General features: G+C 45.2%; 3 protein-coding genes across 6 annotated transcripts; 1 reads left to right on the top strand and 2 right to left on the bottom strand.

Moving 5' to 3' along the window:
- Positions 1–1153: 1153 nt before the first annotated feature.
- GLOD4 (glyoxalase domain containing 4) lies at positions 1154–38086 on the bottom strand. 2 transcript variants are annotated; one of them, XM_033921905.1, is made up of 10 exons: positions 37931–38085; positions 34501–34618; positions 33685–33734; positions 32755–32875; positions 32224–32368; positions 31410–31546; positions 29552–29638; positions 16746–16859; positions 14076–14162; positions 1154–1811 (listed from the first exon to the last, which is right to left on the bottom strand). In XM_033921905.1, exons 2-10 carry the CDS (start codon positions 34588–34590, stop codon positions 1746–1748), a joined length of 897 nt encoding a protein of 298 aa, XP_033777796.1. In that variant the 5' UTR covers positions 34591–34618; positions 37931–38085; the 3' UTR covers positions 1154–1745. The 2 variants fall into 2 exon arrangements, with proteins under 2 accessions (XP_033777796.1, XP_033777797.1); XM_033921906.1 differs by lacking the exon at positions 29552–29638 and having other exon boundaries at positions 37931–38086.
- A 7-nt stretch (positions 38087–38093) lies between these two features.
- Positions 38094–42843, top strand: MRM3 (mitochondrial rRNA methyltransferase 3). Its single transcript, XM_033921904.1, has 4 exons — positions 38094–38484; positions 40649–40893; positions 41262–41429; positions 41654–42843. Exons 1-4 carry the CDS (start codon positions 38168–38170, stop codon positions 42211–42213), a joined length of 1290 nt encoding a protein of 429 aa, XP_033777795.1. The 5' UTR covers positions 38094–38167; the 3' UTR covers positions 42214–42843.
- Positions 42844–48914: 6071 nt separating this feature from the next.
- On the bottom strand, positions 48915–235581 carry NXN (nucleoredoxin). Of its 3 annotated transcripts, XM_033922310.1 has the most exons (9): positions 234959–235581; positions 117420–117537; positions 105697–105830; positions 105157–105257; positions 101195–101301; positions 69149–69328; positions 60641–60765; positions 52129–52171; positions 50611–50715 (listed from the first exon to the last, which is right to left on the bottom strand). In XM_033922310.1, exons 1-9 carry the CDS (start codon positions 235268–235270, stop codon positions 50711–50713), a joined length of 1125 nt encoding a protein of 374 aa, XP_033778201.1. In that variant the 5' UTR covers positions 235271–235581; the 3' UTR covers positions 50611–50710. The 3 variants fall into 3 exon arrangements, with proteins under 3 accessions (XP_033778200.1, XP_033778202.1, XP_033778201.1); XM_033922309.1 differs by lacking the exon at positions 52129–52171 and having other exon boundaries at positions 48915–50715; positions 234959–235580; XM_033922311.1 differs by lacking the exons at positions 52129–52171; positions 69149–69328 and having other exon boundaries at positions 48915–50715.
- Between the last annotated feature and the right edge of the window lie 8212 nt (positions 235582–243793).

Below are 243793 nucleotides of genomic sequence, written 5' to 3'. Positions count from 1 at the left end.
ATTCTCTATGTCTTCAATTAATTCTGCGTCCATGTCTTCCAGTTGTCTTGGGGATCTGTAAACCACACCTAGATACAGGCATTTTTCTCTGCCTCTTGCCAGGTTTATCCAGAAGGACTCCCCGGTGTACTTGACATCTGTGATCCTGGTGGTTTTGATGTCCTCTTTAATGTATAGAGCTACCCCCCCTCCTAACCTGCCCTCTCTGTCCTGACGAAGTAGATTGTAGCCCGGTATAGCCATATCCCACCCATGTGAGTCCGTGAACCAAGTTTCAGATATTGCCACATCTAGGTCGGCATTCCTTATTTCAGCCTCCAATTCTAGAATTTTGTTACCTAAACTGTGTGCATTGACATACATGGCCCTCCATATCTTGTGTTTGCTAAGTCCCTGTGAGGCGTATCCTACCCGAGTCGGTGTGACTCCCAAAGAACTGTTTGCAATGTGGGTACTTACCTTGGACATGGAAGCGGAGTTTCGACTCACCTCATCAGGATAATTCCTTTCTGCACTAATATGTGAATGGGTACCCTCCCCCGACTTACCTAGTTTAAAGCCCTGTGAAGCAGGCGGGCTAGTCGGTGTCCGGAAACGTTCTTACCCCTACTGGTCAGATGGAGACCGTCTGGTCCCTGAAGTCCTTGTAGCGCTTCCCCATGGTTTAGGAATCCGAAGTTCATATCCTGGCACCATCCCTGTAGCCACTCGTTCGTCCTCAGGATACGTTCATCTCTGGCTCTTCCCTTGCCTCTAACTGGGAGGATCGATGAGAAAACCACCTGCGCTCCTGTCTGCTTCAGCCTCTCACCCAGTGCTCCAAAGTCTCTGGTGATGGTCTCCGGTGTGTTCCTGGCAGTGTCGTTGGTTCCTATGTGGATGTTGTGTATTTAGATTTGAGCAAAGCCTTTGACAATGTTCCAGACAGGTGTCTAATAAAATTTGCAGAAAGATGTCAACTTCTGTTCACCTAGGGATTCATTAAAGCACACCATTAGACCACTGAAATAGTTCCCAGGCCCCATCTCCCATTCATAACCAAAACAGGTAACTCAAAATAATAATCATTAGTGCTAGGAGTTATGTAAAGAAAGACATCAGCACCATCCAGTTTTCAGGATAACAAAAAAAGTAAATGAGACAAACTCTGAAATACAAGTGTTTAAGCTGCATATTTGAATCTTTTTATTGGACCAACACAATACAAATGATCCCTGTTGGATCTAAGTTCAATATACACTCATCTCCTAAGCCAGGCAGCTCTTCGCCAGGAATTCTTCTCCATTAAATGGTCTGAGATTTCCTGCAAAGTTCACAAAAATGTCTTTTTCAAGAGAAAAATTGTGCAAAAAAAGTTCAAGAACACAAAGTAATCTGGATGATCCCAGTGTTGCTGCAAAGAGAAAGCTTACCAACCCTAGGCTACGAAATGCATTAGGTCACCAAAGCCTTTTGTGTAAACTTCCTCTTCACACTAGGTCAAAAGTCTCAGAGAGATTTGGTTCTGACTGATTTCTACTGTATATTTGCTGATCAGTTTACCCAGAATGAGCTGGAGGTCTTGTAGCGACTGCAACAGCTTCTCTAGGTTCAAGAAAGAATCAACCAGAGAAGGCCTTCAAATCAAGTTTCACACAGGCTGCTGGAAGAATTCTAGGCATCCAACAGGCTGGTTGTATAGTTATAATGAAAATTATCCACATATGCAACATAAGAATGTAAAAGCACAAATAACTTATGTCAATTTATGCCGATGCTTTCTGAATTTTGTGTTTTGCAAACCACTCGTCGCTCTTGTCGGCTGCCATGGCCTGTGAAAAGAGAAACGTTAAGTTACGCACAGAGTCAGTGGAAATACACTCAAATTTCAGCTTTGTTATTGCAAAAGAACAAATTCAGAGAGTCTAAAGTAACAGATTTTAAGGAAAAAAGCTTACCAGCATCATGTTTCTAAATTCAGTTTTACTAAGGAGCAGACTGAAGGCAGCCGTGCTAAACCTCCTTCAGATTCTTTTTAGTCAGTGTTTGTTTATTTTTATTGAATTCATGTATTTATTTGGATTTAGCTATCATTTTTTTCAGTAGTAGCCCAAGGCAAGTTACATTCAGGTACACTAGGCATTTCTCTGTCTCTGGTGGGGGAAGAGCTCACAATCTAATTTTGTACCTGAGGCAATGGAGGCTTAAGTGGGATTTAAACTGGGCACCCCTGGATGCCAAACCCAGGGCTCCAACTACTAGGCCACTTCTCCAAGATACAAAGGATCCGAGTGCTGGTCTCAACGGGCGAGGCAAGACACTATGCGAGGGGAGTCACGGATTGGTCAGGAGTATTCCCGCCATGGGGAATTAAAGGGATTTGCTGGTGGGTGCTGGCTCAAGGGGTTGGGGGGGGGGGTATAAAGCTGGGACCTCCAAGGATCAGAGCTTTTCCTGATCCTCGCAGGTGGCTTTTCCCTCACACTTTACCCTAGGAACTGGTCTTTGCTGGACTGGTGGGAGCTCGGGACACTAGAGGACAGAGATTTTGAGCTATTGGTTGCTGAGCTCATCCAGCAATGAGCTGCGGACTAGTAGGAAGCTCAGTGAGCAGATGCTATTGGGTCAGACGACCCTGGGAAAATATGGCATGACGGTACATGCCACCTCCCCCCCCCCCGACCCTAGCTGACAGGTCAGGGTCAAGTGGGCTATGAGTATTCATGGCACATTGGGCTGGATTCACTAACCTGCCGATCCGGGCAGGTCCGACAAATTCAGCAAACGCGAACATGCAGATGAGAGCGATTGGATGAACGCCCCCATCTGCCTGCACGGCTCGCGCATGCACAGACCTGTCCTAGCCACGACTTTTTTTTTTAAACTTTAAACTTTTGCAGCCCATGGGTTTAACCTGCTTCAGATTAAAACCACGGGCTTGCACAAGCAGTCGGGGCAGACAGGCATGTTTAGGGCACAACTCTCCTGCTTCCATGCGGCGGCAGCAACCTCTTCCCTTCAGTGCGAGTCCATGGGTTTAAAGCGGAGCTGCACTGTGGCGTGCAGCCCCGCTTTAAACCCGCGGGCTCGCACTGAAGGGAAGGCGGCAGAGCCAGGGGTGCAGGACCGCGAGAGCCAGGGCAGGCAGATCAGGGCTGCAGGACATGAAAGCTGCTAAACAAGTAGAGAAGGCCTCATCTAAGGCAAGGCAAATGATGGGATGTATCAATCGAAGCTTTGTCAGCCGCAAACCTGAAGTCATAATGCCACTCTACAGAACCATGGTGAGACCTCATCTGGAATACTGTGTGCAATTCTGGAGGCCACATTACCGGAAAGATGTGCTTCGAGCTGAATCGGTCCAGCGGATGGCCACCAGGATGGTCGCCGGACTCAAGGGTCTCTCATACGAAGAAAGACTGGGCAAACTGCAGCTCTATACCCTGGAGGAGCGCAGAGAACGGGGCGACATGATTGAGACATTTAAGTACGTCACTGGTCGCGTCGAGATGGAAAACGATATATTCTTTCCCAAGGGACCCTCGGTCACAAGGGGGCACCCCCTCAAACTCAGAGGGGGGAAATTTAGTGGTGACACAAGGAAGTATTTCTTCACGGAAAGGGTGGTAGATCACTGGAACAAACTTCCGGTGCAGGTGATCAAGGCCACCAGCGTGCTTGATTTTAAGAATAAATGGGACATACACGTGGGATCCCTACGAGGGTCAAGTTAAGGAACTGGGTCACTAGCACTCAATGGGGTGGGTCAATAGAGTGGGCAGACTTGATGGGCTGTGGCCCTTTTCTGCCGTCATCTTTCTATGTTTCTATGTTTCTATGAGGTGTTCGGGGCTGACAGGGCAGAGAGCAGGGCTTCACTAGAACAGGAGAGTTGGAAAGATATTTCCGACTGCTCCCCAGCAGTCGCTTCTTCCATTGATCGGCCAGCCCTGTCGGATGTGAAATTTTGTGTAGTGAATCGTGTCGCTGTCCAATTTGCATGCCTTTCTCCTCATTTGCATGCACGGATTTGAAGCGGATCATAGGAGAGGTAAGTGAATCAGGCCGAAGGGCAATTTGATCGTTAAGGGGGTCGCAAACCGATCGGTACACGATTGATTTGCTTAGTGAATCTAGCCCATTTTGCAGTTCGGGAATGGTTGTTTACTGTTCTTGTTAGCATTTGTTTGTGGTTGCCAGTAAACAGAGCTGCGGCTGTTTGCCCAAGATTAGTGTTTGTGTTGACTATGTACGTGTCAGTCGATGTAAAGGGGGATGGGGAGAGAAAAGGGCAAGGTAATAGCATTAGGTGGTTGGGTGGGGGGTAGTGGACAGTGGGCCTTTCAAGATCCCGCTGTTAAGAATAGCACACACAACTACCTCCAAAAAACCCAAACATATAAGCAATACAGTGACAAGAGTTAGGGAATCATTATGTCCTCTTGTAAAGCTTCCAAAAAGATGGAAAAATAAATATTGTTTATGAGGATGTACCAACCCTAATAGTTTACACAGGTGGCCTGCACAGGAGTGCAGAGGTGAACTGTCCTGAATTAATGAAATAAATTAAAGGAAAATGAACATTGTAATGACTTTGGAACACCTAACAGGTTCCAGGATGTAGCTTTCACAATCATTATCCAGTGATGCCATCTAGTGGCCTGACTCATGGTGCAGGCATAGGCAGTAACCAACTAGATAAGGGACAGTAGATGCAAATGGAGGCTCATGATGCCAAACCATTAGCAGACACTGGTTCTCATCAGGCTGAAAGCCCAAGAACACAAGGGTGAGAGACTGACTCAAAAGTTCTGGTGCAGCCACTAGGTGACTTTTTACTTCCTGGAAAAGGCAATATTGGATTCAGCCCATTTCCGGTCCATAAAGCAAAGATGGGCAATGATTTGATTGGACACCAAAAAGCACAGTTACTTACCGTAACAGGTGTTATCCAGGGACAGCAGGCAGATATTCTTAACGCATGGGTGACATCACCGACGGAGCCCCGGTACGGACACTTTTAACTAGAAAGTTCTAGTTGGCCGCACCGCGCATGCGCGAGTGCCTTCCCGCTCGACGGAGGAGAGTGTGGTCCCCAGTTAAGATAAGCCAGCGAAGAAGCCAACCCGGGGAGGTGGGTGGGACGTAAGAATATCTGCCTGCTGTCCCTGGATAACACCTGTTACGGTAAGTAACTGTGCTTTATCCTAGGACAAGCAGGCAGCATATTCTTAACGCATGGGTGACCTCTAAGCTAACAGAGAGGGAGGAGGGATGGTTGGCCATTAGGAAAATAAATTATGTAACACAGATTGGCCGAAGTGTCCATCCCGTCTGGAGAAGGTATCCAGACAGTAGTGAGTAGTGAACGTGTTAACTGAGGACCAAGTGGCAGCCTTGCAGATTTCCTCGATGGGCGTGGAACGGAGGAAAGCCACAGAAGCAGCCATAGCTCTGACCCTGTGGGCCGTGACAGCACCTTCCAGTGAGAGACCGGCCCGAGCATAACAGAACGCAATGCAGGCAGCAAGCCAGTTGGAAAGCGTCCGTTTAGAGACAGGGCGACCTAGACGGTTAGGGTCGAAGGACAAAAAGAGCTGAGGGGACGAGCGGTGAGCCCTGGTACGGTCAAGGTAGTATGCAAGGGCACGCTTACAGTCCAGCGTGTGCAACGCCTGTTCCCCAGGATGAGAATGGGGCTTAGGGAAAAAGACAGGCAACACAATGGATTGGTTGAGGTGGAAGTCCGAGACCACTTTGGGAAGGAATTTAGGATGGGTACGCAGAACCACCTTGTCATGGTGAAAAACAGTGAAAGGTGGGTCGGCAACCAGTGCATGCAGCTCACTAACCCTCCTGGCAGAGGTGATGGCAATGAGGAAAAGCACCTTCCATGTCAGAAATTTGAGTGAAGCAGTGGCAAGAGGCTCAAATGGAGGTTTCATGAGGGCTGATAAAACCACATTCAGGTCCCAGACGACTGGGGGAGGCTTCAGAGGTGGTTTGACATTGAAGAAGCCCCTCATGAACCGGGAAACCAGGGGATGAGCCATGAGAGGTTTTCCGAGGATAGGTTCATGAAACGCAGTGATGGCGCTGAGGTGGACTCTGATTGAGGTGGATTTGAGGCCAGCATCGGATAGAGAGAGCAAATAGTCCAGTACGGTTTCCACCGCCAATGAGGTGGGATCGTGGTGATGCAGTAGACACCAAGAGGAGAACCTGGTCCACTTCTGATGGTAACATTGGAGGGTGGCCGGTTTCCTGGAGGCATCCAAAATGCGACGGACAGGCTGAGATAGATTCTCTAGGGAGGTCAGCCCGAGAGAAACCAAGCCATCAGGTGGAGCGAGGACAGATTGGGATGTAGTAGAGACTGATGCTGCTGAGTAAGTAGAGTAGGAAACACAGGAAGAGGAATGGGCTCCCTGGAGCTGAGCTGGAGCAGGAGGGAGAACCAGTGTTGGCGAGGCCACCGAGGAGCGATGAGAATCATGGTGGCTCTGTCCCTGAGGAGTTTGAATAGCGTCCGTAACATCAGAGGCAGTGGAGGAAAGGCATAGAGGAACCGATCCGTCCAGTCGAGCAGGAATGCATCCGGGGCCAGACGATGAGGAGAGAAGAGTCTGGAACAGAACTGGGGCAGCTGATGGTTGTGAGGAGCTGCAAAGAGGTCTACCTGAGGAGTGCCCCAGAGAGCAAAGATGGAGTGGAGTGTGGTAGGATCCAGGGTCCACTCGTGAGGTTGAAGGATGCGGCTGAGATTGTCGGCCAGGGAGTTCTGTTCGCCCTGGATATAGACAGCCTTGAGGAAGAGACTGTGGGCCGTGGCCCAGGTCCAGATGCGGATGGCCTCCTGACAGAGGAGGGGAGATCCGGTGCCGCCTTGCTTGTTTATGTAGTACATGGCGACTTGGTTGTCTGTGCACAGGAGAAGAACCTGAGGGTAGAGAAGGTGCTGGAAGGCCTTGAGAGCATAGAACATGGCCCTGAGTTCCAGGAAATTGATGTGATGTTGACGCTCCTGAGGGGTCCAGAGTCCCTGGGTGCGAAGATCTCCCAGGTGAGCGCCCCATGCATAGGGGGAGGCATCTGTGGTTATGACCATGGAGTGAGGGGGTAGATGAAAGAGTAGACCCCTGGAAAGATTGGAGGAGTTCAACCACCATTGAAGAGATTGCTGAAGAGACGATGTCACAGAGATGGGATGAGAAAGAGGATCCGTGGTCTGTGACCATTGGTTGGCTAGAGTCCACTGAGGTGTCCTGAGGTGGAGTCATGCCAGAGGAAGTACATGGACCGTCGAGGCCATGTGGTCCAGGAGGACCATCATCTGCCGAGCTGGGATGGTTTGATGAAGGAACACCTGACGATAGAGGTGGAGCAGGGTCCGTTGTCGGTCGGAGGGGAGAAACGCCCTCATCAGAGTGGTGTCGAGAACTGCGCCAATGAACTGAAGTCGCTGTGTGGGAAGTAGGTGCGACTTGGGGTAGTTGATCTCGAACCCCAGTAGATGGAGGAGCGAGATGGTGTGATGAGTGGCTTGTAGCACAAGCGGAGATGTAGGCGCTTTCACCAACCAATCGTCCAAGTAGGGGAACACCTGGAGGTCGTGAGACCTGAGGAAGGCCGCCACCACAATAAGGCACTTGGTGAACACTCTAGGTGATGATGCGAGGCCAAAGGGTAGCACTTTGTACTGATAGTGACGGTGCTGTATCTGAAACCGTAGGTAGCGACGTGAAGTCGGATTGATTGGGATGTGAGTGTAGGCCTCTTTGAGGTCCAGGGAACATAGCCAGTCGTGTTGAGAGAGAAGAGGGTAAAGCGTGGCAAGGGAGAGCATTCTGAACTTCTCCTTGACCAGACACTTGTTGAGGTCCCTGAGATCGAGGATGGGACGGAGGTCTCCTGTCTTCTTGGGAACCAGGAAGTAGCGGGAGTAGAATCCCTGACCCCTTTGGTTTGAGGGCACCTCTTCGATGGCATTGAGAAGAAGGAGGTATTGGACCTCCCTCAGGAGGAGGAGGGATTGGGAGGAGTGAGAAGCAGACTCTATGGGAGGATTGTCTGGTGGAAGAGTCTGGATTGTCTGGTGAAGTTGAGAGAGTAGCCGTGGCGAATGATGTTGAGGACCCATTGGTCTGATGTGATGACCTCCCAACGGCTGAGGAAGAGACAATGATGGTGGGAGACTGGCTATGCCCTGGAGAAAAAAGTCAAAAGGGCTGAGATGGTTTTGACGGAGGGAAAGGCTTGGCAGGTTGGTGAGACTGTGAGCGAGCCTGAGTTTGATGCTGTTGACGGGGTCGGCGAGGTTGCTGTTGAGGTGGGTTGAGGGGTCTGGCCGAGAACCTGCGTTGGTAGGAAGAGTGCTGTCTGTAGGGGCGAGCAGGCGGAGTCTTCTTTTTAGGCTTCACCAGGGTGTCCCACCTGGTCTCGTGAGCCGAGAGCTTCTGGGTTGTTGAGTCCAGGGACTCCCCGAAGAGTTCATCACCAAGACAAGGTGCATTAGCCAGGCGGTCTTGGTGGTTAATGTCGAGGTCAGAAACTCTCAGCCAGGCCAGACGCCGCATGGCAACAGCCATGGCAGACGCTCGAGAGGTCAGCTCAAACGATTCATAAATGGAGCGCACCATGAATTTCCTGAGTTGGAGCAGACTGGAAATTTGTTGTTGAAAAAGAGGTACCTTACGTTCAGGGATGTATTTTTGTAAGGCAGAGAGTTGTTGCACCAGATGCTTCATGTAGAAGGAGAAGTGAAAGGTGTAATTATTTGCCCTGTTGGCCAGCATTGCATTCTGGAAAAGGCGCTTGCCAAACTTATCCATAGTTTTTCCCTCTCTGCCAGGAGGGGTGGAGGCATAGACACTGGAGCCCTGAGTTTTCTTTAAGGTGGACTCCACCAGGAGAGATTCATGGGGCAATTGAGGCTTGTCAAACCCTGGGATGGGAATGACCCGATACAAGCTATCCAATTTGCGAGGGGCCCCAGGGACAGTGAGGGGGTTCTCCCAGTTCTTATAAAAAGTTTCCCGTAGGATGTCATGTACGGGTAACTTAAGGAATTCTTTGGGAGGTTGCTCAAAGTCTAGGGCATCGAGAAAGGCCTGTGACTTCTTAGAGTCGGACTCTAAGGGAATGGAAAGAGCAGCTGACATCTCCCTGAGGAATTTGGTGAACGAGGACTGTTCAGGTTTTGAAACGGTATCAGTCACTGAAGGTTCCTCGTCTGTCGAGGAAGCGTCTTCCTCGGTACCGTGTGGGGATTCTTCCCATAAGTCTGGGTCCCTGATGTCGGGGTGCGCACGGCGGGACATCGGTGTGGAGGGCTCGGCATGGCGGGTTTTGGAGAGAGACTTGCCAGAGCGGACCGAGGCGGTACCGGGAGAGGAAGACTGGTGCCGTACCTGGTACCGAGAAGGATCGGCATCAGAGCGGGTCTGTACCGCAGGTTGGGAAAGATGTGGCTCGGCCGAGAGGACCGGCATGGAAGTGTTGAGTGGTACCGAGGGGGTCGACACCGATGGAACGGTGCGAGGCTCGGACCGGTCCTGTACCGGAAGGTGCGGTGCCAGTAACGCCGGCAACAGTTGTTGGAGTTGTTGCTGCAGCTGCTCCTGTAACTGGGTTTGGAGTATGGCCGCAATGCGGTCGTCCAGGGGGGGCACCGGTACCGCTTTTTTCTTTTTCGGTACCATAGGTGCCGCTCTACGCTCCGATGACGAGGCACTCACCGATATCGGAGCGGAGCATTTGCGGGGTCGGTGCGGTGCCGGGGTTGCTGGTGGCACAACCGTGGCAGGAGGGCGCTCAAGGGAAGTGGAAGGCTTCTTAGCCGGCTTACCTGGGGCCAGTGACCCCGAAGAAGGATCCGGTGGAGTCGAAGTAGTCGGTGTCGACTTTTGCGGTTCCGTTGACATCGCGGCAGATTCCATGGCAGATCCGGTACCGAATAGAATATTTTGCTGGTTCTGCCTATTTTTTAATGTTCGCTTTTTAAGCGTAGCACAGCGGGTGCAGGTGTCCGCCCGATGCTCTGGACCCAAGCACTGCAGGCACCAATTGTGCGGGTCGGTAAGAGAGATCGGGTGTGCACACCGCTGGCACTTCTTAAAGCCCGGTTGAGGGGGCATGAAGGGAAACACAGCCTCCGCAAAATCAAAGCCAGAGGCCTATATGGTGGCAACAGGCCCCACCGGGGCCGGCCCGAAAAAATAAAGAAAACTCGAGTTTTTTTTTTTTTAAGAAAATTAACGGGATCCGAAAGGAAAAAAATTGAAAAAATTGAAAAAAGTACGCGAGCGGGAAGGCAGAACTAAGTTTTCAACAGCCGTTGAAACACATGCGACTTCTTCGCTCCGCGGAAACGAAGAAACTGGGGACCACGCTCTCCTCCGTCGGGCGGGAAGGCACTCGCGCATGCGCGGTGCGGCCAACTACAACTTTCTAGTTAAAAGTGTCCGTACCGGGGCTCCGTCGGTGACGTCACCCATGCGTTAAGAATATGCTGCCTGCTTGTCCTGGGATAACACAGTCTATGGAATCCAACAATTTCATCCCCTCTCTTCACCTGAAACCGAGTTAGGCTTTCATGATAAAAGACTGGATGTGCTCATTTAAAAATGTCTCTTTATACATGAGCCTACTACTAATATGGATCTTTTTTATAGCACTACTAGATGTGTTTCTGTGATTTATTAGTTGATAACTAAAGAGAAGAAATTGTTTTATTATGTAGCTTTTATGATATAGTTTGTTTTTATCTAATTGAAGTAAACCATTTATCCCCTCTTCTATGAAACTGCGCTAGCGGTTTTTAGCGCAGAGCTGCGCTGAATGGCCCATGCTGCTCCCGACGCTCATTGAGTTCCTATGGGTCATTCAGCGTGGCTCTCTGCGCTAAAAACCGCTAGCACGGTTTCATAGAAGAGGGGGCTTAGTTTTTTTGTAAGCAGTATAAAAAAGTTTTAAATAAATAAATACACATTAAGGCCCTGATTCTACAAAGTGCGTCCCGATTTTAGGCAGCTGTAGGCGTCCTACAACTGTCTAATCAGCCAATCGGGATGCGCGTTTTTTAAAAAAATGCTCCCCAGGCAGGCCGCCTATATTGAAGGCGCCTCCGGGAGCCTAGGGAGGCCCGCAAGACGCCTAAGCTCGCCTAAAGGCCTTAGGCGAACCTAGGCGGCCCTACGAGTCTCCCTAGTAGAGGAAGAGAGGCTTAAAATGTAGGCCAGCAAAATGCTAGTCTACATTGTAAGTAGACGCGGCCGCTATACTTATGGCAGCAATAAGTATAGCGGCAGCGGCCGCTCCCATCGCCGGCAGGAGGATGCCCAATCCTCTTGCCTGAACCCCCTGAAACCCCCCTCCCCCCCAAACTGGTAATCGCCGGCAGGAGGATGCCCAATCCTCCTGCCGGAACCCCCCTGAAATCCCCCTCCCCCCAAACTGGTAATCACCGGCAGGAGGATGCCCAATCCTCCTGCTGGAACCCCCCTGGAACCCCCCTCCCCCCCAAACTGGTAATCGCCAGCAGGAGGATGCCCAATCATCCTGCCGGAAAGCCCGACGACCCCCCCCCCCAAACTAACCTCCCTCCCCCAACTAATCTTTAAATGTTGGTCAGCTGGACGTGTCTTGCTGCCGTCCAACCGACAGGCCCGCCTCGTGGAAATGAGACGGGCCCGCCCCTTCCCGGCCCATCCCCGCTAAATCTAAGGCCTGATTGTCCCAGGCTCTAGAAGCCTGGACCAATCAGGCCTTAGGCATAGCCCATCCTCACTAATCCTAAGGCCTGATTGGTCCAGGTCTTCACTTATCTGGGCTGAAGAACTCTCACTCCCTTTCAAACGCTTTGGCTGCTTCAGGGCAAAATCAGGCTTGATTAAGAGTTCCCCTGATCTAGACATCACAAATTTCTGAGTCATTTCTTTTTTGGTATTAATTTTCTTGTACTCTTGCCCTGTATATGTTATTTTTTATTCACTTAATTGAACCCAGTCCCCAAGGATCTCAGTCTGCTGCACTAACCCTTAGGCTACTCCTTCACTCCCTGATGTTCATTTTACATAAAAACATAATGTAAGAATATCTGCAATGGAGCAATGGTCCATCTAGCTCAGTATCCTGTTTCCAACAGTGGTTAATCCAGATCACAAGTACCTGGTAGCAGTGGGACAGTGAGTGGGGTAGGAGTGGGGGAGGCAGGCTGCACTAGGTCCCATCTTTTAAGTTCCAAATTTCTCACAATGGCAAAAGTGCCAATAAAATTATATAGAAGTCTTCCAATAAACATCTAAAGGCCTCCAAATCTTTTCAAAATTTGGTAAAATGTGCATTTTAACAGCAGCTACCTCCTCATATTTCTTTACTAAACAGACAGCATTCCACCAGGCACATTCAGACAAAACTGAACTATTTTTTTCCAGTTTGTTAAGATTTGCTATATCGCTATACCCAGTAATATAATCAAACAATTTAGCTTCTGTTTTGTTTTTTTTTAAATATGAGGTAAAGCTACAGACCATAAAACAACAAGCGTATAAGTTAAAGGAACCCGAAGATGAAAAATATTTTCAATTTTACTCATAGAATACCAAAACTGTCTCAAATTTGAGCAAGTGTACAACATATATGTTGTAGAATTCCCTCTGACTGACAAGTCCAGCAAACCTGAAACCCACCCCTCGGCAACCTGGACACTTTATACGGTATCCAAAGAGCATTATGAGCCACATAAAACAAATATTGAACAACAGAAACAGATAGAACAGGTTGACAGACTCTAATTCAAAACCCTGCCCATTCCTCCACCCCCACAACTTCTCCAATTCGAGTTCCCAGATATGTTTCAAGACAGAACATTTAGCATCACTCTTGAACTTAAACTTTCTGTAGACTGAAGAAGCTTTTTTATTCTGCCTAAATAATCCCACACAAAAATCACATAAGCGAGTGTCCCCCTTCTGCACATGCTCAAACAATTTAGAGCCTTTCAAATAGTGCGGAAGCTGTAACCAATGATTATACCGACACATATCCAAACCATATTCCCTGCTCAGTTCCTCGAAAGACTTAAACACACTCCCTTTCCATAACTGGATCAAATTCCAAATGCCTTTATCTTGCCAATTAACCCAACTGACCGTAGCCCCTTGAATTTTAATATCAGAATTATACCATAAAGAAACAAGGTTGGCATCTGGCCAAGTCAATCGTAAACCATCTGCTAGAAATCAGAAGACTCCAGGAGCAGCCTGCAGAACAGAATAAAAATATACCACCCGTGAAACCTGCATGGCACATACATTTCTTAAAGAGAGTAGGAAAACCATAGCTCACTCCAACTGCAACCATCGAAGGCTACGTTCATCTCCTGGTGGCAAAAACCAAGCCATCATATAAGCAAAATGATACAACTTGAAATCTGGAAATTTAACACCCCCCTTTTATCTTGGTGGGTGCGTCTGCCCACCCACCTCTTCAAAGTCTTCAGTGGCAGCGAGCAGCGTCTCCTAGCTGCTGCTGACGCCAGCCTGAGCTCTCCTGACATCACTTCCTGGTCACATGACCAGGAAATGATGTCAGAGGGAGAGCAGAGGCTGGCCAAAGATTTTGAAGAGGTACAACAGGCAGGTGGGGGGCGCAACAAGAAAGAGGTGCAAGGGGAGTCAGGGCGCGTAATGGAGAAGAGTGTGGACGGTGTATGGCTTGGCCTCCTTCCCTTGTTATACTGCTGCCTGGCAGAAACTGAAATAGTAGCAACATTCTATGCTATCGATCCCAGGGCAAGCAGTAGCTTCCCCTATGTCTGTCTCAATAGCAAATTATGGACTTTGCCTCCAGGAACATGTCCAAACCTTTTCTAAATGTTAACTGCTGTTACCACATTCTCTGGCAACAAGTTCCAGAGCTTAATTATTCTTTGAGTGAGAAAATAGTTCTTCCTATTTGTTTTAAAATTATTTCCATGTAATTTCATAGTGTCCCCTGGTTTTTGTACATTTTGAAAGAGTTAAAAAAAGTCGATTCACTTTTATCCGTTCTACACCATGCAGAAAAGGCGAAAGGCTTTATGATATAATACTCACAGCATCCAGCAAATGGCTCCCATTTGGATCTACTTGAGACAGCTCTCGAAATGCTTCATCACCCACAAAGCAAATCTCATGACCATCCTATGGTAAATAACAGGAAAACCAAATAACGGCCCAGAGTAAATAGAAAAAAAAAGTTACTTTATTAGGTGCTTTAGCTATGAAGCAAGGAGGTTCTGTTATTTGAAGAACTGATTCTTGATCTAAACTTTAGAATCTTCATCGGGGAATCAAAATGCCTATATTCTAGGGTCTAAACACTAGATAAGAGTAACGTTTAAGAAATGTATCCATTGAAAATTAGAAGTCACTTTCCATTCCTCTGGTCTAAGTGACCTGTACCATCTATATCACAAATGATCACATACCCCCAAATTCTGTATATGGTGCCTAAAGTTCTATGTGCACATAGCCAATGTGTGCACACAATTTAATTAATTGGCCTAATTGGTGCTGATAATTAGCAATTAACACCTCATAAGGGGTGCTAATTGGAACGGTGAATGGCCTTGTCCCAGCAGTTAAGGGAGGGAAGGCGCGCAGTCACCTCCCTCCCTACAGCCAAATCTATCTCCCTCCCTCCCCCTTACCTTCACGGCGCTTTCGTAAAAAACTTACTGAAGCCGGCAAAGCTAGCCTGCCTGCTTGCAGTCGCATGTGTGTGGGTGGAAGCTTCCCCCCTCATGCAACTTCCAGTTGCATCAGAGGAGAAGCTTCTGCCCACACACACGCGACTGCAGACAGGCTTCGCCAGCTTCAGTAAGTTTTTTACGAAAGCACCGTGAAGGTAAGGGGGAGGGAGATAGATTTGGCAATAGGGAGGTGACTGCGTGTCTTCCCTCCCTTAAGTTTCAATTTTTTACTAACGCACCGCAAAGGGGGGGAAGGGAGATTCTCGGGCCGCTCAAGGGCGGTGAGGTGGCGAGAGGGAAGGGTGGATGCTGCGGTGAAGGGGACGGCAGGAACGGAGCGGTGGTCCGGGGACGGGTCAGTGACGGGAACAGATTATTTTCCCCATGTCATTCTCTAGTATGAACCAGTTGCGGTATACGAATTTGAAAAGGGAGCATGGCTAGAGGCATATCAGGGGCATTCCTAAAAGTTATGTGTATTGCTATAGAATGTGCCCGATCTATGTACAACTTAGGTGCCAATCACAATTCTATAAAAGGTATGTGCACCTGGAAGAAATGCACTAAGCGCTGTTCTAGTTGGCACCAATTTTTTTAGGTGCCATATATAGAATATGGCCCTATAGAGTGGTGCATTCTTCTTCTATTGTGAAATCTTCCTTAACACTAAAAACTGTGTTGATAATGGTTCTTCAATAAATATTTTATAGGGAAAAAGGTGATCTCAAGTGCTTATGGCTGTATGATTTTAGATCAAGTCTTGTCATAATAGCCTAATGCAAGCTATCATTAGTCCCTTCTAGTTTCCCTTTTATTTTTAATTGTTATTTTTAATTTGTTTTTTTACTATTCATTTAATAATGGACCTGCACTGGGAGAACAAGCAAGCTTTTGGGCGGTCGTGACATTGTAAGAGTGGGCTAAAAGAAAGGCTTTAAATATGGGCAAACCAGCTTAAAGTGCAGGTGTTGACGTACTCCTGATGAAGCTCTGGGTAGAGTGAAACGGGGACGCGCCATTGAGCGCAGAAACACATCGCCACAGAATAGGTGGAAGCTGAAACTTTAACAGCTACATGCTAAGCTGGGAGAAGATCCTATTCCCAGTCCATTGGGGAGTTCAAGCTAAGTATAACACTGATTACAGGAAAAAGCTTGGCAGTCCCCGGATTACTAACATAGAGTCAATAAGAATTTATTAGACACACTTTGTTTAGTTTTGAAAAACTTTACTAAATGAACAGTAAAAAAAAATTAAAAATAAAAGGGAAACTAGAAGGGACTAATGATAGCTTGCATTAGGCTATTATGACAAGACTTGATCAAAAATCATATAGCCGCAAGCACTTGAGGTCACCTTTTTCCCTATAAAATATTTATTGAAGAACCATTATCAATACAGTTTTTAGTGTTGAAGATCACCACACAGTAGAAGAATACACCACTCTAAAGTGTCTTATCAATTTGGTTAAAGGTGATTTGTCAAGGACATTATTGTTGAAGGATTAGGATATATAGAATATGGCCCATACTGCATTAATAGGGTTAACAGACATCCGAGAAAACTCGAACATGTCCTCTTTTTAGAGGACTGTCCGGCTGCCTGGAGGGATTTGCAAAACCCGGCAGTTTGTCTGGGTTTTGGAAGTCCCCGAGCTCGGGGTCATGTCTGGAGGGCTTCTGCACATGTATGGATGTCAACGCGATGACATCACACACACATGACATTATCGCGTAGACATATGCACAGAGGCCCTCCAGATGCGACTCCAAGGGCAGTTCATATGGGGGCGGGGCCAGGTGTCCTCTTTTTTTTTTTTTAAGAGGAAATCTGGCAACCCTATGCATGAGCCAATCGGATCCCATTCCCTATGTCACCTGATTGCCCTCAGGGAAAAGCAAGGAATCCACTTATAAAGTAACATTCATGTTCCAGTTTTAGGGTGTAGTATTGTTTAATTACTTGTTATGAACACATTTTGGTGAGAAGAGGTATCAGCAAAAATATTTAGAGTATTTTGGAGTAGACTCACGGGGTCAGCCAGAATCACAACTTGCACGGTTGCCTTCCCAGGGGTATCCAGACTCACTAGAGGGGTTAAAATCTTCTGGTTCTGCTGTTTCATCAGCGCTTCAATGCCTGGCAGCTTAAAAAGGGACAAAAACAGAGGTTGTGTACAGTGTAGCCTGCTGGTGTGAAGCCCCATTTTGCAAAGGCTGTTTAGACAGGAACTGAGATGTCCAAGTCAGGAGGTTCACAGTTTCCAAAGCATATATATATATACTAGTCTTTAAGCCCGTTACATTAACGGGTGCTAGAAAGCAGCCCCCTTTCCCTCTCCCCCTCCAGTTCCTCCCTGTCTCTCCGTAGCCCCCCTTCTGTCTTCCCCCCTAAGCAAAATGATCTGCCTCCCAGCACACCCCTCCCCCCCGAAGCAGCTCCCTTTCCCTCTACCCTGCCAATTCCTCCCTGACTGTCTCTCCGTGGCCCCCCATTTTTTCTCCCCCCCAAGCAAAGCTATCTACCTCCCAGCACACCCCTCCCCCAAAGCAGACCCCTTTCCCTCTGGCCCTCCAGTTCCTCCCCGACTGTGTCTCCGTGGCCCCCCCTTCTGTCTCCCCCCCAAGCAAAGCTGTCTGCCTCCAAGCACACCCTTCCCCCAAAGCAGGCCCCTTTCCCTCTCCCGCTCCAGTTCCTCCCTGTCTCTCTGTGGTCCCCCTTCTGTCTCCCCCCCAAGCAAAGCTGTCTGCCTCCAAGCACAGCCCTTCCCCAAAGCAGGCCCCTTTCCCTCTCCAGCTCCAGTTCCTCCCTGTCTCTCCGTGGCCCCCCTTCTGTCTCCCCCCCAAGCAAAGCTGTGTGCCTCCAAGCACACCCTTACCCCAAAGCAGGCCCCTTTCCCTCTTCCTTCTTCCCAGTTCCTCCCTGTCTCTTCGTGGCCCACGCAATTTTCTCTTCTCGCGGTCTGGCCAGCTCCCCTAGTCCCTTGCCACCGCCGCCACCCCCTTCCTTTCCCGCGGTCGACAAACCTCTTGCCTCCAGCAGCCGCTGCAGCACTGTAAACACGTTGCTTCGCGGCCTCTACTGCCCCGATTTGCTCTTCCATGTCCCTGATGACGTCATCAGAGAAACGGAAGAGCAAATGAAGGCAGTAGAGGCCGCGAAGCAGCGTGTTTACAGTGCTGCGGCGGCTGCTGGAGGCAAGAGTTTTGTCGACCGCGGGTAGGGAAGGGAAGGGGGTGGCGGCGGTGGCAAAGGACTAAGGTAGCCGGCCAGACCGCGAGAAGGGTAGGCTGAGAGGAACCCGGGACCGTGGCAGAGGCTCGTTGCACAGTGTAAATACAGTTGCTCAGTGTGAGGCTTCCTTCGCTCTTCCGGGTCTGCATTCCGACTCCTCAACGCGCCAGCCTGAGCCGGCATAGGCGGTTGAGGGTGGAAGGTTGTGGTCAGAGTTGCTAGGCTGCAGCGGATGTGTGAGTTGCGAGTGTGGGGCCTGCAGCGGCGCGAGGTGGAGACGGAGAGCAGGCTGTGGTGACGTTGTAGGCGCGCATGCGCACTCGTATTTTCCCGACGGACCAGGGAACACGTTTTTTTTAGTGCGCATGCGCGGCCTATCATTTTATTATATTAGATATATATATATATATATATATACACACACACACACATATATATATATGTGTAATTATGTGAAATCAGTACTCCCACTTTGCGGGTATTTCCTGGCATCCTTATATAATATATATATATATATATATATATATGGAAATATATATAAGGATGCCAGGAAATACCCGCAAAGTAGGAGCACTGATTTCACATAATTACACATCCAAAAGTAGAATGACATCACATGGGGCTGTAAATTGTATAGGCACTCGTTAATTCACGTGTACGTGCCAGTTTCACTACGTACTGCTGTTCAGATGTGGAACAGTCTTCTGTTAGAAATAAGAATCTTAGATTTATATTTTATGTAAAGTTTTAAAGACCAACTTTTTTGAAAAACGTTACTCTTGGATTTACAAGTTGATTTTAACTTTTTGTGTAATTATTTTCTCTTGTAATCTGCTCTGAATCTGAATTGAAAAGCAGCAGAATATAAGATTACTGATTAGATTAAGTATCAGATTTCTCAAGGCTGCATGGACGAGGTGCTACCCAAAAGTTTGGGGAATTGTTAAAAAATAAAAATTGCTTACCGAAACTCCTAGTTTCCACCGTCTCCTTCCAAGTTGTCCCCTTGAGAGTAACGTTTTTCAAAAAAGATGCAGCGTTTTCCCCATGAGTCCATGCATCTATGGAAGTCATCTTGGGTGAGTGCCTTAAGGACCTCCTGTGATTCTGCCTGGATCTCTTCAATCGTGTTAAAACGGCGCCCTTTCAGTCGTAATGTCATTTTGGGGAATAGGAAAAAATCACAGGGGGCAAAGTCAGGCAAATAGGGAGGGCGCTGTTGTAAAAGCAGCCGTAAATGGAGCAAATAGTTTTTTAATAATAATAACTTTATTCTTATATACCGCCAACAATCTTGCGACTTCTAGGCGGTTTATGGCATATTATAATTTAAATTGTAAAATTGCAAAACCAACAAAAAAATAAATTTGAGAATTATTCATTTAAAGTTCTTTAGGCTATGTATGGGTAATTGTAACAACGGTGAAACTAAAGTAGCTAGAATAGAATACGATGGATGTGCTTGTTTTTGAGTGCAAATTAACTGAAACGCAACTTTTTTTCGATTTAATTTCTGTCAGAGCTGAAAATCCAAGTTCGCAAAGATAAGAAGATCCAAACAATAACAAAGCCTTGACTGTTTTGTTGCTCAACTACTGCATAAAAAATAAAATTTATTGCTGTTAGTTTTCAAGGATCAATCACATCAAGGGAGAGTGTGGCGCAGTGGTTAAAGCTACAGCTTCGGCACCCTGAGGTTGTGGGTTCAAACCCACGCTGCTCCTTGTGACCCTGGGCAAGTCACTTAATACCCCCATTACCCCAGGTACATCAGATAGATTGTGAGCCCACTAGGACAGACAGGGAAAAATGCTCGAATACCTGAATAAATTCATGTAAACCGTCCTGAACTCCCTGGGAAGAACAGTATAGAAAATTGAACAAATGGTGCTTGTCTGGGCAGTTGTATTCTTACGTACACAAACGCTCATAATTATATCTTGGCATCCCAAGTCCTCTAAATTTTCTTCACACTTCTACCTCTAACCCTCTGTTGTAGTTCGTTTCTATTTCTCCTATGGTAAACCGCGTCGAGCTCTACGAACATGGAGATGATGCGGTATACAAACCTAAGGATTAGATTAGATTAGAATGTTGACAGACTCTTGCGTACACAACGTGTATGTCATTTTTCTAGTGTATACTTACGAAGGGAATTTTTAAAAATAAAGTAAAATTCTGGAATCTCTCATGGCACAACTGGAATCTCTTTGGGGCACACCACTGTTCTGTGGCACACAGTTTGAGAAACACTGGTCTAGATAGAAAAAGGGATGTCCTAGCCTGACTATTCATAGAAACATAGAATAAGACGGCAGAAGAGGGCCATCGGCCCAACAAGTCTTCCCACTTGAGAACCCTCCCTCTCTGGTGTACCCATCCTTTATGCATAACTCTGTAGCACCCCCACCTGTTTGTCCCATCGACTTTTGAAGTCGAGCACGCTACTAGCCTCGACCACATGGCGTGGAAGTTTATTCCATTGACCAATCACCCGTTCGGTGAAGAAGTATTTCCTGGTGTCACCAAGAAATCTCCCCCCCCTAAGTTTTAATGGATGCCCTCTTGTTGCCGTGGGGCCCGTAAGAAAAAGTAATTCTTCCTCCACTTCAATGTGACCCGTAATGTATTTGAATGTTTCTATCATATCCCCTCTTTCTCTGTGCTCCTCGAGAGAATATAGGTGCAGTCTGGTTAGATGTTCTTCATATGTGATGTCTTTAAGTCCTGAGATCATCCTAGTGGCCATTCTCTGGATCGACTCCATTCTCTTCACATCTTTTTGATAATGTGGCCTCCAAAACTGGACACAGTACTCCAGGTGAGGTCTCACCATGGATCTGTATAACGGTAGTCTTACTGAATGTGGAGCAATGTGGCTGCAGCAAATACACAAGTACTCTGTAGACATCTAACAGGAACATGTCCAAAAAAAAAAAAGCATCAGCATCAGTTAGGATGCTGAAAAGGGACTGCACGCTGTGATTTTGCAATCTATGCCTATAAATGTCAGCGCTTACCCATGTAAACACTGAAGTTTACAAAACTGGATGCCCAAGGGAAGAGGTTTAAAGAACAGAGCTAGAAAAATCGCAGTCAGCCCATTCTGAGGTGGTTTCCAGTATCAGAGATGCACACACATCACACTCCCAACTATCAGGCCTCCAAACCCCAAATCCTAACAAGCAGTAGCTGCCACTTACACATGACTCCGAGCAGATGTCAATGCTGATTTCTAGATTTTATGGAACAGACATTTATTTCCTTTGTAAACGAGGAAACACACATTTTTTAGACCCACCCAGAACACATCCCACTGTTACTAGCTGCACTATTTATACATGTAATCCTGCTATTTACATGTGCAAATGCCATACAAGCTTTTTAAAATGACAGCTAGTGGTGTAGTGGGAGGGGGAGGGGAAGAGAACCATCCCACATACCGGTGCCTCTCCTCCCCCACATACCTCTTGAAATATTTGCTGGTGTGAGCAACATCTTCTACTTGCATCGACCTCGGCACCCTTCTGACATCATTTCCTAGTCACAAGACGGGACGTCAGAAGGGCGCCGAGGCCAGCGCAAGCAGCAAGTGGAAGATGCTGCTCACACCGACAAACGTTTCAAGAGGTACGCGAGGGGTGGGATAGCACACAGTGCGCTGATGTGGGACGCCAACTTCCCTTGCTACGCCACTGATAACAGCCAAAATCTTTTAACAGGCATCTTTTAGAAACAGTCACAATAGGAAACAGAAAAACCTAATCTTCAGGCAGCATTACCACCTTCTTGCCCCTTATTTATAGAATATTAATGCTTAACGCGTGAATGTACCCTTAAATATGAAGTGTCCCAGGATACTCAACGCTGTTCTTTAATATCACAAAGCACTTAGCGTCTATATGCAAGTGGAGGGATACGGGCAAATTTAATATTTTACATACATCCCTCCAAATTCTACAAATGGTACTCAAAATTGCAAGTGCTGATTTGGGCACGCAGTTTAATTAATGAGCCAATTAGCACCACCAATTGGGCACTAAGAACCAATGGCAACAATTTGGATTTACGCACGCATCTTGCTAGCCGCTATTCTATAAAGATGCGCATGTACATTTTTTAGAGTTCAACTGGAAAAGGGGTGTGGTCATGGGAAGGGCATTCGCTACAGATGTGTGCAGCATGATGAAATAGCACAGTTACTTACCGTAACAGGTGTTATCCAGGGACAGCAGGCATATATTCTCACATGTGGGTGACGTCATCTACGGAGCCCCGATGCGGAAGCATTTTCAAGCAAACTTGATTGAAGATTTAAGTTTGCTCTGCTGCTCCACGCATGCGTGCCTTCCTGCTTCACTAGGGGGCGAATCCCCTCGTGGTCTCCAGTTCACTTAACTAGCAAAGAAGCCAACCTCGGGGAGGTGGGTGGGTTGTGAGAATATATGCCTGCTGTCCCTGGATAACACCTGTTACGGTAAGTAACTGTGCTTTATCCCAGGACAAGCAGGCATGATATTCTCACATGTGGGTGACCTCCAAGCTAACTGAAAAGGGATGGAGGGAAGTTGGCAATTTAAGCAAATAGATTTCGCAATACCGATTGGCCGAACCGGCCATCGCTTCTGGACAGTGAGTCCAGACAGTAGTGGGAGGTGAAGGTATGAACCGAAGACCACGTGGCAGCCTTGCAGATTTCCTCAATAGGTGTGGACCTGAGGAATGCTACGGAGGCTGCCATCGCTCGGACCTTGTGTCCCGTTACTCGACCATGCAGCGCGAGACCAGCCTGAGCATAGCAAAAGGAGATGCAATCAGCCAACCAGTTGGACAAGGTGCGCTTGGAAACTGGGTGACCTAACCGGTTTGGGTCGAAAGACAAAAACAATTGTGGGACTTTCCGGTGTGGTTGAGTGCGTTGGAGGTAAAAGGCCAACGCTCTCTTGCAGTCAAGAGTGTGGAGCGCCACCTCTCCGGGGTGAGAGTGGGGCTTGGGAAAAAACACAGGTAAGACAATGGACTGATTGAGATGAAAATCAGACACTACTTTAGGCAGGAACTTTGGGTGAGTGCGGAGTACCACCTTGTCATGATGGAATACAGTGAAGGGTGGGTCCGCTACCAGAGCTTGTAGTTCACTAACCCGCCGGGCGGAAGTGAGCGCGAGCAGGAAAATCACCTTCCAAGTGAGGAATTTTGGATGGCATTTGTCTAGGGGCTCAAATGGAGGTTTCATTAGTTGAGCCAGAACCACGTTAAGGTCCCAAACCACCGGAGGAGGTTTGAGAGGAGGGTGGACATTCAGAAGACCCTTCATGAAGCGAGAGACTAAGGAATGGAGCGAGAGGGCTTTCCCTTCCAGGGGCTGATGAAAGGCCGCGATCGCACTGAGGTGTACTCGAATGGAGTTGGTCTTTAGGCCAGAATGAGATAATTGAAGTAAATAGTCCAGGACCAGAGGGATGGGGACCGACACCGGGTCCTGGCTGTGAGAGGAGCACCAGGCTGAGAATCTGGTCCACTTTTGGGAGTAGCAGGTTCTCGTCGAGGTCTTTCTAGAGGCCTCCAGTATCTCCTTGACTGACTGGGACACAGGGAGAGAAGTCAGGGGGAAAGAAACCAAGCATTCAGATGAAGAGATTGAAGATTGGGATGTAACAGCGAACCCTGACCCTGTGATAGTAGAGAGGGAAACCGAGGCAGAGGTAGTGGATCTCTGACGCTGAGTTGGAGCAGAAGGGAAAACCAAGACTGGCATGGCCAGCGAGGAGCAATCAGGATCAGGGTGGCTTGCACCGTTTTTAGGTGGACCAGCGTCCGCAGGATCAGGGGAAACGGCGGAAACGCGTACAGAAACCTTCCCTCCCAGTCGAGGAGGAAGGCGTCAGCCTCGAGCCGGTCCGGGGAGTACATCCGGGAGCAGAAGAGAGGCAGCTTGTGGTTGTGGGGGGATGCGAACAGATCTATTTGAGGCGTCCCCCACTGTTCGAACACCCGTCGTAGGGTCTGAGTGTGTAGTGACCACTCGTGTGGCTGGAGGAGGCGGCTGAGTCTGTCCGCCAGACAGTTTTATTCTCCTTGTATGTACACAGCTCGAAGGAAGGTGTTGTTGGAGATTGCCCATTTCCAGAGGCGCAGGGCTTCCCGACAAAGGGACCAAGACCCTGTCCCCCCCCTATTTGTTTACGTAGTACATCGCTACCTGGTTGTCGGTTCGGATGAGAACCACCCAGTCGTGGAGCAGATGTTGAAAAGCTACAGCTGCGAGATAGATGGCCCGAAGCTCTAGCACGTTGATGTGGCAGCGACGGTCCTCTGCTGACCACATCCCTTGAGTGCATAGGCCGTCCAGATGGGCTCCCCAAGCGTACTCCGACGAGTCCGTGGTGAGTACCTTGCTGTGGGGTGGGGCGAGGAAGAGCAAACCTTTGGAAAGATTTGAAGAGTCGGCCCACCAGCGGAGCGATCGTTGCAATGAAGGAGTCACTGTCACGGGACGGTCGATCGGGTCCCGGTCTTGACGCCATTGAGCGGCCAGGGTCCATTGAGGGATTCTCAGATGGAGGCGGGCGAAGGGTGTGACATGGACGGTGGAGGCCATGTGGCCCAGGAGAGTCATCATCTGTCGAGCTGATACCGAGGTCAGCAGGGAGATCCTTCGACTCAGACTTACTAACGCCTCTAGGCGCGGAGGGGGGAGGAAGGAACGGAGGCGAACCGTGTCCAGCGTGGCCCCGATGAACTGTAGGGACTGCGAGGGGCGTAGTTGGGATTTTGGGAAGTTTATTTCGAACCCCAGACTCTGTAGGTAGATAATAGTCTGTTGGGTCGCTGAGATAACCCCTTCCCTGGATGGGGCTTTGATCAGCCAGTCGTCCAGGTAGGGGAATACCTGAAGGCCCTGGGAGCGTAAGGTAGCAGCGACCACCACGAGGCACTTGGTGAAGACTCGAGGTGACGATGCTAGGCCGAAGGGGAGGACACGGTATTGTAGGTGCCAGTCCCCTACCTGAAAACGCAAGAACTTGCGGTGGGCGGGGTGCACCGGGACATGTGTGTAAGCCTCCTTCAGATCGAGGGAGCAGAGCCAGTCGCCCTCGTCGATCAGGGGGTAGAGGGTCGTTAGGGAAAGCATCCGAAATTTTTCCCGTACCAGAAATTTGTTGAGGCGTCTCAAGTCTAGTATTGGGCGTAGGTCTCCCGTTTTTTTCGGTACCAGGAAGTAACGGGAGTAGAAGCCTTTCCCCCGTTGATCGGGGGGAACCTCCTCCACTGCTCTCAGGCGAAGCAGGTCTCGAGCTTCGGAGAGGAGCAGGGGTAGCTGCGTCCGGTTGGGAGGGCAATTCCTTGGAGGGTTGTCTGGAGGAATGGCCCGAAAGTTGAGAGAGTATCCTGATGAGATCACGCCAAGGACCCATGCGTCCGACGTGACTTGTTCCCAGCGAGGGTAAAAGACTTTGAGGCGACCCCCGATGGGAAAGAGGCCTGGGACTATGGCGGAGGGGGCCCGCCCCCTTCCGCGTATCCGTCAAAAGGACGGGGATGGTTTGGTAGTCGCAGGCGGTTGGGACTTGGGTAGAGCCCGATGGTGGGCCTGCGGGCGCCTGGGTGGAGGCCGCGAGAAGGCAGGAGTGGATTTTTGTGGATATCGGTGCGGAGGGGCCCTGAACGGCCTGGACGCGGTCGGTTTAGGCTTTTGCCGGACGAGGGAGGCGAATGAGCGTTCGTGTTCGGAGAGGCGTTTTGTAGCCGCCTCGATAGTGTCATCGAACAGTTCTTTTCCCACGCAGGGGAGGTTAGCCAACCGGTCCTGCAAGTTGGGGTCCATGTCGACCAGGCGCAGCCAAGCTAGTCGGCGCATGGCGATAGCAAAGGCTGCCTCTCTGGAGGAGAGTTCGAAGCCATTGTAGGCCGCGTGGAATAGATGGAGGCACAGGTTGGAGAGGGACTCTAAAAGCAGGCCAAACGCTCCTTGCCGGGAGGCCGGTAGGTCAGTTTCAAAGGCTCTCAATAGTCCAATGAGGTGTTTGAGGTTGGATGTGAAGGTGAAAGTGTAGCTTTGCACCCTAGAGGCCATCATTGCATTTTGATATAGTCTCCTGCCGAACTTGTCCAGGGTTCGGCCTTCTCGGCCTGGGGGGGACCGCAGCTGAGACCCGGGATGGCCTTTTTCAAGGAGGATTCTACTAGCAGCGACTGGTGGGAGAGCTGTGGTTGTTCGAATCCCGGGTAGGGTACTGTGCGGTACTTGGCCTCCATTTTGGAGGGTACGGCTGTGACCATGTAGGGGGTCTCCAGGTTCCTGAAGAAGGTCTGTTGGAGTACCGGGTTAGGTGGTAAGCGAAGGGACTCTCTGGGCAGTGATGGCATATCCAGCTCCGCTAGGTACTCCTTAGAGTATCTGGAGTCGGACTGGAGGTCTAAGTCCAAAGCGTGGCCCATGTCCTGGACAAAGCGAGTGAAGGATGGGCGGGATGTTCCCGGGGCCCCGTGCGGGGTCGGTGAACGAGACCTCCGTCGGGTGGAGAAGGATGGGGAGGCTTCCCTCGAGTATCGAGGTTCCTGCTCCGATCCACGCTCCGAGACCGGGGAAGCACTGTGAGAGTGTTCCGGGGTCGTCAATCTTCGGCGTCTCGAGGAGCCCCTCGGAGACGATGCCGGGGTTCGGGGTACCAATCGATGTCGAATCGGTGACCTCGACCCGGACTCCCTTGGAGAATACCTGCAACCTCGGTTCGGGGTCCCGATCCGAGGGGGAGTTCGAAGGATGCACGGGTTGGAGAGTGATAACTCAACCACCCTTAGTGGTCCCGTACGAGGTGTAGGAGAACGGCCTCATAGAGTTGGTGAACCTCGGGCCTTCTTGGAGGTACGGCGGTTCGAGGTTTCTGTCGTTTTAGCACGACGTTTTGCCCCGCGGCGGTCTGCGGAGGGAGAGCGTCTCGGGCGCCTCGGCGAGGAGTCCGAGGAGGATGGGATGCGGCGAAGCTTGCGCACTTTTCCCCGAGGTTGCTCGATGCGAGGCTCAGGCTGGTCTGGCACCTGCGGGGTCGAGGTCGAGGCCGATTGTAACTGGCCCATTGCAGCGGACAGCTCCGACGAGATCATCGCTCGGAGTAGGTCCTGGAAGACGGGCACGGATAGCATCGAAGGCATGTCCACTGCCTCGGTGCACTCCATCGGGGGCAACCTCGTATCAGAGTATTTCCGTGTGGTGGAGGCACGGCCCGAAGGCTTGGAGGGCTTAGCCGGGGCTGTAAGCATGGGGCTTCCGCCATGCATCGACGGTGTCCCCGAGGCTGGCTTCTTCGATGTTACGGAACCTGAAGAAGGAAGAGGGGACTTACCCGGGGCCGAGGCTTTCTGCTTTCCCGAGGGCTTCGGATTCGGGTCGATGCCGAGGTATTCGGGGCCGAGGTCAAGGCCGGGGCCGACCTCGAGGCCGAGGTAGAGGGTTGGTCCGGGGCGAAAAGGTCCGCCATGCGGGCTTTTCTTCGATGGAGGGCCCGGTTCTGGAAAGTAGCGCACTGGGGGCAGGAGTCGGTTGGATGAGCCGCCCCCAGGCAGAGTATGCACCGGCGATGCGGGTCTGTGATGGAAAGAAGCCGCTCACACCGGGTGCACTTTTTAAAGCCGGTCAAAGGCCAGGACATAGAATCGAAAGTAGCCGCGGCTCGAGTAGCCACGCGGCCACGGGGACCCGGAAGCCTCCGGGTCGTCAAAAACGAAGCAGGAATCAAGTTGAAAGTAAAGAATTCGCGCACAGCGACTTAATCGAGAAAAAAACAAGAAAAAATTGCGGTGCTAGAAGGCAGTTGGGGCAGAGCCTGAAAAACACGACTTCTAGGCTCAGCGGAAAATTTTGAACTGGAGACCACGAGGGGATGCGCCCCCTAGTGGAGCAGGAAGGCACGCATGCGTGGAGCAGCAGAGCAAACTTAAATCTTCAATCAAGTTTGCTTGAAAATGCTTCCGCATCGGGGCTCCGTAGATGACGTCACCCACATGTGAGAATATCATGCCTGCTTGTCCTGGGATAATCTGGGGATCCACGCCTAACTTGTGAGAATTTACACCAGGTTTCAGTCGGCGTGAATCCTGGCGCTTAAGGCTGCTGACACTCAACGCTAATCTATAAACAGCGCCCAGCTCCGAGTACAGTTTATAGAAAAGCTCTAGGCACTCTTTTTTTTGGCGCTATTTACCCAATCTAGTCCGTAACTTAGAGAATACTGGTGTAAGTGGGGGCACTTCAATGGGGGTGCGTTGATGCCAACGTATGCTAATCTTCTATAAGAATGCTCGCATGCACAAGTGTTCTTACAGAACAGGCTCACGGCCTGCGTAAGTGGGCCCTAAATTGCGATGCCCAGTTATAAATTTGCTCCTTTATGCCTTTGCCAACACAGAATCATCACTGCAACATTTCTTTTTCTCAGCGGGGCACTCTCTGCACAAAGAGAAACCAATACTTTATCTGTTTTCAACTGTGCCAACTGTTGGGCTACTAAATAAACAGTGTGAAACAGATCCTATCCTGGCTTAGACAGATAACTTATTTAGCAGTACTATTTAAAGAGATACAACTTAAACCTGACAGTCAGTCACTTTAAAATCCTGACCCAGGAACACCTCCCAACCCCCACTTGTTCTTCCTACAGAACTTTTACCATCAAGATGTTCAATCAAAAATGATGTTGCAGCTGGCCCAATTTATACCATTAATGCTAAAATTATTCCCATAAATCATTCTGAATATCAAAATCAAAATGCTAAAGTCCATCTTGCCTATGTTTTTCAGAAAATCTTCAATTCCCTTCACATGTAGGATGCCACAAAATAATTCAGATTTTTCTTTAATACAAAAACCCCCCAAGCATTCCATTATTACATAATGATCCATGCAGTTCTGTGCATTCACACTAAAGATGGCACTATTTAACTCAGTTTCATTAATGGTTGGGAGTTATACAACACAAGTCTCCAATACTTCACCCAACCTCCACAATATCCAACATCCCTCTCTACAAAATTACAAGTTTGTTCCACATGCTCTCATATATTTCAAATCTGGCAAAATGTGGCCTCAGGTACACCTCCTCCACCCTTAGTAATGTTCAATAGAGGTAGGGATACCGGTGTTTTTATTCCTCATTGGCCCACATTCTTTTATTGCAGTTATTTAGGTAAACTTTTTAAAAAACTTTTTAATCCACCATAATCTTTTTAGAAGTTTCCTTGAGATTATTCTATTTAAACATATTCAAATAAATTGTATACTTAGCTTAGTATGCTACTGGGTTACATGATCCGACATGTTTTGCAACAATTTGCTTTATCAAGGATCCCCCAGAGCCATTATGTCCACCATCTTACTCAGAGTTTTTTGCAAGATTTTGCCAGATTTGAAATATATGAGAGCATGTGGAACAACTTGTAATTTTGTAGAGAGGGATGTTGGATACCATGCTGTTCTGTGGCATAAGTTAATACGCTTTCTAGGTTCAGGGTATGCTAGTCCCACGGTATGATTATTTTCTCTCTTCGGAGGAGAGGCGCCATAAATGCAGCAAGCAAGCTGAGACAAAGTAAAAGAAAGCATACCTCTTCTCTTGGACAGGAGAAGGCAATCCGTCCAAATGCTGTCCCATGATCAACAGCTTCTCCGATGTCCAGCAGCTCTAGCTTACACTGTCACAGTACAGACAGGCATAGCTCTGATTAAAAATGGAAAGATGTATATATGCAGCCCCAGTCCCACGTCTGTCACAAATGGGCAACATTATTCTATAAGGGCTTCCTATCCACAGAAGAGGGTCACTGAACCCTCAATTGCAAACAGACAGGTAAACCCTCTGTGGACAGGGAAATAACTGCTGTGCCTGAAAGTAACTCACTTTGAGTTAAATCCCAATAGTTCAGGAGACGTATGTTTATTTATTTATTAATCAGCATTTATTTACCAACTTTTTGAAGGAATTCACTCAAGGCGGTGTATAGCAAGATTAAGTCAAACATAAGCAATAGAAATTCAATAGTTATTCAAAGAACAATACAATATGGCATAATATACTACATAACACTATACCTACAGAATTAATGTCAATGACAAACTTCCCTTATGAAAAATGATGAATTAGAGAAATACCTTATTTTTTGCTCCATAAGACACACTTTTTTTCCACCCAAAAGTGGGTGGAAATTTCAGTGCATCTTATGAAGCGAAGGTACAAATTTTGTTTCCCTTCCCCCCGTACCATTGTAAAACCCGTCCGCCGCTGCACCACCTTTCTAAACCCGCCCGCTGCTGCCGCACCACCTTTTGTTTTAACCCCCCCTCCCGGTCCATCCATCCATCTGCCGGGGGAACGGTGGTCCAGCATCCAGCCTGCTTCTCATTTCTTTAAATTGTTGTAAAAGTGGCTAGTTGGCAATCTAAGATTACGATTTTGAGATATTGACTAATACTTTAGTTTCTTTAAATTGTTGTACTATCTTAAGTACAGTTAAAGTGTTGTCAGTATAGGGGGGATTGAAGAAACCTATGATAGCTCGCAAGAGGCAGTTCTGATACCGACAAGTTCTTATAATCAGACAGCCGCGAGCGCTTGAGGTTTTTGTATCCCCAGCAATTAAATTGTTTTAGTATAAGAGAAAAGAATAAGAAAATAGGAAAATAAGAAAAAAAGTTTAAAATTAAGAGAAAAGTATTTCTCTAATTCATCTTTTTCATAATATACTACATTACAATGTCAACACAATATGCAATAAAATATTTTAATAGCTAGCTAAGTATGGCAGAATAACAGGAGTAAAAAAATAATGGGGCTAATTTAAAAGAAAGTTACATGTGAGGTCAGAAAGATGCTTGAATATTATCTTAGCTAGCATAAGAGAGGATAAACATCCAGCTATAGTATGTGCAGCTGGTGTCACTCCTTGTGTGTGTATGACTAGTAAGTTAATTAGATATGCAGGGGATTTATTTATTTAAAAAATTTCTAACCTCACCTAGACCTATGTGGTTTACAAAAATACAAATGCAATCATCATGTAACCAACATACAAATAAGTAAACAAACATATCTGAAACATCTTCAATCAAGATCCCAAGTCAATCAAGAGACCACAAACAAAGTGGCCTTCAATAGTTTCTTAAAGTTTTGAATATCAGAAAGCAACCTCCGCTGTCCTGTTAGAGTATTCCCTAATAAAACACCTTCAACTGATACTTAAGCTGTATGGGATTCAGAAGTTGGGTTGTAACCTCCAGGTTCCTTTTCTAACCCTGAAGATGCTACGATAACTTCTCTCCCACTGAAATGATTTCTCAGTAACTTGGATACGAGCAGGGTGGGAAAACTCACATCATGACTTGCCACCCTTCACCTGAATCAAAGCTGCTTTGGATTTTCTCATCTCAAACGCCTATAAGAAAATATTTCCACATCAAATGACTAACCTGATCATCTGCAAAGCCCAGGACCGCTCTTTGCTTCTCTTTGTCCTTATCATAAATTTTCATTCCAATTAGGATTGACCAATAATTTAGGGCTTTCTCCAAGTCTGACACACCTAGTGTCACTTTTTGCACTGGATCTGAAAAATTACAATGAGGGAATGTGGGCAGACAGGAGGAATTAATGAGAGAAGACTCAAACAACTGTCCACTACAGAAACACTAGCTCTTGAAAATAAGGTTCACGGGCACCAATTTTCAAAGAAAGCACATTTGTGCAAAGTCGGAAAGTACTTTTTACCAGGAGACCTCATGTCAATTTCAAAAGGAAAAATGTATCTCTCAACTGACTTGGGAAAAAGTATGCAGATAAATCGGTGGTACCTGCAATTTGTGTAGGTATTTTTTACATGAATGCCTCCCCAGGACACAGTGACATTTACATGAGTATATGTTGGGCAATTTCCAAATACCCAATTTCTGTGTGAAAATCACTTAGCCTAAAATGGCTTTAAGAACATTTATTTTTGCAAAGCTACCAATGTGCCTCGTTCCTGCCCTACAACACTTCTGCTATTCCGACACTAGGACCCTATCATATAGCCCCGCAGCACTCCCTGCTATTCCAGTTTGCAGCGTTGTGTATGCAGAGCTTTGGACTCCTCTGGATGAAGCAGTCTTCTCGATGTCTTTTTGTAGCTGTGGAATAACCTGGGTTAGTCAGAGGAAATCCTAGGAGGGATGTTGTTTAGCACAAGCTTCCTTCACCAATGTGCAGTTCCACCACATGATGGATTTCCCAGAAGCTCAGCCTCACCTGTTTCTGGCTGCTTCTTGTTTTCCAAATAGAACTTATATCCTCCAGGGGCCATGGTCTCAAACACTCCGCTTTTAACTTCAGTGAGTGGCCAACCTTGTTCCCTGGCATTGCAAACAGCCTGGCTGGACTGGAGCACAAAACCCTGGTAGTGCCATGGAAAAAGAGCAAGCTATTAGCAAGAAGTGATATCTGGGCACTAAACTACGAATGCATCAGTATAGGACAATAAATGATACATTCACTCAGCAGATACAAATTCCATCAAGCTGGACGGGTACTTTTTCTAATGCTTCAGGGCTGCTCGCTTACAACTAGCTTAGGGAGCCATCATGCACGTCTGATTTCTTCACATGCAGCTTTCTTCAGAAACTCATCATTGTGCTTCCTGTATTTTTGCCCCGCATCCTTATCCATACCTGAATCTAGTACTAAAGGCATCAGAACAGGATGCAGCTCCCACACATCTGTTTTCCATTTTCCTTCATAAGTATTGCATCAAAAACCAACCAGCTATCCAGCATTACCTACCAAGAAATCATTGCCCAGACGATAGTCTCCAACTCCATAATTGTAGGTTAATTCTACTACAAAATGATGGTCCTCGGGCCCATATCCCACCATTGTCTTACTCCACTTCCCATCGTAAGGGCTGCAGGAGGGATACAAGGTAGAATACTGACACATTCATCAAGAGTCTACAGTACATACATGTCCCATCATAAAACGTACTGGAGCTAGGAGTCCTGTACCACTCAGGTTTCTATTATATAGGATACAGTCTATAGCAGTGGTATTCAACCCAGTCCTCAGGAACCACCTGGCCAGTCGGGTTTTCAGGATATTCACAATGAATATGGATGACAGAGACTTTGAAAACCCGACTGGTCAGGTGGTCCCTGAGGACTGGGTTGAATACCACTGATCTATGGTATCCCCACTCTGAAAATTGATCCAGGCTCCCTGCCCATCACTGTGTAAGAATCAGCCAGCTGACAAGGAGGGAATGCATCTCCTCAGCAGATGGCTCCTATCTTGCTGTGTACACCCAAAGCATTTGTACACTTCACTTTAGATTTTTTGATAACTTAATGTATGTGATTTTTTGTTTTATGATTTTTTTTGTCTAATGTTTTTTTATTTAAATTATGAGTGTTTATTTGTAACTCGCTCAGAATTGTAGGTGTAGCAAGTAAGAATTTTTTAAATAAATCATACTCAAAAAACAATCAGCCAGTTTGGTTTAAAGAAAATGCTAGAATTTCCTTAATTTCATACTTAACACAAATTGTCCCCAGTCAATTACAAATTATTCATTGGTAGAGTCAGTGATGTGCTCAAGGTCACATGGTGAGGGTTACATAAGACGGCTAAAGTTGGTCTTTGTGCTAAGCGCAGCCTGTCAGGACATAGAAGGCTCTCACGCCAGAAAGTAACAAGACTGTTCTTCCCTTATCTTACCCATTACAACTTGCTTTGCAGCCCTCCTGAAACTCTTCATGTCGCAGAATCTGTGAAAAGATGCAGGAAAGAAACTAGGGCATATATTTATAAAACAGTTCATATCATGTTACTCAGTGCAAAAGAAAAAAATAATCATTGTAGAAGATGCTTGCCAGTCCTATTTTCCATAGGACCACAAGACCGAGAATGCAATCCAAAAACTAAGGTCTCATAGTTCCCAGTACCAGGTCCAGTTCAGAATGTGCTATAAAGCAGAAAGACAAGTTCATTTTAAATCAATTCAGATATTTTATCACAACTGCTAAGAGGTTTAACGGGCGCAGAAGGCAGAATTGCCTAAATATTCTCTGCACCTTTAACTTGAGACGGAAGAGTTATAAGGATCATATGATACATTTGGATGTATGCAACCTGCATGATCGCAATTCATTTGAAGAAAAGGACAGTTGCTGTTCATTTTATAACCTACTTGGACGGGTGATGCACGTGAACTTTTTGCACTGACATTTATATATGGGGAGGGTCTTGGAATATGTGTTGTGTGAATGATTTGTGATATTGTATATTTATTTTTTTATAATATTGATATTTATTAAGAATGATATACATTGATATGATATAATAATAAAAGACATTTAATTAAGATAATTTATAGTTTCTTTGTTTGATGTTATATATGTATTCTTATGTGCTAAGCAATCAATTAATGCATGCCCCTTCTCCTACTTGTACGCTGGAAGGCATTCATGAACTGACAGTAATTGCTTGTTTCCTTCATGGTATTAAAAAGCCCACATGCAAGAATCACCTTACTTTCATTCCCAGCACATCCCTGAAGTACTTGGCAGTCTGAGTTCGGTCCCCAACTTTACAGACAAAATGAAGGGCTCTTCTGGTGGCCATGGTTTCAAGAGGCACCACGAGGAATCCCCTGGCAGATATAAATAGAGAGATAATATTAGGGCATCAGCATCAATGTAATACATCAGGTGAGAAACCATCTTATTTCTGAAAAATGGTTCCACAGGGGAGTAATATCATATAGAAACATAGAAATAGACGGCAGATAAGGGCCCACGGCCCATCTAGTCTGCCCACCTTAATGTCCCTCCCCTACCTTTGCCCTGTGAATAGATCCCATGTGCCGATCCCATTTGGCCTTAAAATCAGGCACGCTGCTGGCCTCAATCACCTGTAGTGGAAGACTATTCCAGCGATCAACCACTCTTTCAGTGAAAAAGAATTTCCTGGTGTCACCTCGTAGTTTCCCGCCCCTGATTTTCAACGGATGCCCTCTTGTTGTCGTGGGACCCTTAAAAAAGAAGATATCTTCCTCCGCCTCGATTCGGCCCGTAAGATACTTGAACGTCTCGATCATGTCCCCCCTCTCTCTGCGCTCCTCGAGCGAGTATAGCTGTAATTTGTCAAGCCGTTTTTCGTATGGTAGATCCTTGAGTTCCGAGACCATCCGGGTGGCCATTCTTTGCACCGACTCCAGTCTCAGCACATCCTTGCGATAATGCGGCCTCCAGAATTGCACACAGTATTCCAGGTGGGGCCTCACCATGGATCTATACAATGGCATAATGACTTCCGCCTTACGACTGACGAAACCCCTTCGTATGCAGCCCATGATTTGTCTTGCCTTGGACGAAGCCTGCTCCACTTGATTGGCAGACTTCATGTCCTCACTGACGATTACCCCCAAGTCTCGTTCTGCTACCGTTTTTGCTAGGATCTCGCCATTAAGGGTATAAGACTTGCATGGATTCTGGCTGCCCAGGTGCATAACTTTGCATTTTTTGGCATTGAAGTTGAGTTGCCATGTCCTAGACCATCGCTCCAGTAGGAGTAGGTCGTGCATCATGTTGTCGGGCACTGAATCTTCGTCTGTTGTGCATTTGCCCACTACATTACTCAGTTTGGCGTCATCGGCGAATAATGTTATTTTACCTAGAAAGCCCTTCTGCCAAGTCTCTTATAAAGATGTTGAATAGGATTGGGCCAAGACTGAGCCCTGTGGTACTCCACTAATCACCTCCGTCATTTCGGAGGGGGTGCCGTTCACCACCACCCTTTGGAGCCTACCTCCAAGCCAGCTCCCAACCCATTTCGTCAATGTGTTACCTAATCCTATAGAACTCATCTTGCTCAGTAACCTGCGGTGTGGTACGCTATCGAATGCTTTGCTAAAGTCCAGGTACACGATGTCCAGGGACTCCCCAATATCCAGCTTCCCCGTTACCCAGTCAAAGAATATCTGAATCTTTGAGTCCTAGAGAGCCAACATTTTCCTACATCTTTCTTACATTTTGCTAGTTTTGTGATCCTTGCAAGGATTACAAAATTAATAAATGGGGATACGCTATTTCAAAAGTAGTCTCACTTATCTTGTTTTGATATGGATGTGGGAACACAAAGCCAAGCTGAAAACATTCACCAGAATATGCAGGAAACCGTAAGGAGTAAATTACACTCGCTGCATTGTCCAAATCAGTGTGTCGCTAACTTTTTTGAGCCGGGGAACACTAAACCTAGTGTCCCTGGCTCGAGACACCTGGAAGTGCGTTGGCATCGGTGTGATGATGTCATGCACACTGCTGTCAGTGCATACGCAAAGGCCCTTCAAATGGGCCTTGCGCAGAAAGACCAGCGCTGGTGAGAAGACTGGCAGAAAGACTGCGCTGGAGAGAAGGGCCACGCAGAAAGACCCCCGCTGGAGAGAAGGGCCGGCAGAGAGATGAGGTGCCGGCGGTGGGAGATTGCTTACAGGATGTACCTCTCTTTGCGAGAGGCACATCCTGTAAGCAATCTCCTGCTGCCGGTACCTCTTCTCTTTGCGAGAGGCACGTCCTGTAGACAGCCATCCAGTGCCGGCACCTCTCCTCTTCCCCAGTGTACCGCGGCACACCAGAAATCTCAGGAGGCACACAGTTTGCAATACACTGGCCTAAATATATGCTAAAAGTGTTCAGCAACTGGTGTGACTCACTGTGTATGATGAGAACTTGCATGGGGAGACACTGAAGGAGTCTGAGACTGGTTTTCCGGAGTCTTGAACTAAGTTTTCTCCTTAATAAATGCAGAATTATGTTTAATTGCAGACCTAACTTATCTCATGCTCTAGCCTGCCTGCACTGGGTGTTGCAACTTGAGTGTTTTAGCTTCTTATGGTTATCTCAGCATACACAGTATTGTATTCCGCCCTCCTGGACATGTAACAGAGAGACTGCAGGGACCTGCTTAGGACCAATGATTGTTAAGAAAAGTAACACATGAGAAGTTTTTTCTAGCATTCAGTTGTTTAGCCAGAAAAATGTATAAATATCATTGTAACTTCCTGGTTTTGGGACTTCTGAAGCTGCCAGCTTGGGGGCTCAGGAATCCGCATATGCTGAATAAAATATACCTGTCACCTTCTTCAAGTCTCTAAGTTTTGTGGCTGACCAAGTGACCTTTCAACATTACACAATGAGTCAGCCAGTGGAGTCTCAGCAGCAAAATACAGCAAGGTCAGCAGGACCTCATGGGCAAACAGTGCCCATGCACAGGGTGGTACTGGAGAGAGACCAGTGCATCGCTCCCTAAAATTCCCCCTTCCTCCTGCACCCACTTCTCCATTCTTAACCTATACTTAAGTTGCTGTATAGTCTTTCTACTGTCCAAATGTATTCCACTGTGAATGTTCACTTGTAACCCATTCTGAGCTACTGGGAGGACGGGGATAGAACTCAAATTAAATAAATAAATAAACAAAAATAAATAAATTGTATCCCAGCTCGACAACTGCAATTCCTTATATGTCAACTAAACTCTATAATAGTAACATAGTAGATGACGGCAGATAAAGACCCGAATGGTCCATCCAGTCTGCCCAACTTGATTCAATTTAAAAATTTGTTGCGTTGGTTTTGTGTTGGTTTTTTTTTTTCTTAGCTATTTCTGGGCAAGAATCCAAAGCAAAAACGCTGCTGCAAAATTGGTTTTCAGTCAAAAGAAGATTAGGTACTTCACCTCGATAATTTTCTTTTTGGAAGAAGAACATACCAGTCCTAATGATATGTAATTATCCCATACTCGCGAGTTGATTGCAGGTTGAGATTTACTGTATATTCTTCAGCTCTGCCTCCTTCTCCAGTGCTATAGAGCCCCCTTCAGTTAGTACCAAAGTAATCGAACAGCAAGCACTAAAACATAAAAATAGGAAGGGGAGAATAACATTTCTGTTCTGCCACAAACTTACCTGAAACCCAGCAGCAGCCACAAAATCCTGGCGCAACAGGATTAAGAAAGGGAGGGAACACAAAAGTAGTCAATCAGAAGCCTGCCGCCAGCAGCCAATGAGCGACGGGCTCTAAGGTCAAGCTGCTAGTCTCGCGTGACCTTCATTAACTAACGGCGATTGTATGTCACGTTTTCTAGGGTGCCACACACAACATGGTAGCTAGTCTCGTCGACTGACGTCATTGTCCGCGACCGCATGGGATCGGCTCCTGACGTCAGAGCTCGTTGCCGAAAGAACATGGCGGCGCCGTGGTTGTGTTTTCCTGCAGCTGGGTTCTTCGGAAGAGGAACCCGAGTCGTGACTGTGACTGTAAAGCGGTCTGTGAGGGCTCTGCGGAGACGCCCTGTCCAGGTGCTACTCCCTGAGGAGGAGGTGGTCAAGCAGCCGGAGCCCAGCGGCACCAAGTGGCGCGTCTATAGTCCCAGGACCTCGGCTGTTGGGGAAGAGCAGGCCGGCCTTCTTCCACAGGGTTTGCGCTATGATAAAGCTGTGCCCGGAGATCGGAGGCTGGCGTAAGAAAAGCTTTATTAACAAAAACACTTTCACCAAACAAAATGCACTATGTCAATTGATGTATTCGTGAACAGCACAATGCAGGCCAGATAGCAAACTACAAACGGAGGAAAAAGCCTCAGACAAGGGCCCTCCCACCACCACAATGGTGGAATAACGGTGGTTAGGCCTTCACTTCATTGGCAAAAAACCTCCTTAATATGAAATGAGCACTGCACTGTGTTGTACTTAAATTGGTAGAAGATATTAGAGATAGATGAAAAAACGTAACAAACGAATCAAAACAGAAGAAAACTTTGGGGGCTATTTACATAAGAAAAGCTTTATACATTTTTCTTTGGAGGGCTGAATAGAGGTTGGCGGAATAAAACAGCACGTGAGGCTATAGGATCCTACCCTGAGGAGTTTATAATTTAGGAGGCCCACAGTCGGGATGGGATGGTAGTAAAGAGGGCATAAAAAGAAGACGTATGCTTAGGTAGCTGGGTTAAAACATTAGTTACTTTCAAATAGTGATGCTAGTTAGTCCAGCATTAGTATTCATAAATCCTCACCTCTAAATCTGGTTACTTTCAAATAAGTAACGTTGCAGTATACATAACGTGACCATTAATTTTTTCATCAAAACGGGACAGCTATTAATTTTTAGTCCCGCCCCCAATTTATTCTAGTCATTTTTCATTATTAATTCATAATGGTAACCATTAAAAAACCCCCACAAAACACACTGTATTCAGAAAAAGTGTTAATTATCATTTATATTCTGTTTTTTTTCAAAGATGTCAAGGCAGATAACTTTATAATATGCAATGTCACCTCAGTAACTAAAAATAGACAAATATAGTGCAAAATAGAGACAGCAGATATAAATTCTCAAAAATGACACATATTGATCACTTAATTGAAAATAAAATCATTTTTCCTACCTTTGTTGTCTGGTGATTTCATGAGTCTCTGGTTGCACTTCCAGTTCTGACTGCATCCAATTTTTCTTATCCAACATTTGTTTCACAATCCAGCCCCATCCCCTTTGAGTCCAGGTTTTCCCTCTTTTCCCTTTGTTACCCTCCCTAGATCCAGTGTCAGTTCTTCTTTGTACCTACCACCACCTTTATTTTGGGTCTCCCTCTCCTCTGTTATGATTTTCCATCTCTCTGTTCTTCCTCAGGGTCTCTCCCACTCTGTCTGCACCTCCCATAGTCCAGCATCTGCCTCCTGTCTGTCCCCTTTGGCCCAGGCCTTTCTCTCTCTTGTCTTTCTTCTGCTTACAACCCCCTCCCCCCTTTCTCTGCCTCTCTCTCTCCTTCCTGTGTCCCCCCCCTCACTGCCTTCCATCCTTTGTCCCACCCCCAAAGCCAGCCAGCCTGCCTCCAGCGTGGATGCCTGGCCTACTGCCGATTCTTCTGCTTACAACACCTCTTCCCCCCCCCGGTCCGCTTCCCAGCCGCCAAAACTGTAAGAAAGGAAGGTTCAGGCGCCGGCCCACAAGTCTTCCGCTGACACCAATTCTGACGTCGGAGAGAAGGTCCAGGCAAGCCAATTGCTGCCTGGGTGTCCTGGAACTTCCTCTCCAACGTCAGAATTGACAGCGGGGAGAAGGCTTGTGGGCCGGCACCTGGCCCTTCCTGCAGTTGCAGCAGTGGTAGGCGGGGAAGCAGGAAGAGAGCCCAGGCTCCTTGATCACCTGTCCCATTGTCCCCATACACGGGACATTTTGACATCCCAAAGCTGTGCGTGGGAAAAATGGGACATATGGTCACATTAAATATACAGTGAGTAGATGAAATCGGGCAAAATCTAAACGTCAAACAGGATGTGCCGCAGTTACTGAGTAATGTGGCTGCAACCCCCACTCACATCCTCGGTGCTCACTTTAAAATCTGAAAAATGCCAATGTCTGGATTGTTCTGCATGTTTTACATATCAAAGTGTTTTTTTTAGTTCATGGCTCTTTAAGCAGCAACTCCAGTTTGGCTAGATGAATTGTTTGTATTTTAGATTTTGCATCTATGAATAGAAACCTATGGTACTTTATGTGTCTAAGTGCTTTAAAATGAGCCCGTGTCACTGATGGTTTTAAAATATGAAACTGAAATCTGGAATTAATACAATTAATGCATTTTTCAAAAATGTACTTATGGTCACTATTTTTTTTTTTTAAAGCAAAGTGGTTACAATTGCAAAGTCACGAAAGTTTCGGGATCAGCATGGAAAGATCCTGCTGGAAGGTAGGCGGTTGATATGTGATGCCCTGGAATCAGGAGCCATGTTGCAAACTTTGTTCTTCAATACTGTGGATCGGCTGAATGAGCTACCAACAGCAAAGCTAAAGGGAGTGAATCTTATCAAAGTGAAATTTGAAGACATACAACTCTGGTCTGATCTTGTAACACCTCAAGGAATAATAGGTAAGGTAAAGCCCATTTGCCACTGAAAGCAAAAGTATTTAACTGTTTTTCAGGTTTTAGCTTAGGGCTCCTTTTACAAAGGTGCGTTAGGGCCTTAACGCGCGGAATAGCGCACGCTAGCTGCTACCGCCTCCTTTTAAGCAGGCGGAAGTTTTTCAGCTAGTGTGCGCTAATCTTGTGCGAGTGTTAAAAACAGGAGCCCTTAGTGTTAGGAGCTTGTTGCAAAGATAGTGTAAATTATTTTGCTAGTGGGAGATATTACTTTGTAGAAAGAGAATTGGGAAAAAATACATACATTAATGCAGTCTTTTTTTTTTTTTCTTCAAGTTTATCTAAATGTCTTAGCCTTAACTTACTTGTTTCCACAGGAATCTTTTCCAGACCTGACCACACTAAGATAAATTACCCAGTAGTTCAACAGAAAAACTCTCTGCCATTGTCGCTCATCTGTGACAATATCCGTGACCCTGGCAACCTAGGAACTATTCTGAGATCAGCAGCTGGGACAGGCTGCAATAAAGTCCTGCTTACCAAGGGTAGGCCAATGTCGCTTGTTTTACACACACTGTCTCATCCTCCTCCCCCCCCCCCCCTTTTCTCTGTAGTTTCATTAGTGAGCCAGCAATGTTTCCACTGGGATATAGGCAGGTGACAGCTGTTCTGCACTTGGGCTTCAGTGCTGGAGGACAATACAAGTACAAATGTGAGTAGGATTTATAAATAAGTGTGGATGATATACTTTTTTTTCTCTCATTCCTAGGTTGTGTTGATGCATGGGAGCCAAAAGTGCTCCGTGCTGGGATGGGAGCTCACTTCCGCATACCAGTCATCAGCAATCTTGGTTGGGAAGTTATTCCAAATTACCTCTCGACTAGCACTAGGGTCTGTGTGGCTGATAACTGCAGCTTGTATGTGCCACAAACAGCAGAACATGTATCATCAAAAGCCAGTGACTATGGCTGGGTCTCTAGTCATCTAGAGAAAAAGGGTAAAATGCAGTTCCTGTCTGATTCTTCCAGTGATGAAGAGGAAGAGAGCGATGCTGCAGAAACTGAGTGGTCACATAAAGTTTCATTTCCAGAACTGTCGCTGCAGACTTATTATGAAAACTGGGCACAACCTCCAGTTGCTATTGTCATAGGAGGAGAAACACATGGCTTGAGCATGGAGTCCCTTCAGCTAGCTGAAAGTAGTGGCGGGACAAGACTTTTGATTCCTGTTGTACAAGGTGTTGACAGCTTAAATTCAGCCATAGCAGCAAGTATCCTGTTATTTGAAGGAAGAAGACAATTGCAGCAGAAACATGAAATAAGGCCGTAACAGAAGTTGCTATTATCCAAGCATTAGTTGTAGGGTCTAGGATGGTGAGAACAGGGCAGAAATTCAAACAGTAGCAAATGTCAAATTTAGGATTTTTGTTTAAATTGCTACTTTCCTGTGGTTCTTAGTGCCATGAGCCTTACATCTCAGCTAGACCAGAAGGCTTGTATTTACTTTTTCCCTATGTTCTGTTCCCTCCCTCCTCATCCATTAACAGCTCTCTATTAATGAGTCTAAAGTTCCCCAATTATTAAAATATCATTCCTGGGCCTCTGCAACAGGCCAAGCCAGTTTGGGTTGTAGAGGACCCTTTAAGCATTTAAAGGGAGATAGCAAAATTTGAAAGGCCACAGGCCAGTAGATAAAGTAGAGGATAAACCTATTTTCTTATCACATGAAGCCTTGGAAACAAACTAAAAACAGCAAATCTAAAGCCCAGCTTGAGCTGCAACCTGTTATTTTGGAATTCTGTAGCATTCTGGTGCAACCTGCAATGGCTGTCTAGGTTGACAGGCAAGTTTTAAGCTGTCTTAAGTTAGTTTGAATTTCTGTAGCTTTTTATTTTTTCACATGAAAATATGGTGTTTGGACTGTTATTAAAATTGCTTGCGCTAAAGGAATTCATTAATACCTCTTTTTTTTTGTTTGTTTCTGGTGATTTTAGTCACACTTCTGCCTAGCTACCAGTTATGCTTCATTGCAGAGCCAGTCAAATGCCAAATGTGTCATACTGAGGTGAAAGGAGATGGAATTGGAACCAAGCACTAAAGGTCCCCTTTTAATTTAACTGCATTAAATACTAATACACTTAACACACACCCCTCCCCTTACAAAATCATAGTGTATATTTTAGTGCTAGCTGCGGATGTAACAGCTCTGATGCTCATGGAATTCCTATGAGTGATGGAGCTGTTACTGCCAAGGCTGGCGCTAAAAGCTGCACTACAACTTTGTAAAAAAAATAAAAAAAAAAGAGGGGGTTATTAATGTAGGATAAAAAGCTAATTGCATGCTAGCTCTTTTTTTGGTGGGATAGTATTATCCAGTTCAGGTAGTCACAGAACACGCTAATTGGTCATGTTGATTTAATGTGAGAGTACTTACTGCCCCGTGTTATTTTTGCAGGTCTCATATGCTAATTGAAAAATCATAGGATCTGCAACATTGGACAGTAAAAATGTACTATTTTAGGGCTGTGCTGGAAATGGCACCTGCCGTGTCCAGAATCATGTCTTGTCTTGTCTTTTTTTTTTTTTTTTTTTTTGTAACATAGGTGCCTTAAATAAAGGCCAGAATTTTAAAGTCCTGCATATAAGATGCCGGTCTTGCACCTATGGAGGCGCATAGGGACACCTAAGGCCACTTCTGGCACAAGTCACGCTGATGCTAGCCTTAGGTGTCCATAGGCACAAGACAGGTACAGAAGAAACAGTGACTGCATTAAAAAAGTCCCTAGTTTGTTAAGATGGCAGTTGGACACCTACCGCCACCTAACTGCGGGACACCGTTTGGAGAATTTGGGCCTTAGTGTACAGGAAAGTCCATGTTAAAACATATAAAGCCAATTTCTTAGCACCTGGGCTCCTAAATTAGGAAGCTAGATAAATAGGCCCTTCTAGCCAACATTGTATATTTATACATACATAAAGTTTTAAATCATACCTCTCTCTCCTAGTATGAAAATACTCAAGTTTGGCCATGGCTGCTTCTGCAGTTTGATTTTCTTTTGATCATCAGTGTTTTTAATGTTAACAGAATTCAGAGAGTTCAGTGTTCATTTTATAGCAAACAGGAGAGGTAAGATGCTGAAATTAGGTTTCACCACCACCTCAAATCTGCTGACCACGCAGCCCAACTACAAATCATTCAGGAAAGAACTGAAAACTATACTATTCAAGAAATTTGTCAAATGATCGACAATTCCCAGATCCAGACGCATACTATAGCTGTCAACCTTGTAATCTCCCTGGGAATGCCCAGCTAATTTCTTGTAAACCGCTTAGAACTGAAAGGTATTTGTGGGATAGAAGACATCAATGTGATATAATTCCAAATACTAAGGCTGTTTCAGAGCAGCAAGGGAATACAGTATTCTTTTGAAAGATTAATCTTTTCCTTTTTGTAGGTTACAGGGGTGGGAGCCAAGCTTAACCTGCTTTTTTGTTCAGTGTTCCAAAATTATTTTAGAAATCTAGGGTGAAAATAAAAAAAATGTAAGCACTTTGCATGAGTGCAACTACTGTATATCAGGGTGATGGAAAGAGTGAATGGTTGGTGGGCAGTTCTCAAATTGAGCTAAAATATCTAAATAAGAGGCAGCCTTTAGAAAATGGGCTATTGCAAAATCTGAAAACATCTTTTCCTAGATCTACATGGAGAATAAGTTTACTTTCACCAGCAGGTGCCACCATCGGGGCAGGAAGAGAAAACTGAGATCTGCTGGTTCTTAGGTTTTCTTTTCTCTTCCTTTATACTGTAGAGATAGTAGGTAGCCCTCTACACTAACACCTATAAACCATATGGCTGTTCGATTAAATGTGAGAATTTGCAGTAACCAATTCCATACATTAATAAGGGCTGATGAAATGCCAGTGTGGTAGGTTCAGGTGTGCTAAAATACGATTGATACGCTTTTGATTAGCTTTCAAAGGGTAAGCAAATGTTAAATATCAGTCTATACGTGAAACATAAAAACATGCCAGTGACAGTCTCACTGGAAAAGGGAGGGGGGTAGGTTTGATTTATAGTTTAATTAAAACTTTATATATTGGCAAACATTCTAAAATCAAAGCATATAATAGAAAAATTAAGCAAGGAACTCCAATGTGGGACCAAATTTGTATGGTGTGTCTGACCTCGTTCGTATCAGAGCTTTCCTAAAATATATATCATGCAGAGGTGAGGAACGGAGAGAGGGGGAAGGGTAATAAGAGGGTGACAAAGCAGTATAATTTTATGCTTTGTAACATGAGAAAACAGTGATCTTTATTAAATAAATAGGTAGAAAAGGTGACAGTCAAAGCCAGGCAGATACTTGGGTGCATAAGGAGAGGAATGGCCAGTATTTATTTTTTAAAATTAATTAATTATAATATACCACTTATATCCTAAGTGGTTTACATTCAGGTACTTTATTGTTTCCCTATCCTGGCGGGCTCAAACAAGAAATTATATATAAGAGGGTGTGTATACTTGGGAATAAGTTGACAACTCTAGCAACCAAGCTCCAATGATGGCTATCAAAGTACAAATGTAGACCGTGACCTCTTCAGGGACAGGACCATACATATACTCTACCTGAATGGCTGTTAAAGTAGTGGGAATTGAGGCCACAGACAGATTTCTGCAGTCTGTCCTGTAAAAGACTTCAGCAGGGGGGAAACAAGGCCAATGCTGGACAGATTTGTGTCCTTTTTCAGCAACTGCTATTGTGGATCACTTCATACTGCACACGAGGGTACTGTGCAGCTCAAGGGGGAGGGGAAGACATTTTATTATATGTGGTCATATCCTGCCAACTCTTCAAAAGCAGAGTTTGAGCTGGGTTACAGCAGCATGATTGGTACATAGAATAATTTTGATTGGTAAGTTGATAACTGTCAGGTTTGGTTGCCTATATGGTTAGCAGGGAGGAGGACTTGACAATCAGTTGTTTAAGAATGAAGAGTGGGCATTGCACTGGCAACCTTGTTGGGGAGACTTGGAAATACAAGTATTTGTCAAGCATCATTTACTGTGTTACCGTGAACTGAACACATCTTGAGCTAGAATCAAAAAGGTCTGAGTCAAATAGAAATCTTTTAGAATAAAAGCAAGGTAAACAGCCAGGATTTTTGCCCTTCTGAATTTTGTTGAGTTTAAGTCAAGATCTAAAGACAAGAGATTCTATTGAATCTACACTAATAGAAGACTTAAACTCATGGTCTCACCAGTGCTTCCTCAAATTGAACAAACAGAAAAAAAAGGTGCTCTGGTTTGGCAACCAAAACACACCACCTCCACGCAAAATCACAGGCGAGCAGATACCTATAAGCAGAATATCAAGGATACTTGGGGTAATACTCAACTCAGAATTGACCATGAGAGACCAAGTCAACTGGCTGGTCAAGATGGTCTTCTTTCGATTAAGACAGCTGAGAACAATCAGATCAGCCCTAAGCCTGAAAAACTTCAGGACAGTGGCCCAAGCAGTCCTCCTCCCCTACTTGGACTACTGTAACTCCCTCTACTGCCGCATCGCAGAGAAAGACCTTAAGAAACTGCAGGTACTCCAAAACACAGCAGCAAGACTCATCCTTGCAAAACCAAATTTGCGAGGGCAAGTCCACTGCTTAAGGAATTGCACTGGCTACCAGTTAAAAGCAAGGTTCAGTTTAAAATTGCATGTATGGTCCATAAAGTCATATATGGAGAGAAAACAGCTAGATTCACTTTAATGACTCGAGGACAACTCAACGCTGAAAGCTACCACTCCCCTCCCGAAAAGCTCTCTTCGAAACCACCTTTGAATTCCAAGGACCCAAAGTCTAGAACAAACTCCCAAGCACTTACGATGACAACACACACATCTATTCTGCTCACTGCACTGATCTGTTACAACATATTCATATACATGTGGTATATACCTCTGTATCATCTAATATAATAAAAGGCTAAGCTGCGCATGCGCACTCCCATCGTGTGTTCCGTTTTCCTTGCGCTGTAGGACACCTCAGATAGGAGTGCGCATGTGCGTGAAACACTCTCCTCCCCCGAGGCGGATGTCAGACGCGGCGGCTGTCTGCCATGCTGTTCTTCGGTCTGCCCTGCTCCTGTAAGGAGCTGACGCCACCGCGTCTTTCAACTTAAAAATATACTAAGGTAAGGAGCAGGGCAGACCGATCCAGGGGAGGTTTTAAAATCTTCAGGCATGAGCAGCAGCTTGCTGCAAGCGCCCCAATGCCAAGCGCCTTTTTAAAATCTTCAGACGCGAGTGGTGGCTTGCCGCATGCGTCCCCTGACCTCCAAACCCCCCTGCCGCCATCTATTTTTCCCCCTCCTGAAAAGCGCTGCGCTGTGCTGCCACTGGCCTCACTATCTTCTCTCCACTGCGGCCCACCCTCTCACAACTTCCTGTTTCCGCTAGGGTTGACCGCAGTGTAGAGAAGACACCAAGGCCAGTAACAGCACGGTGCAGCGCTTTTCTTTCAGGCAAGTAGAGCGTAAGCACAGGGGGAGCAGGAAATGAATGCTGATGGACGGGGAACTGGGCAACATTCTGGGAAGTGTTCCATTTTGATTATCTCCCAGTTGGTGAGAGGTGGTATGTGTGTGCTTAGTACAAAGAGCTCCTAGCATTTAAAACGGGTCCAATCTCTTGAGGCTAGAGTAGCAGACTTGGAGGAGCTGAGGCAGACAGAGAGGTACATAGAGACCTACAGGGTCATTGTAGAAAAGTCCCACCTCCAGTCTGGCAGCCTTTGTGCTACCTCAGAGGGAAGTCTTAAAGAAGAGCATCACCCTGGACAACCAGGGGGCAATCTTGTAGCCAGGACCTGTCCACAAAGGGATGCAATGTCCTCTTGCACCAAGGATGTATCTCCAGTGGCTTCTGCCCAGGAGGGTTAGGATGGCCATTATAGTGGGAGATTGAATCTTTAGGCACATAGGTGATGCGCAGGGAGGAGGGTTTTAGGTTTGTCAGGAACTGACATACTGGGGACGGGTGATTCTATTCTGCAAAAATGGGTTCCACCTTAACCAGGGAGGAACCAGGTTGCTGGCATCAACATTTAAAAAAGGAGATAGAGCAGCTTTTAAACTAGAAACTGGGGGAAAAGTCATTTAAAACAGCATGGTTCGAAACCAGGTATCATAAAAGGGAAGACATAGCATCCTGCTAGTGAGATTGCAATACAGGCTACAGTAGACCAGGTTTCCTTAAATACAGAGCAGGCTGATTTTAAAGACTGCAACTTATCTATGCCAATGTGCACAGAAAACCCCATTTACTAATGATCTAGGAGGCAATTTATGAAGGGGCTGATACAGCTATAGTAGCTTAGCTGACACCAAAAACTCTCTCCTCCAAGTTGCCAACAAAGACCAAAATGATAGAAAGCCAGTACTGAGAGGAGCAATAGAGTAAAGTCAGCAAAGCATTTGCTCAGGCCTTTAAATGAATTACCGATCCTCCTCAGCAGTAATATATCTGCTTCCTCTCTGCTTTTTATTTTCAGGTGTCCTGTATACATTATTTTTCTACTTAAAAGTGACTTTTCTAAACTTTTTTTAACCAATCTACCCTGCAAAGCCACTTTGGCTGTTAATTTATGACTCTGTGTGGTGGTGTCTTATAGGCCCAACTGCATAAAAATGTATATAAATTCATAATGGTAGGGGTAACCAAGACATACAAGACTAACTGATGCTAGGGCCATTGCAGAAGCCATAGTCCAGGAGGTGGGGGGGGGGGGGGGGGGGGAGGAGGGAGCAAGAGCTCTTGGTAGTATGGGTAAAAAAAAAGTTAGATACACCTTACTAGCCCATCCTGTGGAATACAAGCAGGGATGAGGGTGAGACTTCTTTGGTATCGCTACAGCTAGGGTCAGCATAACCTAATTTTACCATATACACAATCCATTTTAACCTGGGAAAGTCTTCTGGACATTCATAGAACAAAAAGACCTTTTTACTAACTCAAAACAAGAAAAGCCCTAAAAAAGAGCAAAACAAAAGTCATCTCTTTATTTATAGCCAAGTTGGTTCAGAGTGCCATTCTTTAACATCAATCTAATAACTGTATATCTGCTGAAATGCAAATACAAAATGAACGAGAAAACAGCAGAAAAGTGGTTTTGGCCAGCCTGAAGGAGGTGTTTGCTGTTGGTTCTCCCCTCCCCCCCCAACAAAAGCTGCCTGAAAGACTTTAGTCATAAAATATTAGCATTGTGGATAAATCTGCAATAATGTGGTAATGATATTATCAAACGCTTCCATGAAAGCTGATATGTGGTGCTGGTGACTTTAATGAATGCAATCTCACTCCCCCCCTCCTCTTTTTACAGTCTGGAAGAGAAGTCAGAATATTCATTTTCAAACATACCAAAAAAAAAAGTCCTTTTAAGAAAATCCCCAAAAGAGGCTTGTGCCAACCAACTGTGTACCACTGCCAAACTGGCTCCAGGAGAAGGAAGCCCACAACTGGAATCATAGCTCCCCATACAGTCCAACCTGCCTCCATTTTGCAATACTGGCATGAATTAAGATAAACAATCTGAAACTCAAAAGTCATGTGACCACAATTACAAAGTTCCTTTTATTGCCCTTGATGTTAACAATCCCTTCTCTCATAGATATGGCTTTTACCTACTATTACTGTCATGTTGGGAGCTCCTCTGCTTTGAAGACTTGGAACAGTGAAACTCTCACTCCTCCTTCCAATAGCTCGTCTTTCTACTGCTGGACATCAGCCAGTGTAGCCTAAATTGTTGTAAACCATACAGCTTCAGCCTGGCCCTATCAAATAGCTCATCTCCACAAACTCACTTCTATTTGAATGTATCTTGAGACACACAGCCAAGCTGCTGCTGATGCTTTGTGACGCGTGCAGTTGGAGAAATGCTCCGAGGGGAGGGTGTATGTGTTTAATACCCAAAATAAGAAAACCTCCAAGCTCTTGTGTGCAGCTGTCCTTGTAGAGCACAAGGGCAGCCTGGCTTTGCTTTTATATTGTATTTACAGCAGCAACAAGAAGATCAGCACCAACGGTAAAAACAGCAGCAAAGAAGGAAGGCGGGTCAGCAAGTGTACATAGAGGCAAAGTACTGCCTACCCTCCCCCATAGGGCACAATCTGGTTGAATGAAAGGCAGAGCCTTGCTCACATACAAACACACTTCAAGAATGGCCACTGGAAGATTAGCTCCAGTATGAAAAACTGGGTTGCTGGGATTCCCCTACAAACAGTCAAGTTCAAAATATACTATGCGATAACCAAGGTAGTATCTTCACACACCTTAGTTCTATGGACTTTAACTTGTGATAAGTGGGGCAGATGGGGAAAGAACATAGTTTCCAAGGATCTGCTGGCTGGACCGAGTGGTAAAAAAAGCCAGCTGCAAAATGATATAAGAACCATAAGCCAGGTAAAGCAGGTCCACATGGCAGCGTAGAGCAATTCATATAGGCAGGTGTGTATTGGGAGGCCAAAGGAGGATGGAGTAAGCGTTAAACAAGGCACTGTGTGCCAAAAATGCATTTGTAATCTGTCTTTTTTTTTTTTTTAAAGCAAATTTTAAATAAAGTCTGTTGCTGCAGAATCTTAAGGCCCCATTTTCTCTTAGATAGGTTCTGGTTTGAGTTTTTCTGCTAGAAAATCACTGACAAACGTATCCACAACCTCAGGCGTGATTTCTTCCACATCCATCACATACTTGGCTCTTGCTGACATATCCAGGATGGTGAGCAGTGGTGCGGCCTCTGGAAGATTAGTATAGTCCCGCAGAGAGTCTGTCATATCATCCTACAAAAATAAAGTCAGAATTAAATAAATTCTATCTGGGAATGAAACAACTTCCTTGTGACTAAGCGCTGCCCTCCCTCCCCCTTTATCAAGCTGTATTAGAGGTTTTTAGCGCAGGCCGGCAAGGTAAGTGCTCCGACACTCATAGGAATTCTAAGAGCATTTACCGTGCTGGCCCGTGCTAAAAACCTCTACAGCAGCTTGATAAAAGGGGCTGTAAGGTTAAGGTTCTTCAGCTTGGACGCGAGACAAGCAAGATGTGATGATGGTTTATCAAATCATGAATGGTGTGGATCAAGTTCATAGGGAACCGATATATACCTCTTCATACAGTTCTAGAACTCGAAGACACTCTGCATTGAACTGGTGCAGATTAATAATCATTTTTTTCAATGTGTTCCCAGAATATGTAGGCAAAGTTATTGCTATAAATGGGGTTTTAAAAGGGTTAGATGTGTTTTTGGAGAATGATCAGGTCTATTACTAATTAGTCAAGTATACCTGGGGCTTTCTCCTTTTAGGTATGAGCAATAGGAAATGGTTCTCTCTATCAGGAACAGCCATGTAAACTGACTCGGACTGGCCACTGTTAAAACCAGGATGCTGGGCTTCATCAACCTTTGTGGTGTACCATGGCACTAATCTTACAAAAATATGCCAAGATCAAGCCCATGCAAAGTTGTTTTAAATATTGTAATGCAGCTAAGACTGTTGCTATAGCTTGACCTGAAGACCACCTCTTGAGTTACAGGTGGAGGTACACATTTTAAACTATAGGCTCCTTTCACAAAGGTGCGTTAGGGCCTTAACGCGTGGAATAGCACGCGCTAGACCTTAATGCCAGCGTTCAGCTGGCGTTAGTTCGAGAAGCGTAGCGTGTGCTAAAATCCTGCATGCACTAAAAACGCTAGCGCACCTTAGTAAAAGGAGCCCTATGTTATGAGTGTAATACTGTAGGATTGACTTAGCAATTTTATTTTTAGATTGAATAAAATGGTGTGGTAGCCATGTTAGTCCACTCAAAGGTAATATATAGAAGTAAAACCAAAACAAAGGAAATAAGATAATATCTTTTTTTATTGGACTAACAATGCATTTTTTTGATTAGCTTTTGAAGGTAACCCTCTTCAGAAATAAGCAAATATTGACAAATATCAATATATAAAAGTGATATACAAAAGCAATTCAATGGAAGAGGGAAGAGGTGGGTAAGGTGAGAAACAAGGTGGGCTAGGTGGGTGAGAGACAGAGTTAAGGAAGGGTAATAAGAAGGTAACAAAACTGTATGATTTTATGGTTTGTAATACGATAGAAAAACAAGATCTTTGTTAAGTCCTGTCTGGTGGGTGACAAAATATTTTATCGTTTTGATTTCAAAGGTCTTGCGTTCCAGGATTTCTTTAGTATTCTTACCATAGAATAATTGATGCGGTGTTCTGGTTTTCTGAAGCGTCGTCTGAAAGAGGTAATATCCTGGTTGACATTGAAATATTTAATATATCTGTGTAAACTGATCCTAATCTTTAGCATTTGGGCTTGTTTATCCAGTGTAGCATCCTTCTTTACACTTTTTGCACTGAATGAAATATACCATATTAGAAGACCTTTTATAAGGTTTTGACATTACATGAAATTTTGATTATATCATGGCAAAGATGTACTGTCAATGATTTTATGTTTCTATTTGTTAGGTTATACAGAGGCTTTTAATTTTAATTTTCAACCATCATGTTCTGGGATAAATGTTCTTCGTGGCTATTCAATCTATAGGCCAATAAATACCTCTAAAATACTGAGGTCACAGTTGGAAATAGTTTAACTTTTTCAGAAAACACAAAGCAGTTAAAAATATTTCTAGGACCAATGGGGCAGTTGTATGTATTCTCTTTTTCAATCAAAAACTTAATAAATATTTCTAGGAATTTGATTTTAATGTGTATAACTGATTTTGAGAATTATTCTATTTATTGCTGGTTCACTGCATGCATTTTAATGCCAGATCAATCTACAAGAGTCTCCTATTAAGAGATTTGATTGAAGACTCTCAGGTTGGATTTTTTTTTTTATTGTAGAAACCTGGCTAACAGACTGATTTTGCTATTAACGACATTTGTCCTCCTGTACATTGTCCAAGAAAACAAAAAAGAAGGAGGTCTTACAATTGCTTTCAAGGATTTTTCTTTTGAGTCTTTTGTTGACTCCATTTCCTCTCCAGGTTTAGAGACGTTTTGCAGTTTTCAAGACAAGGATTTAGGAGGCACAGGAGGCTTAGTTTATAGACTACTGGTAATTGGGGATATATTCAAGAGACTTTTACTGAAGTTTTAGCTAACCAAGGAACCAGATTTGATACTCATATAACTGGGGAATAAAAATTTACATTTAGAAAACATTTATTTAATTTTCTATACCGTTCTCTCAGGAGAGCTCAGAACTCAAGCAATTTTCCCTGTCTGTCCTTGTGGGCTCACAATCTATCTGGGGCAATGGAGAGGATTAAGTGACTTGCCCAGGGTTTCAAGTAGCAGCGTGGATTTGAACCCACAACCCCAGGGTGCTGAGGCTATAACTTTAACCACTGTGCCACATTCTTCCCTAGATCAAAAGTACTAGATTGTGCCTGGGGGGGAGGGGGGAATTCCACACAGGTTGTGCAGGTCGTCCAAGAGGTCTTGGAGGGCCATCATTGGCTCATTGGCCTTGCATTGAAGACCACTACTTTAGACCAACTTGGAAAAAGGTAGATTCTGCTATTTTTTTGACACAAGTGATCAGTTATCTCAGGAATTGGCTACAATAAAGTGTCATTGTTGGGGCAGGAACATCAGTGGAGATGTACTAAAGATTCAATTAAAAAATCTAAATGGAAACAATTCTTCAAAGAATATAAACAAGATTTATATTATGGCTAAAACTTATGCTTCATTGATCCACAAATCATCTCTGGATCAGAAGAAACTTTATGGTTTAGTTAGCCTTAGCTTTAATAATAAATGGTTGAATTCTAACTTGTTTTCCTCAGCTAGAAGTTTGTCCCAATACTTTTCAGATAAGATAATAAAAATGAGAATATATCAATCTGTGTTAAATAGCCTTCCTCAGCTAGACCTGTCCTGCAGCTTAAATGCATGCAGAATGAGAAATACTCTCTTAAATTTGTTTCCCCAAATATAGGAACCATATATTTAAATTCATTGCAAAGGCACATGAACCAGGGATACACAAATGGTTGAATATTTATTAAGCAAACAAAACAAAACTGCAGATATGTACAAGACGCAGGCCAATTTTATTAATGACAAAAAATGATATGCAAAAAATAATAATATGCAAACCCTTTTACCAATTACCAATCAAGGGACCCGACACGGTCCGTGTTTCGGACACACCTTCGTCAGGGGTCCTAATTAGTACAAATATAACATAGAATTAATTATTAATAATGGGTAACATAAAATATAATAATATTTAAAAAAATAATAATAATAATACAATAATACATATGATAAATTCAAATATTCAGAAACAATCGAAGGGTATTACAGAGAATGGTATATTAACCAAATTTCATAAAAGGTGCCGCACATCCATAAAGAAAGAAAGAAATAGAATGCAAAGAACAAAGATAAAATACAAAACATGCAAATTAAGTGACATTAATTGAACTAAAAAAATTTTTTAAATATATATTATCATATATAAAAAGGCAAAGATGAACACACAAAGGAAAAGACCCGTAAAGGAAAACCACAATGTGAAAAAAGAAAAAAGAAAAGGAATTGGAAAGTATGCTAGCTCCATATCTGACTCATTTGGCTTCTTGCATCATTTTTTTATGAAGGTGATTGTTTCTATTTGCATTTAAGGCTGGATGTTGTATTAATATATATTTATTATCTATTTTGTCTGTTCCTTATATAAGCTTTTTAATAGGTTCATTGTTGTTATTTTTCTTATTGTTATCCATTTATATCCATTGTCATTTTAGTTACCTTTATTAATTCAAATCTATTTCTGTGTATAAGGCTTTTATGTATGATTTTTATATTTTTAATATGCTTTTGGCATTTTTAATTTTATCTTATGATGTGTTTAATTAATTATTTTTTTAATTTGCAACTTGTATAATATTTCATATGCCTATGATCATTTTGCTCTTTTATTTTCTTCTATAGCTACCTTTATACAGTTTCTCTCCCATTTTTTGTTTTCTCCCTCTACCTTTACCATGGTATGTATATTATTTTCTATAATATATTGACTCTCTTTCCAATTCCTTTTCTTTTTTCTTTTTTCACATTGTGCTTTTCCTTTACGGGTCTTTTCCTTTGTGTGTTCATCTTTGCCTTTTTATATATGATAATATATATTTAAAAAATTTTTTTAGTTCAATTAATGTCACTTAATTTGCATGTTTTGTATTTTATCTTTGTTCTTTGCATTCTATTTCTTTCTTTCTTTATGGATGTGCGGCACCTTTTATGAAATTTGGTTAATATACCATTCTCTGTAATACCCTTCGATTGTTTCTGAATATTTGAATTTATCATATGTATTATTGTATTATTATTATTATTTTTTTAAATATTATTATATTTTATGTTACCCATTATTAATAATTAATTCTATGTTATATTTGTACTAATTAGGACCCCTGACGAAGGTGTGTCCGAAACACGGACCGTGTCGGGTCCCTTGATTGGTAATTGGTAAAAGGGTTTGCATATTATTATTTTTTGCATATCATTTTTTGTCATTAATAAAATTGGCCTGCGTCTTGTACATATCTGCAGTTTTGTTTTGTTTGCTTTCGGTTGTTTTTTCTGCAGTTTTAGGTTGGAACTTCTTTTTGTTCTTTTGCTTCGTGAATATTTATTAAATCAAATATTGATTGCAGACCAGACACAGTCCGTGTTGCGACTTTAAAAGCCTGCCTTAGGGGTACAAAGATATCCAGTAGATGGCAGCACTTACTGCTTACAAAATAGGTATCGTAAGGGCTCGTGCATTATCTGTGTACTAACCAGTTAGCACAACTACATTATCGCACACTAACTGGTTAGTGCAGGAACACCCATGCTCCGTCTCTGACACCATTAAAAAACTGAAACCCTTGTCGCGTGGTTACTGCATGGACATTCCTGTGTTAGGTCTTTTTTTTTTTTTGTAAGCTTGACTCATGTTAGTGCCTAATGCAACTTAGTAAAAAGATGACTACCTCTACTGGTTAGGGAGAGGTGCACTCTGGCACTGCCACATGGTGAATCCCTTTTAACTCTTTCAATCAGTGGCATAGGGAGGGAGAGGCAGGGAGTCAGGGGGTTGACTTTCCCAGGCGTTGTCTTGGCAGGAGTACCAGCATCTCTCCGCCCACCTATCCACCTCTTCAAATCCTCAGCAGCATCTCCTATTTGCTGCTCACACTGGCCTCTGCTCTCCTGAAATCACTTCCTGGTCACTGCTGGCGAAGATTTTAAGAGGTACTTGAGGGTGCATGCTTGGCAATGCTGGGTGCCACCACCCCAGTCACCTCCTTCCCTCGCTATACTGCTGCTTTTAATACAGGGATTGTAAAAATCCACTGAGTACATAAGAGAGGGCTGGAAAAAAAAAAAAAGGAAGTGAAATCTGAAAGTCTTATATTCCGCTTTTATCCCAAAGAATACACCTCCCCAACTGTTAGCTGAAATATTTTAAACACGAGTCTGAAGTATTTACTAATACAGCCTCTAAATACAACTTGTCTCATGGACCCACTGCACAATGCTTTAGTACGGCTTCATTTAAGATCCTTTTTAAGGCTGCCTTAGAGCTGGCAATCAAAAGCAGTCTCCTTCCTAGTGGCGTTTTCCATGCTAGCCACTCCTAGCAAGGAGTGATTGAATGCCTTGAGCTGCTGCCACTTTAACAATAATCTTTTGGTAGCACCTTTCCCAACAGAGGCTTGAGGAGGGAATAAAGATTTGTTAGACAGGTTTTAATATATTGCAGCCAGGTAAGCAATGATGCAAAATGATTGGGTGTTCCCTATTGTCTCCCTATTTGGCAGCAGTACCAATTTTCCTTCTACCTATACTTCTCTTAAGTGCTTCAGACATTATTGCCCACAAAATCTAATGACAAGTTGCCTCTTATCCACTTGAACTTTCTCTCCTCAGTATCTGACAACTAAAAGAATGCTGAAGCAGCTAAGAAAACCAACCTAAAGTTGGAACGTTTTAAAAACCAGAAGCTCAAATTAGGGCTGCACATGTAATAAATCAAGTTAATTTTTTTTAATGCAAGTTAACTGCTCCCCCTGCCTCCGTTTTCTCCTGGCACCTCCTCTTACCTTGCTATACAAGCCCCCTCTCAGCCCTCAACTCAATGACTGCAGCAAAAGCAGGCTGCCTTTCACCTGGCCTGAAACCTCTCTAAAGTGCTGAAAAACAGGAAGTTCCGCCTCCTCTGACAGAACTTCCTGTTTCCCCAATGCTAGAAAGAGGCTTCAGGCTGGGTAAAAAGAGGGGCTGCTGGCATATCTGAACAGGAAGTGCCAAGAGAAAATGATGTGGACTGATGAGGCGTCAGAGAGAGAAAGAGAGAGAGAGATGTTGCACATGGGGGAGGGGAGAGAAGCGCTGCTGCTGGCAAATTGGGGAGTGTCAGGGACATTTGGGAGGGGCTTCGGAGGTCAATCTAACTAGGACTTATTTGGGGGGTAGGGTTTATATTAGGACCTACCCTGAAAATCATGCAAGGGCTTATTTTCGGGGAAACATGGTATTTAGAGCAATACCAAGAGAGAGCGGAGTGGATATCTTGCATGTTCCTCTGCTCAAGAAGACTTCTCATCTGAAATTTCATGGCCAGGGGAGAAGGCTGCCATAGTACTTTGCCTTAGATACCCTGCCAATGTCAGACCACAGAATAAGATGAAAGTCTTCCTGTATCTTAAGTCTCAAGAATAGGGTCATATAATGACCCTATACAGCAGCTAGAGGCCACACAATCCTGGCACTGCAAGCCAGTTTTCACTCTCACAGTATTAATACACAAAGACAATGAAAAGAAAAAGGAGAGAAATGTAAAAGGTATTTTTTCCTTCCTTCAGATTCCTAGCTGATTTAGCTACAGCCTCTCAAATTTCCTGTTCCCCTATAAACCTTCTGTTGCTATATCCATTTGTCACACTTCCATCAGCCACACCAGAACATGACGGGTCAGTGCTCCGAGCACTGCTGCCAACCTCTAAAAGGCTTTTTCTGCCCAGAAATAAGAAGGCTTTGTGCCACCCTCATTAACCAACGACTGAATTTCAGCCTTGGAAACAGTTTCTTCTGCATTCCCTAATATGTAAAATTTTCAGTCTGGTTGCTGCTTTATCAAGTCATGCGTAGCCTAATTATGTGCTCTCAGTACAATAATCAGTCAATTCACCAAATTAAAGTGCTTCTCTCCTTCAAGTCCCTTGGAGGAAGAATGTCATCGTATTTTAGCAGTTAGTGACGAGGTTGTGGGAGGACTGGTGTGGGGGACGAAGGGCTGCATCTTCAAAGCTCCCCAGCTATTGCTTTACTTTCTGTTCCTTCCTGCACGAAGTTCCTTGAAGAGAACATTTTCCTCAATCTAAAAAGTACATGGCAGACTCGTCTTTAACTGCCACACATACACTAGCAGTAGAACAAGTAGTTAGAGCACACACAAGTGACATTTTCAATTCCACCCTTGCCACTAACATGGGCAGAGTCAGGGTATGATGGTAACCTAGGTAAACCCATCAATAGGATTAATCCCACATGATACTGCAAAGGCATAGGAAGCAGACTTTTTTTGGGGGGGGATGGGAGACCACATTTACTACTACTACTACTATTTATTATTTCTATAGCGCTGAAAGGCATACGCAGAGCTGTACATTTTAACATACAATAGACAGTCCCTGCTCAGAAGGGCTTACAATCTAATTTAGACAGGACATTTCAGGGTTGGGGAGGTTATAGTGGCTATAGGTATCTGACAGCAGCAGGGTTGGGGAGATTATAGTGGATTATAGGTATCTGATAGCAGTGAGGGGGAGTTTAAGAGTTGAATGCAGTTTCAAAAAATTGGGCCTTTAGCTTGGATTTGAACACTGCCAGGGACGGAGCGCGACATATTGATTCAGGCAGCCTGTTCCAGGCATATGGTGCCGCAAGAAAGAAGGGACGGAGTCTGGAGTTGGCAGTGGAAGGGTAAAAATAAGAGGGGCTTGCCCGATGAGTAGAGATCACGGGGGTGCATAGGGGGAGATGAGCGAGGAGAGATATCGGGGGGCTTCAGAGCGAATGCACTTGTAGGTCAGCAAGAGGAGTTTAAACTATATTCTGAAATGTCCAAGCCTCACCAGCTAAAGAGATCCACTGCTCGAACCTTGCCCAATGCTGCCTCAGCAGGAAGTTAGTGGTGTGCTTTCCAGCCACAGATGCCGGCACTCCACAAGCATAAACTGAGTACGCACGAGGAGTTCCAGCTTCAGTGGCTGGAAAATATGCCACCAAACTGTGATATCGAGGCATAATGGTGGTGGTGGATGTTTTGGGCTCAGGCTCGCATTCCCACCAGCTATTCAAAAGGTGCTGCACTTTTGGAGGTCTGAGCTCAAAGGGAAGGGGGGCAGATTCCTTTCAGAGAGGGAAGTCAGGGCCATCACTTGCACCCCTCAAAATTGTGGAGTTGAAACAGCTTTAGAAAAAAAAAATGAAACATGCACCCCACCCCCTCATAGACAGATGTGCAAGGATGAAGAGTAACTGACAAAGGCGGCTATATAAAGAGGATGACATAAGGGGTCTGATCTAGGAACCATTTAAGTACGTTTCTTGTCCTTATAAAAAAAACCTATTTGCCATTATACAACTGGCTTCTAAAACCAATTTCTGTATCACAAATGGCCAACGTACACATTTGCATCTGCTTCTAAGAAGGTGTAATGTGCAGATGTACTTGCGTATTTAATATGAGGGTTATCAATGCCACCTCTGCTCCCCAAAATCCACCCCAGAAATCTCTGTATGTGGTGTGTACATACATATGTGGGGTATTCACTGTCTGTACTTACACACACAGCATTAAAAAAGGTCTGTGTGTCAAACAGCCTTTAACCATCAAGGGAGATAATTTTACAAAGGCTTTTCTGTGCACAGTGACAAACTGGAGTGGTTGTTTTTGGGTTGTTTGTTATTGTTTTTTATTTCAACCAAAACTGAATCTATGGCTGTAATTTGCCATATAGTTTCAACCAAGCCAAATCTGGGTGGCATGCCTTCCTCTCCCCTCAACTAAAAGCAGACTGCACATCCCTCCTCCCTGCCCCAAACAAAAGCAGTTACTCTCCCCACACCCATAGGCCCTCCTTTAGACAGCTTTGTTGGGCTAGTGGCCTTGGAGTAGAGTGATTCTTTGGGTGCTCTGCATTCAAAATGGAAGCCAAGGCCTCCTGTGGGTGTCTTGCAAGGTTGGCAAATGAAGTCACAGCAGCCATTTTGACTGTGGAGCCAGCATGGGCAGGAACAACTAGAGATTGCCCCTGCCCCAAGGAGGCCACTCGATTAACAAATGTTATAGGGGAAAACACCCTACAGGGATTCAAGACAAAGTTAGACAAGTTCCTGCTAAACCGGAACCTATGCAGGTAGGGCTAGCCTCAGGGCGCTGGTCTTTGACCAGAGGGCTGCCGTGTGAGCGGACTGCTGGGCATGATGGACCACTGGTTTGACCCAGCAGCGGCAATTCTTATGTTCTAAGGGAGGGACTCTGGGTGTTGGCAGGGCAACGGCTTTCAGTTGGAGAAGGCAAGTTTCACATGAAATATGGCTGAATCTGGATTTTGGGCTGGAGGAAGCAGAGACCAGGAGGTTAAACAAACAAGATGCATTTCACAGCCTTCTGGGCATTCAGCACTCACCTCGCCTGCCACAAAGAACAGTAGTGGGGGCTCCTCATCCTTTGCTTTGTGCTGTACAATTATCTTTTCTGCTATGGGCTGGATTAGTTGTTTAGCAGCCTCTGATTCACCATCATCCTCTGAATCTGAAAAGAGAAAGAAAACCCTTAAGTGCATGTGTGATGCAGAATGCTTAACTTCTTACCAGAGAACAGATGAATTTCACCATATGGCAAACTTCTCAATGCTGCACTAATCCACAGGTGCCTCAAAACCTCTACCCAGATGCCTCCAGAAAGACAAGATGGGAGGGTTAACTGGGAACACTGAGCAAGTCAGGAGAAATGCTGGAACAGTGGATTAGCACACTACTGCATGGGAATGGTGCTGTTGGGAATCCCACAGAGTCCGTGGAAATCCCTTCCAGACTTGTGGCGATCCCTTAGGGATGCAAAAAGTTCATTTGGGGTGATAGAATAAATGTTTGGCTTGGGGCTGGTGGGCAGGGGCGAAAGATGCTGCACAGGGTACAGGGGATGAGAAAGGGAGAAATGTTAGATGTGGTAATTGAGAGGATGGGAGAGATTTAACCTGGATCTTCTCCCTTTCCCCACTCTTTGCAGCAAGGGAGGGAATGAGAGAGAGAGGATGGTGGACTGTGATAAAGAGAGACATGTTGCACAAGGGGGTGAAGGAGAGGAAGAAATGCTGTGCAGGGGTGGGAAGGGGAAAAAGAGGGAGATGGATTCAGGACAGATGGGAGTGAGGATACTGTATAATGGGAGGGAGGGAGGGAAGAGAGAGGAAGAAATGCTAGACCATAGTAGAAAGAGCTAATGGGCAGCAACTGCTTGAAGAAGAATTTGCAGAAGACATGAGGAAAGCAGAAAAAAATAAAGAGAAACTGAAATCAACTTGATGGAAAATAAATCTCCAGACAACAAAAGCTAAAAAAAAGTAATTTGACTGAAATACATACATTAGCTTTGGGAAATGTATATAGCAGATGTCTGTTCAACAGAAATGGAAATGCATTTCTGTTTTTATTTCTCTGGTGTTGAAGCATATGCTGACCCTTTCTGTAGTTGCCACTGCCAACTAAAGACCTCTTCTACCAAGCGTAGAAGTTGCTGGCAGCATCCTTGAGCCACTGAGGTGTCAGCATCTGTGGCTTAGGGATGTTGCTGCTACCTGCCAAGCTTGGTAAAAGGGATTTTTGGCCATGTTCAGAGGAAGTCTTCAGCTGAATAACTTGAGGGTCCTCATCAGCTGGAGTATTTATATGTTATATTTACATTAGAGGCTCTGGTAGAGACCCATTTACAATATGTATTTTTCCTAATTAATATTTCCAAATTAATAAAGTATCTTTGCTTATTTGTAAATGGTTCTCTACCAGATCCTCTAATTCAGTAGTATAATTAAATGAAATAACGACTTCTGAAGTTCAGGCAGAGATGGAAGAGATTACATGCAGGGACAAACAAGGATGGATTTGATTCCAGTGGGGACAGATGAGGATGGATTTGATACCAGCAGTGGCGGACAGAGACGGATTTGATTCCAGCAGGGATGGGTTTGATTTCTGTTCCTGCACAATTCTCTCCACACTACTCTAAGCCAACTATTTCTCCAAGTTTTAAACCTCCAATTTTTTTAAATTTACAAATTCTTAATATATCGCCAAACTGGTTACAAAACCAATCAAAACAATTTACAAGTGGTTCGGATAATAAAATAAATAACAATTAACTATAAGAGCATAAGAAAAGCCATATTGGGTCAAATCAATGGTCTATCCAGCCCAGTATCCTGTTTCCATAGTGGCCAATCCAGGTGCACAAACCCAAAGAGTAGCAACATTCTGGAATCCCAAAGAGTGATAAGATTCCACCGATCCCAGGGCAAGCAGTGGCTTCCCCACGTCTATCTTAGTAGTAGACTATGGACTTTTCCTCCAAGAACTTGTCCAAACCTTTTTTTCAAGCCAGTTTTATAAAGGCAAGTAGGTCTTTTATAAAAAGATAACAAAGGAACTTAAATTGTTACTTAAGAACAAACCAACAAAACACACAAGCTGTCTAAAACTGAATTAACACATTTACATTAAACATCTTGACATATACACTGAGGTCACAGTTACTTGTCTTAGAGGGGCATTTTCAAAACATACTTCTAAGTCTGATTTGGACGCATGGCGCTAAATGTCCAAAGTCGGCAGTAAAAAAATGGATATTTTCAAAAGACAAACCACCATACATCTAGAAATAAATTTTTTTTGAAAATCCTCTATCTGGACATTCAGGTCATTGGGACACCCAGCCTACCAGGTCAAAGTCCCAAATGCCAAGAACAAGACCATTTAGACATGGGAGGGGCTAGTATTGTGATGGATTGGCCACTCAGACATGGCAACAGAGCAGTGGGGCACCTCAGAGGGCACTGCTGTGAACATTACATAAAGGGTGCCAGATAAATATCTCACCAGAATTCCCATATAGGTGAACCCCCCTAAAACACCCCCAAAACCACACACTTGTCTACAAATCGAACAGCACTTATGGCTGCGTGACACCTATGTGGCAATAGAGTAGGGTCTTGGGAGGTTTTGGTGAGCTCACATTTTCCACCATGAATGTAGTGGTTAGAATGGCTTATAGGACTTCCTACTCCTCTCTGTAGTTCACTAGCCCATATCCACCAGGCTACTTAAGACACCTGAGTGCAGCTTTACTAGGCTTTCCTAAATGTTCTGGAGACAAGTATGTACATTTGTATTCTGATTTTTGGGGGTGTAAGGGGGTCTGTGAGCACTGGGGGGCTGTGGGGGTGTCTTACCTTGATACATGCAGTGGACATCTGGTCCGTTTGGGCAGCTTTGTGGCACTTAGACCCTTCTAAAACAGGTCCAAACGTATAAGTTCTAGCCAGGATATCTTGCAAAATATTTGATCATCACTGCAAGACATCCATGTCTAACCCGCCCTTGAGACTGCCCAAATCCTGCCCATAACATGCCTCCACCACACCCATCTTGTGCTCTGAATGTACAGAGGCTGGAACATTTTGCTAGACATACAGAAAGACTGTTTGATTATTGGCACTTGGATGTCCAAGTGCCGATTTAGGCAGGTTTTTGGACTTTTGGATGTTTTGATTATGTCCTTCTTAATGTCTAAAGAAACTTAATACTCCAAAGAAAGCAAAAGAAAAGAAAAAAAATTCTTCTTATAGGCTGCTACATTTGATTCTTTTGATACATTTGATACATTTGGAAGTGAATTTCATAAAAACAGGAGTCAGATTAAAAAAAAATAATAAAAATAAGGCAGATTCAAAGGCTGAATTTAATCTAGCTTGAGCAAATATAGGAATAACTAACCAGTTTTGATTTAAATATCTCAAATTTTGGATAAGACAATAAGGAACTTGTAGATTCAATACTAAAGAAAATGCTTCAAAAGTTAATGCCAAAAGTTTGGGGGTTTTATTTTAATTTTCAAATTTTAAGTTTATTAAAATTTGTTATCCCATCTTATCTGTAATCAAAGCGGCTTTACATAAAAAAATTATAAAATGCAGGGAACAAATAAACATCAAATACAATACATTCATTCATTCAGTTTCCTATGTTATTCTCCCAAGGGAGATCGCCTGGGAGAACGGTATAGAAAATTGAATGAATGAATGAATAAATAAATAAATAAACAAACAAACGGCTTATGTGAATTTATTCAGGTACTCAAGCATTTTTCCCCTGTCTGTCCTGGTGGGCTCACAATCTATCTAATGTACCTGGGGCAATGGGGGGATTAAGTGACTTGCCCAGAGTCAGCAGGAGCAACGTGGGTTTGAACCCACAACCTCAGGGTGCTAAGGCTTTGGCTTTAACCACTGCGCCACACTCTCTCCATTCTCTTCTTGCTTGGGCTGAGATCTTTTCAGTGGCTCCTTGTTTGTGATGTCATAATGCCTCATTCCACCAATGTCTAAGAGCCAACCTCATCGGTGATGTCCTAATGGCTTGGTTTCCCTATACTTGTGCCCATTTACTAGATGCATTTGTCTCATTGAAACAATAAATGTAAAAAATGTAACTTATGGAGCCATGAACTTACATCATATTTATTTAATTTTCTATACCATTCTCAGAACAGTTTACATGAATTTATTCAGGTACTCAAGCATTTTTCCCTGTCTGTCCTGGCAGGCTCATAATGTATCTAATGTACCTGGGGCAATGGGGAGATTAAGTGACTTGCCCAGAGTCACAAGGAGCAGCTTTAACCATTGTGCTACACTCTCCCTCTGAAAATCACATGGAAGCCATAGTTTGGCTCTTAACCCAGCTCAGTTGCTGATTTTTTTTAGCATGACCTTGGGTACGTCACTTGCTCGGCTCTACCTTGGTTTATTATACAGTAGCAATGGATAATACGAACAGTGGAAATTTTTACCGATATCCAGACCAATGAAGCTAAGGCTGGGGTGGGTTGTCTGTGCACCTCTGAATCACTGAATTGTAAGTGTCCTTTGGATTAACGATGCTAAATGTTCAAGATGGCTGACCAAAGCAAAAGAACCATTACTGAGGCTCCTCCCCCCCAGTGGTTAAAGGAACATGTTATGAAGCAGAATTCCCATTTCTCCTATTGACACTTTGTGACCTTGGGCAAATGATGTCACCCCCTCCACTGCCTTGGGTATCATTTAGATTAAGCCACTTAAAGCCCCCTTTTCAAAGCTGCAGTAGCGAGTTCCAGTGCGGCAAATGCGATGAAGCCCATAGGAATTGAATGGGCTGTGTTGCATTTGCTGCTCAGTCTTTCACTATAAAACTCACCTCAAGCTCAGTTAGGTAAATCTAAATCTATGAGTCAGAGGAACATGCAGGGAAGGAAACAGCTGTGGCCCACCACAAATGATATCCTGCTATGATTCCTTGAATAAATAATCAAGGTCACAGCACAATTAAGAGGACAGAAGACCGTCTGCCTTGCTTTTCTCAATAGAAGGGCTATTAACACAACCCTAAACCTGGATACTCTCACACAGCAATCTGAAAACTAGTGGATGGAAGATTACAGAGTAGGAATTTTATCCTCATTTGCAAGGTTGTAATCCTTAGCCCCATGTTCATTTCACTGACTGACGATTATGAGCTAGATTCACTAAGCAAACCGATCGTGTATCGATCGGTTTGAAACCCCTTTGCAACCCGATTTCCCTCCGACCCGATTCACTAACCTCTGTCTCAATCTGTGCATGCAAATGAGGGGGAACAGCATTCAAATGTAGGCAGACAGCGATTCACTAAAAAAAACCCTGGCCGATCAACAAACAATCTAATCTAAGGCTTGGCTTTATATACCGAGTCATCATTCTAAGAAAGCTCGACTAGGTTTACAATAATTAACTTAAATAAAAACCATAAAAAATAAGACTAAATTTTGGGAAATTAATTTTCAAAGTGTTTAGCAAATAAAGTAGTTTTCAAAGATTTGCAAAAAAATTGAAGTGAGCTGGAACTCCTTAAAAGAAATGGAAGATCATTCCAAAGTTGAGAAAACTTAAAGATCAGAGATTGTCTAAAAATCTTGACTCCTTCAATCCTTTTTTGGAAGGAAGAGATAATTTAAACAAGCATCAACTGGGAACCAGTCGCTCACATCATTTCCAACTGCATCTCCTGCTCTCTGCCCCGACTTTGCAGCTCTGTGCCCTGGACTCTCCTGCTCTCTCTGCCCCGACTGCAGCTCTGTGCCCTGGACTATCTTGTTCTCTGCCCCGGCCTTCCCCCGCAGTGTGAGTCTGTGGTTTTAACCCATGGGTTGAAAGCGGGTTAAAACCACAGGCTCGCTGGGCTGGCTAAAAAGTAAAAAAAAAAAAAAAAACAGGTCGCTGCTCTTTAAACATGCACAGAAGCATCTACAGATGGTCTGCGCATGCGTCGGGATCACTAAAGAGCAATCTGGGCGGTTGGGGCCGTGAATCCGATCACCCTCATTTAAATGAGGGCGATTCGTGAATCAGCCCCCCGGACACGGATCGGATCCAATCTGATCCGTACCCTTAGTGAATCTAGGCCTATGTTTATGTGTAGCCAGCCAGCCAATTTTGGGCGGGCACAAAGTTTTCTCTGCCTCGCCCAACCCCTTCAAAATATAATTACTTTAGCTAATGAGGATCCCCAAGCTCTGTCAAGAGAAGACTCTCTCTGAAGGTAACAAGAACTCCCTTTTACCAAGCTTGGCAGGCAGCAGCAACGTCCCTAAGTCACACTGATGCTGGCACTCACACATGCTTAGCTGTCTGGCTCAAGGATGCTGTCACCGACTGCAAAATTTGGTATTAAGGAGTTCTGGCCATCTTTGGAAAATGTCCTCAGCTGAGGAAGGGTCAGGACTAGTGTTAGAGCTGCTAGGGCCTTCATCTAATTTCCCTACCTGCCATTACTATCATACCAACAGAACCTCACCAAATACAGAACAAGGAATCACAAATTAGAAATCAATTTGTCTAAATATTTTTATTTTTATTCAGGAACCCAAAGAAGTTAAACTTAGCATGTACTGCAACCCTGGAGACATAAAAACATTTCCTTTTCTACTTAGCACAATACAAAGACATTTCTCAAAGCTAACATATTCCACATAAGAATAACTTTATTGGGTCAGACCAATGGTCCACCTAGCCTAGTATCCTGTTTCCACAGTGGTCAATCCTGGACACAAGTACCTGGAAGAAACCCAGATTGTAACAATATTCCATGCTATCGATCCCAGGGCAAGCAATGGCTTCTTCCATGTCTGTCTCAATAGCAGACTATTGACTTTTCCTCCAGGAACTTGTCCAAACCTTGTTTAAATCCAGTTACGCTAACTACTGTTACCACATCCTCTGAAGTTTGTTTTATTTCAAACATTCAACATAAAATGCTATATTTCCTACCTTTGTTATCTGGACATTTTATTTTGCCATCATGTTAGTTCCAGTTTCTCTTTTCTGCAGTCCTGTCTGCTAGTTCTTCAAGTGGCTGCTGTCCGTTTTTATTTTCTCCTCTCTTCTGTCTATTCCCTCACTATATCTGCCTCTGACATACTGATCATTCCTGTTTACCTCTTTTCTGCCTCTCTCACCCTTCTCCTTTTTACTTTTCAGCTACCTATCAAATTTTCATCTTCTTTTACCCACTAGCTCTCCCATTCCCCATCTTGCTCCTTCCTGAACCCTCCATTCCCTTTCATCTTCTCCCCTTTACTACATTGCTATCCTCTGTAATCACTATCCTCCCATTCATTTCAAAGCCACCCCTCTCCTCCGCTTCCCGGCCTCTCCAATATGGTTCCACCATTCCCAGAGTCCTTCTTCCTTGACCCTTCTAGCCCAGCATCTGCTTCCTCGTCCTCCCCTCCCTCCCCTCATCTCTCTCTTTCCACCAGCCCTCTTCCCTCATGGTCCAGCATTTCTCCCACTCTCATCCTTCACTCTCATAGTCCTGCATCTCTCTCCCTTCCTTGCACCCTTGATCCAACATCTCTCTCTCCCTCCCCCTCCCTTCCTTGCACCCTTGGTCCAACATCTCTTTCTCTCTCCCTTTCACCCTTGGTCCAACATCTCTCTTCGTTCTTCCCTCAAAACATTCTCTCCTTTTCACTGCCAAGTCCAACATTTCTGCCTCTTTCCCTTTCCCGTGTGCCCTGGTTCAAGCATCTCTCCCTTCCTCACTTCCACCAAAATGTCTTAACATTTCTCCCTCTCCATGCAGTCTCTATCCCTTCCCTCCATCCCATATGTAACATTTTCCCTTTCTCACTCCTCTCCATCCTTTGCAGTATCTCTCCCTTCTTACCCTCTGCCTCATGTCCTACAGCCCTCCTTTTGTTGCCCCTATCAATCCAAATGCTGCACCTTCCCTTCCTTTCCTTGCCATCTAGTACCACACTCACAACTAATTCTGGCTTTTGTCAGTGTCATGGAAGCAGGCTGGGCTCCTGAGGTCACTGCACCTCATTTTTTATCTCCGGCTTCTACAGATCAGCAGCAGAAATTCTTACAGGCTTCCTGCTGCTAACCCAGATGCCTTCTCTGCCATGTTCTGCCTCCTCAGTCACAACTTCCTGTTTCTGCCAGGGCAGGACGTGGCAAAGGAGAAGCTTCTGGGTTAGTGGCAGGGAGCCTGTAGAAATCACTGCTGCCGACTCTTTGAAGCTGGAGATCGAATGGAAGGAGATGCAGGGACTGCAATCTGCCCCCCCTAATGCTGGTCTTCACAAAGTCCTCCGCTGCCTGGTGGGCAGGCCTGAGTCCAAACTGGGCAGACCAGGCCCACCTGTAGCTATGCTCCTCATATAGATATAATAAAAATTGGGCTGCAGGGTTTCGTGGTTCCTGCATTCACCACCTCTTCTTTTAGAATCGGCGACATGAAACTATAAATGAGACCACCAGAAATTAAACAAAAGCAGAGCATCTGCCGTCATTTTATTTTATGAAGGTGTTTTCACTTCACCTATTGGTGCTCCATACCTACAAAGAGAACCAGGCAGGGCCCTTCATTCAGCTGCACTGCATTGGAATCTGTCAGCTCCAGAACTGGTTTTGGGTGCCAAGGGAATTCTTTGCATTCTGGATCATTCAGCACTTCCACCCGCCCCTGCCGTGTGATGACATCCCCCTGGGGGTCCAGCACAATTAGGGTTGGAATTCCTGTAACCAGAAGAGATCAAAACAGTGAATCCCCAATCCCAGCATCTTGTAGCCATGATAAAAGAGAATGCCTACAGAGAATCTGCACAGTTAGCAGTTTTTCCTAGCCACCCTCTCCTCCGCTTTCCGGCATCTCCAATAAAGTTCCACCATTCCAAGCGTCCTTCTTTCTCGACCCTTCTAGCCCAACATCTGCTTCCTCCCCTCATAGCCTTATCTCTCATGATTTCCTTTATTTGTGGTCATATTGATTAAAAAAAATATTTTTAAATACAAAGAAATAATATTTTTTTCTGAATACAAAAGTCATCAGAGCTCATAAACCTAATTTAGCGTTTCTTGCATGCAGACAGGACCCATCAGTCAGAAAACATGTGAGGTAGACATCATGGCAGTTCTCAGCATTAGTTCACCATTGGTCGCCGCACCTCAAGAAGGACATGGCAGTTCTTGAGAGAGTCCAAAGGAGGGCAACGAAACTGGTAAGAGGGCTGGAAAACTGCCCATATGCTGAGAGGCTGGATAAACTGGGGCTCTTCTCTCTGGAAAAGAGGAGGCTCAGGGGGGATATGATAGAGACCTTCAAAATACTTAGGGGCATAGAGAGGGTGGACAGGGACAGGTTCTTCAGACTAAAAGGGACGACAGGTACGAGGGGGCACTCAGAGAAACTGAAGGGAGATAGGTTCAAATCAAATGCAAGGAAGTTTTTCTTCACCCAAAGGGTCGTGGACAAATGGAATGCGCTCCCGGAGGAAGTGATCCGGCAGAGTACAGTACAGGGATTCAAACAGGGATTGGACAGATTCCTGAGGGAAAAGGGAATCGTGGGGTACTGAGGGAGGTGCTGGGGTGTTGCATAAGTATAGACAGCTCACCAGGTCGTGCAGGTGCAAGACCGGAGGGTTAGGACATTGATGGGAAGATAGGTCTTCGATGAGAAACCTAGGGGGCAAGGGGGCCCCTTCTGGTGATTAAGGCAGGTCATGACCTGTTGGGCCGCCGCGGGGGCGGACTGCTGGGCGGGATGGACCTCTGGTCTGACCCGGCAGAGGCACTGCTTATGTTCTTATGTTCTAACAGTTTCCAAAATATATGTCTAACACCTTCCATTTCATACATTAATGGATAAACATACATAGGAGATGAGCATGTTTCTGGCTTTCAAAGTTCTGTATCTCTTAATTCCATACTTCTAATAGCACCCTCTGCAACTTCTGTAAGTCAACAAAGTAAACAGGAATCGGTTTTCAGAAAGTTCAATTAAAGATGATACCACTACTGCAATTAATTTCTAGACATATGCAGTGGAATGCATAAAAACATGTATGAGACTATAAACTCTGTTAAGCAGAGACTATCTATTCAAGACAGACAAATAGGACAAATAAGGGTTTGGGGAGTTATCATGGAAATAATAACATATAATAGAAGTATAAAAAGGAGCTCTGTAGCCCTAGGGCAGTATTTCCCCAAGTTGGTTCTGAAGCACCCTCTTGCCAGTCAGGTTTTCAGGAAATCCATAACAAATACAGTACATATGAGATTGATTTGCATATACTGCCTCCATTGTCTGCAAATCTCATGCATATTCATTTTGAATATCCTGAAAATATGACTGGCAAGAGGGTACACTAGGACCAACTTGGGTATACACTGTCCTAGGGTACCAAAAGAAGGAGTAAAGGCTGAGAGCAGGTGGCTACAAGCAGATTGTGTGCTCTCTCTGTCAGTGTACAGAGCCAGTGAGGAGAGTATATCATGCCAACAGACATGACTTGGCAAAGACAGCAGCAGATGGTGTCAAAGGAAAGCCCACGTTAACCAGCTATTTCCTTCCACTCCAGGCTGCAAGTTTACCAACGGCTGTTTGTCTTCAAAGAAAATGATTTTCTTTGGCTCCCTCACCTTGCTAATTTGCTAGTGCTGCATTGGCATAAACCACCATCCATCTGTGGGCAAAGACTTTGCTGGTGGTTCACCACTTTTGCTTATTTTGGGGTCAGTGCTGGACATGCCAGGAGTTCTTGGCTTTGTGACCTACATCACTGGCACTGGGTACTACCTATATATGCCTTGTAACTGTCAAATTTTGAGGTTAAATCATTTCTGAACCCAAATCAACCATTGGAATTTATTACAGCTAAGGATGAAATCTGAGTCCAAAGATTGGGGGGGGGGTATTTATTCTGTATGCTTTTTCCTATTGTTATTTCCTTGTTTGACTCATTATTTCCTTTATTTATGGTCATATTGATAAAAAATACAAAGAAATATTTTTTTTTTCCTGAATTTCATTTGTCACTTCTTTTGCTATGATTATATAACTTGACCTGTCAAGAATAAAAATGAGATACTGGCATTAAAATAGCAGAACCACCAGGTGGGACTCTGATTTCCTTCCTCCTTTAATGATTCAAGGTGATCACTTTAGATTGCAAACAATTTTTATTGACTGAAAAAAAAAAAAGGCGATATCAGAAGAAAACAGCAAACCATCAAATACAACAAACAGTGGCGGGAAATCAGCAAGAACAAGGCAAAAACAATACAAAGGCACATGTCAGTTATATCCACCCATGTTTCCCCAAAAAGCCCCCCCCATTCCCTCCCTTGTACTCCCACCTAGTATGGAAGGGGGGGGGGGGTTAGCAAAGCTGTCACGAAGACACACGGGAGTCCAGGGACTCCTGAAGCAGGGAAAGCCCAAGACAGGACCAGTCAAGCCAGTCCTAATATAAAAGGAAAAGAAAAAGAATCAGGTTCCCTCTAGGGTCTGGACTCATCAAGGTGATCACTTTAGAACATAGTAACATAGTAGATGATGGCAGATAAAGACCCGAATGGTCCATCCAGTCTGCCCAACCTGATTCAATTTAAATTTTTTAATTTTTTCTTCTTAGCTATTTCTGGGCAAGAATCCAAAGCTTTACCCGGTACTGTGCTTGGGTTCCAACTGCCGAAATCTCGGTTAAGACTTACTCCAGCCCATCTACACCCTCCCAGCCATTGAAGCCCTCCCCAGCCCATCCTCCACCAAACGGCCATATACAGACACAGATCGTGCAAGTCTGCCCAGTACTGGCCTTAGTTCAATATTTAATCTTATTTTCTGATTCTAGACCCTTTGTGTCCATCCCACGCTTCTTTGAACTCAGTCACAGTTTTACTCTCCACCACCTCTCTCGGGAGCACATTCCAGGCATCCACCACCTTCTCCGTAAAGTAGAATTTCCTAACATTGCCTTTGAATCTACCACCCCTCAACCTCAAATTATGTCCTCTGGTTTTACCATTTTCCTTTCTCTGAAAAAGATTTTGTTCTACGTTAATACCCTTCAAGTATTTGAACGTCTGAATCATATCTCCCCTGTCTCTCCTTTCCTCTAGGGTATACATATTCAGGGCTTCCAGTCTCTCCTCATACGTCTTCTGGCACAAGCCTCCTATCATTTTCGTCGCCCTCCTCTGGACCGCCTCAAGTCTTCTTACGTCCTTCGCCAGATACGGTCTCCAAAATTGAATACAATACTCCAAGTGGGGCCTTACCAATGACCTGTACAGGGGCATCAACACCTTCTTCCTTCTACTGACTACGCCTCTCTTTATACAGCCCTGCATCCTTCTGGCAGCAGCCACTGCCTTGTCGCACTGTTTTTTCACCTTTAGATCTTCGGACACTATCACCCCAAGGTCCCTCTCCCCGTCCGTGCATATCAGCTTCTCTCCTCCCTCTTTCCTATTATTAATCCCCAAATGCATTACTCTGCATTTCTTTGCATTGAATTTTAGTTGCCAGGCATTAGACCATTCCTTTTGCAGATCCTTTTTCATCTTTTCCACTCCCTTTTCGGTGTCTACTCTGTTACAAATCTTGGTATCATCTGCAAAAAGGCACACTTTTCCTTCTATCCCTTCAGCAATGTCACTCACATACATATTAAACGGGATTGGCCCCAGCACCGAACCCTGAGGGACTCCACTAGTCACCTTTCCTTCCTTCGAGCGACTTCCATTAACCACCACCCTCTGGCGTCTGTCCGACAGCCAGTTTCTGACCCAAGTTCACCACTTTGGGTCCTAAATTCAGCCCTTCAAGTTTGTTCAACAGCCTCCTATGAGGAACTGTATCAAAGGCTTTGCTGAAATCCAAGTAAATTACATCTAGCATATGTCCTTGATCCAGCTCTCTGGTCACCCAATCAAAAAATTCAATCAGGTTCGTTTGGCACGATTTACCTTTTGTAAAGCCATGTTGCCTCGGATCCTGTAACCCATTAGATTCAAGGAAGTACACTATCCTTTCTTTCAGCAAAACTTCCATTATTTTCCAACAACTGAAGTGAGGCTCACCGGCCTGTAGTTTCCTGCTTCATCCCTGTGACCACTTTTATGTATAGGGACCACATCCGCTCTCCTCCAATCCCCAGGAATCACTCCCGTCTCCAGAGATTTGTTGAACAAGTCTTTAATAGGACTCGCCAGAACCTCTCTGAGCTCTCTTAGTATCCTGGGATGGATCCCGTCTGGTCCCATCGCTTTGTCCACCTTCAGTTTTTCAAGTTGCTCATAAACACCCTCCTCCGTGAATGGCGCAGAATCTATTCCATTTTCTCGTGTAACTTTGCTAGACAATCTTAGTCCTTCTCCAGGATTTTCTTCTGTGAACACAGAACAGAAGTATTTGTTTAGCACATTCGCTTTCTCCTCATCACTTTCCACATATTGGTTCCCAGCATCTTTTAGCCTAGCAATTCCATTTTTCATCTTCCTCCTTTCACTAATATATCTGGAAAAAATTTTTGTCTCCCATTTTTACATTTTTAGCCATTTGTTCTTCCGCCTGTGCATCTCTCTCTTGGCTTCTTTCAGTTTCACCCTGTAGTCCTTTCTGCTCTCCTCTTCTTGGTTTTTTTTATATTTCACGAACGCCAACTCTTTCGCCTTTATTTTCTCAGCCACTAGGTTGGAGAACCATATCGACTTCCTTTTTCTCTTGTTTTTATTGATTTTCTTCACATAAAGGTCCGTAGCCATTTTTATCGCGCCTTTCAGCTTAGACCACTGTCTTTCCACTTCTCTTATATCCTCCCATCCTAACAGCTCTTTCTTCAGGTACTCTCCCATAGTATTAAAGTCCGTACGTTTGAAATCTTGGACTTTAAGTATCGTGCGGCCGCTCTCCACTTTAGCCGTTATATCAAACCAAACTGTTTGATGATCGCTACTTCCCAGGTGAGCACCCACTCGAACATTAGAGATACTCTCTCCATTTATGAGGACCAGATCCAATATCGCTTTTTCCCTTGTGGGTTCCGTCACCATTTGTCTGAGCAGAGCCTCTTGAAAGGCATCCACAATCTCCCTACTTCTTTCCGATTTTGCAGATGGAACATTCCAGTCTGCATCTGGCAGGTTGAAATCTCCCAACAGCAGAACTTCCTCTTTCCTTCCAAACTTTTGGATATCCACAATCAGATCCTTATCAATTTGCTGCGATTGAGTCAGAGGTCTGTAGACTACACCCACATAGATAGAAGTTCCATCTTCTCTTTTCAGAGCAATCTTCATATTCAAATAATTTCAAAAAGCTGCTGTTTTATTTTTGTAGCTGGTCATGACGCAGAGAATACGGAAATGTATTTTGGGTGGACTGAAAATTTAAGTGCATTTCCCATTTTATAGTGAGAATATACATATTTATATTATAAAATTTTTCCTATCAGCTTTTGCAAAAGTTCCAAGGCACAAGTGGATTTCATTTTTTTTTTTTAAGTGCTTTTTTCAGCCAGGGCATTAAAGGATTTTCCTTAATCCCCACCTCCTTGGAATATTTTTTTTTGCCTGAAAAGTTGTTTTAAAAAGGCTTTTCTGGCTTCACTGGTCAACTGGCAGTATACGTATGATGGTGGTGGTGGTGGGGTTCTGTGTTTTTAAAATTGGGCCACTATTAGGATCACATTAAAGTAGGCGCTTATATTTAGTTGTGTGCATAAACGTTTAGAATATTAGTCTATATGTGTGAACATACTTTCCAAAAATGCACTTATGTGCTATTCTGTAATTCATCACTTCTTTAGTAGCACATACCGTATTTTCTCGCATATAACGCGCGCGTTATACGTGGTTTTTACAAACCGCGCATACCCTTGCGCGTTATACGCGTGAGCGCGTTGTACAAAAATTTTTTTACATAGTTTCCCCCCCCCCCGATGCCCGATTCATCACCTGGAAGGAGCGCTCGCACTCCCACCCCGAAGGACTGCTCGCACCCCCACCCGAAGAACCGCTCGCACCCACACAGCCTCCCCCCCTCCTCCATGGAGAAGCTGTCTACCTTGTTTCCGGATGCCAGCCCAGCTGCTTCCTCTGCCGGCGGTCCTGCCCCTTCTCAGAGCCCTGTGCTGCGCTGCTTCCTCTTCAGGCGGTCCCGCCCTTTCTCTGATGTCAGAGAAAGGGCGGGACCGCCGGAAGAAAAAGCAGCACAGCAGGGCTCAGAGAAGGGGTGGGACCGCCGGCAGAGGAAACAGCTGGGCTCGCTGGAATCCGGAAACAAGGTAGACAGCTTCTCCATGGGGGAGGGGGGTGAGGCTGTGGGGGTGCGAGCGGTTCTTCGGGTGGGGGTGCGAGCGGTCCTTCGGGGTGGGGGTGCGGGTGCGTGCGAGCGGTCCTTCGGGGTGGGGGTGCGAGCGGTCCTGCGGGGGGGTGAATCGGACGTCGGGGGGGGGCATCAGGCTTTCAGGGTAGGGACAAGACTTCAAGGAGGAAAGGAGAGTCGGGGCGGGCGAAAACAGAGTCAGGGTCTCCAGAGGAGAGTCGGGGTGGGCGAAAGGAGAGTCGGGCAGCATGCGCGGTATACGGGTGTGCGCGGTATATAAAAATTTATGTACATAAATATGTGTTTTTTGCGCGCTATACACGGGTGCGCGTTATCTATGTGAAAATACGGTAGTTTGCAAGAAGGCATCACACAGGTAGCACCTGGGTAAAATGCACACGTAATGTGCACTTAAGAGTACTATATGATTTGCCTTTTGAAATAAATGCTTGTAAGCACAAAGTTTTACAACTATCCTCCTCTCCCTCACAAATATGTGGAACTTGAAATCACCACTTCCATATACAATCACCAATATTTATGTGGATTACATACAACAAAGTTTCTCAGCCCAGTCTTTGAGACACAACCCAGTCTGTTAAGTTCAGCATGCCCACAATAAATATGCATGAAACAGACCTACATCCAATGGAGGAAGTGCATGCAAATGTTTATAATGGAGGAAGTGTATGCAAATTTCTTGCATGCCTATTCATTGTAGATATCTTGAAAATCGGGCTGGCTTGGTGTGTCCCAAAGACTGGTTTTAGAACATCTGCTCTACAGTGGTGTTTTTTTTCCTCATTGTCCCTTCTCCCATTATACATGACAGCAAATGAAAATGCATTTGCTAGAATTTTTATATTGTTTTACTGAAAGCTCTGCATTTGGCAGGACCTTTAATAAAACACACACACACACACACACTGAGGAATTATGAACATCTTGATCTAGATCTCTGACTTCCCTTGTTGATCCCTATGGAAAACTGGTCTTGAAACATGTTTAACATCCAAATAAGTGAATATGAATGGTGTAATCTGATATCTTGCAGGGTTAAGAGAAATTTACAAATGAACTAAAACTTTTCTGCTTGCCAAAATTATTTATTTGCCATGCAAACACATCACTCTTTTCATTCAGTTCAAACTACACAACTGTGAATCAAGCTACATCCTCTACAGCAGTTACAATCCAAAGGCCAAGGATCTGAAGGGGATTTGGCGCACAAGGGGCTATGGAAGCAGCTGGAGGGGGGTTGTAATCACTATTATTCTTTTGTATAGCAATTCTAAGTGTATAGAGACCACCCCCAGCTCTGTGAAGCTTACAGTTTAACCAGATCAGTCACAGAACCCAAACATTGTTTATTTACATCGAATTCCAAAGGATCTATTAATTGCAGACCAGCATCTCCATTAATACCCCCTGATGAGGGGCCACTGAGCTTGGACTGATGGTTCTCCTACCTTCATCAATCACCCGCATCACTCTCAGCGATAACACCAACTTCTGGCTGTCCTCTATTGCCTCTTACAAATACTTCTTGGGTATTCAACAGCGTATTTCTCCCAGGTGCTTTCAGCAGGAGCTATTCCTTTTCTATGAGGCAGCAACAGAGATTCAGACAGACATGGGGGGAGCCACTGCTTGCCCTGGATTGGTAGCATAGAATGTTGCAGCTGTTTGGTTTTTGGCCAGGTACTTGTGACCTGGATTGGTTACTGTGAAAATGGGATACTGGGCTAGACGGACTCAGTAAGGCTATTCTTATGTTCATATGGCCTGCTCAGGGAAGCCCCTGGAAATGCTTGTGTTTGATAAATGCTGCACTGCTCTACCCCTTTCCTTCCTCTGTAGCAGGCTACAGAAAAGCATCTTTGTTAGATAAGTGCTGAGGGGGCAAAACTGAACAGCAGTTTCAGAAACAAATGTAGTGAGAAAATATAGCAGAGCTCCTGCAGTATACCATTACCAGTCGTCATTTTAGGCCGCCATTCCAATATTTTGGTACTTTTAAAATGACATTTTGTTTAGAGTCTAGAAGTCATACCTTATCTACTGAGAATTATTAAAACACAGAGACTTCTTTTATACCAGTAAGTGCTAAGTACAGAATTAAACATGATATCTGCCTGACAACATAAGTGGTGCAGTCATTATGTCTGGCTTCAGCAGGAAAACCCCCCACGTTTTCTGAAGTATCAGAGTCTTCACTTGGTCCTGTGTGTTTTACAAGGGCAATTCAATCAATTTCAAGCAGAAAGAAAAAAAATTAAGAACATAAGACTAGCCTTACTGAGTCATACCAACAGTCCATCAAGCCCAGTAGCCAATTCTTACAGTGGTCAATCCAGGTCACTAGTACCTGGCCAAAACCCAAAGAGTAGGGGGGCTAAGGTTTTCAGGACACTGATCTACTGCAATGAAAGATGACCGAGCACCTTCTGCTTCATAAGGGCACTCAATCCTAATTCCTGCTTCAACAAGCCATTGTCCATACAAAGCTCTTTCCAGTTGTCAATGATTGGTGAACAGAGGACATGAGGACAGACTTCATGGAGCAGAACATCATCTTACAAGATATGTGAGCAGCTTTAAATTTTCACAACCTCATAGCAATGTGCCATGGCCAGCTGATAATGCAAAGGCAGAGACTGAAATTTGAAGAAGGAGAAAGTATCCAGAATCATAGTTTGGTTTTAACTTAGTTTTTACATTTTTGATGGCTAATAAGAGTACAGCTTGCTTACTAGTCACTCATTGACAAGTTTTTAGTCATTATATGTTTTCAAAATCAAATGACAAGAATAAGATCAGCTATAAACTTGTTCAGTAAACAGAGACTTATGATTTTGCTCGGTTATTCTACCTTGCAAGCTACTGTCATTTACTGTATGCACGGAAATATAATCCTAGATTTTTGTGCCTACATTTCCAGTGCCTGCCTTTGCTGGAGGCGAAGTTCTGTACTTGGCACCGTCGCATGATTGACACGTGATTGGCAGCTGTTTTTAAGGCAGCCACTAATGGCACAGCCTACATAATACGGGCCTATGTGACTGCATGAGTTTTCATTAGGTAAACATAAGAACATAAGAAATGCCTGCACCGGATCAGACCTGGGGTCCATCCAGTCTGGTGATCCGCACACGCGGAGGCTCAGCCAGGCGTACCCTGACGCATACATTAGTCACTCGTATCCCTCAATGTGTCCTGCAAGAAGATGTGCGTCCAATTTTCCCTTAAATCCTAGAATGGTAGTTTCCTCCACCATCTCTTTCGGGAGAGAGTTCCAGGCGTTCACCACTCGCTGTGTGAAGCAGAACTTTCTGACATTTGTCCTGGCCGTGTCCCCTCTCAGCTTCAGGCCATGACCTCTGGTCCGAGTCTGGGTCACTTTCGCCAATGTGAATAAGGCTATTTCTTGCTCTCCATCCTTTCCCCCTGCTGGTGAGTGAGCTTGCTCCATTTTGTCGATTCCTTTTAGCAATTTAAAAGTCTCTATCAGATCCCCTCTCAGTCTTCTCTTCTCAAGGGTGAATAATCTCAGTTTTCTGAGGCGATCCTTGTAGCTCAAGTTCTCCATACCTTCTACTAGCTTCGTCGCTCGCCTCTGCACCTTCTCCAGCAGTGTTATATCCTTCTTCAGGTATGGAGACTAGTGTTGGACACAGTATTCCAAGTGTGGTCTGACTATTGCTCTATAAAGCGGCATTATGACCTCCCTTGATCTACTCGTGATTCCCTTCTTTATCATGCCTAACATCCTGTTAGCTTTCTTTGCTGCCGCTGCGCATTGAGCCGACGGCTTCAGGGTCCTGTCTATCAGTACCCCCAGGTCTTTTTCTTGTTCGCTCTTCCCCAATGTTATACCTAACAGTTTATACTCATGCTCCTTATTTTTACTGCCCAGGTGCATCACTTTGCATTTTTCTACATTAAAACTCATCTGCCAATTTTCTGCCCATCTCTCAAGTTGCTTCAAATCTCTCTGGAGTTCCTCGCTGTCTTTTTGCGACCTGATTGCCCGGCATAGCTTTGTGTCATCTGCAAACTTGATGATAACACTGGTTGTTTCTTCTTCCAGGTCATTTACGAAGATATTGAATAAGATAGGCCCAAGAACCGAGCCCTGAGGCACACCGCTAGTTACTTTCTTCCAGTCTGAGTACTTCCCATTTATGCCAACTCTCTGTCTTCTGTTTTCCAGCCATTTTCCTATCCATCTTAGTATATCCCCTTCTATTCCATGGCTTTGTAGTTTATTGAGAAGTCTCACATGAGGTACTTTGTCGAACGCTTTCTGGAAGTCCAAGTATATTATGTACACCGGTTCTCCTTTATCGACTTGTTTGTTCACTCCCTCGAAAAACTGAAGTAAGTTTGTCAAGCACGACTTCCCTTTCCTGAAGCCATGCTGACTACCTTCCTTGGTAAAGACAGAAGCAAAGAAGGAATTTAATCTGTCTGCAATCTGTTTTTCTTCTTTGATGTATCCTTTTCTTCCTTGGTCGTCGAGAGGGCCTACTGTCTCCTTTGCAGGTTTGAAGTTTTTGGCCTCTTGGGCTATCTTTTCCTCATAGGCCCTTTTGGCTTCTCTCAGCGCTTTGTGGCACTTCTTCTGTCCGTCTTTGTGACTGTTCCAAGCCTCGATTGTATTCTCGCGTTTCCATTTTTTAAAAGAGTCCTTCTTTTCCCTAACTGCATCCTTCACCTCTTTGGTTAGCCAAGCTGGTTCTCTTTTGAACATAAGAACATAAGCAGTGCCTCTGCCGGGTCAGACCACAGGTCCATCCCGCCCAGCAGTCCGCCCCCGCGGCGGCCCAACAGGTCATGACCTGCCTGAATCACCAGAAGGGGCCCCCTTGCCCCCTAGGTATCTCATCGAAGTCCTATCTTCCCATCAAAGTCCTAACCCTCCGGCCATTCACCTACACGACCTGGTGAGCTGTCTATACTTATGCAACACCCCAGCACCTCCCTCAGTACCCCACGATCCCCTTTTCCCTCAGGAATCCGTCCAATCCCTGTTTGAATCCCTGTACTGTACTCTGCCAGATCACTTCCTCCGGGAGCGCATTCCATGTGTCCACGACCCTTTGGGTGAAGAAAAACTTCCTTGCATTTGATTTGAACCTATCCCCCTTCAGTTTCTCTGAGTGCCCCCTCGTACCTGCCGTCCCTTTTAGTCTGAAGAACCTGTCCCTGTCCATCTTCTCTATGCCCCTAAGTATTTTGAAGGTCTCTATCATATCCCCCCTGAGCCTCCTCTTCTCCAGAGAGAAGAGCCCCAGTTTATCCAGCCTCTCGGCGTATGGGCAGTTTTCCAGCCCTCTTACCAGTTTCGTTGCCCTCCTTTGGACTTTCTCAAGAACTGCCATGTCCTTCTTGAGGTGCGGCGACCAATATTGAACGCAGTATTCCAGATGTGGGCGCACCATCGCTCGATACAGCGGCATGATGACTTCCCGCGTCCTGGATGTTATGCCCCTCTTGATGATGCCCAGCATCCTGTTGGCTTTCTTCGAGGCTGCTGCACACTGTGCGGATGGTTTCATGGATGGATCCACTAGCACACCCAAGTCTCTCTCAAGTCCAGTGTCTCCCAGCAGTCCCCCTCCCATTTTGTACTCGAACAACGGGTTCTTTTTCCCTATGTGCATGACCTTGCATTTGTCTACGTTAAAGCGCATTTGCCATTTGTTTGCCCATCCTCCAGCTTATCAAGGTCCCTTTGCAAATCCTCACACTCTTCCCTGGTCCTAACTCTGGCGCAGAGTATGGTATCGTCTGCAAATTTTATAACCTCACACTTTGCCTCCGTTTCCAGGTCATTGATAAATATGTTGAAGAGTAGCGGTCCCAGCACCGATCTCTGTGGCACACCGCTCGTGACTCCCCTCCAGTCAGAATATTGGCCCTTTACTCCGACCCTCTGTAGTCTACCTGACAACCAGTGCTTGATCCATCTGTGTACATCCCCGCCCACCCCGTGGTTCCACAGCTTCCTAAGCAGCCTTTCATGTGGCACCTTGTCAAAGGCCTTTTGAAAGTTGAGGTAAATGATGTCTATGGGTTCCCCTTTGTCCATCTGACTGCTTATTCCCTCAAAGAAGTACAGAAGGTTTGTCAGGCACGACCTTCCCTTGCAGAATCTGTGCTGGCTTGTCTGCAGTAGGCCATTTTTCTCAATGTGCTCGCAAATACTGTCCTTGATCATTGTTTCCACCATCTTCCCTATAACTGAAGTCAGGCTCACTGGCCTGTAGTTCCCGGGGTCACCTCTCGATCCCTTCTTAAAGATAGGTGTGACATTCGCCAGTTTCCAGTCCTCTGGTACCTCTCCAGTTGTCAAGGATAGGTTGCAAACATGCTGGATTGTGCCCGCTATTTCCTGTCTTAGTTCCTTTAGAACCCTTGGGTGGATCCCGTCCGGTCCCGGTGATTTGCCGCTTTTTAACCTGTCAATCTGTTTGAGGACATCCTCCCGACTTACCTCTATATGCCCCAATTTTTCGGCCTGCTCCCCACTCATGAGCTCCTCTGAGTCCGGTATATTGGACGTGTCCTCGCTCGTGAAGACCGACGAGAAGAACGTGTTCAACCTCTCAGCTACCTCTTTATCCTCCTTAATCACTCCCTTCCTATCCCCATCGTCCAATGGCCCCACCTTCTCTCTCACTGGTTGCTTCCCCTTTACGTAACTGAAGAATGCCTTGAAGTTTTTCGCCTCCCTGGCCAGCCCTTCCTCGTATTTCCCTTTTGCTTTTCTAACCTCTCGGTGGCATTCCTTTTGGCATTTCCTGTGCTCCTGGTGGTTTTCCTCCGTTTGATCCCTCTTCCATTTCCGGAAGGACACTTTCTTGTCACTGATTGCCCTCTTTACTTCAGGTGTCATCCAAACCAGGTCTTTTGACTGCTTGTTCTTGCGTCCTTTCCTGAAACTGGGAATGTACAATTTTTGCGCTTCCTGCAGGGTGTCCCTGAGAAGGGTCCATGCGCTTCCTACAATCTCCATCCTAAAGCCGTTCCTGAGCTTCCTCCCCACCATTTTCCTCATAGCAACATAGTTCCCTTTCCTGAAGTTGAGCGCAGTTGATGCGGTCCTCCCCACTATGGGTGACCCCCTTTCTAATGTGAATCTGATCACGTTGTGATCACTGTTGCCTAGTGTTCCTCCCACCTCTACCCCTCTTGCAGGCCCCCCTAATCCGTTAAGGATGAGGTCAAGAGTAGCACCCTCTCGCGTCGGTTCCTTGACTAGTTGCTCCATGAAGCAGTCCCTCACTGCTTCTACGAATCCTTTTTCCCTCGTGGAGTTGGAGTGACCCGTACTCCAGTCTATCCCTGGGTAGTTGAAGTCCCCCATCACTGTTACACTTCCAGTCCTGCATTCCTGCCTTAGTTCTGCTTCCAAGTCGTGTCCTATTGTTTCTGACGCACCAGGTGGGCGATAATACAGCCCCAGCTTTATGTCTGCACTCTTCTTTCCTGGCAATTTGACCCATAGCGATTCCAGCTCCTCTGCCTTTGTTGCCGTACAATCCCAATCGAGTAGATATAGTCCTTTATATAGAGCGCTATGCCTCCCCCCTTCTTGTGGGTCCTGTCCCTCCTGTAGAGCTTGTACCCTGGCAGCGTCACATCCCATTGATTTTCCTCTGTCCACCAGGTTTCTGTAATTCCTATTATATCCAGGTCCTCCCCCTTGGCCATGACTTCCAGTTCACCCATCTTAGCCATGAGGCTTCTTGCATTTGCGTATAAGCACTGTAGGTCCCGGTGTTTGTCCTCCCCCTCTGCCTTTACCTGGGCCGCTTTCCCTTGAGTCTCAGGCCGTTTTCCCGCTCCCGGTGCCTCCACCTCTGCCTTTACCTGGGCCTCCTTCCTTTGGGTCTCGGGCCGTTTTCCCTCTCCTGGTGCCCCTGCTGTGCCCTCCGCCTTTACCCTAGCAACTCTCTTCTTCCCCATGTCCCCTCCACCCCACCTCCCCGCTTTTCCCCGGGGAATACCAGCCCCCTCCCGTGCTATCGTCCCATGAGCCTTGGTTTGATCCCCCTTGCCTTGTGGCTCCCCTTTGCCCTGTGGCTCCACCTTATTGCCTTCTGCTTGCACCCTGGTGCCATCTCGTTTCCCTGAATCCCCTGTTTTCCCTTTCCCCTTAGGTTTCTCCCAGCAAGTTGCTGTTACCTGGTGTTTCCTTCGCTGTCTGATCACGAGTTCCATCGGATCCCCGTCCTCCTCCCTGCAGTCAGCCCTTTCAGCATCTTTTCTGGATACTGCTGTCCGAAGCGTCATCAGGTCAGCTGTCGGCTTTCCCCCTCTCCGTAGTTTAAAGCCCTCTCAATCTCTTTCTTAACGTTGGCTGCTAGTATTCTTGTTCCCGCCGTGCTCAGGTGCAGGCCATCCCGCCTGTAGAGCTTGCTCTTTCCCCAGAAGGACGACCAGTTCCTCACAAAGTGGAAGCCCTCCTCCTTGCACCACCACCTCAGCCACGCATTCACCTCCTGGAGCTCGGCCTGCCTCCTTGCATCTGCCCTCGGGACAGGCAGGATCTCCGAGAATGCTATCCTCTGTGTCCTCCCTTTCAGCTTCCTTCCCAGGATCCTGAACTGGTCTGTTAGCGCAGGCATGCTGAAATTCCTCCGGCTCACATCATTTGTTCCGACGTGAACAATTACTGCTGTCTCCTCCGTTTCGGCTCCGTCCAAGATCCTCTCGATTCTGTCTGCAATGTCCTTTGTCCTGGCCCCTGGGAGACAAGTCACCAGCCAGTCCTCTCGACCTCCGGCTACGTGACTGTCCACCTCCCTCAGGATCGAGTCTCCCACAACAATTGCAGACTTTCCCTTCCTCAAGAGCCTCCTCTGCCTCAGGTCCGTGTCCATGGTGAATCTCAGCGCTCCTCCCTCAGGGTCCTTGGCCTCCTCTGCCCTCCTGGCCTCTCCACTGGCCTCACCACTAGGTCCATCCTCCGGTGGGTCCTGGCTCTCGTCTGGTGACACCTGTCTGAGCTGCTGCTGGTTCTGCTCCTCGACCCTCCTGTAGGTCTCCTCAATGAATCTCTCAAGGTCCCTCACCTGATCTTCAATGAAGCTGTTTCTGTCTGGATCCTCAGACGCCTGGCATGGCTCCTCTGAAGCGAGCAGCCCCTCCAGGTCCTGAACCCTGGCCTGCAATCTCGCGACCTCATACTTTAGGCCTTCCAGCTCCCGGCACCGACCGCATATGTACTCCCGCCTTCCCGAGGGGAGGTAGTCGTACATATGGCACTCCATGCAGTATACTGGAAAGCTCTGGTGTATTCCGGCTGCCTCCATTTCTATCTTGTCCGCTCCTCTCTCCGGTCTCCCTCAGTTCTCCCACTCTGGTCTCCGCTCCGTTCCTTTGGTCCGTCTATCTGTTCTCCGCTCTCTCGTCTGCCTGTTCTGCTCTGTCCTCTCTCCTCTGGCTCTCTCCTCTCTCCTCTGGCTCTCACCACTCTGGTCTCCTCTGGCTCTCACTACTCTGGTCTCCTCTGATCTGCTGGTGTCCTCACTCCCTCGCTCTCCCTCTGCCTGCTGCTGCTGTGTCCTCTCTCCCTCTGCCTGGTGCTGCTTTGTCCCCTCTCCCGCTCTCCGCCTGTTGCTGCTGTGTCCTCTCTTCCTTTGCCTAGTGCTACTGTGTCCCCTCTCCCACTCTCCGCCTGTTGCTGCTGTGTCCTCTCTCCCAAACTCACTCTCCGCCTGGTGCTGCTGTGTCCTCTCTCTCTCTGCCTGCTGCTGCTGTGTCCTCTCTCCCTCTGCCTGCTGCTGCTGTGACCTCTCACCCACACTCACTCTCTGCCTCAGGTTGTGTGCTGACCTTGGTGTAGTGCCCTGGCCCTTCTCAAGGCCCTTCGCAAAGGCGCTCTCGCTAAGGTGAGCGCCTTTGCCGCTCGCCTTCGCCACGCGCCGAACGGCCGCGCGCCATTGGCTCCCCCCCTTTTAAGGGGGAGTCTGGGCGCCCGACGCTACTGGTGCCTTGCTGGGGGTGGGCGGAGCTTCCTCTCGCCGCTGCCCCTCACCACGTGTCCACCGCTCTCTCCCCTTACTGGTGCCTGCTGCCTCCCGACTCGGCCCCCAAGTAAGTTCCTGCTCTGCTAACCTCCTCTGCCGCTTCTCCTGCTTGTGCCCTCTGCCTCCCGACTTCGGCTCAAGCAAGTGCCTTAGCGCCGCGGTTCTCCTCCTTTTAAGGGGGAGTCTGGGCGCCCGACGCTACTGGTGCCTCGCTGGGGGTGGGCGGAGCTTCCTCTCGCCACTGCCCCTCACCACGTGTCCACCGCTCTCTCTCCCCTTACTGGTGCCTGCTGCCTCCCGACTCGGCCCCCAAGTAAGTTCCTGCTCTGCTAACCTCCTCTGCCGCTTCTCCTGCTTGTGCCCTCTGCCTCCCGACTTCGGCTCAAGCAAGTGCCTTAGCGCCGCGGTTCTCCTCCTTTTAAGGGGGAGTCTTGGCGCCCGACGCTACTGGTGCCTCGCTGGGGGTGGGCAGAGCTTCCTCTCGCCGCTGCCCCTCACCACGTGTCCACCGCTCTCTCCCCTTACTGGTGCTTGCTGCCTCCCGACTCGGCCCCCAAGTAAGTTCCTGCTCTGCTAACCTCCTCTGCCGCTTCTCCTGCTTGTGCCCTCTGCCTCCCGACTTCGGTTCAAGCAAGTGCCTTAGCGCCGCGGTTCTCCTCCTTTTAAGGGGGAGTCTGGGCGCCCGACACTACTGGTGCCTCGCTGGGGGTGGGCGGAGCTTCCTCTCGCCGCTGCCCCTCACCACGTGTCCACCGCTCTCTCCCCTTACTGGTGCCTGCTGCCTCCCGACTCGGCCCCCAAGTAAGTTCCTGCTCTGCTAACCTCCTCTGCCGCTTCTCCTGCTTGTGCCCTCTGCCTCCCGACTTCGGCTCAAGCAAGGCTTGGGTTTAGTTTTCCTTCCTTTGGTTATCTGCGGAATGTATAGATTCTGTGCTTCGGTGATAGTATTTTTTAGTAGGGACCATGCTTGCTCTACCGTTTCGATTTCAGCTATCCTTTTTTTGATCCGTTTTCTTACCATGGCTCTCATGTTGTCATATCTTCCTTTTCTAAAGTTAAAGGTTGTGGTTAGGGTCTTGGTTCGCTTCCCCTTTCCAATGTCGAGTTTAAAGTAGATCATACTGTGATCGCTCGTCCCCAGCGGGACCGTGACTTCTACTTCTTTTGTTTGCCCAGTTATGCCATTTAGGACCAAGTCCAAGGTGGTGTTTCCTCTTGTCGGTTCTCCTATCATTTGTTCCAGGAAGCATTCACCCACCATTTCCAGGAACTTTATCTCCCTGCCGCAGCTTGAAGTTACTAGGTTCCAGTCTATTCCTGGGAAATTGAAGTCTCCCATGATAGTTACATTGCCCGTCCTACATTCATGTCTTATTTCTTCTATCATCTCAGAGTCTGTTTCCTCCGTCTGACCTGGAGGTCAATAGTAGAGACCTATTTTTGTGTCTGCTCCGTTCTGTCTGGGGATTTTTACCCAGAGGGACTCCAGTTTCTTTTTCTCCTCCGCCTTCCCTACTCCAGTAGATTCTACTCCTTCCTGGACATATAGGGCAATGCCTCCCCCTTTCTGTCCTGTTCTGTCTCTTCTGTAAAGCTTGTATCCCTGCAGTACTGTATCCCATTCATTTTCCTCATTCCACCATGTTTCTGTTATGCCAATGATATCTATTTCTTTGCGTCTTGCTAGTGTCTCCAACTCCCCCATTTTATTTCTTAGGCTTCTGGCATTCGTGTACATACATTTAAGCTCCCTTTGTGCTGCCTTCTTGGACTTTCTGGGCTTCACAGTCCCTATTGTGTCTTTCACGGCTTCTATTTGCGCTCCATTGTTGTCTCCCTCATTCGCTGCAAGTTCTTCCCCTTTATCTGGGCGGATGTCCTTAGTGCCTGCTGTCCGGGCCATCGACCGGTTGTCGACTGTCCGCTCTCCCCTGATTTTCAGTTTAAAGTCTTCTCAAAGACCTTCTTCATGTTTCCAGCCAATATTCTCGCCCCTTCTTTGGTGAGGTGTAGTCCATCCTTCCTATAGTACCTGCTCCTTCCCCAGAACGCTGTCCAGTTGTGCACGAAGTCAAAGCCTTCTTCCTCACACCATCGTCTCATCCAGGCGTTGATTTCTCACAGTTCATCTTGCCTCTTCGCATCTGCTCTCGATACCGGGAGGATCTCAGAAAATGCCACTGTCACCTCCCTGACCTTCAGTTTTCTTCCGAGTGAGCGGAGCTGGTTCTTCATTTCCTCCCTATCATACTTCCGTCCGCTCACATCGTTGGTTCCCACGTGGATAAGTACAGCAGTGTCATCCCCTCCTGCGCTGTCTATGATCCTGATGATCCTGCCGGCCACATCCTTCACTCTTGCTCCGGGCAGGCAGGTGACCAGCCTGTCTTCTCTTCCTCCTGCGATGTGGCTGTCTACATTTCGTATAATGGAATCTCCAACGATGATCCCTATCTTCTCTATTCGAGGGTTTCTTGGGGGTCGTAAGTCCACATCCATGGTGTAGGTCACGTCTTCTTTCTTCTGTGACACATCCCCAACCTCCGCTTCCGACTCTTCATCAGTTGCAGCGATATCTCCGCCCATCTCACCTTGGCCTTCTTCCTGGGTGGTTCGGGTACATCTTTCCAACCCTGGGACCTCCACATGTTGCTGGTGAGCTTCCTCGATGAACTTCTCAAGTTCCTCGATCTCTTCGCTGGCACTGGCACTGGCCGTCTCAAGCAACTTCTCCTGTTTGCTGGGTTCTTCTTTAAAGGTGAGGAGTTCTTCTAGTTCTCTCACTGTTCCCTCCAGCATACGAACTTGTTGTTTCAGGCTATCCAGCTCTCTGCACCGATTGCAAACGTATGCCCTAGTCCCCGAGGGGAGGTAGTCATACATATTGCAGCCAGTGCAGAAGACTGGAAAGCCCATCTTCTGGGTACCGTGGGCATTAATTTCCCTTCTTCCTTTCTGAGGTGTCTGTGACCCTTCTGTTTCTGTCGGTTGTGTGTGACCCGACTTTCTGTTGTCTTCCTGTTAGTAGCGAGTCTGCTTGTGCTGCTGTGTTTTAGGTGAGTGGTTGTTCTAGGTGTGTGGTATGCAAGAAGTGTTCCCTGTTGTGTGGCTATGTAAGAAAGACTTGTAACTTACACTTTTGGTCTTTCTTTTGGGCGACCTAAATTCCTGGCTCCTTCGCAAAGGCTCCTTCGCAAAGGCGCTCTCGCTAAGACGAGCGCCTTTGCCGCTCGCCTTCGCCACACGCCGAACGGCCCTGCGCCGTTGGCTCCCTTCCTGTTAAGGGGGAGTTGGGGCGATGACGCTGATGATGCGGAGGGGTGGGCGGAGCTTCCTCTCGCCGCTACCCGCTCCTCTCCGCCGCCGCTGGTATCTCTTTCCTGCCTTTACAGGCTCTTCCCGGCTTCTCCCCACCGGCTGCTTCTGCTCCGCTGCTCCTCTTCACCTCGCGGCTGCAGTGGCCTTCGCGCCCTGGCTCCCTTCCTGTTAAGGGGGAGTCGGGGCGATGACGCTGATGATGCGGAGGGGGTGGGCGGAGCTTCCTCTCGCCGCTACCCGCTCCTCTCCGCCGCCGCTGGTATCTCTTTCCTGCCTTTACAGGCTCTTCCCGGCTTCTCCCCACCGGCTGCTTCTGCTCTGCTGCTCCTCTTCACCTCGCGGCTGCAGTGGCCTTCGCGCCCTGGCTCCCTTCCTGTTAAGGGGGAGTTGGGGCGATGACGCTGATGATGCGGAGGGGGTGGGCGGAGCTTCCTCTCACCGCTACCCGCTCCTCTCCGCCGCCGCTGGTATCTCTTTCCTGCCTTTACAGGCTCTTCCCGGTTTCTCCCCACCGGCTGCTTCTGCTCCGCTGCTCCTCTTCACCTCGCGGCTGCAGTGGCCTTCGTGCCCTGGCTCCCTTCCTGTTAAGGGGGAGTCGGGGCGATGACGCTGATGATGCGGAGGGGGTGGGCGGAGCTTCCTCTCGCCGCTACCCGCTCCTCTCCGCCGCCGCTGGTATCTCTTTCCTGCCTTTACAGGCTCTTCCCGGCTTCTCCCCACCGGCTGCTTCTGCTCCGCTGCTCCTCTTCACCTCGCGGCTGCAGTGGCCTTCGTGCCCTGGCTCCCTTTCTGTTATTTCTATTCCGCCATTACCTTGCGGTATAGATGGAGTTCTTTTTGACTGATAGATATTTCTACAGCCCTAACAATTTGTTGGCAAATGATTTCTGCCTTATGATTATTTTTCTCCACCTATTTTATTATAGAAACTCAGCAATGCATAATGTGATACTAATGATTCCTTTCATATTTACCGTATTTTCACGCATATAACATGCGCGTTATACACGATTTTACAAATCGTGTATAACCATGCGCGTTATATTCGTGAGCGCGTTATCCCCCTTTTTTTTTTTACATAGTTCCCCCCCCCCGACGGCCGATTCACCCCCCCCCCCCGCAGGACTGCTCACACCTGCACCCCGAAGGACCACTCGCGCTCGAACACGCACCCGCATCCCCACCCCCACCCTGTAGGACCGCTCGCACCCCCACAGCCTCCCCACCCCCCCATCATGTAGAAGTTTCCTACCGTCGTCCTGCTGCTTCCTCTGCCGGCGGTCCTGCTCCTTCTCTTAGCCTTGCGTCTACGCTGCTTCCTCTTCCGGCGGTCCCGCCCTTTCTCTGATGTCGGGTGCGAGCGGTCCTGCGGGGGGGGGAGGTGAATCGGACGTCGGGGGGGGGCATCTGGCTTTCAGGGTGGGGACAGGACTTCAAGGGGGAGAGGAGAGTCAGGGCGGGCTAAAGGAGAGTGGGCTGGCCAGAGGAGAGTCGGGGCGGGCGAAAGGAGAGTCGGGCAGTGACGGGAGAGTCGGGGCGGCATGCGCGGTATACAGGTGTGTGCGGTATATAAAAATTTATTTACATAAATTACAGTTCCCCGCGCGCTATACCCGTGTGCGCGTTTTACACGGGTGCGCGGTATATGAGTGAAAATACGGTAATCTTGAATACTTAAATAACAAGCTTTTTTGATGGATTGTGTTAATCTATGCTAAAAGTAACAGATGATATGCTGCCTTTCCGTCATATAATCAAAGCAGTTTACATATTATATTCAGGTACTTTCTCTGTGCCTAGTGGGCTCGCAATCTAAATTTTTGTTCCTGGGGCATGAGAGAGTTACGTTCACTCGGAGTCGCAATGGGTATCAAACCCAGCTCCCCTGGCTCTCAGGCCTCTGGCTGCTCCTCCACTTTACTCTAAATAGTCCCAGCTCTTGCTATGGCATGAAAACACCATCACTGGTAACAGTAGTACAATCACTTTCAGGGCAGAGAAGCTGTTCTGTTATAGGAACGTCAAACTCAACCAGTCACAATGATCTGGGAGGTGCTGTGCCAAAGCATGAGATTAGAATCTATTTTTCTGGTTCTATTTCATCACATGGGAGGAAGGGGAGAGTGGGGGAAAGAACACAACCACTCTCAAGACTTGTGCTTGGAGAAGCCCTGACTTGTCACAACACTCCCCACATTCCAGCCCTGCCTGGAATTCTTCAGCTGTGCTTTGTGCAATGGTTGCATTCATCGGCGTAAGCCTATCAAGATGGCAGCGATAGGAAACCAGGGGAGCTTGCTAAACATTTAGCACCACAAAGGTTTCATTCAGTCCTGGATGGCATTCAACATCTATTCAAAGAACTATGAAAATTTCTGAAAGAAAAATCCGATTCATGTCATTTTTCCAATTGCACAGCCTCTACTAACCACAGCAATAGTCGCTATTGTTTGGAGATGGGCGAGTGCCAGAATAACTCCAAGCGCATCACATCCGCTAACAATACAATAGTTCTGTACTGAACCCATCATCACCAGCAAAGCCTGCACTGGCAAAGACAGTGAGATGAGTGAGTGCCCTCAGGCCAAGCTGAAGTCAGAAGGAGATCAACAAGCTGAACTTAACCCACAGGGGAGCCTCTCACAGAGCCTAAGAGAGACCCGGATTTGTTTTGAAAGCAGATATACTAAACTGTCTTTGTTGGTCCACTTAAAAAGGTTGAAGCATAGGACTCCCAATTTCATCAGGAGAGGAGGCTGGCTGAACTATGAACTCTTCCAGGTTTTATAAGGGGAATTAAGAATTACATGATATTTCATCACCATTTAAAAACTTGGGTTTAAAAAAAAAATATTCAAGTAAGAACATAAGAATAGCCTTACTGGGTCAGACCAATGGTTCATCAAGCCCAGTAGTCCATTCTCACGGTGGCCAATCCAGGTCACTAGTACCTGGCCAAAACCAAAGGTGTAGAAATATTCTATGCTACCAATACAGGGCAAGCAGTGGCTTCCCCATGTCTTTCTCAATAACAGACTATGGACTTTTCCTCCAGGAACTTGTCCAAACCTTTCTTAAAACCAGCTACGCAATCCACTCTTACCACATCCTCTGGCAACGCATTCCAGAGCTTAACTATTCTCTGAGTGAAAAAAAATTTCCTCCTATTGGTTTTAAGAGTAGGGTCATTCCATGTCAAGTGATCAGATTCTTGGAAAGTGCCCTGCATGACCATCACGGATTTTGATGAAACTTCATATGCAGAGTCCACCATGTCTCAAACGAACTTTGGTAAAGTTTTAGTTTCGCCTGTGGAATATTTGTGGAGATATAGCCATTTGTTTGACCCTATACCACAATGAAATACAGTACGACAATGACATTCTGACAACTTTGAGACACAATATCTCCCGAGCTGTGTTTCCAAAAAAACTGAAACTTAGCTACCCTGCACAACTTTTTGAGCTCTGTTCATTGCTACCAATAACAATTTTTGCCGAGCACTGATTGAATGCCTGAATTACAGTAAACTTGGCCGAAAAAATTAGTGCTCCAAAAAAAGTCAAAGTTTGACATTACTTAGCTCCCACAATAATTGAGTAATAAATGCGAAATTTGGCGCATAATGTCTCAGTACAACGTTGTTTTCAAAAGTACAATTTCAACCTTAAAGCTCTTTCCATTAGTTTACAAATTAAGTGTAAAGTTGCTAATTTGTGTAAAAAGGCCAAAAATAGGGTATTTTCAGCCTGCTTTTACAGAAAAATACCTTTTAGAAACTCTTTCAAATCAGTCTCATTAGAAAGAGCATATTTCAAACCCCCTAGAAAAGTGGACTTCATTTTTCAACGCAGGTTAACAATGGCTGAAAAAGGGGGACAAAGTTGGGAGACATTGCCACGGCAACAACCTCTATTTCAACATAGTTCTGTCATTTTTATTGTTACAGTTTTGTATTGACGTAGTATTACTACTACTCTATTGCGTTGGTCCATGGTGACATTGTCACTACCAGTTCAAGAGTTTGAACTGACAACCCCATCGCCATAGGGGTAACGCCCGATAGCTGTGCAATACCAGCCACGGGTGGGCCACTTCGTCCAGGTTCCCAAGCCTCGCATTTGGTTTCTTTGTCAAGGTTCCAAAGCCTTTTGTTGGTATCTTTCTGGTTCCAAAGCCAATTATTAGGGTGTCTTATCCTAGGTTCCCAAGCCTAAATTGGGTATCTTATATGGTTCCCAAGCCGAAGTGAAGTCCACTTTGTTGGCATCGATTCATTGGTATCCATTTTAAACTGAATTAATAATAATGTGGATCTGAAAAAGAAAACAAGTTGTAATTTGTGATCTGCATGCAACAAAATTATCACCTCAATTTCTAGTTAGGAATAATCATTAATTAAGAACACTATAATTGTACCCAAAGCTTGAGTAAAAATAAACAGGGAAAAACAGTGTGAAAAGTGACATAATTGTAAGTTGAAACGTAGGCCGTTGCCATGGTGACATCTCCCAACTTTGTCCCCCTTTTTCGGGCATTGTTAACCTGCGTTGAAAAATGAAGCCCACTTTTCTAGGGGGTTTGAAATATGCTCTTTCTAATGAGATTGATTTGAAAGAGTTTCTGAAAGGTATTTTTCTGTAAAAGCAGGCTGAAAATTTTTGCCCTTTTTACACAAATTAGCAACTTTACACTTAATTTGTAAACTAATGGAAAGAGCTTGGAGGTTGAAATTGTACTTTTGAAAACAACGTTGTACTGAGACATTATGCGCCAAATTTCACATTTATTACTCAATTATTGTGGGAGCTAAGTAATGTCAAACTTTGACTTTTTTTGGAGCACTAATTTTTTCGGCCAAGTTTACTGTAATTCAGCCATTCACTCAGTGCTCGACAAAAATTATTATTGGTAGCACTGAATAGAGCTCCAAAAGTTGTGCAGGGTAGCTAAGTTTCAGTTTTTTTGGAAACAAAGCTCGCGAGATATTGTGTCTCAAAGTTGTCAGAATGTCACTGTCGTACTGTATGTCATTGCAGTATGGGGTCAAACAAATGGCTATATCTCCACGAATATTCCACAGGCGAAACTAAAACTTTACCAAAGTTCGTTTGATACATGTGGGACTTTGTGCATAAAGTTTTATCAAAATCCGTGATGGTCATGCAGGGAGCCCTTGATCACTTGACATGGAATAACCCAGTATTTCCCTGTAACTTCATCGAGTAGACCTTGAATATTATTTGAGATGTCTGGAAAACTGTTTATTTAAGTTTATTTAATACTCATTATACTGCCCAAGACAACTACCACATGAAAAAATCTTCTTGAACTTAAAAAGCTCATACATGAATCTAACCAGGCGAGTGTTCTTATCCCAAAGGAAAGAAGAGATTCTTCAGGAGAGATATGCTCATGGAATAAGTCATCAGGAGATAAAGAAGGGGAGGTAAGAGGGGAAAGAGATTTGGATTTAGATCTCACTTTTCAGGAGTAGCTTAAGTTTATACATGAGACAATGGAGGGTTAAATGACTTGCTAAAGATTAAAAAAAAACAACAAAACAGCAGTGGGATTTGCACTAGAGAATGACACTGAAACAAATTTTTTCCCGTCCCTGCGGGAACTCATTTTCCTGTCCCTGCCCCATTCCTGCAAGCTCCGTCCTCATCTGCACAAGCTTCAAACACTTTAAAATCATAAGTAGCAATATTCTAGAGCTCAGATTGTGAGTCATAATGCCTCATTCCACCAATGCCTAAGCTCCGTCCTCATCTGCACAAGCTTCAAACACTTTAAAATCATAAATGTTCGACACTTGTGTGGTTAAGGCAGAGGTTGCAGGAATGGGTCAGGAACAGGGACAGCGGCAAAACTCGCTGGGATGGGGAAACTGAGTGCCTATGTGGATGAGGACAAATTTGTTCCCGTGTCATTCTCTAATTTGCATCCTGGCCTTTCTGTTCTCAGGCACTGTGTTTTATCTATTGAGCTACTCTTCCACTCTACAGTTCTACAGTTGTGTCAATTCCTTTCTACTAGTCAAAGACTATGTATTTTTCTGGTTCAGTGGTTTTCAAAGGCACAAGAGAAACACATATATGAGAGGTTTGCATGCTGCAGATATCCAGTATCTCTCATGCATATTCCTTGTGGCAGTCCCGAAAACTTCAAATGAAGATCAGACATGTCTGCACATTCATTTTCTCAGTGGTCAAGCAAGACAGAAAGAAGATTAACTCATTTGAGCTTTGGTGCTGGAGAAGGATTTTATGTGTGCCGTGGACCGCCAGAAGAACTAACAAATCGATTCTGGAAGAGATCAAACCAGCTATATCACTCAAAGCCCAAACAGAAACACAGAAACATGATGACAGATAAAGGCCAAATGGCCCATCCAGTCTGCCCATCCGCAGTAACCATTATTTCTTCCCCTCTCTAAGAGATTCCACATGCCTATCCCACATGTTCTTGAATTCAGACAGTCTCTGTCTCCACCACCTCTTCCGGGAGACTGTTCCACGCATCTACCACCCTTTCTATAAAAAAGCATTTCCTTAGATTACTCCTGAGCCTATCATCCTATGCCCTCTCATTCTAGAGCTTCCAGACTCGACTCATCCGCATTTACGCCACGTAGGTATTTAAATGTCTCTATCATATCTCCCCTCTTTGTATACATATTGAGATCTTTCAATCTGTCCCCATATACCTTATGACAAAGACCACGCACCATTTTAATAGCCTCCTCCAAAAAAAGAAACAGATCATGCACAAGATAAAGGTCTTTGCAAGCCAAGAAAAAAAAGCCCCACCATCCTACCTCACTCACACTATCTTCCTGGAATACTTAGGGAAGGGTTCACTAAAGTCCCGAAATCTATCCTATACGTGTCCAAGTCATTTTAGCCAATCGATTCAGTAAAGCTTGTCCATGCAAATGATTCAGTCGTAAATACGCTGCTATTAGCGCTGAAACATCGATCGACACGCGTGCGCACTGTATCCTTGTTGGTTTTGAAGCTGATAATGCATGTGCTAGCTCTTTCGGACTTCACGGCGTAGAAATGGGGCATGGTTTAATTGCGATTTAATCTAGCTGGGGAGGGATAGCTGGCCCTTAAAAGTTATATTTGATTTAGGATTTTTTTTGTTTTTGGCATTGATATTTGAAATGTACAATGCGCAAGGGGAGCACAGGGTTAATCTACAATTTTCTTGCCACTCCCGTGCTCGCTATGTGCATTCCAAAAAAATAAAAAATATATTTCTAACGCTTATGTACATGAAAGTTTACATATATTTAAAAGTTTAGATATATTTTGGATTTTTTAGGGGAAGATATATATTTTTAATGGCGTTCTTAACATGCACGCGTCAGTTGCTAGGCAGAAATAGCCAGCGAGGATGTAAACGACTGGTCCTCAGCAGTCGTAACTTTTTGGACAGGAAAGGCCTGTCGATTTGGACGAAATGGTTTCATGAATCGATGCGTTAAAAAATTTACATGCCTTTTTACTCATTTGCATGCACAGATTGGATGGGGTGCGGATGGGTCTGGAGGAAGGTTAGTGAATCGAGCTGGAGTCGGAAAATGAATGCAAACCGAGTGGTACACGATCAGTTTGCTTAGTGAATCTAGCCCTTAATGATTAATTTGCTTTCTTAGGACAGCACAGCACCCCTAACCAGCTGGGTTTTCAGGTTTACCATATTGAAAATAAATATTCATTGGGATAATGCTGAAAAAAATCTGGTTAGGTGTGTCTCCAGGAAAGGAAGCAGCAGCAACATTGCCTCAGGGTTTGTTTCAGTATTCTAAAAAGTGTGTTTTGATAACCTTAAGTGAAGATGAAATACAGTAAAAATGGGGCACCAGTGTGCACAAGTCTAAGTAAGAGAAGAGACATTCCTGAAGGCAGGAAGAGTGACTTGAGTATGTAACTGCCTTCCTCTCCTCTGCCACTTTTGGCAAGTCTTTCTACATTACAAGTTTCAAAAATATAAAAGTTTGAACTGGAGTCAGAGTAATGGAAACCAGCACTAACCAAGAACCTCAGCTGAGCAGAAACCCCAAACCATGAGACACAAGCTGAATTTTAATTTGGTTCCATAATTATATTCCTAATGTTTTCCATTACACACGGGATTTAAGCCAGCATGATATAATAGAAATTGTCTTTTCAACTTGTTACTGGCATGAAAAAATGCAGTGAAGGGAGCACAAGACCTGCAGAAAGTATGTTTTCCAAGCAGTGACAAGAAAAGGAAAAGAGAAAATAAAAAAGAGCAAAGGCCACTCAATCCGCAAATCATGAAGACACTATCATCTGCATCTCTGCAACACATGCCTGAATTCTGAATGGGGCTCAGTAATCTCCTCTCCTCTGACTTATTGACAAAGTCATTTAAGACCCTGACTTGTCTGCCAGCCATAGTCCAACTTACATCCGCTATAATAATACCCTTAGCGTGCATGTGCACTTTAATCCCCGTGCCTCCGTGTCCCCGCATGCGCAGTAGGAGCCTGCGCATGTTTCCTCAGCAACATTCCTGCCCCGAGAGAATTCATCTTCGCCGCCATACCGACCTGATGCCTCGCTATGGGGCTCGATCTTGGTAACCGAGACGGACACGGTAAAGGCGGGCAAGAGCCATCTTGCAGACGTTGGAGGCCCAGCCCTTGAGGCTGCGGAGGGGAGCTGCGCTGCAGGCGGGGCACAGGGTGGGGGAGAAGCGGCCCCGAGCCATGCAGTCTATGCCCCAGAACTTGCCGTCTTGGAATGTACCCGTCCATGGAGGAGCACCAGCCCAACCAGGCTCAACACTACTGCTTCTACCAGTCCTCGCCACCCAGCCCTCAGCAGGATGGAACCCAGAATGACAGCAGCACCGCCAGAGCCCAGCCCAAGCAACATGAGCAGCCGCATGACCTCCAGCATCAGGAAACGCACCTGAATAATGGGGGAAGTTAAGGAGAGAGGGAGGGCCATCACAAAAACAGAGAGGGGTGGGAATTTGAATTAACATCAGGGAGGAGACAAAGGGTAAAAATCCAGAAAATCAGAAGTCCAGGGTAGGAGGGAAAGAAGGAAGGAGAGGGTGAGATTAGTTCCTTGGCCAGCAGGAGGGAAATAGATAATAAGTGGAGTTGTATCGGGATTGGAAAGGGAAGGAGGAAGGCCTGTTTTGAGAATTGTGGAGGTGAAGGGAAAGGTGCAAAGACCAATCTTATTCTTTCTCTAGGAAGGGGTGCTGCTGGACAGGGGGAGGTAAAGGGAAGGGAGAAGGGAAGACAGACAGGGGGAAAGAGACAGAAAGAAACCCCCCCCAAAAAAACAGACAAACAGGGGGCAGAGAAAGAGATAAAAAAATAAAGACAGACAAGGGGCCAGGGAGTGAGAAAGAAAGAAAGGGGGCAGAAAGAGAGAAAGACAGACAGACATACAGAAAGAAATAAAGAAATGCCTAAGTATACACACATATTCTAGCACCCATTAATGTAACGGGCTAAAATACTAGTGTAGGTATAATTTTCAACAAAGCAGAGTGTGGTCACTGCCATGAAGATCTGCAAAAGCATAAATAAAAAGGACAAAACCAAGCCTTTGTTTCCAGAAAGGTTGAAAAACAAAAATTAGGCAGATAGAAGTACATATTTGCTAGGTTTCACTCAACTGGTTTCCACAGATTATAGTTCTGAGATATGTGGAAAAGGGACCTTGAGGCTCAGGGGATATTGCGATACTACTCCTTTAAAAGCCTCTGAGCTGATCTTGCCCTTTTAAGCACCCCCTTCTTCCTTGTAGCAGTTGTTATATTTAGCCAGCAGTCCAACCTAAGGTCAACCCTGTGGGAGGGGGAGCCACAGCATGCGATCGGAAAGTGACAGACACCCTGAGTTAAGGCTCATGTCTGACATGCATGACTACATTCAAGGAACGTCAATGTCTTGAACCTTGAATGCATAAGCCATAACAAACTATGATTCAGAACCCCTAAATCAGAGCAGGTTTCTGTTGAAATAGCAAGGAGCATCCTAAAATAACCAAGAGCCAGCACAGACAGGACAGGAAGGGACACAAATTAGATACATGAAGAACAAAAATCCAGAAATAGAGAAACCAACTCACCTTATTTAGTCTCGTATTGTCGGTGGCACGTCAAAAGCGCGTCGGTTATTCGCGAGCTGATATCTGCATGCCGGCCGAAAGCACGCCGCCAGTTCTACCACTTTTTTTTCCCCCCCAAACAGTTTATTAAACAAGAAAATCCAAACAAACAGAGCAGCCGATACAATATTTCAGTATACAGAAAGAAAACAACAAGCCACCTGAACGGGCGGAGAAGTTCCACCGCTTTTACGTCTTACCTTTACTGTTGTGGGGGGTGAACCCCCCACTATACTTATAACCGCTCATGCTCCTGATGGGGGCATATGTGTGTGTGTGGGGGGGGGTAACCCCCCAATACACTTAAAACTCCTGAACACTCCCGAACAGCGAGAGAGTGAAAGTTTTCAGTGTACTGGTGGGGTTCCCCATCCCCCAAAGGAAGCGAGAACAGTTCTAAGTATACTGGGGGGTTCTGCCCCACCTCTCCTCAGTACACTAAAGGTAAGGCGTAAAAGCGGCAGTATCAACAGCGTGCTTTCATCCTGCGTATAGGTGTCGGCATGCAATTGTTAGTGCACCAATGTCCTGTGCGCTTTCATCGGTGTACCCGTACTGTCATCACAATATTAACTAAGACAAACTGAATTGCGATTTAATTGCTCCTTATCCTCTTTTACTGGCTGAAGTTTCAGAGACGAGACCCCCAATAACACCCCAGTATGAAGGCTCTTCCAAGCAAACAGCTCCTCATGTGGGAGGTGTGCGAGTTTGTGTAGGGATGAGGCTGCTAGTAAGATCTTGTTTTACATGTGCTTACAAACTGTACAATATTCGAGGAGTTCTGGCACTCGAAGCACCTTTTTGTTTTTGTGCTCCTTTGAGGCCAACCTTACAATATGAACTGCTGAATCAGGCCCCTTTCAGCCCTAGTTATAAACCCCCTCCCTCATCAGCTGATCTCAGCACCTCCTTAGCATCATCCCCACCCCTACAGTATCAACCCCATTCCAGTCAGAGCTCCCGTTAATCCTTTCTCCAGTTAATCCTTTACAAAACAGTGGGATCATGTTCTTTCACTCTCACTGCTCTGCTGCTCCACTGCCTCCCTTCTGGTACCAATGATTTTAACACACAACCAGCATTTCCTATATTATCTGCTGACTGAAACAGTGCCAGCAGAATGCAGAAAAGCACAGCCATAGGAGCGAAGGAAATCTCTGGCTCCGGTTGCTGTGAAGAGTCATTCAGTGATGTGGGATTTTTGGCATCCTTGAGCCTTTGGTACCCTGAGATTATGCCTCACTGGGCTACCATTTAAGCTGGTCATGCTTCAAACAAAATTAACAGGTGTCTATGACATTGTATTGAAAAGAAAAACTGTGCAACCTGTGATGGGCTTCATCTGCCATTTGGGCTACAAAAATAGAAACATAAGAGCTGCCATACTGTGACAGAACATAGGTCCTTCAAGCCCAGTATCCTGTTTCCAACAGTGGCCAACCCAGGTCACAAATCCCAAGATCCCAAAGAGTAAAACATATTTTGCACTTCTTCTCCTAAGAATAAGCAATATATTTCCCCAAATCCATTTTAATAGCAGCTTAAGGACTTCTCTTTCAGGAAGTTAGCGGAACCCTTTTTTTTTTTTTTTTTTAAACCCTGCTAAGCTAACTGCTTTCATAACATTCTCTGGCAATTACATATTGAGTGAAGAAATATTTTCTCCTGTTCATTTTAAAGCATATAACATGCACATTTAGTACTACACATGTCCCGGTGACAGGAGGATAATTACCTTGTATGCCATAAAGACGATTTAAACGTGATCGTCTGGATTCATCACTGTAGGGAACAGCTAACCAAGGCATCTCATTGAAGTACTGCTTAAAGGAATCCTCAGATCTAAACAACACAAAGAGCACAACAGAGGGGGCATCATTATCTGAAGCCCAACCCCAATCTTCCCCCATCTACCAAAAAGCAGTATTCATCGCATGTCATTACAGCACCTTGCGTACTGCCTTACCTCAGTCATTCCATCTGTCTCACTGGGCTACACACATTCCACACATTCTTTAGACTTTCAACCTCACCTACAAAACCAACTACATAAGAATCATCCCTGCTAAGATCCTTCCAGTAACCACTAAACAGCAATTTGGAGAGTTCCAAATGTTCCTGTATATTATATGTGATCTTATATCCCGCCAAATCCTCCAAACTGGAGCTCGAGGTGTGTTACATTATTCATTGTACAGAAATAAACATACAATGCAAGTTAGAATCAGATTAAGCTCCTTACAAAGACTTCTGATACAGTGGGTTACAGATAGCATTTTGCTTCACAGAGGTAAGCATACAATGGAAAATCAGGGTCACGCTAAAGCCCTAAGATTTCTGGAAGAGCCATGTGAAGTTGGCCATAACTAAGATATATTAAAAACAGGAAAGAAAAAAAAATCATACCCCAGGACTACCTAACGAAGCTCACAGCTATAAGATGAAAGTTTTTTCTAGTTCTCAAAGCCTCCTCTTAGCTGTTATCGCTATACATCTTTAGCTTTGCTCAAAATCCCTGCAGCGCTGTTCTGCACAGTTAGAACAGCTTAGCTAGCTCTTGGCATGAGAAGAGCAAGGTGTGGTTTAGTGGTGAAAGCTATGAAACTTGACAAATTGCCCAAGATTCCCAAGGTCAAATCCTGCTCTGCCATTTGCAGCTACCTGTGTGACAACTGGAAAAGTCACTTAATCTCTTTATGACTCCATTTACCCAAGCATAACTGGATATTCATAACTACACTACTTTTACCTTTTTCTTTTGGAAGCATTAAAAAAAAAAAAAAAAGTTTACCAGCCAAAAGCTTCTACCTCAGAAGTGGCTACATACAAATTTTTCACAACTTGTTATATCCCACAATTTTCAACAGGGAATCATTGCATTTGTAATATAGTGATATAGTGTTAGTGATAAGCAAGTTTAATATTGCCAGGTTAGTTTTAGGATGGCAGTCTTGTGAGATGAACAGGGCTGGGAAGAGTTGAAACTACAGGGAAGAGATATGTCTTTAATCTTTTCCTGAAAAGGCAATGTGTGGGTAGTTGTCACAGAGAGGCAGGTAGACATATGTAGTCCTAGGAACTTGAAGGTGGAGTTAAACGTACTCCTTGAGAGGATGGAAATGGCATTTTAAATTGCTGCATGGTCCTTGAATTAAGGAAGGTGTGTGAGACCGGAATGCTGGCCCCTAGTCTGCTGGAGTTTTCTCCAAAGATGGCCTTTTGTGTCATACAGGCTAACTTAGTGATTTCTTTTCCATAGGTAGTTTGAGTAGCAATGTCCTAGCCCTCTCAAAGCGATGGGATTGGAAGATCAGCCTTGCCGCTGAATTTTGGAGCACTTGCAGGTGCTTTAGTTCTTTCTCTGTGGCACCTTAGTAGAGGGAGTTGCTGTAGTCTAGGTGGGATAGTAAGACAGCTTGCGCCATCTTCCTCAAACTGCTTTGGGACAGCGTCGGTCTGATTGATCTTAGTTGTCTCAGTCTGAAGAAAAATGTCTTTTGCCACAGAAGCGATCTGGCCTTTGAATGTTAAGAGAGGAATCTCGGGCAACTCCTAGCACCTTTGTGGAATTTGTTTTCTTGAGCACCTTGCCTGTAGGCAGCACTAGTTCCTTGCAAGGTATCAGACTATAGTCGCCAGACCAGAGCACCCTGGTCTTTTGTTTGTTGATTTTAAGGAAGTTGTTATGGGCCCAGGCACTCAGGCTTTAACTTCAGCTTTTATGAGGTGCAAAGTGTCCTCCAGAGATTCTTTGGTTGCGCAAAATATAAAAATGTCATCTGCGTAGGAGAAAATGTGTGACTGAAGAAAGGAGAGATAGTTGCCCACTTCTCTTAGGTAGGTATTGAATAGGGAGGGTGAGAGCAGGGAGCCTAGTGGGACCCCCACAGGAGGACACCCAGTTCTGGGATCGTTGACCACCCTTCCAAACCTCATAGGACCCCATACCCAGTTCGTTTAATCTCAGGAGCAGGAATGAGTAGTCCACAGTGTCAAAGGTAGCTGAAATGTCAAACTGCATCAAGACTGGACTGTTTACCCTTGTTCAGATAGTATTTGGCTGTTGAGGTTAGTATCTAGAATCGTCTCTGTTTTTAATTGAATTTGTTTTGAATATTGTTCAATTTTGTTTGTAAACCGCTTAGATTGTAAAATAGGCGGTATATCAAATTGAAATAAACTTGAAACTTGTTAGTTCCAGTAGAAGTGTTTCAGTTCTGTGCATGGCTCTGAAGCCGTGTTGCGTGCTATGGAATCCATCCCATTGGCTAATGAAGTCGGATAATTGTGTGTTGACACAAAATTCTAACAGTTTTGCTGGCCAGGGTATTCCTGCTATGGGTCTGAAGCTCTCAACCCTAGCTAAGTCGAGGCCTGGTGCTTTCAGTAGACGTGTCAGTGTAATTACCGATACTGCATTGGGGTAGATACCTTTGCTTAAGCATGTATTTGATCAGTTCTGTCAGCCAGAGGAGGAAGGCGGGGGTGCACAATGGTTTCGCTGGACATATATCTAGGTAGGATGATGTTTTTTGAGAGCCTTATTAGCCAGTTTTAGATCTCTTTGGGTGTAACTGGGGAGAAGTTTAACCAGCATCTGTCAGCAGTCCTGTCCAACAAATGTGTGAAGGATTCCCTCACTGTTCCAATTTTCTCCTGGAAGTAGTGTGCCAACTACGCTACGTCCAGTTGATTTGAGGCTGAGTCACCACAGATGGTCTGCGTTGATGTTAAGGAGTCGAAAATCTTGAAGAGGCTTTTAGTGGAGTTTTCTGATTGACGTACGAGGTTCTTGTAGTATATGCCCTTTTGGCCTCAGATGTGGCCTGTTGGTATTATTTTATTTTTCTTCTCCATTAGATGTGACAGTCCTGCATCTGGTTCTTCTTCCAGGCCCTTTCCAGTAGTCTGGATTCAGTTCTTAAGGTAAGTAGTCTGTCCAAGAACCATGGCCTGTTTTCCCACTTAGGGACCATGGTCTTAAGAGGTGCTATCTTGTCTAAGGTTGCCGTGATTGTGTGGTGCCAGGAGTAGAGGGCCTCATCCATGCTATTACTCACATGGTTTCCTCACGAAAAGCCTCTCCTGCGACCTTGTCTCGCTTCATCACCCATGTTGTCTCATTGGCTTTATGCACAGATGTTATAGGCAGATTTGACCACTCTTTCATTTTCAAACTAACTGAGCTCTGGAATGAGTTACCACTTTCACTTAGAAGTCTAGGACCCTTCATTTTATTTTGGAAAGCTCTGAAAACTTTCCTGTTTACTAAACACTTTGGAAACTAAGCCATTCTAGATTACATTCTTCTTCTATATTTATGCACTACACTTACATTATTGTAAACCAAGTCAAGCACCTTTTTGGCTGACTGTTCAGTTCTTCTTATTGTAAACTGCCTCGAAAAGTATATAAAAATAAAATAATTATTATTATTATAAAATTAAGTTTTAGTTTAGTTTAATTTGAGAGATGGTGGGCTGGCTGGTTCCCATATGATATGGTCTACAAGTGGGAAGTTTAATCCTTTGGATGAGTAGAAGATAAAAATCAAGGCTGTGGCCATCCCTGTGCTTTGGGAGTGGAGGTAGACTATGGACATCTAATTATTCAAATAATTCTTTGAAGGTGTGGACTTTGAGGTATCACATCTTTTACAGTTTATCTTGAATGAACACCTGCAGTTCAATTACTTACCGATCAGCACTGACGAAGACAATCTCAAACTTCTGCCCCGATTCCTTGATTTTTCGATAGGATTCTACAAGGACACGGGTAAGACTACGGCAAGGTGGACACTGGGGGGAAGGGAAGAGGGAACAAAAAACCCAGTCACAATTGTCTCTTTATTCACAGTCAAGCTAACCACAAGCACTGATATTACTGCTGCTTGAAGTCTAGAGCAGTGGTTCCCAACCCTGTCCTGGGGGACCCCCCCTGCCATTTGGGTTTTCAAGATGTCCCTAACAAATATGCATGAGAGAGATTTGCATACATTACATTGGTGTCTTCTATCCCGCCAATACCTTTCAGTTCTAGGTGGTTTACAACAAGAGTTGCCCTGGGCATTTCCAGGGAGAATACATGGTTAATTAGGGATATCTTGAAAACCCGACTGGGAACCACTGGTCTAGAGAGCACTAGGCAAAATTCAAAAACTGAAGTCAGAGTTTAACCCCCACCGATCTAAGCAAGGCAGGGATTGTTCAAATGATTGGCAGAAATGGAAGTACTCACCCAATGAGCAGAGAAATACACTCCTACATAATTCCCTTCCAGGGCATTGCTGTCTAGAGACTGCCCACTGGTCCTTAGCAGAGGTCCTGCAATGACCTCACTGAAAGGCTTCGGGCCCCATGGGAACTCCAAACCTAAAAGGCAACAAGAAAATGTCACAAAAGTCTGCTCTCTGAAGAATTTTACACCCTGCCTCAGACTCTACATTATTTGATGTTTCATGTCACAGCTCAAAATGAATTACAATAAAAAATAAGATCATATACAATGCAGTACATTAACTACTTAAATTGGTCACTAACTCATCTCAATGAAACATTTCCTAAAAACCACGCTTTCAAAAATCTATTCAATCGCTTAGGTTTATTGAAGTCTTCATATACTGCCCATAGAAAAACACCTGGACAGGGAAGATGAAAGTGAATAATAGTAAAAAAAAAAAAAAAGGGGGGGGGGAGAAGTGAGGGTAAAGATGGAACTACAATAATTTATAGTAAAGCAAGGAGGGGGGAGGGGAATAGGGGAGTCAGCACAGGTTGTCTCTATAACTAATTAATTATATATAAACATCAGTAAAAAGGAAAGTATTATAGAGATTCCTTGAATTTATCAAGTCATGTCAGTTCTTAAGTATGAAGGTAGCGCATTCCAGAGTGTAGGACCCGTGACTGAGAATATAATGTGATGGATGGTAAAATAGGTAATTAAGCATTAATGGTATGACTAATAACGATGATGTTTGATAAAGACCTCTAGGTCTACAGAGAAAGATGAAAAGCAACAAGTAGAAGAGACTGAAAAAGGAGCCAGTCTACTTGTGTGTTTTGGGAGCTGGGTCTTGCACTGCCACTGCCCATCCTTCACCTATCCTGTGGCATGTGGGTCTATGAATACGTATGTGGAACACTGTGTGCACTAGAGGGCAAAAACATTGCAGCTGTCCATGCTCACTGGTTGTTGCACAGATTTGCTTTTTGCTCATGAGCTCTTGAAGGTAGAACTGAAAGCTCTGCAAATTGTTTTAAACAGCACAGTGTACTATGGAAAAATTATTAATGGAGACCTTCCTTTTCCAGAAGTATAATTTGTCACTATCTGCGTTAAAAAAAGGTTAGAGAATGGCATAGGGTGGTGTCTTTCTGAAAGAAATCCCTTCAGACTATCGATTTTAGGTTACAATCACTCTGTCCGACTGCAAGCTCACTGGGAAAAGTGTTGCCTTACTTAGAAAATTTCTGGCAACTGCATATTATGAAATTAATAAACATAAATCAAATCATACTCCTGGCATGGGATTAGGATACAAATCTGGACCATATGTGATTTAGGATTCTTGCTATAATCTTTCAGCATGCATTCCCCCACCATGCTAAAGATTCTCACTGGGAAAACTCTCCCTTGAGAGGGAGGGAATGACAATGGAGAGAAATAGACTGGCAGGCATTATGCAGTCCATTTGCACTCCTGTAATCAAGTCAGTATGTATGAAATCTTAACTTAGCTTTCTCCCTTAATCCCTATGCAGGAGAATCATGACATTTATTTATTTAAAAAGCTTATAGCCCATCTAAACCTAAACGGGTTGCAAAATACACAAAGAATTAAGACATAACACATGGCTTTCTACACAGGATCCAACAAGCATCATATCAGAAATGGGTGTTCATATATCCCTCAGACTATCTGCATTACCCTAGGAAGGACCTCCTCCTCCTCCTCCTACTACTACTACTACTTAACATTTCTATAGCACTGATAAGGCATATGCAGCGCTGTACAAAATATTTAATAATAATAATAAATTTATTCTTATATACCGCCCAACCACGAAGTTCCAGGCGGTTAACAACAAAGAACTGTACAATATGTGAAAGGTACCTCAAGGGCTCCTTTTATCAAGGCGCACTACGGGGGTTAGCGCGTCGGACATTTCATCACTCGCTAACCCCTGCGGCAGCCTAAAATCCTAACGCCTCGTCAATGGAGGCGTTAGGTACTAGTGCAGCAGGCGGTTTAACGCCTTTGTAATAGGACCCCCAAGTTAATAAAAATGAGTGACAAGAAGATGATTGCATAGTTATTTAACAAACTTATCAAACAAGTGTGTTTTTTTAAAAATTTTCTAAAAACGTTATAAGAATCTGTTTAATCAGGCTTAACCAAGAGTTCAGTTTGCCTAGTTGAAAGGCAAATGTCCTATTCAAAAATTTCTTGTAACTGAAGGATACATAAACATTAACTTATTATGAGTGTTTTTTAATGGGGTATAAAAATTAAATTGAGAGGCCAGATATCCCGGAGCCAAACCAAAAAGAGATTTAAAACAAAGACAACCAAATTTAAAAAGAATACGTGCCTCAAAAGGCAACCAATGTAATTGCTGATAAAATGGGCTAATGTGATCATATTTCTTCAGGCCAAAAATTAAGCGCACTGCCGTATTTTGTACTAATCAAATACGTTGTACATTTTTTAAAAATGATTCAAGATAGACAATATTACAATAGTCGAGGACAGACAGAATTAGAGACTGTACCAAAATTCTGAAAGAAACAAAATCAAAATATCTTTTGATAGTTCTGAGTTTCCAGAGGGTCATAAAACATCTTTTTATCTTAAGGTCAGTATGATCCTCAAATGTTAACTGTCTATCTAGCAGGATAACCTCTAAAATCCTAATAAAAGGAACAATTTCAAAGGTTTGATCATTAAATAAGACCTGTTTGTCTGAAATGGTATCATTTGGGCTGGCAAGAAAAAATTTTGTTTTATTTGAGTTAAGTTTAAGTTTAAATCTAAACATCCAAAGTTGTTTCTTTGCCAAAATTTCAGCAATCTGGACTTTTATGTCCTCAGAAAAAGATGACATAGGCAATAACACAGTAATGTCATCAGGATGGGGAGGGGGGTGGGATTTTGATTTTATATTATTGATTTGATTTGAGGAGTCCTGATTACAGTGGTACCTTGGATTACGAGCATAATCCGTTCCAGGAGCATGCTCGTAATCCAAAATGCTCGTTTATCAAAGCGAGTTTCCCCATAGGAAATAATGAAACTCGCTTTGATGCGTTCCCCCCCCCCCCCCGAGAACTGGCATTGCTCCCCTCGAAGGCCCCCCCCCTGTGATCCGGCACCCCCCCTGCCTCGAACCGGCACCCCCACCGCCACGATCCGACCCCCCTCCCGACACGATTGGGCACCCCCCCGCCACGATCTGACCCCCCCGACACGATTGGGCACCCCCCCCCCCGACACGATCCGACATCCCCCCCGACACAATTGGGCACCTCCCGCTGCTTCTTACCCTCATCTGGGCTCTTGAAGATCTGCCTACTCGTCTGCTGGGCCTTGAGCATCTGAGCATGCTCAAGGCCTGCGAGTTCACGTTCACGTTCAGATGCTCAAGGCCCAGCAGACGAGTAGGCAGATCTTCAAGAGCCCAGATGAGAGTAAGAAGCGGCGGGAGGGGGTGCCCAATTGTGTCGGGGGGGATGTCGGATCGTGTCAGGGGGGGTGCCCAATCGTGTCAGGGGGGTAGGATCATGGCGGGGGGGTGCCCAATCGTGGCGGGGGGGGGAGTCGGATCGTGGCGGGGGGGTGCCGGTTCGAGGCAGGGGGGTACCGGATCGCAGGGGGGATGCTGGATTGCGGGGGGGGGGGGGGGTGCTCGTAAATCGAGCCATGCTCGGTTTCCGAGGCACCGATTTTGCAAATGTTTTGCTCGTCTTGCAAAACACTCGCAAAACGGTGCACTCGTAAACCGAGGTATCACTGTATTTGGGTCTCTATATATGGTGGGACTATAAGTCTTACCCTTATTCCTATGAAGAGGAAGAGGAAATAAGATTTAACAGAGGAAAGAGAAGGGTTTATATTTTGTGCTTTTTTTTTTTTTTTTTTTTAAAGTAAGAAACAGGGAGAAGAGAAATTAAGCAGATATAATGCTGAAAACCAGTGAAAAGAGCAGAACATGAAATGTTGAGCAACTTATCTTATTGAAGTTCACAGGGCAGCCTTGTTCACAGCACTGTCCCAAAGATAATGCAGTTAACCTTAGAAGTAAAACAGAGCCCCTCTCTTCTCCACCTAATCGGCAGACACAATGGCTAAAAACTAGTAAGTCAGAACTATAGGCTCTATACCACCTAAAACACAGTATTTTAAACAGAAATGCAGATTCTATAACAAATCAGTGGCTACCCTAAAACACAGGATTTATAACAGGATTTTCCCTACTTTGGTCACCCTGAGCCACAGGCACCAGGATCTACCGTATTTTCGCGGATATAACGCGCGCGTTATACGTGATTTTACGTACCGCGCATACCCCTCGCGCGTTATATGCCTGAGCGCGGTATACAAAAATTTTTAAACATAGTTCCCACCCCGCCCGACGCCCGATTCACCCCCCCAGCAGGACCGCTCGCACCCCCACCCCGAACGACCGCTCGCACGCGCTCCCACCCGCATCCACGATCGGAGCAAGAGGGAGCCCAAGCCCTCTTGCCCGGCCGACTCCCCGACGTCCGATACATCCCCCCCCCCCGGCAGGACCACTCGCACCCTCACCCCGAAGGACCGCCGACTCCCCAACAATATCGGGCCAGGAGGGAGCCCAAACCCTCCTGGCCACGGCGACCCCCTAACCCCACCCCGCACTACATTACGGGCAGGAGGGATCCCAGGCCCTCCTGCCCTCGACGCAAACCCCCTCCCCCCAACGACCGCCCCCCCCCAAGAACCTCCGCCCGTCCCCCAGCCGACCCGCGACCCCCCTGGCCGACCCCCACGACACCCCCACCCGCCTTCCCCGTACCTTTGTGTAGTTGGGCCAGAAGGGAGCCCAAACCCTCCTGGCCACGGCGACCCCCTAACCCCACCCCGCACTACATTACGGGCAGGAGGGATCCCAGGCCCTCCTGCCCTCGACGCAAACCCCCCTCCCCCCCAGCCGACCCGCGACCCCCCTGGCCGACCCCCACGACCCCCCCCACCCCCCTTCCCCGTACCTTTGGAAGTTGGCCGGACAGACGGGAGCCAAACCCGCCTGTCCGGCAGGCAGCCAACGAAGGAATGAGGCCGGATTGGCCCATCCGTCCTAAAGCTCCGCCTACTGGTGGGGCCTAAGGCGCGTGGGCCAATCAGAATAGGCCCTGGAGCCTTAGGTCCCACCTGGGGGCGCGGCCTGAGACACATGGTCGGGTTTGGCCCATGTGCCTCAGGCCGCGCCCCCAGGTGGGACCTAAGGCTCCAGGGCCTATTCTGATTGGCCCACGCGCCTTAGGCCCCACCAGTAGGCGGAGCTTTAGGACGGATGGGCCAATCCGGCCTCATTCCTTCGTTGGCTGCCTGCCGGACAGGCGGGTTTGGCTCCCGTCTGTCCGGCCAACTTCCAAAGGTACGGGGAAGGGGGGTGGGGGGGTCGTGGGGGTCGGCCAGGGGGGTCGCGGGTCGGCTGGGGGGGAGGGGGGTTTGCGTCGAGGGCAGGAGGGCCTGGGATCCCTCCTGCCCGTAATGTAGTGCGGGGTGGGGTTAGGGGGTCGCCGTGGCCAGGAGGGTTTGGGCTCCCTTCTGGCCCAACTACACAAAGGTACGGGGAAGGCGGGTGGGGGTGTCGTGGGGGTCGGCCAGGGGGGTCGCGGGTCGGCTGGGGGACGGGCGGAGGTTCTTGGGGGGGGGCGGTCGTTGGGGGGAGGGGGTTTGCGTCGAGGGCAGGAGGGCCTGGGATCCCTCCTGCCCGTAATGTAGTGCAGGGTGGGGTTAGGGGGTCGCCGTGGCCAGGAGGGTTTGGGCTCCCTCCTGGCCCGATATTGTTGGGGAGTCGGCGGTCCTTCGGGGTGAGGGTGCGAGTGGTCCTGCCGGGGGGGGGGGATGTATCGGACGTCGGGGGGGGCATCAGGCTTTCAGGATGGGGACAGACCTTCAAGGGGGGACAGGACTTCAAGGGAGGACAGTGCACGGAAGTCAGGGGGGGTGAACGGAGAGTCGGGACAGCGCACGGAAAGTCAGGGCAGGCGAAAGGAGAGTCGGGCAGCATGCGCGTTATATGCCTGAGCGCGGTATAGAAAAGTTTTTGTACATATCATCGTGATTTCTGCGCGCGTTTTACAATGGTGCGCGTTATATCCGCGAAAATACGGTAATTAGAGTTAATAAAGTCTTACCCTTATTCCTATGAAGAGGAAGAGGAAATAAGATTTAACAGAGGAAAGAGAAGGGTTTATTTTTTGTGCTTTTTTGTTTGTTTGTTTTTTAAAGTAAGAAACAGGGAGAAGAGAAATTAAGCAGATATATTGCTGAAAACCAGTGAAAAGAGCAGAATATGAAATGTTGAGCAACTTATCTTATTGAAGTTCACAGGGCAGCCTTGTTAAATATTGAACTAAGGCCAGTACTGGGCAGACTTGCACGGTCTGTGTCTGTATATGGCCGTTTGGTGGAGGATGGGCTAAGGAGGGCTTCAATGGCTGGGAGGGTGTAGATGGGCTGGAGTAAGTCTTAACAGAGATTTCGACAGTTGGAACCCAAGCACAGTACAGGGTAAAACTTTGGATTCTTGCCCAGAAATAGCTAAGAAGAAAAAATTAAAAAATTTAAATTGAATCAGGTTGGGCAGACTGGATGGACCATTCGGGTCTTTATTTGCCGTCATCTACTATGTTACTATGATTATGAAAAGAATTAATGATTTTATTATATTGTATATATTAATAATTGTTTGAAGGGTGGGTGGGAAGGGGATAAAATTTATTTGGGAAAATTTTGTGATATTTCAAGTGATATATTAAGTTAATCTGTTATTTCTTTCTGTAAACTTGATGTAAATATAAAATGAATAAAGAATTTAAAAAAAAAAAAAAAAGTTTTTGCAAGGAAATCAAATATATATTGAAAAGAGTAGGTGACAATGGGGATCCCTGAGGGACACCAGATGGATTACTCCAGGTAAATGAGTATGTCCCAGTAGAATATACTTGATAAGATCTACTGTGTAAAAATCCTTCAAACCATCTACAGACATTCCCAGTGATTCCCATGGTCTCCAAACAAATCAATAACAAATCATGGTCAACCAAGTCAAACGCTACTCAGGTCTAATTGTAGAATCAATACACTTATACCTAGGCTAAATTGCAATAACTGTTTCAGTACTGAAACCAGCACAGAAACCCGACTGATAATCATGCAAAATACTAAAGTTATCCAAATAATTAACCAATTCAACATTTACTAAGCCCTTCATAAGTTTCACAAACAATGGAATGCTAGCCACAGGCCTATAATTAGTTTTACAGGTAATAGGCTCCTTTGAATTTTTGACAATGGGAGTAACTACAATGTGGCCAAGATCTTCTGGAAATCGTCCCTCATTAAATAAGAATGTAATCCATCTAAATAATTCCGTTTTAAACTTGAAAGTGCATTTCTCAATACATTGGGAGGACAATTATCAAGCCTACAATTAGACCTAGTGTACTTCCTAAATAGTTTACAAAAAAGGAACCAGTCCCTGCTCAGTAGAGCTTACAATCTAAATCAACAGACAAGTAGGGGCTTAGGGAATTATTCAGGATGCTTAGGGTGAGGGGGGGGGGGTTATGAGTTAAATGCATTCTCGAAGAGGTGGGCTTTTACTCTGGATTTGAATAGTTCCAGGGATAGCGCTTGATGTACTGATTCAGGCAGTTTTGTTCCTGGCATATGGTGCAGCAAGAGAAAAAGGGCGCAGATGATGTTGGCAGTAGAAAAGGGTACAGATAAGAGAGATCTGCCCGATGAACGGAGTTCCAGGGGAGGAGTGTAGGGAGAGGCAAGAGAGGAGAGATATTGTATACCATCTTGAGCTGAAAAGGTATGACAGGATTTCAATAAAGCTATTATTATTATTATTAAGAGGAATTTAAACTGTATGTGGAAGTGGATGGGGAACCAATAAAGTGATTTAGAGAGGAGTGATGTGAGCATAGCGACTCTGGTGGAATATAAGTCATGCAGCAGCATTCTGAATGGATTGAAGGGGAGAGAAATGGTTGCATGAGAGGCCAGTGAGAAGCAGGTTGCAATAGTCTAGGTCAGGGATCTCAAAGTCCCTCCTTGAGGGCCACAATCGTCGGGTTTTCAGGATTTCCCCAATGAATATGAATTGAAAGCAGTGCATACACATAGATCTCATGCATATTCATTGGGAAAATCCTGAAAACCCGACTGGATTGCGGCCCTCAAGGAGGGACTTTGAGACCCCTGGTCTAGGCGATGAGGGAGTGGATAAGGGTTTTGGTAGTGTGCTCAGAGAGGAAAGGCGATATCAACAAAGCAGGAAGTTAAGCATGGAAGGGAAAATGTAATTGCTTAATGGAGGGGCACCTATGGTGGGGATTCCCCAGATTTGGTAAAGGGTTCCACAGCTCAAGTAGATTATGGGTATCAGAATGAATATACACTACTTAAAAAGTCCCAACATAACGCACAGCAGCCTTGTATTTAAGAGGTCCTGTTTTACATTTTAGAGATGGCTGCTCTCATTTATGAAACCACTGGACAAAAGAGGCCGGGTGAATAAAATCCATGTCGACAACCCATGTCATGTATTTCCTCTTTCCCCCACTTACACCACCAAAGCCATCTCAGATCATTTCTTACCACTCAATACAGTCTTATAAGAACATAAGAACATAAGCAGTGCCTCTGCCGGGTCAGACCAGAGGTCCATCCCGCCCAGCAGTCCGCCCCCGCGGCGGCCCAACAGGTCATGACCTGCCTTAATCACCAGAAGGGGCCCCCTAGGTTTCTCATCAAAGTCCTATCTTCCCATCAATGTCCTAACCCTCCGGCCTTGCACCTGCACGACCTGGTGAGCTGTCTATACTTATGCAACACCCCAGCACCTCCCTCAGTACCCCACGATCCCCTTTTCCCTCAGGAATCTGTCCAATCCCTGTTTGAATCCCTGTACTGTACTCTGCCGGATCACTTCCTCCGGGAGCGCATTCCATTTGTCCACGACCCTTTGGGTGAAGAAAAACTTCCTTGCATTTGATTTGAACCTATCTCCCTTCAGTTTCTCTGAGTGCCCCCTCGTACCTGTCGTCCCTTTTAGTCTGAAGAACCTGTCCCTGTCCACCCTCTCTATGCCCCTAAGTATTTTGAAGGTCTCTATCATATCCCCCCCTGAGCCTCCTCTTTTCCAGAGAGAAGAGCCCCAGTTTATCCAGCCTCTCAGCATATGGGCAGTTTTCCAGCCCTCTTACCAGTTTCGTTGCCCTCCTTTGGACTCTCTCAAGAACTGCCATGTCTTTCTTGAGGTGCGGCGACCAATATTGAACGCAGTATTCCAGATGTGGGCGCACCATCGCTCGATACAGCGGCATGATGACTTCCCGCGTCCTGGTTGATATGCCCCTCTTGATGATGCCCAGCATCCTGTTGGCTTTCTTCGAGGCTGCTGCACACTGTGCGGATGGTTTCATGGATGGATCCACTAGCACACCCAAGTCTCTCTCAAGTCCGGTGTCTTCCACCAATCTCCCCCCCATTTTATACTCGAACAACGGGTTCTTTTTCCCTATGTGCATGACCTTGCATTTATCTACGTTAAAGCGCATTTGCCATTTGTTTGCCCAGTCCTCCAGCTTATCGAGGTCCCTTTGCAGTTCCTCACACTCCTCCCTGGTCCTAACTCTGGCGCAGAGCTTGGTATCGTCTGCAAATTTTATAACCTCACACTTTGCCTCCGTTTCCAGGTCATTGATAAATATGTTGAAGAGTAGCGGCCCCAGCACCGATCCCTGCGGCACACCGCTCGTGACTCCCCGCCAGTCAGAATATTGGCCCTTTACTCCGACCCTCTGTAGTCTATCTGACAGCCAGTGCTTGATCCATCTGTGTACATCCCCGCCCACCCCGTGGTTCCACAGCTTCCTAAGCAGCCTTTCATGTGGCACCTTGTCAAAGGCCTTTTGAAAATCGAGGTAAATGATGTCTATGGGTTCCCCTTTGTCCACCTGACTGCTTATTCCCTCAAAGAAGTACAGAAGGTTTGTCAGGCACGACCTTCCCTTACAGAATCCGTGCTGGCTTGTCCGCAGTAGGCCATTTTTCTCGATGTGCTCGCAAATGCTGTCCTTGATCATTGCTTCCACCATCTTCCTTATAACTGAAGTCAGGCTCACCGGCCTGTAGTTCCCGGGGTCACCTCTCGATCCCTTCTTAAAGATAGGTGTGACATTCGCCAGTTTCCAGTCCTCTGGTACCTCTCCAGTTTTCAAGGATAGGTTGCAAACATGCTGGATTGCGCCCGCTATTTCCTGACTTAGTTCCTTTAGAACCCTTGGGTGGATCCCGTCCGGTCCCGGTGATTTGCCGCTTTTCAGTCTGTCAATCTGCTTGAGGACATCCTCCCGACTTACCTCTATATGCCCCAATCTTTTGGCCTGCTCCCCACTCATGAGCTCCTCTGAGTCCGGTATATTGGACGTGTCCTCGCTCGTGAAGACCGACGAGAAGAACGTGTTCAACCTCTCAGCTACCTCTTTATTCTCCTTAATCACTCCCTTCCTATCCCCATCGTCCAATGGCCCCACCTCCTCTCTCACTGGTTGCTTCCCCTTTACGTAACTGAAGAATGCCTTGAAGTTTTTCGCCTCCCTGGCCAGCCCCTCCTCGTATTTCCCTTTTGCTTTTCTAATCTCTCGGTGGCATTCCTTTTGGCATTTCCTGTGCTCCTGGTGATTTTCCTCCGTTGGATCCCTTTTCCATTTCCGGAAGGACACTTTCTTGTCACTGATTACCTTCTTTACTTCATGTGTCATCCAAACCGGGTCTTTTGACCGCTTGTTCTTGCGGCCTTTCCTGAAACTGGGGATGTACAGTTTTTGCGCTTCCTGCAGTGTGTCCCTGAGAAGGGTCCAGGCGCTCCCTACAGTCTCCATCCTAAAGCCGTTCCTGAGCTTCCTCCCCACCATTTTCCTCATAGCAACATAGTTCCCTTTCCTGAAGTTGAGCGCAGTCGTTGCGGTCCTCCCCACTATGGGTGACCCCCTTTCTAATGTGAATCTGATCACGTTGTGATCACTGTTGCCTAGTGTTCCTCCCACTTCTACCCCTCTTGCAGGCCACCCTAATCCGTTAAGGATGAGGTCAAGAGTAGCATCCCCTCGCGTCGGTTCCTTGACTAGTTGCTCCATGAACCAGTCCCTCACTGCTTCTACGAATCTTCTACGAATTCTATCACCTAAGGGAAAAGGCAGCAGCATTCTGAATCTAAAAATTAATTACTCCATAAGGCATTTTCTTTAGATCCGAGTCCATACAACTTCCCAGATATTTCAAGTAGGACAACAGAGTAACCTAGCAAATGATGGTGGCTAAAGATGAAAACCTCCACATCTAACCAGCAGGCGTGACATCTTATTTAGAGAGATGACCTGGCATTAATACTCCTTTTCTCTCAAGTCTAACTCCCCCCCATTAGGTTGTCTCACATAACTGTTTTTCCCATTTCCAAAGAGAAGGGGTGTTAGCATCACTATAATGTTCCTGTTTACTTTGGGGAAGGGGCAGTATATAAAGTTATACTGGTACTGGGGTTAAGGGAACCAATTCAGCATTAGTGCCTAAACTTTGGGGGGGGGGGGGAGGGAGAGAGGCATCACTCTCTTCCATGCCCTTCCCAAATTACACCTATAAATGTAAGAAAGTTTCCATGCTGGCCTGTGCCTTACCTTCTGGGTCATCACGGATGACAAGAAGTCCATTCCTGCACACCACCTTCCCCGTTGATGCGTCTAGAAATATCAGAGATGGAATGTTCGAAATTCTGTACTTGTTCCATAGCTTCAGCTGCAAAAACATTTTTTTAAGTAGTTAAAAAGATGTGTACCTGAGATCCAATTTGATATATGCTTCTATTATGGTTTTTTGCATGTATCATTTCAAATAGTCAGGGAGACAGCATATAATATTTTATAAATAAAGTGTGATGCTTAAAAAGATCCAAGGTCAAAACACTAGTAGACTACCAGGCTACTGCTATGAAGACCCCCTCACACTGATATGGCAGTCCCCAGTAACACCAAACCAAATAGTGAAATAGCCTATTGCAAGCACCGAACTGTGTATATGCTACCTAATTCAACAATTAGATTACCTTAGCGCAGGGGTAGGCAATTCCGGTCCTCGAGATCTGGAGCCAGGTCAGGTTTTCAGGATATCCACAATGAATATGTATGAGATGGATTTGCATGCACTGCCTCCTTGAGATGCAAATCTATCTCATGCATATTCATTGTGGATATCCTGAAAATCTGACCTGGCTCCAGCTCTCGAGGACCAGAATCGCCTACCACTGCCTTAGCAGATTTCATCACCACATAAATAACTAGCATCAGATGCAAGAGATTTATCACTTTGTTTTGATAACTATTTGGATAATAAGGCCTTCAACAATTTCTGAAACACGACATTTACCTTTATTCTCAGAGTCTCAGGAATAGGATTCTAAAGGTACGGACCTTCAATTGAAATTATGCTACAAGTCCACAACTTACCTAACTACCCTCACCAAGCTCCGATTCATTCCTAATGATCTTAAAGCTTTATTTACTGCAGGAAAGAACAATCACTCTTCAAAGTTCTCCAAAAAAAAAGAAAAAAAGAAGAAGAGCAGGTCAAAATATTGGTTATTCATTTATTCGCAATGAACGCAAGACTCCAAAATGAGAAAAATTCTTCAGGAATGTTGCTATAAATTTAACCATTTACATTATCTTAGTTCAAGATATTGAGAGTCAATTAGATTATGTAATGAAATAATTCCAGTCCAAATGAAATATATAGGAACAAAGAAAATGGCAGCAGATAAAGGCCATATGGCCCATCCATATCATCCACTACCCAAGTATTTACAAAGCAATACAAAGTAAAGCTGGGTGATGGTTACATGCTATCTTAAAATATGAGAGAAAAAGAGAGAGATCTTTTAGTAATTGAAGTATCTAATCATAAAGCACATTTTACTCATTGCTGGTATATTACAGACAGAATAGTAACTGGCCCAGACACTCAAATTAGGCTTCTTCCCAAGAGAAGCTACTGACTATTTGAAGCATAAAGGCAGCTAGCCAGTAGTGAAGGTAGCATTTACATGTTATCCACGTCTCAAAGCAACAACAACAACAAAAAAAAACCCCACCAAAAACCAAACCTGGTCTAAGTGAACGATCTTTCATGAAGAGCAATATGGCAGTCAGTACAATGTCACATAGAAAACACAGGGAGGTTTTGATACAGTTCTGATGCTAAATTCCTCTCCAGAATGAGGTTTATTGAGGGATGCAGGCAGCTTCTATTGAAACCCCTTGTGTTGCATCATCCAACCTTCCGCCAATTCCGTTGTGCAAGGTCAGAGGTAGACAATTCCGGTCCTCGAGAGCCAGAGCAGGTTTTCAGGATATCCACAATAAATATGTATGAGATAGATTTGCATCTCAAGGAGGCAGTGTATGCAAATCCATCTCATACATATTCATTGTGGATATCCTGAAAACCTGACCTGGCTCCAGCTCTCGAGGACTGGAATGGCCTACCCCTGTGCTAGGTTATAAAACTGCCACAAGAACAAATGCTGGAAATCCAGCCACAGCTTCTCCTCTAACTGGATGAGGGCAGATGGATCAGTGCTTTATGATACAGTGCTCTGTACCAGGGACCACAATGTCTTGACTAGAACAAACGCCTAACCCAGGAGTCAGCAACCTTTTTAAAGCAAAGAGCCATTTTATCCTAAATATCTGACCCAAAATTTACAAAGAGTCACAATGGATAAAGAAGGTTTGAGATATTCCAGATCTCTCACTCTTCCTTCTCCAAGGTTTAGCATCTCACCCCTCTTTCTCCCCTCCAACCTATCGAAGGTCTCTGCACCTCTCATCCATCCATCCCTCCCCCAACCCATATCCAAGGCTCTCTCCCCTCTCCAGGCCCTGACCCTTTGATCTCCCTCCCAACCCCACGATCCCCCCCCCTCTTTGAGAAATTCCCTAACCCTTATTTGTCCTGTTTGTTTTAATTAGATTGTAAGCTCTATTGAGCAGGGATTGCCTCTTATATGTTTAATGTACAGCACTGCATACGTCTAGCAGCACTGTAGAAATGATAAGTAATAGTAGTAGTAAGACTCTAATATAAACCGAGACCCCAATTTTTGGCCCCAGAATCTAGGCTTATATTTGAGTATATACAGTATGTTTAAACACATAATCTAGCACAGAAAATGAAGAAAAAAAAGACTAGTAAAAAAAACAAAAAACATATTTCAAAAATCATACTGTATCAATGTCAATGGCATTCAAGCAGTCCACTTCTTAATTACTGGTTATATTAAAAATCTGATGCCAGAGTAGTTGTGGGTTGACGTCAGCATCTAGTGCAAGTTGGGATCATCATGTCTTGAGCTGCAATTGGTGTTATGAATCCCCTGAAGCAGGGGTAAGCATTAGAAGTGTTATGAGACCAGCACTGGGGTTGTTAAGAATAAGCTGAGTAATATTCTTTTTTTTTTTTTTTTTTAGTATTTTGGCAATATTGAAAATTTGTGCTTGGTGGACAATTTGTTGGTATGCAGGGGTGTCCAACCTGCGGCCCAAGGGCCGCATGCAGCCCCGTGAAGTATTTTGTGCGGCCCCGGTCGAGGTCGATGCAGTGTTTTCCTCTGCTGCCCCTGGGTGTTTACCGTCTTGCCAGCTCCCTCCTCTGTCTTGCTGCAGCGTTTGCGCGTTTTTGTGGCCCCAGAAACATTTTTTTTTGGCCAATTCGGCCCAGGGAAGCAAAAAGGTTGGACACCCCTGGTTTATAGTAAACTCTTTTTAATGTGAGCAATATTTAAGGTAGCGAGCCAGATGATTAAAGATTTGGAGTCTAAGAGCAGGTCCTGAAATAACTGTGCATTATAAGAGGCCCTATGATTCAGGTTCAGCACACATATCTGATGTCTCTCCCCCTATATGTAGATTTTTAATATAACCAATAATTAAGAAGTGGCTTGTTTGAATACCATTAACACTAAAAGTGTATGTTTTGCTTGCTACTATATAAGAAAAATAAGATAAAGTACTTAGAAGTATGCAGTGATTCTCATAGACAATAATATTATGCCACCCAGTTTGGAAAAACTTATGGGTGTGAAAAACATAAGGAGTTGTTTCGAGATCTAAAGAAGAAGAGAATAAGAATATGAACTTTTATACTTTATAATCAACTTTTAATCAATTTATAATCAACTATAGTGAAAGATATATGTAAAGAGAAGGATTATGAAGAAATCTATCATGTAATCTATTCTGAAAGAATGAACTACAGTGGTTTAACGCCTATGATTGGATGAAAGTATCTTTGAGCAATGATAAAGAGAAATTAGGTTAAAAAAGTTTAAAAAAAGGGTTTTTTATATAAGGAAATTTAGAGAATAAATTATTAACTTAAATTAAATTTAAACTAAATGTAATAAGGGGGAAGGTGGATAACAGCTAATGATTGATATTCAGAGCCCTAAACTATATGGCAAGCTGAATTGTAGAAAAGTATTAACATTATATCTGTTATTTGAATTTTCTAATGTGTGCCTATCAAGTGTTTCATAGGCAGATATTATGCTCAGTGACATAGTTAGGGGTGATGGTCTACCTCAGGCGCCGCCTTAGTGAGGGCAATAGCACCCCTCCTACTCCCCCCACCACCACCGTGCCTCTATCTCTTCACTGGCGCAAACAGCAACTCCAACCTGTTGCTCATGTCAGTGTCGGCTCTCCTTCGGACCTCACTTCCGGGTCCCATGCCTAGGAAGTGACCTCAGTGGGAGAGCAGACGCCGGCAGCGAGTTGGTAATGCCGCTCACCCCGGGGAAGTTAAAAGAGGCACGAGATGGGGAAGGAGTAGAGGTGGAAAAGAGGGCAGAGGGGGCACTACTGCCCTAGGTGTCTCCCATCTTCACTACGCCACTGATTATGCCAACAATGTACATCTCCTATTTGAATTTCAGTGCTATTAAGTGTGTCCATTTCACAGTAGTCTTATTAGGTTTCAATTTGCTCATTCTGAGTTTACCTCATGGATTGTATATGTTCATATTTGGTCATTTTACTATCATGATGCTACAGTTATAATTTTGTTAACCGCTTTGATTTGATTTTGACTTTTTTTGTTTAAAATGGCAGTATATCAAATAAAATAGCTAAGGGGTCCTTTTATCAAGCTGCGGTAGGGGTTTAACGCGTGTAATACCGCGCGTTAAACCACCTGTCGCACTAGCCGCTAATGCTGCATTGAGCAGGCATTAGTTTTTTAGCCGGCTGCGAGGGTTAGCGCGTGATGAAATGTCCGACACACTAACCCCACTAGCGCGGCTTGATAAAAGGACCCCTAAGTTTTATGTTAAATAAAATAAATGCATAAAAATAAAAATTCTTCTCAAGCGTCTCCTATGGCCAGAAAGAATCCACTAGCATCAGATGCAAGAGATTTATCACTTTGTTTTGATAACTATTTGGATAATAAGGCCTTCAACAATTTCTGAAACACGACATTTACCTTTATTCTCAGAGTCTCAGGAATAGGATTCTAAAGGTACGGACCTTCAATTGAAATTATGCTACAAGTCCACAACTTACCTAACTACCCTCACCAAGCTCCGATTCATTCCTAATGATCTTAAAGCTTTATTTACTGCAGGAAAGAACAATCACTCTTCAAAGTTCTCCAAAAAAAAAAAAAAAAAAAAAGAAGAAGAGCAGGTCAAAATATTGGTTATTCATTTATTCGCAATGAACGCAAGACTCCAAAATGAGAAAAATTCTTCAGGAATGTTGCTATAAATTTAACCATTTACATTATCTTAGTTCAAGATATTGAGAGTCAATTAGATTATGTAATGAAATAATTCCAGTCCAAATGAAATATATAGGAACAAAGAAAATGGCAGCAGATAAAGGCCATATGGCCCATCCATATCATCCACTACCCAAGTATTTACAAAGCAATACAAAGTAAAGCTGGGTGATGGTTACATGCTATCTTAAAATATGAGAGAAAAAGAGAGAGATCTTTTAGTAATTGAAGTATCTAATCATAAAGCACATTTTACTCATTGCTGGTATATTACAGACAGAATAGTAACTGGCCCAGACACTCAAATTAGGCTTCTTCCCAAGAGAAGCTACTGACTATTTGAAGCATAAAGGCAGCTAGCCAGTAGTGAAGGTAGCATTTACATGTTATCCACGTCTCAAAGCAACAACAACAACAAAAAAAAACCCCACCAAAAACCAAACCTGGTCTAAGTGAACGATCTTTCATGAAGAGCAATATGGCAGTCAGTACAATGTCACATAGAAAACACAGGGAGGTTTTGATACAGTTCTGATGCTAAATTCCTCTCCAGAATGAGGTTTATTGAGGGATGCAGGCAGCTTCTATTGAAACCCCTTGTGTTGCATCATCCAACCTTCCGCCAATTCCGTTGTGCAAGGTCAGAGGTAGACAATTCCGGTCCTCGAGAGCCAGAGCAGGTTTTCAGGATATCCACAATAAATATGTATGAGATAGATTTGCATCTCAAGGAGGCAGTGTATGCAAATCCATCTCATACATATTCATTGTGGATATCCTGAAAACCTGACCTGGCTCCAGCTCTCGAGGACTGGAATGGCCTACCCCTGTGCTAGGTTATAAAACTGCCACAAGAACAAATGCTGGAAATCCAGCCACAGCTTCTCCTCTAACTGGATGAGGGCAGATGGATCAGTGCTTTATGATACAGTGCTCTGTACCAGGGACCACAATGTCTTGACTAGAACAAACGCCTAACCCAGGAGTCAGCAACCTTTTTAAAGCAAAGAGCCATTTTATCCTAAATATCTGACCCAAAATTTACAAAGAGTCACAATGGATAAAGAAGGTTTGAGATATTCCAGATCTCTCACTCTTCCTTCTCCAAGGTTTAGCATCTCACCCCTCTTTCTCCCCTCCAACCTATCGAAGGTCTCTGCACCTCTCATCCATCCATCCCTCCCCCAACCCATATCCAAGGCTCTCTCCCCTCTCCAGGCCCTGACCCTTTGATCTCCCTCCCAACCCCACGATCCCCCCCCCTCTTTGAGAAATTCCCTAACCCTTATTTGTCCTGTTTGTTTTAATTAGATTGTAAGCTCTATTGAGCAGGGATTGCCTCTTATATGTTTAATGTACAGCACTGCATACGTCTAGCAGCACTGTAGAAATGATAAGTAATAGTAGTAGTAAGACTCTAATATAAACCGAGACCCCAATTTTTGGCCCCAGAATCTAGGCTTATATTTGAGTATATACAGTATGTTTAAACACATAATCTAGCACAGAAAATGAAGAAAAAAAAGACTAGTAAAAAAAACAAAAAACATATTTCAAAAATCATACTGTATCAATGTCAATGGCATTCAAGCAGTCCACTTCTTAATTACTGGTTATATTAAAAATCTGATGCCAGAGTAGTTGTGGGTTGACGTCAGCATCTAGTGCAAGTTGGGATCATCATGTCTTGAGCTGCAATTGGTGTTATGAATCCCCTGAAGCAGGGGTAAGCATTAGAAGTGTTATGAGACCAGCACTGGGGTTGTTAAGAATAAGCTGAGTAATATTCTTTTTTTTTTTTTTTTTAGTATTTTGGCAATATTGAAAATTTGTGCTTGGTGGACAATTTGTTGGTATGCAGGGGTGTCCAACCTGCGGCCCAAGGGCCGCATGCAGCCCCGTGAAGTATTTTGTGCGGCCCCGGTCGAGGTCGATGCAGTGTTTTCCTCTGCTGCCCCTGGGTGTTTACCGTCTTGCCAGCTCCCTCCTCTGTCTTGCTGCAGCGTTTGCGCGTTTTTGTGGCCCCAGAAACATTTTTTTTTGGCCAATTCGGCCCAGGGAAGCAAAAAGGTTGGACACCCCTGGTTTATAGTAAACTCTTTTTAATGTGAGCAATATTTAAGGTAGCGAGCCAGATGATTAAAGATTTGGAGTCTAAGAGCAGGTCCTGAAATAACTGTGCATTATAAGAGGCCCTATGATTCAGGTTCAGCACACATATCTGATGTCTCTCCCCCTATATGTAGATTTTTAATATAACCAATAATTAAGAAGTGGCTTGTTTGAATACCATTAACACTAAAAGTGTATGTTTTGCTTGCTACTATATAAGAAAAATAAGATAAAGTACTTAGAAGTATGCAGTGATTCTCATAGACAATAATATTATGCCACCCAGTTTGGAAAAACTTATGGGTGTGAAAAACATAAGGAGTTGTTTCGAGATCTAAAGAAGAAGAGAATAAGAATATGAACTTTTATACTTTATAATCAACTTTTAATCAATTTATAATCAACTATAGTGAAAGATATATGTAAAGAGAAGGATTATGAAGAAATCTATCATGTAATCTATTCTGAAAGAATGAACTACAGTGGTTTAACGCCTATGATTGGATGAAAGTATCTTTGAGCAATGATAAAGAGAAATTAGGTTAAAAAAGTTTAAAAAAAGGGTTTTTTATATAAGGAAATTTAGAGAATAAATTATTAACTTAAATTAAATTTAAACTAAATGTAATAAGGGGGAAGGTGGATAACAGCTAATGATTGATATTCAGAGCCCTAAACTATATGGCAAGCTGAATTGTAGAAAAGTATTAACATTATATCTGTTATTTGAATTTTCTAATGTGTGCCTATCAAGTGTTTCATAGGCAGATATTATGCTCAGTGACATAGTTAGGGGTGATGGTCTACCTCAGGCGCCGCCTTAGTGAGGGCAATAGCACCCCTCCTACTCCCCCCACCACCACCGTGCCTCTATCTCTTCACTGGCGCAAACAGCAACTCCAACCTGTTGCTCATGTCAGTGTCGGCTCTCCTTCGGACCTCACTTCCGGGTCCCATGCCTAGGAAGTGACCTCAGTGGGAGAGCAGACGCCGGCAGCGAGTTGGTAATGCCGCTCACCCCGGGGAAGTTAAAAGAGGCACGAGATGGGGAAGGAGTAGAGGTGGAAAAGAGGGCAGAGGGGGCACTACTGCCCTAGGTGTCTCCCATCTTCACTACGCCACTGATTATGCCAACAATGTACATCTCCTATTTGAATTTCAGTGCTATTAAGTGTGTCCATTTCACAGTAGTCTTATTAGGTTTCAATTTGCTCATTCTGAGTTTACCTCATGGATTGTATATGTTCATATTTGGTCATTTTACTATCATGATGCTACAGTTATAATTTTGTTAACCGCTTTGATTTGATTTTGACTTTTTTTGTTTAAAATGGCAGTATATCAAATAAAATAGCTAAGGGGTCCTTTTATCAAGCTGCGGTAGGGGTTTAACGCGTGTAATACCGCGCGTTAAACCACCTGTCGCACTAGCCGCTAATGCTGCATTGAGCAGGCATTAGTTTTTTAGCCGGCTGCGAGGGTTAGCGCGTGATGAAATGTCCGACACACTAACCCCACTAGCGCGGCTTGATAAAAGGACCCCTAAGTTTTATGTTAAATAAAATAAATGCATAAAAATAAAAATTCTTCTCAAGCGTCTCCTATGGCCAGAAAGAATCCACTAGCATCAGATGCAAGAGATTTATCACTTTGTTTTGATAACTATTTGGATAATAAGGCCTTCAACAATTTCTGAAACACGACATTTACCTTTATTCTCAGAGTCTCAGGAATAGGATTCTAAAGGTACGGACCTTCAATTGAAATTATGCTACAAGTCCACAACTTACCTAACTACCCTCACCAAGCTCCGATTCATTCCTAATGATCTTAAAGCTTTATTTACTGCAGGAAAGAACAATCACTCTTCAAAGTTCTCCAAAAAAAAAAAAAAAAAAAAGAAGAAGAGCAGGTCAAAATATTGGTTATTCATTTATTCGCAATGAACGCAAGACTCCAAAATGAGAAAAATTCTTCAGGAATGTTGCTATAAATTTAACCATTTACATTATCTTAGTTCAAGATATTGAGAGTCAATTAGATTATGTAATGAAATAATTCCAGTCCAAATGAAATATATAGGAACAAAGAAAATGGCAGCAGATAAAGGCCATATGGCCCATCCATATCATCCACTACCCAAGTATTTACAAAGCAATACAAAGTAAAGCTGGGTGATGGTTACATGCTATCTTAAAATATGAGAGAAAAAGAGAGAGATCTTTTAGTAATTGAAGTATCTAATCATAAAGCACATTTTACTCATTGCTGGTATATTACAGACAGAATAGTAACTGGCCCAGACACTCAAATTAGGCTTCTTCCCAAGAGAAGCTACTGACTATTTGAAGCATAAAGGCAGCTAGCCAGTAGTGAAGGTAGCATTTACATGTTATCCACGTCTCAAAGCAACAACAACAACAAAAAAAAAACCCCACCAAAAACCAAACCTGGTCTAAGTGAACGATCTTTCATGAAGAGCAATATGGCAGTCAGTACAATGTCACATAGAAAACACAGGGAGGTTTTGATACAGTTCTGATGCTAAATTCCTCTCCAGAATGAGGTTTATTGAGGGATGCAGGCAGCTTCTATTGAAACCCCTTGTGTTGCATCATCCAACCTTCCGCCAATTCCGTTGTGCAAGGTCAGAGGTAGACAATTCCGGTCCTCGAGAGCCAGAGCAGGTTTTCAGGATATCCACAATAAATATGTATGAGATAGATTTGCATCTCAAGGAGGCAGTGTATGCAAATCCATCTCATACATATTCATTGTGGATATCCTGAAAACCTGACCTGGCTCCAGCTCTCGAGGACTGGAATGGCCTACCCCTGTGCTAGGTTATAAAACTGCCACAAGAACAAATGCTGGAAATCCAGCCACAGCTTCTCCTCTAACTGGATGAGGGCAGATGGATCAGTGCTTTATGATACAGTGCTCTGTACCAGGGACCACAATGTCTTGACTAGAACAAACGCCTAACCCAGGAGTCAGCAACCTTTTTAAAGCAAAGAGCCATTTTATCCTAAATATCTGACCCAAAATTTACAAAGAGTCACAATGGATAAAGAAGGTTTGAGATATTCCAGATCTCTCACTCTTCCTTCTCCAAGGTTTAGCATCTCACCCCTCTTTCTCCCCTCCAACCTATCGAAGGTCTCTGCACCTCTCATCCATCCATCCCTCCCCCAACCCATATCCAAGGCTCTCTCCCCTCTCCAGGCCCTGACCCTTTGATCTCCCTCCCAACCCCACGATCCCCCCCCCTCTTTGAGAAATTCCCTAACCCTTATTTGTCCTGTTTGTTTTAATTAGATTGTAAGCTCTATTGAGCAGGGATTGCCTCTTATATGTTTAATGTACAGCACTGCATACGTCTAGCAGCACTGTAGAAATGATAAGTAATAGTAGTAGTAAGACTCTAATATAAACCGAGACCCCAATTTTTGGCCCCAGAATCTAGGCTTATATTTGAGTATATACAGTATGTTTAAACACATAATCTAGCACAGAAAATGAAGAAAAAAAAGACTAGTAAAAAAAACAAAAAACATATTTCAAAAATCATACTGTATCAATGTCAATGGCATTCAAGCAGTCCACTTCTTAATTACTGGTTATATTAAAAATCTGATGCCAGAGTAGTTGTGGGTTGACGTCAGCATCTAGTGCAAGTTGGGATCATCATGTCTTGAGCTGCAATTGGTGTTATGAATCCCCTGAAGCAGGGGTAAGCATTAGAAGTGTTATGAGACCAGCACTGGGGTTGTTAAGAATAAGCTGAGTAATATTCTTTTTTTTTTTTTTTAGTATTTTGGCAATATTGAAAATTTGTGCTTGGTGGACAATTTGTTGGTATGCAGGGGTGTCCAACCTGCGGCCCAAGGGCCGCATGCAGCCCCGTGAAGTATTTTGTGCGGCCCCGGTCGAGGTCGATGCAGTGTTTTCCTCTGCTGCCCCTGGGTGTTTACCGTCTTGCCAGCTCCCTCCTCTGTCTTGCTGCAGCGTTTGCGCGTTTTTGTGGCCCCAGAAACATTTTTTTTGGCCAATTCGGCCCAGGGAAGCAAAAAGGTTGGACACCCCTGGTTTATAGTAAACTCTTTTTAATGTGAGCAATATTTAAGGTAGCGAGCCAGATGATTAAAGATTTGGAGTCTAAGAGCAGGTCCTGAAATAACTGTGCATTATAAGAGGCCCTATGATTCAGGTTCAGCACACATATCTGATGTCTCTCCCCCTATATGTAGATTTTTAATATAACCAATAATTAAGAAGTGGCTTGTTTGAATACCATTAACACTAAAAGTGTATGTTTTGCTTGCTACTATATAAGAAAAATAAGATAAAGTACTTAGAAGTATGCAGTGATTCTCATAGACAATAATATTATGCCACCCAGTTTGGAAAAACTTATGGGTGTGAAAAACATAAGGAGTTGTTTCGAGATCTAAAGAAGAAGAGAATAAGAATATGAACTTTTATACTTTATAATCAACTTTTAATCAATTTATAATCAACTATAGTGAAAGATATATGTAAAGAGAAGGATTATGAAGAAATCTATCATGTAATCTATTCTGAAAGAATGAACTACAGTGGTTTAACGCCTATGATTGGATGAAAGTATCTTTGAGCAATGATAAAGAGAAATTAGGTTAAAAAAGTTTAAAAAAAGGGTTTTTTATATAAGGAAATTTAGAGAATAAATTATTAACTTAAATTAAATTTAAACTAAATGTAATAAGGGGGAAGGTGGATAACAGCTAATGATTGATATTCAGAGCCCTAAACTATATGGCAAGCTGAATTGTAGAAAAGTATTAACATTATATCTGTTATTTGAATTTTCTAATGTGTGCCTATCAAGTGTTTCATAGGCAGATATTATGCTCAGTGACATAGTTAGGGGTGATGGTCTACCTCAGGCGCCGCCTTAGTGAGGGCAATAGCACCCCTCCTACTCCCCCCACCACCACCGTGCCTCTATCTCTTCACTGGCGCAAACAGCAACTCCAACCTGTTGCTCATGTCAGTGTCGGCTCTCCTTCGGACCTCACTTCCGGGTCCCATGCCTAGGAAGTGACCTCAGTGGGAGAGCAGACGCCGGCAGCGAGTTGGTAATGCCGCTCACCCCGGGGAAGTTAAAAGAGGCACGAGATTGGGGAAGGAGTAGAGGTGGAAAAGAGGGCAGAGGGGGCACTACTGCCCTAGGTGTCTCCCATCTTCACTACGCCACTGATTATGCCAACAATGTACATCTCCTATTTGAATTTCAGTGCTATTAAGTGTGTCCATTTCACAGTAGTCTTATTAGGTTTCAATTTGCTCATTCTGAGTTTACCTCATGGATTGTATATGTTCATATTTGGTCATTTTACTATCATGATGCTACAGTTATAATTTTGTTAACCACTTTGATTTGATTTTGACTTTTTTTTGTTTAAAATGGCAGTATATCAAATAAAATAGCTAAGGGGTCCTTTTATCAAGCTGCGGTAGGGGTTTAACGCGTGTAATACCGCGCGTTAAACCACCTGTCGCACTAGCCGCTAATGCTGCATTGAGCAGGCATTAGTTTTTTAGCCGGCTGCGAGGGTTAGCGCGTGATGAAATGTCCGACACACTAACCCCACTAGCGCGGCTTGATAAAAGGACCCCTAAGTTTTATGTTAAATAAAATAAATGCATAAAAATAAAAATTCTTCTCAAGCGTCTCCTATGGCCAGAAAGAATCCACTAGCATCAGATGCAAGAGATTTATCACTTTGTTTTGATAACTATTTGGATAATAAGGCCTTCAACAATTTCTGAAACACGACATTTACCTTTATTCTCAGAGTCTCAGGAATAGGATTCTAAAGGTACGGACCTTCAATTGAAATTATGCTACAAGTCCACAACTTACCTAACTACCCTCACCAAGCTCCGATTCATTCCTAATGATCTTAAAGCTTTATTTACTGCAGGAAAGAACAATCACTCTTCAAAGTTCTCCAAAAAAAAAAAAAAAAAAGAAGAAGAGCAGGTCAAAATATTGGTTATTCATTTATTCGCAATGAACGCAAGACTCCAAAATGAGAAAAATTCTTCAGGAATGTTGCTATAAATTTAACCATTTACATTATCTTAGTTCAAGATATTGAGAGTCAATTAGATTATGTAATGAAATAATTCCAGTCCAAATGAAATATATAGGAACAAAGAAAATGGCAGCAGATAAAGGCCATATGGCCCATCCATATCATCCACTACCCAAGTATTTACAAAGCAATACAAAGTAAAGCTGGGTGATGGTTACATGCTATCTTAAAATATGAGAGAAAAAGAGAGAGATCTTTTAGTAATTGAAGTATCTAATCATAAAGCACATTTTACTCATTGCTGGTATATTACAGACAGAATAGTAACTGGCCCAGACACTCAAATTAGGCTTCTTCCCAAGAGAAGCTACTGACTATTTGAAGCATAAAGGCAGCTAGCCAGTAGTGAAGGTAGCATTTACATGTTATCCACGTCTCAAAGCAACAACAACAACAAAAAAAAACCCCACCAAAAACCAAACCTGGTCTAAGTGAACGATCTTTCATGAAGAGCAATATGGCAGTCAGTACAATGTCACATAGAAAACACAGGGAGGTTTTGATACAGTTCTGATGCTAAATTCCTCTCCAGAATGAGGTTTATTGAGGGATGCAGGCAGCTTCTATTGAAACCCCTTGTGTTGCATCATCCAACCTTCCGCCAATTCCGTTGTGCAAGGTCAGAGGTAGACAATTCCGGTCCTCGAGAGCCAGAGCAGGTTTTCAGGATATCCACAATAAATATGTATGAGATAGATTTGCATCTCAAGGAGGCAGTGTATGCAAATCCATCTCATACATATTCATTGTGGATATCCTGAAAACCTGACCTGGCTCCAGCTCTCGAGGACTGGAATGGCCTACCCCTGTGCTAGGTTATAAAACTGCCACAAGAACAAATGCTGGAAATCCAGCCACAGCTTCTCCTCTAACTGGATGAGGGCAGATGGATCAGTGCTTTATGATACAGTGCTCTGTACCAGGGACCACAATGTCTTGACTAGAACAAACGACTAACCCAGGAGTCAGCAACCTTTTTAAAGCAAAGAGCCATTTTATCCTAAATATCTGACCCAAAATTTACAAAGAGTCACAATGGATAAAGAAGGTTTGAGATATTCCAGATCTCTCACTCTTCCTTCTCCAAGGTTTAGCATCTCACCCCTCTTTCTCCCCTCCAACCTATCGAAGGTCTCTGCACCTCTCATCCATCCATCCCTCCCCCAACCCATATCCAAGGCTCTCTCCCCTCTCCAGGCCCTGACCCTTTGATCTCCCTCCCAACCCCACGATCCCCCCCCCCCCAAGGGCATACTTAGAAACCAGGTCCAGCGAGAGTGTCTTTGGGGCAAGAGCATGGTCCTCTCATGGCCGCTCAACCCCACAATACTGCCACGCTCCACTCTGCCAGGTATACGTAGGAACCTCCCCCACCCCCAGCCCCGGGCCTACTGTGGTACCTGGTGGTCAAGCGGGGGTCTTCATGGCAGGAGCGCAACTGCCTCCTTGCAGTTGCTTTCTAAAATGGCAGCCATGACCTTTCATGGCTGCTCATGGCATTTGCTGTAGTACCACGAGCTGCTGCGAGAGGTGGGAAGTGTGTGGCACAGTGGTTAATGCTACAGCCTCAGCACCCTGAGGTCATGGGGTCAAACACAAGCTGCTCCTTTTGACCCTGGGCAAGTCACTTAATCCCCTCCATTGCCCCAGGCACATTAGATAGATGGTGAGCCCGCCAGGACAGAGAAAATGCTTGAGTATCCGAATAAGTTTGTATAAACCGCTCCGAGCTCCCCTGGGAGAACGGTATAGAAAATTGAATAAATAAATACATTTTAGAAGGCAGCCACAAGGAGTCAGGAAAGAAAGGGCTGCACTCCTGCCACTAAGACCCCCCACTGGACCACCAAGTACCTCGGTAGGTCGGGGGGGGAGAGGAGGCTAGGCTATCTATAGAAGAGCCACAGTCATATGGGAAAAGAGCTGCATGTGGCTTGCAAGTTGCAGGTTGCCGACCCTTGGCCTAACCCATTAACATCCTGGAATGAAGACCCAGTGAACTCAGAATGGAGAAATTCCAGTTGAGAAGAGCAGTGGAGGATACAGCTGTGGCCCAAGGTCTGGAACTTTCCCGCTCTTCAGATATTACAAAGTGGTAACAACTTATCTGTCATCTGCAGCATTAAAAAGCTAAAATCCATCCTAGCTGCCAAAAATGTTTTTATGGGCTTATGTTTGCTAATTCCATCCAGGCTCCAGGGATTTGTTAAACCAAAGTCCATAGCTGGCTGGCAGTGTCAGGGTAGCTTAACTCATTAGCACAGAGACAAAATCTTGTATCCTCTGCTTGAAAATGCAGTGCATGGAACCTGTCAAAGACACACCAGGGCTCTAACAGCACAGAAGTGAAAGGCCGCATAGCAGCTTATCCGCTGTCTTTTGTTCAAGAGATGCTCTTTGATCCAAGTCCTAACTGATAAACGTACTAGATGAGCTCCAATTACAAGAGGGACAACTCCACTTTCCTATTCTAAAAAGAAAAAAAAAAAAAAAAAGAAGAACTCAAAAGCAGACAATGTACCTGTGCCACTTTTGCAGGAGAGTTTGTATTTAGCACTTGTAATGTTTGCTTCCAAGAAGATGGTCTACGCAGCATTCACTGCTAGGAAAGTGGCAACCTGGTAAAGTACAATTGCCATGTAGGTTAGGGAGCTGTCCTAGGACAGTGTTTCTCAACTTAGGGGTACACGAGACGCTTGTTAGGGGTACATGGCAGTGGCCACCGCCGAGGATATTGCCTACCCGCCCGCCGAAGCCACCGCCAGGGATCCCTCCTTCCTGCCCTCCACCCTGCTGATGAAGCTGCTGCCAGGGATCCCTCCTTCCCACCCAGCCCTCTCCACCAAAGCTGACCCAGAGGGCTTCCCTCCGATGTCAGAGCTTATGTCAGAAAAAAAGCCTTTCGGGGTGGGGGGGGCAGTTACCTCCTTCTGCAGCTCTCTTTGCAGGGACCTACAAGCAGCGGTTCACACGTCAGAGGGAAAGCTTGTGAGTCAGCCACATGCAGCGTGTGAATTGCTGCCTGTGCGTCCCTGCAATGAGAGCCGCTGAAGGCAGAAGGAGCGAGTGCGACTCAAACAAGTAAGGGAGAGAGGGGATATGATCTGGGACAAAGGGTGAAGTGATATGGGAAGCAGCGTTTTGGGACATAGGAGGAGCACGATTTTGGGGCAAAGGCTGGAAGGCAGGGAGTGGGCAAGAACTCAGGACACAGAATGGAAGGAGCATGAACATGGGACACACAAGGGAGGGAGAAGGGGTCACTAACTTGGGACACAGGGAGGGAATAGAAAGGGAGAATTGTTGGGCATGAGTGTGTGAGTGAGGGGGAAATAGATGATGCACATGGGTGGGAGAAGGAAGAAAGAGGAAAATTGGGCAGAGAGAGAGGAGTGAGAGATGCATGGGAAATAGAAGGATGAGAGAGAAAAATGTTGGATATGGTGGTGGAGAGGGAACAGAATGCTGCACATGATCCAGGGGATGAAAAAGGGAGAAATGTTGGATGTGGCAGTAAAGAAGGTGGGAGAGATGCCTGGATCTCTCAAGACAAATGGACAGTGAGAGTGAGAGAGGGGTAGACGTTGCCAAGAGGAAGAAAAGTTGGACTCATGGAGGGACAGAGATGTTGGTTGGGGAAGGGAATGAGATCCGGAGGAGAGGAAGCCTGCAGGAGGCAGAAAGAACTAAATATTGGATCCACGGTCAGAAGGAAGTGCAACCAGAGATTAATGAAATCACCAGCCAACAAAGGTAGGAAAAATTTTATTTTCATTTTAGTGATCGAAATGTATCAGTTTTGAGAATTTATATCTGCTGTCTATATTTTGCACTATATTTGTCTATTTGTCTATAGTTGTTACTGAGGTGACATTGCATATTTAAAGTCATCTGCCTTGACCTCTTTGAAAAAAAGAAAAAGATAATTAACATTTTCTTTGCATACAGTGTGCTTTGTGGTATTTTTTTTTATTTTGTGGTTACCATTATGTATTAAGATTATATTGTGTGTATCTGGAAAAATGAATGGAAGAAATTGCATTACAATTAGTACTAGTATTATGGGGGTGGGGTCAGGGGCGGAGCCTGGGCCGGGGTACTCGTTTGATATTTGTTAGACTTAGGGGGTATTTGGCTTGAAGAAGTTGAGAAACACTGTCCTAGGAGACATGTTGTATTACAAATTATCCAGATCCCCCACCTCAGTAAGAACAGTTTAGCACAGTCCATAAATCACTGTATTATCTTTGCACAACAGGCAACTCCAAGGAAAACAGGCACTATCTACAAATTCTGGAAGGAACATCTGTCAACATGAGGAGCTGCATTTGCCTTAAAAACACAACGCACAAATATATCCATATATGAGTATATAGCCAAATCACTTTGTCAGTATACAGTGCAGAACTCCCCTCCACCACACCAATAAGAGCCACCAGCTCCTTTGAGTAATGAGCAGACACTGTGATGGATTCTCTTAATGCTGGCATCGCCTCTATAAATGGACATTCCAGGCACAGGAAGCCATGCCTCCCCCTTCTCTATCTCCATCCCACCCATAATGTTTCCAATTTCTGCTATCAAGGAAAGCTGGATTCAACCCTCAGCCTAAAATCTCCACTGAAAAGGAGTATTGGCAAGAAACCACATGCCTGTGTGAGTACATTTGTATGTGACAGACCAGTCTACATTTGAGGGGCTGTGCCTAAGAAAGGCAACACCCCTACGTGCAGCTAATTTAGCTATGTTGTAAACAGAACACGCCACAACATATTTATGCAATTATCACTGTCAGTTCCTAGTACTTCTCATTTAATACACAAAGACAGTCAAGTCATCTGACATCCACCCCACCCCCAACCCTGGTGGGTTGGTTTTTTTAATATATACTTAAACAAAATTTTAGGCAGCTACTGATCTTTGTGGTATGCTGACAGAAATGGATTACAAGCGAGCCTGGTCCACCCTACAATCAGATGCTGATAGGGGCCTTCAGACAGAACTGCAGGTGATAGGAAGTAGAAAGTACAGGAGGAAACCCTTAAGTGCCCAGTGCCCATGAATCTAAGTTAAACTTCCTGTCCTTCAAACAATTTAATCTGGAGCAGGAAGTTGAGTCCTAGGGGCATCTAGTGCACGATCACTGGTTCTTCTTGCTACCCAGTGAGCCCACCATCAACTGTATCTCTTTCAGGAGCATCACCAACATTAACTGTAATGTCCACTTCAGATGGCACAAGAACATATCATTAAAAGCAGAACTCAGCTGCATCCGCAAACTAATGAAGGGAGGCAGAACTATAGACAAAATGCAACACTGGTCTCTTAAGAACATAAGAATATCCTTACTGGGTCAGACCAATGGTCCATTAAGCCCAGTAGCCCGTTCTCACGATGGCCAACCCAAGTCACTAGTACCTGGCCAAAACCCAAGGTGTAACAATATTCCATGCTACTGATTCAGGGCAAGCAGTGGCTTCCCCCATGTCTTTCTCAATAACAGACTATGGACTTTTCCTCCAGGAACTTGTCCAAACCTTTCTTAAAACCAGCTACGCTATCCGCTCTTACCACATCTTCTGGCAACGCGTTCCAGAGCTTAACTATTCTCCGAGTGAAAAAAAATTTCCTCCTATTGGTTTCAAAAGTATTTCCCTGTAACTTCATCGAGTGTCCCCTAGTCTTTGTCATTTTTGATGAAGTAAAAAAATCGATCCACCTGTACCCGTTCTACTCCACTCAGGATTTTGTAGACTTCAATCATATTGCCCCTCAGCCATCTCTTTTCCAAGCTGAAGAGCCCTAACTGTTTTAGTCTTGCCTCATACGAGAGGAGTTCCATCCCCTTTACCATCTTGGTCGCTCTTCTTTGAACCTTTACAAGCGCCACTATATCTTTCTTGAGCTAAGGAGACCAGAATTGAATGCAGTACTCCAAATGAGGTTGTACCATGGAGCCGGGTTTGTTTGTTTTTTAAAGCATGCTGAATACCTCTAGCATTGAAGCCCAGTGACTTATCTCAGACCAGGGCTATCTGAAGAACTAAAACTTTCTCAGCAGTCTTCAAGTATGAGCCAGATCATATACTTCCAACCTATTCTTCTTTTTCTACTGGTAAAAGCAATTAGTTTAGCAGGGTTTAAAAAAGTCTTAGATCATTTCCTAAAAGAAAAGTCCATAATATTTACTTGGGAAAATTCACTGCTTATTTCTAGGATAAATAGTATAAAATCTGTTTTCCTCTTTTGGGATCTTGCCAGGTACTTTGTACACTGGATTGGCTAATGTTGGAAACAGGATACTGGGCTTAATGGACTTTCTGCACTCTTATGTTCTAACTACATAATAGCCATACTGGGACAGACTGAAGGTCCATTAAGTCCAGTACCCTGTTTCCAACAGTGGCCAATCCAGGTTACATTACCTGGCAGAAATCCAAATAGTAGCAACATTGAATGCTACTGATCCCAGGGCAATCATTGGTTTCCCCCTATGTCTGTCTCAATAGCAGACTATGGACTTTTCCTCCAGGAATTAGTCCAAACCTATTTTGAACCCAACTACGAAAATCGCTGTTAGCATATTCTCTGGCAAAGCATTCCAGAGTTAACTATTCTTTGAGTGAAAAATATTTCCTCCTATTTTTTTTAAAGGTATTTCCATGCAACTTCACTGAGTGTCCCCTAGTCTCTGATAGATTTACTTTTTACCAGTTCTACACCACTCAGGATTTTGTAGATCTTGGTCATATCCACCCTCCCCCCCCCCCCATTCATCTGTTTTCAAAGCTGAAGAGCCCTAATCTCTTTAATCTTTCCTCATATGAGAGGAATTCCATCCCTTTATCATTTTTGTCATTCTTTGAACCTTTTCTAGATCTGCTATATCTTTTTTTGAGACTCTGCGACCAGAATTGAACGCAATACTCAAGGTGAGGTTGTACCATGTACGCAGTTTACTCTAGCCCCAAAGAATAAGGATGCTGAAAATGAGCTCCCACATGAACTCTTGAAAAAGCCCTCTCGGGCGAAACGGGTCCCGTCGGGGCACGCTAGAGACTGCAATAAAAGGATAAGTAAAGAAAATGAATTCTTACTGTTGTATAGCTTTATTTATTTTTTACATTAAGAATTTCAGAAAGTCAAGCAACAGTAATTAAATACATAAATAATGAAAATAAAGCAAAATCATCACATAAATAAATAAGACATAACCAGCAACTTCACAGGAAGCCAATGAAAAAAATCACGATTGATAAAAAAAAATTTAAATATCATATAGACAAAGCATGAGAATCAAAACAAAGATTACATTGTGGGAATACAACCAAGCATAAATATAGAGTGAAATTACTGCAGACTCTCTCAATCTAAACTTGTCAGCCTAAATATATTCTCCAAGTGCCTATCATTTAAACCAACTCCAGTTTTCTCAAATCTGTATTATCTTCCTGGCCTCATCGACACCACTGGCCCACATTATACTCATTTACTTTTTTTCTTATTCTCTTAATAGGTTTTCATTGAAAAACATTTATTATTACTTTTTTATATAAATTTTTAAGACTTTTTAAACGATAAACTTATCTCAAAAAGTTCTTCACATCATTAGCATGGTTCGACCCGGGAGGGCTGGATCTAACAGGTTTCACGTAAGCTTTTTTCAAGGATCCTCCCTGAAGCCACCAATGTCATCCGACTCACTATGTCTTTAGAGTAAGCTCACTGCTATGAGCATTTGTAGAGCGGCTGAGTGGTGTCGCTGAGGCCTGGAAGATAATACAGATTTGAAAAAACTGGAGTTGGTTTGAATGATATTCACTTGGGGAATATATTTAGGCTGCCATGCACGCTTTTAAGCATGACCTAATTTGGGGGTCTTTTTATTAAGCTGCACTAAGAAAGGGCAAGTTAAATCCATTATGCAGCCTTTCTCATCTACTAAGCCATTTCTAGCTTGGCTGTCAGCAGAGGCTTTTACTTTTAACATAGCAGGCCTCTCTGTTAGGATCCATTGAATGCATTTTCCAAGTGACCTTGACTAGCCGTCAGAAGCATGTTGCGTTCAGTGAACTGGTCTGACTTAATACTGCACTTATAATCCCGAGAAGCCATCTCAAGATCAGGTTGAGAGTTTAACAGGCTAATGAGCAAACATCAAAACAACGCTATCCATATCCTATCAAGTGATACTCATAACACTATCAGGGAAATCAAAAGTTCAGATGGTCAAGAAGGGTTTATTATGAAAAGGAACACACTGCTTCTGTATCAAGGGTTCATGTGTTAATCTCCAAATATATTTCCAAATTCTGCCCCCAAAATTGTGCCTTGTGTACAAAATTCCCTGAATAAGGCTTCCTCTGACAAAGCTACTGTAAAAAAGCAGAATATTTTGATGCCATCACCCAAAACTGAAAATCAGAGCAGCATTTTCTTCCTTTGGAAGGATACAGAACACTGGGGCCTTGTCCCCTGACAATCCAACTGTGCATCTAATTAGGGAAGTGGAGGATCATCACTGATCTGCCAGGTCAGCCAAAATAAACCCAGATGTGAGATTGGTGAAGGCTCTTCATGCCATGGCCTACAGCTTCACAAAATGAAAATCAGAGAGGAATTCAACCAGCCTGCCTGGCCTTATGTTAAGAGTGGGAAAAAGAGTACTCAAATGTTTATCACAAAGTTATTTTACTACAGAGAGACAGTAAGAGAAAATCCAACTGAATCCCAGGGATTTTTCTTTTACTGTATACATGCCTGGTTCTCTGGAGAGAACCATCTTTACTGTAAGCTCTTATATTACCTTGGTCAATCAAAAAAGGTTTGAGCATCCCCTACCCACAAGCCACTATCTGGAGCAACCTTATGAGGTCTCCAAATCTCACATGCTGTATCATCTTGGTAAGGATCACCATACTGGGTTAGACCAAAGCCATCTAGCCTAGCATTCCATTTCAAATAGTGGCCAATCCAGGTTTCAAGCACCATCATATTTCAAAAAGTAGCAGGATTTCATGCTATTAACCCCCAAGGATAAGCAGTGGCTTTCCCCAGATCTACCTTAACAGTTTGTAGATTTTTCTTCCGGGAATATGTCCAAAACGTTTCTTTTTTTTAAACCCCAGCTATAATAACTGCTTTTATCACATCTTCCAGAAATGAAATCTAGAGCTTACTATGTTGAATGGAAAATTTTCTAATTTGTTTTAATTGTTCTTCTTAGTAACTTCATGATATATGCTTCTAGATTTTCGAACATTTTAAAAAATTAAACAGTTGATTTCAGTTTACTCATTCTATTCCATCAGGATTTTATAGATTTTTATCTCCCAGCTAAAAGACCCCTAACCTTTTTAGCCTTCCACCATATATTTATTCCATTCCCTTAATCATTCTGGTTACCCTTCTCTGAATTTTCTAATTCTACTGTACAGTAATATTTATGAGCAGTGAGTTTACACCATAGAGCAATACAGAGTCATCAAGGTAGGAATTATTAGAAAAGGAATGGAAAATTTACTTTTTTGGGCCACCATTGCACATTGTGCAGAAGATTTTGATGTGTTGTCCATGATGATACCTAGGTCCTTTTTAACATAGAAACATGATGGCAGGCCAAATGGCCCATCCAGTCGAACCAATCTGCAATAATCATTATCTTTTCCTCTCTCTAAGAAATCCCACGTGCCTATCCCATGCTTTCTTGAATTCAGACAGTGTCTCTGTCTCCCCCACCTTTTCTGGGAGACTGCTCCATGCATCTACCATCCTTTCTGTAAAAAAAGTATTTCCTTAGATTAGTCATGAGCCTATCACCTCTTAACTTCATCCTATGCCCTCTCATTTCAGAGCTTCCTTTAAATGAAAGGCTTGACTCATGTGCATTTATGCTAAGTAGATATTTACCGTATTTTCGCGGATATAACGCGCACCATTGTAAAACGCGCACAGGGGTATAGCGCGCAGAAATCACGATGATATGTACAAAAACTTTTCTATACCGCGCTCAGGCATATAACGCGCATGCTGCCCGACTCTCCTCTGGCCACCCCGACTCTCCTTTCGCTCTCCCCGACTCTCATCTGGTTGCCCCGACTCACCCTGACTTTCGGTGCACTGCCCCGACTCTCCTCTGGTTGCCCCGACTCACCCTGACTTTCGGTGCACTGCCCCGACTCTCCTCTGGTTGCCCCGACTCACCCTGACTTTCGGTGCACTGCCCCGACTCTCCTCTGGTTGCCCCGACTCACCGTTCACCCGCCCTGACTTTCGGTGCCCTGCCCCGCCTCTCCGTGCCTGTCCCCCTTGAAGTCCTGTCCCCCCTTGAAGGTCTGCCTGTCCCCCCTTGAAGGTCTGCCTGTCCCCCCTTGAAGTCCTGTCCCCATCCTGAAAGCCTGATGCCCCCCCTCGACGTCCGATTCTTCTCCCCCCTCGGCAGGACCACTCGCACCCCCACCCCGAAGGACCGCCGACTCCCCGACAATATTGGGCCAGGAGGGAGCCCAAATCCTCCTGGCCACGGCGACCCCCTAACCCCACCCCGCACTACATTACGGGCAGGAGGGATCCCAGGCCCTCCTGCCCTCGACGCAAACCCCCTCCCCCCAACGACCGCCCCCCCCAAGACCCTCCGCCCGTCCCCCAGCCGACCCGCGACCCCCCTGGCCGACCCCCACGACACCCCCACCCGCCTTCCCCGTACTTTGTGTAGTTGGGCCAGAAGGGAGCCCAAACCCTCCTGGCCACGGCGACCCCCTAACCCCACCCCGCACTACATTACGGGCAGGAGGGATCCCAGGCCCTCCTGCCCTCGACGCAAACCCCCCTCCCTCCAACGACCGCCCCCCCCCAAGAACCTCCGACCGTCCCGCGACCCCCCTGGCCGACCCCCCCACCCCCCTTCCCCGTACCTTTGGAAGTTGGCCGGACAGACGGGAGCCAAACCCGCCTGTCCGGCAGGCAGCCAACGAAGGAATGAGGCCGGATTGGCCCATCCGTCCTAAAGCTCCGCCTACTGGTGGGGCCTAAGGCGCGTGGGCCAATCAGAATAGGCCCTGGAGCCTTAGGTCCCACCTGGGGGCGCGGCCTGAGACACATGGTCGGGTTTGGCCCATGTGCCTCAGGCCGCGCCCCCAGGTGGGACCTAAGGCTCCAGGGCCTATTCTGATTGGCCCACGCGCCTTAGGCCCCACCAGTAGGCGGAGCTTTAGGACGGATGGGCCAATCCGGCCTCATTCCTTCGTTGGCTGCCTGCCGGACAGGCGGGTTTGGCTCCCGTCTGTCCGGCCAACTTCCAAAGGTACGGGGAAGGGGGGTGGGGGGGTCGGCCAGGGGGGTCGTGGGTCGGTCGGAGGTTCTTGGGGGGGGCGGTCGTTGGAGGGAGGGGGGTTTGCGTCGAGGGCAGGAGGGCCTGGGATCCCTCCTGCCCGTAATGTAGTGCGGGGTGGGGTTAGGGGGTCGCCGTGGCCAGGAGGGTTTGGGCTCCCTTCTGGCCCAACTACACAAAGTACGGGGAAGGCGGGTGGGGGTGTCGTGGGGGTCGGCCAGGGGGGTCGCGGGTCGGCTGGGGGACGGGCGGAGGTTCTTGGGGGGGGCGGTCGTTGGGGGGAGGGGGTTTGCGTCGAGGGCAGGAGGGCCTGGGATCCCTCCTGCCCGTAATGTAGTGCGGGGTGGGGTTAGGGGGTCGCCGTGGCCAGGAGGGTTTGGGCTCCCTCCTGGCCCGATATTGTTGGGGAGTCGGCGGTCCTTCGGGGTGAGGGTGCGAGTGGTCCTGCCGGGGGGGGGGGGATGTATCGGACGTCGGGGAGTCGGCCGGGCAAGAGGGCTTGGGCTCCCTCTTGCTCCGATCGTGGATGCGGGTGCGGGTGGGAGCGCGTGCGAGCGGTCGTTCGGGGTGGGGGTGCGAGCGGTCCTGCTGGGGGGGTGAATCGGGCGTCGGGCGGGGTGGGAACTATGTTTAAAAACTTTTGTATACCGCGCTCAGGCATATAACGCGCGAGGGGTATGCGCGGTACGTAAAATCACGTATAACGCGCGCGTTATATCCGCGAAAATACGGTAAACGTCTCTTATCATATCTCTCCTCTCCCGCCTTTCCTCCAAAGTATAGATATTGAGATTTTTAAGTCTGTCCCCATATGCCTTATGACAAAGACCACGCACCATTTTAGTAGCTTTCCTCTGGACCGACCATCCTTTTTATAACTTTTTCAAGGTGCAGTCTCCAGAATTGCATACAATATTCTAAATGAGGTCTCACGGGGGCTTCCAGTGACGTCAATGACCGCGATTCCTTTAGGGCAGATTCCTTGAGGTGGAGGGTAGGGAACTGTCAGGTCCAGGGGTTTGATGTAGGTTTCGGGGATTGGGTTCGAGTATTGGTGTCTTTTGACTTTCCCCTTTTCCTTTAGTCTGGAGTTTGTAATTCTTTTGGTTTGGAGTAGTTCAGTTGTCTCCTTTGGGGAGGAGGATAGGTGGGGGGGGGAAAGGGGGGGGGAAAGGATGGGGTAAGGGGGTGGTGCTTTCGATGGACTTCGGGGGGAAGAGGGGATGAATTTGGGGAAATTTTTGAAAACCGATTAACACTGTTCTGAGTTTGTGGGTTGTTTTTGGATGGGGATGTTCCTGTTGGGAGCAATGTTATGCTCTGTTTATGTATTTGGGAGTGTTCTAAATAAAGAATTATAAATGAGGTCTCACCAGAGTCTTATAACTCATCAATACCTCATTTTTCCTACTGGCCATACCTCTTCCTACACAACCTAGCATCCTTCTAGCTTTCGCTGTCACTTTTTCAACCTGTTTGGCCACCTTAAGGTGATCACATACAATCGCATCCAAGTCCCACTCTTCTGTCGTACACATAAGTTCTTCACCTCCTAAGCTCTACCGTTCCCTCATGTTTTTGCAGCCCAAAGGAATGATCTTGCATTTCTTGGCATTAAATTTTAGCTGCCGAATTTCAGACCATCCTTCAAGCTTCACTAGGTCTTCTTTCATGTCATGTGGATTTAGCAGCATCTCTTTTCACAGTTCAGTTTTTCCATCTATTTATTACCATAGGACATTTAGGGACCCCTGAGGAAGACATTTTGTCGAAACGTGGACCGTGTTGGGTCCTGTGCAATCAGCGGACTAGGTCCTATAGGTTTTTATGTGGATTTCATCTTTCTGTGGAATGTTTTGATGTGCATTTGGAACTTTGTATCTTTATTAAAGTCTATTTCAGGATCATCATTGCTCCAAAGAGTTTTTTTGTTTTTTCATGTGGTTGATGACACCTAACGGGGAACTTAGCATTATGTAGCTATAATTTCAGCTATTCTTTCTTATATGTATCACTTGTCTACATTAAGTGCCAACTGCCATTTAGATTCCCAATCTTCCAGCCTCCCAAGGTCCCCTGCAACTTCTCTCAATCCCTACTACTATTTATCATTTCTATAGCACAAAGCAAGCAGCAACATCAAACTAATACTCTCCAGGAGGATCCAAGAATTCCAATTTGACAAAATTACAAGCACTTAAAGCTTAGTTGGTTTATAATTTGCAATGCTGCCGTAAGGACAGCATCTGCAAGCACTTTCCATTCTTTGATAAAATTTATCTCAGGATCTGAGACAGACATTTTCCCCCTAAAGGCACAGCAAGTTTGTCAGAGAAGAGGTAGCACCCTGAAGGCAGTTCTCTTAATTCAGACGTGTTAAAAACCATTTTTTAAAAAGTGCACACTTCTTATGTTGCTCTTGAGCAGAAATACTTGCTTAGAATGTAATGCATTACAAACCAATGTCAAGAGCTCTTTTGTAAAAAGTTGTATTAAAGGGGACTACAGAAATGCAGGGGCAGCCAGAGAGGGGTACAAAAGGATGGAGGGACCATGTGCACAGAGACTTGTTGCAGAGTACAACTGGCTTTACAGAAATATAAGAGTACAGAAATTCAAAGCATGGAGGAAAATAAAGGAAACTCAGAGAAGACTCAAAAGGTGAGGCTCAGGCCCACAAGTTGATGTGTGTAGGGAGAACAGACAGTCCTGCTTAAAGAACACCAAGATTTATATCGTGAGCACCAAAAACATCCCGTTTCAAGGCATTAAATCAGAGTGGTTGATGGGGCAGGTAGGCCTTTAAATAGCAGCTTTTAATCTGACAGCCACTCCTTCCCTTGGGATGTCACCCATTTCCCTCTCAGGCTGCAACATATAAGGTGCTGGAAACACTACAGAGAGGATGGGCGGGATCCTGCTTTGAGTAAGGCTAGCTGAGAGGTCAGGATGTGGACCAGGGCCAGACTGTTAGCACATCACATCCTTCTATTATTCTAGACCCTTTGTTTTTTTCCCAGTTGCAAGGATAACCTCTGACCTCGCACATACTGCACCATTTCACTGCACATAAAGGCTTTGGGGGTTTTTTTGTTTAAAAAATGTTATTTATATTCTGCAATGTACAAAGGGATTGCAAGTGTTTGAGTCCCTTTCCTCAGCTAATTGTATGGACTGCTTATTAAAAGTTATAAATCTGAACAAGACCATAGAGAAGGAAACTGGCCCCTGCATGTCACAACTCCATGCTCTCTAACTAAATCACATCACAAATCAATCTTTTATTCTCCCTGTTCCTCCCGGCCATGTGTCCCCTCCCAATGCAAGTGACCGCCAGATGAACTTGAGGTCTTTGAAAACCTGTTATTTGCAGATCAGCTTTTCATCAAATCTGTAAAAATACAATTAGATGGCTACTAGACAGAAAGCACTCTGAGCTAACATGAAATATTACAGATACAGTATTTGTCTATTGTGCACATAGCATCACCGGTAACTCCTTTCTCTCTGAAAACAGACACAAACAGCATAAAAATCACCATACTGGGTCAGAAGGTCCATCTAGCCCTACTCGAACTCAAACCCTTTGCAGGGCCACATTTTGAATTTGTAGGTACTTGGAGGGCCGCAGAAAAAATAGTTAATGTCTTATTAAAGAAATAACAATTTTGCATGAGGTAAAACTCTTTATAGTTTATAAATCTTTCCTTTTGGCTAAGTCTTAATAATAATATTGTCATTTATAGCTAAAGAGACATATGATCAAGAAACTGTTTTATTTTACTTTTGTGATTACGATAAACATACCGAGGGCCTCAAAATAGTACCTGGGGGGCCGCATGTGGCCCCGGGCCGCGAGTTTGAGACCACTGATCTAGTCCAATACCCTGCTTCCAACAGTGGTCAATCCAAGTCACAAGTACCTTGCAGAATCCCAAAGGGTCAAAAAAGAAGAAAGGTCAAAACCCCCCACATAAGTACCATATATACTTGAATATAAACCAAGATAACTTTTTCCCCCAAAAAAGATGGAGAAAAAAAGTTGACTCGAATATAAACCAAACTAGTGGCAGTCTCGTGAGAATACTGTGGAAATATGCGTCAGCCATTTTGAGTAGTGAGTCTTCAGGGGGCAGGAGCATAGGAGGATCACTCCTGTCCTGACTCACCACTGGACCAGCAGGGCTTAAAGTAGGCCTGGGGAGAGACCTGCAATGTTTTATCATTCCCTCTTTGAGAAATTCCCTAACCCTTATTTGTCCTGTTTGTTTTAATTAGATTGTAAGCTCTATTGAGCAGGGATTGCCTCTTATATGTTTAATGTACAGCACTGCATACGTCTAGCAGCACTGTAGAAATGATAAGTAATAGTAGTAGTAAGACTCTAATATAAACCGAGACCCCAATTTTTGGCCCCAGAATCTAGGCTTATATTTGAGTATATACAGTATGTTTAAACACATAATCTAGCACAGAAAATGAAGAAAAAAAAGACTAGTAAAAAAAACAAAAAACATATTTCAAAAATCATACTGTATCAATGTCAATGGCATTCAAGCAGTCCACTTCTTAATTACTGGTTATATTAAAAATCTGATGCCAGAGTAGTTGTGGGTTGACGTCAGCATCTAGTACAAGTTGGGATCATCATGTCTTGAGCTGCAATTGGTGTTATGAATCCCCTGAAGCAGGGGTAAGCATTAGAAGTGTTATGAGACCAGCACTGGGGTTGTTAAGAATAAGCTGAGTAATATTCTTTTTTTTTTTTTTTTAGTATTTTGGCAATATTGAAAATTTGTGCTTGGTGGACAATTTGTTGGTATGCAGGGGTGTCCAACCTGCGGCCCAAGGGCCGCATGCAGCCCCGTGAAGTATTTTGTGCGGCCCCGGTCGAGGTCGATGCAGTGTTTTCCTCTGCTGCCCCTGGGTGTTTACCGTCTTGCCAGCTCCCTCCTCTGTCTTGCTGCAGCGTTTGCGCGTTTTTGTGGCCCCAGAAACATTTTTTTTGGCCAATGCGGCCCAGGGAAGCAAAAAGGTTGGACACCCCTGGTTTATAGTAAACTGTTTTTAATGTGAGCAATATTTAAGGTAGCGAGCCAGATGATTAAAGATTTGGAGTCTAAGAGCAGGTCCTGAAATAACTGTGCATTATAAGAGGCCCTATGATTCAGGTTCAGCACACATATCTGATGTCTCTCCCCCTATATGTAGATTTTTAATATAACCAATAATTAAGAAGTGGCTTGTTTGAATACCATTAACACTGAAAGTGTATGTTTTGCTTGCTACTATATAAGAAAAATAAGATAAAGTACTTAGAAGTATGCAGTGATTCTCATAGACAATAATATTATGCCACCCAGTTTGGAAAAACTTATGGGTGTGAAAAACATAAGGAGTTGTTTCGAGATCTAAAGAAGAAGAGAATAAGAATATGAACTTTTATACTTTATAATCAACTTTTAATCAATTTATAATCAACTATAGTGAAAGATATATGTAAAGAGAAGGATTATGAAGAAATCTATCATGTAATCTATTCTGAAAGAATGAACTACAGTGGTTTAACGCCTATGATTGGATGAAAGTATCTTTGAGCAATGATAAAGAGAAATTAGGTTAAAAAAGTTTAAAAAAAGGGTTTTTTATATAAGGAAATTTAGAGAATAAATTATTAACTTAAATTAAATTTAAACTAAATGTAATAAGGGGGAAGGTGGATAACAGCTAATGATTGATATTCAGAGCCCTAAACTATATGGCAAGCTGAATTGTAGAAAAGTATTAACATTATATCTGTTATTTGAATTTTCTAATGTGTGCCTATCAAGTGTTTCATAGGCAGATATTATGCTCAGTGACATAGTTAGGGGTGATGGTCTACCTCAGGCGCCGCCTTAGTGAGGGCACTAGCACCCCTCCTACTCCCCCCACCACCACCGTGCCTCTATCTCTTCACTGGCGCAAACAGCAACTCCAACCTGTTGCTCATGTCAGTGTCGGCTCTCCTTCGGACCTCACTTCCGGGTCCCATGCCTAGGAAGTGACCTCAGTGGGAGAGCAGACGCCGGCAGCGAGTTGGTAATGCCGCTCACCCCGGGGAAGTTAAAAGAGGCACGAGATGGGGAAGGAGTAGAGGTGGAAAAGAGGGCAGAGGGGGCACTACTGCCCTAGGTGTCTCCCATCTTCACTACGCCACTGATTATGCCAACAATGTACATCTCCTATTTGAATTTCAGTGCTATTAAGTGTGTCCATTTCACAGTAGTCTTATTAGGTTTCAATTTGCTCATTCTGAGTTTACCTCATGGATTGTATATGTTCATATTTGGTCATTTTACTATCATGATGCTACAGTTATAATTTTGTTAACCGCTTTGATTTGATTTTGACTTTTTTTGTTTAAAATGGCAGTATATCAAATAAAATAGCTAAGGGGTCCTTTTATCAAGCTGCGGTAGGGGTTTAACGCGTGTAATACCGCGCGTTAAACCACCTGTCGCACTAGCCGCTAATGCTGCATTGAGCAGGCATTAGTTTTTTAGCCGGCTGCGAGGGTTAGCGCGTGATGAAATGTCCGACACACTAACCCCACTAGCGCGGCTTGATAAAAGGACCCCTAAGTTTTATGTTAAATAAAATAAATGCATAAAAATAAAAATTCTTCTCAAGCGTCTCCTATGGCCAGAAAGAATCCACTTGCAACTGAGGTATTCCCCACAGCGAGAGCCCTTTCAAAATCAGGATTGAATTCTGACACTTGGAAGTTTATTCCTTGAAGGTACAATATTTCAGTAAACTTATTTTCAAATAGGAATGCACTCAGTAGGTTGCTCAAAGCGACTGAATAGCAGTTATGAGACAGAAATTAAAATGCAGACTCTTGAAACACTTCAATTTCTCAAAACAGCAAATTTAAGGGGGGGGGGAACCTCCAACATGCAGGTATAGAACATCCTCTAAGCCCAGTCGAATTCTGATTTCACAGTCAGAACCAAAGCCTTCCAAAGCACAAACTGCTAAAAATTATTCAGGGTTGAATTGGCCATCTCTGTGCAGGCTCTCCTGGTTCGCTCTTTACTAGTACTGGGGGAGCGAAGCACAATGAAGAGCACATTCTAGAAAGTTAGAGGCTTTATCCCTCAATTAAATTATTCCAATTCTTAAAAAAAAATCCTACATGTTTTTCAGCTCTGTGGGTGTTATTTTAATTTAACTTTTAATTAGTTTATATACATATGCAGTAAAAGAAAACAATTCTAAGCAATCTAGATTTATAATCTACTTACCACCTGGTAATTCTAAGGCCCTGTAACCCTTGCCTATATGGTAAAGTAGAAACTTTGACCTAAATTCACTAAAGCTCACTGATCTGGGCGATCCGTGGCCGAATCTTGCCAGGCGACCGATTCACTACAGCATCCTCATGCAAATGAAGTGATCAGACGCACGTACCTTAGCGACCCCACTGATTGCTGCAGGGCGATCCAGACGCATGTACAGACCATCCTCTTTGCCTGTAGACGTGATCTGCGCATGCGCCTGCTCTCCACACAAGCTGGCCCCATGAAAATCAATGGAACAGAACACGCTTTGCAGCCAGACTGGAACAACACAGAACAGAACACACCATAGTGCAGCCCCTGCTTTAAAACCACGGGTTAAAACAACGGGCTTGCAGAGAGGTAGAGCGGCAGAGAGCAGGGCGTTTTTTGCACAAGGGAGATGTTTTATTTTGATGGTTTTGTTTTTGTTACTGGGATTTCAGTGCGGCAGAGAGCAGGACAGGCGGCAAGGACGCCAGCGACTGGTTCTCAGCAGTTGCTTCTTTTCAGATTGGCAAGCCCAATCGGTATTCCATCTTCTGTTTAATGAATTGCTGCCTTCCTACTTATGCATGCCATTTCCCCTCATTTGCATGTGCGGATCGGATCAGGTGCGGATTGGATTGAGCAGTAGGCCATTGCTCTTTGTTAATCTGATTCCTGACCCCTCCGAGATGCTCAGAGATTCTTGGAGGGGGAGGAAGCTGGCAGGCCTTCAGCATGTGCAGATGCTCAAGGACCTGCACCAGATCAACACCTAGCATTGGCGGTGGCAGCTTTTTTCTTCAACAACTGATAGTGCACAATGCATAGAGGCAATGGCATGGGTAATCTTTGGGGTGGCAGGCAGCGGGTCCAGTGTTCTTAGGGGAGGGAGGGCGTGTCACTACAGCACTTATGGGGATGCGCATGGAGGGCAACGGCGCAGGTAATTTTGGTGGTGGTAGGATAGTGGTACCGGTGTTCTTCGGTGGGGGGTAGATGTGCGACTACAGCACTGGTAGTGGTCACTGGGGATTAAAGAGAGGACAGAAGCACCAGTGGTGACTCGAATATAAACTTAGATCCTCATTTTTGAGCCATTTTGAGGGCCCCAAAATCTCAGTTTATATTCACGTATATACAGTGACTAAATTATCTTTAAACTTTTCTTCCCTCACCCCAGCATTGCTTTTAAATAATTGGATTTGACCTCACTTCTAAAAGCCACAGTAAAGCAGAAAGCAGCTCTTATGTTTGTACCATCATGATAAAAAAAAAAAAAAAAAACAACAAAAACTTCTGCCCAACAGGACTAAGCTCTGCACATCTGGCAAGATTACCAGGAAATGCCAAGGTACAACTTGATCACCAACAAGATTCTTTTAGCTAGACCTAATGGCCGATTATTCGGTTTAGCCTTAACCCTCCCCTGGAAAATTTTTATAAACAAAACACATCTGAAGTGTATGTTATGGGGATATAAAGAAAGGAAGGGCCAGAAGCCAGTGGCATAGGCAAGAGTGAAATGTTTGATGAGGCCCTGAAGTTAACACGAGTTGGGCACTAGGCAATGAAAATGTCAACACCACCTATAGTTCTCATTTGTCTGTGATACTGCTTTTGCCGATTGAATGGGCTCAAGTTTGACCCACCCCGATTCAATGATGGCTAGACCTGCCTTCAGCAGTAGTGAATCACCTCCAAAGGCTCCACACATGACTTCATTTGTGTTCCATCAAGGTTAAAACACATAAACTAAAGAACCTGATGAAAGCCACCACTAAGATAAAAATCAAATCAAGCAGCACTGGAAAAGGAGAGGCAAGAATTCTCACACTCTATGTGCTGAAACTAGGGATACCAGACATTCGGAAAAACCCAGACATGTCCTCTTTTTAGAGGACTGTCTGGGTGCCCAGAGGGCTTTCCAAAATCTAGCAGTTTGTCCAGGTTTTGGAAGTCCCCGACCTCAGGGTCGCGTCTGGAAGGCATCTGCGCATGCATGGACGTTGACATAATGTTGTCATACGCATGCATGTGATGTCATCGTGTCAACATCTGTGCATGTACAGACACAGTCCCAAGCTCGAGGAGGTTCATGTGGAGGCAAGGAGGGGGGCAGAAGGTGGTGACGCTGGAGATGGAATGGGGCTCATGAGTGGGGAACAGGCTGAAAAATTGGAGCACATAGAGGTAAGTAAGGAGGATGTCCTCAAACAGATAGACAGGTTAAAATGCGGTAAATCACCGGGCCCGGACGGGATCCACCCAAGGGTTCTGAAGGAACTAAGACAAGAAATAGCGGGCACAATCCAGCATGTTTGCAACCTATCCTTGAAAACTGGTGAGGTACCAGAGGACTGGAAATTGGCGAATGTCACACCTATCTTCAAGAAGGGATCGAGGGGTGACCCCGGGAACTACAGGCCGGTGAGCCTGACTTCAATTATAGGGAAGATGGTGGAAGCTATGATCAAGGACGGCATTTGCGAGCACATCGAGAGGAATGGCCTACTGAGAACAAGCCAGCACGGATTCTGTAAGGGAAGGTCGTGCCTAACGAACCTTCTGTACTTCTTTGAGGGAATAAGCAGTCAGGTGGACAATGGGGAACCCATAGACATCATTTACCTCGATTTTCAAAAGGCTTTCGACAAGGTGCCACATGAAAGGCTGCTTAGGAAGCTGTGGAACCACGGGGTGGGAGGGGATGTGCACAGATGGATCAAGCACTGGTTGTAGGGTAGACTGCAGAGGGTCGGAGTAAAGGGCCAATATTCTGACTGGCGGGGAGTCACAAGCGGTGTGCCACAGGGATCGGTGCTGGGGCCATTACTCTTCAACATATTTATCAATGACCTGGAAAAAGAGTCAAAGTGCGAGGTTATAAAATTTGCAGACGATACCAAACTGTGCGGCAGAGTTAGGTCCAGGGAGGAGTGTGAGGACCTGCAAAAGGACCTGGACAAGCTGGAAGACTGGGCAAACAAATGGCAAATGCGCTTTAACGTGGAAAAATGCAAGGTCATGCATATAGGGAAAAAGAACCCGTTGTTCAACTACAAATTGGGGGGGGCATTGTTGGGAGACAGCAGACTTGAGCGAGACTTGGGTGTGCTGGTGGATGCATCACTGAAGCCATCTGCACAGTGCGCAGCAGCCTCGAAAAAAGCCAACAGGATGCTGGGCATCATAAAGAGGGGCATAACAACCAGGACGCGGGATGTCATCATGCCATTGTATCGAGCCATGGTGCGTCCACATCTGGAATACTGCGTTCAGTATTGGTCGCCGCACCTCAAGAAGGACATGGCGGTACTTGAGAGAGTCCAAAGGAGAGCAACGAAACTGGTAAAAGGGCTGGAACACTGCCCATACGCCGAGAGGTTGGATAGGCTGGGGCTCTTCTCTCTGGAAAAAAGGAGGCTCAGGGGAGATATGATAGAGACCTTCAAGATCATGAGGGGAATAGAGAGGGTGGATAGGGACAGATTCTTCAGACTGAAGGGGACAACAAGTACGAGGGGGCATTCGGAGAAACTGAAGGGAGATAGGTTCAAAACAAATGCAAGGAAGTTTTTTTTCACCCAAAGGGTCGTGGACACTTGGAATGCGCTACCGGAGGAAGTGATCAGGCAGAGTACGGTACAAGGATTCAAACAGGGAATGGACAGATTCCTGAGGGATAAAGGGATCGTGGGATACTGAGGGAGGATCTGGGATGTAACACAAGTATAGAAAGCTAACCAGGTAATTAGTATAGAAACCCAACAGGTCGTGCATGTGCAAGACTGGAGGGTTAGGACTTCGATGGGAAGATAGGACTTCAATGAGAAACCAAGGTGGCAAGGGAGCCCCTTCTGGTGATTCAGACAGGTCGTGACCTGTTTGGGCCGCCGCGGGAGCGGACTGCCGGGCAGGATGGACATATGGTCTGACCCGGCGGAGGCACTGCTTATGTTCTTATGAATGGCGCAGGACAAGGTGTCTTCTTTTTTCATAAAGGAAATCTGGCAACCCTAGGTGAAACCCAGCTGCACAGTTTTCTCTCTGTCATCAACAAAATACAGGATTATTTCTTTAAGTGGGATAAATGCAGGAAGAGAGTTATTTTCTATCATTTCTAAAGGAAGGATCTTCAGCTCCAGCAAATCCTGTCCTGTAACATTTGAAGAAACATATCCAAACCAGTAATAGGAAACTCCAAGACACCACTTAGAAATACAGTCAATCTCCTGGTTCAGCAAGTGGTTATTATGAAGGTCGCAAGATACGAGATCGTATGATGAGATCAATTACAAGAGACACATGAGAAAAGGTCTTCCAAAATAACCCCTTCTTAGTGTGACTGGTGATTTGCTCCTACCCATACTGGTTCCAATTCCAAAATGGCAACAGCGACCTCCCGCAACAGTCTTGCAAGGCTGCCATGCTAAGTTGCAGTTATCATTTTCACTATGCAGCAAGCAGGGACGGGAGCAACTCGAGACTGATCCTGCTTCTGATAGGCTGCAAGTCCACCAGGGCTTTTCAAAGGTAGGTCCAGGTGGGCAGCCTGGGAAGATGGTTTTTGGCAGGGCTATAGTTTCAGTTGAAAAAGTGGTAAATTTTGCCCGCAGATTTGGTTTCTAGCAGAACCAAACGCCCCAGTTTCTGCTGTCCTTTAACTGTAAGCATTGCAAATAATACAGGTTATGACATGCAAAATCTGAACAAGCAAGACATTAAGAGGATGGCTAAGAGTCATGCATATAATCCATCATGCTTTTGCAGAATTATAGCCTTCAGTTCTATTCCCCGGGCTCTTTGCTTATGCTAACCTGCAGCCAGCGGATACAACACTCAAGTGATCCTTCAGTTAAAAACACCAACAGTTCAAGGCCATCATTACAGGAAATAATTTCACATGAAGTCAACAGGGAAGTTAAATTGCTCTATATATGAAGTATTATTGTTTTTTTCTTAAATAGCTATAACTCATTAAATACCTTGCTTATATCACTGGTTCTGTCAGAACGACCACTGCCGTATCTTGTCTTTTCCAACTGCTCCATCACAAATTTCTTCACTGCAGTCCTTCTCGCTGACCATCATTTGATAACTTTCACAACCTATCACTCTCCTCCGCAGTCCCGGCCGATCTCTACCTGTACATTTAGGAATCTTTAAGTCCCCTGCACTCTCTCCGCCATTGTTTTGACACACGTCTGTAACGAGGCTGTCTCTTCCTATGACACTACTCACTCCTCTGTTCTAAATACTCTCGCTCCCCCAACCCCACTCTCTGTAAGGCGTGCCAAACCCCAGACCTGGCTAAAGCTAAGATCTGCTAATGACTCTCCTGTGCCAGGTCTGCTGAATGTTTCTGGCTCAAATCTTGCACTCATGCTGATTTCATTCACTTCAGATCTCTCCTGACCTCCTTCCAGTCTGCTCGTTTACTTGCCATACACCTGCCTGATTCTCTCAGATCCAATCCTCGTCACCTGTTTGCCACACTGAACTCCGTCCTTACTCAAGACTCCCCCCCCACCTCCAACCCCATAAATTCTCAGCCACTCCCCACCTGCTCTAACAATTCACCACGTCCCTCACCGCCTTATATTCCTTTCCTGAAAACACTGAGGAGGAAACAGCACATTTTCTTTCCTTCTCCAAACTTACCACCTGTTCCTCTGATCCCATCCTCACCCATCTACTTATCACTCTCTCTCCTACTGTCATTCCTTCTTTCTGCCATATCCTCAACCTATCACTCCCCACCGCAACTGTGCTCATATTGTTACACTGGTCCTAAAAAACCCTCACTGGACCCTACCTGCCCCATCTCCCTCCTCCACTTTTTATCCAAGCTACTTGAACGTGCTGTTCACTGCCGTTGTCTTGATTTTCTCTCATGTCAAGCTATCCTTCACCTACTTCAATTGGGTTTTCATAACATAATATTTGTATACCATAATCCCTTTCAGATCTATGTGGTTTAACAAATAGAAGAGACAAACATTGCTATCTAGATGTCTCACTGCCACCTAAAATTAAACATGGCCAAGACTGAGATCCTTATCTTTCTTCCTACACTTGCTTCTCCTCTTCTCCTGTTCTCAATTTCTGTAGATAACTCCCTCATCCTCCCCATCTTGTTGGCTCGCAATCTTGGAGTAATTTTTGACTCATCTCTCTCCTTCTCTTCAAAAATCTAACAGACTGCCAAAACCTGTTTCTTTATCTACAACTGCTAAAATCTGACTCTTCCTTTCTGAGCACACTTCTAAGATCCTCATCACTTCTCACCTAGACTACTGCAATCTGCTTTTCACTGGCCTTCCACTAAACCATCTCTCTTCCCTTCAATATGTTCAGATCTCTGCTGCATGCCTCATATTCTGCCAATGTCACTATGCCCACACAACCCTTCTCTCCTCAAGTCACTTCATTGGCTCCCTGTGTCTGCATACATAAGAACATAAGAATTGCCATACTGGGACAGACCGAAGGTTCATCAGCTTGGTATTCTGTTTCCAACAGTAGCCAACCCAGCTCCCAAGTACCTAGATCAGTGTGTTGCAAACTGTGTGCTCCTGAGTGTGCGCTGCGACACACTAGCGAGGAGGAGAGTCATCCATGCCGGCTGATTGCCTACAGGACATCTCTCCTCCTCTCCATTCAAGTCCCGAAAGTGGGTTGCAGCCAGATGGGCCTCCACGGATGTCGACACGATGACATCATTCATGTGCGTGACATGATTGCGTCGACGTCTGCACACTTCCGGCTGACTTCCAGCCGGGGCAATGGGTTTAGTGTGCCACTGGCCAGAAAGTTTGTGAGACACTGACCTAGATAGATCCCAAGTAGTAAAACAGATGTTATGCTACTTTGCCTATGGACTTCTCTTTTAGGAAATTATCCAAACCTTTTTTAAACCCCGCAAAGCTAACTGATTTCACCATATTCTCCAGCAGCAAATTCCAGAGTTTAATTACACGCTGTGTGAAGAAATATTTTCTCCAGTTTGTTTTAAATGGAGTACTTAGTAGCTTCATCGCATGCCCCTAGCCCTAGTATTTTTTTTGGAAAGAGTGAACAAGCGATTCAAATCTACCGTTTACACTCCACTCAGTATTTTATAGACCTTTATCATATCACCCCCTCAGCTATCTCTTCTCCAACCTGAAGAGCCCTAGCCGCTTTAGCCTTTCCTCATGACTTTTCACTAAGGAGGGATCAGCCATTCTGTCGCACCCCCTGAAATTCCATCCCATACCCCCTGGGAGCACAGGCACCTCAGGGTTGGGAATCTCTGCAGTATGGGAAATATTTTAAATAAATAAGCTGGGTTGCTAATCTACAAAAATCTTCCAGGCCATATGCAAAGCTGAGAAAATAAATGTCCATGGGTTACACTGTAATGTTATGTTTTGTTTTCATTATGTTCTTAATTAAAATGTCAGGGTCCCAATTTAAGAAGAATGTTTTGGCCCCCGGCATTCTATGCCATAGATTCAAAATTCTAAGAAATCCAAGAGCACAAGGCGAGAGGTTTTCAACTCAGCACATAGCTTTTTTACTTCCATCAGGACTTCATAGAGCCTGTAATAAAAGCCAGGCAGAAGTGTGCCCAAGTTTTTGTTTTTGAAGGGGGGGGAGGGTAATAGCTAACAAAAACTTCCCATGTTGTGCTGCAAAAGAAAAGCCAAGCTCTCCAGGGAGACAAGCATTCCTCAGCAATACAAAGAAAAGGCCAGTACGTGTGAGGGAGGTGAAAGGTGCTTTGCGTTACACAGCCTCATTCCCTCTAACTGCAACCCTAATGGATGTTTGAGAGGTAGCCCGCTACACCCCAATGGCCAGAGTGGGTACATGTCAGCAAGCCCATACACTAGAGAGGAACAGATAGCATTTGAAGACCGGAAGGCATTCCACAGTTCTAAATAATCCAAAATAGCAAGAGGAATATACTAAAAATTCACAAAAATTATTCCAATTTATATCCACTACTGTAGAGGAGTGAAGCACAAGATAGGATATATATTTCTAAATGGAGAAAGGACCTCAGTTTCTTCCAGGGAAAGAGAACAATCACCTGGAGGATCTCTATGTCTGCCGTATACAACTTCAAGCAGCATAGGAAAAAACATCCCTGGTCAAAAACTCCATTGTAAAATAATATCTGAAAAACTGTTAGCATACAGTCCAGAACATCAAAAGTCACTTATCTTTTTGATTCACTGTCCTCCAGGTGGAAATAGAATCCAAACAGTTCGATCAATGTCCCCACATTAACTTTCTTCTAAACGTGGGAACAGATATTGTTGAGACTCCCGAACGCTGCATCAGGGGAGGTCTATTGAAATATTGAGCTACCGCTTCACAGATTCTCTTAGAATTCCACAGTTCTGCCAGGAATTGTCCAGTTGTGGCTTAGAGCATAGTGTAAGATTAGTTTTCAGACATTCAAGAATCCAGAGCTGAACAAACTGGTGTAATAGCACCGAGACTGTCTTCACCCCTTATCTCAGCGGTTCCCAAATCTGGTCCTGGAGGCACCCTAGCCAGTTAGGTTTTCAAGATGAATATTCATGAGAGAGATATGCATATAGTGGAGGCCGAGTATGCAAATCTCTCTTATGAATATGAATTCTGGATATCCTAAATAAATGACTGCCTGGGGTGCCTCCAGGGCCAGATTTGGGAACCACTGCCTTAACCACTTCAAGAATAAAGGAAGATGGCTGCTTGGTTTTTTGAGCAGTTGAGCAGAGTAAATAGATAAATAGATAAAAAATCTCACAACATATCAGTTTGGTATATTACCAGTCACGGCATATGCCAAACACAGGATGGGCATGATAAAGAGTCACAACCTAAAGCTATAAAACATAGAAACATGATGGCAGATAAAGGCCAAATGGCCCATCTAGTCTGCCCATCCACAGTAACCATTAACTCTTTCCCTGAGAGATCCCACATGCCTATCCCAGGCCCTTTTGAATTCAGACACAGTCTCTGTCTCCACCACCTCTTCCGGGAGACTGTTCCACACATCTACCTTAGATTACTCTAGAGCCTATCACCTCTTAACTTCATCCTATGCCCTCTCATTCCAGAGCTTCCTTTCAAATGTAAGAGACTGGCCTCATGCACATTTATACCACCTAGGTATTTAAACATCTCTATCATATCTCCCCTCTCCCGCCTTTCCTCCAAATTATACAGATTGAGATATTTAAGTCTGTCCCCATACGCCTTATCACAAAGACCACACACCATTTTAGTAGCCTTCCTCTGGGCCAACACCATCCTTTTTATATATTTTTGAAGATGCGGCCTCCAGAATTTTACACAATATTCTAAATGAGGTCTTACCAAAGTCTTATACAGGGGCATCAATACCTCCTTTTTCCTACTGGCCATACCTCACCCTATGCAACCTAGCATCCTTCTAGCTTTCATCTTTTCAACCTGTTTGGCCACCTTAAGATCATCATATACAATCACACCCAAGTCCCGCTCTTCTGTCATGCACATTCACTCCCTAATCTGTACCGTTCCCTTGGGTTTTTGTAGCCCAAATGTATGATCTTGCATTTTTTAGCATTAAATTTTAGCTGCCAAATTTCAGACCATTCTTCAAGCTTCGCCAGGTCTTTATTCATGTTATTCATACCATCTGGCGTGTCTACTCTATTACAAATTTTGGTATCATCTGAAAAGAGGCAAATCTTACCTGACAACCCTTAAGCAATATCGTTTATAAAAATGTTAAAAAGAACAGGCCCCAGAACAGAACCTTGAGGCACTGGTAACATCCCTTTCCTCAGAGTGATCTCCATTGATCACTACCCTCTTGTCGCCTACCACTCAACCAGTTCTTGACCCAGCCCATCACTTTGGGACCCATCCCGAGGGCACTCAGTTTATTTATTAGACGTCTGTGTGGAACACTGTCAAAGACTTTGCTAAAATCTAAATACACCACATCTAGTGCACATCCAATTCTCTGGTCACCCACTCAAAAAAATTGATCAGATTTGTCGGACAAGATCTACCTCTAGTGAATCCATGTTGCCTCCGGTCCTGTAATCCACAGGATTCCAAAAACTTGGTGGACACCTGGAATGCGCTTCCAGAGAGAGTGATAGGACAGGGTACAGTATTGGAGTTCAAGAAGGGATTGGACAATAAGGAAGGATAAGGGGAAAGAAGGGTATAGATAGAGGGTTAGTATACAGATCCTGGACCTGATGGGCCGCCGCATGAGTGGAAGGTATTGGATTTCAAGAAGGGATTGGACAATTTTCTGAAGGGTATAGATAGAGGGCTAGTATACGGGCCTGGACCTGATGGGCCTCCGCGTGAGCGGACTGCTGGGCATGATGGACCTCAGGTCTGACCCATCAGAGGCACGGCTTATGTTCTTATGTTCTTTCTTGAACCTGAGGATCCTGAACATGGTGATCTAACTCAAACCCTAGGGAACAAAGCCCAGGATCCCCACACTCAAAGACTCCAAACCTGGAGCCATGCTAACATACTCTAGTCCAAAGATTTTCAACATGTTGTGTGTGATACCCCCAAGGGGTAAGCAGTGCCTTGTAGAGGACCTTCCTAACCTCCCTCCTGTTGCCACCCCAGTCGTTGCTGCTCCTCTTTCAGGGAGCAGTGGCAAAACAACCTAAAGAGGTCTGGATACTGCAATCTTCATGAGTGCGGCTCTGCCTGTTCCCTACCCTGGAACAGGAAGTTAATATCAGGAGGGTGCAGGGGACCAGCAGAGAAGACAGCTTGCCAGTGAGAACTGCGGCCCTGGGACTGCTTTAGGTTGTTTTGCTGCTGCTGGTCTGGAAAAGCAGTAACAGTGACCCAGGGAGGAGGGATGCTGGATGGACAAGGAAAGAGAACAGAGGAATAAGAGGAAGGGGAGAAGGAGGACTGGATTCAGGGAATATGATGGAAAGCTTTACGTAGATGTAGTAAAGAGAGAAATTGAAGATGAGTTGGTAAAAATAAATTAAATCTGGCCAGAAGCAGAGAAAAATAAAATGAAGCAAGCCGAAAGAAAAAGGATGTGAGAGAAAATTGACAATTAAAGATGGAGGAAAGCAGAAACCAGAACTCAGATCAACATATTTTTTTTAAAAACCCGTCTGAACAAAAAAAGTGAGAGATTGGAGAAACTGGGCCTCTTCTGCCTTGAAAAGAGCAGACTGAGAGAGAACATGATCGAAACATTCAAAATACTGAAGGGAATAGACTTAGTAGATAAAGACAGATTGTTCACTCTCTCCAAGGTAGAGAGAACGAGAGGGCACTCTCTGAAGTTGAAAGGGGACAGATTCCTTACAAATGTAAGGAAGTTCCTCTTCACCCAGAGAGTGGTAGAAAACTGGAACGCTCTTCCGGAGTCTGTCATAGGGGAAAACACCCTCCAGGGATTCAAGACAAAGTTGGACAAGTTCATGCTGAATAAGGACGTACGCTGGTAGGGCTGGTCTCAGTTAGAGCGCTGGTCTTTGACTGAAGGGCCGCCGCGTGAACAGGCTTCTGGGCATGATGGACCATTGGTCTGACCCAGCAGCAGCAATTCTTATGCTCTTATGTTCTTAAGGTAATTGTATTTTCTATTTTATGATTAGAAATGTGTCAGTTTTTAGAATGTCCTTTTAAAAATCTCTGCTGATTGGAGCTCAGAGGTACTCGGCTGAAATTTGCTTTACTTAGGGAATACTTGGCTTGAAGTTGAGAAACATTGTACTAGACAACACAAGACTCAGAAAAATGAGTGAGCTGTACTACCTCAGAGCAAGAAATTGGCATTCCAGATATATGATTAAGTCTTCAGGGACTTGACTATCTCCCCTGCACTGGAAATTAGCCAATTCATTTAAATGGGGATTGCATTTTGGTATACATTTTTTAAAATGCATCCTTTTCAGAGCAAAAAGTCGTATTAAAGACACAAGTAAAGTTTAACTTATGAAAAGTTGTGTATAAAAGAGGTAAGGAAAATGCATTCATCTTAGTGCACTTGGTAGAGTCGCATGCGGTTTCTATCATGAGATTAACGAGAAAATATTCTGCAGCAATGCAGTGAGCTAATGAGATGCAAGTTCAAAACATGTAGAACTCGAGCCCTAATTAGGAAAAGCTTGCTAAACGCATGCATAAAAAAAAGATAAGGACAGCTTCACTGTGTGCATGTTTGAACAAAAGTGCCAGAACACATCTGTGCATGAAATGGAATCTTGTTCTACGCATAAACAGCCTCTCAAACATTTTTTTGCACATAAAATTTGAGATGTTAATATTTATGCAATTCCAATTCATGCACAGATGTGTGCTGGCACTTCTGCTTTCTTCTGACACATAGGCCCAGATTCTCTAACCGGTGCCAATTTTTTAAGCACCCAAGCTCAGCAAAAAAATGCTGTTTTGACCTTTATATCTGAGTTTCAAGATGCCTAAAAAAATCAGAACCTGAATTGCACCTCTGTAGGCACTTTAGGCCACCAAACGCCACTGTGGGCATAGCTAACGCCAAAAGTGGTGTTAAGACAAGTCTAAAGTGCCTACAGAGGGGTGATTCACATCTAAAGTAGATACGACATTTCCGGCGCCTATCTTTGCCAAAAAGCGCAATTCTGTACCTGGCGCCACTGTGCGATTGGCATGCGATCAGCAGCTGCTTTTATGGTAGCTACCAACAAAAGCATCGGTTACAGAATCCAGGCCATATTGTCTTTTAAAGTTGCAAGTACTTACTATGTTTGCAGGAACAAAAAAACCCACAAACCTGGCAGTAAATCCTCTCAACTAACCCTTCTACACTGCCTGACCTGAAGATGATTTTCTCATGTTGTGCACTTAGGGCCCAATTCACTAAGCTCACCGATCGTGGCCGATCAACCTCCGATCTGATCCAATCTGCGCATGCAAATGAGGGGAAATGGCATGCAAAGTAGGAAAGCAGCAATTCACTAAACTGAAGGAACTGGGCTGGCCGATCAAAAAAGAAACGACTGCCGAGGACCAGTTGCTCGCGTCCTTGCCGACTGTCCCGCTCTGCCACCCTGAAATCCCAGCCCTGCAGCCCTGAAATAAAACATCTCCCGTACCCTGCTCTCTGCCGCCCTGCCTCTCTACGAGCCCGTGGTTTTAACCCGTGGGTTTAAAGCGGGGCTGCACTATGGCGTGTTCTGTTCCAGTCTGACCGCTTTCCCTATTATGCTCAGTATTGGTGCTCCGTAGTACTGCAGCCACCCCTCCCCCTTTGTTTTGACCTTGAAGACCAAACACATGCACGAATCGCATCTAGAGCCAACCAGGATGGTCTGCGCGTACGCGGCAATCGCTCTGCAGCGATCCGTGGGGTCGGTGTAGGGCGTGCCTCCGATTGCGTTGATTTGCATAAGGACTGGTAGTGAATTGGTCGGCCGGCTAGGGATTACCCACAGATCAGATCGGTGAGCTTAGTGAATCTAGCCCTTATTAACATCCCATTTGCTTCTATACATTGTGGAGGAATACCCTAATGGCTTCAATACCATTTCATATATTATGCATCCATGAATACCACGCAAGCTAAACTTCTGCACTAAATACCTTTGTGCACTGTGCACCCAGTATCATACACATATACTTTACTGTAACCACATGCTTCTGCTCCCAGTGGTTTTCTGCTTGGGCCCCCAGACTCACAAGGGCCCTGCTGACCTCCCATTGAGAAGTGTCAATAAAAGCAGCAGACATTAACACATATAAACTCTCAAATGAACATAAACGGTGGGGGAGGAGAGTTCTGGCTGGGTACGATTAACACATTATTCAAATTTACATTTTGAGATTCACATTACAGACCCCCTGCTGGATCACACACTAGACTGTACTGTTAACCATGCTCTCAACACAATGCCTGTCAGAGAGCATTAAAACCAGAATTTCTGGGATAGACAAGTGTTTTCAGGCCTGAAAAAAGTTGTCTATGGTCCAATTCACAAGCAGCAAAGCAACAAAAATCTATTTCAGCAAATGTTGCCATAGACAGAACTCTAACTCCCAACTGCAATAAATTGGACTATTTATGTAATAACTACAAGGAATACTGTATATACTCAAATATAAACCGACCTGAATATAAAAAGAGGTAACCTTCCCCCCCCCTCAAAAAAGGAGGGAAAAAGGTTGACTTGAATACAAACCAGGGGGAGGAGGTGGTGTTTAATATTCAAGTGCAGTGCCTTGCCCGGCTCTGCACCCTGTTCCCCCTCCCTTCCTGCTCTACCAGGCTCTGCATCCAGCCACCTCACCCAGCACCCCTCCCTCCCTCCCTCCCTCCCTCCCCAGTTCTGTACCTTGTCCCCCTCATCCCTCCCGATGCTACAGGCTTCCACTGGCCCTTCTATGTCCTGGTGAGCCATCGATGGGCCGGGATAGCAGGGATCCCTCCCGCATTCTGTCTCAGCCAATTCTAAGAATTTTTACCTTCCTCCCGCCTCCCCATGTAACTTTAGAATCCCTGGTGGTCCAGCGGTGAACCGCAGCCTGAGCAACCTTCCTTCGCTCTTGCCTGTGTAGAGCTGCTAGCTGACTGGCTGCCATGAACTGAAAGAACTTGCAGCAGCCAATCAGCTAGCGGCTCTACACGGGCAGGAGCAAAGGTCGCTCCTACTGCGGTTCACTACTGGACCACTAGGGTTACTAAAGGGAGGCGGGAGAGAGGTATAAATTTTTAGAATCATCTGGGACAGGAGGCGGGAGGAATCCCTCCTGTCTCAGCTATCACTGGACCACCAGGTCTCACAGCAGGCCTGGCGGAGGCCTGCAACTGATTTTTTTTTTGGGGGGGTGGGTCAGCGCTGGCCCAAATATAAATCAAGACCCCCATTTTTGGGCCTTTTTGGCCCCAATATCTCAGTTTATATTTGAGTATATATGGTACATTTCTTTGATTTTTTATTACTCATACGGCAGCAGGCGAGAGATTAGGTGAAGAGGTAAGTTTTTAATGCTTTTCTAAAATTTAGCAGTCCTTTGAGGGATCTGATCTAGGAACAATTATGACAAATCAAGCCCCTGACACCTAAAACATAAATCAATTGCTAACAAACCCAGAGGTCTAAACAGACCAATCCTTATTCAGAAACATATTCAAAATACAAACACCAATATAACCCAGGGAGAGAGTATAAGCTATTTTGTAGTGCTTTCTTAAAATATTTTTGTTTAGAAGGGGTATCCCTCAGTGTGACATTAGAAGTAAAGAGAGCAATTAGGAGCAAAAAAGCTCTATCGCTTGAAATTTTGGCCGTAATTAAATCAGCAGAACATACATTGCATGTCATTTACTATGTTATGTTACTAATAAAGTGATTCATGTGCCGAATAAGAAAGTATTCTCCCTGTGAATATCGTGCAAAAGATATAAATAGCCGAATAATAAGCTCCATAGGTCAAATTCACTAATACAGTGTTGGCTGAACTTAGCTTTGATGATCCGGGCAGTGCATCAATCTGGTGTGAGATTTATATAGTTGAATGCTGGCTCCACTAACGCTCACTTGTTCTACAGAGCTCTGTTTTGAGGGACAAGCCCTCTTCTTCAGAACTACCCAGGTAAGGAAGCTTCAATGTTAAGCACGCCAGAGAACGCCAACAGCCTCTAAACAAAAATATTATAAGAAAACACTACAAAATAGCTTATACTTTCTCCCTGGGGTATACTGGTATATATTTTGTTTATTTTTCCAAACTAGGACATAAAGCCAAAGTTTGGGCATCTTGACTGCTAATGGCTCCATTACTTATATTAATTATTTAAGGTCAATTTGTAGCATTTTCATCATTTGATATTCAAATTGTTACTTGGTTTGGACTTTTATATTTGAAGTTTTGTAGGGGGGATTGAGCAAATGGTAGCACTGCACCTTATTTAGTAGAAAGCTATCGAGAAAAGGGCAAACCCTATGGAATCTGCTGATCCTGTAAGGCAGCATTCTTCAGTGCAAGGCCTGGGGGGTCAATGGGAGCCCCCAGACATCTCAGGGGGTAGTCCTCATTGTCTTTCGAGGGGGGGGGGGTTCTTGCTACTGACTCTATACCCAAGTTCAGGGCTGAAAGGGGTAAGTGAATTGGGGGGGAGGGGGAGGAAGGGATGCATACTTGAAAAACAAGGCATTTCTCAATAGACAAAAGAGAATGGGAGGGATATAGATAGAGGTAGAGATAGGCTATGAAAGGGTATAGATAGAAGGACAAGGGGGGTTAAAGGGTTTAGACAGGGATCACCTTACAGGTCATGGACCTGATGGGCCGTCACGGGAGCGGACTGCTGGGCGCGATGGATCTCTGGTCTGACCCAGCGGAGGCAACTTCTTATGTTCTAATGTTTTGGAAATGCTCACAAACTTGAGGATGCCTGCCAATAAAGTCTGAATGTGGACTGGTGGGAATGGGATGTCATTGACACACACTGGCCAGCAGTGTCGTGACCCCACATGAGAAGATATTTGGAGACTCTTCTTCAAATTATTAGAATTCAAAGTGGTTCTACCTTAAAAATTAATTAAGACCACTGCTGTTTGTATACTTCCATTTAGGTATGTACTGTAAACTGCTGATATGATATAGGTCTTCAGGGAAAACTTGGTTGCTAATAGCCAAAGTGATCTATCCTATATTTTAAGGAAGATGGTTTATTTCTTGGAGAATAAGCAAATTGTTCCAGCCAGTCAAACCACTGAAGGGGAGGGGGGGGGGAAAGAAGTGCCAAAAGGAAAGCTGCAATTTGTAGCTTTAAACCACACACAGCTGGTCTGCTGCCACGAAAGACACCACATGTATGCAGCATGCATTACTCCAGTGCTAATCAACCCAGTCCTTGAGGCATGCCTAGACCCATACCGATTTGAGGATATCTATAATGAATATTAATCGAATGAAAAAAAATCAATTCAATAGGCCAAATCGAATTGAAACATTTTTCCCTGTGGAGCTTTGATGGGTCTGGGCTATTGGCAGGCAATGGTTTCTTGTGTCGACAAAATTTGCAACGGTGGAAAGGGTGGATCCAGATGCCCTGGGGAAACATGTAGTGCAGTATGGAACCTGAACTCTGAGAATTGGCTGGAGATCTTGTTTGGGGAACGGGGGCAGGGGAGGAACAAAGGACAGAACATTTTCAAAAATCTCAAACTTGGCAAGTGTGTCACATACAAATAAAGCTATGACTTAACTCAAAATGCCAGTGCCAGTGTTTTTGTGGGGGTGATATTACATCAAAGGAGTGTGGAGTAGATTGTCTTTATGTGAAATTAAAGAACTCATCAGTACACTTCATTCTGGACAAGTTTACCTCAAAAAAGTTTAGAAAAATACGGTATGTAGTGCATTAACAGTCACAGAGGTGTCATATCGCCCATATTTCATAAGAACATAAGAATAGCCTTACTGGGTCAGATCAATGGTCCATCAAGCCCAGTAGCCCATTCTCACGGTGGCCAATCCAAGTCACTAGTACCTGGCCAAAACCCAAGGTATAGCTATATTCCTTGCTACAGATATAGGGCAAACAGTGGCTTCCCCCATGTCTTTCTCAATAACAGACTATGGACTTCTCCTCCAGGAACTTGTCCAAACCTTTCTTAAAACCATCTACGCTATCTGCTCTTACCACATCCTCTGGTAACGCGTTCCAGAGCTTAACTATTCTCCGAGTGAAAAAAATTTCCTCCTATTGGTTTTAAAAGTATTTCCGTGTAACTTCATTGAGTGTCCCCTAGTCTTTGTAATTTTTGACAGAGCGAAAAATCGATCCACTTGTACCCGTTCTACTCCACTCAGGATTTTGTAGACTTCAATCATATCTGACTCAGCCGTTTCTTTTCCAAGCTGAAGAGCCCTAACCGTTTTAGTCTTTCTTCATACAAGAGGAGTTCCATCCCCTTTACCATCTTGGTCGCTCTTCTTTGAACCTTTTCTAGCGCCACTATATCTTTCTTGAGATAAGGAGACCAGAATTGAACGCAATACTCATTCTGTCATCTGGAAACTCCTGTAAAATGTTCACAATGAGGGAATACTGCAATATCATCCTCATAGTTAAGACAGTAACCATACTATTTTTAAGTAAAAGTTAGGAATTTTAGATTTAAAAAGGATGACAATTTAGTGGTGTCGCTGCAATAATTGTTTTTTTTTTTTTTTGGGGGGGTGTTAGGAAAGAAGTGCAGAGTTTGGTCTCTTTGTAGAAACTTGAGTCTTCCTTTGGCAGCTGCCAGGTTTAGCTCATTCTCTGCAGGAAAAAGGAAACCAAACTTTCCCCTCTGCTCTGCCCCCACTAGCTTGCCTTGAAGAAGAAAACTGACACCCCAGAGACAGGGAAACTCCTCTAAATGTAATTTTTTAAAAAGCAAACCAGAAAACAAGCAAACAGACAAAATAAGCAGTAATATTTAGGAAAATTTCAAACTCTAAACCCAGACACAGAACCCTACTCTTCAGCACTAGAGTACCATGCCAACCAAGCCCTTGGAATACTTGTATATTCTGGGGATTCCAAAAATAGGAGTCTTATTCTTTAGGTCCATAATATGCTGCCAACCCTCTTTTTAATCATCATCTGGAAACCATGTAACCCATCTCCAGAGTAAGAGAATAGGACACCGAATAAAGACCATTCGGCTCACCTGGATTGCTCAATTTCACTCCTGTTAACATCTCTAAAACTCAGTTCTTTGAATTTCTTTTTAGAGCTACAGGGCCTCTGTACTTGTCAGAGGCTTTCTGAATGCCATCTCCCTGGAAGGCTATTCTATAAATTCACCAATTTTTCCAGTCTGCTAAGTTCCTCCATTAAATTCCTGTTTCCTTCTTTAGCAAGGCTATGAATAGGCTCGACCTGGTCTCTCTGCAGCAAGGAAGTTATTTTTGCCTATGAAAGACATACCATAATGTTAACCATGCATGAAGGCTTAGGCTGGCCACTACTGTAAATACAGACAATCTGTAAATACAGACAATATAAATATATTTAATAAAATGACATTTGTATATGTGGTCATGTTAGATTTATGCTTCTACCACTTGTAGTGTCATGCTGGCTTTGCTAAGTAACGTAAAGAACTTGGCGAGATTGGCCCCTTAAGAGCTTGGGACAGGAGAGTCAATCTGACAATTACAGGGATGATGTGTCAGCAGATCACCAAGAATTGTTTTTAACTCCTAACTCCCACTTGTTGTTTATTGCTACTATTATTATTTCTATAGCAATACCAGACGTACCATCACAGAAACACTCTAACTCTGTATAATAACACTATTACTAAAGCTCATATATTGTAACATCATTATAGAGGCTCATGCAAACCACTCTGAATTGAGTACCCAGTCATTAGTAGTGGTTTACATGAGCCTCTATAATGATGTTATAATACATGAGCTTCAGTAATGGTGTTTCAATACATGAGCTTTAGTAATAGTGTTATTATACAGAGTTAAGTGTTTCTGTGATGGTTATTCATACATGAGCTTCAGATGGTGTTTTGGTGCATTTACTTTTCCTTTACTGAGTTTACAGTATTTACACACCATCTTCACCCTATATATGTGCATTTTAGAATACTATATTTACCCTATACAGTGTTCCCCCGCAAATTCGCGGTCCACGATTCGCGGTACCGGTCATTCACGGTATTTTCCAACCATGAATGACCTGGCAGGAGAGGGCAGCCGAAGCACCGGCACGTGAAGGAAATCACTCACGGTATGCGCCGACCGCCTCTTCCTGTACTAAAGTTGGGCCTCACCAATCATGAGCTGCTTTGACACACAGCTTCTGATTGGTGAGGCCCGACTTTAGTACACAAAGAGGCGGTCAGAGCATACCGCTAGTGATTTCCTTCACTCACCGGTGCTCCGGCTGCCCTCTCCTGCCTCTCCGGTTGCCCTCTCCTGTCTCCCCTGCTAAAAATCATATTTGCGGTATTCCAACATTCGCAGAGGTTCCTGGAATGGAACTGCCACGAATATCAGGGGAGTACTGTATATACATTCATCTTACATATTTATACCATAATACATTTATTCTATATATACAGTATACACTATAATTCTAGTTTCTGTGTTTTATTTTATCATATACTCAACTTTCTGTGTATTTTCCTGTGTTCACCCTGCTGTGTTCCAAGTGGGGATTAGTCTGCTATTTCCTCCCTGTTCTACTCCCCCTGAATGTTTCTTTATTAAAGTGGTTTGTGAAAAGGATGGCCTTTATTCCTTTCTTGAACCTTCCTGGTGTCTTTTTCTAGTTTTAATTCCTTCGGAAGGGAGCTCTACCACATTGGAGCCATCACTGAGAATATTCTTGGAAAGCACCTGTGTCTGCTTTATCAATCCCTCTCTGAGAAACTCCCTAGCCTCCTACTTGTCTCATTTGTCTGCTTGATTAGCTTGTAAGCTCTACTAAGCAGGGACTGTTAAATGTATAGTGCTGTATACATCTAGCAGTGCTATAGAAATAAGCCATGCAATGTGAGGAGATCAGCAAAAGATCACCATCCACCTGGACTGCCTTCTAATGCTGCCATGCTACTACTCCCATTTGTGTTTTCCTCCCTTAATGTCGAGAGTTGGAGCCCCACCCAAGAACATCCTGCTATCATGTCCATAGTAAACTAAAATCCAGCATGGCTAGCAGGCTCGGTTAAAGTGGAATGAGGTTAGGCTAACAGTAGCAAGTGATGCAGCTTTAATAAAGCATTTTCCTGCTCAGGTGCCTCCCAATGATAAGTCCTAAATGTAAAAGATGGACATGACCCTGAGACATGACCTTAAATCTCCTTTTTGCATTACTTGAGGCAGCTTACTGGAAGTCTTTATATCCCAGGTTAACCAAGTGCAACTGGAGAACAATAATAAAAGCATATCTACCTTTTGCCCCTAAAAAAACCTCAAACAGTCCTGTTGCAGTACTACCGGTAGTCATTTGTATGCTTCTAAGTGCCAGCTACTAAAGCACGTTAGGATTACAGAGTTAAGGTGGCTTCATACAGCATCTCTTAAGAGTTAGTTTATTCCAGGGCTATGGAATGGGACACAATTTTGGCTGCAGCTGGAGTTGGTAAATTGTACTGAATAAAAGATTTACATAATAAAAGGTAAAATTATCATTTTATACTTAGAGATATATTTTTTTATCCTAGATCTCAAGTACTGGTAAATAAAAGTTTATTTATTTTATTTCTTCCATTTGTGCATCGCACATACCTATACAAGCTCTAGGCGACATTACAGAGGTTAGAAGAGAGTAGGGAGGACTATGGAGGGCAGGAAGGAGTGGAGAGGAGAGAAGTATGTAGAATATTTCATAGAAATTCCTAACTTTACAGATAGGAGCACCATCTATGTAAATGATATCTAAATGAATTAAAGGAATATGTAAAAAGGAATAGAAGTTATATATACCAGAACTTTACATTTTTTTGTCTGGATCTAAAGACTAATATTAGGAGGAGTTGGAGACAAACAGTAGAAAAAGAGAGGAACTGAAGTCAAAGGTTTGGTGTTGACTCCACAGCCCTGGTGTATTCCTATATCTATTATACCATCCCTTGTAAACTGTTTGGAAGCCTCCTTCATGATCAAAAACTATAAAAATAGCAGTTAAGAGGGGAACAAAATCAGAAAATGGTAGAGAAGAACAGCCAGGGGTAGAACACTGAATCCCCATCCCTAAGGAATAGCAGAGGCCACAAGAATTTATCAGTTTGCTCTCGGCTGACAGCAAGTGAATTATTAGCTACCAAGTTGCCTACAAAGCGAGAAAGGCAAGATCTTTGGAGCTGTTCTTGGTTAGGAATCGTTTTGGATGCCGTCTGTTCCCTGGCAGACAAATGAAGGGAGGAGTGTTTTTACTGAACAATGCATTCCAGGAGAATTTTCATGAGCATGGAAAAGGATTCAGAACAAAACCCTGACCACAGGAGGCCAAGAATCATTCAAAGCAGAAGCATGGGGCCAGAAGCCAAAGAAAATGAGTAAAGTGGTCTCAAAAAGATTACACTTGTGTAACTAAAAATCTAGCTTTAATAAACTGGTTATATTCTGAATGCCTTCTGTCCCCCTGCCTGGATTGAGAGCAGTACCACTACAGTACTGATAGCATTACAAAGTTATCTCTTTCTCTCAAGTAGCACAGTATCATATTTTAACACTATATACCGTATTTTCACGCATATAATGCGCGCGTTATACACGATTTTTACAAACCGTGCATAACCTTGTGCGTTATACACGTGAGCGCGTTTTACAACTTTTTTTTACATAGTTCCCCCCTCCCGACGTCCGATTCACCCCCCCCCCCGCAGGACCACTCACACCCCCACCCCGAAGGACCGCTCGCACGCACTCGCACCCCGAAGGACCGCTCGCATGCACTCGCACCCCCACCCCGAAGGACCGCTCGCACCCCCACAGCCTCCCAACCCCCCCCATCATGTAGAAGCTCCTACCGTTGTCCTGCTGCTTCCTCTTGGCGGTCCCGGCCCTTCTGTGAGCCCTGCATCTGCGCTGCTTCCTGCAGACAAACTAAATTCTTTCTTTGCGTCCGTCTTTACGAAGGAGGACACCTCAACAATACCTGAAGCGGAGAAAGTGTTTGCAGGAGAAATAGAAGACAGCCTCACCACAGTTGAAGTGGACTTAGACCAGATATACTATCAGATCGACAAACTTAAAAGTGACAAATCCCCTGGACCGGATGGAATTCACCCGAGAGTCTTAAAGGAATTGAAGGTTGAAATCGGAGAGTTATTGCAAAAACTTGCAAACCTGACAATCAGAACTGGACAGATACCGGACGACTGGAGGATAGCGAACGTCACCCCAATTTTCAAAAAAGGATCGAGAGGGGAACCGGGCAACTATAGACCTGTGAGTCTTACGTCTGTCCCCGGCAAGATGGTTGAAGCACTGATCAAGGATAGCATGGTCCGGCACTTGGACGCACACGACTTGATGAAACCCAGTCAACATGGATTCAGGAAAGGGAAATCATGTTTGACGAATTTACTCCAATTTTTTGAGACCGTGAACGAGCAAATTGATAGTGGGAAGCCGGTGGACATAATATACTTGGACTTCCAGAAAGCGTTCGACAAAGTTCCACATGAAAGACTTCTCAGGAAACTACAAAGCCATGGCATAGAGGGGGATATACAAAGATGGATAGGCAAATGGCTGGAAAACCGAAAGCAGAGAGTGGGCATAAATGGGAAGTTCTCCGACTGGGAGAAAGTGACTAGTGGTGTACCCCAGGGCTCGGTACTTGGGCCGATCCTTTTTAATATTTATATCAATGACCTGGAGGAAGGAACATCCAGTGAGATCATCAAGTTTGCAGACGATACAAAACTATGCCGGGCGATCAGATCGCAGGAGGATAGAGAGAAACTCCAGAGCGACTTGTGTCGGTTAGAAACATGGGCGGAGAAATGGCAGATGAAGTTCAATGTGGAGAAATGCAAGGTAATGCATTTAGGCAATAAGAATAAGGAATACGAGTATACAATGTCAGGTGCAACTCTGGGGAAGAGTGAACAAGAAAAGGACCTGGGTGTAATGATAGATAGGACCCTGAAGCCGTCGGCACAATGCGCGGCAGCGGCAAAGAAGGCAAATAGAATGTTGGGCATGATAAAGAAAGGAATCTCGAGTAGATCGGAGAAAGTTATAATGCCGCTTTATAGGGCAATGGTCAGACCACACTTGGAATACTGCGTCCAACATTGGTCTCCCTACCTAAAGAAGGATATAAAACTGCTGGAGAGGGTGCAGAGACGAGCAACAAAACTGGTGAAGGGTATGGAGAAACTGGAATACGAGGACAGACTTATAACACTAGGATTGTTCTCCCTTGAGAAAAGGAGACTGCGTGGGGATATGATCGAGACCTTCAAAATACTGAAAGGAATCGACAAAATAGAGCAGAGAAGATTATTTACATTGTCCAATTTGACACGGACTAGAGGACATGAAATGAAGCTAAGGGGGGACAGGTTCAGGACTAATGTCAGGAAGTTCTGCTTCACTCAGAGAGTGGTTGACACCTGGAATGCCCTCCCAGATGAGATTATTGCGGAATCGACCGTCCTAGGCTTCAAGAGCAAACTAGATGCATATCTCCTTAAGAGAGGCATGTAAGGATATGGTGGACTATAAATTACGACAGGTGTACACCTGCCAGGGCCTCCGCGTGTGCGGATCGCCGGACTTGATGGACCGAAGGTCTGATCCGGAGATGGCATTTCTTATGTTCTTATGTTCTTATTTGAACGTCTGAATCATATCTCCCCTGTCTCTCCTTTCCTCTAGGGTATACATATTCAGGGCTTCCAGTCTCTCCTCATACGTCTTCTGGCGCAAGCCTCCTATCATTTTCTTCGCCCTCCTCTGGACCGCCTCAAGTCTTCTTACGTCTTTCGCCAGATACGGTCTCCAAAACTGAACACAATACTCCAAGTGGGGCCTCACCAATGACCTGTACAGGGGCATCAACACCTTCTTCCTTCTACTGACTACGCCTCTCTTTATACAGCCCAGCATCCTTCTGGCAGCAGCCACTGCCTTGTCACACTGTTTTTTCGCCTTTAGATCTTCGGACACTATCACCCCAAGGTCCCTCTCCCCGTCCGTGCATATCAGCTTCTCTCCTCCCAGCATATACGGTTCCTTCCTATTATTAATCCCCAAATGCATTACTCTGCATTTCTTTGCATTGAATTTTAGTTGCCAGGCATTAGACCATTCCTCTAACTTTTGCAGATCCTTTTTCATATTTTCCACTCCCTCTTCGGTGTCTACTCTGTTACAAATCTTGGTATCATCTGCAAAAAGGCACACTTTTCCTTCTAACCCTTCAGCAATGTCACTTACATACATATTGAACAGGATTGGCCCCAGCACCGAACCCTGAGGGACTCCACTAGTCACCTTTCCTTCCTTCGAGCGACTTCCATTAACCACCACCCTCTGGCGTCTGTCCGACAGCCAGTTTCTGACCCAGTTCACCACTTTGGGTCCTAACTTCAGCCCTTCAAGTTTGTTCAACAGCCTCCTATGAGGAACTGTATCAAAGGCTTTGCTGAAATCCAAGTAAATTACATCTAGCATATGTCCTCGATCCAGCTCTCTGGTCACCCAATCAAAAAATTCAATCAGGTTCGTTTGGCACGATTTACCTTTTGTAAAGCCATGTTGCCTCGGATCCTGTAACTCATTAGATTCAAGGAAGTACACTATCCTTTCTTTCAGCAAAACTTCCATTATTTTCCAACAACTGAAGTGAGGCTCACCGGCCTGTAGTTTCCTGCTTCATCCCTGTGACCACTTTTATGAATAGGGACCACATCCGCTCTCCTCCAATCCCCAGGAATCACTCCCGTCTCCAGAGATTTGTTGAACAAGTCTTTAATAGGACTCGCCAGAACCTCTCTGAGCTCCCTTAGAATCCTGGGATGTATCCCGTCTGGTCCCATCGCTTTGTCCACCTTCAGTTTTTCAAGTTGCTCATAAACACCCTCCTCCGTGAACGGCGCAGAATCTACTCCATTTTCTCGTGTAACTTTGCCAGACAATCTCGGTCCTTCTCCAGGATTTTCTTCTGTGAACACAGAACAGAAGTATTTGTTTAGCACATTTGCTTTCTCCTCATCACTCTCCACATATTTGTTCCCAGCATCTTTTAGCCTAGCAATTCCATTTTTTATCTTCCTCCTTTCACTAATATATCTGAAAAAATTTTTATCTCCCTTTTTTACATTTTTAGCCATTTGTTCTTCTGCCTGTGCCTTCGCCAAACGTATCTCTCTCTTGGCTTCTTTCAGTTTCACCCTGTAATCCTTTCTGCTCTCCTCTTCTTGGGTTTTTTTATATTTCATGAACGCCAACTCTTTTGCCTTTATTTTCTCAGCCACTAGGTAGGAGAACCATATTGGCTTCCTTTTTCTCTTGTTTTTATTGATTTTCTTCACATAAAGGTCCATAGCCATTTTTATCGCTCCTTTCAGCTTAGACCACTGTCTTTCCACTTCTCTTATGTCATCCCATCCTAACAGCTCTTTCTTCAGGTACTTTTCCATTGCATTAAAGTCTGTACGTTTGAAATCTAGGACTTTAAGTATCATGCGGCCGCTCTCCACTTTAGCCGTTATATCAAACCAAACCGTTTGATGATCGCTACTACCCAGGTGAGCACCCACTCGAACATTAGAGATACTCTCTCCATTTGTGAGGACCAGATCCAATATCGCTTTTTCCCTTGTGGGTTCCGTCACCATTTGTCTGAGCAGAGCCTCTTGAAAGGCATCCACAATCTCCCTACTTCTTTCCGATTCCGCAGATGGAACATTCCAGTCCGCATCCGGCAGGTTGAAATCTCCCAATAGCAGAACCTCCTCTTTCCTTCCAAACTTTTGTATATCCACAATCAGATCCTTATCAATTTGCTGTGAATGAGTCGGAGGTCTATAGACTACACCCACGTAGATAGAAGTTCCATCTTCTCTTTTCAGAGCAATCCATATCGCTTCTTCCTCTCCCCAGATCCCTTGCATTTCGGTCGCTTGGATATTGATCTTTACATAGAGAGCTACTCCTCCACCTTAATGACCATCTCTGTCCTTCCTAAAAAGATTATATCCCGGTATGTTTGCATCCCATCCATGTGATTCACTGAACCATGTCTCTGTGATAGCAACAATATCTAGATCTGCCTCTAATATCAGGGCTTGCAGATCATTAACTTTGTTGCTTAGACTGCGAGCATTTGTGGTCATCGCTTTCCAGCTATTTTTCAGCGATAATCTCCTTTTTCGTATGGATTTTTGTGTCGTTTCACTTTCCGTTGCAATACTAAGAAATGAGTTGCTGATATTGCTTATGTTTCAGCCTTACAACATTTTTCACTATCTAAAGTCTTATGACTGTTTTAGCGGAAATAACTTATCAGTTCAAACAAAAATATAACAAAAGCACCAGGAAAGGCAGACTGAAAAAAATAGACCATGCTGTCACCATCATCACAGAAATACAGAAAAGAAACACAGAAAACAATGCCTCAGAGTCCTCATCTCTTGCAACAGAGCGGTGCACAAGGCAGGCATGAGCTTTTCCCGCTCCTGCCTGGCCCTGGCTCCTGCCTGGCCCCGAGACTTGCGAGAACTGACGGCAGCCATTCAGGGAGCGGCGCAGAGCCAGGCAGGATCAGGAAAAGCCCACGCCTGCCTTGTGCGCCACTCTGCTGCAAGCGATGAGAACTCGGAGGCAGCCATCCAGCAAGGGAAGGGCAGGAGCGCGGAAAGCTCCTGTAAATACAACGCTGGACCACCGGAATTTAAAAAAAGTACTGGAGGGAGGGGGGCCCTGCCTGCCTTCATTGTGCCCTGTCCCAGGCCTACCACTAGACCACCAGAGGAGGGACAGGGTACAGGACAGTGAGGTGAGACAGGGTACACCATTTGGTTCGTAATTTTTTTTTCTTGGTTTTTCCTCCTCTACGGGTATGTGCATCTTATGGTCAGGTGCGTCTTATAGAGCAAAAAATACGGTATATTTTTTAACTGCTTTATGATAGTCCTACTGATTTTAACTTTACCTAATTCAATGTATTTATGTATATATTTGGTCTTTATACTAATGTTATACTGTTAACAAAATTGTAAGTTTTATGTTGAATTATATCTACTGTACACTGCCTTGGGAGAATCTCTTCATAAAGAGCGGGAAATGGAATGAGAGTTATTTACCGCTTTTTTGTGGTTACACATTCAAAGAAGTTTACATATATACAGATACTTATTTTGTACTTGGGGTAATGGAGGATTGTGTCTTGCCCAGATTCAAAACTGGGCACTGGGATTCGATCCCACAACCTCAGGGTGCTGAGGCAGCAGCTCGACCATTAGGCCACGCCTCACCTCATAAATCCCAGTAAATAATACATACAAACACCTTACTTGATCGTGTGATGCAATTAGCTTTTAGAGACTTAAGTACATAATCTCGCTTAATCCCAATTCCATTCAAAAGGCTTTGATCATCTTGCTGTTTGCTTGTGTCACACGGAGCTGGCACAAGTAGAGAGGAGCGGACTGCTGGGCTTGATGGACCAATGGTCTGACCCAGCAGCGGCAATTCTTATGTTCTAATCCACACAGGTGTTTGGTTCTGGCATCTACATTGAAGACTGAACTCTCTACCTACACTGAATGATATGCCTGATTATTTATTTATTTATTTTTAATAAGATGGGATGTTGCTGCTTCCTAAGAAAAATTAGTCACAATTTGTAAAATATGCAGATAAAAATGGTCTCATGCTAATTTACAGTTGCTAAGGGAATCTAATATAAATATAGATATTTTGTAGATGTCAATTTTTCTCAGCTACATAATGAAAATGCATCTATTCTGCAATTACCCCTTAGGTGGCACAGAAAGATTATGTAGTACAAGGTACATTACTGTCTAAGACAGTGTTCTTCAACCTTTTGACACCTATGGACCGGCGGTTTTGTAAAAGGGGGGGATATGTTTTTGATAGAAGCTTTGGGGGGGAGACCACAAGATCTCGGCCACCATTAACCTCCCATGTATTATCTCCATTCCTTATAACAACAAACAATTACTGCCCAGCAAGACTAATGTCCATACATCTAACCTTCGTATCATGATTAAAAAATTAATCATCACTCAAGTCCAACACACATATGCCTCATGAGAAATCCAATCATTGACCTGCTTAGTAGCAGGGCCCAATTGTCAACAGATAATCAACAAAATGGCTGCTATGCCACCAGAATATTCAATAAACTTTCATGTGCACCCATCTTTGCCAAGCAGGGCTGTCTGAAATCAGTTTATAAAGGCAGCAGAAAATAAAGATGTTCAGCTGAACATAGCAAAAGAACTAAACTAAAGCTTAACTTTGTATACCGAGTCATCATTCTAAGAAGGCTCGACTCGGTTTACAACAATTAAATAAACAAGGAATGATTTACAAATGATAAATAGAAGATAATAGCAAAATTTCTAAAGAATCAATTTTCAAAATGTCATTTCTTTAATAAGACATTAACTATTTTTTTGAGACCCTCCAAGTACCTACCAATCCAAAATGTGGCCCTGCAAAGGGTTCGAGTGCGAGACCACTGATTTAAATTCAAAAGCAACTTCTTCAGGGTTTTTTTTAACCATTAAATTCAGTAGCCAATTGTCTAAGATGTTAGATTTTTACATATTGATACTAGTCTCAAGTTTTTAGAGAACAACACAGGACAAAAGATTGTCCCTGTCCCCCATCTCCACCCTGTCCCCACGAGCTCCGTCCCTGCTCCCAGGTTAACTGCTGGTACCCGTCCCTGTGTTACTCTCAGATTCTTAAACCGGCAGAGTTATTGGCAGCTGCCTTTAAAGCAGCTGCCAATTGTGTGTCAATCATGCATTGGCGCCGGTTTTGGAGTTGCACCGACATGAAAAGATAGATGCTGGAAATGTAGGCCTGGAAAACCGGCACCTATCTTTGTGTGAATCGTACCTATGTAGGTGCTTTAGGCTTCCTAATGCAACTTCCGGTGTTGGTCACGCCATGTCTTACTGTTCTTTTCGAAAATTAGTACAGTCTGCTTTGTTTGACAAGTTTATCACAAAATTAGGTCTTTTTAACATTGTAATTATTTTACTATTTTTAATCCTGATTTCTTTTTAAATCTTATAACATATATGCACTTCGCCGATTGTTCAGTTTCTTACGGTGTAAACCGCCTAGAACTCTTGGGTAATGGTGGTATAGAAGAATAAATGTATTTATTATTATTATAATTTGGAGTTAGGCAAACTAAAGCGCCTACGTAGGCTCAATTCCGGTGCTGAATGCCAAAGTAGGCATGGCCAACACCGGAAGTGGCGTTAGGCGGCCCAAAGCGCCTAGGTAGGCACTATTCCAGTGCCGATTTTCTAGGTGCTAGTATGCGCCTCAAATCTTGGTTAAAAATGCTGTTTGGATGGCATTTTAACGGAGGTATGGGTGCCCACCGACCCTTAGAAAATCAGCGCTAATTTGAGAATCTGAGCCTTTCTGCACATAAAGCATGTTTTACAAGCAAAAAAGGTTCTATAGAACTGCATATGGGTAAGTGTACATATACGGTAGCTGTGTCAATACATAGCACCTAGTTTAGGGCCCTTTTTACTAAGCCACGGTAGCGCTTCTCCCACAGCAAATGTCCTTAATGCAAACTATATATAGGTGTTTATGCAGACTTGGTTTGAGTGAAATTACCGTATTTTCACGTAGATAACGCGCACCCGTGTAAAACGCGCACACGGGTATAGCGCGCAGGGAACACAAATCTATGTAAAAAAAAATTTAATATAGCGCGCACACGCGTATACCGCACATGCTAAAACCTCCTCCCGCCTACTCCAAACCGGCATCCTCCCCCCCCCCCCCCCCCGCTTACCCGTGTTTTACAACTTTTTTTTTTCAATCCGATCCGGCATCCCCCATACGAACCGGCATCCTCCCTCCCCCCGCTCGCGTCACCCCCCCTCCCCGCGATCCTACATCCCCCCCAGCACCGCAAAACATGTCTTACCCGATTGGGCACCGGCACCAATGCACAGGATGTGCCAGTGCCAGTGCCCGAAGATCCTCCCTCGTTGGTTTGGGTTGGTTTGGGCTGGGCTGGGCTGGGCGGTGCGGTGCAGGAGAGATCCTCCTTCTTCCTGCGCCGGGCTGGACTAGGCTTTGAGCATTTGCGCATGCTCAAAGCCTTCTGGTCTCGCTCTCTCCGAGATAGAGAGCGAGACCAGAAGGCTTTGAGCATGCGCAAATGCTCAAAGCCTAGTCCAGCCCGGCGCAGGAAGAAGGAGGATCTCTCCTGCACCGCACCGCCCAGCACAGCCCAAACCAACGAGGGAGGATCTTCGGGCACTGGCACATCCTGTGCATTGGTGCTGGTGCCCAATCGGGTAAGACATGTTTTGCGGTGCTGGGGGGATGTAGGATTGCGGGGGAGGGGGGGTGACGCGAGCGGGGGGAGGATGCCGGTTCGCAGGGGGATGCCGATCGGATTGGAAAAAAAAAGTTGTAAAACGCGCTCACGCGTATAACGCGCAAGGTTATGCACGGTTTGTAAAAATCGTGTATAACGCACGCGTTATATGCGTGAAAATACGGTAATTGACATTGTAGCATTATCCCTCACATTTCCAACACATTGCTACTCACTGGGAAAAAAAAATCAACTGTCCGTACTTATCTCATCTTTTTCACTTGGTATGCAATGAAACAAATGCAGACCTAAGTGTTTTTCAAGAACTGATTTGATCTAACCTTACATTTCTCTCTTTTGTAACTGATAAAAATGCACATGTTTCATCAAAGAAAGGGGAAGGAATTTGGATTTAGCTTATGCCTTTTCCAGCTGTAGCTCAAAATACAACAAATTTTAAGTCCTCCGTGGGCAGGAAAATATCTAAGTCAATAAGGGTTAAGTGAGTGGCTCAAGATCACAAGGAGAGGCAGTGGGATTTGAAACTGGCTCCCCTGGTTCCCAGCCGATTGCTCCAGCCATTATTAGGCCACTTATCCAATAGTTTTACCACATGTATAAGGTTCAATCAAAAGCAAAAAAAAAGCGCAAAATAAAAAGGGGAATATAGTGATAATTAGGTTGTCACCTTAATAAAAACCAACAGTAACAAAAAAAGTGACAAAAGATTATATTTCTATATATCAAAGTGGACTAAAACAAATACAACACTAAGGGCTCCTTTTACGAAGGCGCATTAGCGGTTTAACGCATGTAATAGTGCATGCTAAACCGCCGGCCGCGCTAGCCACTACCGCCTCCTCTTGAGCAGGCGGTAGTTTTCCGGCTAGTGCAGGGGTTAGCGCGTGATGAAAAGTCATGCGAGTTAAAGCCGCTACTGCATTTTCGTAAAAGGAGCCCTAAGAATTAGAACAGATGCTATTAAAAAATACCTTTAACTGAGCAGTTGAAAAGGAACTATGCATTACATCAGTGGCCTCAAACTCAAACCCTTTGCAGGGCCACATTTTGGATTTGTAGGTAAAGTCAAACCTCGGATTACGAGTGCACCGGTTTGCGAGTGTTTTGCAAGACAAGCAAAACATTTGCAAAATTGGCACCTCAGAAACCGAGTTTGACTCGAATTACGAGCGCCACCCCCCACGATCCGGCATCCTCTCCCCGCTCGCATCGTCCTCCCCCCCCCCCGCGATCATACATCTCCCCCCTGCGAGCACCGAAATAACATCCCTTACCCCGATTTTCGCACCGGCACCAGCACCAAAGCACACGACATGCCGGTGCCCAAAGATTCTCCCTCTTGGCTGTGTTGGATGGTGTGTCGGAGATCCTCCCTCTTGCCTGTGCTGGGCTGGACTGGGCCTTGAGCATTTGCGCAAGCTCAAGGCCTTCTGGTCTCGCTCTCTCCGAGATTCTTAGAATCTCAGAATTCTCAGAATCTTGGAGGGAACGAGACAAGAAGGCCTTGAGCATGCGCAAATGCTCAAGGCCCAGTCCAGCCCAGCACAGCCAAGAGGTAGCCAGCACAGCCAAGAGGGAGGATCTTCGAGCACCGGCATGTTCTGTGCATTAGTGCTGGTGCCAAATCGAGGTAAGGGATGTTATTTCAGTGCTCGGGAGGGATGTAGGGCGACGCGAGCGGGGGGGGGGAGAGGATGCCGGATCGCAGGGGGGGGGTATGGAGCAGCACCGGTGGCCTCAAGGGGGCAAATGGAGCAGCGCCGGTAGTCTCGGGGGGTGGGGGGGGGAAGGAGGAGGTGGAACGAATCAAAGCGAGTTTCCCTTACTTCCTATGGGGAAGCACGCTTTGATATATGAGCAATTTGGTTTACGAACATACTTCTGGAACAAATTATGCTCGTAAACCAAGGTTCCACTGTACTTGGAAGGCCTCAGAAAAAAATAGTTAATGTCTTATTAAAGAAATGTCAATTTTGCATGAGGTAAAACTCTTTATAATTTATAAATCTTTCCTTTTGGCTAAGACTTAATAATAATATTGTCATTTATAGCTAAAAAGACATATGATCAAGAAACTGTTATATTTTACTTTTGTGATTATGATAAACATACCGAGGGCCTCAAAATAGTAGTTGGTGGGCACATGTGGCCCCTGGACCACAAGTTTGAGACAGCAATGTTACTTACCGTAACAGTTGTTATCCAGGGACAGCAGGCAGCTATTCTCACTAGTGGGTGATGTCATCCGACAGAGACCCGATACGGACATCTTGCAAGCATGTTTTGCTTGAAGAAACTCAGAAGTTTCGAGATGCCCGCACCGCGCATGCGCCAGTGCCTTCCCGCCCGATGCTCCGGGCGTGTCTCCTCAGTTCAGGTAGCTAGCAGAGAAGCCAACCCAGGGGAGGTGGGTGGGACGTGAGAATAGCTGCCTGCTGTCCCTGGATAACAACTGTTACGGTAAGTAACATTGCTTTATCCCAGGACAAGCAGGCAGGTATTCTCACTAGTGGGTGACCTCCAAGCTAACCTCAATGGGATGGTGGGAGAGTTGGCAACTTAGGAGAATAAATTTTGTAACACTGTTTGGCCAAACTGTCCATCCCTTCTGGAGAAAGTATCCAGACAATAATGAGAGGTGAATGTATGAACCGAGGACCAAGTGGCAGCCTTACAAATCTCCTCAATCGGTGTCGATCTGAGGAAGGCTACAGAGGCTGCCATTGCTCTGACCTTATGGGCTGTACAGTGAAGGGGTAATCCAGCCTGGGCATAGCAGAAAGAGATACAAGCCGCCATCCAGTTGGAGATGGTGCGCTTCGATACAGGTCGTCCCAACTTGTGTGGATCAAAGAAGACGAAAAGTTGAGGAGCAGTTCTGTGTGGTTTGGTGCGATCCAAGTAGAAAGCCAAAGCACGTTTACAGTCCAGAGTGTGCAGAGCTGATTCTCCAGGATGAGAATGAGGCTTTGGAAAAAACACTGGAAGCACGATGGATTGGTTGAGATGAAATTCAGAGACCACCTTAGGTAGGAATTTCGGATGAGTGCGGAGGACCACCTTGTCATGATGGAAAACTGTGAAAGGTGGGTCCGCCACCAAGGCCTGAAGCTCACTGATCCTGCGAGCAGATGTGAGGGCCACCAGAAAAACCACCTTCCAAGTGAGAAACTTTAGTGGAGCCTTGCTTAGAGGCTCAAAAGGAGGTTTCATAAGCTGAGAAAGGACAACATTGAGGTCCCAAACCACCGGAGGCGGTTTGAGAGGAGGATTGACATGAAAAAGTCCTTTCATAAATCTGGAAACCACAGGGTGAGCAGAGAGAGGTTTCCCCTGTAGAGGCTGATGGAAAGCCGCAATAGCACTCAGGTGGACTCGTATAGATGTCGACTTGAGACCGGACTGAGACAGGTGTAGAAGATAGTCCAACACAGAGGATAGGGAGGCTCGCTGAGGCTCCTTAGAATTGGAAATACACCATGAAGAAAATCTAGTCCATTTCTGGGAGTAGCATTGACGAGTAGCAGGCTTCCTGGAAGCCTCCAGCACCTCCCTCCTCACCGCCTGGGAAAACTGGCGGGGAGTTATGTTGAGAGGAACCAAGCTGTCAGGTGGAGAGACTGCAGGTTGGGATGAAGTAGAGATCCCTGATGCTGAGTAAGCAGTGAGGGAAACACTGGAAGAAGGAATGGCTCCCTGCTGCTGAGTTGAAGTAGAAGGGAGAACCAAGGTTGCCTGGGCCACCGAGGAGCTATTAGAATCATGGTGGCTTGGTCTGATTTCAACTTGACCAGAGTCTTTTGAATGAGAGGAAATGGAGGAAACGCATACAGAAATCGATTCCCCCAATCCAGCAGAAAGGCATCTGCCTCGATTCGATGAGGAGTGTAGATCCTGGAGCAAAACTGAGGCAGCTTGAAGTTGTGGGGAGCCGCAAAGAGGTCTATTTGAGGCGTCCCCCATTGTGCAAAGACCTGATGAAGGGGGTTGGAATGGAGAGTCCATTCGTGAGGCTGGATGAGACGACTCAAGTTGTCCTTCCCCTGAATGTAGACAGCTTTGAGGAAGGCATTGTGGCGAACTGCCCAATCCCAGACTCTGAGAGCTTCCTGGCTGAGGGAGGCCGATCCCGTGCCCCCCTGCTTGTTCACATAATACATGGCAACCTGGTTGTCTGTACGGATGAGGACCACCATGTCGTGAAGCAGATGTTGAAAAGCTCGAAGAGCATAGAAAATGGCTCTGAGCTCCAGAAGATTGATCTGATGGAGGCGGTCCGCACTGGTCCAGAATCCCTGAGTGCGAAGCCCATCCAGATGAGCCCCCCAGGCATAGGTCGAGGAATCGGTTGTGAGAACCTTCTGATGAGGAGGAGTGTGAAACAGCAAACCTCTGGATAGATTCGAAGAGGTCATCCACCAAAGCAGAGACTGCCGAAGAGCAGGAGTGACTATGATGTGTCGAGTCAACGGGTCTGACACCTGAGTCCATTGAGAAGCTAGGGTCCACTGAGGAATTCTGAGATGGAGCCTGGCAAAGGGTGTCACATGAACTGTAGAGGCCATGTGGCCCAGGAGGACCATCATGTGTCTCGCTGAGATGGACTGGCGAGAAGACACAGACTGGCAGAGACGAAGAAGAGCATCCATGCGCTGAGGAGGAAGGAAGGCACGAAGCTGAATGGTGTCCAGTACCGCCCCGATGAAGGGAAGGGACTGGGTAGGCTGCAGATGAGATTTGGGAAAATTGATCTCGAAGCCCAGGCTCTGCAGGAAGCAGATCGTGGTCAAGGTCGCCGAAATGACCTTTGGGGCTGACGGGGCCTTGATGAGCCAGTCGTCGAGGTATGGAAATACCTGAAGACCCCTGTTCCGGAGTGCAGCGGCCACCACCACCAGACACTTCGTGAAGACTCTGGGAGACGAGGACAGGCCGAATGGAAGCACTCGATACTGCAGATGTAGATGTCCCACCCGAAATCTGAGGAACTTGCGGGAGGCCGGATGAATGGGAATGTGAGTGTAGGCCTCCTTGAGATCCAGAGAGCATTACCAGTCGTTCTGCTCGAGGAGAGGGTAGAGAGAAGCAAGTGTCAGCATGCGAAACTTCTCTCTGACTAGGAATTTGTTGAGGGCCCTGAGGTCCAAAATGGGTCGCAGGTCGCCCGTCTTCTTCGGAACAAGGAAGTACCAGGAGTAAAACCCCTGGTTCAGTTGGTCCGTCGGGACCGGCTCCATGGCACGAAGCCGGAGCAAAGCCTGAGCTTCCTGGAGAAGAAGGGCGGTCTGAGTCAAGTTGGAAGGATACTCTCTTGGAGGGTGGTCCGGAGGGACCCGATGGAAATGAAGAGAGTATCCTTCCTTGATGATAGTAAGGACCCAGAGGTCAGTTGTTATGGCCTCCCAGCGATGATAAAAATGATGGAGGCGCCCTCCGATGGGAAAAACAGGGGGAGGCAGAACGAGGTTGGTTATGCCCTCGACGAAACAGTCAAAAAGGCTGAGTGGTCTTAGGGACAGCAGGCGACTGAGACTTAGGCTGACCCTTCTGGGGAGGCTGGCGCTTCGCCGGTTGCCTCGCAGGTGGAGTTTGCCTCGGCTGATAACGCCGCTGATAAATCAACGGCGGACGAGAAGGTCGAGACTGCTGAGGCTTAGGCTTCGGCCTAAGGATAGATTGGAAGGACTTTTCGTGGTCAGACAACTTCTTCGTAATAGTCTCGATGGATTCGTCAAAAAGATCCGCCCCAGCACACGGGACGTTCGCTAGGCGGTCCTGAAGATTCGGGTCCATATCAATGGTCCGCAACCAGGCCAACCGGCGCATCGCCACCGAGCAGGCCGCCGCTCGGGCTGAGAGCTCGAACGCATCATAGGCAGATTGCATTAACTGAAGCCGAAGTTGGGACAGCGAAGCAACCACTTCCTCAAACTCAAACCTAGCCTGGGACTCGATGTACGGTGTGAACTTCCGAAGCACAGGTAGAAAAAATTCCAAGTAGGCTGCAAAGTGGAAATTGTAATTCAGGACCCGAGACGCCATCATCGAATTCTGATAGATGCGTCGACCAAACTTATCCATGGTTCTGCCCTCGCGGCCCGGAGGCACTGAAGCATAGACCTGGCCAGGATGAGACCGCTTGAGCGAGGATTCGACCAGGAGGGACTGGTGAGAAAGCTGAGGACCCTCGAAGCCCTTATGATGCACCGTGCGGTACCGCGCATCCAATTTGCCAGGGACCGCAGGGATAGAGTAAGGAGACTCGAAGCATCGCATGAAGGTCTGGTCGAGGAGCTTGTGCAGGGGAAGCCGCAAGGACTCCGCCGGAGGACGAGGCAAGTGCATGGTATCGAGGTATTCCTTGGAGTATCGAGACCCAGCATCGAGAGTAATGTCCATGTCATCTGCCATCTGCCTGAGGAACGATGAAAAGGATAGTTGGCCCACCGTCGCCGGTCTGCGAGACGGACTAGAAGAAGAAGAGGCTTCAGGCTCCAGAGAGGCCTGCGAGCAACAGGACGAGTAGAAAACCTCAGGGTCCTCGAACTCCGGGCCCGGAAGAGGAGACCCAGTCGAAGCAGCATACCCCAACCGAGGCAATTTCTTCTGAGGCGAGACAGTCGAGTGCCGAGAGGAATGCTTCGAAGAATTTCTGGATCGATGCCCCTCCCGATGCCTGGAAGGGGATCGAGCCCGTCTGTGAGAAATTGGCTCAGACGCCGCCAAGGAGCAGATTGGACTCGATGCCGTCGATCGCAGAGGCGGAAGAGTCGGCGCCTCTCCCGACGCCGCCCAGGTTTGGTAGGGGGTTCGGAAGAACTCGTCCTGCTTCCTGCTATGCCCAGGACTGGGTGACCCCGAAGTTGGACGCCACACTGAGTCATGGGGCGGAGTAATCGGTTCCAAGGGAGGCAGGTCACTAAACGAGGCTTTCCTCGAGGGGATGGGCTCCAAGGGAGGCATATCACTAAGGGAGGCCCTCCTCGAGGGAATCGGTTCCAAAGGAAGTATAGCTAACGGAGGACCTCCTCGAGGACCCGGACACCGCTCGCCGCTCCTCCTCGCCGAGCAACGAGGTCGTGCGGCGAGGAGGAGGAGGAGGGGGCGGTTCGCCCCTCGAAGCCGAAGCTGGAAGGTCACCCTGGATGGTGGCAATCAGCCGAGGCCCCATGGTCTGCATGAGCTCCACGAACTGAGCCTCCAGAAGGGACCGCAACGAAGCCGATATGGAGGGATCCGCACCAAAAGGGGGCCCTTCCGCACGGTCTCCGCGCTCCTTCGGTGCTGCGTGCTTCTGCTTGCCAGTCTTCGGCACCTTGAGCACCACCGGTGGAACTGTCGGGGTCAATACCTGCTCCGAGGAGACGGAGGAAGGCACCGGCGCCGAAGCCGAAACCGGTGTGAACGATGCTGGTTTCAGGAGGCCCGAAGCAGCCGGGGAGGCAGAGGGCTTCGCGGAAGGAGTCGAAGCACCCGTCGATGTCGATGTTGCAGGATCCGATGAAGCTTCCATCTTGAACATGGACTCCCACAGCAGACAGCGGTGCTTAAACGCTCTCACCGTCAGAGTGGCAGAATCAGAGGAAAACAACAGGCCGGCATGATTTCGGGAAGTGATCCGGTCCCAGACACTGTAAGCAGCGTCGATGAGGGTCCGTGAGCGAAATCGCGCACTGGCACTTGCTACACTTTTTAAAACCGGTAATCGGCCGGGACATAGGCCGGAAAAGCTCCGCCGCAAGGTCGAAGGCGCGGGGCCCCAGCCACGCGGCTGACCCGGTATCGGAAGGAAAAAATTTTTTTTTTTTTTTTCAAAAAAGAAATCAAAGAAAGAAATAAATGCACAGGAGAGCCAAAATAGAAGGCAAAAAAAGAGATTCAATGGGCGCAAATTGAAGATAGACTTCACAGCTCCGCGGAAGAAAAAGAACTGAGGAGATACGCCTGGAGCATCGGGCGGGAAGGCACTGGCGCATGTGCGGTGCAGGCATCTCGAAACTTCTGAGTTTCTTCAAGCAAGACATGCTTGCAAGATGTCCGTATCGGGGCTCTGTCGGATGACATCACCCACTAGTGAGAATACCTGCCTGCTTGTCCTGGGATAACACTGCATTAGAGAAAATTAAAAAAAAAAAAAAAAAAGATTTGAAGTGAAGATTAAAAGGTTTAGCAGCCCTTTTACTAAGATGTGCTAAAAAGTGATTTGTGCTATAAGTAGGGCTACCAGACGTTTGGATTTCTCCGGACATATCCTGACGTAAAATCTGCTAACCCTAGCTATGACTAGCATGGGGATTTCCTGTACACCGAGGCCACTTTTACCATGACTTTAAAATGGCTGCATTTTCCATGTTTGCAATAATGGTCATGTGCTATTTTTCCCATTAGCACATGAGCCCTTCTAGGTAGTAAAGGCTCCTGTGCTAATTGTTTAATGTGCTGCACCCACTCTGCTCCCAAACACACCTCCAGTGCTAAAAATATATTTTATTTAGTGCGTGGGTAGTGTGAACACATGCAAAAACTACCACTTTACAGAACAGTGAACTGGCTGCCTGAGATCTCAGTCTGGGGGCAGAGATGAGGCCAAAAGATGATTAAAACATAATGGATCTGACTTAAATACCCTCTCCAAAATTTCTATATAACCTTCCACTGGTATCATTTGCATCCCTGGCCATGAACACTGACAATTCAGATCAAGGAAGATCGATAACAAGCTGGATGCACAGGTTAAGTTATAGCTAAGTCTTCGTCTGTATTCTGCACAAGCAGACTAGACACTCGGGGCTCCTTTTACTAAGGTGCACTAGGGGTTTAACGCGCGGAATAGCGCATGCTACATTGAGCTGGCGTTAGTTCTAGAAGCGTAGTGCGCAGTAATTTCCTGCATACGCTAAAAACGCTAGCGCACCTTTAGTAAAAGGAGCCCTCAAAGTCAGGAGCCAAGAAATATAAGTCAACCAGCAACAGAAGAGAAAGAACAGAATTATGCTCAAAAAAATGGAGGAAAACATTGTTTCACAAGAGGACTTGCTTGGTGGAGTACAGAAGTCCCAAATCCCTATGCATAGGCATCTAACAACAGAGTAAATGTTTTCATATACTCCATTCAGCTGCTAGTCTGGATTCACACAGGTGAGGCTGGTCTCTAACTTGGGGGCCGCCATGTGAGCGGACTGTTGGGCGCAATGGACCACTGGTCTGACCCAGCAGCGGCAATTCTTAGATTGTACACAATTTTTATTGACAATAAAGACCGGCAGAATCAGAGGAAAACAACAGGTTACTGAAAACAATGAACATTGGTGGGCGATCCGCATAACAAAGCACATCATGACAAAGACGTGCGTCAGTTACAGCCATCCACAAACCCCGAAACCCCCTCCTGTTCCCCCCTTCCCCAAGGCTCACCCACCATCCCACCCCCCCCGCCGCCACCCCCACCCCCTACTCTCCAAGATGGAGGGGAATGCAAGGGTGTAGAAAAGAAAAACACCGATCAAGTTCCCCCAGGGTCTGGACTCTGATGACCCCAGGGCACACAAATGAACAAGGCATCCCCTCCAAAAACAGTCCCCCCAAACCCCTCCCTCCCCCAGAGCAGAGAGGTACAGGGATCCCAGCAGTGGCAATTCTTATGTTCACTACCTATCCTTTATATGTAGAAAAGCAAAGATGCACCGGACCAGTGGACCATAATTTCATTTACAAAATATTCATATACTGCCAACTTGACAAACTGAACTCATAATGGTTTACAGCACAATTACATAGTGTGTGCGATTGATGCAACTGTACTAAAACATACCCAGAAACTGTTCTTGAGTATAAAAAAAAGAAATCCCAGACATACACAATATAAAGCTCCTGTCAACCACAAAGTAAATAGAACAATGACCACAATTTATACAAATCTTAGAGAAGACATTACCAGGCACACTTAAGGCAGACAAAAATAGGTCATTGGGTTCCTTCTTCAAAACTTGTCAAACGTATGCAGAATGGAAGCAATTTCTGCCACTGTTACCATTAAGACATCTTAAGCAATGTGGGGTACACATGTTGTGTAAGACCAAATCAGAAAATCAGTGGCTGTACAATTCCCTGATTTTGAGTCTCAGACAAGAGAGTTTCTGCAATAACAGCGGGATCGGTATTGTCTCATCTCCCCCCAGCCCTTCCACCTATCCACCAAACTACCCCTCTAACCAAATAAACAAACTACACTCATATTAACAAGTTACATTCTCACACTTACTTAACAATAACTGTTTTCCCAAGCTACAAAGTAGACCATAACATATAATATTTGGCCCCTGACCCTGCCATGCTAGCAAGGGCCTGAAGGGGGGGGGGGTTATGTCCCTTCATGCCCCTTTAACCAGAGTCACCAGACTCCCCATGCACAGTTTCCCGATGAGCCCCAGCAGCCAATAGCTCGGGATAATCGTCTTCCCGAGCCACTGAACTGTCTCCAAAGGGGAAGGCGGGTGGGAAAAGCCACCCCCGAGGACCTAGGAAGAAACTGGGTCCTTCAAGGTCCTAGCTTTAACAACTCCCCCCAGCCGTTAGCCCCGCACCCTCCCAACCTATGGGCAAGCTGTTCCGCAGCAAGAAAACCCCGCCGACCAATTAGCAGCTTTCTCCAGCCCCAAACCCACCCATGCTCTTCCCGATGGGCGACAACGCGGGCCTGCCAACCCCACGTTATAGTCGCCCATTGAGACAAGGGCTCTCCTTTAGAACCACTGAATAAGCAAACTACTAACATATAGCTGTATTAATGGTATGCTAGTGGCTGGACCATCCTAATATGATCATGTTAATGGAATACTGATGGATGCTCCTGTCCAGTAGAGAAAAAAAGCCCAAGAAAATGTGCCTTAAAGGGTTCAGAAGCACAGCTCGGGGGCTATTATTGCGACTTGCAAAATATTCTGGTACCAAATACACCCAGAGAAACTGCTTTGAAATAAACTGATGGCTCATCAGACACAGACCACCACTGACAGTAGCAACGAGGAAGCTCGATCATGATCAAAAATTGCAGCTCAGGACTGAGTACACCTTGGATATTGTTCAGGTTAATTGCACTTCGTGTGGCAATAAAATATGAGCTGTGCAAAAAAGCAGAGGAGACAAGGCCCTGAGCATTAAAAAGCCGTCACACCCCACTAAAAGTTAGTGGACATTGATGGAAGTGGTGGTTCTGGTAAACATTGGACAACAGCACTCGTTAATCCCATGTTATTTATAAAACTGGAATCAACACATGGGAGGCCTGGCAGAGAAATGTCAAAACCAGAGCTGGAAAATATGTTGTGTAGGAAAAGAGAGAGAGAACACATCGTGGAGTGATTTATTATTAAGTGTGTGCTTCAAGCCATTCCTCTCTCCAAAAAAAGAAGGAACAATTTTTTTTGTTTGGTTGGGTTATTTTTTTTTTTTTGGGGGGGTGGCTTTGTACTTGCTGCCTCAAGGGCTTCTATCAGACTACCTAGTGAGATTTTCTGGATTTCACCAAATCACAAACTTCATTCGTCATTCCTGTCTCTTCACCACACTGAGCCAGACCTGGACTTACATAAAAGGATATGTACATAGTGCTTTTCTTTTATTTCCAAAGTCTGACCCTGTTAAAGAACATAAGAAGTGCCATCCGCGGAACAGACCCTAGGTCCATCAAGTCCGGCGATCCGCACACGCGGAGGCCCCGCCAGGTGTACCCTGGCATAGTTTTAGTCCCCATATCACTCTGAGCTTCTCATAAGAAGTGCATCTAGATTACCCTTACCCATGTCACTTTATGCCTCTCATAAGGAGATGTACATCTAACTTATCCTTAAATCCTAGAACGGTGGATTCCGCAATTATCTCTTCAGGGAGAGCATTCCAGGTGTCCACCACTCGTTGCGTGAAGCAGAACTTCCTAATATTTGTTCTGAACTTGTCCCCCCTTAGCTTCAGTCCATGTCCTCTTGTCCGTGTCACATTGGACATTGTAAATAATGTTTTTTCCTGCTCTATTTGGTCGATTCCTTTCAGTATTTTGAAAGTCTCGATCATATCCCCTCGCAGTCTCCTCTTCTCAAGGGAGAACAATCCCAACGGTCCTCCGAGAGCCCTCCCTTTATAGAAATTACCCACCCTTCTCTCCGGCCGCAACCCGCCCAATCAGGGTCAATCCCAGAATGGGAAAGACCTCCCCCCACGTCCGGTCTTGCTACCAAGCCTGATCCTCCCCCACCCTCTCACCTGACCGACAGGCGACCCCCGTGGGCCTCCCAGCTCCGCGTTAGGGTCGCCTGTCGAGACTAGCTCTCAGGCTTAGCAGTCTCGAACATATCCCCTCGCAGTCTCCTCTTCTTAAGGGAGAACAATCCCAGTCTTTTAAGTCGTTCCTCGTATTCCAAGTTCTCCATGCCCTTTATTAGCTTTGTTGCTCATCTCTGCACCCTCTCGAGCATTTTTAAAGTTTATGTTGCATCTCCCCTCAGGGTTATGAGGTGGGAAGGGCTACCCTACCTTCCATATCCAGATCCAGGGATGTTGTACACTACACAGAGAATGCTGCCATTTTCAATTATTTCTACAGTGCTAGCAGACATACACAGCGCTGTAGAGAGTCACAAAGGAGACAGTGCCTGCTCGAAAGCACAGTTACTTACCGTAACAGGTGTTATCCAGGGACAGCAGGCAGATATTCTTTACGCATGGGTGACGTCACCGACGGAGCCCTCGGTACGGACCTTTTTAACTAGAAAGTTCTAGTTGGCCGCACCACGCGTGCGCGAGTGCCTTCCCGCCCGACGGAGGAGTGCGTGGTCCCCAGTTAGGATAAGCCAGCTAAGAAGCCAACCCGGGGAGGAGGGTGGGACGTAAGAATATCTGCCTGCTGTCCCTGGATAACACCTGTTACGGTAAGTAACTGTGCTTTATCCCAGGACAAGCAGGCAGCATATTCTTTACGCATGCTAACAAAGAGGGAGGGGGGATGGTTGGCCATTAGGAAAATAAATTCTGTAGTACAGACTGGCCGAAGTGCCCATCCCGTCTGGAGAATGCATCCAGGCAGTAGTGAGTAGTGAACGTGTGAACTGAGGACCAAGTGGCAGCCTTGCAGATTTCCTCTATGGGTGTGGAACGGAGGAAAGCAACAGAAGCAGCCATAGCTCTAACCCTGTGGGCCGTGACAGCACCTTCTAGTGACAGACCGGCCCGAGCATAACAGAACGCGATGCAGGCTGCGAGCCAGTTGGACAGCGTCCGTTTAGAGACAGGGCGACCTAGACGGTTAGGATGGAAGGTCAGGAAGAGCTGAGGGGACAAGCGGTGGGCCCTTGTACGATCAAGATAGTAGGCCAGGGCACGCTTGCAATCTAGAGTGTGTAACGCCTGTTCCCCAGGATGTGAATGAGGTTTCGGGAAAAAGACAGGCAACACAATGGACTGGTTGAGGTGAAAAGCTGAGACCACTTTGGGAAGGAACTTAGGGTGGGTACGCAGAACCACTTTGTCATGGTGAAAAACAGTGAACGGTGGATCGGCTACCAGTGCATGCAACTTACTAACCCTCCTGGCAGAGGTGATGGCAATGAGGAAAAGCACCTTCCAGGTGAGAAGTTTGAGCGAAGTTGTGGCAAGAGGCTCAAAAGGTGGTTTCATGAGGGCTGATAAAACCACATTCAGGTCCCAGACAACAGGAGGAGGTTTCAGAGGTGGTTTGACATTGAAGAGGCCTCTCATGAATCGGGAGACCAGTGGATGAGCCGTGAGAGGTTTCCCGAGGATAGGCTCATGAAACGCAGTGATGGCACTGAGGTGGACTCTGATTGAGGTAGACTTGAGGCCAGCATTGGACAGAGAGAGCAAATAGTCCAGTATCGTTTCCACCTGCAAAGAGGTGGGATCGTGATGACGCTGTAGGCACCAAGAGGAGAACCTGGTCCACTTCTGATGGTAACATTGGAGGGTGGTCGGTTTCCTGGAGGCGTCTAAAATGAGACGGACAGGCTGAGACAGATTTCCTGGGGAGGTCAGCCCGAGAGAAACCAAGCTGTCAGGTGGAGCGAAGACAGATTGGGATGCAGTAGAGACTGATGTTGTTGTGTAAGTAGAGTAGGAAACACAGGAAGAGGAATGGGCTCCCTGGAGCTGAGCTGAAGCAGGAGGGAAAACCAGTGTTGGCGAGGCCACCGAGGAGCGATGAGAATCATGGTGGCCCTGTCCCTGCGGAGTTTGGATAACGTCCTCAACATCAGAGGTAGTGGAGGAAAAGCATAGAGGAACCGATCCATCCAGTCGAGCAGGAATGCATCCGGGGCCAGACGGTGAGGAGAGAAGAGTCTGGAACAGAACTGGGGCAGCTGATGGTTGTGAGGAACTGCAAAGAGGTCCACCTGAGGGGTGCCCCAGCGAGCAAAGATGGAGCGGAGTGTTGAAGGGTCCAGAGTCCACTTGTGAGGTTGAAGGATGCGGCTGAGGTTGTCGGCCAGGAAGTTCTGTTCGCCCTGGATATAGACAGCCTTGAGGAAAAGATTGCGGGCCATGGCCCAGGCCCAGATGCGGAGAGCCTCCTGACAAAGGAGGCGAGATCCGGTGCCGCCTTGCTTGTTTATGTAGTACATGGCGACTTGATTGTCTGTGCACAGGAGAAGAACCTGAGGGTAGAGAAGGTGCTGGAAGGCCTTGAGAGCATAGAACATGGCTCTGAGTTCCAGGAAATTGATGTGATGTTGACGCTCCTGAGGGGTCCAGAGTCCCTGGGTGCGTAGATCTCCGAGGTGAGCTCCCCACGCATAGGGGGAGGCATCCGTGGTGATGATCATGGAGTGAGGGGGTAGATGAAAAAGAAGACCCCTGGAAAGATTTGAGGAGTTCAACCACCATTGAAGAGATTGATGAAGAGACGATGTCACAGAGATGGGATGAGAAAGAAGATCCGTGGTCTGTGACCATTGGTCGGCAAGAGTCCATTGAGGTGTCCTGAGGTGGAGTCGTGCCAGAGGAAGCACCTGGACCGTCGAGGCCATGTGGCCCAGGAGGACCATCATCTGACGGGCCGGGACGGAGTGATGAAGGAACACCTGACGACAGAGGTGGAGCAGTGTCCGTTGACGGTCGGAGGGGAGAAACGCCCTCATTAGTGTGGTGTCGAGAACTGCTCCAATGAATTGAAGTCGCTGTGTGGGAAGCAGATGCGACTTGGGGTAGTTGATCTCGAACCCCAGGAGATGGAGGAGAGAGATGGTGTGATGAGTGGCTTGTAGCACACGTGGAGACGTAGGTGCTTTCACCAACCAATCGTCCAAGTAGGGGAACACCTGGAGGTCGTGAGACCTGAGGAAGGCCGCCACCACAATAAGGCACTTGGTGAACACCCTGGGTGATGAAGCGAGGCCAAAAGATAGCACTTTGTACTGATAGTGGCGGTGTTGAACCTGAAATCGCAGGAAGCGACGTGAAGTTGGATTGATTGGAATGTGAGTATAGGCCTCTTTGAGGTCCAGGAAACATAGCCAGTCGTGCTGAGAGAGAAGAGGGTAGAGCGTGGCAAGGGAGAGCATTCTGAACTTCTCCTTGACTAGACACTTGTTGAGGTCCCTGAGATCGAGAATGGGACAGAGGTCTCCTGTCTTCTTGGGAACCAGGAAGTAGCGGGAGTAGAATCCCTGACCCCGTTGTTCCGGAGGCACCTCTTCGATGGCATTGAGAAGAAGGAGGGATTGGACCTCCCTCAGGAGGAGGGGGGTTTGGGAGGAGTGAGAAGCAGACTCTACGGGAGGGTTGTCTGGTGGCAGAGTCTGGAAGTTGAGAGAGTAGCCGTGGCGGATGATGTTGAGGACCCACTGGTCCGATGTGATGACCTCCCAACGGCTGAAGAAGATGTGGAGACGGCCTCCGATTGGTTGTGGAAGAGGCAATGAAGGTGGAAGACTGGCTATGCCCTGGAGAGAAGAGTCAAAAGGGCTGAGAAGGCTTTGAAGGTTGAAGTTGGTTGAAGGTGGGTTGGTTGGACTGAGAACGAGCCTGGGTATGGTGTTGTTGCTGACGGGGTCGCCGAGGTTGTTGCGAAGGCGGATTGAGTGGTCTGGCTGAGAACCTGCGCTGATAGGAGGATTGTGGCCTGTAAGGTCGAGCAGGTGGAGCCTTTTTCTTTGGTTTAATCAGGGTATCCCATCTGGTTTCATGGGCCGAGAGTTTCTGGGTGGTGGAATTTAGGGACTCCCCAAAAAGTTCATCCCCGAGGCAGGGAGCGTTGGCCAGACGGTCTTGGTGGTTGATGTCCAAATCCGATATTCTCAGCCAGGCCAGGCGGCACATGGCGACAGCCATGGCAGAGGCACGGGAGGTCAGTTCGAAGGAATCATAGATAGAGCGGACCATAAATTTTCTCAGCTGAAGTAGACCAGAAATTTGTTGTTGGAAAAGTGGAATCTTTCTCTCCGGAAGATACTTTTGGAGGGCGGACAGCTGTTGGACCAAGTGTTTCATATAAAATGAAAAATGGAAGGAGTAATTGTTCGCCCTGTTGGCCAGCATGGCATTCTGATAGAGCCTCTTGCCAAACTTGTCCATAGTTTTGCCTTCTCTGCCAGGAGGGGTGGAGGCATAGACGCTGGAGCCCTGAGTTTTCTTCAAGGTGGATTCAACCAGAAGAGACTCATGGGGCAATTGAGATTTATCGAACCCAGGAATCGGGATAACTCGGTAGAGGTTATCCAGCTTGCGGGGAGCCCCGGGTACCGTAAGAGGGTTCTCCCAATTTTTGTAAAAAGTCTCCCGTAGGATGTCGTGCACAGGTAACTTGAGGAACTCCTTAGGTGGTTGCTCAAAATCCAAGGCCTCCAGAAAGGCTTGGGATTTTTTGGAGTCTGACTCAAGAGGGAGAGACAAAGCGGCTGACATCTCCCTGAGGAACTTTGAGAACGAGGATTGCTCAGGTTTGGAAGTGGTATCGGGTGCTGAGGGGTCCTCGTCCGATGAGGAGACATCCTCCTCGGTACCGGGGGGGGATTCTTCCCATAAGTCCGGGTCCCGGATCTCCGGGTGCGCATGCCGAGAAACCGGGGTGGAAGGCTCGGTATGGTGGGTCTTAGATAGAGATTTACCAGAGTGCACCGAAACGGTACCGGGAGAGGAAGATCAATGCCGATCCCGGTCCCGGGAAGAACGGTGCCCCGCCCGGTCCCGAGGCGGATCCGTAGTGGTATGTGAGTGAACCACAGGATGGGCGTGGAGTTGTTCAGCTGAGAGAATCGGCATGGATGTATTGATTGGTACCGATGGGGTGGATACCGGTTGTTCGGCACGGGGCTCGGGCCGGTCTGGTACCGAAAGGAGCGGTGCCAGGATAGTAGGCAACAGGTGCTGGAGTTGATGCTGCAGCTGTTCCTGTAGTTGTGTTTGGAGGATGGCCGCGATGCGGTCATCCAGGGGTGGCACCGGAACCGCTTTCTTTTGCTTCGGTTCCTTAGGTGCCGCTCCACGCCCCGGCGATGAGGAGGCCGATGACGAGGCGCTCACCGAAATCGGGGCGGAGTGTTTCCGGGGCCGGCGTGAAGCCGGTAAAGTCGGTGCCGCCACTGTGGCTGGCGGGCGCTCGAGGGAAGAGGAAGGCTTCTTAGCCGGCTTACCTGGCGCCGGCGGCGCCGATGTCGGGTCGGGCGGTGTCGAAGTAGTTGGTGTCGATTTTGATGGCACCGCCGTCGATGCCGAGGAGTCCATTTCAGACCCGGTGCCGAATAAGATGTTCTGTTGAATTTGGCGATTCTTAAGTGTTCGCTTTTTAAGAGTGGCACAGCGGGTGCAGGAGTCCGTCCGATGCTCCGGACCCAAACACTAATTGTGTGGGTCAGTGAGGGAGATCGGGCGTGCACACCGCTGGCACTTCTTAAAACCTGGCTGCGGGGGCATGAATGGGAATACGGCCTCCGCAAAATCAAACCCGGAGGCCTGTATAGTGGCAACAGGCCCCGCTGGGGCAAAGTCGAAAAAAGGAAAAGAAAATAAAAATTTTTTTTTTTTTTTTTTACAAATTGAAAGAAAAGGCAACCCGAAGGTAAGAAAGAAAATAATTGGAAAAAATTTGCGAGCGGGAAGGCAAAAAAGTTAGTTCAACGGCCGTTGAAAAAACACGCGTCTTCTTCGCTCCGCGGAAACGAAGAAACTGGGGACCACGCACTCCTCCGTCGGGCGGGAAGGCACTCGCGCACGCGCGGTGCGGCCAACTAGAACTTTCTAGTTAAAAAGGTCCGTACCGAGGGCTCCGTCGGTGACGTCACCCATGCGTAAAGAATATGCTGCCTCCTTGTCCTGGGATAATGAGCTTACATTCTAAACAATCAAGACACACAGGATGCCAGGGTAGGGGTTACATTTAGGGCTCCTTTTACTAAGGTGCGCTAGCTTTTTTAGCGCACGAACAAGATTAGCATGCGCTAGCCGAAAAATTACCGCCGGCTTAAAAGGAGGCGGTAGCGGCTAGCATGCCTTTGTCAAAGTAGCCCTTAGAGTTGAATGTGGCTAAAACAGAGATGCTCATATTCCCGTCTAAACCCACCTCTCCACTTCCCTCGTTCTCCAGCTCTGTGGACAATGCTCTCATCCTTACTGTTTTGTCTGCTTGTAATTAGAAAATGGCATGGGGAAAAAAAATTTGGCCCCATCACCATCTCGTCCCTACAAACTCCTCCACGTCACCGTCCTATTCCCGTAAGCTCAGTCACCGTCCCCACGAGCTTGGTCCCTGTCCCCACACAAGCCTCGAATAGTTTTATAATGAACTTATTTTATTAAATTATAAAAAGAAACAATATTCTGTACAATTGTCATTTTATAAATCAAAGTTCTGGCTGCTGAACTAGAGAAAGATATGTTGAGCTGGCAGGGCTTTGTTTATAAATGTTTACCAACACAACTATACTTTATCCTAAAGCAAAAAAAAAAATTTTTTCTGCCTTTGTTGTCTGATTTCTGCTTTCATCTTCTCCTCATTCAATTCAAACCATTCATTGTCTGCCTTCTCTTTCCCTTCCATCTCTCCCTCTACCCTCCCCCAAATTGGTCTGGCACCCATCTTCCCTCCGCTCCCCCCATAGTCTGGCATCTCTTTCTTGCCCATTTCCCTTCAGCATCTTCTCCCCACTTCTCTTCCCAATTTCCCTTCAGCGTCTTCAACCCACTCTCTCTTCCCAATTCCCCTTCAGCACCTGTTCCTCTCCCCCCTCTCTCTCCACTTCCCTACAGTGTGAGCGGTCCAGCAGCCCCCCCCTCTCCGATCGCCACTGATCCTCCCTCCCTCTCGCCAAAATCATCTCAGAGTCATCTGAGGGCATCTCCCTCCCTTCCTTCCTTCCTTCCCCTCACCTTGGCGATTTTCTGGGCTTTTTTCATCTCCTAGCTGCCCCAGCCAGTTTTCATCAAATCGCAGGTGGTGCCGAAACTTCTCCTCTAATACAACTTCCTGTTTCTGGTTGCGTCAGAAGAGAAGTTTTGGCAGCCACACGCAACTTAATGAAAGCAGGCTCGGGCAGCTGGTTGATGAAAAATCCCCCACAAAATCGCCACGGTAAGGGGAGGGAGGGAAGGAAGGGAGGGAGATGCCCGATTGGTGACTGTGCGCGTTCCCGACCTCAACTACAGAGATAAGGCCATTCACCACTCCATGGAGGAAAGCAGAAACCAGAACTCAGATCAACATATTTTTTTTAAAAACCGTCTGAACAAAAAAGTGAGAGATTGAAGACTGAGAGGAGACATGATCGAAACATTCAAGATAATGAAGGGAATAGACTTAGTAGATAAAGACAGATTGTTCACCCTCTTCAAGGTAGGGAGAACAAGAGGGCACTCTCTGAAGCTAAAAGGGGATAGATTCCGTACAAACATAAAGAAGTTTTTCTTCACCCAGAGAGTGGTAGACAACTGGAATGCTCTTCTGGAGTCTGTTATAGACTCCAGGGATTCAAGACAAAGTTGGACAAGTTCCTACTAAACTGGAACGTACGCAGGTGAGGCTGGACTCATTTAGAGCACTGGTCTTTGACCTAAGGGCCGCTGCGTGAGCGGCTGCTGGGCAAGATGGACCACTGGTCTGACCCAGCAGCAGCAATTCTTATGTTCTTATGTTATATTCATAAGTAGGATAAAATGTAAGAGTGCCTTAATTTTTTAAGAGATGGGTATCAAACTGCATTTAGTTCAAAGAGAAGTCAAATTTCCTCCCTCCCTCCCCCCCCCCCCAATATTCTCTCAGCTGCGTTAAGCAGTTTTCAGAATCCAAACCTCATTTTAATGGCACAAGCAGATAAAAACACACTATTACAAGCTCCAAGCACACATTTTGCCGTTATTCCCTGAAGATGGCAAAACATAAATGACAAAAAAAGCGAGGTTCACCTCTGGGAGCACTATGTCAACCTGCCTGCTACTACTGGGGATTTAGCAAAGTCCATTGACCCTGCCAGCTAGTATCAAACACACCACCACTGAGCAAGGGATGAATCCTTAGATGGCCAACTACTACTGCTCAGAGGAGTGGGAGCAGAGTAGTATATTCAGGTTTGTGCAACTAACAGACAACTCCCCTGCCCTAAGCACCACGTGTATGCAGAAAGCTCTTCTGTCAGGAGAGAGAAAAATCAAGAGGTTTTCGGTGCTAGCAATGCTCTTGGAAGATAGCAACGAGGCTGTGGCTTTATGCCCGGCACCTCTTCCATGCTTTGGCAGAAATACACAAGTTGCTGTTTGATTCTGAGATGTAATGTTCCAGCATTTTATTACAGTGAAGGAATCAAATTATCTAGAAATAATATATAAATAGATTTAATGAATAGGATATTTAAAGAGGGAAGGCTACTCCTTATGCAAAGATTACAGACGTAGAAACTAAAAGAGAAAAATCAGTAGATTCTGATCTGCCCATCTGTACAGGAGAAACTTGAGGCATGTTTTTTAGCTTTGGGGTTTTGGAGGTTACAGCTATGGAAGGCAGCCAGTATGTCACACAGTGTGAAGTCAAACGTACACCAAGAGACTACAAGACAGTAATGTTCAATGGTAAATGGGTTTTGGATAATTTGTATGTAATTTGGAGTATCAGGTCAACTTGGTTAGTAAGAAATCATTTAGGCTGTTAAGAAAATTATGAGCTGTTTGAAAATATTTTGATAAATCAGTCTTTGCAATTTTGGTTCAATCGCTCATTCTATCCCAGAAGGATTATAGCAATATAGGGTTATTGATGAGATTACAAACAGGGCAGAACACTGCAGTTAGGGTGATTTTTTTTCTATTACTAAATATGATAGTTATTCCATATAAACTTACCCCTCCATATTCGTGGTTTTGCGGTCTTGGTTATTCACGGTTTTTCAAACAAAGGCCCCGCCCCCCAATTTACATCACAGGAAATGTACAGAGAAAATCGCTGCTCCCAGCTGCACTTTCTTCACTGGAACAGGTCAGGTTATTCATAGTTTTGGGTCTTTTTTTTGTTTGTTTTTTACAGAAAACCCGCAAATAACATACGAAAAGTTATTCACATTTTTTCTCTATTCGCTGCCTTGCCGTTCCCCTATCACCGCGAATGAGGAGGGGGAAGCGTATTATCAAAATTACATTGGTTGCCAATGAATACAAGGATCTATTTTAAGCTTTGTGTTATGATTTTTAAGACTATCCCCCCCCTCCTCCCCCAAAAGCACAGAAGAGATTTTTAGCGCCAGCCGGTACACTGAAAGCTCTGCGCTGCTCCAACGCTCAAAGGAACTCTATGAGCATCAGAGCAGCGCAGAGCATTCAGCGTGCTGGCCGGTACTAAAAACCTCTTCTGCGCTTTTGTAAACGGAGGGGGGGGGTTAAGTATAGTCAGGTACCACAGTATTTAATGTAATTAATTACATTTTTAGTGAGTAGGCCAGGTCATGTTTCACGGAAGCAATTTTATCTGCATCTCTTAAGGCAAATCAAGTCATTCACTCATTGGAATGCTTCAGGGTTTTTTTTTACCAGGCTCCTTTAATTTGGAGTGAACTTCCCATTCTAGTTAGATCAGAAGATTGTTAAACAGTTTTTAGAAAACCTCTTAAAACATTTTTGTTTACGAAATTTGTATTATGAATATTGATGTTATATTTTGTTTGTAATTGCACATTTGTCATTATGTTCTAACTGGGTTTGTTTCCAGAATTTAACACTTATTATTATCTGTTTTAAACTCGTAAGGACTTTGGCGGAATACAAATTGGAATGTAATATATAATTCAGGAGTTGACCGTTCTTTGATAAAATTAACATAATTTATGGCTGGAAAAAAGTATTCCAGAGACTTAACAGAATCCACAGAATAACCCTGACAGTGCTACCTGCAAGGGCAGACCTAATGAACCATCAGAGAGCAACAATGTGAACTTCATACATATACTTGCCCCAAAGAAAGAGGTGGTATTCCTCAAGGAGATCTGATAGAAATGAACAGCTGTAAAACCAGTGCAGGAACATCTTTGGGCCTCTTATTTCAGAGCAGAAGATGGAAAAAGGCTACAAAATATTAAAAAATCACTTACAACCAGCCCTGCACATCGTAGAAATGAATGGATGAACAAGGAAATAAAGGTTTAAGAAGGGCCATTTAAACAGGCCACATTTAATACGAGTGTGTTGAAAGATGAAAAAGGCATCAGGAAAATTATCGTAATCTACCTTCTGAAGAAGTTCTCTCCTGGGTTATCATCTGATAGTGCCTTTATAACGCTGAAAAAAATATTTATTCATTCATTCAATTTTCTATACCGTTCTCCCAGGGTAGCTCAGAATGGTTTCACATGAATTTTTTTCAGGTACTCAAGCATTTTTCCTTGTCTGTTCCAGTGGGGATTAAGTGACTTGCCCAGGGTCACAAGGAGCAGCATGGACTTGAACCCACAACCTCAGGGTGCTGAGGTTCTAGCTTTAACCACTGCGCCACACCTGCTCCAAAATCATCAAAAAGGCACTGAAAATTTTATTTTCAACATGCTGTTGTTGCTGTATGCAGGGGGAGGAACTGCGGAGGCAAAATTAGGGAAGCATGTTTAAAGTTTTTAAAGAGTGTTTTGTGTCTGTATCTTGTTATTTCAAGAAGACTTGCACTAATACGTCACATTTTTTTATTGCCAGGAGATATCCTTGAAACAGCTGTTTCGGCGATACATTTCAGATTAAGTTAATCTCTAACCGATATTACTATCACAAATGCAGATAAGTGCACTTATCTCTTAATACTCAGTTATTGCTAAAAGTACTTGTTTAAGGAGGTTTAGAGTTAAAACCAAATGAAAATAAAATAATATAAGAAGCGGATTATTGACGAGTATGTGCAAATTCCTATTGGCACAAGAGTAGAAGCCATATGGGAGGCACATTTGAAGATTCTGCTTGAATAGTTCGAATGGTTTATAGTTTGAATATTACAAATATTAAATCAAGATATTGTGGACACTGTGTATATGGATTGTGTAGCTGTATAACAGTTGTCCCGCAAACTTTCTCGAGCCAGAAAGGTACACTAAAGGTAGTGGCTGTGGCTCGAGGCACCTGGAAGTGCACAGATATCGCCGTGATGACATCACACGCATGTGTGACATCATCATGTCAATGTCCGCGTGTGGGTGAAGGCCCTCCAGGCGGGCCCCGAGACGCCAGTGGGGGATGCCAGAAGGGAAGAGGGCCAGAGAGAAGGATAGGTGCCGGGGCCCACCGATTGCCTACAGGACGTGCCTCTCGCCTCCTCCCCAGTGTACCGTGGCACACCTGAAATCTCAGAAGGCACACAGTTTGAGATACACTGCTGTATAAGATGCACACTTTACTCTGATGGTATTGTAAAACTGGACCCTTGTGATCAAGCTGGGGTGGGAGAGATTTTATAGGCAACTTAATAGAAAAAAGTGTGAGCAGTTTCTGTGTACAGTCTGACCCATGTACTGAGGAGAGCCAGCCAACTTTGGGAAGTATTGTGTACACAAAGGATGTGGCTGATGTGGTCATAAGAAAATCCCAGCACATCAGCTTAGACAAGCATACAACAGAAGTTCACAGCAGCAAAGACAGATTACAAACTCTACGACATCAACAAGAGAAAAGCATGTGGATTTGTGCAGGACCACAGACCTAATTTTAATCACAAGATTTTCAGCCTAGTCATGCATTCAGCCATCTCTCCAATTTGTTTACAGAGGTAGGAGGTGTTTAGTCCTGGAAGGGAAATATCCTAAATGTCACCGAGATTTCCTGCTGCACCAGAAAAGCCTTCATGCAAGATAGACACTTCAGACCAACTCTTATGGTAAGAGCAGTCAGAAATTGGCATGGTTTTGGCTACTTCACACCAATAGGAGGCATTCTTTCCTATACACCATTGGTTTAGAATTCTAAATAAGTTCCCTTTTAGGAAGTAAAATGGTGCACTGCTATCTGTCTGCTGGAGGGAGCTACACTTGGCTCTCATCCTACAGGTGTGAAAGTCCCTCCTTGAGGGCCGCAATCCAGTCGGGTTTTCAGGATTTCCCCAATGAATATGCATGAGATCTATTAGCATACCATGAAAGCAGTGCATGCAAATAGATGTCATGTATATTCATTGGGGAAGATGCTGCTTGTGCCGGTGAACATTTCAAGTTTATTATAAAATTTGATTAATCACTTATTCAAAATTCTAAGCGATGAACATATCAGTAAAATTACAAAATTGAGGGAGCAGCAAAACAAACTACTAACCCTTACAAAACATATTAAAGACTAACTTTACAAACATAATAAAACACAAGGAGAGGATGGGAAAAGAAATACAATTTGATTGATAGAAGAGAAAACAATTATGGTAAAAAACGAAAGGAAGGGAAAGAACAATGAATCTCAGAGAAATTATGGAATTGGAATGAAATTCCTAGTCGGGCTTTCTAATTATTAAATGCGTCTTTCTTTTTAAAGCTTTTTAGTTTGCTCTTAAATTTATCCAAATTGTTTTCTTCCCTTAAGTAAATAGGGAGGGAATTCCATGTTTGAGGAGCTGTAACAGAAAGGATGAAGTGCCGCCATGTGTTAATAATTTTAAGTGAGGGAATAACTAGTAAATGTTGATCATTGGACCTCGGCAGTCTAGTTGAGGTATAGAGAATCAATGATTTGTAAATGAAAGCCGGAGTTTTGTATAGCAAAGATTTGAAGGTAAGTAAACTTAATTTATACATTATACGGTGTGCGACTGGGAGCCAGTGCGCCTTCTTAAGAAGGGGAGTCACGTGATCAAATTTCTTAGCTTTCATTATAAGTTTGATTGATGCATTTTGGATAATCTGCAAACGTCTGATTTTATTTTGGGCTATTCCATTGAATAGGGCATTGCAATAATCGATTTTTGAAATAACCAAGGAGTGAATTAATATGTTAAGAGACTTCGGACACAGAAATTTTGAGATTGAACGGATTTGACAAAGTCTGTAGAAAGTTGATTTAACAATGGTAGGTTAGTTTATCGTCGAAGATAACCCCTAAGATCTTAATGAAACTTATCAACTGTAGAGTGGTACCCTTAATGGAAATTGGAAAAATAAGTTTAAAACTATCTTTCCAGGGAAAGAATATGACATTTGATTTATTAACATTAAGAGCTAATCTGTTAGAATCAAGCCACTGGTGAATCTGTTCAAGTTTCTTATTAATAGCTATTGTTTCGAGAGAATTATTGGGATCAAGTGGATGTAAAAGCTGGATATCATCTGCATAAGCAAATTCAGTAAAGCCAATGGATTGGCAGAGGGTCATGAGGGGCGCAAGAAAAATATTACACAAAAGTGGAGAAAGAATGGATCCTTGCGGAATACCATATGTTGCCGAGAAACTTTCTGAAGTTGTATTGTTGAAGGACACAATTGATGAGAAATTTTTAAAGTACGATTTAGACCAAAGAATCACCTGATCTGTAATGCCTATGGATTGAAGTCTATCTATTAGAAGATTGTGGTCAATTGTGTCAAACGCCGATGAAAGATCAATGGAGATCAGAAGGACAGATGAATGATGATCCAGAAAGTAAAGTATGGAGGTAGACATGCCTATCAACGAATGTTCAGTAGAGTGATGCTGTCTAAAGCCTGTTTGATTTGGATATAAGATGTTCATTTTTTCTATGAACTCTGATACTTGATTAAATACTACCTTCTCAGTCAGCTTTGCCAAGTAAGGGATATTTGCAATTGGCCTGTAATTGGATTTTTCCTCAGAACTGATTTTATGATCCTTAACAATGGGACGAATGTAGGTATAATGCTTTGTTGAAGACTTTCATTAATTAGGGCAAGGATGAAAGGACCGAAAATTGCAAAATAACGTTTAAGAATGAAGGGGGGGAATTGAATCTGCTTCGGAACCCTTAGAATTGATGGTTTTAATAAGGGATTCAATCTCCCTAAGATTTTGAAGATAATGATGACCTTGGCTCAGTTTGGTCTTGAATTGGTATAGAATGCTGATTCACAGTTAGGTTTTTCCTGATATTATTAACCTTATCTATGAAATAAGATGCAAGTTCTTGAGCAGTAGGCAGGCTATTAGTTATTTGATTTTGTTTTTCAGTTATGAAGGTAACTGATTTTAAAATAAAATAAAGCATTGAGACGTTTTTAGCTTTCAAAATTTGGCTTGAATAGTATTTTATTTTTGCTTTATACAAATTTGAGTGTTCTTTAAATTTTTCAAGATTGATCTGGGTCTTATCTTTTCTCCACCTACATTCTAGAGATCAAAGTTGTTTTTTGCCATAAACCAAGGATTCAAATGTTTTCGTGCTGAAATGGATCTTCAAGTTTCAAGTTTATTAAATTTTGATATAAACACAATATCAAATATTTTCAATGCGCATAACAATAAAAGTTTTTTTGGGGGGGAGGGACAAAATAAAACAATTTATACAGGTAAACATACAATCGATGTACACAATTTGAGTCGGCGCTAATTCATCTAATAGAAGCTTTGTGGATACATTCCATTAGGATAGGAAATCATCTAAAGAGCTGGCCTTTAGGTCTGAAAGATTTAGTTTAAAAACTGAGGTAATTGAGGCTGAAGATAGGTTATTAAAATCTCTATACTTAATGGTCTGATGTATTGCGTGCACTTTGGTAAATGATGTTATATAGGTTTTAGAGACTAAATAATGATCTGACCAGGATACTGGCAGGCAGGGTTCTGTTAGATAGTTACCAGTTATAGAGGAAGAAATTAAGACCATATCGATTGTATGTCCTGATTGATACGTTGGAGCTGTTAATAATGGACATAAATCAAGCTGGTTAATGTGAGAGTTTCTTTAGTGCAAATATTGTTAGGATCGTCAAAATGGATATTAAAATCACCAAGGATTAAGGGATTAATAGTAGAGGTACCAAACTCAAACAGAAGTGATTGTAGTTGAGTGAGATTTTCACGACTGATTGGAGGGGGTAAATAAATAAGAAGCGCGTCTAATTTAGGTTTAATCTGTAGAGTGAATTGTAGGAATTCAATTGAAGAGTTTACCGGGGAGTATTCTATGCCTAATGCTACTGAATCACGAAAGCACGTGGGGTGGGGGTGGCAGAGAGGAGCCAGTGAGACAGGGTCAAGGGAAAATGGGATCAGCAGCATTCCCCCTACCTCTCCCCCACGGAAGAAACAATTGAACCCACTAAGCACATGAGTGAAAAGCCCAATAATCTTCTCAGGGAGCTGAAATACAACTCTGGCAACTCCCTGACTCAAACGTGTGTTTGGGGGGGTTAATAGTAAGAGACATCTACTTACAGATGTACCCAGAAATGTAACATCAACTACTCCTTTACCCCTGTCCTGGGCCCTGCTAGTTGAAACAAGATGGCCACTGTTCCCACATGCAAGAGTCAAACCATCTAAATGGTGCACTTCTCTTACATGAAAGTACCCCAAACCCCCCTGGGGGCACTGTCTTAGCAGTCTAATCTACTGTGGCCCCAATGACCACAGGAGCCGCACTTGCTTTGTGGTTGCTCTTGAGGCCTCACAGCCCAGCACCATTAGTGAATAGCCATCACATCACCTCACAGCCACTTGGCTTAAAGGTAACCCTCCCTCTGCTGCCCAGTACTGCAGCATTTTCGTATGCCACGGGAGTTAGGCCAGCTTAATTTGTGGCAAAACAAGAGTAAGTTTTCTTGTCTAGCCATCAGCAATTCGTACAGCCTGCTCATATCAATGCTGGGGCATTCTCACCGACATAACTTCCTACTTCTGAACAAGAGAGACTCATCACAGAGAAGGTTCCAGGGTTGTCATACGCAAGCTGTATGATTTAGTGCTCATTGGCACCGACCACTAGAAATGAGAAAAAAATTTAAAAATTTAAAAATTTAAATTTAAATTTAAAATTAAAATTAAAAAAAAAGTACACCGAAGGGAAAGGGCATCAAGAGAGATAAGGTGAGATTCCTAGTCACCAGCTGGAGAGGGGATAGGAGGGAGTGATACAGGACTATGTGTGGGTGTAGGGTAGAAAATAAAGAAAATGCTGGACCACACGTGGGGATATGCCTTGACAATTTTAGTGTTCTGTAAGTGTGCCATGAGAGACACTTAAGATTGAAAATCTCAGCTCTACCGAGATCCTTCCCCGCTGTCTGCCTGTTAAGAAGAGACAGAGGTTGACTCTTGATATATTTTTTAAAAGAAGCAGCAAACAGACAGCCGAGGGGTGGGGGGAAGGGATCAGAAAGGCAGAGGCAAATAGAAACTGGGGGTGGGGAAGAGACAGGACCCTTATGGGACCATACTTATCAGCTATGCACAACCCTGGGCAGATGTTTTCATTTCCAAGGACCAGGGTCTGTACTTTACAATGGTCTTCGGGGAGGTGGGGGAGCCCCATATCCATGCTAGCAGAAGCCCCGTGGGAGCATTTGCCAGCTCAGCTGCAACAAGCCAAGACCTAAGAACTGAGGTTTGAAGAGGAGGATATCCAACCCCCACCACCACCAAAGCTCAATAGGCAAAGGGATTAGGACTGATCCTTGAAGCTAGGGGCTCAGCCACAGGACAACATCATTTGTTGTTTTAGCTTGTAATGCTCACTGCAGAGAAATGTAGATTCATAGCAGGAATTTGCACTGTTCTCATAAGAGAACGTCACAGGCGATACACTTCACTCAGACAGGGAGAGAGAGATATCTTCCTAACGAATGAACATCCAACTCCAGGCTCCATTTAACCGCACCCCCCCCCTTCCCAAGCTCAATTTAAACTGTGCTTGTGGACTACCAGATATCTAAAGAGTGATTTCTGCTAAACACTGAGGAGGGAATTAAAAAAAAAAAAAAGGTTTCCTTTTCCTCTTTAGACCTTCCAAGGCAATGACTGAAAGGTGCAGCTGTAAATTGGAGTACAATTCTTATGAGCTAAGTGTATCGCACCTGTCCCTATTACACTTCTGAAACACTTCATTGTAGCTCCGGGAAAGTCATTGTTACCCCCCTCCCCCCCCCCAGTAGTATGTCCTGTTTACGAACAACAGTGGTAAAATTTCTTAGCAGATGAAAAGCATAAGACAGTCCCAAAATTTAACATCTCAAACACAAAACCTATTTAATACAAAATGTGTCAAAATCAGCACTTGTTTAATCAATGCTAAAAACTCAGTTATTTGCCTCTCGTTGATACTTCAGCGTTATCAGCGCTCTGCCGGTCAGTGTTTGCAGTGACCGTTTTCCCAATTCTTGGCACTTTTTGCAGTTTGCCAAAACTTACTGCTTTCCTAACTGACTTGCATCGAGCTAGAAACCCTTCCCAACAAAAGTAGTGGATACTGAAGCCAATACCGCCATTTAATAATCTTTAAAAAGATCTTCCGAGGCCACATGTAACCTCTTCCAAGCCTTCTTCTTTCTCCCTTCATGCTTGCTATCGCCCTGGAATCTCAATACTTCCTTGAAGGTTTCAATGTACAGTATTTACTTTTTGTAGCAATCAAACAAAAGTGTACAGAGTTCCAAGAAGGCCAAGTGGCCCTCCTGCCTCTCATTTCAACCAAGCAACAAGATGAAAGCTTAGCTTACACAAATGTTTGAACTAAAAGATTTTACAGAATTCGCCATGCGTTTGAACAGGTACGAACCGAGAAGCAGAAATATTCCTTTAGTCTATTTTAGAGAAACAGACTATCCCCAACCCAATTTATATATGCAGTAGTACAAAGCATCAGTTTCTCTGCACACAAATCTTGGCGATATTAAATACACTCCCCCCCCCCAGCAAAATACAGGTCAACACACAGAATTCTGGTGTCTCATCATATTGCCACTACATTTTTATATTCCTGTTCAATGCACAAGTTCTGAAAGAGGAGTTGTAAACCTCATTTCAGGCTTAACAGCTTAAAAAGACCCCTGCAGTCGTTCCCACAAAGCAATGTGCACTTCTGCCAATCAAGATTTCATTAACAGCATTTTTCGTACGGAAAAACGAATTCGCCACACACATGGTCCCAACAACGGAACCAGGTACTATTCACAACAGTCTTAACACAGAAAAAATCTTTAGCCAGCTACAAAATAACTTGCTCAAGTCAAAAAGAAAAACGCACAAAAGATGCTACTTGAAAATTAAAGACTTTGGATTACCCCTTTCGTATCTTTTAATGTGGTCTGAAATATTTACGTACATTAAAGGGTCTTTTTACTAAGTTGCAGCATGATACAGCCTTAGCGTGCACTAATGTGGGTTTTTCCCTACATGCTAAGACCATTTTAACCGCAGCAGTAAAATAGCTGAGTTTCTATTTTCTGCATTAACGTCCGACGCTGTTAAAAATCTTAACAGCAAGAGACCATCTCATCTGTATCAACAGTTAAGGGTTCTCTGAGGCAGCTTTTGCAGCGAAACACATCAGAACCTGACACCTATTATTAAGCACCAAGATTATAGAAAATGCAGTTTATATATTTTTCATTGGCACAATATGGCAGACAAAAATGTGCAGTGATTGGAAGCGATACATGGTCAGGCTTGTCCCCGTTATTTGGTCTCTTCAGTTTTTGTACCTCTGAGCACATTTATAACTCAATAAAGAGACATAGGTTTGTTAGAATCATTGCATTAGATTTATATTTGCGGTCTATCAAATAAAATAAACTATTGCACTGGGAAGCTTTAATCCTATATAATAAAACTCTAGCCGCGCAATGCGCACTCTTGCCAGCGTGTTCCATGATCTGTATGTCCGTGGTCGGCAAGAGTGCACATGCAAGCTTACAACGTCCCGCACTCACGGTCTGGCTGGCTCCCTAAAGTTTTTCGCAGTGGCGGCTCACCTGCCCCGCCTTCCTCTTCCTGACTGTCTCAGCCAGGCTCACTCCTCCCCCCTGGCAGCCCTGAACGGGCCGGTGAGTGGCACGGCGGGGGCAATGCAGGTGGAGACTGCCGGCCGCGGCGGTGGTCGGCAGCGGAGCAGGAGGGAAGCGGGGTGGGAGGCAAGAAGTTCGGCAGCAGAAATGCCAATTGTTTATGGTGCGAGCGGGAGGAGGGCGAGACCGAAGCCATTACTTCGGAGTTTTATGCCGGCTCCCTTCCCCCGTGAAAGCGAGATCCCGGAATAGAGCCTCCCCTCCGAGCAGGCATAGGAAAGGGGTGTGGGAAGGGGGGAAAGCAAGGAAAGGCTGCCCGATCTGCGCAGGCATGAAGGGGGAGGGAAGGAAGGGAGAAGTTAAGTCGGCATCGCAAAAGGTCTCCCCCCACTCTGTGCGGAAGTAGCGGTGAGGTCAGGAGAAGGAGCGGATGAAGCACGATCACAGCACAGCACCCGTTATGGCCCCACACAGTACTCCAATGAACTGAATCCAAAGTGAATCGCTGCAAGACGGGTGTAAAGAGGTATGCAGCACATGTACGCTTCTTCTTTATACCTGCCATCAAAGCGCCGGCAAGTTTTGTGACACACCTCTGTTCGACGGTTGTCATAACAATTTTGCCGTTTTATTATAGTACATTTAGGCCTGCAGACAGTCTGCCTCACTCTTTCTCCTCACATCTCACCTGCCCCCAGCCAGTCTGTCTCCTCTCTGATATCCCACTTCCCCACAGCCAAGTTGCATTATAAAGGAAAAAAAGGTAAGTGGGAGCCCCCCTGACTTCTCCACACATATGACATCTCCCTAACATCCCCATGGGATCTTCACAAACACACATAAGGACAGGGGGGCAGGGAGAAACAGTGCAAGAAAAAAAAAAAAAAGGAAACATTGACAGACTGACAGAAATATGTCACACACACTTAAACAGAGGTAGGTGGCAGTGAAATATACTCACAGAAGGACAGGGGGCTACAGATACAGAACAAGGAGAGAGACACACACAGAAAACAAAATACAAAAATACATACAGCACCCAAGGAGACAGACAACAAAAAAAATACAGCGGCCAAGGAGACAGACAGACACACAACGGCCTCAAAAATACAGTGGCCAAGGAGAAATACAGCAAAAGAAGACAGACACACATACATTGGCTAATGAGACAGACAGCAAAAAAAGAGAGCCAGACAACGGCCAAAGAAATAGACCAAAATAAACAAAGACAGCAACCAAGGAGATAGACTGACAGACAGTGAGGAAGGAGACAGACAGCAAAAAATTACAGACAGCCAAACAAAAAACCCCCACATACAAACATACAGTGGCCAAGGAGACAGACAGAAAGACAATGGGTAAGGAGACAGACGGCAAAAAAAGACAGAGGCCAAGGAGAAATACAGCAAAAAAAGACAGACAGACAGATATACATTTTAAAATTACACATCTATTTTAGCACCCGTTAATCTAACGGGCTTAAACACTAGTATAATATATATGTGATAAATACACAAGTGATATATATGTGATAAATATACATGTTATATTTTATGAGATATATATCACAAACTTTTCTCCTACCAGCTGATTTTTGGCCAGTGATTGTAGTACAGAGTACGTGTTTGGAATACACCTACGCTGGTAATGATTACCGTTGAGACTACAAGCGTAGTAACTCCCTATTTCTAAGGCCTTTTCCTGCATGAATACCAAGCTCCAAGCATGATTAAACAATGAGCGGAGTGCGATTGATTGAGTACAGACTTCTTCATATGAGTGGAGGTTTGATTTTAGTGATACATTAAACATTAGCACACAGCCATTAAAGAAAATTACCACATACCAACACCTATTTTGCAGGTGGTAAGGGCTTATGTGATAATCTTGTGATAATCAGTTAGCACACAGGTGCGCTAAGGGTCAGATTCATTAACCTGCCCGATCGGGCCTGATCTGGGCAGGTCCGATGAATTCACAAAAGAAAAATATGCAGATGGGGGCGATCGGAGGAATGTCCCTATCTGCCTGCCCGGATCACTGGTGTGCAATTCCCACACATGCGCAGACCATCTGCTTTCTCTGCAGATGGTCTGCGCATGTATTTTGTGTCCTTTTTTTTTTTTTACTGGGGCTCGACTCTCATGCTCCTATCTCCGGTGACGGCCGCAGCCTCTTCCCTCCTTCCCTGCAGTGCAAGCCCGTGGGGTTGCACTGCGGCATGCAGCCCCGCTTTAAAACCGTGGGCTCGCACCTTTAGGGAAGGCTGCTAATACTGATTTCTGCTAGATGCAGCATAATTGGAAGTCAGGGAGCCAACAGGCACTGCTCTCCCCTTCCTTCCCCAGGCTTTCTGCAGCCCCTGAAACAGGCAGCGAGATCGGGGCGGCAATGGAGAAGGAGAGTCGGTAGAGAGGTGCGTGACTGGTCCCCAGCAGTCGCTTTAGGAGTTGATTGGCCAGCCCAGTCGATCGAGAATTTTGGGTTGTAAATCGCTGCCTTCCCTACTTTTGAATGTCCCTCCCCTCATTTGCATGCGCGGATCGAAGGATGGTCAGCAGAGAGATAAGTGAATTGGGCCGGAGGGGAATTTGGTCGCTGAGGGGTCGCAAACCGATCGGTACACGATCGGTTTGGTTTGTGAATCTAGCCCTAAATGACCAGCTCAAAAACTCCCACACATTGCCCCCACCCTCCTACACAAAAAGAAAATTTTTGCATGTGTGAGCATCAATTTCAAACTTACTACAAGATGGCTGAGTGCATCCCGCAGAAGGTTATTTTAAACTGTGGTTTAAGTCTCCTCTAGTGCTTATTGCAGTTTAGTAAAAAGGCCCCTGAAGAGCAGTAACATAGTAAATGATACGGCAGATAAAGACCTGAACGATAATTGAACTGTTCCAAGATTGCAGCATTACTGGAGGCCTTAGACTGCAAATGGTATTAACTCTGTACAACCTGTACAGAGCTCCAATACAACAGGCATTGTTGCAAATGAGGATTATTCTCACATATACACCTTAACCTTTACACTGTGTGAAAAGGAAACAACTGGGGAAAAGGGGGTAGATATTCAACTCAAAGTGGTCAGCAAGAGGATGACACAGGGACAAATTTGTCCCCGTCCACATGGGAACTTATTTTCCTGTCCCAGCAAGTTTTTTTCTTGCCCCTGCCCCATTCCTGCAAGGTCCATCCTTGTGGTGGCGATATCCGAAACCTGGCTCACAGACTCCCACGGGTGGGACATGGTCATACCGGGTTACAACTTGCTTCGCCGGGACAGAGAGGGTAGGAAGGGAGGGGGTGTAGCATTATATACTAAAGATGACATTAAGGTCACGAGAATCTCAGATGTCCAGTATACTGGGGAATCCCTTTGGGTTAATTTGGCCAGAGGGAAGGACAAATGCTTGTATCTTGGCGTAATTTACAGACCCCCAAGACAACAGGTTGACCTGGATATGGAAATAATCGAAGATATAGAAAATATCACCTTGCGTGGGGACACAGTATTGCTAGGTGACTTCAACATGCCTGATGTGGATTGGGTTACACTTACCTCTGCTTCCGGCAGCAGCAGGAGGCTATTAAACTCTATGAAAGGAGCAAGCCTCAGGCAACTGGTGTTGGAACCGACAAGGGATCAGGCAATACTGGACCTGATACTTACCAATGGAGAAAGTGTCACAGAGGTCTCGGTGGGCGACACATTGGCCTCCAGTGACCACAACATGGTATGGTTCAATATCAGGAAAGGTTTCACTAAATCTACTACACTAACCAAAGTCCTCAAATTCAAGGACACAAATTTCAAAGAAATAGGAGACTTCGTTCACCAGGCGCTACAAAGCCAAGAAGAAACCGATAACGTGGAAGACATGTGGTCGACTTTGAAAGCAACCATACAAGAAGCAACAAACCGCTATGTAAAATCAGTAAGTAAACGGCGAAGGAACAATAAGCCACAGTGGTTTACTGTGGAGATCTCAGACCTGATCAAGGAGAAGAAAAAAGCATTCATCTCTTACAAACAATCAGGGAAGCAGGACTCTAGAGTAGACTACCTGGCCAAATCAAAAGCCGTCAAAACAGCAGTCAGGGAGGCTAAATTCCTCATGGAGGAGTCTCTAGCAAAGAACATCCAGAAGGGAGATAAATCCTTCTTCAGGTATATCAGTGATAGAAGAAAAAACTCAGGCGGGATTGTACGTCTTAGGAAACCAGACGGAGACTATGTGGAAAAGGATTCGGAAAAAGCCCAACTATTAAATGAATACTTCTGCTCAGTCTTCACCCGAGAAGCGCCAGGGCTCGGCCCTCAGCTACAGACAAGGGTTGGCTCAGTTGACCCGTTTAGTAACTTTGAGTTTACGCCCAGCAGTGTCTACGGTGAGCTGTCAAAGCTCAAGGTTAACAAAGCAATGGGGCCGGACAACCTGCACCCCAGGGTGCTTAGGGAGCTGAGTGATGTCTTGGCGGAGCCACTGTCCGCGCTCTTCAACCTCTCCCTTAGTACAGGCAGCGTCCCGTTGGACTGGAGGACGGCTAACGTCATTCCACTCCACAAGAAAGGCTCAAAGATGGAGACAGCAAACTACAGACCAGTGAGTCTAACATCGATAGTGAGCAAACTAATGGAAACTCTAATCAAACACCAATTAGATAAGATCCTGGATGAGGAGAATCTATGGGATCCCCGACAACATGGATTTACTAAGGGGAGATCCTGCCAATCCAACCTGATCAGCTTCTTTGACTGGGTAACGGGGAAGCTGGATATAGGGGAGTCCCTGGACATCGTGTACCTGGACTTTAGCAAAGCATTCGATAGCGTACCACACCGCAGGTTACTGAGAAAGATGAGTTCTATAGGATTAGGTAACACATTGACGAAATGGGTTGGGAGCTGGCTTGGAGGTAGGCTCCAAAGGGTGGTGGTGAACGGCACCCCCTCCGAAATGACGGAGGTGATTAGTGGAGTACCACAGGGCTCAGTCTTGGGCCCAATCCTATTCAACATCTTTATAAGAGACTTGGCAGAAGGGCTTCGAGGTAAAATAACATTATTCGCCGATGACGCCAAACTGAGTAATGTAGTGGGCAAATGCACAACAGACGAAGATTCAGTGCCCGACAACATGATGCACGACCTACTCCTACTGGAGCGATGGTCTAGGACATGGCAACTCAACTTCAATGCCAAAAAATGCAAAGTTATGCACCTGGGCAGCCAGAATCCATGCAAGTCTTATACCCTTAATGGCGAGATCCTAGCAAAAACGGTAGCAGAACGAGACTTGGGGGTAATCGTCAGTGAGGACATGAAGTCTGCCAATCAAGTGGAGCAGGCTTCGTCCAAGGCAAGACAAATCATGGGCTGCATACGAAGGGGTTTCGTCAGTCGTAAGGCGGAAGTCATTATGCCATTGTATAGATCCATGGTGAGGCCCCACCTGGAATACTGTGTGCAATTCTGGAGGCCGCATTATCGCAAGGATGTGCGGAGACTGGAGTCGGTGCAAAGAATGGCCACCCGGATGGTCTCGGGACTCAAGGATCTACCATACGAAAAACGGCTTGACAAATTACAGCTATACTTGCTCGAGGAGCGCAGAGAGAGGGGGGACATGATCGAGACGTTCAAGTATCTTACGGGCCGCATCGAGGCGGAGGAAGATATCTTCTTTTTCAAGGGTCCCACGACAACAAGAGGGCATCCGTTGAAAATCAGGGGCGGGAAACTACGAGGTGACACCAGGAAATTCTTTTTCACTGAAAGAGTGGTTGATCGCTGGAATAGTCTTCCACTACAGGTGACTGAGGCCAGCAGCGTGCCTGATTTTAAGGCCAAATGGGATCGGCACATGGAATCTATTCACAGGGCAAAGGTAGGGGAGGGACATTAAGGTGGGCAGACTAGATGGGCCGTGGGCCCTTATCTGCCGTCTATTTCTATGTTTCTATCTGCACAAGCCTCAAACAGTAAGTGTTCAAAGCTTGTGCGATTAAGGCAGAGCTTACAGGAATGGGGCAGGGACAGTGACAAAACTCACGGGGACAGGATGGGGAAATTGAGTTCCTACGGGGACAAATTTGTCCCCGTGTCATTCTCTAGTCAGCAGTTTAAGCAACTTACAACTACAGGCTGAATTAACCCCAAAATATTGCTACTGAATGTTGACAAATCTGAAATGTTAATGATACGAGGTGTAAGGCTTTGCCTTAAGAATTAACTTTAAATGGTTTCTACTGGATCATTAGAAATGCAATCTGTGATAAGAAATTTGGGAGTTTTACCGGATACAACTCTGTCATTCCAGAATCAATCATTCATGTAATTCAATCTTGTTTTTATTATTTAAGATTAGCTAGCAGATTGAAGCCAATACTTTGTGCTTTGGATTTTCGGTTTCCAGATTGAATTTTTGTAATGCTTTACACCAGTGCTCTTTAATCTTTTGACACCTATGGACTGGCGGAAATAAAATAATTATTTTGTGGACTGGCACCTGTCCGCGAACCGGCAGTTGAAGAACACTGGGCTAAGTCGTGCCCATCTCCACCCAAACTCCGCTCCAGACCACGCCCCCATAATAGTACTAATTGTAACCATTTTTTCCATTCATTTTTCATATATATACACGCACAATATAATCGTATTAACAACACATAATGGTTAACCACAAAATTAAAAAATACACAAAGCACACTGTATGCTTTTCAACATTCATTCCTACCAGAAAACAGATAACACCATGCAAATGTAGGACCAAACCCTACGATGCAAGACTCTGCAAGTAGTACAATCCCCAGATTAAAACAAACAAATGCATTTCTTCCTGAACAGACAGCAGATGTAAAATCAAATAAAACAAATAAAAGCATTTCCCCTGCCGTTGTTGTCTCTCTCCCTCCATGTGCATTGCCTTCTGGCCTGCCTCCCGGTGTTAGCTTCAGGCTGGTCCAAGGTGCGATCAACGCAGGGTCTTCGAGCCGGCTCCTCGCGCGTGTCCCGCGCCTCATTTGGAAGCCTTCCCTCCGATGTTACGTCAGAGAAGGCTTTCAGGTCAGCCGCAGGTAGGAGCTGTTTCCTACGGCTTTGTGCACTGCAGCACTCATGGAGCTGGCCTGAAGACGCCGCATTGATCGTACCGAGGACCAACGGCTACAGAACAATCTCTTGGGCCTGATGGAGGTGCTGGCCCTATGGACCGGCAGAAAATTTCTGCAGACCAGCAGTTTAAGAACTCTGCTCTATGCAGTATATTGGATTACTTGTAGCAAAAATTCAGACACTGCAAGTTGTTCAGGATGCTGCAGCAAGGCTAATCATAAATGTAGATATATTTCAATATGCAAGTCTTGTTTTAAGAAAACTGCATTGGCTACCTGTAAAATTTAGAATCCAATATAAAGTGTTGGATTTAATTATTAAGAGTTTCTAAAATAAGATGCCATCATATTTTAAACTAGTACAAATGTATGCTTCCAAAAGATCATTAAGGGTCAATGATGAAAAGAAAAGAATGGTGCCTGATTTGCGACATGTACAACATTTAGGGGTCCTTTTATCAAGGCGTGGTAGGGGTTTAATGCGCGGAATACCATTTAGCTCAGTGGTCTCAAACTCAAACTCTTTGCGGGGCCACATTTTGGATTTGTAGGTACTTGGAGGGCCGCAGAAAAAATAGTTAATGTCTTATTAAAGAAATGACAATTTTGCATGAAGTAAAACTCTTTATAGTTTATAAAACTTTCCTTTAACAGTTAAAAGGAAAGATATATAAACTATAAAGAGTTTTACCTCATGCAAAATTGTCATTTCTTTAATAAGAAATTAACTATTTTTTCTGCGGCCCTCCAACTACTCTATTTTTTTCTGCAGCACTCACATTTAAAGTTCAATATCTTTTCTTTTTCAAAACTAGCACATTTCAATCACTAAATTGAAAATAAAATCATTTTCCTACCTTTGTTTGATAATTTCATCATTCTCTGGTTGCACTTTATTCTTCTGACTGTGCATCCAATACTTATTCCCTTCTTTCAGCCTCCTGTATGCTTCCTCTCCTCCAGACCTCTTTCCCTCCTCCAACTTTTTCTTTCTTTCTCTGTCTGTCTTTCTCTGATTCCGTGCCCCATTTTTTGCTTTGTTTCTGGTTCCCTGTCCCCCCTCCTTCTTTCTTCCTTCCTCCATGCCCCATTTTTTGCTTTTTTTTTCTGGCTCCCTATCCCCACCCCACCTTCTTTCTTTCTTTCTTCCTTCCTGCCCTCCCCCATGCCACCGCGGAATAGGCTGCTGCTGCTGCTGCCGCTATCGGGAACAGGCCATCTCCCTGCTTCTCTTCTGCATGGGGCCGACCAACTCTCGCTGCCCGATGTCAATTCTAACGTCGGAAAGGACGTTCCGGGCAGCCAGGCAGCGATTGGCTAGCCAGAACGTCCTCTCGACGTCAGAATTGACATCGGGCTGCCAGAGTTGGTCGGCCCTGCAGGGAAGAGAACAATGGACCGCCCCCCCCCCTTGGTACGCCACTGGAGCAGCAGCGTGTCTGGCCGGCTCGTTCGTTCAAAGCCGCGGGTGGCGCTCCTTGCGAGATCCGCGCCTGCGTCTGAAGCCTCTCTGATGTTGTGACATCAGATGTTGTGACACCAATACTTGCCAAGTTAGTATTTCTCAAGTATTTGATGAAGGCTGCAACAAACCATCAAACCTGCCAATGTTCCACCAAAGGAGCCGATACCACTTTTCTATTAATGCAACGTCTATATTAAATTATTATGTGTGCGCGAATCATGCGTTTTGTCTTTCCTACATACATATAAGATTACATGGATATATAATAACCTGTATTATGGATATTGGTATTAGATCCCTAGTATGTTTTGTTCATTTATCTCCCGCCCTTATCCAGGGTAAGCTACACATCAACATACAAAATAAGACGTAACATTTGTCGTACAAATCACATCAAAAACACACTATTGTATTTCCCCATATATAGGTCACGGCCTATATATGGGTTTTGCAAGCCTGCCCAGTGGTTCGGCTTGCATAATGGGGCGGCCTACACTGTTTTGTTTTGTTTTTTAAAATCATCCCCCTCCTCGCTGGACGGCTGCCTTCTCAAATCTCGCGGCCAGAAGTGCAAGGCAGGAGCGATCTTTTTGATCTCCAGCCCAGCCCCGCACTGCTTCCTGCCGCGAGATTCAAGGAGGCAGCCGTCCGCTGTCCAGGGAGGGAGGTAAGAGGGGGGGATGATTTTTAAAAAACAGTATAGGCCACCCCAGTTACTGGTAGATAAGCTGCGACTAATACAATGGGGCGGCTTATCTACCAGTTTTAAAACTTGTATAGGCATTTTTTGCGGCCTATACATGGGGCGGCCTATATGGGGGAAATACAGTATAAAACAAATTACATATTTACATACAAAAAAATCAAATTGTATACGAAGAACATCATTTAAGGCCAAAAAACTGGCCAAACCCTAAAATACATCAAAATATAAAATTGCATACAGGACGTCTCAATGACGAACATCATTATGTAAAAAAAGAACAAACCGGACTTAAGAGTACTGTTAGGAAATTCTTTTTCACAGAGAGGGTGGAGAGGAAAACTGTGACAGAATTCAAAAAAGCACGAGATGAACACAAGAGGATCTCCAATTAGAATATGAATGGGCAAACTTTTACAGAATCCCGCAAAAGAGATGATTTAGATAGGCTTCACGGGCAACTCCAATAGTTGGGACCTACGGACAGTACTGGGTGGGCTTCTAAGGTCTATGGCCCAGAAATTAAAAAAAAGACATTTTAATTTAATCATGGAATTGTAATGCATGTAACTGCAGGGCAGACTGGATGGACTGTTCAGGTCTTTATCTGCTGTCATTTACTATGTTACTAAAATCAAAGAGATTGGTATCTTTAAATCAGGCAACTATGGGCTAAACTGTTTCAATAACTGGTTGTAGAAGCAAGAGGAAACCACAATAAATTATGTTTTCTTCCTCCCTGGAAATGTGCACTGAAGATTCATATTCCAGGATGCTCCAACTACAGAAACTCTTTAATGAATCCACAAGCTAAAGAAACAGCTGAAACCAAAAGCCTTTAATCTGTGTGTGATGTGGGGGTAGAAATGAGAGGACAGCGGTGGGTACCACACACTTCTGAAGTATTTTTAAACCCATCTACACTCCTGCTCGCAGAAACGAAGAGAAAGGTGGTGGCAGCAGCATCATTATGGCTGTCTGGAGTCTCACCGCCTTACAGACAATAGACATTAAAGGCACAGGCTCAGAGCTGCAGCGTGTCAACCCCAATCATCGACAAGGACGTGTAGCTCCAAAGTTATTCAGTTCACTGCGAACATTTTTAAAAATTACTATAGGGTTCCTTTATTTCATTGCTGAAAGAAAATATTTAAACGTTTTCCAAGGGCTTTCCTATCTGGCCATTGCCGACACCACACAAATACAGAAAAATGTATAGATGCAACATAATGTGTTACAACAGGAATGGGGGACCATGGCAAATATTTTTTAAACCGAGCAAGGCTGTAATTATTGAAGCCCACTCACCCCCTCCCCCATGTAAAAAAAAATGTAACTTAAAATATTAGGAGATAAAGGAAAAGACTTATGAAGTAGACAACAGGATGTGAGAAAGCAGCAAGTTAGTACTTGGAAAGCTTGGTTAATAGAGAGACAAAGAACAAAAGGCCACAGGAGAATCCTTTGGCCAGTGTGTGACAGGACAGGACTCCTTCCAGATCAGTAGTGACACAAGCCAGGCTCTTGCTGCTAGTGGCTCCCTGGAGAACTGTCAGCAACCACATTGATCATGTGCATTCACCAATTTAAAATAAGGGGAACCACTGTTTCATTGTTTCAAGTTTCAAGTTTATTACAATTTTTGATTAATCGCTTTGTCTTTTTTTCAAAGCGATGAACATACATATATATAAATAGAAATAATTAATATTACAATATAAAAAATAGAAATTAAAACCTTAATTATACATGACCTTAAAAATTAATTTAAAAGAAAAAAAAAAAAAATCCTAAATACATATTTAACAAAACATGAATAAAGGGAGAAGGGGATAAGAACTACAAAATGTAATAAAAAGAAGGTTGGGGAAAAACATAAGGTGGGAAATTTTTTTTTTTTTTTAATTATTAAATTATTGTGATCCAGATTATAAGTTATTAATCAAAGGCGTCTTTAAAAAGGAACGTTTTTAAATTAATCTTGAATTTTTCAATATCATGCTCTTTTCTTAGGTAGAAAACAGGCAATACACTACACACAGCAACATATTACTATAGTGGAGGATTACCACACAGACCGTGAAATCCGACTCAGAGATTATGCAGTGATATGTTGGAACAATCTTGCCACAGATTTTCAATGTCTATAAAAAAAAAATTCAAAGCAAAGCTAGGTATATTCTTGCTATAGATTTTTTTAAATTGACAGACTTCAGCATTATAAAGGTAAATATTAGACAGCTTTGGTCTCTACTTAGCAGGATGTAAGGAAGCTACTGTACCAGAAATAATATTTAATGGAAAACTGAACTCTCTGAACCTGGAAGATGTAACAGGTCAAAATTGACAAGCTAAAGAGCAAATAATCTCCTGGACTGGATGGTATTCATCACAGAGTACTGAAAAATAATCAAAAATAAAATTACAGATATCTGTAACCTATGATTAAAATTAGCTATGGTACCTAAAGATTTAAAAACTGGCATTACCCTTTCCAAAGAGCTCCAGGAAGCCTGACATTATAATAGCTTCTACCATTTTGCCCCGCACTAAAGAACAAAATTGCTGAATATATACATAAGATAATTTTGTAGGGTTACCATATGGCTCCAGGAAAAGGAGGACGGGTTGAGACATTTGGGTTTCACGTCTGTTGAAAGCAGGGCTGTGGAGTCGGTAGATAAATCCTTCGATGCTGACTCCTCAGTTTCTAGTACCCATGACTCCGGGTACCCAAAATTGTCTCAGACTCCACAGCCCTGATTGAAAGCAACGTCTCAATCCGTCTTCCTTTTTCTGGAGCCATATGGTAACCTTAGTTTAATGGGATAGATTTAACTTTCATAAGAAAAGATTCCCCTTGGCTAAATCTGCTAGTTGATGAAAAGTGCGAAGACGCATGTTGATAAAGGTGAATCAGTTTGTGTGTTTATGTTTATTCACTTTTAATCTACTGCCAATTCCAAGTGGGCTATAGTGGTTTAGAAAATAAACTATACACAAGAAAAAGAAATACAGTAAAAATAGGAAAGAAACCTATCCATCACACAATAAACCACACATTCAATTGTGCAGGAAAAAAATCTTATGCTGATGAAAAAGACCTTTTCTGCATTATATTGTAAATGCTTTCTGTCTTTATCTGTTTTTAAGTCCATTATAGAGGTCTGCACGGGAACAGGGATTGCAGGAATCCCACAGGTCCCGCGGGAATCCCCCCTAACCCACGGGACTCCCACGGGGACCCCCTCTATCCAAAGCAGGGTTCGTCCATATAATATAATGGACAAGTCAGCCTTAGTAAAAGAGGGGGTTTAAAAGTTAATTACCTGAACAGAAAACAAAAAAAGGGTTCCACCAAAGAAATTTCATAAGGAAAACAACAGCGCAAACACAAAAGAAACTGTGGAATTGATGATCCTGTCAGAAGTAATTGCTGCTTTTTATGGGGACGGGCGGGGATGGAGGTAATTCCTTGTGGGGATGGGTGGGGGCGGAGAGGATCCTGGCGGGGATGGGTGGGATTTCTGTCCCCGCGCAACTCTCTAGTCCATTATTCTAATTTGTATTTTATCTGTATCCCATGTATTAGCTTACTTTGTTGTGAACCGCCTAGAACTTTTTCGGTATGGCGATATATAAGAATAAAATTATTATTATTAATGTATAGCTGAGACTTAAACCTCTTAAGGGTACTTTCACCAAGCTGTGAGTTAAAAAAAAAAAAAGGTGGCTTTCGCACATGTCAAAGCCATTTTTAACACAGCAGGAGAACGGCTGAGTTTCTATTTATTTTAATAGCCGATTTTGTGGGCAATAAGGGTTCACACAGCAATCCAGTTGGTACGCAGTACACTTCTCCCTCCAGATTCGCAGGTTCAGCACTCGCGATGGATTATTTATGGGTTTAACCTTGCTGGCTCTACCCCATCCCCAAATAACATCATCCTGGAGAGCCGAGAAAAAAGTTTGGCGCTTTTTTTAGCACTTGCTTCAGCATGCTTTAATACTGTGCAGTACAATACAAGAAATGCAATCCATAATTTGGGTTGGTTTTTTTTAAACAAATCGCGAATATGAACAGTAAGTTTTTATTTGCGATTTCACAGTATTTGTGAGGGATTTAACCAAAATACCGCAAATAAACGAGAAAATAAGTTATTTACGGGCCAGTTTTGCCCCTAACCCCCGCAAATATGGAGGGAAAGTGTAATACGGATGCACTAAGGCCCGGCTTCTATAAACGGTGCCGTTATCGGTAGCTGTCTTAAAACATGGCCGCCAATTGCATGACATTCACGGAACAGCGCCATTTACAGAATCGCGGCTTCGGAAAAGGTAGGCACCGGAAATGTAAGCCAGGGTTTTCAAGGCCTAAATTTCAGTGCATTGCACCTACAGAGGCACTTTATGATGCCTAACGCCACTTGCGGAATTAGCCACACCTACAGTGGCATTAGACATTGTAAATCGCCTCCGTAGGCACGATGCAGTTGCCGTTTTTAAGACGGCATTAGTCACCTACATTTTTTGTTTCAAATTTTTTTAAACAGCGACTTCAACTGAAGTTAGGTGCCTTTTATAGAATATGGGCCCTAACATTAGTGCAAAATGATCATTACAACTCTCCACCCCGACACAAATTTGGAACTTACCGTAGGACATTGGAGCACATCCTGTGGTAAGCGCAGACTTTATCTGACCTGCCACCGGTCACAAACAGTCTGATATAAGCCAGTAGAAGAGAAGGAAGTGATCCAATGTACAGCAGTTCTATAAAATTCTCTATAGCTCCAAGGAGAGACCACACCAAGTATTTTATACAATTTATTGCCTATCTCAAATAAAATTTATAGTGAAATTGTAAAAGGTATAAGAACATAAGAACATAAGCGTTGCCTCTGCCGGGTCAGACCAGGGGTCCATCGTGCCCGGCAGTCCGCTCCCGCGGCGGCCCCCCAGGTCCATGACCTGAAAGTGTTCCCTACCTAACCTAAAATATCCATACCCTATTCGCTCAATGTCCTGTACGGTAAACCTCTATCTGTACCCCCTGTACGGTAAACCTCTATCTGTACCCTGTTATCCCCTTCGCTTCCAGGAAGTCATCCAGTCCCTTTTTGAACCCCAGAATTGTACTCTGTCTTATTACCTCTCCGGGAAGCGCGTTCCAGGTGTCCACCACCCTCTGAGTGAAGAAGAACCTCCTTGCATTCGTTATGAATCTGTCTCCTCTCAGTTTTTCTGAATGACCTCTTGTTTTAGTTGTCCCTGCTAGTCTAAAGAATCTGTCCCTCTCCACCTTCTCTATGCCTTTCATGATTTTATAAGTTTCTATCATGTCCCCTCTCAGACTCCGCTTCTCCAGGGTAAAGAGCCCCAGCCTGTCTAACCGTTCGGCATATGAAAGGTTCTCCATACTCTTTATCATCCTCGTTGCCCTCCTCTGGACCCTTTAGAGTATTGCCATGTCCTTCTTGAGGTATGGCGACCAGTATTGGACGCAGTATTCCAGATGTGGGCGCACCATTGCTCGATACAGTGGCAGGATAACTTCTTTTGTTCTGGTAGTGATACCTTTTTTGATAATGCCCAACATTCTGTTTGCTTTTTTTGAGGCCGCTGCACATTGTGCCGCCGGCTTCATTGTGTTATCTACCAATACCCCTAGATCTTTTTCTTGGCTGCCTTCCCCGAGTACCCTCCCTCCCATCGTATAGCTGTACATGGAGTTCCCCTTCCCTATGTGCAAGACCTTACATTTCTCCACATTGAAGCTCATCTGCCATATTTTTGCCCACTCACTCAGTTTGTTCAGGTCGCTTTGCAATTCTTTGCATTCCTCAACAGTTCTGGCCCTGCTGGAGAGTTTTGTGTCATCCGCGAACTTGATAACTTCGCACTTTGTCCCCGTTTCTAGATCATTAATAAATATATTGAACAGCAATGGTCCCAGCACTGACCCTTGTGGAACACCACTTGTGACCCCTATCCAGTCAGAGTAGTGCCCCTTTACTCCTACCCTCTGTTTCCTGTCCGCCAGCCAATTTTTGATCCATCTGTACACGTCCCCTTCCACCCCGTGACTCCACAGTTTCTTCAGTAAGCGTTCATGGGGCACCTTGTCAAAGGCTTTTTGGAAATCTAGATATATAATGTCTACTGGATCACCTTGGTCCAATTGCTTACTTATCCCCTCAAAGAAATGCAGTAGATTTGTCTGGCATGATCGGCCTTTACAGAAACCATGCTGGCTCGATCTCATCAGATTATTTTTTTCTATATGCTCATTGATACCTTCCCTGATCATTGATTCGACCATCTTCCCCGGAACGGAGGTTAAGCTCACCGGTCTGTAGTTTCCCGGGTCGCCTCTCGATCCTTTTTTGAAGATCGGTGTAACATTCGCTATCTTCCAGTCCTCCGGGATTACCCCTGTTCTCAAGGACAGGTTGCAAATATGCTGCAGTAACTCTGCTGTTTCATCTCTGAGCTCTTTCAGTATTCTCGGGTGGATCCCGTCTGGGCCCGGAGCTTTGTCCGTTCTTAATCTATCTACCTGCCTAAGAACGTCTTCGAGGCTTACCTCCATGCATGATAATTTCCCCTCTTGATCTCCCCTGAAGATTTTTTCCGGTTCTGGCACACTGGATGTGTCCTCTATTGTAAAGACCGACGAGAAGAACTTGTTTAGCCTACCAGCCACCTCTTTTTCCTCTTTCACCACTCCCTTCCGATCACCCTCATCCAGGGGCCCCACCTCCTCCCTCGCTGGCTGTTTCCCTTTCACATATCGGAAAAATGGTTTGAAATTTCTTGCTTCCTTGGCTAGTCTCTCCTCATACTCTTTCTTGGCTTTCCTGACTACTCGGTGACATTCTTTTTGTTGCTTCCTGTGCTCTCTCCAGTTTCCTTCAGTTTTGTCCTTTTTCCACTTCCGAAATGATTTTTTCTTGTCTCCTATCACTTTCTTTACTTCACTGGTTATCCATGCAGGGTCCTTTGTCTGATTCTTCTTGGAACCTTTCCTAAATCTTGGTATATATAGGTTTTACGCCTTGTTTACTGTGTCCTTGAATAGGGACCAGGCTTGCTCCACAGTCCGAGTTTCCTTGGAGCTGTTTCTGAGCTTCTTTCTCACCATTTGTCTCATGGCATCATAGTTCCCTTTCTTGAAGTTAAATGTTATTGCCTTGGTTCTCTTTCCCATAGGTAGTCCTACTTGCACTTTGAACTGAATCATGTTGTGGTCACTGGTTCCTAGTGGTCCTATGATCTCCACATCCTTCGCGGGGCCTTTCAGCCCATTGAGGATCAGATCCAGAGTCGCTGATCCTCTCGTTGGTGCCTCGACTAGTTGTTCCATGAAGCAGTCCTGGATTGCTTCCAGGAACTCCATTTCCTTTGCACATTTTGAATTTCCAAGACACCAGTCTATCCCAGGGTAGTTGAAATCTCCCATAACTATGGTGTTTGGGTTCTTGCATTCCCTTCTCAGCTCGGCTACCATTTCTGTATCTTCAGCTCCAGTTTGCCCAGGTGGACGGTAGAACAATCCCATCTTTATCTCAGATCCGTTGCTTCCTGGTACTTTGATCCACAATGACTCCAGTTGGGCATTTGTCTCTGCTGTGTCCACAGTGGTTGAGTGAATGGTATCCCTTATGTATAGTGCTATTCCTCCCCCCTTCTGGTAAGTCCTGTCTTTTCGGTAGAGTTTGTATCCTGGCAGTACTATGTCCCATTTGTTTTCCTCGTTCCACCATGTTTCCGTGATCCCTATGATGTCTAGTCTCTCATTTTTGGCCATGACTTCTAGTTCCCCCATTTTGTTCTTTAGGCTCCTTGCATTAGTATACATGCAGTTCAAGTCCTGGCATTTTCCCTTCCTTTCTATTTTCCCTTGCATTTCCTGCTTCATTCTGTCCCCTTCCTGGCCTGCCAACTCCTGAGTATTGTCTCTTTTGTCCTCTCTTTGTGGTAGATTCCTATTGCCTTCCCCTTGTGGCGTGTTCCTACTGTCCTCCTCTTGTTCTTTCTCATCATCCAGTCCCGTTTTGACTTCCCCTTCCAGTATGTTCATCCTTTCCCCCTCTCGCTTCATCTGACTCCCTTGTTTGTTCATAGTCTGTTGCTTGCCACTTGTGTCTTCCCCAAAATCTTTCCCCTCAGTACCCTCACTGGGTACTGTTTCCCGAACCGTCGATACCAGGTCGACTGTCGGCTTTCCCCTACTACTTAGTTTAAAGCTTGCTCTATCGCTCTTCTGACGTTATTTGCTAGTTGTCTAGTTCCCGCCTTGCTCAGGTGTAGACCATCATTCTTGAAAAGCTTGTTCTTTCCCCAGAACGTTGTCCAGTTCCTCACGAAGAGAAATCCCTCTTCCTCACACCATTTTCTCATCCATGCGTTAATTGATTGTAGCTCTGTCTGCCTCTTCGTTTCTGCCCTCGGTACTGGAAGGATCTCTGAGAAGGCTATCCTCTGGGTCCTCATCTTCAGTTTCCTTCCTAAGATCTTGAATTGTTCAGTCAGTGCATTCTTGCTGTAGTCCCTCCTGGTGACATCGTTCGTCCCGACGTGGACTATCACTGCTGTCTCTTCCGTCTCTGCTCCTTCCAGGATTCTCTCAATCTTGTCAACGATGTCCTTTGTTCTTGCTCCTGGGAGACAGGTCACTAGCCGATCCTCTCTCCCTCCTGCTATGTGACTGTCAACGTGCCTCAGGATTGAGTCTCCCACCAGGATTGCAGATTTCCCTTCTTTCAGCCTCCGTGTCGGTCGCAGGTCTGTGTCCTTGGTGTTCTTTGTTTCTTCCAGCAAGGTTCCTCCGTGGGTATCCTCTACCTTGGTGTCAGATGTTTCTTGTCCTCTGCTCTGTGTGTCTTCCTCATTTCCGTGCTCATGTTCTTCCACTCTCCTGTAGGCATCCTCGATGAACCTCTCGAGCTCCCTGACTTATTTCTCGATGCACCCCTCTCGCATGGGGTCTTCGGCTGTCTGGAAGGGGGCTTCGGAGATGTAGAGTCCCTCCAGCTCTTGGATCCTGATCTTCAGTCGGCTGACTTCACTCTTCAAGCTCTCCAGTTCCTGGCATCGTCCGCACACATATGACTGCTGCCCGGAGGGGAGGTAGTCATACATGTGGCAGTCCGTGCAGTACACTGGGAAGCACATCCTTCGGGTTCCTTCCGCTTCCATATTTGTCCGCTCTCTAGGAGTCCTGTTGCTCTTTGCTAGTGTGTTCACTCCTGTGCCTGGCTCTTGCTTACCTTCTTCGTCTTTCGCTTCCTTTTACTTATGCGCTTGTGCTATTTGCCCCTTGCTTACCCTCTGTGGCTGCCTTCTCCTTTAGCTCGTGTTCTCTCTTGAGTCCGCCTTTTCTTGTCCTGCTGAGCTTGTTACTGCTGTCTCTGTGTATGTGTGTGCGCTACCTTCTTAGCCTGCTTCTACCTTGTCTTTTGCCCTTGCTACTGTTCTTCAGTGCCTTCCTTGCCTGTCGTTCCTTTGATGTGTGGTCCTTCCTGGGCCTACTCCTTCCTTCTTTTCTGTGTTTGCTTCCCTTTTACTTGTGTGTGTGCGTGTATGTGTTTACTTCCTTACCTTGCTGTCTTCCTTTCTTGGAGTCCTTGGATGTAGTGACCTGGCCTGCCCTTCTTAAGGCCCTTCGCAAAGGCGCTCTCGCTAAGGCGAGCGCCTTTTCCGCTCGCCTTCGCCGCGCGCCGAACAGCTGGGCGCCGTTGGCTCCCCTCCTCTTAAGGGGTGGTCCGGCCTCTGGCTCCGCTGGTGACGCGGTGCGGGTGGGCGGAGCTTACTCTCGCCGCTGCCCGCCCTCGCCGCCGCTACCTTCTCTGCCTCAGCCCTCCTTCCTCCCGGCTACCTCTCTCCGCCACAAGCCTCCACGCGGCTTGTGCTGCCTTCGCGCCGCAGCTCCCCTCCTCTTAAGGGGTGGTCCGGCCTCTGGCTCCGCTGGTGACGCGGTGCGGGTGGGCAGAGCTTACTCTCGCCGCTGCCCGCCCTCGCCGCCGCTACCTTCTCTGCCTCAGCCCTCCTTCCTCCCGGCTACCTCTCTCCGCCACAAGCCTCCACGCGACTTGTGCTGCCTTCGCGCCGCAGCTCCCCTCCTCTTAAGGGGTGGTCCGGCCTCTGGCTCCGTTGGTGACGCGGTGCGGGTGGGCGGAGCTTACTCTCGCCGCTGCCCGCCCTCGCCGCCGCTACCTTCTCTGCCTCAGCCCTCCTTCCTCCCGGCTATCTCTCTCCGCCACAAGCCTCCACGCGGCTTGTGCTGCCTTCGCGCCGCAGCTCCCCTCCTCTTAAGGGGTGGTCCGGCCTCTGGCTCCGCTGGTGACGCGGTGCGGGTGGGCGGAGCTTACTCTAGCCGCTGCCCGCCCTCGCCGCCGCTACCTTCTCTGCCTCAGCCCTCCTTCCTGGGCAATCAGATGGTTGGACAAGTTAAAAACAACCATGGGGGATGACGCACAAAACCGATTACTTTTAGACCTGTATTTCATCAAGTCACTAGGACTTGAACACGAGTCGATGGCAACTAACAAAAATATTCCCAGGGGAATTCTATGCAAAAAGATTGAAAACTCTGCACACAATATTGCAACATTTATTTGTAATAAGAACATAAGAATTGCCGCTGCTGGTTCAGACCGGTGGTCCATCGTGCCCAGCAGTCCGCTCACACAGCGGCCCTCTGGTCAAAGACCAGCGCCCTAACTGAGACTAGCCCTACCTGCCGGCATTCTGATTCAGCATAAACCCGTCCAACTTTGTCTTGAATCCCTGGAGGGTGTTTTCCCCTATGACAAGATTCCGGAAGAGCATTCCAGTTTTCTACCACTCTCTGGGTGAAAAAGAATACCCCTATCATAAAGCCTACCTTTTTCATTCTCAGGCTCCAGCCTCCTCAGTTCACTCTCACTCCAACTACAGTTCTGTCTCCCTCTAAATCCCAGCATGACACATAATTGTCTGCCCCTAAAGTAATTGTCTGCCCTGTATGCAGTGGCGCAGTAAGGTGGAGAGACGGTGGAGGGGCCCAGGCACTGTCTTCTAGGGGCGCCAGCACCCCCCTCCCACCCCTTCCCCTGCCACACACGCCCTCGCCTCCCATGGTACCCTTTTTATTTCTCCAGCGCAAGCAACACCGTTACCCACGTCAGCATTGGCACTCTCTCCGATGTCACTTCCGGGTCCCACGCCAAGGAAGTGACATCAAAGGCTGAGCTGACACTGACATGCTGCTCACGGAGAAGTTAAAAAGGTACGGGGAACCAGAAGGGGCGCACGCACCCGGCAGGAGGGTTTGGGGAAGAGGAAGGGTGCCTCTCACCCTCGCTATGCCACTGCTCGCATGCAATACCCCAGCCTCTCATTCTGTCTCCTCACCTTCCCAGCTGTCACTGTATCTTTACTGCCTTCAACCATAGCAAGCCTTCAGCTTGTAGCTCTTAACCCCATGGCATATTCAACCCATTACTCTGCAGCCCAAGAGAAAGGGGAAGCTGTGGTTAAACTGAGCATGGAGAAGAAAAGGAAGCCAGATCCCCTGGATCCTATGATTTCAACTTTAAAAAAAGGTGCTGCAGTTGAAATCCAGAGGATCCAGTTCAGCTCTGGCAGCTTTAATCCTTTAACTGGCAGATGGTGAAAATGGCTGCATTACATAACTTGATGTTGAACGAGAGCAATAGTGCCAAGTAATAGTCATTTGGAGATGCAGATCTCTCATAAGAGCCATAGATGACCCATGTTGCTTCTAAGCAACAATACCAAATAAAGGGTTAAAAGGTAGGAAGCCTTGGATCCAGCTTTTATCCAGACCCCACACTCACCTTCTCCCTTTTCAGCCTGGCAGCAGTGGCTCTACTCCTCTCTTTCCCTCCAGGAATAAGCTCATGCGGCAAGAAGGAAGATGTGAATTGCTGCACAGTGGATCACTTCCCTCTCTTCTTGCTACAGAAGCTTAGTTCTAGAGGGGAAGAGAGAGGAGCAGACACACTGCTGCCTGTACTAAATTCCAAGTTTATTAAAATTTCACTATCCTGCTTCAAGGGAAATGCCATCTGGGCAGCTTACAATCTAAAAACATATATTCGATAGTAAAAACAGATTTTACATTCACATGAATTTAGGTAAATGGGAAGAACTACAAAATTTAAAAAGGAAAGAGATAAAGGGAAACACATTTGGGATATTTTGTATTTTCCATAATACCGCCAGTGCTGACAGTTAAAGCAAGTTTAATATGCATCGGAAAAAAAGAAAGGTTTAAATCAGACTTGAAAGCCTATCGACTGAGGTTAGTGACCGGAGAGATAATAGTGAAGAATTCCAGAATTTTGGGCCATTAATGGAAAAGATGGCTTCTCTGACATGCTCATGGACTAATTTCCAATAAGATGGAACAGCAAGAAGTATTTGATGATCTTAAAAGTCTAATCGATGTATATGAACTCAAAAGACATACAAATAAGGAGGCTCATCTGTAGTTAGTGCCTTGAAAGTTATTAAAAGTATTTTATATAGAATACGATGTTTTACAGGAAGGCAATGAGCTTCTTTCAAATATGGAGTAATATTTTCAAATTTATGGAGATTGTGTATTAACTGGATAATAATAATAAATAATAATAATAATAACAGCTTATATACCGCAATACCGTGAAGTTCTATGCGGTTTACAAAGATTAAGCAAAGGTACAAATTGATTGACTTTAAGAGGGGAGGAAGAAAGAGGGTTAATAGGACAGGATAGCAGTATTCTGTATAATCTGAAGTCTGTGTAATATCGTTCTGTTATAGCCCAACATAAAGAGAATTACAGTAATCAAGTTGTTGGATCACTAGCGAGTGAACCAAAACATTCAATGCTTCTGGGAACAATAATGAAGAAATTGTTTTAAAGACACAATTTTAAAAATTGTGCGCAAATTCTGCACTGCATAGCTGCATATAATTCCACCAGGAAAAAAGGTACAAAGAGGCAAACAAAATGAAAAAGAGGACAGAACAACTCACGAGGAAAGGCTAAAGAGGCTAGGGCTCTTCAGATTGGAGAAGAGACGGCTGACGGGAGGGGGGGATATAAAATCCTGAGCAGAATGGAATGGGTCAACATGAATCAAACTGTTTATTCTTTTAAAAATGCAAAGACTAGGAAGCCTCTATGTAGGGCAAATCATGATCATTTACATATTTATTTGAGCTCCTGAATGGACTGCTTTGACATGTACAGTTGACAAGCAAGAGCAGGGCATAGCCAAATGGCTAGTGCAGTGGGCAGAAATCAGAGAAGCCAATTATATCACCGCTCCTTGTAATGGATGTTTAAATGACATGTCCAAGATCACTTCACATACAAAAGATTGCATGCCCTCCACGTACAAGAAAATACCGACAACACCTGAATGTGTCTCATCTCGAGCTAAATCCAAATCTTGTTTGCAGAACCCCACAGTGACCTTATACAGTGAAGTCCAGCCAAGTCTGATCTTCCACTGACTAACTTATCCCACAAAAGCATTTACTCGTCTCTATTGCAAGTGCCTCTATTGCAAGTGCCTCGATTCCCCCCCCGGGATCACTAGCCTAATGGAGGCAATCAGAACAGTACAACGGGACGAGAGAGTGAGTGAGGACCAGCACAGGGTAAGGATCGCAGCCATACCCTCCCCATCTCGGGGTAATGGACCACTGGCCGCACCGTATCCCCTGCGCCCCCCTCCTGGGGGGCTCTCTCACCTTACGGTGCTTCTCCTTGAAGGGCAGCGCCAACCAGGGCATGTCCCGCACGAAGTCCTGCCACTGCTTCGGATCTTGATCGGACGACACGAAGACCACCTCCAGCTTGGGGCCGCGCTCCGACTGGCGGAAGCGGCTGTAGAAGTCGGCCAGGCTGCCGCAGAGCTGGCGGCACGGGGCGCTCGCGCCGCAGCCGAAGAAGAGCCCGAGCAAGGAGAGGCGCGAGGCCAGAGCCTGCGTGTCCACCTCCGCTCGCTCGGCGTTCACTAGCTTCTCGCCGAGCGCCTCCAGCACGAAGCCCGAGCCCGACATGCTGCCACCCGGGCGCCGCCGGCTCTCCGCAGCCTCTAGCCCGCCCGCGGGGGAGGATCGCTCCGCTGCACCTCCTTCAGCCAATGGGCGCAGGCGCCAGCGCTGCCCCGCCCTCTCCTTGGCCTCACTAGCTCAGGCCCCGCCTCACTCAAGGCCTCTAGCCAATGATCACATCCGCTAGCACCGTTGCGGCTTGCTATTGGCTTCCGAACAGCAAAAACTTCTTTATCCAATGATAGAAAAGTGGCGCTCCTCTGCCCGTACAAATTGGGCTCCAGAGCGATGATAGGATTTGAGTCCTCTTTCCTCGCAGAATTCCAGCCGATGACGTCAGCGCCACGCCGGCTCCCTTTTAGCTGCCGGTCGGGAGGGGGGGGGGGGCGGGGGGTCGTGCTGTTCTCGTTTCTTATTGGTTTGTGCGTCAAGAGGTGGAGCTAGTTATCCCCCGATAGAAGGGCTACTACCGGTAGAAATTTGTGGGATGATGTGATTTTATGAGTCATTTGATCATATTTTATTTATTCAGTTTTTTAGATCGTTCTCCCAGGGGAGCTTAGAACAGTATACATGAATTTATTCAGGTACTCAAGTTTATATTTTACTATTTTTTTAAAGACACATTATATTCCACACAAAAAAATCAAATTCTATGCAATTAAATTGGAAATTTATGCGCATACTTTCTGATTTTTTTATGTACAAAATTTTGTCCTAAAGGTTTAGTTGCTACATACTTGAAAGTTCCTCCCCCCCTTTGTTGCCTGGTCACTGCCCAGAGATTTCACTCTCCAGATTACACTCTTCCCAATTTAGCTTGAACCTCCCTACACTTCATCTTTATTTCTCTTTGCTACTCTCTTCTGTCCTTAGCCTCACTCCCCTATCTCCCCTATAGTTCCAGAAAAAGGAGGACGGATGCAATGGAAGTAAAACCTGGATGTCTCAATCTGCCCTTTTTTCTGGAGCCATATAGTAACCCTAGTCCTTTGCCTCTTCTCTACCTCCCTAGCAAGCCCTTTCTGCCTTTCCCCAGTTTCTTTCTTCTTACTCACTAGCCAGGCCCCAGCCAGTGGCGTACCAAGGGCGGGGGGGCGGTGCGCCCCGGGTGCCAGCCCTAAGGGGGTGTTCCCGGCCTTGCCGTTCAGTCCCCCGCCACCTCCGAAGGACCGCTCGCCCCACTGACCTTCCTGCACCACCTGTGAAGCAGCCCGCAGCAGGATCGCGAAGTCAGCGTCAGCGATCCCTGCGCTGCTTCGGCGCTGCTTCCTGCACCGCGATCCCGCCCCTCCTCTGACGTCAGAAGAGGGGCGGGACCGTGGCGCAGGAAGCAGCGCAGGGATCGCTGACGCTGACTTCGTGATCCTGCTGCGGCTGCTTCATAGGTGGTGCGGGGAGGCCAGGGGGGCGAGCGGTCCTTCGGGGCGGGGCGGGGCATCAGGCCTTCAGGGTGGGGCGGGCGGGCGGGCAGGCAAGCAGGCTTTCAAGGGGGAGGGGGTGACAGGCAGGCAGGCAGGCCTTCAAGGGGGGACAGGCCTTCGGGGGGGGGGTGCAGACCTTCAAGGGGGGCAGGCAGGCCTTCAGGGGGGGTGCAGGTCTTCGGGGGGGGTGTAGGCCTTTGGGGGGGTGCAGACCTTCAAGGGGGTGCAGGCCTTCAAGGGGGGGAACAGGCCTTCAAGGGGGGGAACAGGCCTTCAAGGGGGGAAAGGCAGGCAGGCCTTCAAGGGGGGGACAGGCCTTCAAGGGGGTGGGACAGGCCTTCAAGGGGGGGTACAGGCCTTCAAGGGGGGTGCAGGCCTTCAAGGGGGGGAAAGGCAGGCAGGCAGGCCTTAAAGGGGGGACAGGCCTACAAGGGGGGGACAGGCCTACAAGGGGGTGGGACAGGCCTTCAAGGGGGGGACAGGCCTTCAGGGGGGTGCAGACCTTCAAGGGAGTGCAGGCCTTCGGGGGGGGGGGGTGCAGGCCTTCAAGGGGGTGCAGGCCTTCAAGGGGGGGAAAGGCAGGCAGGCAGGCCTTCAAGGGGGGGACAGGCCTACAAGGGGGGGAGAAGCTACAAGGGGGTGGGACAGGCCTTCGGGGGGGGTGCAGACCTTCAAGGGAGTGCAGGCTTCGAGGGGGGGTGCAGGCCTTCAAGGGGGTGCAGGCCTTCAAGGGGGGACAGGCCTTCAAGGGGGGGAAAGGCAGGCAGGCAGGCCTTCAAGTGGGGGACAGGCCTTCGGGGGGGGGGTGCAGGCCTTTGGGGGGTGCAGACCTTCAAGGGGGGGACAAGCAGGCAGGCCTTCAAGGGGGGGACAGGCCTACCAGGGGATGGGACAGGCCTTCAAGGGGGGTGCAGGCCTTCAAGGGGGGACAGGCAGACCTTTAAGGGGGGAGAGGCCTTTGGGGGGGACCATGATTTAGAAGTACACAGAGGGAAGGGGGTGTTCAAAGAGACGTGCATATGCCAAACTTTGGGGGGGGGAAGAAATAATGGGTCTGAAAATAGAGGAGAGGGAGAGAGATGATGGACCATGGGATTTAGGGAGGGAAGGAACAGAAAGGGAGAGAAATTGGACACAAGGGATGGTGTGGAGGAGGGATAGAGATACTGGATAGGAGGGTAATTAGGAAAAGAAAGGGAGAGATGGTGGACTCTGGGATGGTGGGGAAGGAGGGAGAGATGCCGGATGAAAGGGTATTTAAGAAAAGGTGGATCTGTGGAGGGAGATGAAAAAAAGGAAAGATACCAGACTTCCTGGGAAGGGAAGGGAAATGGAAAGGGAGGACAGAGTTGGCAGATGGATGGTTAGCATGCAGAAAGAAGGAGACCCTGGCAAGCAAGTTATCAGAAGAAAACCAGAGCCTTGGACCAACAAGATTTGAAATATAACCAGACAACAAAAGGTAGAAAAATTAATTTTATTTTCTGTTTTGTGATTATAATATGTCAGATTTGAAATGTGTATCCTGCCAGAGCTGGTGTTGGACTGCAAACGTGAGCTAGGATTTAACAGAGAGAGGAAAAGTCCTTTTTGTTTCTTTATTTTATTTACACCACAGCGCCAGTGTGGTTAGGAGAAGCCAAAGGGGGTGAAAAAGCTATAAAACCCACCAGGAGTTTTGAAAAAAATCACCCAACTGGGCAGGAAAATTGAATTGAAAAACCAATTCAATAGATAGGCTGAATCGAATCAAAATTTTTTTTCCTGTATCTGGCAGCATTAGTTTGCGCTACTGTCTTAGACTTTAGGACCTGGGATTGGGGAGAGATGGCATCCTCAGTACTTTATAATGCAAGTGAAACGAGGATTTGGTCAGACTTTTGAAGGGTCTGCAGAAAAAAAATATTGTATAGGCTGGGGACATGAGACAGCAGGAAATGGGAACTTTTCTTCCTTCTATTTTTGTGAATGGAAAGGCTGAGGAGATTCACATTTCCTGCACAGCTAAGTCCATGTGAAGTTACCTTGTGCTGTATTTGACATCTAGCAAGGTCTCTGTATGAAAGGAAAGATCTAAACTTAAAAATGAAGTGGCCAGAAGTTATGGTAAAAGCAGATAGTGTAGCTGGTTTTAAGAAAGATTTGGACAAATTCCTGGAGGAAAAGTCCATAATCTGTTATTAAGACATGGGGGAAGTGTCTGCTTGCCCTGGATCGGTAGCATGGAATGTTGCTACTCTTTGGGTTTTGACCAGGTATTAGTGTCCTGGATTGGCTACCATGAGAATGGGCTACTGGGCATGATGGACCATTGGTCTGTCCCAGTTAGGCTATTCTTATGTTATGTTCTCATCTGTAGGGGCCTTTGTTTTCACTTCTTATTTAAATGCATTTTTTTTCTGGGAACTTATCAGTGTTTTTTATAATGGGAACAAAAATGGAAGAGAATTAATGTGTGTGGGATGAGGGGGTCACTAATTTCTTCAGCTAAATAATTCAATCCACTTCAAACAGACATAGGAGAACTCACGCACCATTCACACACCCTCCAACCAAAAACATCAAAAGAAAAAAACTGTTCGACAACCTCCTAGCCATTCGAGCTGCAACACTCGACCCCCAACTCTACAACCTATTGACCTTGACCACAGACTACAAAACCTTCAAAAAGAAATAAAAACCCTTCTATTCAAAAAACACATAAAACCGAACTAACACAATCAGAACTGTCCCAAGCATCACCTGCAACTACTCCATATGTACTTCTGATGTCATGACAATTCAGACATAATTTATGTTATGTTATGTTTGGAATATAAGAAAATTTTCACTGCCTGTTTCTATTCTGACCATTTATTCTGTTTCATGGTCATTACAAAAAATATTTTTTTACATAGGGGGGGGGTGTCAAAAAATGATGGGCCCCGGGTGCCACATACCCTAGGTACGCCACTGCCCCCAGCTCTCATTTTTACCTTCCCCATTCTCTCTCCTTCCTTTTAGCAAGACCTCCAGTTCTCTTTCTGCTCAGGCTCTTTCCCTTCCCCCCCTTCTACATTTTCTTTCTTCCTCCCACCCCAACACATACATACCCCAATAATAACTTGTTTTCTGATCTGCTTCCCTACCTCTACCACCTGTAACACAAACAACTTTCTGCATTGTCCCCTCCCATTTCCACCACTAGGCATAAAGCAACGTTTTGTTTTCCCCTACCTCTGTCACTAAATGCCATCTACCATGTGCTGATGAAACGACATAAGGAAGAGACAGCTGCATCTTGAGCCGTGTTCTTCTCTTCTGCTGGCTATAGCTAGAATGCTTATTTGAACTGCATGGGACAACACCTTACTGTTCTGTAGTTTAAATCAGCATTCTGACTTTGGGCAGCAAAGGTGAAGTATGCTGCCTTTCTCCACTTGCTGCTCAATAAGCATAGTGAAGTGGATTTCATCAGTATGGTGTGTGTTGGGGGAGGTGCAGAAGTATGCCTTTGCAGAATTCTGTACAGAATTCCCCCAGAAGTATGATAGATTTAAAAATATAATAAGTTCTATCCACAAAGGTTAAGGATCCAGTTCAGTGTATGGAAAGAGTGTGGCACAGAGGTTAAGGCTACAGCCTCAGCACTCTGAGGTTGTGGGTTCAAACCCACGCTGCTCCTTGTGACCCTGGGCAAATCACTTAATCCCCCCCATCGCCCCAGGTACATTAGATAGATTGTGAGCCCACCAGGACAGAGAGGGCAACAATGCTTGAGTACCTGAATAAATTCATGTAAACCGTTCTGAGCTCCCCTTGGAGAACGGTATAGAAAATTGAATAAATAGATAATAAAATGTGCATTTAGAACTGTGTGCTGAACATTGACACACAATTTGGTAACATGCACATTAATAAAAATTTACACCTGATGCTACAAAACACTGTATGCGAAAATATATAAGCAGACGTTGGAACGCATGCTAATTACCATGGAACTGTACATTATATTGCTTCAGGCATTAGCTGCAGAAAGATCAATATTTCGCAAAGAGATTGTGCAAGAGAACCTAGAGAGGCCTTGTGTGCACTTAAATTACAATATTAGGTTATACGTATCAGATTATGTACCTTTCAGGAATGTTAATCATATTGTCCAAGCACAAATTTTATCAATATATCTTTTGGATGGAGATGTAGAGCCAACATAGGCATTTCCCATACCAGCAATATTCAAAAAAGATCAAGCTTCATCCCTTGCCATTGTGATACTGCCTATGGGATACTTGATTCTCTCCTTTCTTTTATCTCTTTGCTTTGATCTCTTTCTTCTTTAGCCATTACAGTACAGGAGTAAAACTACCATACTGCTGCTGCTACTACTACTACTATTTATCACTTATATAGTGCTGAAAGGCTTACACAACGCTGTACATTTTGATATTTATAGACAGTCCCTAATCAGAAGAGCTTACATTCAAACTTGGACAGGCAGACGTGACATATAGGGTTAGGGGATGCAGAACCCAAGGTGTGAGGAGTTAGGAGTTGAAAGCGCTCTCGAAGAGGTGGTCTTTCAACTGGGCCTTGAACATGCCAGAGACGGAGCCCGCCGTAGGGATTCGAGGCAACTTGTTCCAAGCATACGGCGCAGCAAGGTAGAAGGGACGGAGTCTGGAGCTGGCAGTTGAAGAGAAGGGCACAGATAGGAGGGACTTACCAGATGAACGGAGCTCATGGGGGGGGGGGGCACAGGGGAAGGTAAGGGAAGAGAGATAGTGAGGGGCAGCTGAGTGAATGCATTTTTAGGTCAGTAAGAGGAGTTTGAATTGTATTTGGAAATGGATGGGAAGCCAATTAAGTGGCTTTAGGAGAGGGGTAACATGAGTATAGTGGCTCTCCTGAAATATAAGTCATGCAGCTGAATTCAGGACAGATTGGAGGGGAGCAAGATGGCTAAGCGGAAGACCTGAGAGTAGCCAGTACCCTTCAACTAAAATTTCCAATGTATAAAAATCTGCATTTGACTAGACACCTAACACTGTCCATTCAATATCAACTAGCTAACTTATGGAACCAACTCCCACTGAACTTACACTTATGTGATTACTACCTCACATAGGCAGCGGCAAACTTTTTCCTTTGGGGGGGGGTGCCCAAAGGCTCCACCCTAGCCCCAGGAGGATCCTGTGGCACAATCTCTCTCTCCAGCTCCCAACTCCCCCACCTACCTTTCATGGTTGCTGTAATTTTAAATCTGGCAGCCGTCATGCAACGTCAACGAGCAGGCCTGTCCTGGCATTCTTCTGTAATGCTGCATAGCGGTTGCTGGAAGATTTAAAATTACAATGACCAGGAGGAGGTGGGTAGGGGAGTAGAGCTATAACTGGCTCTGACTGCTAATTTTGGGGGACGCTATGGCCCCTGTGGCCTCCCCCTGATCCAACACCTATGCTTCAGAGTCAGGAAACTGCTAAAATCTTTTCTGTTTCAAGAAACTGAATCAACCGCAAACTAATTCATACGTTATTTAAGCGATATACTGTATTATGTTTCTTATAACTCACTTCATTCACTGTAATTCCTAGGTCAACTAACCTAGCTATTCATTCTGTAATCCATTCCTGAACTAAAGAGATAGTTTCAAGTTTCAAGTTTATTAAAGTTTTGATTTACACGCAATATCAAATATTTTCAATGCGTATCACAAAAATAAAATTGGGAACTAAATAAAATAATTTGAACAATAGACATAAAAACATATCCATAGACGATTAATAATACATAAGGAATACAGGGATAAAACTATATTTGTTTAAAGTAAAAAACCAAAAGAAAAACATCTTAGGGAAGAGCAGCATCAGGAAGATTATTAAAAAAAAACAAAAAAACATTAATATTTAAGTGAAACTTGGGCTAAAAATATATATTTAAAAGAAGACTTAATCTAAGAGTAAGTAGGAAGACCATAAGAAGAAAAAAGATTATCTGATTTAAGATTCAAATGCATCTTTATAAAAACAACTTTTTAATTTACTTTTAAATTTTTCTAGAGAGGTTTCGGCGTGCAGAAAAATTGGAAGTTTGTTCCAAAGCTGAGGTCCCAAAATAGAAAAGGTTGTAGTTCTTCTAGTGCCTATTACTTTTAATGATGGAATGGTTAGCAAGTATTGATCTGCTGATGTAAGAGATCTAGCTGGGGAATACGGTATTAAGTACCGATATAAGAATATTGGGGTATTAGTTTTCTGAATTTTAAATGTAAGCAGCGCAATTTTGTATGTGAAATTGGTAGCCAATGTGCGTCTCGCAGAAGAGGGGTGACATGATCATATTTTTTTGAGTTGGTAATAATTTTTATTGCAGTGTTTTTTATAATTTGTAACCTTCGCATTTCTTTCTGTGTTATGCCTTGGTATAATGTGTTGCAATAATCGAGCCTGGAAATTATCAAAGAGTGAATTAAAATATTTAGAGCTTTTGGTTCTAAAAGTTTGGCTCTCTAATGAGACGTAGTTTGTAAAAAGGCGAAATAGAAGTATTTGTATAATCGTAAGCACACACCTCTCTGTAAACTACATTTTTGAAAAAGAAAACCTATAGAGGTTTTCACTCTTCTATCTGTTTACTGATAGGTCCACTCTTACTATCGGAAGCTAAGCAGGGTCAGGCCTGGCTAGTACCTGGATGGGAGACCGCAGGGGAATACCAGGTGCTGTAGGCTGAGGGGCCCTGTGTTGGGCAGCAGCAGCCTAGTGGAGCCCGCACTGCATGGGCGAAGGGAATGGCAAACCACTCCTGTGCTCTGCCGAGAAACATCACAGAGTGGATTTCTCGCTGTGTGTGTTGCCAGGGATCAATAGCTGACTTGGTGGCATAATCCATCCATCTGTTTACTAAAACTTGAAAACCTTCTGAGATGCAAAGATCTGAAGAGTGGTGGGAAGCAAAAGCATACACAATCGGCACCCCACTGCTGGAGTGTCAGCTTCGCAAAGAGCAATTGTTGTGAAGCGCAAGATTTAGGAGGAGGTCATTTAGACAGATGTAACCACATCCAAATAAGGACATTATGGATGTGGTTTGGCCAATCCAAACCCCTCCCCAAAATATGTGCATTCCT

The sequence above is a fragment of the Geotrypetes seraphini genome, chromosome 15 (genome assembly GCF_902459505.1).
Source record: "Geotrypetes seraphini chromosome 15, aGeoSer1.1, whole genome shotgun sequence".
Taxonomy (NCBI): Eukaryota; Metazoa; Chordata; class Amphibia; order Gymnophiona; family Dermophiidae; genus Geotrypetes; species Geotrypetes seraphini.
This window is presented reverse-complemented; position numbering and strand designations above follow the sequence as displayed.

What these genes read in the sequence shown, in the direction of transcription:
- MRM3 (XM_033921904.1), top strand. Translation starts at nt 38,168, where the DNA reads ATGGGATCGGCTCCTGACGTCAGAGCTCGTTGCCGAAAGAACATGGCG. An exon ending in CCCGGAGATCGGAGGCTGGC is followed by an intron (nt 38,485 to 40,648) that starts GTAAGAAAAGCT and finishes TTTTTTTTAAAG; the next exon opens with CAAAGTGGTTACAATTGCAA. An exon ending in TAAAGTCCTGCTTACCAAGG is followed by an intron (nt 41,430 to 41,653) that starts GTAGGCCAATGT and finishes TCTCATTCCTAG; the next exon opens with GTTGTGTTGATGCATGGGAG.
- GLOD4 (XM_033921905.1), bottom strand. Translation starts at nt 34,590, where the DNA reads ATGGCCACCAGAAGAGCCCTTCATTTTGTCTGTAAAGTTGGGGACCGA. An exon ending in GGGATGTGCTGGGAATGAAA is followed by an intron (nt 33,735 to 34,500) that starts GTAAGGTGATTC and finishes ATCTTTTCACAG; the next exon opens with ATTCTGCGACATGAAGAGTT. An exon ending in TGGGCTTTGCAGATGATCAG is followed by an intron (nt 29,639 to 31,409) that starts GTTAGTCATTTG and finishes GTACTGTGACAG; the next exon opens with TGTAAGCTAGAGCTGCTGGA.
- NXN (XM_033922309.1), bottom strand. Translation starts at nt 235,270, where the DNA reads ATGTCGGGCTCGGGCTTCGTGCTGGAGGCGCTCGGCGAGAAGCTAGTG. An exon ending in TCAAGGAGAAGCACCGTAAG is followed by an intron (nt 117,538 to 234,958) that starts GTGAGAGAGCCC and finishes ATGTTTTTGCAG; the next exon opens with CTGAAGCTATGGAACAAGTA. An exon ending in TGTATTTCTCTGCTCATTGG is followed by an intron (nt 105,258 to 105,696) that starts GTGAGTACTTCC and finishes CCTTCCCCCCAG; the next exon opens with TGTCCACCTTGCCGTAGTCT.